Raw genomic sequence first — 243,793 nt, forward strand, 5'->3', positions numbered from 1 at the left:
ATCGAGCTTGTCCCCGCTTCTTCTGCGGCTTGAGCTTCGTTCTTTGTGGTTGCACCTGCCCCTTTCCTTGTTTGGTAGCGGCGGAAAGGAGCGGGATTGGACTCGGGGCCAGGAATTTTCGCTTCCTGCAGTTGTATTGGCGAAAGCAACAACCCTAGTGCGATCATGAACATCACGCCTTCCAAAGCGCCACAGCTGTTGAGCGAACTTGAGCGTGCGTCGGTTAGCGCTGAGCGATGCGGCAAACCAGCGAACCATAGTAACCTGAGTGCCGGGCAACACAGAAAATGTCTAGCTCGGGGGCTGGCGTGAGTGAACTTTGTCCTGGCGTGACTGGAAGTGAGTCGTGCGCTGTTGGCCTCGAAGCAGACGGGGCGCCGCACTCAGACAACGCCGGTGTGATACTCGCTCCGGTTACCATCAGCTTGCAAGAGCTATCACCAAAATAAAATGAAAGTGAGCATTCAAGCGCTGCGCCAAAATCAGCGGAAAGGCCGGCGCATGACAAAATGTGGGCATCGAATGAAGAGAAAGCTCGAATCAAGCAACTGAAAGGTGACGTCTATCGATCCCCACGGCACAAATCTGTGCTGCGAAAATGCGCGACTGGTGCACAAAGCCTGAGGAACGGTACAGATCGCTCAGCGAACGAGTAACTCGTACTCGTATGTTTCTTTGTACAGAAACAGGAAGAAAATGTTCAGAGAACTGAACAGGCGAAGTTGCAGTGGAAGGGGCAGAGGCAAAATTGAATGACCTCCTTGTTTCCTGAGTTCTACGCGCACGGCCCAAGTGATTTGAAGGGTCTATTTTTTTATTATTATTGCCTGATCAATAATTGTTACTATTGCCTAGTAAAGAGCAGAGACATTACACTGCCAACCAAGTTCTGTATAACTCGTGCTATGGCCTTTCCAGTTGTGATTTATGGATGCGAGATAAAGGCTGACCGCCGAAGAATTGACGCGTTTGAATTTTGGTGCTGGCGGAGACTCTTGAGAGTTCCTTGGAGGGCCAGAAGACCAAATCAGTCGACATTGTCGACCATAAACCCTGACTGCTCATTGGAGGGTGAAATTCTAAAGTTAAAGCTCAGCTACTTTGGTCATCTGATGAGGAGAGAGGAGTTGCTGGAGAAAGATTTGATGTTGGGAAAGTTGAGGGTCACCGGAGAAGGGGTAGGCAGCGAACGCAATGGTTAGATTTCATTCGAGGGGCTGCAGATGAAGTTATGTGATGTTAGGAAGATAGTGAGAGACCGGAAAGCATGGCGTGATATGGTCCATAGGGTCACGAAGAGTCGGACATGACTGAACGACTGAACTGAATTATAGTTATTATGACAAAGTGTTGTTTTTATCTTGAAGACTGCATCGTAGACTTGTCTCTTGTTGCAGTGGGAACAAAAACGGGCCAGCAATTTAGTTACAATATTTTGAACTATGCTTTGTCTGGTGTTTGACGGGCGACAGAGGGTGCTTGTTCGTGTCGGGGGTTGCCTGTTGCCGGTCGGTTTTGGAAGCTGCAGAACGACCAACCGTCACCAGCGACGAGACGCAAGGGCATTGGAGCGACCCGAGCGAAGCTGGTCAAGGCCCCTTGGCAACACTGCTGAGAGCAGAGATCCTGGCCTAGTGATTGGAACCCGAGGCACATGGAACTACCCGACGCCTGGACATTAGCAGGACCTGGCGGACGAACGCGCCCAGCATCCGAGTCTCGTGGAAGCAGCTGCTCTTCCCAGCGCATTGTCTGAATGCAGGGGTGCTGTTGTGTCCTGGCGAGCCGCCCTGGATTACGCTCAACTACGCGTCGGGCTTCTCCTGCTGACGCCTTCTTTGCCTGCTCTGGTGCTGCTCCTCAAGACAGTTGCGCATTGCCAAGAAGCATCGGCAGCATCGGCCGGTTCACATGATCAGACACGTCTGGAATGCCAGACACCCGGGCGCCGGTTCCCTGGCGGCGAGTCGCCATCACGCCGCGGGAGACTCGAAACAAACGATCAGCGCGCTCGCTGATTGGACCTCTCAGGCCGCCGTTATGTGGTGCCCCCGGATTTGTCAACTAGAGTGCTACCGACGTCTCCGCGCTATATAAACGGCGAGACATCAACGACCGTTCGTCGGAGGTTGAGGAGGTGGCGAAGGATGGCTGATCCTGGCCCTGATGGGGCTGAGACAGGCTGTTAGTCCTCGGCCCCATGCCGATTTTGCTGTAAATATGCTCTGCATATAGTGTATAAAGAAGCCTTGTGTTCACCTCTCCAACGCTGACTCGGTTTCGTCACTACCGCCAAGGGAGCAGGCAGTTCTCGTTCATAAAACTAGTGACGTGAGCTGCGGGCCATACTCCCTCAGGCACAACAATGGCAATGACTAAGATGAGGGAACGCAGTTGTACATCGAAATCTCAAAACAGATACCTCGTGCCATAGTCCATACAGTTGAATTAATGGCACCCTGAAAAGCTGAACGGATACCACATATATGTTTACTTTTTGTTTGTAGTAATTTTTTCTATTATTTTTCTTTACATCCCTAACACGTCATACGTCATCAACTTGCATTAAATGGTTTGGACTCTGAAAATTGTCATGTTCCGGCACTACATTCTCCAGGTACTGCCTTCCATTGTTAACGAAGTAAAGCATCAGTGAGCATTCGGTAAAACTAGCCACTTAATCGCAGGAACGAGGCCGGCCCAGGCCCGCTCATGGCCCGGCCTTTGGGGTAAGACCGAGCCCGTGCAGTGTTTTAGCAAAGATGAAAAACCACGTCTGGCGCTTCGGTTAATGTCCTGCTTGGAATGCGTGCTGTATAATGCTCTAGAATGCAAAAAAATGATCGAAGTGTGCGCACCCGATTTTGCTGTTCGCCGTCTAAGATATTAGAATTTGTGAACAAAACATTACATGGGGGTAACACTGCTAAAACAAATATTCAACGAAAGCATTAGCTGCGGGTGACCGTGCATTCTTCTTTTTTTTTTCTTCCTTCTCAGCCCACATATAAAGCCCCGCATTAACCAAGCCGTATGAACGTGCCTTATGGGCCTATAGGGGTACCGTGAATGCCACAGTCCTAGCAGTCTGATTCTGACATAACCATCACGTGTGAAACGAGAGACCCAAGCTGGCAGCTCCTGCCAGCCGACGTGGGGTGTGACGTCACAGCGTCACGTGGGAAAGACGTTGCTACCGGCCGCGCAATGCTGAAGGCTCGAAATCTGGAGTAGTATTGCTGTCGCAATAAAAGTGTTCAAAGAGTCACTAATTTTTGTATGCATGCTTTTGGGTACTGCACATCTTAGCCAATTAGGCATCATTGATTACTGCAAGTATTTTTTAGACATTTGCTTCTTGGTAGTATTTTAACCTCACATCGGTAAGTGGTTAGCGTGCTCGACTGCTGCCCCCATGGAAGTGCGTCTGTTTCCGGTCCTGACGACCGCTTTTCGATGGAGGCGGAAAACAACGCTCCGGTTATATCGTGGTAATCGTACGATGTCATGGGACGTTAAAGAACCACAGTCGGTCGAAATTTTGGGAGCTTTCCACTACGGCGTCCATCGTAGCTCTAGTTGATTCGACATTTAAACATTTAAATCACATAAAGTGTGCTTTCCTGAGCAGCAATAAGTAAAAGGTCAAATGTAGCGAAAGCTTGCTTTGGCTACAATCACTGTTGATATCATCGATTGGTCCTAAAACTAATCGCAGAGAAGTTGTAGACTTCCTACAAAACCAGTTATTTTGAGCAGTGTTTTAAAAACTTCTGCAGGAGAAGACACGTCCGATTGGCGGCGTATTTGGACAACTCATCTGATAGGATATAATGACCGGCGTTCGGGAGCTGCCTTAATCCCAGCTCGTTGTACGTGAACGGATTTTGGACGGCGTGCTGAAAGAGATGTAGTCTGAAATGCAGCTTGGAGGTCTCTGGTTTGCTACAATGGAGATTGTTTTTTATAATTTCTGCCGTCATTTCCACACCGAAACGCTGTGAAACTGTCGAGGGCACAAGGTACACGGCGTGCATAGACGCGATCGTCGCATGCGCTTCTGAAGCACAGAAAACACAAACAAATTAACTCTGTACTTCTTCCCTCACCATAGATGCAGTTTGAAGGTCCACAAAAATGGGTCACCGAGAAGGGTAAACAACGCCATAACACTGTTAGTTATTGAACCACCCATCTTTCTCCCTCAAAAATGTTCGATCTAGCTTCTGCAACACCAGATATGGGCGATTAAAAATGACCCTTCCAATTTTCCCTCTCAACTCGTACGCCGAAGGAAGTCATAAAAAATTAAGAATACAAGCAAGTTCAAAGCTCCGCCCAGAAATACGTCACTTCGACGAACTTCCGGTTGCCGCGCGCTTGCTCGCTGGCGTACTCGGGTCAACTCGTCCTCCCTCGCACACGCCTGAGAAGTTTGCCAGTTCGCGCAGCGTAGCTGCGCTAACGTGTGTTGTGGGCGCTGTGGTTGTGTTGTGGGCGCTGTGGCTAACGTGTGCTGTGGGTTGACAGTTTACAGCCGTGTGGTGCGGACGCATGTTGCATCGCTCCTCCGATTACACGTGGCTACCGGAAACGGAGGGACTGGCGACAGCGGGAGCTTCCGAAAGCGTGAAATCGATGAGTTCTTTCTTTTATTAACTTTATTTCGTTTTCAGCTAGTTAGGTTAGGTTCAGCCTAAAGAATAGATTTTAGCTCTTGGTCCTAGCGGCCTGGTTTTTCGTGCCGGCAGCTAGGTTTTCTTGGCGTTCATTATTTAGCTATCTTGATTAGATAAATATTTTTTTTTCTAGGCTATTGGCATTCGCAGAATTGGTTTTTAACGCGTGTTTGCTAGTCGTTTCTTGTGTCTTCGTTTGGCAATTTGTATATTCTGAGAATTCGTAATAGATATAGTTCAGTCGATGAGCGCTTAAGATGTGCAATCAAAAGAAGGTAAAGTGTACTCAGTGTGAGGCGCAGGTTAATCTCAAGGAAACGCGTTTTGACTCTGTAGGTGAAGCGGAAGGCAGCGACTTTTTGTGTCGGTATTGCGTACTGAGTGCGCGTCTAGATAGATTTGATCAAGAAAGGGGCAGTTTAGTGTCTCGTGTGGATGATTTAGGAAATGAAGTACGTTTGATAAGAGCGGAAAATCAGAAACTGCTTGGAAAGCTTACTCAAATTGAAATAAAAAAGGGGCCGACTTTATCCTTGGAACCAACGAGGACGAACATTCCAGTGTGGGCCACGTGGCTGGGGCCAGCACTGGCATGGAAGGCATAATCAAAGTAGGTCAGGGGGATCCGAACCATCAGAGTTATTTAGAAGTAGCTAAGAAGCCGGAAAAAAAAGGAAGAGGTAAGGAAGAATAAAAATCCCAGAGATAAGGACACAGATAATCGAAAGCAGGAGCCAACAGTTGGGAGAGGGAGAGAGAAGGCCCAGGTGCTTATCGCCGGAGATTCTAACATGAACAGGTGCAAGCGAGATATCTTGGAACGTGTAAGAGGTGATAAGAGAGTGTTGGTTGGAGCCTTCCCAGGGAGAACAATGAGGGCAGTGCTAAAAGAGAGTAAAAATAGGCTGTTGAAGAATTCCGCATAGCGCAGTATGCTAATAGTAGCCGCGGAGCTAAACGATGTCCTAAATGGTGACGCTTCAGTAGTGGTGGAAAGTTTAGCTAAGGGAGTTGACGAGATCAGGGAGATAGCACAGCAGACGCAGATAGTTGTATGCACAGTACCAGAGGTGCTAGGATTGAACGGAAAGATGGAAAAGGACGTGGTGACAGTTAATCAGGACATAAGAAAGTTAAGCCTGGAGAAGCGTTTCGAAGTGGTTGAGGTAAACAGGCAGGTACACAAAGCAGGTTTTGGTAGGGCTTTCCAGCGAGATGGCATTCATTTTAACAGAAGGGTGGGAGCAGAGATCGGCTGGCGCCTGGCAGGCAGGGCTGTAGCTTTTTCAGGGGGTCCGCGAGGACTCCGTGCACAGAGGTAGATAGAAGTGAAGCAGAAGAAAGTGTAATAATGGAGGCTGAGCCCCAAAAAATGACAAAGAGTAGGTCGAGAAAGAAAAGTACAAAAAAGAAATTTAACACTAGGATCAGCTACATAAACATGCAAGGAGGTAGAAAAAGAGCGAAATGACTAGAGACAGATAAGCAGCTGAAGGATGACAAAATAGGTGTGTACGCTCTTTGCGAAACTCATCTCAGGGATCTAGAAGATCCGCCGTTTATAGAAGGCTACGTCTGGGAAGGGTGCAACAGAACGAGAATGGAAAAAAAGAGTGGAGGGGTAGGTATGTTGATACACCAGGGAACAAATTGGCAAAGAATTAAATCATCGTGTAAAGAATATATCTGGGTTTAAGGAACAATTGCCGACATAAGGACATGGCTAGGGGTAGTTTAGGAACAGGACATCAATGCAGGCAAGACAACAGGGATCTTGTTGAATGTCTCAGTGACGATATAAACTAGTTTGGAAACGGGGCCAATATTATTCTACTGGGGGACATGAACGGCCACATCGACGATCTGGATGGATACACGGATTGTAACGGCAAGCTAATGCTAGATTTCTGTGAGCGACACGATCTAGTTATAGTAAATAGAGAAACAAAATGTGAAGGCCAAATCACGCGGGAATTCCGCAACAGGCAGACGACCACTGACTATTGTCTAATGTCGCAGGAAATTTATAGCAAGGTCACAAAAATGGAAATAGACGAAGAAGGGGAGTGTAGTCTGGGGAGTGATCATAAACGTATTAGTCTGCAGATGGGGCCCCTGATGAAACGAGAATTGGAACTTAGACAAAACGTAAACGCAAAATTAAACGACGATCAAATAGCGCAGATAGCACTAGACATAGAGGAAGCAATAGAGAAAAGCCCCATTAAAGACTGTGATTATGAACAGGTAGAACTACTGATAAGGAGGAAAATTCAGGAGGTTAAAGTAGCAAACCACTGGAATGGAAAGAGGAAGCCGCGGAGCTGGTGGAATAAGGAAATCAGGGAAGCTATTGAACAACGACGGGCTGCTTCAAGGGAACACCGAATGGCAAAGAAAGCACAGGCTTCTCAGGAGGAAATCGACCAAAAATGGGAATCATATCGACAAAAGAAACTTCAAGTGCAGGCCCTCGTCCAAAGTAAAATAAGACAGTCCACCGATCGCTGGATGGCTGATATACACGATGCCTCTAGAGGCGGAGCAAGAACATTCCGGAACCATATAAGCTGGCTAGGGAAGAAGAATCAAAGAAAGCAGGATCGGATTCAAGATAACGAGGGAAATTGTTTAAAGGGAGATAGCGCAGTGAACTACATTACATCAGTTATAGCCGAGTCATTTAAGAGCGACGATAGGGTAATCTCCGCAAATCAGGAAGCAACAAAAGGTAGGAGCATACAAAGCAGCTTAGAACTGAGCAATCTAAACCGGAAAACGGCAGAAAAAAATTTTCCTAAAAACAAATCTACAGGAATAGATGGAATGCCGATCAAGCTGATTAATGAACCCGGTCTAAAAAGTAAGGAAACGTTGTTAAAAGTTCTGGAAACAGTCATAACGAATAAGCAAATACCGGACAGCTGGCGGCAGAGTAAAATGAATTTGATTTATAAAGAGAAAGGAGACAGGATGCACATAAAATCCTACAGGCCGATTACCATAACATCTGTTATGTACGGGTTAGCCATGCAGGCGGTGAAATTAAAGGTGCAAGGATGGGTTGAAAGTAAAAGGATACTCGGAGAACTTCAGAACGGCTTTAGAAATGGTAGGCGCTTAGATGATAGTCTGTTCGGGCTTACCCAATGCATCGAAATATCTAGAGTGGAAAATAGATCTTTGTATTTGACCTTCCTGGACATAAACGGGGCGTACGACAACGTAAGCAGGGAACTCCTGTGGAACATATTAAAAAAAGAAGGTATCGGTTATGAGATAATAGGGTTCCTACAGGAAATATACCGGGATATAAAGGTAGAAATTAGGTGGGAAGGGATAAGAAGTACGGAGGATGTCAAAGTATGCAAAGGATTGAGACAAGGCTGTCCTCTATCACCGGTGCTGTTCATGCTTTATATGATAAACCTGGAACGGAGGATACAAGACTAGATTTTAACCTGTCATATAGATTAGGTGGAAAGGCGGTAGAGCAGCGCCTCCCCGGTTTGATGTATGCAGACGATATTGTGCTGCCAGCTGAGAGTCTGGAAGAATTGGAAACTCTAGTTAAGTATTGCGCAGACGAAGGGGACGCTTTAGGCTTCAGTTTCAGCGCAGTTAAGTCGGGTCTGATGATTTTCAACGGCTCAACTGATCAGGGTCTTAAAATACAAGGCCTTGAAATATCTAGAGTAGCAGAATATAAAAATCTGGGGGTATGGGTAAACGAAGGATTGGCATACATTGGAAACCATGAGCAATCACTTAAGGCCAAAGGGCGAAGGAATGCAGGGATAATGAAGCACAAGGCATTGTGGGGATACAATAGGTATGATGTCTTGAGGGGTATTTGGAAAGGAATTATGGTGCCCGGACTTACTTTCGGAAATGCGGTTTTGTGCCTAAAATCAGAGGTACAGTCGAGATTAGAAACAAATCAGAGATCCGTTGGACGATTAGCACTAGGTGCACACGGCAAAACTACAAATGAGGCGGTACAGGGAGATATGGGCTGGGCATCTTTCGAAGTACGGGAAGCTCAGAGTAAAATATTATATGAGGAACGCCTGAGGAAATTGGACAGTAACAGATGGGCAGCTAAAATATTTAAATACCTGTACTTAAAAAGCGTTGACTTACAGTGGAGGAAAAGAACTAGGAAACTAACTAGTAAGTATGCTAGTAACAAGGACGGAGAAATACAGAGCATTAAGCAACAGGTGAAAAACACAGAAGGTAAAAATTGGGTAAATTCGATGGAAAAGAAACAGAGTGTGGAATTATACCGAAAGTGGAAAATGCAGATCAGGAAGGAAGATTTCTTTGATAACTCAAGAGGCAGTGCCCTACTTTTTGAAGCTAGATCAGGGTGCCTTAGAACACGCAGCTACAAAAAGAAGTTTAACAATGGAGATGACGCATGTGCTGTATGTGGTAACTCCAGTGGAACAATCTGCCATATTATACTCGAATGTAGTGGTATCCACCAGGAAGTTGATTCAGGCGCAGTAACTGTTCCTGAAGCTCTGGGGTTTAGAAATACCAGTGGCCGGGTGAATAAACCAGCGGTGGAAACTAGCAAAAATCGACTGGAAGATTGGTGGCTTAAAAGCAGAGAAGTGACATAATGTTAGTAATGTAGGAACAAAATTTAATAAACAGAATGATGGTTTAGTTAACCACTCTAAACCAATAATTAAGATATATGGAGAAAAATGAGCATGATAGCTACTGCTACCATCCCGTTTCAAAGGGGACGCTCCTATGTTCCACCCATCCATCCATCCGGCGCAACTGACGACAGCGCCCCAAGAGGCAAGCTAACCAGGCGGACCGCCGGGAGACCCTGGCATGGGCGATACCGCGCCAAGCAGAGCGAAAACGGGCGCCATTACCTGATGTATAAATAAACAGTTTTGCTTGTTATACCGGCTACGTCTACCACAACGTGAAACCGTGATTAGTACATGTTACACGGCGGATCAGACCATTGTTACACCACTAACCGCGGTTATCGCAAACCGAGCTTTGTCTCCTCTGTTTGCGTCGTTAGCCGAGGTTATGGCGGCGTCGGTTCACTGAGGCTACTCGTCGGCACCCGTGTGCGCGAATCGTACGAGCGGGTCTGCTTCACAAAGTTATTTGCCCGTTGTATCACGTTTATAGGCCGATGTATAGAGTATGCGGTGTCTACTGTGCCGCCCGGCGTCTTCGATTACGACGGAGCGCAGCGACTGCGTACTGAAGCCTTGTCTTGCCTGCAGTATCGTTTGAACGGCTTGTTGCTGAGCAGAATGTCAAAACATGCCCGGACTTAGCTGTAATGAAAGTATACGAGTTTGCAACACTTGCAACGCGGGATGCCGCGAGCCGGCTGAGGTACGTTACACCTTATTACGGGGGTGGGGCGCGCGAGCGCGGCGAACGACGGCGCCATGCGTGACCATCCCTAGTCGTCGCTAGGCCTAAATTGTTTCGCTTCGAAGCAGCGGCGATCGGCACTTTGGAACTGATCAACGCTGTTGTAAATCGTCTACTTATGAAACTGCCTTATTGTGAATCCTATCCTGCCGTAGTAAAAAAACAATTATAGGATTACCTGTGGCGACGCAATAATCGCAGAGGTAGTACGAGCAGATCAGATAAGCCGAAATGCACCAGCGGCAGCTGGCTTGAGCAGAAACTAGCTTGTATCACGGCTATTGCTCTTACCAGCAATTTGCTGCTGGTCAGCGATCCTCACGAGGGTTTCATACTTGATATTCGGCTCAGTAGTCCAGATGCCAACAAATTTTAGCACGCTTTATTTCGGACATCGGCGCTAACGATCCGCCGTGTCGTTCGCGTATACGGTATGCGGGAGGAGGGGCCACAGCGGTGGCATTTACGGTGGTCGAGGAGGTGCTACCATCGTGCGGTGCTTGACCGCCTGAGGAGGCGCCTGAGGAGCTGGCGCAGCGCGCGAGCAGACGATCATGCTAGACCCTTCATGCCTCTTTCGATATGATTGTCAAGTTGTTTTGGATAAAGTCTTCACGCAAACAAGCGAACGCCATGTGCACCCTTCTTTACAATTTCGCTCAAATCAAACTCTCCGCTTTGTCTACTACTACCGTGCAGACGACTTTCGCAGCTACCGGAAGTGTGTCCGTGAGTTCATAGCTGCAGTGGCCGCAGCGAATGGCAGCTTCTAGCAAGCCTTGCCAGCACGGTGGAAGAGAGGTGCCCCGACGGCGCCGCGAGGAGCGGCCGCTTAGTGTTACATTTACGCACGGCGCGGCCGCCAGGGGCAATCTAAAACAATAATTAAAATATAGGGAGAACAATGAGAATGATAGCCACTGCTACCACCCCGTTTCAAAGGGAAGGCTCCTATATTCCATCCATCCAGCCTGTCTCGTCGCTCGTTTCGCGTGCGTTTCTAAGGGCGCGCCTATAGGACGGGCGCTTGTTTTTGACACAGAGGGGCGTTCGCCTGCTTGAAACAATTTTTTTTTTTAGTTATGTACCTTTATATTTCTGCCGATATTCTAGGTTATAATTCGACTCGGTGCCGCATGAATGATTTCTTAATTGATATGCCCGTCTGCGGTTTACGACAAGCACAAGCAATACAATATTTCCTTAAATGACTCCTGTGAGCAGCGCGTAAAGAGCATCCAAAGGAGTGCAAGATGACTGTGCGAGCCTTCAGAGCTGCCAACATGTGCAAAGCTTCAGGTACTGTCGCGCTGAAAAAAAAAAAAAAAAAAACGAACATAGTTACGTTCGCGCACTCCGCTAATTGAATTTTTTGCCGCCGTTCTTTTTTGCGGTTGATAGCAAAAACACGCTAATGTCTTGATTTATTGCATTACGGACAATTGTAGAAGGCTTTTGCTGCAACCCAAATGTAAACACGACGCAAGAAATTTAAACAGCAGAGCCCGTAGGCGCGCCTTTGCTCGCATTTCTTTTTATTGCCATTACACGTGCGTGTCGTGCATTACAGCATAATCTGAAAGTAGGATGCTAGCTATAGGGCGATTCCATGCAAAATCAAACAAAGGATTGTCGGCCGACCCTATAAACGGATTTTAAAATTTTGATATACTGTTGCCTGATGACTTGAAAGAAGATATCTCCAATTGGTGGTGCTGCCAACTTTTTTTTTTTTTTCAGGGCATAGGATCTTAATAATAATGAAGGAATGGAGTGCCGCGCTTATGTTCCCTGTTATTTTTGACAACTTTGGTTATTGATTACAGAAATTATAATAAAGTTAGGTAGCTGAAAATGGTATCACTAAAACTATGCAGGCTTTTGTTTGTATTCAGATAATTTTTTTTGGGGGGGGGGGAAGCGCAGATTTTTTTATTTAGTTGAACAATAAAGGAGAAGTGGTGCCACATAGCTGTTTCGACCACTTCTTTCCACCAGATCTGTAAGAAACACCTAGTCTGTTATGAAATCTCCTAAAACATAATAATCAGTTTTCACAGGAAAGGAAAAGTGTAGTATCTGTCACAAACCTGACCCGCGCCTTAAGGGAAGGGAGGAGTGTGGGGGTCAAAGCGGAAAGAGAAAAAAAAGGTGCCGCAGTGGATGGCTAAGGCGTTTTTTCGACCACGTGGCTGTCTTTACCATGCACTGACATCGCACAGCACACGGACGCCTCTTTTCGCCTCCATCGAAACGCAGCCGTCGGCGGTCGGAATCGAACCAGGGTGCTCGGCCATCTTAACAATTGCACCACCACGGCGGGGCCAAATCGGCCCAGGAAATTAAATTTTGCCTCTTTTGCAGACGTTTGTCTCAAAATACGTTTGTGATTGAGCGGCAATACTCCCAAACTATGTTCTCAGCACATTTATCTATCAAACTGCGAAAGCTTACATTTATATAACGTTTCAATATACAGACGTAGTATCGCGCTAATTTCAAGAAAACAGCGAACAATGAAAATTTCTGAAGACAAATAATTTTTCTAATATTTCTTGAACTTTTTCCCCTAACCTCCTTAGCTTCAGCTTTCAAATTCATTGATAAGATATTGCATAATTTTTTTGCGCTAGTAATTACGTCCACTCCAATAACGCCCTTCCGCAAGTCTCAGCGGACGACGCAGGATTAAAGATTCTACGACATTTGTGAATCGCACACTGTTTTTCAACTGTGGCATAATATTGTATTTTGTCATTCATATCTTGGCGTTGTAAATTATCTGGCAGACACCGTAGTGAATGATTCGGAAATTTGTACGCGTGGTGTTCCTGATGCGCTTGTTGCATCGGGCAGCCCAAAGATGTTTATCGAGTCTTACCTTCACCAAAACACGGATTGCGCAAAGATACGATAAAGTTCAATGAGCAAGAAACATATTCCAAATATTACTAGTGAAATGAAGAAATTGTTAAGGTCATGGAGAATCGCCTCATTAAAACAGAATGTTTATTGGCTGCAATCATTTACTTTAATCATTCGACGACGCACAGTACCTTCATTCCTGTGCACAGTTTCTTTGTTTCTTTCATGCAGTCCAGGCTATTCATTCCTGCATGAAGTGTGAACCGCAGATCGAACGCACGGCAAAAGCCCCAGTCTGACCGTGTGGATTCCGTCGTCTGAGATAGACACGCGCTTCCGGCTACAGATAGCTTTGCTTTTTTGTTTTCGATACTTCACTTTGCCACTGGAGTGCCGCGTTAATTCTGATATCATCTGGCGCAGCGCAGTTTCTCTTGTGGCAACAGTTGTCGCGCCCGCGAGGATGATGTGAGCGCTCAAACCTCCCCGACAGCGCTTTAAACTTGCTTCCTTCACCGCCATGTCATCGGCGTCTGGTTGCGATGCGAACAAGGGATGGATAGAATAGCGAACCTTCATTTCACATGCGTTGACCACCTACCCAAGAGGCATTGCAGCGGCGGCATGATGTCATGGAGCTTCTGTTTAATTAGCCAGACTTGGCAACAGTCCGCTAGAAGCGCGCTCGGTGCGTGCTCTGGAGCGGCAAGCGCAGCGTTTCGTCTGCTCGAGCAGACGACGACGCGTCTCTGTTTGCTCGGAAATCGAGTTACTTGTTCAGTCAGCGTTACGAAAGTTTCTACCTGCTCAGAAGTTTGGGTATAAATATCGCAAAATAAATATCTAAGGGTTAGGGCCTTTTAGTGCTGATTTAAGTGCGAAATTATTTGCGCGCGCGCCGGTGCTTCGTAAGCACGCCCGCAGAACCGGCGGAGAGGATGGGCCTCAGAGCACGTGCTGCCCCTAGCGGCTGCCCTCTTTTCCGGGCACACTAAGCGGCCGCACTGTAGGAGGACCTCTCTTTCTTCCTCTACCGGAAGTGTGTCCGTGACGTCATGGCTGAAGTGGCCGCAGCGAATGGCAGCTTCTAGCAAGCCTTGGCAGTCAACTCACCCGTGACGTCACGGTCTAAGGAAATAGTTCCATGCGACACCGCCAAGAGACAACCCCTCTGCCAGCGAATTAAAAAAAAACCTGTTTTTAAAAACTAATGATAAATCGCTGGCTTTGTTCCAAGGCGTTATACTTTGGGTTAATGCTCAAAAGGATTCGTTCTACACGCTCGACACGTTTATGAGGGGGCTTCTTGGAGACCGTTTCAGTGGACTTTTAAGCCTCCATAGGATAATAGAATAGAATAGAATAAAGCCTCAAAAACAACTTACTATTGCACTCTGTGTCGGCGGTTGGCGTTCATTGCCGAAATATTAATTCAGTAGATCAGTATTCACGTCACTAATAATACCCGAATAAAGCGTCTGCACAATCGCAGATGTTTTTACAACCAGCAGAAGGCTGACAAAATGCCAACATCGCAACTCCTGTGAGGCCGATTATGCCTGTTTCTACATTGCCGGAGTTCCCGGGTTCGAACCCGACCGCGGCGGCTGCGTTTCGATGGAGGCGAAACGAAGTGGCGTCGTGTGCTGTGCGATGTCAGCGGACGTTAAAGATCCCCAGGTGGTCGAAATTACTCCGTAGCCCTCCACTACGGCTCCTCTTTCTCTCTTTCCACTTTCATTCCCACCTTCCTCCCTTCCCTTACGGCGTGGTTCGGGTGTCCACAGAGCAAGTGTGACAGTTACTGCGCCTTTCCCTTCCTGTGAACCAATTTAACTTAACTTAATATTGGTCAAACATTTTTCAGTTTCGATTTCAAAAACTTATGCCTTTGCGTGCATTTCCTGAAGTGGCGGCTTCAAATAAGAATACCATATTTTTGCTTTTAGCACACTGTAGGTACTAATAGAAAATGTTCCACTAAAAGCGTAAATTTGCGTGGCAGTTGACCATCGAGAACGTTTGCGTAACGCCGCTTATTGGGAGCAATGCTTAAGATCTTTCGCGTGCATGTCAAAAGAAAACAAAGACAAATATCGCTTGTGAGGCACGCGCTTCGAATTCGCACCGCTAAGAAGACAGCCGAGTGTGAATCAACGTAAGTACAATTTCTCGAATGTCTCGGCAAAACGCTTCTTGTATCCTTCGGAACCTGCAGTCATTGGAGCTTTTCAGGTACAGTGCTGGTTTGTGGGACGGTTTATTGAATCGTGTAGGCTGCGAGCATCCCGTCGTTGACTCGCACTCCACAAGTTTCCATTTGATCCCCCATAGGCGGTAGCGCCCTCGTAATACACAGCTTCCTTACACAAATTTTAACATCGTGCGGCTGGTCTGTGCTAGTTTGCATTTTGCGTTGATCTAATAATAACTCTGGATTAATCAATTTAAGTAGTTTTAATCGTAAAGTTTTCTGTAGCGAAAGGAAATCTGTCTCGCATTGCGCCTTAAACCCAAGAATTGGTTTTCCAGAGTATAATTCCTATTATGCGTTCAGAGGCATCTTTGCCTGATTGGTCTGTGCAGAAACGGAATTCATGATTCTTGTCTGGCGTGTGCTTCAATACCGCTTGGCTTTTGCTTCGAAAATGAACGCTGTCTTTTTAACTTCGAGATTTTCGGTGGCTTGGAGCAACTAGGTGGTGCGAGTGTAATCGTCAGACCCACGATGTGGTACCACGGACGCCTGGCCAGCAGATGGATATGGAAGGTAATGCATAGATGATCAGGCATACCTAGCCTCACCTTTTAGTTAGATAGCACTTCCGAGGTTGTCATGACCTTCTGGCTATTTGCCCTTTTGACATCCTTCACCCTTACATTTTTCGCGATTGTTGTGGAAGGAAGGAGTGGAGTTTTTTGCTTCAAGTGGGGCCTTCACTCTTGGGAATAAATTGGTACTGTTTCTTAGAAGCTAATTTTTTCTCTGCTCAGACCTCCATCTCCTGGATTGAGCTGCACCTAGTGTCAAGGTTGCGTGATGAAAAAAAGACCAGCACCCAAGAAGAAGGCCGAAGAGAAGGCTAGCACGTAAGTTATGCGATGTGGTAGAACTCCATTGATTTTCTCTGTGTTGCTCGAATATATTTAACCTGAAGGATTGGTTTGGTTTGTGGAGTTAACCGTCCCAAAGCAACTCAGGCTATTAGAGACGCCGCAGTGGAGGAATCCCGAAATTTCGACCACCTGGAGTTCTTTAACATGCACTGACATCGCACAGCACACGGGCGCCGTGCTCTTCGCCCCCATCGAAAAGCGGCCGCCGAGGCCGGGAGTCGATCCCGCGTCCTTGGGAACACTAGTCGAGCGCCGTAACCACTGCGTAACCCCGGCGGTGTTTAACCTGAAGGCATCTGCACTTGAATACGTCTGCGCCGTTGCGAAACTATGGAATTCAAGGGGAATTTTGTCTGCAGTTAACACGTCGGTGCCTTTGATCCTGCCTGTATGCGCTCAGAAGAGATAAGTTTGGTCGCGTTGGGTCATCTTCACACAGAAAGCATAGCGAAATAAATGAGAGAACGAGGCGAAAACAAGACAAGTGTCCTGCACTCACATTGTTATCTTTCGTTTATTATGCTATGTGATGGTGGTGAAAACTTTTTAATACTCCAGTAGAATATTTCTTCCGGCGATTTCCTTCATTTCAGATAAAAATGTAAACTGCGCGAAAAAACAGGGCAATAGACGAAGGAACACAAACATGCGCCCGTGTTGTCGTGTTTGCGTGCCTTCGTCTGTTGCCCCGTTTTTTCGCGCAGTTTACTTTTTAATATTAATACTCAAAGATAACCGGAGCCTTAATTCCTCGCTACATGGACAGTATCTTTAGTCCAGGACATCGAGGCCCTGTCTCGCACCCGCTTTACTAGAACCCTTGGCGCCTTTAGTGTGGAGCAGTTGAGGAGCTCAGTCCACTATGTGTCTAAATAGGGTGAAGAGGGAAAGGGGGCGCATGCCCGCACTATATGATATCGCAGGTATGTCCAATGTGCGGGCAACGCCCATTAATGTTGGGATCGAAGTGAGTACGGCGGGACAGAGAAGAGCTCCCGACGGTGGGCGCCGCATAGTCCGCTTCTCCTCCTTATTGAGCCTCTTGACAGGAACTGGGTACATGCGGTGTTTGTCGCAGTAATAGTTTAGGATTTCTCGGGATCCCAGAGGCAGTTGGGAGCACCTGAGCTAGAGGAGCTAGGATGAGTAACCCGGCTTGTAAGCACTAAGGCGACCGCATCAGCGGCATCGTTGCCTGGTAGACTCTGGTGGCCAGGCACCTAGGTGATGCTGTTCTCAGTTAAATTTGGAAGGTAATATGTCATATTTCCGCTCGCAGATAATACTTACAGGCTCCTTGAGAGTCTGTAACAACCGTCTTGGGTTCTGGATTCGCGGCAGCGACATCTGTTGCGACTTTCTCCACTCGCGTTGGGTTTGTGGTCTGGAGGGATAGCCCATTGACATTCAATACTCCGTGGACTACAAGAGTCGTGCAGAATACCACGGGCAACGGCCCTCTGATGTTTGCGTAGTAGACGACCTGTCTAGATTTACATTAAGGCGAGAGCGTTATTTGGCTCATGACTCGGCAGTCGCGTTTCTGTCACACTGTAGCTGTCAATCAAAATGATGGGTTTCGTTTAACCCCTTTGAAAAAATTCCTCCACCGGGAACCGAACCCTATCTCTCGGATCACCAGCGGAGCGTGTCAACAGATTAAGCTACGCCAGGCACCTGAAAAACGTATCTTAAGTCTCCATGTTTACGGTCATGACAACGCGGTTGCCATTGAGACTGTCGCAGGTAACGTCATGGCACATTCTACTAACAACGTGACGGCTTGGAAGAAGCAGCGAAGCGATGTCGTTGTGGGGAGAGAGTCATGGCGCAATAGGAAAACAAAAAACCTGGAAAGGTCGTGCGCGTCGATTCAGAGTCACCTAGTCGAATCCATATCTGGCCCTTCCGGCTTGGGTCAGAGTGTCACGTGGTTATGAGAACGCCACGCTATAGGAACGGCGCCATAGCGTCAATCCGACATTTGAATGAGCACTGCAAAGAACGCGTGCCAAGGGACTCCAAGGCAAAACACTTTTAGGCTCATCAGTGTGTGTCCGTCCTTTCGAAGGATGAGTCACATGCAGAAGTGAACGTTCTAAAGTTCTAATGTTGGACTTTGAAAAATCATTTAACAGTCGCTAAAGAGTCAGTAAGCAATCAGCCATAGTTCATTAAAGATCGCAAAAACGACTCAACAAACCACGCGTTATAAAGGCTTTCACCTCATGTCACTTTAGTGGCGCAAAGTGCCCCCTCGAACTTTGCCTCTCGAGCGCACAAGTCCGCTCTTGTCGTCTGCCTTCGTGTAAAGTCGTGTTTATGCTACGCGGAAGCGCAGCGACGAAGATCATAACGCGCCACAGCTCCGAGATGTTGTCCGCCCCCTTTGGCGTGGTGCGCGTGTTGAATATGTAAGTGGTGAAGCAGGAGGCGCCCCGGAGCCGTTCACGAGATACGCGTTCTGTGTGTCTACAAGCCGAAAATAATACTAATACATTCTTCATGTATGTTTACGCGATTGACGTCGCTTCTCGGATTCTAGATATATGTTTCTAGAATAGGATTCTAGATATATGTTTTCATATAATGTTGCCCCGCCAGGGTGGTGCAGTGGTAAGACGGCCCACTACTGTGCCGGAGTACCTGGGTTGCGTATTGCCAAAACCATATCCCGTAGGCGCACTGGAGCAGAAGACGCTGCCAGCGAGTTAAACGGCGACTGTTGGTGAAAGGGCTCTCTGAACGCAACTTAATGTTAACATACACTCACTGTAAACGGCGATTGTTGCTGCAATATGTGTCTGAACACAATTTAAAGGTAATATACACTAACTGAGGCAGGAAAAGATTATGGCGAAGGTAATTGCTTAGTGTAATTGTTGTCACACCGATTGCTACTTAAAGGTGTCTGTGAACGAAACCTAAATATAACGTACACTCACTGAAGCCAGAATATAATTAATGTGAAGGCAATTTGAAAAAAAAAATTAGAAAAGAAAAGTACAACACGGGAGTCGAACAGATGTCTAAGTGGCAGCAGAGAAGAGCGTAATGCCAAACCATATAAAAAAATTAGAAAAGAAAAACACAACAAGGGAGTCGAACTTATGTGGCAGCAGAGCAGAGATGGGCAGTTTCTAACCATTGCGCCTCCAAACCGACAGGAAGATCGTCTTTAAACGCGATCTTATTTGTTTAGACAATATATCCACTATTAGTCGCCGGTGCTCTTACGGGATATGGTTTGCTAATACGCACACATCCACTATTTGTCGCCAGGTGGCGCTGCTCGGAGAAATCACGTCTAAAGTAAAATAAGGCAGTCCACCGATCGCTGGATGGCTGACATACACGATGCCTCTAGAGGCGAAGCAAGAATATTCTGGGACCATATAAGCTGGCTAGGGAAAAGGAATCAAAGAAAGCAGGATCTGATTCAAGATAACGAGGGAAGTTGTTTAAAGGGAGACAACGCATTTAACTACATTACATTAGTTATAGCCGAGTCATTTAAGAGCGACGATAGGGCAATCTCCGCTAATCAGGAAGCAAAACAAGGTAGCAGAATACAGAGCAGCTTGGAACTGACCAATCCAAACTGGAAAAAGGCAGAAAAAAATATTCCTAAAAACACATCTACAGGACTAGATGGAATTCCGATCAAGTTGATTAATGAAGTTTTATCCAAAAAGTAAAAAAACGCGGTTATAAGCTCTGGAAACAGTCATAACCAATAAGCAAATTCCGGACAGCTGGCGGCAGAGTAAAATGAATTTGATTTATAAAGGGAAAGGAGACAGGATGCACATAAAATCCTACAGGCCGATTACCATAACATCTGTTATGTACAGGTTAGTCATGCAGGCGGTGAAATTTAAGGCGCAAGCATGGGTTGAAAGTTACAAGATACTCGGAGAACTTCAGAACGGTTTTAGAAATGGTAGGTGCTTAGATGATAGCCTGTTCGTGCTTACCCAATGCATCGAAATATCTAGAGTGGAAAATAGACCTTTGTACTTGGCCTTCCTGGACATAAACGGGGCGTACGACAACGTAAGCAGGGAACTCCTGTGGAACATATTAAAAGAAGAAGGTATCGGTTATGAGATAATAGAGTTCCTACAGGAAATATACCGGGATAACAAAGTAGAAATTACGTGGGAAGGGTAAGAAGTACGGAAGATGTAAAAGTATGCAAAGATTAGGACAAGGCTTTCCTCTATCAACGCTGCTGTTCATGCTTTAGATTTGATAAACCTGGAACGGAGAATAGACGACAGTAACCTAGGTTTTAACCTGTCATATAGATTAGATGGAAAGGCGGTAGAGCAGCGCCTCCCCAGTTTGATGTATGCAGACGATATTGTGCTGCTAGCTGAGAGTCTGGAAGAATTGCAAACTCTAGTTAAGTATCGCGGAGACGAAGGGGACGCTCTAGTCTTCAGTTTTAGCGCATTTAAGTCGGGTCTGATGATTTTCAACGGCTCAACTGTTCAGGGTCTTAAAATACAAGACCATGAAATACCCAGAGTAGCAGAATACAAATATCTGGGGGCATGCGTAAACGAAGGATCGGCTTACATTGCAAAGCATGAACAATCACTTAAGGCCAAGTGGCGAAGGAATGCCGCGATAATGAAGCATAGGGCATCATGGGGATACAACAGGTATGAGGTTCTGAGGGGTATTTGGAAAGAAATTATGGTGGCCGGACTTACTTTCGGAAATGCGGTTTTATGCCTAAAATTAGAGGTACAGTCGACATTAGAAATAAATCAGAGATCCGTTAGATGATTAGCACTAGGTGCCCACGGCAAAATTACAAATGAGGCGGTACAGGGAGATATGGGCTGGGCATCTTTTGAAGTACGGGAAGCTCAGAGTAAAATATTATATGAGGAACGCCTGAGGAAATTGGGCAGTAACAGATGGGCAGCTAAAGTATTTATTTACCTGTACTTAAAAAGCGTGGACACACAATGGAGGAAAAGAACTAGGAAACTAACTAGTAAGTATGCTAGTCACAAGGACGGAGATATAAAGAGCATTAAGCAACAGGTGAAAAACACAGAGCAACAGGTGAAAAACACAGAAGGTAAAAATTGGGTAAATTCGATGAAAAAAAAAACAGAGTGTGAAGTTATACCGAAAGTGGAAAATGCAGATCAGGAAGGAAGATTTCTTTGATAACTCAAGAGGCAGTGCCCTACTTTTTGAAGCTAGATCAGGGTGCCTTAGAACACGCAGCTACAAAAAGAAATTTAACAATGGAGATTACGCATGTGCTGTATGTGGAAAATCCAGTGAAACAATTGACCATATTATGCTCTAATGCAATGGTATCCATCCGGAAGTTGATGTAGGCGCAGTCTCTGTCCCTGAAGCTGTTGGGTTTAGAGATACCATTGGCCGGGTGAATAAGCCGGCGGTGGAAACTAGCAAAAAAAAACGACTGGAAGATTGGTGGCATAAAAGCAGAGAAGTGACATAATGTTAGTAATGCAGAAACAAAAAATTAATAAATAGAATGGTGGTTTAGTTAACCAATCCAAATCAGTAATTAAGATATAGGTAGAAAAATGAGCATAATAGCTACTGCGACCACCCCGTTTCAAAGGGGACGCTCCTATATTCCATCCATTCATCCATCCCCGTGGCAGAGCGTCGTCTGCGGGAGTGCTCCTACGGGATATGATTTCTAATACGCACCCGGGCCCGTATTCCGTATTTTCGTCGTTATCTAAAGTGTCGCTATCTCCCCGACCTCGAGTAATCTGATTTGTGGAAACCCCGGAATATGATGTCGCCAACTCTACCGGTTCCGTATTGGCGACACCCAGTTCCGGCGTTTCGACCAATCAGATGACCCGAGGTCACGTGAGATAGCGACACTTCGATAACGACGCAAACTCGGAATACGGGCCCCGGGTTCGATCCCGACCGCGGCTGCTGCGTTTCTGTGGAGGCAAAACGGGACGGAAGTGAAGAACAAACAGGACGGGAAGAGGCGTCCGTGTGCTGTGCGATGTACGCGCATGTTAAAGATCCCCAAGTGGTCGAAATTACTTCGCAGCCCTCCGCTACGGATCCTCTTTATCTCCATTCACTTTAACTCCCACCTTCCTTCCTTCCCTTGCGACGCGGTTTAGGTGTCCACAAAAACATAGTGACAGATACTACGCCTTTCCCTTCCTGTGAACCAATTATAATTATTACAGCCTTCATAAGATAAATAATAATAATATTAATGTTAATAATAATAATAATATAGTAACAGCACTTGGTATACAGGAAAGGAGAGGAAAGATGCAGTATCTGTCACACTACTACTGTGGACACCTGACCGCGCTGTTAGGGAATGCAAGTAAGTTGAAGTGAAAGCTCCGCCGGGGTGGTGCAGTGGTAAGACTTCCGACTACTGTACCGGAGTTCCCGGGTTCGAACCCGACCACGGCGGCTGCGTCTCGATGGAGGCAAACCAAATTGGCGTCCGTGTGCTCTGCGATGTTAGCGCACGTTAAAGATCCTCAGGTGATCGAAATTACCCCGTAGCCCTCCACTACGGCTCCCCTTTCTCTCTTTTCATTTGAACTCCCACCTTCCTCCCTTCCCTTACGGCGCGGCTGAGGTGTCCACAGAGCGTGTGACAGATAATGCGCCTTTCCCTTCCTGTTCTTCCAATTCTTCTTATTATTAAAGCGGATGTGGAGAAAGTGGTGCCATAGTGGAGAGATACTGAGTGATTTCGACCACCTTGGGATTCTTAACAGCCGATTCACATGACGGATCGTTAAGTTAAATTGGTTCACAGGAAGGGAAAGGATTTAACTTAACGATCCGTCATGTGAATCGGCTGTTAAGAATCCCAAGGTGGTCGGTCCGCGGATTACGTGTTCTCGTGTCACTACTATGTGAGGCACGCTGTCGGCGCGGTCTCGTCCCATTCAGGATCATGAACGCTACATGTGCTCTTGCGCGCCATTCGGCCTGGAGCACAAAGATAGATCATTGTGCTGGTTGGTTGGTTGGTTCGCAGGAAGGGAAAGGCGCAGTATCTGTCACACTTGTTTCTGTGGACACCTGAACCGCGCCGTAAGGGAAGGTTAAATTGGTTCACAGGAAGGGAAAGGCGCAGTAACTGTCACACTTGCTCTGTGGACACCCGAACCGCGCCGTAAGGGAAGGGAGGAAGGTGGGAATGAAAGTGGACAGAGAGAAAGAGGAGCCGTAGTGGAGGGCTACGGAGTAATTTCGACCACCTGGGGATCTTTAACGTGCGCTGACATCGCACAGCACACGACGCCTCTTCGTTTCGCCTCCATCGAAACGCAGCCGCCGCGGTCGGGTTCGAACCCGGGAACTCCGGCACAGTAGTCGGGCGTCTTACCACTGCACCACCCCGGCGGGGCCGAACACGTCCGCCGATATTATATTCAGTGATTCTAAAACAGCCATTCGCAATTTCGCGAGGGGTCGCATCACGTCTACCTCCCTCCGCATCCTCCAAAGCACCCCTACTCCGGTTAGGGAAATTGAACTAATCTGGGTCCCGGCCCACTCGTCTAATCCGGGGAACGAGGCGGCTCACGCGCAAGCCCAAGGTTTCGTCGACCGGGCAGTGAGCGCGCCCTGCGACCCGAATTTCACGAAGGACGGGTTAATTTCTTTTCATGACATTACCCATCACTTCAGGCTGGAAAGGCGCACATATCCGCCCCCCCACAAATCTTTAACAAAGGCACAGGAAGTTACCTGGCGCCGACTACAAACACGCTCTCTCCTAAGGGAAGGGAGGAAGGTGGGAATGAAAGTGGAAAGAGAGAAAGAGGAGCAGTAGCGGAGGGCTACGGTGTAATTTCGACCACCTGGGGATCCTCAACGTGCGCTGACATCGCACAGCACACGGACGCCACTTCGTTTCGCCTCCATCTAAACGCAGCCGCCGCGGTCGGGTTCGAACCCGGGAACTCCGGCACAGTAGTCGGGCTTCTCGGGTCAGCCAATCAATGAATTCGGTTTCCAAACAATTCACTCTCCAGAGAGCTGTAGTCTTGCAATCTAAACACACAACTGATACAATGGCCACTGTCGCTGTTTTTGACAAGGAATTGACGAAAAATGTTGGCGATGTATTTGAGCCAAAGTTCTTTTTTATTCTAGAAGTTTGCCATCAGGCATAGTGAAAAGGGAGCGTTATCTGGGAGAAGCATTCATTGATACGCGAGTGTAATCTTGAAATGCACTGACATCGCGCAGCACACGGACGCCTCTTCGATTGGCCAGCGTCCGTGTGCTATGCAAAGTCAGTGCACGCCAAAGGTCCCCAGGTGTCTTAAATCCCTCCGGAGCCCTCCGCTACGGCACACCCTTCGCTCCCCACGCTGTCACTCCCGCCTTCCTTTACGGCGCGGTCTAGGTGTCCACAGAACAAGTGTGACAGATAATGTGACAGATAATGATAGTGACAGATAATGATAGTGTGACAGATAATGACAGAAGACAGATGAACTTATTTGAGGTCCCTCATATTTCCGGAGACAATGAATTCAGGAAGGGTCTGAAATATGTAAATCCATCGTATTTATTTCTTTGACGCAGTGCGCGCTTTGTAGCGCCAGTTCATGTAATTTAGTATTTTTTTCTCTTTTCTAAAGTGCGCTTTTTGGCAACCCTCGCCCCCTCCCCCCCGCTTTTTTTTCTCTGATTCGGTGTTCGTATATTCTTATAGCCCGGTTGTTCAATAACTTTGCGGCAGTTTTTCTCAAAGTCCATAGCTCTCAACTCCCCCCCCCCCCCCCTCCGGCTTCTCCCGCTGTTCCCTTTCTATCTGGCGACAGATTTCCTCCCCGGTTCCCTAACTCAACCTTTTTCAACCATGCTGTTTTTGCACCACATACGCAGGCTGACCGTATTTCATTCCCTCATTCTTTCATTCATTCATTTTGTGTCTACTGCAACCGCATCGTTCGTCATTCATGCTGTGAGGTCTAGTCTTAATTTTTGATGGCATCTGTTTCCTGTTTCAAGCACACAACGTGCTGCAGTCTGTGCCATTTGTTCCTGATCGAACCGGGTTTCTTTCTGCTGGGCTGGCTGCGGATGGGGCTATGCATTCGACATTCACCTTGTTATAAAGCAGGTCGAAAAAACTACGCATAGTAGGCATGGAAAGCAAAACCAAAGACGCACAAAACCAGCGGCGACCACTCGAAGCATACACGCCGCATTGTGGCTGGCAGGTCGCCTCGGCACGACGGCGAAGGAGCCAACCGTGCAGGTGGCAGATTTTTTCTTTTCTTTTATATTCCGGCTCAATCTACCCACACCTGCCCACAGGAGCTTCTTTCTCGTTATGCTCATAAATGACCCTGAAGACGAAGCAAGCAGAAGACCCCACTCTGGCAGAACGGTTCCTAACCCCTCATCGAACGACGGCTCTCCAAATGAACCACCGCTCACGGTTCCTGACCGCTCACTCAGCGACTGCTCTCCAAATGAGTGGCCGCTCATTGAGCCGCCGTTCATTCTAGCTCTTTTGGAAGAGAGGTTCAAAAGACAGCCGAAGGCGAGGGGAAGGGATGTTTGCGACTCTTGCGAGGAAGGGCGAGGGGGGGGTCATATTCTTACAAATCCCTCCCCCTCCCCCCCCCCCCCCCCCCCCCCGCGCATGGGTGATCTGGGCGGTCGTGCGGGAGGGCTGTTGCTCTCTTGAATAGCTAATAGATGGCGCTTATGTCGCACCGATGAGAAGTCCTGCTCCCAAGGAAAAGTTGAGCACGAATCGGAAACGCCGCTCACCCTACCTATTGAAAGCGTCACACAAAAGAGCCGGTTCGCTCCTGAGCAACCCATCTCTAATACCGACCTGTACTAATTTACTACGGGCGTACATCTCAATATGGATTATTCTTTCCAAACTTGTCGTTTATGTAGGTTTCTTTAACGCCTTATACCCACCTTTTCAATCGTACTAATAACTGAGTGCTGTTGCAAACTGAACTGGCCTGAAAATATAAAAACATTCGGCCTGACACATCCAAAACACCTGGTTTCATTAGACGTTCTCGTTCTTTCTCTCCCAATCATATTCGTAAGATCGCCTATGAGGTGTATATATCGAAACTTGAAATAAGCTGCACAAATCAGAGTCGTCATCAGCATTACCTAACTGAATTACCTGAAATCATCCAGAATTGGATGGCTCGCGTCATTTTATGATAAACTGGTCATCTTTAGTGTCATAATACCGTCCGCTGATCTCGACTAATTAGGTAACCGAAGAAAGATAACGTGATCGGGCTTATTTCATAATCATCTTCGAGCGTCCGTACTGGTGTGCCATGTGCACAATTTTTTCATCGACTTTTCATTTCTCTATTGAATTAGGTCATATATTCCCTGGATATTGATGAAGCTTATTTCACTGTCGAATCCATCGTCAATGAAAACGACAGCTTGAAATTTGTAGAGTGTATATAAGCTAATTTTGCTAAATTAACTGGTGAACAGCATTTGTTTTAAATTTTTTTTAGATACTTGTCTCCAGCTTCAAACTTAATTTTTGCTTTGGTATCGATCTTTATGGATACTAACACACTTCCTTTCAGTTTGATCCTTCACATTAATTTGCTTGAATTTTGCTTGAAAAACTGCTTGAAATATTGCGCGAACACATGCCGACATGAATTTTAGGGAACATGCTGTAGTCCGTCTGGCTTTTGCATTGTGAGGGCATTACGCACAATTCCATAACATTACCATGCCTTTTTCCTAGCTCTTCATTGTGTAAAAATGTGACCATGAACATTGCTTCGTGCACATCCCTTCCTTCTTTTGTAATGCCCTACCTAGGTCCCTTGATGGTCCATAAATGATGATGACGAAGTCACAGCATGAGCGGGGACAAAACAAATAACAAAGGAGCCATTTTATTCTAAATAAAAGTAAAGAACCAGTTCACCTCAGGGGAAGGTGCAGACATTTTGAAGATATGTCAAACGCACGCAGCAAACGAGAAAATGGAGTAATACAGGCTGCTCTAATAACCTACTAGTACCTGTGTTGTGTGCCTTTTCTGTGTCCTTAGTCCTTTTTGCGCTACACACTCATGTTATGCACTAATAAATTTCATACAGAAAAAAAGAAACTATCAATCAGAGCAAGAAAAACAAATCTTTTCACCTAAAGTATATATCAACAGCACGAACATGCAGTCTTGAAAGAGGATATCAAAACAACGGCTTCAGTCACGGATACCCCAACGATGGCGTAATCATGCTTGTCCGAGTTAAAAAGCGTCCTTATGGGTTAAATTTACTATTTTGGAAGGTAACCCTGTAGCATTTGTTCGTCATATATTTCTCCGACATTTAACTTCGTCTGGCAGAATCCAACAGGTACACAACAGGTACAACAAGTACAGTGCTGCGCAAAGCTGGAGAGACTACGTGATTTGACAAAACTGCCTGCCAGCATTTCCTGAAGCCTCAGCAACGTTTTTCTTTGTCTGGATAGTGTATTGCTATATCACACTTGCATTTTTTTAGAAACAAACAGCAATCGTAGCGGGTCGTGCGGTCTTTGCACTTTTGCGCAGCACTAAGGCATTTATTTTTATCAGTATGGGAGGAATATCTCTGTAAAAGTGGACATTGTTTCTTATTTCCTATTTATACAATTCGATTAGGGCAGAAAACATCACGCCCATAAGTTGTGCGATGCCAGTGCACCTTAAAGAACACCAGGTGGTCGAAACTTCCGAACCTCTCCGCAACGGCGGTTCTCACAGCTTGAGGTACTTTGAAGCGTTAAACATCATAAGCCATGCCAAACCAAAACTTTTTACACTCTGATGCCACGTGATGACCCTACGTGCCATACATCGTCAATGTATACGTTTACGAAAAGGAGGAAGGCATGTATGATGTTGAAGAGCAGTATGGCGTAAAGAAGACAATACAAGGAAGAAAAGGACCCCACATGCGCACACACATTGTCTTCTTTGCGTCGTAGTGGTCTTCTCATGAACCAACTAGCCCCACGCCGTCATCCTAATGTATGAATGATCGCAAGCAAGATTACAAATGATTTGCATTTTTTCCGGCAGCCGGTGTATTTTGTGCAAGTTATTTAAAGTTACCTTTACCGGGGATAAAAGAAACTATTTTATGCGTGAGGATAACACTGCACTGTTCAAAGGAACTTTAACTTGACTAGGGAACGTATGTTTCTTTATATTAGTGAAGCCAACGACACTTTAAAACTTGTATACAAGCCTGCAAAAGTTGTAAAGATGGGAAACAATACAAATGCGAATTCTTTTGCTTTAAAGGCTCCGTCAGTCATTGATGCATGAATTATATGGCTCGCACAGGCAAGTGCTTACCAGACAAATAGGTATGCTCTGTACGCTCAGGTTGCCGATCAATTATGTTGAAATTTTGGCATTCCGTAAACTTTTGTGGCGCCTGTAGATTGTACAATAGATAGGGCATCTATGTACATGTGTTCCATGATGACTGTGTGAAATATTTTAAATGAGCTATGAATGTTTACTGTTGAAATTCTGTACTAGGTATTGTGATTGATCAATGCTATATAATTCAAGTTTCGACTAAATAAAGTTAACCTGATAGCAGTAATAACAACCGGCTTTTTGTTCACATCACGCTTGCGGATTTCCCAAAGCTTTACCCTCTCTTTCTTTATTATTTTTTAGGGAGGAAGAAAATGCGCAAGAAGGAACTACCGAACAACACTCCGAAAGTGGCGATGAAGGCGGAGAGGAGGGAACCACTGGCAAGGAGAAGTAATAATTTCTTTTTTTCCTAATACGCATTCAACCTAATAGTGTTTGTAATAGTTGACTGCCAGACAAAGACAAGTAGCCTACTGTAAAGCCAATATATATATATATATATATATATATATATATATATATATATATATATATATATATGTATATAGTGAAAAATGAAGACCAACGTGTGAAACAATTTATTGACGTTTCGGCTGTGGAACAGCCTTCGTCAGAATGTCACACATTGCGACATTCTGTGTGACATTCTGTGTCGCAATGTGTGACATTCTGACGAAGGCTGTTCCACAGCCGAAACGTCAATAAATTGTTTCACACGTTGGTCTTCATTTTTCACTACTATTGACAGTGGCCAAGATTTCATTTTCGTGTATTTTATATACATATATATATAGTAAAATATATTTGAACTTTCTGCTGAAATGCCTTTTATGCGCTTAAGCTCGCATGCCGCAATCTGTCATTTATTAAAGTCTCTAGTAATAAAGCGCGTACAGCAGCATATACATGTAACCTCCTTTGCACTAATTCGTACATAGTTTAGAACTGTAATGACTGTGAGAATGAGTGCAAGTTGAGAAAATTGGATATTTAAAGAACACTTGCACCATTTTTTCTTATCAAGTTGTCGCACGCACAGAAGGGGCTTCAATGCTCAATGGCATGAACGTCGTGCAAACTTCGCTTTCGATGGGCGGGGCGTAGTCCTAAGTCGCACCCTATCACGGAACCCTATTGAGACAATTTACGCTCTTCTCGGTGTGGAATGTCCAGGTAGTTTCCGCTAAGGTAACATATTTAGAGATTGCACACTTAACTGTGTTCTTGAGAATTATTTTGCAAAGCCCTCCAGGCTGATGAGGGCGTGTATTATATGCACTATGATAACTTCTCTCAGACTGTGAATGCAAGTGACACCCACGCGCTCTTCGCCGCCTATATGCAAGTAAAATGCCACGTACGCAAATGAAATTGATGTTCTCCTTTTCTCAAGCCTACATCTTTGGACATATTTCTTTTATTTAACTGTTACAATAAGGGAGGAGAAATGTTTCCAAGGGTTGTATAGGGTAAATTGTTTACATATTAGAATTTGTTCCAGCTAATAAGCACTGCCAACTCGGCTGGTACCTGTCCTTTACAATCACGATCCGAAAATGGTTCTCCACGCCCACGTAATATGTATCCACATATGGATCCGCGCGTGAGGCAAAGTAATCGCTCCCGTGGCCGAAGTCATCGTACTGTGTATAAAAATTGCAAACGTAGATAGCCCAAACATAATTTAGACAAACTGTTAACTTGTATAGGTAGTTAAAAGCAGGGATGTTCAGGTGAGTGAACACATTCGTATTCAAAGGCAATGACATACCATAGCAGACAGATTTCACCAGTTTCCAAGCCACTATTATTTACCACGCCAGAAACTAGAACAGTGATACAAACAGGTTTTTTCATATAAATATCAGGAGAATAGCGGGCACTTACTCTATAAGTGTCACTTTTTCCTACCAAAATATTTGTCTCATGCTCTGCTCTGAATTTACCGCTACCCTCGTTGTGTAGGAAGGTAGGATCAGCGGACTACGGCAGAACTATCGACAGTCCTCAAGCAGTACAATAGTTTCGCAACTTGGGGCGATCATGCGTGTGCGATAAATTGCGACTTTTCTCATCAACCTTTTCTTTTTCCTTTTTCGTCACCTTATCCCTTTGCCCAGTGGGGGGGAGGTGGGGGGGGGGGGGGGGGTTGCATACAAGATAGGCTGTCTAATTAACCTCCCAGCCTTCTCGTTTCCACTTCCTCTCTCTCTCGGACCTCAACGTCTTTATTCAAAAATCATGCTCATCAATGCTGACCTACATTATCAATGTTTATTCTAAGCTTATAAGCAACGAAGAATGTATTATGTACAGTGCAAAAATAGGAACGATGGTGTGTCCGTCATTGCGCGTTGCAGGTCATCTGGGGCCGGCAGTGGTAGCAAGAGCCACGAAACCACTGAGAAAGCGTCGGGTCGGTCCGGGAAGAGCAGCACCAAGGCAGAGTCGACGGGCGAGTCTGGAGACCAGGGCTCGACCAAGCAGCATTCCGGCACCGCGGGGACATCGAAGGAGACCAGCAAGCACGGAACGGGCGAGACCGGTGCGCGTACGCGCTGCTCGGAGCTGGCTCAGGAAAAGAGCGAGGCCAAATTTCGCTCAGGAAAGCTGGTTCACTTCGCAGCTTTGAGAGCCCCGCGCGCTAAGATGTAAAGTCTTTTGTCAGAAGCCTCCAGCATGACAGGTATATGTGGTGCCATTTGAAACAGTCTCTTGCATGCGCGTTGTGGTGCGCGCTGCACGTCAAATAAATTGAGCAAAGTGACAGCTGTGATGCATTGAGATGGAATGTGCGTGCAGAAATTTGCTTAGAAGAAAGGGTTCATAGCACTCTGTGTACAGGGTCAAATGGCATCCCTTGACGTTCAATAAAACAAACTTCTAAACTTGACATCTGTTAGCTTGAAAACGATAAAAACGTTAACGTGTGCTCACAAACTTGCAGTAATCAGCACATGAGATGATGCGTGAGACGCTCGCAAGACTACGTCAGTTTGCTTCGCTTTTCATGCTGTTTTTGCTGAGAAGATTTTACACTGCGTTCAGAGACCAAAAGCGCAATTTCTCATTTTCGAAATTACCCCGACATATTTCATCAATTATGCCAGTGAGCAATAATTGCTTGATTTAACTAAGGACAAAAATAGCTACTTCTAGCATGAAGTGTTAATGCTCGACATTTATTATGACTGCATACTTCGCACACCATACGTTATGCTGCCCTTTTATCTACATCTCGTGGTGCCAATATACCCATGATGTAAAAAAAATATTGGCTTATATTGAAATATGTGTTCTGACTGCGCATGCGTGGGAGTGCTCTGGTACAAAAATGACATAAAAATTAGGCATATTTCCATTTTCCTCTTTCCTGGTTCGTGATCCTACGTCTGTAAAAGTATTACCTCATGTCCTATAATTTATTGGGCTAATATCCCACATATCAGTGAAACACCTCTTCGGAATTTTTCTTGAATAAATGTTTTGGGAAGCCTGCCCTTTCAAATCATATTTCATCTTTTTAAAGCATGCATGAATTGTATGATCTCCAGCTGCTTCATCCAAAATATCAGAAAGCGCAAAGCGCACTGCTTCTTCGTCGAGATTCCTCAGAATTGCAGGAAGGTTTTTTTTTTTTTTAGTTCTTAAATCCTTTGGGCTCCGTGCCTGCTGTGATTTTTCTCATTGGAACACAGCTTATTTGCAGATGATATTGTAATCATGCTTATTGTCAAAGGAAAAACTTCGGAAGGCAGGTGTTGATGAAAGTATAGTCACGTAGTTTAACATACACGGCAGTAATGGTAGGCAGAAAAAGGAAGCTTTCACTTTTCTGCACCAATTAAAATAAAAAGGCATGCAGGATCAAGTCCACTTTATGGGGCTATGAATTAGGAATCGAAATATATTCACAAAACACTGCTCTTTATCCAATGAACCGTGAATTGAGTACTTTTCCACCACTTTTGCGCCAAGAATGGATGAGAACCGGAAGTTTGAAACAATGTTGGTGTCAAGAAATATTGGCAATTATTTTTCGACACTCGTTGCAGCACGCTGACTGCTTGTTTCTGCGACTTATCTGAAACAGCCTTAGGTTTTTCCTTCCCTCTGAATCAGTGTATTTTTCACATAGGCTCTAAAGGTGGTGCGTAACACCGCTTGATGTTTCTCTATGCTGCTAAATGCTGTTTTCTCGCATGTTCGTTGAGACAGCGGATGATAACGGATCGAACTGTCCACAGAGCTTTTTTTCGCTAGAATAAAATGCACAAAAAAAAAACAACTTCCGTCTAGCCTCATGTCTTCTTCACGTCCCAATATGATCGCTGGCAGTGGAGTCGTCTAACGGTGGCAAAATAATAAACGCAAATGAACTAAAGTCACAGAACGTAAGCTCGCTACAGTCTTTCAGAGGCAATCGTATAGGCGTATTGTTCAGCTATGGGAAACCTCCTTTTTTTTTCCCGAATAGCCGCATAAGATTAGAGATTCGAATAAATCTCACCTCTTCATCTAACCCACACAAGCAATATAAAACAAACCTACTACTAAATGCCAGCTTTGTGTGGTATGACAAAAACAAGTTTAATCGGAAACTTTCTTCAGCTACCGTTTTGGGGAACTACTTAACGTTAGAGTGTCATCTACAGCTTTCCGATACCATTAATTTCTTTTCGAGCGCATAGTATAGCTCTATTATTTTTATTTCTCTACATTTATCAGTTCCCTAAAATGAGCAACTGTTTGATGATTTCATATTCAAGGAGAAGGAAGTCTGTGTTTTCGCAGTCCTCGATACTTCGTCCTATCCTGTTAAACCATACTGCCATTTCGTTTTATCTTGACCTCGTTTTTAGAACGTAGTATATTGTAACAAGATCGGCATTGGGGTTACCAGGCAAGCATTTTGTTGTGGAACCCGCCTGGAATGGGTAGAATGTGCTGCGGAGAGGAGGAGCAGTTGCGAGGGATGTGACGTCAGCCTCACTGCCGGGTGTGGCCGCCGCTGCCGTGCGCGCCGTCATGCTGTTGCCATGTGCTAGCTATGCGCATAACTGCGCATGTGCAACAGTTAGTGTAACCGGAAGCGATACAAAGCAGCCGTAGCACAGTCGTTTTGCTTGGATAAAGAGAGTCGGGCCGCTGCTCAGTGGTGGTATCGACAGAAGTTGAATTCCTCGGATCCAGTAGTTGTAGCCTAGCAATTGACCATTCAGCAGAGGAAGAATGAATACTGAAAGGTCAAGCAACCAGTGGAGACGCCTGAACAGAGAGGAGAACGTCTCGACAAGTGGAGACGCGTAACAGGCGGCGCAGAGCAGCTCAGATAGAGCCTTCGGAAGACCAAGGGGAACCGACGACAGCGACAGAAGAGGATATAAATGCCCATCGTGTAACTTGGTTGCTGATGCCATTCGTCTTCAACATAATAATAAAGCCCTACTTTGCGTCTACGTTTTACAAGGTGTCACTTCTGTCAGACTTCTGCCTTCGATCACAGTGAAAAACAGGGACGACTGCTGTGTTGTGAAGAGCGACATTGTTACACAAGGAGTTTACGTGGCACCGCAAGCATCTATCGAACATACGAATAATGTGGTTGTCACCTTTGTGCTTTTTTACGTCACGGTTTGTGTTGTCTGTGATTTCGGAAGCTTACAAAAAGGCAGGAGGACTCGTAGTAATCACATGAAACGGAAAATCAACTTAAATTTGGCATGAAATCGCAACGTCCCAACCTAGCAGTGGGAGCCTCCATTGGCCAAAGCGAACCTGCACATTCCAAATTCTGCATGCAGTCAATTGAAACGGCCGTGTCTTACTATACTGATCATTATCCTTCTTTCTGTGCATAAAATAAAACAATGATGTGCGACGAAAAATGTCCCTTCGTTGCTAATCCGTATAAGTTCAACAATAGGCCAGGCAGCTTGCCTAAACCAGAGGTAATTAGCTTTCGCTACGTATATCCTGGCGCAGCCGAGCTAATTCACTGTCAATTCTTGTGTAATGACAGAAGTGATGCTACTGAAGCATTACGTGTACAAAGTTGTTCCGAATTAAATTATTTCTTCCAACAGTATGAAATTCTGCAGAAGCAGAAAACTCTGGCCATTACGCGTGAAGTTAATAATACAACTGCACAGACAGCAACAGAACAGCGCCATTTTCAATATGTAGCAATATCTTCTTGTGTACATAGTTTAATATTAGACTGCAAAACTATTACACCAATGATGTTAAATTGGAATGTATGCAGCCTTTGAAACTACGCTTACTGGCTAAACGAGGCGCGAACTTATGTTCTAGCTTTCAGGAAGTAAGCTGTTAAATATATATCGCGTGCAATTCCAAATATCACTCCAAATACCTTCCCAATGCCAGGTTGGTTAAGCACCGCTAAATATATGGGATCAAGATGTCAAGTCTTCTTAAGGCGCAATACAGACAGCAAGGCATACAAAATAAAGGTCCGTGCCACGAGCTGTCATATCTGCATTTTTGGCCTAATTTAATATGGTCTCTTATTTTGGTCCAGCCATGCCTGCTAACACAAGCTTCTTTCTGCTAAGTGCAATCGTTTGGTGGTGCGTACATAGGTGAGGGCCAAGAAGAGGAGGCCACGGAGGCGCCCGAGGAAGAAGGTGGGACTCAGGCCGAGGAGGGAGAAGAGGGCACAGCAGCCACCTCCAAGGGCTCCTCCAAGAAAGAGAGTTCAAGTGCCAGTAAGAAGGGGAGTGAGAAAGGTACCAGTGTAGAGGAGTCGGCGAAGACTACTAAGGAAGGGAGTCCCGAAGGCAGCGCGCCGACGAGCTCCAAGGAAGGCGCTGAAGGTTCCGGCAAAGGCAGCGGCGAGGAGACCGGTGGTGCAGGCAGTGGCGAGAATGCCGAGGGCTCCGGAGAAGCAAAGGAGGGGAGTACCCAGAAAACGCATTCTGGGTCCAAAGGTAAGCAGTCTACTATGTCTATTCTTTAGTATTGGCAAGCTTCCTGCAAATAAACTGAGCGACACAATTCTTAGTTGCCCCATCATAGTGGTGCAGTAGTTAGGGCGCTTGGCTATTGTGCCCAAGTACGCGGTGTCGAATCCCAGCCATGGCGTGCGCTTTTCGATGGAGCCAAAAAGCAAGGCGCCTCTTGTGTTGTGCGATTTCACTGCACATTTACGAACTACAGGTGGTCAAAATTTCCAAAGTCCTCCACTACCGCATCTCTCATGTCTTGTGTCGCTTTGGGGCGTTAAACCCCAGAAACCAGACACCAAACCACTTCTCATAGAGGTGAATGTGCCCAAATTAGCCACATAATCTATTCGCACTGTTTTCTTCCCCTTAATTTTGGATCAATGTTGGTTGAGAATCACAGGACAAATTTGTCTGCAAGCAATTTTAAGACTTAGGGGAAGGGTAACGGAGGACATCACTCTGCCAGGTACCGCAAGGAAAGGAGAACATGTTTTCTTCTGGGCCAGAGAAATGCTAGTTGTTTCCCATATTCTTTGCCAACGTAGGCTTCCGTGTGAGCCGCTACTTACCTTTTACCGTTTTCTCCGGAATATCCGCCTTCTGCTGACCCTGTTCTTTAACGGATAAAGTGCACTTCCCAGAAGCGCAGAATGAGTGTATCAGCTGTCGCGGCCTACATCACGTGAGGCATGCTTTCAAGAAATTGTTCTGAGTAGGAAGGGCATATTGGAAGCAGAAAAGGCCTGTTTTTCAGGTAGTCTTTGAAGAGTAGTATGATTAAAGTCGGAAGTATAGATGTTTCCTTCTATCCATTTTCCTTGTATCCAGTGTTTGCAGTGAACACACTGCAAAGAAAGGGCAGTTACCTGCCGATGAGCCCAGCAAGGATATGACAAATTTAATTTCCAAATAAATGTGAGATGAGCATTTGGAAATACCTGACAGCTCTGTTCCGGAATGAAACCTTTGCCTAGGCACATCATTCCTTTTTGTTTTCTGATGAATTGAAATAAGAGCATAAAATAGCAAGAGGCGCAAAGATTACCTCTAGGTAGCACCCAATACTTCCTCGCTAAGCAGGATGTTCTGGAAATGTTCGCGCGTTATGTACACACTGGCTCTTTTGCCATTATGAGGATTAAAAAGCAGGGACTCAAAAAAAAATTCAAGAAAGCTTGTGGTGTCCGTTGCTGTTAAACTATAGACACATCAAAATCCTAGTTTTTCTAGTTTTGCTTTATGTTTATATAGTTCACCGCCTCAGAGCGACTAAGACACTGAGAGGGAAGGGCGGGGACGTAACAAAACATACATCTGCCAAATGGCTAGAAAGGTGATGAAAAATGATTGGCGTTTCTGCGTCCATACAGGTGTGGGCGATATTGTAAGGACGTGTGTGTATATTTCTGGGCGATTGCCTTTTGGTAGGTTTATCGTGTATGGCGCTCATGGAATGTACAATGATGCCTTTCGCTGTCGTTTCGGTAATTCTTCTTGGCAATCACATGCCGCGTCCTATTCGACGGCATGACCATTGTGTTGATGGTGCTCAGCTAAAAGATGAATTAAGAAAACGCGGATGCTTATGCTGAATTTCCGCAGCGTTTCCGGTGTACAGGCTAGTAATTTATTATATATAGTCCAATAGAAATTTCACAAAACCTAATGTTTCAGGTTCAATTCGCTGAGATTTTTTTAGTGTTGGTTAATCTTTGTCACCGACCAACGCAGGAAATGGAATTACAAACAAGATAGCAGGAATAATTTCTTTCAACTAACGCATTTATAATGTTCCAAATTAAATTCAGAAATAGGTTGAACGAATCTTTTGTCACAATGCTTATTTTAGCACTGTGAACGCTGGTACCCTGCGAAGAGGGCTCTATCTTTAGTTGACCGTAAATACATTTGGTTTCAATTTCGCCGTGAACGCTTTTCAATTTCCTTTCCGGCATTTTTTATCGCAATGATCTACTCTCCATACATATCTACTCGAGATTAGACCAGATGAGTAGTTCGTGGGCACCTCAAATATAACATAAGTGACTAAAAAAGTTTAATGTTTCCTTAACGTCAAACCCACATGACTGGTGTAAGCCTGCCATAGACGGTAAGCGAAATCGGTAGGACATAACATGCAGAAAAAGAGCGATATTTCCGCCTGTAGGCAATCAATACATCAAAAATTGATTGCTCGCCTAGACGCAACACTACAGACTTTGTTACAGTCTCGTAGCTTCACTAAATTATTTTTTTTTTTGGCGAATGTTGCGGATTCAATGTGGTTTTACAACGCAAAAGTAAGTGCACAACTCAACTAGGCTTGCACTGCCTTGAGCCCAGAAAGTATAGTCCCAAGTATTTCGCGAGTGAGCAGCCTTCTTTTAATGCATTTCTTGCGCGTTAAACGAGACGGGGTATTATTGCCGCGAAACCTTCAAAACTGTATTTGTTGTTTTTTAGCAGCCGCTGCCACACGGCCTTATCACTCTGATTCTGGATTGCGTATCAGTTCTGTATTCTTTGTTTGTTAATGCTGGATGTCGCAAGTCACACCTTTATCAGTTTCGTTGTAGCGCATGATGCACCGAGATCTGTCCGAAGATTCCGGCCACTCGTGTGTCTTTCTACAATGTTCCAGCTTGTGCTGCTAGCTGTTTGCGACGTTATCTAGATTGTTCTGAGCAGCCTTTAAATTAAGCGTTGACGAGTGTGACGGGCATTCTTTGTCCGACGACCGAAGAGTAGGTCTGTTGCTGTCGTCGCCGCCGAGTTGCTTAGTTCTTTTGCGGGCGCAAGTCAGCCCTAATAAAGAGTTATTTCAGTACCATCACGCCTGTGTCTTCTTTTGGCGTGTACGGCCTTGTCACCACTACGTGACAATATCACGAAACGTTAGTTTCCCGCGGCCGCCTTTTCACCTCATCCGTTCACTGGAGTTACTTTCTGGAATGAAGGAAGCAGTGTCCAGGTCGAGACGACGGGGGGTGCCGAGAAAGAAGAGGAGGGCAGCCCGGCAGCGCCCCCTGCTCTCGACCTTCCGATGCCCGAGGCGCCACCGGTTGCGCCACCGGAGCCTCCCAAGAGGTCCCTGTTCGGGTTCTTCCGCAAGAAACCCGCCGCCGAGGAGGCCGCCATTGCGCCGGAAGAAGCGGCCAAGCCAGCCGAGTCCGCCCAGCCACCACAGAAGATCGGCTTTCGTTTTCCTTTCTTTGGCAGGACTTCGCCTAAACGGGATGTGCCGGCGAAAACCCCTCCACCTCAGGCACCGTCACCGTAAGTGTTCTCAAAGGAGGAGGGCAAACATCAACACCCCATATTCAAAAAAGAAACAAGCTCATTTTATGTGGCAGGATGGACTTCAGTGAGCGAGTGTGGAAGAAATAATGAACTCTGTGCTTAGACCTTGGGCTCGCCTGCCTGCCTGAATATCAGTAGCCAATAATGAGGCCCCCATGATCTTGCATAGTGAGCTTACCGCAAAACATCACGATTACCTGGAGGGGTTTTGTGGTGGCGTCTGAAATCTGTAACACTTTTAGTCTACTTCTTTCACAAGGAAACGATACTCGCCATTTAGAGAAGCCACAGATATTTAGGCTTGCATACCGTCTACCAGTTAATCAAGAATACATTACGCATGGCGTCGCGAAGGGCAACGATGAACGAAAGAATTTCGGAAGACTTCTTGTAAGCAGAAAATGCACTGCTTGAAACAGCAGCTAACAATACGTATCTTACTCGCCTTCCCCACATAGCAAAGCAAAGCAAAACAAGTGCTGTCATTTCAAATGAAACCAGATAGATAGCCCTTCCTATCAAATGTTACCCTGGTGACAGTGTGCGCGTACGGCAGCATATCCACTTTAATTAGGAGCTTGACAGGCAAAATCCGTTAGACTTTCACAAGGATATATTCCTCTATTTCGTTGACACATTGGTTGCGCGGTCGCTAATATCAACAGCTGTACTGGACATTGCATTTTTTTAGCTGTGAGCCCGTGATTGGATCAAACAGCTAGCCTTCCTAGGCTATGTCATTTTCACCTCAAGCGGTCCTTATTCGGGGCGCGTCATTACGGGGAATATGTCCAAGCATGCCCATTTATTTAAACGCTGGCAGCTAACGCCACCGCGGCGACTGCAGTCATCAGATAGCCTTCAGACCAAGCGTCAGGCAACAGTGTTCACGCTTACTAATGCAAGTTTGTAAAACCCACCAACCACAGGCTAGCATGAGCGATCACATAGGCCTCATAATGAGGGCCTTCCGTGAGCCCTATAATGGTTTTGTCTAGAGGTTTTTCAGTCATTGACAGTACCACTCGCATAAAAAAAGTTGGGTGTGGTCCTTTTTAATGCTTTGATTTAGCAAAAGTTGCAGGATGTGTAAAAACGTAATTTCTTTTTATCACAAGCAATGGCAGGTAGACTTGAAACTGAAATATTTTGCTAGCGCGCAAATTACAAGCACAAAAAAGCAGATAACCTCTTCCAGTTAGTGATTTTCCGTCGTCGCATCACCTTACCAGCCTCTGTATCTTCATTTTAGTCTCTTGTAAACGGTGCTGAAGTGTAGAGTGGGGTTGTATGCTTTTCTGCTTCCTGGATACTTTTACTCGCTGAGTCAATTGAATTGCCAATCTCACTAATGCCAACCTGCGGAGCAGTGTAAGGGTAGCTAGATTTGTCGGCAGAAAGTGAATTGCCGTTTGTCCAGTGAACATAGACATAGCGTATTTGACTCGAGATCTGAATAAAGTCAGTTAGATGTCGTAGTTTTCCAGGTTTCGGGTCGGAAAACTTGATTTATTTTTCAGCGTTGAAAGAATGCATTTCTAATGGCACAAAATTAGGCACGAAAAGGAACCACTGAATAAATTCTACAGCGCACGTCAGGCAATGTTTTTCTGTACTTTGCATTATATTCTCCATAATTTTTCATTTCTCTGCGTATTAAGCCTTTCAAGGCTTCTAGCTTCACGCTTATAACGATGAAAGTTGTAGATTATGTTCTTTGTTCAACGCACGTTTTTCCTATTTTAAATTCATCAATGACGATGGGCAGAGTGTACTGTTCTTAAGAGAGACAAAGGTAGAACACAAAGACCAGGACATTCTTTGAATCGTAAGCGAGTACCAACTCTCATATCTGCATTTGCACTAACAGACATCTAACCTTGTTACAGGTTGGAAACAGTCCTCGGCGGTCGTTTGTTATTTATGCGACCAAATCGGTGAGGGAACCGAAACAGCGTGCTGTAAACAGCAGTGGTTAAAGCTCACGAGAGCTCAGGTTGCTTGTGCGTAAACCTGTCCTTGATGTAATATATGTTAGCAGTTGCCAAATATCTGATTCCGCTTAATTTTGGGTTTCCTGACCTCCATATCCGTAAGCAGAAATCAGAAAGTGTTGTCAACGTCAGGAGACACTGTATTGGACACCACCTCCTCTTCCACGTCCTCGGCATAAAACCTCGCACGTTATCCCCTTGCGTATGCAAATGCTAAACAATTCTCAAACGTTGCTTTGCTAATTTACTTACAGGTAAGCTATTAAAATCAGCGTACAGCTTCAAGCCTGAAATGGCTCGAATGAAACCTTTCAAATTCGTGGAAAACATACGCATAAACTGGACAGTAAAACCTTCTACGTTGGACGCCTTTTCTGTGGAAAGCAGCAAACTTATTATGAAATGCCTCGGGATAGCCCAGTGATTTTGCTTTGTGTTCTACTGACGGCCCCAATATCTTAAGTTTTATCGCTTAAAGATGCGCCGACAACCGCGGGCTCCATTTTCATTGGAGGGTCCTGGAGCTTTCTACTTGCAACCTGGCAGCGCTGGTTAAACACTGCTCACAGGGTTCCTTTCTTTAAACGATTTGCGCTAAGGTATCTGTAAGACCCCAGTGGCTCAGCTTTCAAATGTCTAGTAGCAAGTGCGGCCGATTACGCAATTCCATCTGTCATGCCTCCTCACCCCTCCACATGGGCGAGAAAGCATGTTCGCTCACGCGTAGCGGCGTCGCCTCACTGCATGTACCGGCATCCTCTCTCACCGGGAACGCAACAAGGCGTCGTACGCTACGTAGATTCGAGATGGCTCGTCTGCTCTCTGGTAGACCGAGGAGAGGGAACATAGCTTCGTGAGCGCTGCGGTGCTTGCGCTTCTCCGCGCCTCGCCATTCTTCTCAGCACCTTCTGAGCATCTACGAGTACCTTGAAGAAGTACGGAACAATTGAAGAGGAACACAATGAACCTAATTTCATTGTAACCATGCATATTGTCGGTAAAATGCACATTTATTGATAACGTGTCAACTATACACCTGCCCACTAGTCTGTTTCTGGCTGCGTTTAGTGTCGTAATTCTCTCTCTCGTGCGTCTATACACTTTATTTTCATCAAGCCGCGTTTTCCTCAGATATAAATTGTTTAGCCGTGCGATATGGTTCAACATAGTAAGATGTCATCATAAAATCAATATAATGGCGGATATTTCCTGGCGGCATTTGCCGTTTTTGGCTGATGTCGAAAATATGCCCCACTAATTTTCTATCGTAGTTTGACTGTTGGATAAGAGCGTAGAAAAGATTTTACTGAGTAGTGTGGCTTTTCGGGCTTGTTGGTACATAGTTCCAATACACTATAGCGCAACAAAAGACGAGGACACAAGAGACGAGAGACGAACACCACGAGCGCTAACTTCCAACAAATTTTATTCTTCTGAAGCATTACATTTATACGCCATAAACATGAATCACAAGTGCCAACAATATCAATTCTTTGGTCACATTGGACTCAACATCTGCTACAACTACGGGCCGACCTTTCGAGCAAAACGAAAAGATCCCGGAGCACTGCCAACACCCTGGAGTCCCTGGATCTACCGGGTTACTTCACAAGGGTTCTATCGTTAGGACCAAAGTTTGCTGTGGAGTCCAAGCCGTCAGCTTCACAACTACTTGTGATGGTATGCCAAGTATTGCAGCGTGCAACGCAACTGGAACACGACCGCTGCATTTGTTTCTGTTGCCGAAAAACTTGTTAAGAAAATAAAACTAGGAAATCAATGTCACCCAAATCCGAATCCTCATCAACAGAAAAACTTTCTTGTGGTACCATATCTACACAAGATTTCCCACAATTTGAAAAGTATTGGTCAACGAGCGAATGCGACCGTCGTGTTCTCGGCGCCGAAACAACTTGCAACGTCGTGCAAAATGGGAGAAACCAACAAAGCGCGCAGGTGCGCAACTAGGCACCAGAAGCCCTACGTCACGTGCGATGAAGGTGTTGTGTATAAATTTCCCTTGTCATGCGGGAAAAGCTATATCGGCCAGACGGGGAGATGTTTGAACGAGCGCCTAATGGAACACGCTCGCAGCATTAGAAACGGGCAAGGCGGATCGCTGGTCGATCCCATTCTCGCTTGCAAGTCAAAAACCTGTAAAACCTTTCTTTGATTAAAGTGTGGTAATAGGAAAAAGCAGAGAAAGGACAACGCGCGAGATCATTGAAGCCGAAAAGATGACTAGTTTAGGATGCGCGTGTGTGAACCTTCCATTCTCTTCTCAGATAAAGAGCTCGTTGTTCTAAGGAATTGATACTGTTGGCACTTGTGATTCTTGTTTTCTGGCGTATAAATGTGATGCTTCAGGAGAATCGAATTTGTTGGAAGTTAGCGCTTGTGGTGTTCGTCTCTTGTCTCTTGGGTCCTCGTCTTTTCCTGCGCTATAGTGTATTGGAATTTTACTAAGCATGGGGAGACTAGAACAATCCTGACAATCTTCCTTTTTCTGACAAATATTGTCTTCCTGACGCCACTGTAGTCTCAGGTACTTATGGAAACGCAGCCAAATCTTTAGAGAAATATGTTGGTACACATTGAAAAGTTAGACAATTCTACCTGTTACGCATTTTAGGATTGTCTTTTCATATTTTAGGAGAGCTTCATACATAAAAGCTGGTTTAAGAATAGTGGCTTCTATCTACCAGGATTTATGAAGGGGGCGGTACACGTATACATTGTATCACCAGGGGGCGCTGTATACAATGTATACAATACAATAAATAATGCTGGCTTGGCGAATTTCGTTCTGCAACAAAACTACGGCAGGTACAAAAGAGCAGCTAATCGTAGAAATTTACTGTAAGAAGGCCTGCAGACATTATGTGTGAACTCAACAAATACTTTACATTGGCAGGGTTACAGCTACCACCGAGCCGAAGCCCTCGCTTTTCTCCCGTTTCTTTGCAAAGAAAGAAGTAGGTGGTCCTCTTCCGGCTCAACAAGTACCTCCACCAGTGGTCGGTGCCCGGATCACAGCGTGAGTATTCGGTGAAATATTCATGTGACTTCACACCTGATCCCGGCTTGTCTGGTTGCCATACATGTTTGTCTATCAGGCACTAGCGCGTACTAGCGTGTTGTCCTACAAGTGAACAAGCGAAGTGAGGCCCACATATGGTTGTTGCATGTCGCGTCGCTTTTCTCAGTTTTGGGGGCCATTTAGTGCTTGAGCTTTTTTCATTTCAAGTATAAATTCAACAATTTTGGCGAACACAAAATTTTACTTATGTGTTACACGTCATATATAATAAGTTACTGTTCACTCTATACAAATTTCTCTTCCTAAACCTTGGATGACGCGTCGCTACGGTATAAGAGGCGTTTAGTCGAAGCAGAATATATATATATATATATATATATATATATATATATATATATATATATATATATATATATATATATCAAGGCTACTCAGTCAGTCGAGATTGGTCTTTTTCAGCGAGCAGAAATAAAAGGACTTTAACCAAACACGCATACGTTAAGATCAGTCTTGTAAAAAAAAAAAAAGAAAAAACTTTAGAAGCTCTGAGTGATAAGAAGCTCTGGCCTTTTCTGCTTGCGCCTTAGTTGTTTTCCTAGAAAAAGAATTATATTGCGACCTAGGCTGCGAAGATCTCCCCCCACGTAATTTTGTCTATACAAAATGATGCCCTGGCTCTCTTAACAACTATCCCAAGGAAAAAGAGTCTCTAGCGAGTGACAAACCCAATTACAATTAATTTCTTAATTTAAAGTGGCGATGCTAACTTGAAGGACTCAATTACACCGATCTAGGAGAGACGCTGTAGCCTTATCTGTAATATGCGCACCCGACTGTCTCTGTTTAATTAGTTTCTTTCCTTGCAAAATCGGCTGTTAATGGTGCGTCTTCAGATCTCCAAGATTGTAAACTGTTTGCTTTCTCAAAGAATGCCTTTATTTTCAGAACGCACCGCTCTATCCGTAAAAAAATTGGTCGCAGTCATGAATCTTACAGTGGCTGCTTGCTAGTATTAGTGAGTTATGCTAATTTGATACCCAATTACTTAAAAAAGTGGTCTGCCTTGCCTAGTTTACGAAGAGAGGGCTGCTAACCAAGTATTCAAAATAAGATGATAATTTGTAGCCTAGTTCAACGCCTCCTATATTTATAGAAAAGGCATTGCCTACTTCACCCAAATGATCAAGGCCACCTAGGCTGGTGCACAGAATTGTTCCGTTCTTCAAAGTTAACTTATTAGTAAGATATAATTAACCAACAGTCTAAATATTGTTTGAGGAAAAAAATCAGTCAGAAGTTGTAGATTATTTTTTAAAATGGCAGGCTTGAAGTTTTGCACTAAGGCAGTATTTAGAGGAAGTATGCTTTTTCTACCGACATCGAAAGTACGGGACAGACCTGAAGCAGGCTCTCGGTAAATCTCTGCCCCATATACGTGAACTGGCGTTGCCTCCTGTTATATTAAATCAAATTATGTTATCGGTAGTGTTTCTTGACTTATGTATTTTAACCGAACAACATGGATCCCAGTAGGTATTATTCTGAATCCGATGCTGTCTTATGCTGGTATCTAGCGTGATCGACAGAAGCCGAGTTGCCGCTTCGCACAGTTTTGTAGCTACCTCACATTTATTTAAGGAGGAAATGAGCATTCACTTTGATCAATATGAGTTTTGTTTGGAGCTGCAAAATGTCTTTTCTCCTCTGGTGTACATTTTCTGCGAATCTAAGTCGGTATTAGGTTTGAGTGCCGGGAGTTCAATAAGTAAAGAACGTGTCAAATCACCAGCTGATAGTCTTCAATTTGAGCGAAATTTATTTCTCACCAGAGTTTGAGCCATCTGAGCCTTTTCACGCAGCACTGTGGTCGAGGCGTCCGCGAACACGCAGAAGGAGACCGCCGCGACCGGCGCTAGTAGCTTCAGAGGGGCCGACGCCCACGACCTGGACATACCTGACGAACTCGGTTCCACTCGCCTTTCACGCGCCGCACCGCTAGATCAGAAGATCGACAGCGGGCAGTCTTCGGATGCCAGGTGCGCACTACGTGCTTTTTCCCCTGCTTTTCATTCCCTCTACTGTGTGTATCGTGGCGTGGGCTCACTTGCCTCCATAAGCTCGAAGTCCATCTAGCTGACTGTTTTAGTGCATTAGCACTAGGACTGTAGTTGGCAGTATGCGCCGTAATCTGTGTCTTTGTTGCACCCACAGTTTCGTTCAGAGATGCTTGTGAAAAGGTCGGAAGTTTACACGACATCCCAAGACCACATGGCATTGCCGAATTAGCATTATCTGCGATTTTGGGCAGCCATCTGACATGGGAGGTGAAAAATGAGATGTCTCTGGATACCGAGTCAGACCTTCATCACTGAGAGCTTGACGAAGTCAATGCAGGCAAGTAGCCTACGTGACAATTAGGGGCTGCACTTTGAAGAGGCAGCAAATATAGCTGAGAGGGCAGCTGAATGAGGTGATGTCCCATCACCACTACGCATGACTGCACTTTCATTTACTTCATCACCCATCCTGTAGTCGTGATGTTCGCTGCGGGAAAAGAAGGTGAAGAATTGTCCTTGTTATTCGTTAGGTGATGACGGCCAGGCATGATGCTTTAGGTCTATGTAATGCATTCGTACAGATTGGTTATAGCGGGAATTTCTATTTTCATTGTTTCTGCCTGCTTTGACAACATACTTAACTATAAGCCAGCATAGGTAACAAAGTTGAAATCAAACCATGCCTTCGAAAGTGAAAACGACCAAAAAGCTATTAATTAACGTTGCTAGCACAACATTATTCGCGATTAAAACTGCACTAAACATCATATTTTGTTTGAATCTCGCACGCGATCTTAAAAAGGCAAAACAGCAAACTACCTTGACCAAGATTCATCGCTTGGAGCCTATCATTGGACGTTTTTCAAATGCCACCGAATAAATATATGTGCTCCGACAGGCTACGTATATTATATGCAGCCTTCAATATTATTTATCTGCGAGTACCTCTCAAATGCGCTCCATCCCGGTCGTGTCCTCCTAGTTATCTCCCTTTCGTGGTTAGGATCTACGGTTACTGCCTATACAAAGTAGACGTATTAGCATACGCACGATATTCGACATATTCGCCTGCGCACAATACACTTGCGCAGATGTCCGGTGGTAGGTTTAAGGCTAGTATAGGGAGCTGCTTGAAAAGTACAAAACGAAAATATTTCAGACAACGGTTTCACAAAATGATCTGCAATTTCTCAATTTTCATTTCATTCTTGAAACCAAAGAATACAACGATAGTTAATTAGCATTTCTGAAATATTTACCTTTGTTAATATGCCTTCCTGCAACTTCCAGCTTGAGCACGGTTTCGAGTCCTCCACGTTCTATATGAAGCGCCTCTCGTGTGTAGCTGTTGCACGGATGCAGTGAGAGTGGCAGGCGGCTCCTCTGCCGCTTAGTCCAGCACATTGCATGCGTCGACCTACGGCATGGTTCGCCAAGAGTAGACATAGGATGGCTTACTTTTGGTCATGATATTGAGGCAGCATGCCTCATTCATAGTGGAATGAAGTCCACATTTCTCATCGATTTATACAAGCAGTCCCCGTCCGTATTTATTTCATCATCGCATATCTTGGTAGCCTCTCTGCGATTACTTTCTGACTCTGATAACCCATTCAGCCGAATTTTTCGTAGGTGTCAAGAGTGCAGAACGTCTTACGTACGTTATCGGTGCAGAGGGAATTCGTCTATTGGAGAGAGTCTCCTGTGATTTTCCGCGCCCCACGTCACCTCACATGGTCTCAAAATATATCAGCACCCACACATTCTGCTTTTATTTCAAGCCGGGAATGCGCACAATATTTAACCGGTAGGCTACGTTCCTTGCGGACCCAGTCCACATATGTATACTGGACGCCCTAGAATGAAAGCAGCTTCCGAGCTACTACCAATGCTACCGAGCTACTAGCGCCCGCCATATTTCTTTTGGAATCCTGATTAACGCGCTCATGATGTTCATCGGCGGGGCGCCCTCCCATGTAGTTGGCGAAGTTGCCTAACAATTCTAGTGTCGTTAGCTGTGCCCATGGGAATCTTTTTCACAGATAAAACACGTATGTTTTGGGGCTGGTTATTCGACCACGAACTTCAGTTTGGAAACAAGGGATCTGGTTCTTTCACAATCCGCTTGGATGCTAACTAATCCTGAACCGATGCTCTCGTTGTAACCACCGCATTTACACCTCACGGAAAAAATTTTCAGCTGCTTATTATCACCGGATTTGTATATGAAAGGACTCGTGAATGCGGCTGCTGACATCCTGTGACTTGATGATGTGCTTTATGCTGGTGCTTTGCTACAACTGCTGAACCAGGTATCATGGCGGTTCAGCACACGCTCTTGTCCTTGCTCTGTACGCGCCTGTATCGATACGGGGCATACTAGCTTCCGTATACGTGATAATATTACGTTTTGATAATTTATATTTGTTTCAACGCGTGTTACCATGTAATACCGCGTCGCCACCAACGTGCCTCACTCTGAATTTATATCTACCGCAGTAAAAGTGTTTTCCTCTATCATTCTGCAGTGGCTTCGGCACAAAATGCTAAATGGTTAAACGAGCGATCATGGCCGTAAATCTTTCACAATGCCAGAAGGTAGAAAACCACCGCAACACTATGCACTAATTTCGCTACTGATTTCTAATTGTTGTTTGCTGACCCAAACGTTGTTAAATGTCATTATTCTTCTCCTTCATCGCCTGTACTTATTTACGCATGTCAAATACTTTGACACGGCGCGTCGATTATTTATACTTTTATTTACAGTGGGGGTCGCCGCAAAGAATCTGGAGGAAGCGCAGGAGGTAGGTAGAGCATTTTTCCTTAAATGCTTATTCATTTGAGTAGACGCTAGATCTTAATGACGAAGAATATAACACCGACAGTTTAGTTGTCTAAATTATGTCACTAGCACGCGAAAACGTTCGCTAAGGGAGGCAGTTAAGGAGCGACATTATGTCGAGGTTACTAGAACAACTTTGAGCTGCTGTTGCATCATGCGCAGAACTAACCGTTCTATGCAAATGCAGTTCAATCAAGATCATTGCTTTTCAGGTTCCTATTTAAAGAAAGCTGTTCCTCTCACAATCACTTTAACGCTGTTCGAAAGACTTTCTTTATAACCTCCCTCTTGTAACTGCATCTCACTAATCATATTCACTGAAAGAAGAAATGCTACATCTTCTAGCATTTCAGTATAGCATGTGGGCAAGACATAAATTTTCCATTACTTGCACTTTAGAGCCTCAATAGTTAAAAATTCTTATATTCATATGTTTAATACAAGAGCCTCTTTTTCATTGATACCTAAGTGTGACTGGTGCGTTGTTATGACGATTAGTTATATTGAATATTTAAGGCAGATTTGAAGGTTTGCAGTATGCATCCAAACATGCATTCGTGCGATTTGTCCTGATTATACCTGTCTTCACGCCTTGACGATTTTGCTTTATTTGGAGAAATTTTGATGAAAAGTAACACGAAAACGTGGAATGAGAACCTAAGGTCACGAAGAAAATGGCCCCCACTAAAAACTCTTGTCACTTTAAGAACTCACAGGTGCGCGTCAAACAATCCTTCTATGAATACTTTCATTTTTATTGAAAATGTTGCAACGTACAGCAAGCACAATGGTGGAACTCGAACTTGAACAGAGCAGCAAATTCACTAAGTACTTTTCACCATGCAGTTCACATTAACAACATATTAATCAATGATCGAGCAGTTCTTTCTTGGCTCTCCCCTCATTTCAATTGAGAGGACCAGCTGCATCAATAGGACAACCCTCGAGGCATATGTTTAGAGTGAATTGACACCTCGCTCCTGTATACTTATCTCTCTTGCCAGAAATGCAACGCAGGACCATGATCACGACGTATGCTGCTGCGCTGGCAATACCAATAATGACATTGGCTACGCTTACCATGGGCAATGTCCCGAAACACGAACAATGATGTTAGAAAAGAATACACAGGAAGCCTGCCTATTTTATACATTTTTTTTGGAATACCTGAAGGTGTAAAACCAATTCAGGCTATGGGATTCCGTAATGAAGGAGTAAATAAATGTTAATCACCTTTGGTCCTTTAAGGTAATTAACCGCGCTCCAAACAGCCACGATCTTATCCCGTTGTAACATGTTGTTTCCTTCCAGAAAGGTATTTAAAGTCAATATAGCTACTCCGTGGTCGAATGATAATCACTGATCAATACGTTTAGTTCGCTAATGTCGCTAAATGATTCGTAGTGCATTGTTCTGTTTCCTAGCAGCCTCGGTCCCCCGAAGAAGCGTGTGGCAATATAGGGCAATTTTTTTTAATTGTTTGCAAAATTACACTAAACAAAAATAGATATACATAGTGTGGCGTCAGCAGGCGAATAATACAGAGAGGTGGGTACATGTATGCAATAGAGCCGGGTGATTATACCACTAATAAATGTAAATCAACTTTCTTCCTTCTGAGCTTGAAGGGTAGTCTTTACCTGTGTCAAACGAACACTTCCGATAAACTCGATCTGCATTGAGGCTTTCAAGAAGGACTGAATCATCCGGTGCTACACGGCCGTTGTAAGTCAGCATAGAAAAATTTCGTTCGTTGTCTGTCGCCTGCACTCAGTCGCAATGAGCCTCAAAAGGAAACGCGAGATTGGGGTGATGACTGCACGATTTTAGTGCACACAGCAGCATTTCGCTATTTGCCCCTGAGGTCACCTAATCTATCTTCCCCAACAGTCGATGAGTGCTGCAGTTTTGTAGCGCAACTTTTTGGCGCCCGTTCCTGCGTTTCGCGTCGTCGTCGGCGTTGACCCCCCGTAATCCGCTTCGCAGCTGGGGCAGCGCGCGCTCCTCCCCCAAACCCTCTTCCTCCGTGGCGGCAACTGCGCGTGTTCTCCGATTGGAGCGCCCCCTCCTGCAACCACCGTTCACCGCTGCAATCCACCAATCTAAACCCCGTACACAATCTCCGTCTTGCTTTAAAGTCCAGCTGTTTGAGCCGCACAGCGGATCATTTCAACTGCTATAGATTGTGGTAGATATAATCTGGCCGTCCTTGATTTGCAATTCTCCTTACCTTGCTAATACCCGCATATTCGAAGAACGTCAACATTTTCTAACTCCGTAAGGGGATGCCAAAGAGTTCAAAACTTAGAGTCCCATCAGTGTACCATATGTTCCTTACATTCTAGTTTTATGAACTTAATTGCTAGCAAGATCAGGGCAGCATTTCACTTCAATTATCTTGGAGACCTCGCCAGCCTTCGCAAAGGCTATCAAAATGATAATGTTCATATCAACCAGGTGACAGACTTGCGCAAAATATATTTAACCCCTACATATTCATTAAACGATTTTGAGAAAGGGTTTGCGTCAAATGAAACTAAGCAGCCATGCAGGCGCTGCGGAACTGAAATAAAATTTCGATTGGGCTAATTGGTCCTTGATATTTCTTCTGGTGAGCTCATAAACAAGACGATTCACGAAGAAGAAAACTTAGGTTTTCTTAGGTTTTCTCAATCCTCTTGTGCTTGCGCTCATCAATTACCGTCGACGGCGTGGAAATAGGGTGGAAATTAGTCATAGCCGAATGTACTGGAAGATATCAATAGCGGCTGTACCGAGGTCATAGTCCTCCATGAAGAGATTGACAAAATCCCCACGATGAACTGCGTTAGGCTGGAAGGAGCGAGCTATGCAGTGCTATTCACAGCTTGTTGGGAGAAGTATTCTATGAACTGGGAGAACAGTTACAAATAGGTGAAAATAAATAATACCTTATCACACGGTCTGTGATTTACAGTTGGCATTGCCTTGTTGAGTAACTAGAAATCATGATTAATCACACGCACAGAAAAAGGAGACCGGGCTTATAAACTATCTTAGAAATCTAATTTTCATGGCTTCGCAATTTGAGAGCAGTTTACTACTCCAGCAGCTGCAATAGGTAACCGACTACATCTGCGTAGGACTGGCTGATTTAAACCACGAGCGCGTAGTAACTAGAAGAATGAGAACGGGAGGAAGGGCATTTGACAGGCTTTTTTCAGACCATGAATTGCAGTTTATCAGTCTTCTTTAAGAGCAAAATAACAGATCTATGTTAGCAGTACTCACCAGTGGGGCGAAAACACAGAGCTAACATAATGACTTCAACTTGAATTGTATACATAGCATAAAAAAAGGAAAATGCTATGTATAATGTTCAGAGACGGGGACCGTGCACAGTGGATCAGAAAACAAGTGTTAGCTACATGCATTGTAGTCGAAATCATGGAAAAATGGCCATGGAAGCAGGCCGGGCATGCAGTAAGAAAGCAAGATAGCAGATGGTCACTAAAGACAACAGTCACTTTCACTTAGCAATCATAGAATGCTGTGTGGCGGCATGATTCCCCACTGCGCTTACTATATAGACGGGCGACAGTTTTGGCCGGTGACACTTTTTCACAAGGCCGCCAATTGCAATGCCTGTGTTTTCCATGCATGACCCATAAGTAATTCATATCGTTTAGAATAACTGTTTGGTCCACATGCTACAGCGGCTGCTTAACCTTCTGAGCCGGCGAGCGGTCTAACCTCGGTGGCTGCAGTATCCACATGCTGAACATAAGAGTGGAGCACGGAATAACGTTTATAGTAGCCCGCATTCACAGATGCCTCATGTCTTAATTCCCGTTTAAAGAACGTTTTCAGACATCTCTAAAACACCGTAGATTCCCAAAATTGATTTATCAGGTCGTATACTAAGATCCCTAATGCACCGCCGAGAATGTGACCTTTAACAGTAACCGCGGGAAGCTGGTGGCCGTTCTCAATACATACAAAATTATGGAAATAATATTGAAAAATCAATAAACAGTGATAAGCACTCATTAAAGCAGTATAGATAAGTTATATTTAGGGGCGTGTTTTATTCTCCGCAATGATGCTCAAATATTACTGTAGAGGGGCCACGATCGTGTACTGATGAAAGACCTTGATGAAAGTAATGATCATGACGGTGCAGTTAGGTGATAATAAACGTTAACGTGATGCATTGTGTGCACCAGCAACGCTTACGCTTTTGCATTCCTGCAGTGTACATTCCTCAGTTCTCTGGGAATTTTTTGGTCTAGGCTGAGGATGCACAAGCTTTAATTAAAAGAAATCCCTTGCTCCTCATAAAGCTAATTTGCCACAACGATACGGGTGTAGGTACAAATATCCCCGAAAGATACGTCTCGGAAAAAAAAAAAAAACGTCCCCGGATGATAACGTCTCGCGCCTAGATGCTCAATGCAAAGAGCAACTCTCAAACGGTATGACAAACAAGCGAATGCAAATTGCGAATATTTGCTGACGACGGCCAGACGATACCGGGCCCTTGCGGTGGCTCACACTGTGCAGACGACGGCTCGGGCGATACTGCGGCCGCTTGCGCTGCCCAAAACAGTGCGCAGTTCGTTTTCGCTTGTTTACCATGACGCTAAAAGTTTCATTTCGCGTAGAGAATCTAGGTTGCCCACGTTCATTGATCATATACTCTGAGCCAATGAAGCGCATATGGGACTCTTGTAGAAGCTTTTGCGATTCGGACAAACACCAGCTACAAAGCACCTGTCAAGGCGTATGTTTGGCTTCACAGCACACAATTAGTGTGCTGTTTAAAAAAATATGGGTTAACTATGACCATGCATATTTTGTTGTAATGCTCGTCAAAGTACACATCCGGTGCCGATTGCCAGCAGCGACCGCCACTCGCATTTAGGACGGTGTTTTAAATATACATCGCCTTCGAAATGAGGTTTCATAATTCTGAAATATGTTTTAGTGAGACGGAAGAAACAGCTCAAACGGACGGGACGTGTAGGAAGCACCTGTCTCGCTTTTCTAGACGTCCCGTTCGTTTGAGCCGTTTCTTCCTTCCGTTCAACATGTACCAACGATCCCGACAAAGCCCTCTTCTCATATGTTTTAGTGTTTACTCAGCTTCTGTTCATGAAGAGTGACGTCGCACTTACAAAGTGAAATAATAAAAAAGATTTTAAGACTTCTGTTGCCGTGTATTTATATGGGGCGCATTACTGCTATCGACGCCGAAGGTGGCGCTAGTGGCGCGCACGTCGCGCAGAGCTAGATAGCATAGCATCGCGTGATAATTACAAGCAGTCGCTATAATGAGAAGGGGATTCATGTGTATCCCGACAAGGAGAAACAGAAGGTGCCCGTGTAGCATACAATTTCAGCGTACGTTAACGAACCCTAGGGGGTCATACATTGCGGAGCACTCCATTACGTCGTGCATCATAGCCGATGCCACTTGGGGACGATAAATCTGTATTCCATATAAAAAATGGGTTATGCTCCATCTAGCATTCCTTTGCTGCTGTTTCTTTGTCATATACAAAAATGTACTTGCAAGATTTAAAAAGATACATCATGCATGACAGGCAAGGGCAAGAGTTAAATATGTGCTGTAAATGTTGCGGACATGAAAAACAACTCGTAATGCGCTATAAAGCGCTATAAAACTTGCGTGATGTTACCTTGGCACCTGAGATGAGCATACAACGATAATGTGTTGATGTGACTGGTACACCCACCCGCAGGGGACAGCACAATATTATTGTCCTTCCTTCTCTTCTTGTCCTCTGTCATAGCGCTTGTTAAGCTTCCTAACCTAATTGTTGAAGTTCGCCTCAGCTGGCAGGAAGTATGAGGAGCGCATTGGAAGTGGAATTACACGTGAGCCGTACACAGCAGTAATGCTTGAAACTATTCTAAAAAGCTTTTTCGTCAGTTGGATACCAAAACGGCAGCATAGTGGGGCAGCGCGTGCTGCATACCAACACATCACCTTGAATATGAAACTAAATCCCAGAAATGACGTGTCGAATTTAACTCTATGACAACGTTAATAAACTGTTTCCAATACAACCGTGAGGCGAAAATATGTGGCCATATTCTGTGCCGTTTTTATGCTAGCCAATCATGGCTATCGTGCAGAGTAGGCCATGGATATACCACAGCCCCACACTCCCCAAGGAAATGGGCGCATGATGGTGCGCCAGTCGGCGGAAATTGGCAGCGCCCGAGAACGAGTAAACATTCTGGTCTATACAGTAGCACGCATGCATAGTCGGCACATGTAATCTTGTGCGGCTGAAACATTTAGGTTACAAATAATACTTTCAATCTGCATTCTTTAGAGGATGATTATTAGTTTTTTTTTTTGATTATGTAAACTGATTCTACCAGCCCTTTTGGATTCCTATTTATATTTGAGCTCCTAGCATAAACACATTGCTTCTCAGTTTGACGGAACGCTTTTGGGAAACAGGGTGACCAGAAGTGGAATGAAGGTAGTGGCCGGTGTGCGTTGGTTTTCTGTATACGTTGAAGGTTAGTCCTGACGGTTCACGGGAGACCAGTACATCCAGGAATGGCAGGCGACCAATGACTTCTCCTTCAACGGTAAACTGTATTGCTGGTTCCATATTGTTAAGGTATAGCATAAAAGCGTCCAGCGCTTCTTTCTTCAAAACACAAAAGCAATCGTCCACGTATCTCAGAAAAACTTGGGGGCACGCGTGAACGATGGTAGTGCCCGAGTCTCGAGGTTTTCCATTGTCAAATTGGCCACCGTGACCAAAATCGGTACCCCCATTGCGGCTCCGTGAACCTGCTTGTACGGTACTTGCTCAAAAGTGAGGTGAGTGTTTGAGAGGCAGAAGCGTAGACGTCTAGCCCCCCCCCCCCCCCCCAAAAAAAAAAGCTAGCCGAAGCGGTGGCCTTGTGGTAGAGCATCCGCCTAGCATTCGGGAGGTACCGGGAATGGAAGGGAATGGAATTGAATGGAATATAGCAGCGTCCTCTTTGAAACGGGGTGGTAGCAGTAACTATAATGCTCATTTTTCACCCTGTATCTTGAATATTGATTTAGATCGGTTAACTAAACCATCATTCTATTTTTTCAATTTTTTTTCTACATTACTAACATTATGTCACTTCTCTGCTTTTAAGCCACCAATCTTCCAGTCGATTTTTGCTAGTTTCCACCGCCGGTTTATTTACTCGGCCACTGGTATCTCTAAACCCCACAGCTTCAGGAACAGTGACTGCGCCTGCATCAACTTCGGTGGATACCACTACATTCAAGTATAATATGGTCAATTGTTTCACTGGAGTTACCACATACAGCCCATGCGTCATCTTCATTGTGAAATTTCTTTTTGTAGCGGCGTGTTCTAAGGCACCCTGATCTAGCTTCAAAAGGTAGGGCTCTGCCTCTTGAGTTATCAAAGAAAGCTTCCTTCCTGATCTGAATTTTCCACTTTCGGTATAATTCCACACTCTGTTTCTTCTCCATCAAATTTATCCAATTTTTACCTTCTGTGTTTTTCACCTGTTGCTTAATTCTCTTTATTTCTCCGTCCTTGTGACTAGCATACTTACTAGTTAGTTTCCTAGTTCTTTTCCTCCATTGTGCGTCAACGCTTTTTAAGCACAGGTATTTAAATACTTTAGCTGCCCATCTGTTACTGTCCAATTTCTTCAGGCGTTCCTCATATAATGCCCAGCCCATATCTCCCTGTACCGCCTCATTTGTGGTTTTGCCGTGGGCGCCTAGTGCTAATCGTCCAACGGCTCTCTGATTTATTTCTAATGTCGACTGTACCTCTGATTTTAGGCACAAAACCGCATTTCCGAAAGTAAGTCCGGGCACCATAATTCCTTTACAAACACCCCTCAAAACCTCACACCTGTTGTATCCCCACAAGGCCCTATGCTTCATTATCCCGGCATCCCTTCGTCCTTTGGCCTTAAGTGATTGCTCATGCTTTCCAATGTATGCCAATCCTTCGTTTACCCATACCCCCAGATATTTATATTCTGCTACTCTGAGTATTTCATGGCCTTGCATTTTAAGACCCTGAACAGTTGAGCCGTTGGAAATCATCAGACCCGACTTAACTGCGCTAAAACTGAAGACTAGAGCTTCCCCTTCGTCTCTGCAATACTTAACTAGAGTTTGCAATTCTTCTAGATTCTCAGCTAGAGGCACAATATCGTCTGCATATATCAAACCGGGGAGGCGCTGCTCTACCGCCTTTCCACCTAATCTATATGACAGGTTAAAACCTAGGTTACTGTCTTGTATCCTGCGTTACAGGTTTATCATATAAAGCATGGACAGCAGCGGTGATAGAGGACAGCCTTGTCTTAATCCTTTGCATACTTTGACATCTTCTGTACTTCTTATCTCTTCCCATGTAATTTCTACTGTGTTATCCCGGTATATTTCCTGTAGGAACTCTATTATCTCATAACCGATACCTTCTTCTTTTAATATGTTCCACAGGAGTTCCCTGTTTACGTTGTCGTACACCCCGTTTTTGTCCAGGAATGCCAAATACAAAGACCTATTTTCCACTCAAGATATTTCGATGCACTGGGTAAGCACGAACAGGCTATCATCTAAGCGCCTACCATTTCTAAGAAGTTTTGCGAGTATCTTGGTACTTTCTACCCATGATTGTACCTTTAATGTCACCGCCTGCATGGCCAACCTGTACCTAACAGATGTTATGGTAATCGGCTTGTAGGATTTTACATGCATCCTTTCTCCTTTCCCTTAATATGTGCCGCCAGCTACCCACCGGTTTGTCAATGGGTACAAGCTTTCCTCCGGCCTGGTGCTCGGCTCTTCTGGGGTGAAATGCTTGGAAAAAGGGGTCACGGCCCAAATAGTTGCGCCGATGCAGCAGTGATAAGTTCCGCCTTCGGACAACAATGATGCCGCCTCGCGCGGCAAAAGCATGTTATGTGGCTCTTTTTTTTTCTCCTTCTTCTTGAACCAACATTTTGATTCATGGCCCCTTTTCCCAAGCATTCACCCCGGTGGTTACCCGGCGGCACAGGTGATGGAACCCCGTACCTCCCGAATGCGAGGGAAGTCAATGGCCGCCTCCCATTCCTGGATGTACTGGTCTCTCGTGAACCGTCAGGACTATACCTTCAACGTATACAGAAAACCAACGCACACCGGCCACTGCCTTCATTTTACTTCTCTTCACCCTGTTTTCCAAAAGTGTTCCGTGGTTGCCTCGCTCCTCCGTCGAAACGAAAGAATATGCACAAAAAGAGAAGATAGGTGTGCTGACACCTTGCGCATACGCCATGATTTGTCTGCTTGCGGCTACCATAGACATTTTATTGACTCAGTGGAACGACAGCTTGCACGCCCTGCGCTGCATTGGACCCCAGGCACCCGAAAGCGGGCATCGATTCCATATGTCCCAGGCGTTAGTGAAACGCTGGCACGGATACTGCGTCGCTACGACGTGCAGACTGTGCATGTGCCAGCCCACACGCTCAGGGGAGAATTGGTGCAAGTGAAGGACCCACTCAGAAATGAAAAGTTCCCAGGCGTCGTATACGCAATCCCTTGTGCCGACTGCGCAGCTGTGTACATTGGCGAGTCAGGGGATTTTGTAAGAATATTGCGCAATCATCAAAACGACGTGAGGAAATGGCGGGTGGCTTCGAACGCGCCGGCCGAACATTCGGTATCTGCCAAACACAATATTGACTGGGCACAGGCACGTGTGATAGCGAAAGAAAGGAACAGATCATCACGGCTCTAACTTAAGTCGCTGATCATTCAGACGACCGCAAATACGCTAAACCGTAATCATTGTAATCTGCCCCCTGTATACGCAAGATGTCTGGGTTCTGTGATGCGCCGTATTTAAGGCAATGGTTCCCTGTTTCGCCTCATTGTGGACAAGGTTCCCGTGTGAGAGCCGAAACGTCTTTCCATCATTCTTCTTTTGGTCGGTGCCGTTTATTTTTCGCCATGTCCCATCCCGACCAGACAGGCTTCCGTCTAACTCTTGACTTCAAATAAGGTGTTCAAGACAGGAAAACAGGGCTCTAAGCCTCGGCGGACACTATTTTCTGCAAAACGATTCTAATCTTTAACCAATCAGCTATAAATTATAAATTTATAGCTGATCGGTTAAAGAAAGAAGAAATATTAGAACCTTGGTGCTCGGCAAGACGTTCGGGTGCGCAAGAACAGCTCTATTGGCAATGTTTGACCTTTTTATAACGCGTCACGCATATCAATATTTATAGAAAATGGGGAAAGTATCTCAACCGAAAAGTGCCTGATGCTCAAGGGCTTCTATATTCAGATGCCGCGAACAAGCTTCAACTGCTGTAATTGCTGGCCGTTTTTAATGCGAAAGCATTACTTCGCTGTGTTCACAGATTTTTGTCCGCAGACCGCGTCCGCAAAATCGTGTCCGCAACAGTTGTAATTGAGAAGTGGTAGAGGTTAATGAGTTGTGTCCATCTATAGAGGGTGGCATAATGTTATGCCGGAAAGAATAATTAGAACAATAAATTTATTAGGTAATTATTGAGAGGCAGAAAATGTAAACTTCCGCAGTAGTTGTAATTGAGAAGTGGTAGAGGTTAATGAGTGGTGTCAATCATAGAGGGTGACGTAATGCTGTGACCGAAAATATAATTAGGTCAATAATTTAATTACAGCAAAAATGAAAAAGTTGTCCGCAGCAGTTTAAGAGAAGTGGTAGAGTTTAATGAGGGGTGTCAATCGATTATTTGCTTATTTATGTAACTCGAGGCAAAAATGGTAAACGTAAAATGAAATGGTCTGGTATTATTCGGTGGCTTAGCGTGAAATTTGAACGTATAAATGCTAAAATAGGTAATTAAATCAGTCAATTACGGTGACGTAAATATGTATCAAATACTGAATAGCTAATGAAATCAGTCAATTAAGGTTATGTCAAGGATGTGACGTCACGCAACCTGAAGTCGAGCAAAAAAGGGCATAAGAAGGGATTGGCGTACAATTTGAAAGTATCAAAAACGAAAATAGTTCAGTAAGTCAGTCAAATGGGGTTACGTCAAATATGTGACATCATGCAACCCGAAGTAGAGCCTAAAAATGGCATAGGAAGGGATTGGCGCGCAGTTTGAATGTACCAAATACTAAAATTAGTAAACAAGAAGTGAATTAATGTAACGTCAAGGATGCGACGTCACGCAACCGGAAGTGGAGCAGAAGGGCATAGGAAAGGATTGGCACGCAATTTGAAACTACCAAAGACTAAAATGGCTAAACAAGACGTGAAATTAGCAACTAGAAGCAACCAGTACAACCTCCAATTAAGATTCTGCCGTGCTCTTTATTTTTATAATTTTTAATAATTGTTTTGTATTTATAATTTAATTTATAATTTTTTTAAAAGCTTGATTTCCAAAGTAGAATATTATACCTTAATTTTATGATGCGTACAAAAATGTCCGTATATGGGAAAATGTACTGCTTGCTGTCAAGGGGCGCTTTCCGAATTCTGATTGGCTAACGCTTATTTTGACATCATACTGTGATGTCAGAATAAGAATTCATGACATAAAGAATATGCTGCCGCTGCCGTACATGGCAGGCGGGGGACGCTACGTTTGCGGCCACAGTGAGGCGAGCGCGTAAAAACATGGCGAATTTGATGTAGAGTATAGGCGGCTGTTAACTCGCAGCAGTTTGGTAGACAATTACTCTGGGTGGTAAAGTAAGCTGAGACATCTTGTTGTCATTGCAGAAAGCAGTGCAATGACGTCGTAAGGATAATTTTTATATGCGCAACATTTTGGAAGAATAATGATACAGGCGCAAATTTACAGCCTCACGAGGACGCTAGATGCCCCCCTCCAACCCCCCCCCCCCCCCTCCCGTTGCAAACGCTTTGCCCTCATGGAGGAATCAGCGATCTTTGCGGTTGTTGTCAAGTGCAGCAATGGCGGTCTGCGAACTCGGGCGGCTTATATGCGCGAGACTAGGCATTTCAGAGAGCACGGCGATGTTTTTATTCTGTCTGGACTGTCGTGATCGATTGCGGCAACCTGAGGTGCCATAAGGTGCGGTGGCTGCGGTGGCTGTGCAAGGAACTTCCCAGTAACAGGAAGCAAAGGATAGCCAAGGACTGCCTTAAATGTTGGCCCTAAGCACTGCCCTTTGTTGTCTAGCACTATGGACTCACTTCTACATTACGAAATACACAGTATTTCCACGATGGAAAGAGCAAGACAAATTACTGGCAACTTCGTTTTTAATAAAGCAATGTATGTGACATACCTAAGACACCTGTCTGCTGGTCAAATGTGATGTGCTTCATGTAAACTGTTGCTGACGTATACATGCAGGCTCACCGTTTTCTTTTTTTTCTGAAAATAATTATTCGCGAGTACGTTATAAAGATACGCTTTAATCATTTGGTCTAATTAATTGATTTTTTGCTTTGGTTGCTTGGAGAAAATAGGAGCGGCCTTCGCCCTGCAGTGGGTATACCCAGGCTGATGATGATGATGCCTTTTCCAATACGGCTACAACACGATCTCTCTTATTGCTTTGCATTTTACTGTTTCGACAGCAAAGGATACGTGCACGCAGCGTCGGCCTAGCTTCGTGCCGCCATTCATCCCTCATCTCTCACGTTCTTCCCTATTTCTCCATTTGTGCCCTCTGCGGGTGTACGGTGGCCTACTGGGGATCGCCTAGCTACCTTCCCTGCTATTCCGTTTTTCTGTTTCACTGTCTCCCGGCCTTTCTAAATCATCTTTTGCGTTTCGCGGGACCCTTTCGCGCTTAAGCGTATGAACATTTAACCGACGAAGTTCAAGGGGGGCCCAGCGTGTACCTTCCATTTAGTCGGTTGTGCGTTTCTGTGTGACTGTCGAAGACACACACACACACACACACACACACACACACACACACACACACACACACACACACACACACACACACACACACACACACACACACACACACACACACACACACACACACACACACACACACACACACACACACACACACACACACACACACACACACACACACACACACACACACACACACACACACACACACACACACACACACACACACACACACACACACACACACACACACACACACACACACACACACACACACACACACACACACACACACACACACACACACACACACACACACACACACACACACACACACACACACACACACACACACACACACACACACACACACACACACACACACACACACACACACACACACACACACACACACACACACACACACACACACACACACACACACACACACACACACACACACACACACACACACACACACACACACACACACACACACACACACACACACACACACACACACACACACACACACACACACACACACACACACACACACACACACACACACACACACACACACACACACACACACACACACACACACACACACACACACACACACACACACACACACACACACACACACACACACACACACACACACACACAGCGCTCGACTACTGTTCCCAAGGAAGTGGGATCGAATCCCGACCTCGGCGGCTACGTTTCGATGGAGGCGAAACGAATTGGCGCCCGTGTGCTGTGCGATGTCAGTGCACGTTAAAGAACCCCAGGTGGTCGAAATTTCCGGAGCCCTCCACTACGGCGTCTCTCATAGCCTGAGTCGCTTTGGGACGTAAAACCCCATAAACCAACCAACCAACACACACACACACACACACACACACACACACACACACACACACACACACACACACACACACACACACACACACACACACACACACACACACACACACACACACACACACACACACACACACACACACACACACACACACACACACACACACACACACACACACACACACACACACACACACACACACACACACACACACACACACACACACACACACACACACACACACACACACACACACACACACACGCCCAGAACCACACCGGGCACACGTCACGCGCTGTATCCGCGCTCTACATAACAAGCCGACACATAAAAAAAAAGTTAGAAACTTCTGACTTGATAGCAGCTGGTCATAACGAAGTGTTTCGAAAAAGGTGAGCAGCACAGCCAGTAGCTAAAAGCAACTGCTACTTTGAGACTGCCATAATTGTCCTTGTGCATGGACCATGCTGGCTGCGAGGGCACCTCTACGCCATGCTGGACCTACCTCGATAATTCATCACTTCTTTCTGTTTACGACGAGTTTCTTAAACGTTTCATTTTCTACATTCAATTGCCGCTCCTATTTGAGCCAAGCCACTGCAAATATTCCGTTCCCGTTCTTATTCTTTTTTGCTTTAGTTAAGTTCAGTCGTTGAGTCGTGTCCGACTCTTCGTGGCCCTATGGACCATATCACGCCACGCTTTCTGGTCTCTTACTATCTTCCTAACATCACATAACTTCATCTGCAGCGTCTCGAGGATGCCATATAACAATCGCGTTCGCTGCCTACCCCTTCTCCGGTGACCCTCAACCTTTCCTAATATCAAATCTTTCTCCAGCGATTCCTCTCTTCTCATCAGATGAACAAAAGTAGCTGAGCTTGAACTTTAGAGTTTGACCCTCCAATGAGCAGTCAGGGTTTATGGTCGACAATATCGATTGATCTGATCTTCTGGCAGTCCAAGGAACTCTCAACAGTCTCCGCCAGCACCACTATTCAAACGCGTCAATTCTTCGGCGGTCAGCCTTCTCCACAGTCCAACTCTCGCACCAACGTTTTTGCTTAAGCTCCTCGTAAACTCACTCAGCTTCCCGAGCGTAGCTGCTGCAGAATTTGAGACCGAAAGTATTTCATGATACACTGAGATCGCAAAGGCGAAGTATATTTCACTAGCCCTCACTGCAACTCGTGGCGTCCGCATCAAGAAATGCACCGCAGCGGCTCGGATGGCTGAAGCAGGCGCCAATACCTAGTCGCAGACCACAGAGCTTTTTCTATCATTTTTCTTCTCTAATCCTTAACCGTTTTGTGTACTTACATAACCTGGCACAGTCCTGCTGCACACTTCCCAATTTGAATAACATGGTTAATAGCTTAGAATACCCCCCCCCCCCCCCCCCCCCCCGAATCCCTTCCTTATTTTGTGTCCGCAAAATATGTACATTGTCGCAGCCGCGGAAACCTGTGCTTTAATTCAAGAAAAAGCAGTCATATGTAGGTGAATTAAATAATCTCAAAGAACACAGGTACTAATGCGACTCCTTCTGAGTGACCACTGCCCTAAATTAGGCCATCACTTGGAGAAGATATTGCTTTACACATAGGACGGATAGATACAGAAGTTAGTTTACACAACATCACTTACGTAAATGACAAGCTTCCACTGTTAGCATTTGTAAATGCGCCTGACTCCAACTCAAGTTTGGGACGTCACAGCGAGGGCAATATATAATCAATAGCCCTGAGTTCGGATTTTTCTATCGGCCATCGCCTCCTTGAAGCACTAAAAATAAAGTAGCCACCTCTACATGACAGTACAATGCGTCACTTTGTTTGGAACCCTCGTGCTTTAAAAATCTTTTCTACCACTCCTACCTCGTACGAAGTAAAGCAGATTAAACACAATTTATCCATCGCAGCCGTGCCCATTGTGTGATCTAAAAGAGGGTCACAAAATTAAAAGAACAGCATTTTTCAGAATTAATTGCATAATAAGCTTCACCTAAGACAAGGTGTCATTTTCCGTCTAATCCTTATCTCATACAGCCAAGATTTTCTCATATTTGCCCTACATCTTTAAATTATTCTCTAATATTACGCGCAGCCTTGTGACCATTAATCAAACTTCCATCAGTTTTTCTATAACTTATCGTGCTGTAATTTATAATTTCAAATGTCTTCTGCCTAAATATTAATCATTTATTCGCCTTTTAAATGCTGCGTTTTCTCAAATCGTTATTTTCTCCTTGATTCACTGGCCTGCTAAAAAGCGTCCCTGTCAATTACATTCCTTGGCATTTGGCCTATTTTACACCACCCTCGTACGTAACATACTTTTGAGGCCATAAATATTGCCGGTAACCATTGCAAACATTTGTTGTTTTCAACAGACGCCGGCATGGGGCCTTATCAATATCGTTGTAGCCCATTGAATGCCTTTAGTTTGTTAATGATCGGATATATCCTTTTGTATTTTTCAGCACGAGATGTGCCCAGGTTAGTCTGGAAGGATTGCACGCAACCACAACTGTTTCCGTTTGAGTCCAGACTAATTGCAAGTGTGCCTTGGTTGGTTTATTTTGTCGTTTCCGAGCAGACTTCAAATCGAACACGGCTTATTGCAATCAGAATTCCTACTGCGACCATCGACAAGCACGCTTTCTACTATCACCGCTTCTATGTTGCTTAATTCTCTTTCCCGTACAAGCCAGCCCAATAAAGAGTTTATTTCGGTGCAATCTGTCTTCGATTGTTCCTTTCGTCCTTGTAATCGCCATAGGACAATATCTGCTTAGGATGGAGATTATAATTAGTGTCATAGTGAGAATGTATATTTGAGCACAAGAATCTGTTGTATATTTATGCTCCTGCCTCTTGTGCTTTCTCCAGCCCAGGCTCATTGAAAGTTTTGCACTGACTGCTTTTTCCAGAGAGCACCTCTGAAGCACCTGGAGGTGGTGGCGAGTCCGGAAAGCATTTGGAGTTGATCGACGGAGAAGTTTTAGAGTAAGTAATTAGGGTGCTGAAAACTGACGGCCATATGATGTAAACTGGTTGCTCAATATTTTCTGCAATCCTATGTAGTGCAATCCTATGTAGGGCCTGCTGATCACCAGTACATTGCCAGTACACGCCAAAATTGGGCCGACGGTTGCACTTGGCAGGCACTTAGTTATTTTTAAAAGCTGCGTGCTCTCGCTGAATGGCAGACTACACCCGCATCGCAAGTTAAACCGACATTCGCATTTTCATTTCTCTTAGCTAAATCAAGCCGGAGCATGACTGCGCTATATCCGTTTTATAGTACTCAGACATTTTTTTTTTATCAGTTGCAGGCGTGTAAACATATTTTATGCGCTGTGCTTTCGTTCCTATTCCTTAAGTCCGGCTACCATAGCTTCTTGAATAGTAGCACGCGAACAATCTTGCAGTTAGCCGTTTGTCAAATTCTACACCTTTTCAGTTCACATTCTAATAGTGAAGCACTTAAGTGCCCGTCGTATTTCTTTAAAGTGCAGCTGATTACTATTTGGTTTTGTTTTGTTTATGGAGTTCAGCGTCCCAAAGCAACTCGGGCTATGCGAGATACTGTAGAAGAGGGCGGCGAAAATTAAGACCGCCTGGTGTTTTTTAACTTGCTCTGACGTCACACGGCACACGAGCGCCTTGCGTTTCACCTCCGTTAAAATTCGGCCGCCGCGGCTGGAATTCGATCCCGCATATCCTTGAGCACAGTAGGCGAGAGCCATAACCACTGCACCACCACGGCAGGACAATTCCTTTTGCTGCAATAATCTGTATGTATGGATGTATGTAAAACGTCAGAGAAACGTCTCCAGGTAATATGCCCCCTCCCGCCCTCCCCGTAAAAAAAAAACGTCCACGAAAAAAAGGCATCTAGGAGAGCTGCCGCTAAGAAGGCACGTCGCCAAGGGGGAAATAGCCTCCAAGAATGAATGTCCGGTATTCACGTTACAAATATCCACGCATTTTAGTGCATTCCCTCTTCACATTTTGAGTATATGTGACCATCATAATGGTGGTGGGACTTCTGAATGCCTGACATGGTTATTGGCACAGCACAACGAAGTGCGAAGAACCATGGTATAAAGCACACCCAACATGCCATAACACTAGTTTATTTAAAGAGTCGTCATTCCAATTTTGCAGCTCATTAAGCAATCATTTAGACAAGCCTAATCCCGCGGCTTCGTAATATTAGCCTAAACCAAATCTTCGCGTAATAAACCGCCGAAGGCGGAAGACATCACTAAAACGGCTTCGCAGATTTTCTGATGAGGAGGTTCAACTTCTCAGGCGATGGTGTAGAATTCTTGCAACACTTGCAGGGGCGATGGAGATCAGGCTGAGCCTTAACCGCTCGCTGGCCATGGTCACCTCGAAGTATATCGCTAGAACCATCCAATTACCGAGACCGGTGGTTAGTACACATTAACCACGAATCCACCCAAACCGGAGTAAATGGCTTGTCCTCTATCGTCTTCCCTAAACGACGATCGGCTTAGAACGGCGGATTAGAGTAAAATTTAACCCAATGAGAAACGAAGCACTTGCGGGTGGCCGCGGGAGTTTATTCGGGATAGATTTTCACTCTGCAAAAACGGAATGGCTTGTCCTCTATCGTCCTCCCTAAACGAGGATCGGCTTAGAACGGTGGATTAAAGTTTTACCCAAATATAACCGAAGCACTTGAGGGTGGCCGCTGGAGTTTATTCGGGGCAGATTTTCACTCTGCAAAAACGGAATGGCTTGTCCTCTATCGTCCTCCCTAAACGAGGATCGGCTTAGAACGGTGGATTAAAGTTTTACCCAAATAGAACCGAAGCACTTGAGGGTGGCCGCGGGAGTTTATTCGGGGCAGATTTTCACTCTGCAAAAACGGAGCAGTTACGGCATGCAGCCGTAGGTGATGTTGGGTAGATTTTCACTCACAAATATGCGGAGTACTTACGGCTGGTGTAGGGAGCAGACGCTCACTGTGCAATATATATTCATTTGCGGGTAATATGAGTCGTTATTACCGCGGCCTTTACCAATGCTATTAGGTTAGATTCAATTTTGCAACTACAGAACGCACATCGCAGACAAGTTTAACGATTCGCTTCTGTCTAGTCAGGGGTATGCTGCGCATGACGGCTTCGTGTATGTACACGACGCCGCGATCTCGCCCCACCGGCGTCCTCAAAGAGGTAAGGACAGCGATCTGATTCGCTTGACCTTTAGCGTTCTCACCCTGTTCGTAATTTATAGGCGAAACTGTGCTATTTGGTAAGACGTCGTATGAGCACAAAGACCTAGAACTTGCGGTGTATCAATTTGATAAATTTTGCCACCATTTAAGAAGCAGCGGTGCAAGGAACAGAGAGAGGACGTCGAAAGAAAAGCGCATCGAATCGCTGTCTTTACATATTTCTGAATGCTGGCTTTGCAACATTGTGATGCCGTACTATGCCCAAGACATCGCAGCCATACGCAGCTTATCAGCGTATTGAGCGGAAACAAAACGACGCCCGTGGTGGCAGTTTACGCTTTGCAAGTACGAAATTCCATCGAACCTAACAGCAGAGGAAATAAATGGCTGCCGTCTAAACATCTCCCAATAACCTTCGATCATGCCGTACCGTGCTTACTGCCCGGCTGTACAAAAATACACAAACCATACAAACAACCGAGGAAATAACATCAGAAATCATCTAAAGAGCGCTTTTATTTAAACATGCGTTCACAAAAAATGTGCAACAAAAACCACCACACAGAATAAGTGCAGGGCAGGCGTAGCATGAAGATTTGGCACCCAGAAAGACACATTTGTCTTCCATTTCAAACAGCATTCATAACACAAGAATATAATAAGAATGCAGATAGTGAAAAAAGATACCGAAAGAACACGCAAACATGAAAATTAGTGGCGAAAAGTTTAGGCACCACGCTTCGGTATTCGAAACTTTTTCATGCATTCCTCTCAGAAAATACGACAGTTCTTTAGTTTAACGCGCAAATGAACAAGTCACATGAGGTAACAAATGTATGTAGTGCTTGCTAATTTTCGTCCGAACCGGCGTAACAACACTTTGACAACTAAAAGTGTTCCCCAATTTTATGCTCGGGACTGTGGACTTTCATTTCAGAAAAAAAAATCAGCGCCTAACGCCCAAGCACAATGAGTTAATAGGGAAAAGGACGAACGTTAAGAAGGGGCAAGGCCATGAAATGGAATTTGGTTTGACAAAAACCAAGAAATTGATAATTTTCATTGATGTCAGTGATGTTTATTTCACAAAAGCAATTTTCCACAGCAAACAGTCAACTTGAAACTATGGTGAATATAAAGCTAATTGAATTTGTCCACCCATGGGCATGGTATTTTTGCTTCAAAGCCACAAAACACAATTTAGAAACATCTGGCGCGATAAAAAAACAGTTCGGGTACACATACAGAAGAAACATTTTCCCCCGAAGACAGCAGCGTAAAAAAAAAAGAAAAGCAATCAGTTTAAAACAATTGCGTACACCCAGTTAGGCGATCAGGCAAGAAGGTCGCGAATGGCTGCGGATGCACGCATGCATCCCGGATGTATGTATGCACGGAAACTAAAGTGATAATACTGAGATTGCGTAACTGAATAAAAACGCCGAAAAGCTATCTCCACTGGCAACAGCACACATCACTACAGATATAGAAAACTAGCACAGAGCGCGCGAGCTATGCTCGGCAAAATTTAACGCAGGTACAGGGGTAGTCAAAAGTTTCCAGGCCACGCGGTCTTCTGAGCTGTATACGTAGGCAGCTACTGCAGCCCCAAGTCTCAAAATATTTGTGCAGTGCACAAGAAGCGTTATTCTAACCGCCGAGATAATTGATTCATTTATTGGGTTTTTTAAGTGCCAGAATATGCCGACCAGAAGCAGAACCTGCGACCTGGGAACTTTTGGCACCTCTGTAACTTCACTGGCAATACACTAACGATGCATCGTTTGCAGGCAGACGTATAATCATGCAAATAACAAAAGAAACAAGTCCTTAAACCAGTATACCTGCTCTAATACGCCCCTTTGCTCTGTAGCGCCCTCAAGCGCTGTTGACTCCCGGCTTGACACGAAAAAGACGCAAAACTACAAAAAAAAAAGAAAATTACATTTTCCGCCTAAACAGAGAAATGCAAAAACACATACGCTGATATTTTCCGCCCAGAAAGACAAGACTGGGTTTCAAGCATATCCTTTAGGGCTGCCATGTCAAGGCAGAAATATTCCGCAGGTCAAGAGCGCAAAAATGCACGCACAAGAACTTCTACCGGTGCGCAAGCAACGACGTCGAGTCAGAGTGAAGCACAAGCCAGCACACCGTTCACCACGTCCACTCAAGTGAAGAACTCGCGCAGGCGCTTTGTCATTCTCTGACGCACTTGGAAACTAGTGGAGACTGACGCAAATGTGCCGCCGCTCACGTATATCCATTTAAACAGTGGTCGCAGGGAATGTGGACGGTTAGCCAAGCTCGCAATGAAGGATCAATTTGAGGACGTTAGGCTTGACACTACACAGCATCCGCTTCACTCGGTGAAACACGACCAATATCGTCACTCGCGCAGGCGTCTTTACACTCCCCGTCTCACGTCGAACTCGGATGAAAACACAAAGGTACCGCTCACGATAACTGTTTCAACAGAGGCCGCAGTCAAACCGTGCAGGCGACCCGGCTCCATTCAGCGGCGCAATTCGAGATGTTAGGCCTACAGGCTTGCTGCTTGAACCGTCGGCAAAGTCGCCTTCGCTTGCGGTGCGCAACACGATGCTTGCGCCGTCTGCTGTTGAGGGCATCTTTAGCCGAATACGAAATTTGCCGCTTTCGAAAGCGAAGCTGATAAAACAAATATACAAAGAAGCGTACTTTGCGTATGCTTGTGGAACTCAGGGTCATTTCGGCCTTTCTCGGTCTGAATTGTCAAAAGTTCTTTTTTTGCACCGTTAGAATCCTGGATTCAGAGCTCCGTCAAACCTCAGCCAGAGCGCCGGTTCAGTGCTCCGTTTAGCTTTATTTCGTTCTCATGGCGGGGTCCTAAAAAACGGATGGCATGCCATTAGTGCTCCCTTTTCGGGGATTTTCTTTCTTCCGCAAACAATGCGAAGACGACGCGCATGCAGTCACTCTATGATTGCTTCCATCATTTTATTTTGTTATGAACGCCCCGCATCGGCTCGACGTTCAGTCTTTTCTAATTTGATAGGTGGAAACTATTTAAGCCTGCAACTCGCCGCGGGAAAAGTCTCCGTCTTAGAGTTCAAATACTACTGCAACGGACGAGAAAAAAAAAACGCGGGAACCAAAAACACAAATAATCTTATTGTGGACCAACGAAAACAAGACAAAGGACGAAGGAAAGCGACGACGATGGAACTGTCTAACAATTGAATATTCATTGGAAACGCACAGGTAATATATAAGTCGAAAATACGTGAAATCAAAAACAATACAAAAACACGTGAAGTATTACACTGCAAAATAAAGGCATTTGTCAAGGAGCGCTGTCGTGTTTAACTATAACGAAACGGACGATTTCACCACAGTTATACCCACGTTCTTAGCAATGTAATATCCTTCGTAGATTCCTCTGCTCATCTAGTTTCTGCTGATTACATTGTTGTGTTGGGCATGTAAAGCAGGCAAGAGTCCTCTTTACGAGCTTTGCATTCGCGGCAGGTTTGCACGAGGTTAGAAAAAAGCGATGACTTCATAACAGTGGACTGTTCGTGCTCTTCAGGTCACATGCTTATGCCGCCTGCCTGATTCACCATAATATATCTTTTTCGTATGGCACAGGAAAGTTCCACGAAGTCTGTTTTACAATTTATGAACTGTTCTGAGCATGACATTAAGCATTGTCGACTGTCCTGTCTGGAAGAGGCTGGCTTCAGCTTTTTATGCACTGCAGCGCACACTTTATCAAATTTTGCTGCACTGCGACGTTCTTGAGACGATGCGAGACATCGCATAAATGCGGAATGCGCTTGCCCTCATTTCGTGTTTCTTCCTGGTGCCCGTGAGGAGAAAGTGCCCTTTTAACTTTAGGTTGCCCAAACGTCTTTCTCAGCCTTGAAAGTTCTTCTCTGGATAGCCCGCTTCACGTAGTCTAGTACCCTCGATGAGGAAATCTTCCTCAATTCGTTGGCGGCATGACATTTTTATGGGTGTCGACAAGCATGATAGCACTATGCCGTTATTCACCAATATCTAATGTTGCGAACTGAAGGACAGAAAGATATTTCCGGCCATAGGTGAATGCATTCAGCAAACATGATAGCTGGCCAGCCTGAACGCAATGTGTAAACATTGTATGCGCTTTTTTGGCAACACAGAAGGGAAATTAATCCTTGGCCCGTTTTTTTCATGATGTTAAGTACGTCGGGCACGGTCGTTAACCTTTTGTTAGAAAGCGCCCGTGTCCTCTTAGCTTTCCTTAGTCAATCCTTTCTCTCTTTCGCACTGGTAACAATTTCCAACTTGCTCAATGCGGCGTGCTATTAAATCACAAATAATATCAAAGCTAAAACCATGAAAGATTATGTAATGCAAATCAATAAAATTCAGCTACACTAAATTCACTCCCGATAAGCCGTAGGCACCAGGCGAGGCACCAGACTGGTAGTAACCGCATATTCGGACCATGGAATGAAAATAACAAGGAGAGTAAGATTGGGATGGAGCGCATTTGAAAGGTACTCAAACATTACGACTAGCAGCTTACCTGCATCACTGAAGAGGAAAGTGTATAACAGTTGCATCCTACCAGTACTAACCTATGAGGTTGAAACATTGAGGTCAACGAAAAGGGTTCTACCTAAGTTCAGGACAACGAAGAAGGCCATGGAAAAGAAAATTGTAGGTGTAAGAGATAGGAAGCGTGCAGAGTGGGTCAGAGAAATAACTCAAGTTACCGACATTCTAGTAGAAATTAAGAAGAAGAAATGGGCATAGGCGGGACATGTAGTGCAAAGAGAGGATGACCAATGGTCGCTTAGGGTAACAAACAGGATTCCAAGGGAAGGAAAGCGTTGCAGGGGGCGGCAGAAAGTTAGGTGGGCGGAGGAGGTTAAGAAATTTTCAGGTGTCAAGTGGATGCAGCTAGCACAGGACCGGGTTAGAGGAACATGGGAGAGGCCTTCGCAGTGCAGTGGAATAATTCGGTTGCTGATGATGATGGTCGTCGAATCGATAAAAAAAAACGCAGTTGCTTTATTTTACGCTGGCAAACGCTTTCGCCTAATGCTCTCAATTAGAATATTCCGGCATGATAGCATTGCGAAATTTTCAAATCAGATGCAGGATACTTGTTGAACTTTGTAAAAAAAAAATTAAAGCTTTCATTCGTCTAGTTGCTACGACATCAGTTCCTGAATGCATCTGAATACGTGAATTAAAAAATTCACAGCATCTTTTCACGTCTTTGCTCTTTTGCTCTGCGATGAGTTTGGCAGTTCATCTTAATCTGACTTCATTATTGGTGTATTACAAAGCTTTGTTATGATTCCAGTCGTTCTCGACTACATTGGCCAATAAATTGAGATGTGGCAAGTTCTGAAAATCTTTCCGACATCTTAACTGCCAGACAGTATAGGATTCACTTCTCTCCAAACTGGTCCTGTAGACAGCCTAAAATCTCTGTCTCTGCGTTTCTAAGCATCCTTGCAGTCCCCATTTTTGCAACGAACTAAAAATTGCGTAAAATAATATTCTAAACAAAACTCCGTGGAAACGACTAGCCATTGCCCGCCCTGGCGACTAATAAGGCTAGACCGCTGACGTAATGACTATGTTTCCCAAAAAAATGAATGCATTTCATTGTTTTGGAGGCCATAACACTGATCTGCAGCTATTAACGCGACAGAAAATGCGCACGTAAAAGGCAGTTTATCGTTTCTCATCAAAAGAAAATGATAGCCTCCAACCGATGTTAGCGTGCGAAATATAGCGACGCGTTATGAGTGTGCTTAGAAGATAACAAGTAAGACCCCACACGTGGTACGTCCTTTCTCGACAGGGAGGAAGAGCAGAAGGCATCGGTCCTGCAGCCGCAATCAGCTGCCTTTGCAGCGCCCGGTCCAGCTGAGCCCCCACGCATGTTGACCCCCGAGGAGCTCACTGCTCGCCGCATATCTGGGTTGAAGAACCAGCTGCTGGTCTACACGCTGTTCTGCTTCGTGGTCCTCATCGCTGGCATCGGTGTCTTGGTCGCCTGCGCCTTTAAGTTCTTCGGTGAGCCACGTGGCGGGACTTCGCTTCGTTGTTGCCAAAATACACCGCTTATCAATCGCAAAAATCCGTACTAATTGTGTGTTGCTTGTAATTTATTCGAATGATGCCATTATTTCGCCATTGTCAAGCAAATTATAAATAAAACTAAATAAAACGTGAGGAAATTTTGGCGCGTTAGTTGCTGCAAGAGTTAATTTGAGGATAAAGCGCGAAATCAAGGACGAGAGAGGATCACGGAATTGTAAGAATGGCTCGACGATGTTCGGTAGGTGAATGTTTATATTCTCCCCAGGCCCCATAGCAATGAGCACAGCAGAGCACCTCAGTACCCTTGGCTGACGTAGCCATGAAACAATTGTACGCGATTTTCTGTGTCCTCTTAAACGCAGAAGTGTTTCCTCTCGACTTATTGTGGTCAACGCAGAGCCACACAAAGCTTGGGGAATGCATGCACCACGTGCATTCCAGCCTACAGTTAGTACACTCAGGGGAACCGACGTGATGGCCGGTATCATTCGAAGTTTGTCCTGCGTCTTTGGACGTTTCAGATGCTGTACAGACCACACAAGGTACAGACGTTTTATTTAAAATAAATATTTCGCAATGCTTTATTTTATTTTATGTAAGGCAACAGGATAGGTAAGCTTCAGGGAACAAATCAATTTTTGTTGTGTAATTTAGAATCTCTACTTTAACTTTCAGTCTTTCATTTATGTCCACAGGAAATATTTACCCTGAAATCGACCTTTTTCGAAACCTAGGCGGCACCCACCCACGCACCTTTTGGAAGCTGCTCCGGATCTGCGCCTTTCCATATCTCAAAAAAAGCTTATCATCGCCTATTCTGTTCTCGTTCAGCGAGATGGCTGTCGCTCATCTGACAGTCGTGGAAAGCTAGCTGGCGTATTTATTTTGAAACAATTATTCAAAAGCAGCCGCATACTCACCACACACCCTATATTTTTCGTGCTTGGACATGCTTTCGCGGGCAACGGACCTTGCTTTTTTTTTTACCTTTGATATTTAACGCTCATATAATGACGAAACCAAAGAAGTGGTTTAGAAAACCACACTTCCACCGGAAGCAACATATCGATCAACAATGACTCCGAATCTTCGCAACAAAATCCAGTGACGGACGCAGCGGTTACCGCGCGCATTTGCATCACAGCTTTCACGCTCAGATCATAGAAACAAGCATCAGCGACCGTGGCTATTGTCTGATTAACATGACCTTCGCTAGCGTGCCGTTGCCGGAAGCTGTGACTGTAAAGAATGCGGTTCCAGCTGGTTGAAGACGCAGCCCGACAAGTTGTTGCTGCACATTCTCTCTGCAGCGAGTACAGTGCTTCTCCTCGCACCGGTTAGAGGCATCCAAACGGACAACATCGATCAATCTGGCTTGAGATGTCATTTGAGTTAATTTGGAGTTTCCTCAGGACGGATCACAGTCGAGTTTACGAGAAGCTAACTGTCGGTGACTATCCTTTGTGATGAAGGCTACACTGATGGTCACTAAGGGAGCCTGCAGAGCAAGGCAGCTGGCATAGTAAAGAAATATTAGCAATGGAGACAACAGCTTGGCTGGCATCTATTGAAGTAAATGCGTCAGCATGTATTTCTTGAGTTTAGTATTTTTATAAAGCTATTTCTTCCGTTTCAAAATGAATTAGATGAAAACAAATGTTGATGCTTTGACCATTTTTCTCAGGAACTACAGGAGCTAGGGAGGTAAATATTTAGAATTATACTGAGTGAACACTGCAGAGAGTTTTCTGAACCACAGTAATGAACACTAATACGGAAATTGTTATTTAAAGGGTATTTAGTGCAGATTTTGGGTTAAAAGTTTGCTAAGCCTAGTGAAAATGCAAACAAAGAATTCAATATTCAGAAAATAATTCTTAATGAGTATCACTACCTTAGGTTGCTTATTAAAATGATACCAATTTGAATGTTCTAAACCTAAGACATCATAAGAAAAGGGTAACAAACATGATGGGCCTATCCTGTCCCCTTAAGTAATATTTAAACAAATACTTTTGAAGCTCGTCCTACGTGCTTTATCAACTTCAAACGGCAGCATTTTCACAAAACAATGCTTAATAAAGATTCCTATGTGGAATAAACAAATTTCTTACGGTTTTTAAAACTCCTTTCACCAACCATAATAGCATTCTTCTAAAAAAAAAAACTGACCATTGCGGCACCATTTCTTCAAACAAAAAAAAAATGTCTGTGGTTGAACCCTGCTAAACCTAGTTAGGCGAAGCGTACGCATAGTTGTTCTTGTTTTGATTTGGTTAAACTTGGAGTTATATTTTTTTTTTCGTATCATGAAAACATCCTGGAGCCCGGAGCTTCGATGCAGATAATTCTGCCTGATCACGTGCCTCCGGACCCCAAGCAGTACAGATATACATTATATGCACTTACAGCAGCAACATGGCGAATGCGTAATTATGCATGCATCGATACAAATTTAAATGGGGCAGCAGTACATGAAGTAAGCCATAAAACATAATGCATCGTATGAAACAACACACCTGTCAAGGCCCGAAACATAACGCATCCATCATATCGTTGGCAATAAAACATTGTTAAGTGCAAATAGTTGAAAATAAATCCTACTAACGCTTTAATATGAGCGAACTGTTTTGAAATACCGAGATAAGGTGTAGTTGAACAAGAGATTATTAATTAAGACTAAGACTGAAGCAGCATAAGAGGTCGTCTGCATGTCGCAATTAGTTCTAATGCGAGGAGTAACGTAGCGTGCATGTCGCAGGGAGTGTGGATCGGGCTTACTGAGCACTGTATTCAAATAACTCAGATCTTGTTTTATTTCTTTGTAAACAAACACAGCACTTTGAAGTAAAATAATATCTTCTAAAGAAGTCTTTCAGATTTCAAAAAATAAGGCAATCTGTGGCCTAGTGCTCCTAAATAGTGAATGAAACCAATCGCTTTCCCTGTTCCTTGAACAATGAGATATTTTGTTTTCCCGTCGTACACCACATAAGTAAACAATACTTAAGTAGAGACAGTGTTAGGCAACATTATAGCGTGGTTTTAAGTCACTATGGCAAAACATTTCTGTACTAGGAACCTTGAAAGACTTGCTTTCAAGTTCGCCACGTCGTGATTCCAGCATAAATGTTAACGAAACAAAGATGCCGAAAAATGTTCGAGGTTCTCTTTTTCCAAGCAAGCGAATACAAAAGTTATGTCTGAAAATTGATTAATTTATTTGTTTCTTAACAAGTTATCCTGCGCTGCATGAAGATGAAGACACGAAGAACTATAGAGGACGAGCGCTGACCCCAACTAATTTTATTGTAGCAGACACATTTTACATTTATGGACAATGAACGACTAAGCGTATGCCTGTAGAAAAACGCTTTGTAGATTACGGAAAGCAGACTAAACCTTAATGTGTATTTCAAAATCTGTATTCACTGGCTCGTGTTGAGACTGATGTGGGGCTGACGCACGTATCACCACTTTCCTCGCTAAAAAACGCTTCAGACAATTCGCGCGCTAGACTGTCCTTACTCTGCTCAGAATCATTATGCCCTGAGGTCGTGGCTCACAGTGCTGCTCTTACTCGTTACTGCAAGAGCGCAGTGAGCGGGTCGTTTCTCATGTCAGTCTGATACGTTATCAAAGGAACACTCATGTTCTCTGGAAAGTTCGTTTACACGGCAGCCAGTTTATCCGACCTATACTTAGGCACATTTAATGGGGATTTCACATACCACACTCGTGGCACAGTGCACGCAAAGATTAGTGTGTTTCACCCCGCAGCCTGACCTCTCAAGGTCGCCACTGCTGACCTAGGGGCACATCTTAGCCAATTTGCTTGATGCTGAGAAGACAAGCGGCATGGCGTACTTGCTGTCAATCCTTTTCAGGTTGGGGGACACCTTATGTATCTGCGTTGTTTTCTCCATGCTTTCATTGGTTCCCTTTGATCATCTTCAACAATGCTTTAGTCGCCGCGGTTAATACGTGGTCAAAGAATACTGCTTTGTGCAGTCTAGCAACCTCGCCATGAGCGCTCACCTGCATCATATGATGGCACGACTTGAGGTCGAACTGCAGAGAAAACACCGCAATGGCTCTTTTTACATTTTTAAAGTGGGCCGAATGAAAGGGTAAAAAATCTTTCCCGGCTCTAGGTTTGTAACACTAGCAAACACATCTCCGCGCTTGATGTTGAGGTCAAGTAACTGAAGGCTACATTGTTCAGACAACTGGTACATTTACAATGTTGCCAGAACTTGCGTAAAATTGCCTACGCTACATCCCAATAACCATCTCTTTTGGGCTGAATTGAAATTACTGAACATTATGCACACATAACGATCTTTAGGGCTGTTCCGTCGTAAAAAAGTGTAGCCGATATGTCATTTGATAAAACAAAACTGTTACAGAAAACAGGAGAGACACATGATCTGATGCAGATGCCCTGACGTTGTAAATCAGTCTGTCGTCAAAGTGGATAAAAGTAGCGTTATTATAAAACTCCAAATATGACATAAAATTGTCGACACTAAAGCCACCGTCATCCTTAAAGGCTATTGCGCCATTTGTCTCAAAGCAATTTTCAACACCTATGGGACTGAAACGTGGTTGCTAACGAAGAGGGTTCTATTTCCGTTGAGGACAACGCAGCGGGCTATGGAACTAAAGATGGTAGAGGTAACGTTAAGAGATTGGAAGCGTGCAGAGTGTGTCAGAGAAATAACTCAAGTAACTGACTCTCTAGTGGAAATCAGGAAGAAATGGGCATGAGAAGGACATGTAGTGCGAACAGGGGATAATCGATTGTCGCTTAGGGTAACAAACTGGATTACAAGGGAAGGAAAGCATAGCATGGGGCGGTTAGGTTAGGTTAGGGGGATAAATGAGGTTAAGAAGTTCGCAAGGGTGAAGTGGATGCTGTTAACACAGGACCGGGTTAATTGGAGGAATATGGGAGAGGCCGTCGTACTGCAGTGCGTATAGTTAGGCTGATTATGATGATGATGATGACAAATGTTCAAGAGCAATAAATAGGTGCTTATGTATTGCTGATGTAGTGTGGTAATCTTCATCGTCATGGCCACTGACATGCGTCGCGTGCTGCCGCTCTCAAGAACGAAGAAGTTGGTCGTTGTCTGTGTGATTCGCTACGACTTAAGCCCGGCTGCGAGTTCATCCCGAGCAGCTGGATCCATCTGCGATGAGGGGACGAAGATCGGCGAGTTTTATACGGTATATTGTCACGAGACACTAAGTGGGAACCGGGCGGAGTTCTCGGCGAGGGCTGGTCTGTATCGTAGGAGTAGTTCCAGAGGTCGGGTCGAGAAGGTAGAAGGCGTTGGCGGCAAAGGCGTGCGACATGGCCCGGCAGCCCGCAAGAGTAGCAGATTAGCCGGTTGTCCGCGCTAAGCCAAGGGTTCGTAGGGCGTTGACGTACCCTTGGAATAGGGACATGGAATGCAGACCCAGGCAAAGGCGAAGGAAGGTTGGAAGGTGCGGCCTGGTAGGAAAGAGATGCTGATGGCATTAGCGGCCTGGCCGCAACTTGGGCGTAAGTCGGTGGTGCTGTTACTTGCTCCGGCACGAGGCTGGGCGGGAGCGTGGACCTATGCGGAAGGACATCAGCGACGTGATCTTGCACGGTACGCCGTATGGTAGGGGCCAACGACGGAGCCATGTCAGGAGCAAGGCGGCCAGTATCCTGTAACTGAGGGACCAGTGATGGCGGGCGACCTCTTCTCGAACAAAGGCTTTGATTTGTTGAAGCAAAGGGCTGTCGTCTGATTGTGTAGAACCGCCCAGCGCTAGTGTAGAGATGACGACGTCTCTAACACCGGACCGGCGGGTAGAAGCGTACTTCTTACAAAGCACGTCGTAGCTCTGGCAAATTTTGATAACGTCACTAACCGTGGCAGGATTTTTCACCCAGAGCACCTGGCACGCGTCGTCAGAGATGCCTTTCATGATGTTTTCGATCTTACCCGCTTCGGACATTAGCGGATCGACACGCTTGCACAGGTCCACGATGTCTTCTATATAACTGGTGAACGACTCTTCGGCATGCTGAGTGCGCTCGCGCAAGCGTTGTTCTGCCCGGAGCTTGCGAACTGCAGGGCGGCCGAACACTCCCGCAAAATTCTTTTTAAATGCAGACCAAGATGGCAAGTCTGCCTCATGGTTGCGAAACCAGAGGTTCGCCACGTCAGTCAGATAGAAGATTACGTTACCTAGCTTGATAGCATCGTCCCATCTGTTGTAACTACTGACGCTCTCATACGCCGACAACCAATCGTCGATGTCTTGGTCGGCTGTGCCACTGAAGAGGCACGGATCACGCTGCCGTAGAGCTCCAGAACACAGCACGGTTCATCTTTTTCGACACCAATCTAGGGCCCCTCATCATCATCATCATCAGCCTGATTATACCCACTGCAGGGCGAAGGCCTCTCCCATATTTCTCCACTTAACCCGGTTCTGTGCTAGCTGCATCCACTTGACCCCTGCGAACTTCTTAATCTCATCCGCCCACCTAACTTTCTGCCTCCCCCTGCTACGCTTCCCTTCCCTTGGAATCCAGTTTGTTACCCTAAGCGACCATCGGTTATCCTCTCTTCGCACTACATGTCCTGCCCATGTCCATTTCTTATTCTTAATTTCCACTAGAATGTCGGTAACTTGAGTTATTTCTCTGACCCACTCTGCACGCTTTCTATCTCTTAATGTTACCCCTACCATTTTTCGTTCCATAGCCCTCTGGGTTGTCCTCAACTTAAGTAGAACTCTCTTGGTTAGCCTCCACGTTTCAGCCCCATAGGTGAGTACAGGCAAGATGCAACTGTTTTATACTTTCCTCTTGAGCGATAACGGTAAGCTGCTAGTCATAATCTGCGAGTGCTTGCCAAATGCGCTCCATCTTAATCTTATTCTTCTTGATATTTCCTTTTCATGGTCCGGATCTGCGGTTACTATCTGTCCTAAGTAGATATATTCGCCTACTATTTCCAGTATTTCGCTACCTAATGTAAACTGCTGTTCCTTCCCGAGGCTGTTGAACATTACCTTAGTTTTTGCATATTGATTTTCAAGCCTACCTTTCTACTTTTTCTGTCTAGGTCATCAATCATTATTTGCAGTTCATCCCCCGAGTTGCTTAGCAAGGCAATGTCATCAGCAAATCGCAGATTACTGAGGTATTAGGGCCCCTAATGCTTTCGAAATCTAATAACCCATCCAGAAAATGCAAAACTCAGAAACAGCTGTAGATGGATCATACACAAGTGCGAAAAGCACATGAATTGTTTTGGCTACTAAACACTCAGCATTAGCAAAACGTAAAGTTAATTTATGAAATACTGAATAGGCTACATGTGGCGCAAAACAGAACGCCACTCAACCACCCCATCCCTTCTCACGATGAAGGAAAGAAATATTGATAATCAGGTATATAATTCATGTCGTTATGAGCATTGAATAACGTTTCCGAAAAAGAAATGATGTGAAAACTGGAGTAAATACCAATAATGTTTGCCACAGCTTCATGTTTGTTTCCCAGACTTGTGGAATTCAAACTAAGAAAGGTAATTTATTACGGATAGCCGAACTATTTTTTTTCTATGAGCAAGCGAAAAGATTTAAGGCTGTAGTATTTTTCACCGAATGGAGGAGCCAGGGTTGTGAAAATCTGTTCTATGCACGTGGCAGACAATTTGTGCTAGGTCACCCATGCAAGTTATTTTGACTACGGAATAAACCAGGTACTGTGCAAAAAAAAAAATACACTTTTCCGTTCTTGAACCACGTGTAGTAGTATAACACTTTGCTGCACACTTCGCCTGGCAGCTCAGTTTCCGGTATGTCGCTACATGTTCTCGAAAAAGAACACTTCATATTTTTTCTCACGCATGCTACATTTCTTACGCAACCACTGATAGCTTTAGACGCGGGCAGAATAATTGCCGAGAATGTGTACTGGAGCACACTGTCAACTATAATACGGAGACACGATGCTCTATCTATCGTGAGAGGTCCCAGGTCAAGTAATGGTACTATAGTTAAGCTCTAGCCACACTGTGACCTCCGGCTCGTCGAAGGTGAAGTGGCCTGGCATGTTGGCATTGGTTGATACCTAGCGTAGTGAAGCTGTTGCTTCAAAATGTGTTCTTTAGTATGCTGATACCTCGTACACGTTACCGCAGGCTGCTTGAACCCAACCATCTACCCGTCAACGTATATGATTAATGAAAACACGACTTGCCTCACAGATGACTGCACGGATTTCGGTAAGTGAAACACCCAAACTTCTATGATTTTCTCTTTTTGCAAACATATATCCAATTGATCTCCCTCAACCCTAAATTACGTAATACTGCAACCAAAGCGTCTTCTGACGGAAAGAATCGACAGTGATGGCGAATAAGTTGCATGAATATTATAAAGTCATCACGTTTCTATATTTTATTGCATAGCCACTGTTCAGTTACACTGTTTACAATCAACAGCCAAATAAATTATACCTTTCACATTGCCGTCTGCCTTACAGTACGAAGCCGATTACGTACCCTAAAAGCACCGTGAATGACAAAAAACGACGTGGCGAATGCCATTTAGCTTTTCTCTGAAGAAATGATGCAAGTTTCTTGTGATATCTTGCATGTCACATTTGGTCGCTTCACCAAGTATTTTTTTAACTCTATAGAGTTAAGGGGGCGCTTTTGCAAGGGTTAGTTTGAAATTACATTCTTTTCATTACATTTACACTGACTTCAGCGTGACGACAGTTTCACTCGCATGCAGCGAGTGGCCGGTTAAGCCCATTCCAAACAACCTGGCCCCCACGCCAGAAACATTTCGCCCCACTTTGACTGTTAGTTAAAATGCAGCTAATTACGTGGCCTAGTCGCCAATTTTGCGATTGTGGGGTCGTTCTAAACCAGTCATTGTATAATTTGCTTTTACTTTGCCGAGTAACAATGCATTACCAGTTCCATAGGAACAAATGTATAAGGCACAGAATTTTATTTCATTGCGGATGGAAAATGAAAAGTGATATTGGCCTCTTATAATAAACGACCGGTGATTCTTGCTGTTTAACCTAACGGTTCTCTTGGTTGTGTTATTGTGTCGTAATTTCTCATTTATGAATGTTCACAAGCGTCTAACAATTACGCATGTACGGTTAAGCATTTATGCGATACCCGTTGACTTGCTTAGGTTCATATTGCAGTATTAGTGGGCTGGTAGATTTGTTAGTAAAACGAATACATGTATTTGAAGGTTTTAACAAAACACGTTGCTGGGATAGTTGATGAAGCATCGTTTAGAAACAAGTTATTCGGCGCTAAATTAAAGACAGGGGCACATGAAATACACAAATACACAAGAAATACACAGCGCCCGTCCTGTGTATTTTTTCCTGTGTCCCTGTTTTTTAATTAGTGCTGAATAACTTGTTTCTAAATTTTGAAGTTCTTAAGGGAAATAAAAACAACCGACAAAAAATATGTACAAAGTTTATGTGCAAGAAAAACAAATATGCACCTTGCTGATTCGCGTAGAACACCGAAGATATACACTGCCCTCCACGTGAAAATGTTAACACTGCAGATTTCAGGTGTCAATTCATTGTAAAACTCGGTGTTGTCTCGTTGGCTTCCTGCAATTACCCGGATTGGTTAGCAGGGTCATGCCGTCACAAATCGTATAACCCCTCGTTGAATTTTCGGACACCCGCTTAGAAAGTCGAAGGACTGTCACATGAGCAGGAAATTTTTTGCCGAAGATATTGAGGGTATTTACTCTAGCCTACTTAGCCGGTTTGATAAAGAACCGCAAATTTATCGACAAGACCCCAGGGTGTCAAACGCAAACTCTGGAACGCTTGGCAAAGCTAAAACAGGTACCCGATTGTGGGAAGTTGGCTGAATATCAGAGCAATAAGCAAATATTTTGCCTTCTCTCTACTGACTCGACGGAAATGAGCGAGGAAGCGTCCTTTCTGTCTTTAGCGTTTTAATAACTCACACAAAGACATTTTGGATGCTCACATTTTTTTTCCTTGCGGTATTCTGATTATTCGCTAGTGCTTACAGTGGCGTGCCTACTTTTGTCATTTCAATCTGGGAAGCTTGCGCATCACATTTTTGTGAGAGTCTTGCAGGTCGGAACTAAGATTCTGTCTTCTGAAATGCGCCTTGTCTGCACTGGTGTTTCTCCGTGCCGGTCTGAATGCGTTCCAGTGTGAACAAGACAGATTTTTGCAACTCTGCTTCCCACTTACACAGTATGTGACGCACATATGAAGCCCGGCTTAACAATGACGCGCGATCTGATCTGATTGCCCTATGAGCAGTGTGACTTGTGATCTAAGGCTCGCGATGGGTTAAATGGCCATCTGGCCCTTACGTATCCGCATGAGCTTGCAGTCTCTGCCATGTCACGTGATCCATGACACTGCAGAATCTAGCCGCTATCAGTGTCCGGCCATGTCACCTGTCAAAGGCATGCGTGTGATTATTTCCTATGCACATAGGCCCCATCATATGCCCCAGCTAGGGCATGACCTCGAGCATACTCTTCACTCATCATTCTCAGCAGTCTCAGCATTCTCAACATCATTCAGCACTCTCAGCATTATTATTCACTGCGTCCAGATTCAGACACTCAAGCACGCCCCGATTCCCATTTCCTCTGTCACTTTTCTATTCTGACAGTGAGCCGCGCTTCCGACTCGATGACGGATTCAGTGCTGCCGTGCGAAGACTTTTACGAGCATGTGTGCGGGGGATGGATGCACACGACCAAAGTTCCTCCATACCGCTACGTTACCAGCACCCGCTTCGAGGCCCAGATGGCTGTCGATGACAAGATCATTGGTCTGTACGCCAGATGCTTTGTGTGCAGTGTTCTGCCTGCGCAAATAAATGCGATTAAATCGGTCACGTATTGGGAGAAATTGTTGCGTTTAATCATCATTTTGATTGGGGCATATTAGCGTACATAAATGCGATTAAATCGCTCACGTATTGGGAGAAATTGTTGCGTTTAATCATCATTTTGATTGGGCATATTAGCGTGCAAAAACGGCACACATGCAAGATCTGTACCGCTTAAAAAAGCTATGTACCATGTCGACCCAGTAAAGATCCGTTAAATAAATAATCTTTATCGTGATCACCCTTTAATACACTGCACAATGGCTTGAACTGTTTCATTGAAATTATCTTGTTCCACCCCCTGCAGGTACAATCTTCAACAAGTTCACCGTAGTATCCGGCATAAGTTTAATTTGCTGTAAAATAACCGTCATTTTGTGAAATTTAAGCATTTGCTAAATCTCGCAAGAGACGAGTGCAGATAAATAGAACTCACATAACCAACATGTGCGCGCACTTCTTGCCTAAACGGTAACGTCTACTAATGTTAGGCTGGTGCAATGGTGGAGAGCTTCGTTTGATGATCAAATGGATGGTGACAGAAGACACATCAGTCATTGCAAATTATTTTACGTCGTTCACTAAAACTCTTTATCCTGCATGCTTCATAATCTGAGCATATAACGATTCGTGTTTGTAGAGGTTTCTGGAGAAAACTGTACATCGTTTCTTTTTCACCCTGAATTCATCTTCGCTGCCATTTTGATTGTAATTTAACTTTTACTATCATGGTCGTCGTAACACAAGCCCCTATATATGTGGGTGCTTTTCACAGCAGACAGTTGAGGTGATATGTGTGATAGACAGAGGCCAATAGCTAGCTACTTGTTTACAGAACAGGCAAGGCACGTTTGACGGTAGTTAACGACAAAGTTGTCAGCTGTTAATAAAGTAAGGGTAAGCTCAGTTGTGAAATATATGCTTCTTTCGCTGATCGTAGTCTGCCTATAGGTTATTCTCTTTTCAAGTACATTCAAAGTTCCATATGAATGCAGCAACGGTTGCGGAAGTTCGCACGTTTTGAGAATACGTGTACTACGAGATGTAGCGAACTAAGATTTGCAAACGCGCGCTATAATTAGTGCAGCTTTTTCATACACAAGTGGTGAAAAAGACATTCTTTGATATATTATACTAGCGAAAGCTATCGCCCCTCCTTATTATAAATCATAACCTACTGCTTTGTGCATTCAGATGAAGTTATCGTTCTTTAATGGCTAAGCTATACTTGAGTGTGTTCGTAGTCATTGTCAAGAAAAATAAGAAAATAATTAGTTAGTACCCCTGCTAATTTCTTTTTATATGAACGATGCAGTCGGGTGCGCCCTTTAGTGCTTGAGAAAAGAATAGAATATTGTTACCGGGAAACGCGGGACCAAAGTGACGTGCTCACTGACAATGATGACGACTGAGGAACGCGACCACGACGAAGCGTTGAGAAAGAGGACGACGCTGACAGAGTGGATACTGCACGGCTACTGAAGTCTTAGCGTCGAGTTCAGCCCATCGCAGTGCCGTTACATTAAGTACATCCCCGTAACATCTTGGTGGAGGTCGCGGGTTCGACACAATCTGACGCTGGATCTCCGCAGCAGCCGTCACCTCGGAACCGTCACGATGACAACCGACGCGGCTCCATCTACCTCCGCAACTCCAACTGTCGTCATAGCCCAGACCCGTGACCCTGGCCCATTCTGCGGTGCAGATGAGGTCGATGTCGAGGACTGGCGTTCGCGTTATGAGCGTGTTAGCCAGCACAACACGTGGGACGCCACGCTGATGCTGGCCAATGTCATCTTCTAACTTACTGGCACGGCACGCGTGTGGTTTGAAACACATGAAGCAGGTATACCCTCCTGGGATGTTTGCAAACAAAAACTTTGTGACCTGTTCGGAAAACCGGTTGGTGGTCAGCTCGCCGCCAAGAGGGACCTCGCAACACGTGCCCAGACATCTACCGAGCCTTATAATACGTATAACAAGACGTTCTGGCCCTGTGCCGAAAAGTTGATACAGACATGACAACTTGATAAGATGGGGCACATCCTCTAAGCATAGCCGACGATGCCTTCAGTTAATCTTCTACTGTGTGGGGACTGTTCTACGGTTGACTCCGTTCTGCAGGTTTGTCGACATTTCGAGCAGGCCAAACACAGACGCATTGCCATCGCTTCAATCGGCTCCCCAATACTGCCCCTAGCTCCACGTGCGAGGATCTGCCAACCCTAAGGCAGCCTTCCAACACTGAAAATGTGACCCGCGTCGTGCGTCGTGAACTAGAAGCGCTCGCTCCTGCTGCATCCAACCCGCCCTCCTCGGACAGCAACCTAGTGACGATATCCCTCATTCAAGCCGTCGTTCGTCAAGAGGTTGCCAACTTGGGCGTCCCCTATGCCACACCGTGGAACACCACAGTTCGAGCCCCGACCCTCCCATGGTCGCCACCGCTATGCCCCGCAACACCTACACGCCACGCTACCGATACCGCAATCCTGATGAGTGGCGCACCCCTGACGGCAGGCCGATCTGTTTCACGTGCGCGCGTATTGGCCACATCTCTCGCCACTGCCGCAGCCGCTGGACATCACCACCTCGACGTTTTCCTTAGGTTGACCGGTACTCTGATTACGGTCACTGCCGTTTCACGCCTCGTTATGAGCCGCCCCGCACCGATACCACTCCGCCTCCTCCTGTGCCCAGCCGCTCTCCTTCCCCGCAGGCCCGCCGTTTCGGTTCACCTTTTCCTAGCCGAGTTCCTCACCGTCCTCTGACGGCCGCTTCACGGGGAACTAGCCAATGCAGCTCCCGGAGGTGACGCTGCATTGTTACCCCGACCTGGAAATCCTCTACTGCCCAATTCTTCGCCCTGTAACCTCCTCTCCCTGTTCGTGGATGGTGTTCCCGTCTCTGCCCTCATTGACACTGGTGCCCATGTCTCGATCATGAGCTCATCATGACTTTTTAACGGCCCACTCTGCCCTTATCGACTGCTCCAGCGGCCTTCTTAGTTTGGACCTACCTGTCTGCTCAGAGCACCCTCCATCTACACCCCGCCTTCGCTCCACCGAGTTCGCTCGCCTACCCCCTGACTCTGTTTACCTACCTCTGTCACCTTTCCCGCCTGTGTCTGACGGTGACTATGTTGCTTGCGCTATCACCGAGGTCTTTCTTGAATGCAACGTCGTTCTTCCTCATCTCATCGTACGTGGTACACAGAACAGCACCTACCTTCCTATCCTGAACTTCAGTCTGTCACCCCAAGTTCTCCCCGAAGGAATATACCTTGCTACCTTGTCCCCTCTCACAGACTGCACCATTTGGGCACTCACTCCTGTCCCACATTCAAGCGTACTTCCAACACCCGTATTCCCCACCACAATTACCGACCCTATTTCCGCAATGATTGCCTCTGACCTCAGCCCCGAACACGCTCAGGACCTGCACAACCTTTTGTTATCCTCCTCCGACATTTTCTACTTTGCAGCCGGTTTTTTGGGCCAAACATCAGTTGTGACTCACCGCATTGACACCGGCGATGCAAAACCTGTACATCGGAGGCCTTATCGTGTGTCCCTTTCTGAGCGCCAAGTCATCCAGCAGGAGGTCGATAAGATGTTCGGCAACGATATCATCGAACCTTCGAACAGCCCCTCGTTAGAAAGAAAGACAACAGTTGGCGCTTTTGCGTCTACTATCGACATCTGAATAAGATTACAAAGAAAGATGTTTACCCGCTGCCGCGAATAGACGACGCCTTGGACTGCTTACATGGAGCCCCCTACTTTTCCTCCATCGACCTTCGTTGCGGCTACTGGCATATCTCTGTTGAAGAACAAGGCCGCGAGAAGGCAGCTTTTGTCACACGCGATGGAGTTTACCAATTTAAGGTTATGCCTTTTGGACTTTGCAATGCCCCTGCTACGTTTGAATGAATGATGGACTCCTTACTCCGCGGCTTCAAATGGACGACTTGTCTATGTTACTTGGATGACGTGTTGTCTTCTCGACCTCGTTCGAAAGCCATCTTCGTCGCCTTTCTTCTATCTTAGCACTTTTCCGCCGTGGCGGACTTCAACTGAACTCAAAGAAGTGCAGTTTTGGTCGCCGCGAAAGTGCTTGGCCATTTGGTGAATGCCACCGGCGTGCAACCGGATCCCGACAAAGTTCGCGCTGTCAGTGCTTTTCCATCTCCCCGTTCACCCCATGATGTCCGCAGCTTTACAGGACTGTGCTCGTATTTTCGCCGGTTCGTCCCAAACATTGCCGCTGTTGCTCGTGCTCTCTCCAACCTGCTGAAGAAAGGCATTCCTTTCTCATGGGGACCAGAGCAGGCTAACGCATTCTCCACCCTTATCGCTGTTCTCACCAATCCTCCTGTGTTGGCCCATGTCAACCCGTCTGCCCCGACGGAACTTTGCACTGACGCCAGCGGCCACGGGATTGGTGCCATTCTTGCACAGCGACAACGCGGCCAACACTGTGTGATTGCCTACGCCAGTCGTCTTCTGTCATCAGCGGAACAGAACTATTCTATTACGGAACGGAAGTGCCTGGCTCTCGTTTAGGCCGTTGAAAAATTCAGACCCTACTTGTTTGGCCGACCCTTTACTGTAATTACCGATCACCACGCCTTATGTTGACTCTCTTCCTTCAAGGGTCCTGCTGACCGCCTCGGCCGCTGGGCATTGCGCTTGCAGAAGTATATCTTTTCCGTTGTATACAAATCCGGTCGGCTCCACCAGGATGCAGACTGTCTGTCCCGTTATCCCGTCGATCCCCCTTCCTCTACTGACCATGAGTCGGACCCCTGTGTCTTCTCTATATCGGACGTTTACCACATAGCCGACGAACAGCGCTTGGACCCAACCCTCAGTTCTCTTATCGACCGCCTCCGCACACACAGCCGTGACTCTTCCCTCGCCCTGTTCTTCCTTCATGGGAATACGCTATACCGCCGCAACATGCGACCTGCTGGCGCTGAGCACTTGCTTTTCGTTCCCCAACACCTACGCTCTGCCGTTCTCGAACAAATGCACGATGCCCCTACAGCTGGTCATCTTGGCCTCTCACGCACATACGACCGCGTGCGCCGGCGTTTCTTTTGGCTTGGACTCTACCGCTCTGTCCAACCTTATGTAGCCGCTTGCTTCCTCTGTCAATGCCTGAAGAAACCCCTGTGCTACCACCTGGACACCTGTAGCTGATTGCTCTCCCGATTGAGCCATTTTCTTGTGTTGGCCTTGACCTCCTAGGGTCCTTCCCCGAGTCCTTGTCAGGAAACAAATGAATCGCTGTGGCCACCGATTATGCCACGCGGCACGTGATCACTCGCGCCATTCCAACCAGCTGCGCCACAGACGTTGCTGACTTCCTTTTGTACGACGTCATACTTCACCATGGTGCTCCCCGTCAACTACTTACTGACCGTGGCCGCTGTTTTCTTTCCCGAGTTGTTGAGCAAATACTTCGTTCTTGCTCCGTTCGGCACAAGTTCACCAGTGCGTATCACCCTCAGACGAACGGCCTTGCGGAGCGTATTAACCGCACACTCACCGACATGCTCGCAATGTACGCATCCGACAGTCATCGCGACTGGGATATTAGTCTGCCATTTGTCACCTTTGCATATTACTCTTCGCGTCATGACACTGCTGGGTAGTCTCCATTCTATCTTCTCTTTGGAAGAGACCCCTTACTGCCCTTCGACACTTTTCTTCCCGCCGCTGGCCCCGTCACAACCTATGCCCGCGATACCACGCCCGAGCCGACGCTACTCGCCAGATTGCTCGTCACAATCTCACCTTCTCTCAAGAAGCCCAAAAACGCCGCTACGACGCTCACCACCGCGATGTGCACTATCCTCCCGGATCTCTGGTGTTGCTCTGGCTTCCGTGCCGTCGTGTGGGGTTGTGTCAAAAACTTCTGCCGCACTACACAGGTCCTTACTGTGTACTACGCCCAGGGACCGACGTGACCTATGAGATTGCACCGCTCCACCCAAAGTCACCGACTGTTACACCCACTTCCGAAATCGTACATGTCGCCCGCCTCAAGCCATATTACCCCCCCTCCACACCGCACGCCTAATACGCACCGGGACGTTGCCTTTTGCCGAGGGGGGTAGTGTTACCTGGAAACGCGGGACCAAAGTGATGTGCTCACTGACAAAGACGACGACTGAGGAACACGGGCACGACGAAGCATTGAGAAATTGAGAAAGAGGACGACGCTGACAGAGTGGATGCTGCACGGCTATTGAAGTCTTAGTGTCGAGGTCAGCCCATCGCAGTGCCGTTACATTAAGTACATCCCCCTAACAATATATAATAAATTGTCTTAAATATGTTATATTAGCGCAAGGCGCTTGTTCAGTTGCTAAGGAATGGGTTTTTGTCCAAGGTATATTATTATTCTATTGAGACATTTAGATGAGATAATGCAGGCTGTAGTGTTCAAACTGCTTCAACATTTATTTCAGATTTGCTGAACAAGACTATCGTCCCTTATACCAGTCAGCATGCCGTCCAAAAAGCTGCCGCACTTTATAAAGGTTGCACCAATATGGGTGAGCGACAACTATACAGCGCTGTGCACCCTACTCACGAAAGAAAGGGTTTCTGTCGAGCTTTTGAATGGGACGGGGCTTGTCATAAGAAAAGTTTACATGTGTATTGTACATTTTGTTAGTTTTGCATATTTCGACCTTGACTGAAAAAACAAAACGTGGTGGGAACAATCCAATAAACTTCCTGCAGCTACGCAATAGTTAATGGCGCAATTTCAAACATATTGACAGCTGGTTGTAGCCAAATATTTTGTTGCTTCTCTTGCTTGACGTTTCAACACTAAGGCCGTTGTGGATGAAGACAGTAGCACTCACTCCCGAAGCCACGGCGGCCAAGATTTTCTCAAAATATCCTACGTGCATATTTTTTCAAGTGCGTGCAACACCTCCGCATATCTTGCTTAATACACACTCCATCAGATGCCTGCGAACTAAGCTGATTTCTCTGAGATGAGATTGTAGATAAACACAATATGCTTAATACCTATCTTATTAATGTTCTGTGTAGCAGCCAAGTATCACTTTAATGCATTATTTTGTGCATGATTTTCATCCCCTACCTTTTTCCTATAGCAAATTAAACAGAACTTGAATTTAAGATTACATTTATTTTATTTTAGTGCATAAAGGAAATATATGATGATGTTGAAATATAATATTAAGCATGCCAACGTGTTATTTTTCACAAATGGAGATGGGGGGAGGGGGTCACGGATAATGGCAGCTAATAAGGAGATAATGTTGTCGTGCAAAGTGCACGTTGTGCTCTACATTAAAACTGGATGTGACACCGCAATTTGCGCCTGCTGGCACAGACGCACCAAAAGTAAAAGGGAGAACGGGAGCGGTGACTCATGTGGGCGAAACTGCAAGCCAGCTAGCCCTATAAGCGGATGAGCAGCAGAACGCGAGAGTTTATTAGAGCATGCGAATGAACCATCTCGATCTTGTGATGCTCCCTTTATCAGCGGCTTGAGCGGAACCTTGCTACTTCGGCGGCGCGGTGCTCCGCGGCTTGACAATTTATGCTTCTTCGCGGACGTTACGAAACCCACCATTTTCCATCTGTGTAGCCGTCCTGGTTCGAGCAGCTATCGATGACGAGACTGCGATTCTGCATAGATACGCGATGGTAAATGGATTTTGTAAAGTTCGAAAGTTAACCGTGGTCGTTGCGCATATGGAAAGGGTTGGCATTCGTGGCGTATCACACAGCGGCAAGCCGTCGAGTAGCGCCGTCAAACTGTTCTAGCAGCGCGCCATGACACAAGCCGCCGGTAAGGCGAACATCACAACAGATATGGGTCAGCCGGATATACCCACGCCATTTCCCCGGCTGCGCATCAGCTGAGAGAGCACGCTGTCATGCCGTTTTATTTAATGCTGTCATCACCCGCGCTCCGTTTAGCTTCGATGTACCTGCGTATGCCTTGCTGTGATGTTTTATCAACATTTGACCCTGTACTCGCAAACAGAGGTAATAAGTATTAATAATACTGTTATTTCTGCCTCAAAAAGTACATGGACAGCTATAACTATTTTGTATTGTGTTAAAGTCACTGGTCAATATGTAGCTCTTAACTTATAAAATATAATTCAACCATCTTGTCCAGTATGCATTGATTTGCTTCAGTATTGGGCGTTTTTTCTTTTTAATAACGATGTTCTGCAAAGGAAAGTAATGCGCACTCATATGAATATTTCATTTGACAGTTACACATAATGCCTCTTGCTAAGAATACGCTACTTTCTCCTCAAGACATCTATAAAACCACCTTATTCGGGCATAAAGAAAACGGCGCTAATAGAAACATTATCACGTTAGATAACACTGGTAACCAAGGTATAGCAATGCGCACTTTCCGATACATGCCAGAGACCACAAAAATCCACGTAATATATCATTGACTTCAGATGCTGCACTATCCCTCCCAACTTCAATTTTGTCCCTTTGGCCATAATAACTTAACGGATTGTTTTACGAAGCGCAGTTTTTATTTTTGTGTAGGATAGTAATATATTATCTACTGAGCTGGACTTTCCCACTTGAGGTGAATGAGGACTTATTTGTGTGTATATTTTAGGTACCCGTTAGGAAAAAGTATTAATATGTATTCTTTTTTTCTTAGGCAATTTTGCCGTGCTATTGGGGGGAATTGATTTAGGAAGAATCGTTCAGACGTTTCTCCTCTATAGGTATCATCATCTCGTTTTTGAAAAACGTATGAAAACTTTTCAAGCTCTGTCTCTCGTAGGTCAAAAGGTGTTGTTAGAGACACAAGAGGATGGTCCTAGTATATCTGCTTTAAACAACTTTAATGACATTAATCTGCCTTCCTCATTGCCCTGCGAACCATTTCGGCATACGCCTGAAGCATATCAGTGAAGTCATCGCGGCTCTTAGGCAGACAATTGCCTTCTAGCTTCGCCACAGTTTCCAGTGGCAATATATGTGATATACTAGACGGAGATGATGCAGGTATCTCCTCACCACATTGCCTATCATGAGTGAGAAGTCTCTCTTCCTGCATTTACTACACATTTTGAAAGTAGTAGTTGCTTACAATTTTTGTTTGCTCGGTCTCGATATTCCAACAGCACAGAGAATATTTTCAACAGATATCATTGATAGAATTCTCTTAACAGATTGGCTGGCCAAAGCTATTTACTTTCGACGCCAGCGTTGGTATTGTTAAGCAACTCCATTCTGAAGCATCATACTGGAGCGACCCGCGTGGCATGCATCAGACACGTGCCGAAGAGAAGGAAGCAGCGCCGGCACGAGAGCTTAGGAACGCTCGCGACCTTCGCCTCAGTCGGACACGGCCGCCGTCACGTCTTGAGCTGCTCCTTAAATAAATGTGGCCCCGATCGCCCCTACCTGGCGATCTCTACATTTGTGGTGACCCGGAGAACCATGCCTTCACCCGGTGGAGTCTGAGGATGGCATATTGGGAAGGCCCGGCTTTCGACCCCCCGCTTCCGATGTTCCGGCCTGCAGGCGTCGGCGGGTGGTTCGCTCAACTGGAGGCTGCGATGTACTAGAACTGCATCACCATCCAGCAGTTCAAGCACGCTGTCCTCTCAGAAATCTTACCACCTGACATCCTCTGCCGGCTTGCCTGCCCTGCCTCGAGTTGCCGGCCATACGATGAGCTACCGTCCTGGCGTACTTCAGCAAAAGCTACTGCCCGCTGCCGCTCTACGACGCGGTAGACCCGCTTTCGCCGCCAACAGCATCCGCAACCTCACCAGCATCACTCTCGTCTGCGGCTGCATCCTCGGGGCACAGCACGCCGCAGCTGTGTCCGGCCAGCTCCCTGCCACTCCTCCCTAGCGCATCCAGCCCGACTGCTCTCCCACACGTATCTCTTGTATCGTCTACGACACAGTAAGCGCCGCCTCAGCTATTCCATCCTCTTGTGCCGTCACTTACACTCCTATTATACAAGTGGCAAGCTTTATAATAATAACAATAATAAGTTTATTTCCGGGTTCAACTGGAGGGTTTCCTAGATAAAAGCTGCCTTCGCAGCTTGACAGTGTCCAGGAAACCCTTACAAGCAGCAGCAGACGAGTGGTGAAGGAAATCTCCAAATCTGTCATGCATACAGTTGTCCACATTCAATAACAAAACATTAAATACGCATGGAAATTCACAATAAGCTTTAAAGTAAATGGCGCAAAGAGAAAAACAGTTGAAATGCGCAGTTTTTAAGGGAAAAAATGTCAACTGGGCAAACATTCAGCAATCTACAAACAGAAGCATAAATTCACATTTGAACAAAATATTTGCACAGCTCGGCTTTTGTGTATCTTATTGTATTTTGATAAGTGTTTAAAACATGGGGCAGGTTGTAAGATAGCATTTGTAATTTATAATCAGTGCGAAAACGTGGTACATTCCATGCATTAGTACTTCTTTGCATGATTGTGTGCATGTTAGCACGATGCGTCTCCAAAGATGCTAAGGAAGAATAATATTCGGCAACGGATGCCTTCGAAAAATACATGATTTGTAGTAACCTATAATTATACAATTGATCAGCACGGATAATGTTACGGGCTTGGAATCCATATTTGGAGGTTGTCGCATAAAAACATTAGCTATTATTCTAACAATTTTCTTTGGCATTACGAGAAGCTTATTTATGTTTACCTTGGTCATTGTGGCCCTCACTAAACTACAGTAGTTAAGGTGAGAAAAAAATTATGCGTAATAAACTTGTAGTTTACACTTCATAGGTAGAGTTGCACGACATCGCGAGAGGACCCCACAGGCAGAAGAGAGTTTTTTGCAGATATGTTCAACGTGAGCATTCCAGTTTAAATGAGATGAAAAATATACACCAAGGGATTTATGTTCCTCAACAATTTCTATTTGTTGGTTTTCAAACTTCAGTACACAGTTTGGTGTTGTCGGCTTATTTCTTGCGCGAAATATTAGAGCCTTCGACTTTGCAGGATTTATCTTTAATTTATTCATCATTGACCACCTAGATAATCTATCCAGTAGGTCGTTACCTTTCGCTATTACATCATTGAGATTATGGCCTGAAAAAAGCAATGTGCTATCATCGGCGTAAATTACAAAATGAATAGAAGGATCTATAGTTACAATGTCATTTATATAGGTATTCAAGCGCTAGCATGCGAGTCGTGTGAGGCATCAGCACCGGACTTCAGCACGTGCCTCGATTTCTCGCACCAAGCGTCCTGCTCATCGTCTACAATCGCCCTCCATCGCGACTGCGCATCAGTGGGCTCCGCAGCCACCTCGCCCGAACACCACGTGCTATGCGACGCACCATCTCTGGTTCGTGTCACAGAGCCCATGGCCACTCATTTTGCATTAGTTTTGCACCTCCCGCTTTTCCAAGTCCCTATCAGGCAGCAACAACATGTCAGCTTATGCCTACCGCAAGTGACTCGTGCGTACGTACATCGCAGCCCACAGCCGCTGCCTTCATCACGGTTAATTTTGCCCTCTCGTGCTGCAAGCTTAGGACGGTACATAGCTCTTCGTCATGTTCCCTCCCCAAAACTGGCTCGCCGCAGTGCTTTGCAGCATCCATTCGGTCAGTTCGTTGTGAGCATGAAGCCTGCCTTCAGCGCCATCGCATGCCAAGCGGGCAACCGGAGGATTCAAGGTACTGCCGCACTCTCCTCAACAGTCCCCCTTCGTCTACCGCTTCCTTTTACTCAGCCGCGACCTAATGAACAACACTGACGAAACCTGCTTGCCCCTTGGACTGCGACTTCGACACTAACTCAACATGTGCTTATGTGTATAGCCTTCTTGATAGTTTTTTTTTAGAGCAGTGCCTTTTGCTTAGACTGCGAGTTTCTTTTCCTTGTACTTTATTTTTCGACCAATCGTCTGGGGGAGGAGCCCTGTAGCGACTCGCGTGGCATGCGTCCGGCACGTACCGAAGAGAAGGAAGCAGTGCCGGCACGAGAGCTTAGGAACGCTCGCGACCTTCGCCTCGGCCGGACGCTGCCGTCGTCACCTCTTCAGCTTCTCCTCAAATAAATGTGGCCGCAGTCGCTCCTGCCTGGCATTCTCTACAATACAAAGAAGAATAATGGCGAAGGTCCCGACATCACCGCGGCAACGTTTCCGCGCTCTGGGCGCCACAACCGGGCGGACCTTACCCATTTGCTCTGGCAATGTAGTGCATTTCAAACTCCTAAAAGCGCCATATACAGTCTATTCAACGCAGAAATTACCGTACACGACTGTTCGCTGGTGCCGACACAGCACATATTTGCTGAATAAGAGGGGCGTTAATAAAGCTCTTATTATTGGCATGAAGAATAGCAGATACAAAGCTGAGGATTAAGTAGGAGTTTAATCAATATATACATACTCTGTGCCAAAGATTACGCACTCCTTCCCCTGATGGACACGCGGACGCAGACCATCCTTTTACACCGCTTTACTATTTGTCTTCTGGAAGAAAATGCACTCGAGAAATCCCTTCCGAGTCGCTCTTTGAAGTGTTCTCGCTTTGTGTGGTCTTATTGGAAATGAAGCTAAAGAAGTTATTTTGTGCGGGTGAATATGGACGACGATGCAATAATTTGTAGCCTACGACGGCTGTATGTGTCACCATCACCTGTGCTGAGGGAATAGATGCATTGACATGTAGCAGTCGAAAGGCTCTCGCAAGCGAGTAGCAACCTTCGTAGAGTAACTGTTGCGGTAAAAATGGTAGATACTGAATCTGCACCCAGGTTAACTTCCTTCACTTTTTATTCGAGTTATATACCGATCAGCCACCGAGATCCCGCAGTCTCATCACAATTTCGAAAACATTAACCAAAGACACTCGGCGACTCAATATGTGATAATCCAGGCGTGTTTAAGGGATTTAAAATGTCCTGCATCAGTTAAAAACACTTTTATGGACTTCGACATTATCGCTCTAAACCACCATTAACGCGACATGACTCTTCTTTGAATGGCGGCCCTTCAAATACAGAAAACGAATCATTACGAGTGCTGCCAATTTCCCAAAGGATGCTGCCATTTTTGGCTGCATGCCCTAGCCTTATTTTGAGTGCTCCATTATAGACAGTTCTCATATTCCCTAAATGCATTGAGACGTGCGTTCATTCTGATCCTTGTCTCGTGCCCTTTTTGTAAATGTATGGTACTGATAATGCGAACTTTATGAACGCCCCTCGAATATGAGAATCAAAGCGGAGGGATCATGACGGTGTATGGATGTCGACCAAAGTACTCCTTATCGTGTCCAGCCATAGCAAATGGACAGCCCCCTTCCTCCTACCTGGAGATGTGACTCACATACTTTCCTCATTTCTTCCCTGGTCCTTTCCCTTTAAATAAGAGGCTTTCAAGCAATCAATCATTATCAGTTTTTCATAGCGATTCGGCCAGCTTCAATAAACTATGCAGCTATTGCTTTATTAGCATTATAGGAATAACACGAGGCAATAAGATTGTATGAGACAGCAGATCTCCCGCTCAGCATATTTTGTTTTCTTTTCAAACTGCTAGCCTCTTACGTGGCTTTTGTAGGGTAGGGGCACATCCTGAAAATTACAATCACGTCACGAATTAAACAGCACAAAAAGAACCGAGCACAATGGAAGTAACATTTGAATTAGATAATTATCATATGTGGTCAGTTACGCCGCATAATGTCAGAAAACTACATTAGTCCCATTATAATTGCCTCATTTTACCATTCAAAGTTTAAACTGCTATCCTGTTCATCGCGTCTTGCCATTAATTTATTCGTATTTATCACATTTCCTTGTTGCCTCTAGGCCCACGGGGGGGGGGGGGGGGGGGAGTGAGGCTTCAGGATAGTCGTGGAAGGGCGTAGGGGGGGTCCGGTCGTTGATGTTAGAGACCCTTGGGCGTACGGACACGGCCATATATGCCGACTTAGAACATAATGTGATGTCTGTGCGGTCACGTCTGCGAAGCCGCCAGCATGTCTTTGCCCGGGGCTCTTGAGGATGCGGATATCAACCTGGACATAGCAACAGACCTGCCTCGACGACGGCGGTCAAGGCCCTGCGCGAAGCAACAAGCTCGCGTGGCATCGGAAACCCAGGTGCGGCGAACACTCCTTGACTCTGCCCTTGAAATTACGCTCTTCCCAAAGGCAGCGGTGGAAGAGGGAGGCATGCATTGCCGGCCCCGCATTGAGGTCGGTTTACCGTTAGCAAGAGCCCGCCTGAGAGAACAGACGCGCCGACATTATGATATCCTCGCTTCCGCAGTATCAAGAACCAAGCTACCCGTGCGAAGGTGGTGACGTATTCAGCGGCCTAAGTGAAGGAATTCTGAAGGCGGGTCTTTATTGTTCTGTATGCACAAATGCTAATTGGTGCTCAACGATTGACCAGTGCTCAAGGACGAAGGATTCCCTATCTGGGTACCAAGGGACAAGACAGTGTAGAAAAACCGGGGCATTTCTGGGGACATTGACAGAATTTCTCTAAAATCTCTACCATCATGTAAATAAATTTGCACTGCTCCTCGCTTCCGTGGTGCCTCGTCGCCTCGCCTCGCTGGCCTTCGCTACCTTCGGCTCCGGCCCTGCCGGCGTCGCAACAACTGGTGGCAGCGGTGGGATCGAGCCTGGCTGACCAACGGAAGACAGCACGCCGAGATCTCAGAAACTGACAGTTACGGAGTGGTGAGTGCTGGCATTGCTTTTTGGTTACCAGGCTGTTAAGATAAAGGTGTAATCTTCTCCCTGGTGAGGCCAGCCGCAGTAGCGTAAATTGAAGTACTTCTGGGTGGAGGCCACGGCATTGTCGCACTGCTGTCAGTTATGGATCTAAAGCGGCTACTCAAGACTCAGCTCGTAAGTCTGGGTGAGGAGCTAGGTGTTAGGATTAGTCCAGAGATGACGAAATCCGAGATTATAGTGGCGATAGAATCTTCGGATATCGAAAGCGGACTAATAGAAGAAGGATGGCAAGAGATTCAGAGATGTCAAGCGGTACAGAGAAAAGAGCTAGAACTGGAAGTTGAGAAACTCCACTTGGAAGTTGAGCTCAAAAAGACGATTGGTGTTCAATCAGTAAAGGCAGTTGCACGACAAGATCTTTATGACCTGTCAAAACTGTTACAGCCCTTCAAAGTTGGGCAAGACATAGGCCCGTATCTGGTTATTTTTAAAGAGCTTCCGAGTTTGGACGCAGCTCTTGGCAGCGATGTTTGTTGAGCTTGCTACCGTGCGAGGAAGCGGATATTACATCCGCTTCCTCAATAGGCTTTCTGCAGAGGACTCTGATGACTACGATAAAGTTAAGGAAAGCCTGCTCAAGAGACTTCGTCTGTCGTCAGAGGCTTTCAGGCAAAGATTTCGGAGCATTACGAAAAGTCAAGGTGCTAGCTATGCAGAGTTTGCCTATGAGTTGAAGGCAAACCTGATGGAATGGATGGAAGACGCCAAAGTCAATGATGAGTATAGCAAGGCTCTCGAAGTCACCGCTATCTAGCAGTTTCTTTCGAAGGTTCCAGGCCAATGAAACTTTGGGTCCTGGACAGGGCGACTGTCAGCTCGATTCAGGCAGTGGCCGAATTGGCGGATGAATATGTGTCCCGCTGAAGGAACATACGAGTTGAGTTTTCTTCCGCTAAGCCGGTAGACAAAGCGAAGAGCTCGACAGAACGCCAAAGGAGAGCTGCAATTAAGCCTAAAAGTGGAACAGTAGATGCTACAAGGAAGCCTATTTAAGTTGGGAAGTCAGATAATGAGTCGGAAACAAAGGAGGTTGATGACGGCTCAAGTAAAAATATTTTTGAGGCGCGGAAGCCGCTCATGTGCTACAAATGTCACGAAACCGGGCACATCGCTGCTGGATGCCGCTAACCAAGAGTCACATTTGCTTACACGTGCGATTAAGCGACAAATGAGGAGTTGCTCAGTCCATATCTCTTCTGTCTGACTGTAAACGGAAAGACTTGTTGGGTGCTCAGGGACAGTGGATCGACAATTGATCTTGTGCATCCGAACTGCGTTGTGCAAATTCAGTACAACGGCAAATGCGCATGAATCAAACCTATACTGGAGGAAGCAAGTGTTCCCACTAGCGGACGTGATCATCAGTGGACCGTTTGGTGAGGTTTGAACTGAGGCGGCGGTTTCAAACAAGCTACCACCCCAGTACCCATATTTGTTCTCTAACCGAACGGACCAACTTTTTAAAGAGGTAAAGAGGAAGGCAAAAGGTTGACAGGCGTTGTTCTGGTTCTCACGAGAGCCAAGGCGCGTGCTCTAGCTGCTAAGCTGAAGATGAGAGAGCCGAACTTAAGAGAGGATGTAGTAGAAACGCCTGACACATGTGTGCAGCCTGTAACTTTGCAGAAGTGTGGTCAAAAAGGAGAGTGAGGCTATGGAGCCAAACAGAAAAAATACTGAACTTGAAGTGCAACCGCCCACGCCACTCCGCGAAGGAACGGAAGAAGCTAGTTCAAACAAGCCAGAGCGATCAGAAAGCAAAGTGATCGAATGCGAGAGGCTGTTGGTGCTTCCGTCGTCAGATTCGCTAGGCCGAATTCTGATGAAGGTAACCAGAGAGACCCTTATTAAAGAACAGGAAGAAGATCCGACTCTCAAAGATATCTGGCCTATGGCAAAGGAAGGAGTCGCTCGTAAAAATTTTAGCTTCCCGGTGAGAAATGGAATACTGTATCGACACTACACCTGCAACAAAGGCCGCGTCTATAACCAGTTGGTAGTGCCAACCAAATATTGGGCCGAAATCTTCTCCCTTTGTCACGGAGAGAGTTTGTCTGGACACTTGAGGGTCTGTAAGACAAAAAAAAACCGTTTGCTATCGGAGTTTTATTGGCCGGGTCGCTTCAAGGACGTTGAAGAATATGTCAGGGCATGCGACACTTGTCAGATAGTGGGGAAGCCGCCCGATAGGAGTAAGGCTCCGCTCAAACTGGTGCCGATAATTTCGGAGCCCTTTCGCCGGCTGGTAGTAGACATCTTTGGGCCGCTCCCAGTGACAAAATTAGGTTATCGATACTTGCTGACCGCTATTTGACCAGCCGCAAAGGTTCTGGAGGCCTTCCCCATTAAAGAGCAGAGCTCGGTGGAAGTAGAAAATGCACTGCTGTCCATTTTCTCAAGGGTAGGATTTCCACAGGAAATTCAAAACGATCAGGGCACCATGTTCACTAGTGCTCTCACCTCGGGGTTCCTAGAAAAATGTGTAATTAAAATAATTCACAGCTCTGTTTATTACCCACAGTCGAACAGCGTTGAACGGTATCACTCAGTCATGAAGCGAATACTGCGAGCGTTAATCTTTGAAAAGAAATGCCAGTGGGACGTATGTATTCCCTCTATGCTGTTTACTTTACGCACGGTCACTCATGAGGCGACTGGATTTAGTTCGTCCGAGCTCGTGTACGGGCGGGCTTTGCGCTCATCTTTACGCCTTCTAAGAGAATCATGGGAGTCCAAAGACACAGATCTAACAGTAGTTGAATACATCTTGGACTTACTAGGAAGGCTTCACCGCTGCCGAGAAATTGCAGAAGCAAACATGAAAGAGGCACAGACAAGGGCGAAAAGTTATTACGACCGTAATTCGAGGCTGATGTCGTATCAGGAAGGAGAACAAGTCCTTGTACTGCGACCATCTCGATTAAATAAGCTCGAGGTTCAATGGCAATGGCCATTCAGAGTTGTGAAGAAGCATTCCGAAACAAACTACGCCATTGAGAGGAGAGGTAGGCGCAGAGAGATAATGATTTACCATCACAACCTCATTAAACAGTATGTGGCAGAGGTTCAGATAATTATTGTGGTCTTAAATGTCAGTGAGGAACTAATCACGGAAATTCCTCAAATGTACGGTCCTAAAGAAAGTATTGAGGCTGACGACGTTATGAAAGCGGCAGCGCCTGCTGAAAGCCTGACCAATACGCAGTGGAAAGATTTGCACACTTTAATCTCTGAATACGATGGTCTTCTCTCTCAGAGACCGGGGCGGACCACGCTCGTCGCTCATGATATCGAGCTAACTTCTGAAGTACCCGTAAAGTTACGGCCTTACAGACTGGCTCCGCAACAACAGGAGATACTAAAGGCGGAGGTAGAATGCATGCTCGAACTGGGAATTAAGAACCATGCGAAAGTGCCTACGTGTCACCTATGATACTAGCAGAAGTTCCGAGCAAAGACCGTCGTCCTTGCGTAGATTATCTAAAGTTAAATGCAATAACAAAAGATCAAACATACCCGATTCAAAACGTGGAACAGCGCGTAGAGCGGCGAACTACGTGTTGACTCTGTATTTAGTCTGAGGCTACTGGCAAGTGCCTATGACCCAACGAGCTAGCCAGTGTGCACCTTTCGTCACACCTATGGGTACCGTCAGACCTCTCGCGCTTATGGTGAATTCCAATCGCAGAGCAGGCGCACTTCCAGAGCAACGTTTTCTGCTCCTTTCGGAGCAATTGTCTTCCAAACGCAGATCCGGAACACGGATCGCGTCTTCCAAACGCAGAACAGGAGCTATTGCCGAGCAAGGGTCGCTCCGCGGAGCAGTCAAAACTGCTCCGCCGAAATCAGGGTACATCGGGGGAACCGACCGGAAGTTTACGTGACGTGACTTTCCGAGCGACGCTTGCGCATGCGCTAGCTAGCGCATCCATTTCCGGTGGCTCGCCGCGTTGGCTTCTGGTCTCTACAACTTGCCGCTCCATAGCAGACGATCAGTATTTGCCGCCGCGTCGCGTCGCGCTCTTGCGCTCGCTTTGCTTGAGGACAGCGAGTCGGAGAGCAGCAGTTCCGACTCATCTGTCGTGGAATCAAGAATCAACTATTTATATGTCCATCGTCCGTGTAAACTCAAAGCCGCGCACGTTACAGCTCGGCTCTGAAAGACTGCAAACATTCGCTACGTGAACCGAAGTTTTCTTCCATATTAAAGAAAGTGCTGAAGGAGTCTTACCGTGTGTGTCCGCGCTCGGATCTTCGAGCAAGGAGGATATAATTGCGTAAACGGCTGGTGTAACCTCCATATCAAAGGGAAGAAAGGCTGCAGACTTGCAAAGCAGACGACGCGAGCGCACGAAAAGCGCGGGCGAGTGCAAGGAATGATGGGTACTTTCTCCGTCTCCGTTAGTTCCGTTTGCTCGCGAGCGCCACCTACCTGCTCCGGCCGGAGCAAGAGTATTCGAAACGCAGAGTCTGGGAGCGTGCTCTCCGCCGGGTTGAGGCGTTCTGTGATGGAGCATGCGCGCTGCTCCAGTTCTGCGATTGGAATTCGCCATTAGTCTCAGCCTAAAGAATCCTCCGTTCTGTTTTTGCAGAGTCATGGACCGAGTGCTGAAGGGTGCAGAGAGTTACGCTCTCCCATATTTAGATGATATAGCTATATTTTCAGTTGCTTGGGGAGAACATCTTTCTGACCTTCACGACATTTTCGGCCGTTTGAAAGGTGGAGGTCTTACTGTGAAGCCCGCAAAGTGCCAACTGGCGCGAGCAGAAGTGAGATACTTGAGGCATGTCGTGGACAAGGTAAAATGCTGCCAGATGATTTGAAAGCTGAAGCAGTCTCTGATTTCCCGCAGCCGCAAAACAAAATTGGAATAAGAGCATTCCTGGGGCTTACAGGGTATTATCAAAGATACATACCCCGTTACTCTGAACTTGTCGCTCCTCTGACCGATGCTCTGAGAAAAAACGCTCCGGAAAGGGTACGATGGACCAAAGAAATGGCCAGTGCTTTTCAGGCGCTTAAGGCAGCTCTATCCAACTCCCCTGTACTGCGTGCACTGAGATATGATCGACCCTTTATTGATCAACGTTATGAGAGTAACCGTGGTTTAGGCGTGATTCTATGTCAAGAAGACGAAAATGGAAATGAACATCCGGTGCTCTTCGCTAGCAGGAAGCTGACAGCGACCGAAGAGGCCAATAGTGCATGTGAAAAACAGTGTGCTTGCCTGGTTTGGGCATCTCGAAAGCTGGCATGCTACCTCTACGGAACCCCTTTCGTCTTTGTAACCGATCACTGTCCGCTAACATCGCTATCACAAATGTCAGGCAAAAACCCTCGATTTCTGAGATGGAGCCTCGCGCTCCAAAGATTTATGTTTTAGCGTGCGATACAAAAAGAAAGGCAAATGCTAACGTCGATGGCTTGAGCAGTGCCTATTGAGTCTTAATTAGTGGGCAAAGAAATATTCTTTGGTTTAACACAAAGTGTTTATGCGATGAAATTTTGTCTTTATAACCTAGTGAATTGCTTGTTGTTCAATAAAAGGAAAATACATTCTTTTTAACTGCAGTGCGATCATGACCGTGATTACTATAAGGGGCAGAACTTTTTCTAATCACGCCACAGCCTAGCTGCCGGAGAGTTTTGCTGGCGCTGGCTTTGTCTGTGGCTTCAGCCTTTGCAGTTTAGGTGTGACACACCCCTTGAATGAAGACGCTGATCTCTTACGTCAAGCAGCTGACACTCCTCGCCGTCCGAGATCATCCCGTCGGCGGAGGAGATGTGATGCCTGTGCGGTCACGTCTGCGAAGCCGCCAGCATGTCTTTGCCCGGGGCTCTTGAGGATGCGGATATCAACCTGGACATAGCAACAGGCCTGCCTCGACGACGGCGGTCAAGGCCCTGCGCGAAGCAACAAGCTCGCGTGGCATCGGAAACCCAGGTGCGGCGAACACTCCTTGACTCTGCCCTTGAAATTACGCTCTTCCCAAAGACAGCGGTGGAAGAGGGAGGCATGCATCGCCGGCCCCGCATTGAGGTCGGTTTACCGTTAGCAAGAGCCCGCCTGAGAGAACATACGCGCCGACATTATGATATCCTCGCTTCCGCAGTATCAAGAACCAAGCTACCCGTGCGAAGGTGGTGACGTATTCAGCGGCCTACGTGAAGGAATTCTGAAGGTGGGTCTTCATTGTTCTGTATGCACAAATGCTAATTGGTGCTCAACGATTGGCCAGTGCTCAAAGACGAAGGATTCCTTATCTGGGTACCTAGGGACAAGACAGTGTAGACAAACCGGGCTCTGACTATTGCTGGGGACATTGGGAGAATTTCTGTAATATCTCTACCATCATGTAAATAAATTTGCACTGCTCCTCGCTTCCGTGGTGCCTCGTCGCCTCGCCTCGCTGGTTCTCGCTACCCTCGGCTCCGCCACTGCCGGCGTCGCAACAATATACTACGCAAAAAACAAGAGGTGGCCGAACGCTATAAACCTAAGGCGTACAGAATGAGTGTCATATAACACACATTGAGAGGGCGCGATTGTATAATTCGAATTCTCTGTCAGGACAGGACTAAAGAACACGACACGTTATGATGAGTCCGATTCTTTTGTTCGGTCCTGTGCTCTAACTTCAATTATGCGATGCTCAACAAGAAAAACCTAGCCCAACTTCAAGGATTGATGCGCAATGGTAGATCCAACTGAATACCATGATCAAAGGTGGTGTATTTTAGTTAGCATGGGCTTCTCCCTTCAAAGAGCTAAGTAACTTGTGAATAATGTCAACTCAATGACAAAGCAGCAAAACAGAACCGTTAAACTGCCACTTCGAACTTAGAAGTTAGTGCAGTGCGCAGCACGTTTATTTGAAAAGCATACGTAATAACTTTGCTGTTCCCTTCAGTATACTAGAAAATTGTCTTCCGACTTCTCAGCGGAGGCGCTGCACACCACCGCCTAACCTTAATTTAATTAAATGGTCACTGCGCCTTTTCTAAACTGTATTCGCTGCTCTTTACACATGTTACACACTTTTTGCGAAGTTTTGAGCATACTTCAGGTCCCGTTCAGAAACAAGCTTTTCGCATCTCACGTAGCGTTGCCTGCCTTCTGTTTCAAATACATGCTTAATGATATATCAAAATAAGTAACCAAGAAATCATTTAGTCTCTGTTGTCGAGAAATATACTGTTGTTGGCAGAGGTGGGCAACCTCCTGAGGTCGAAACCTCATGAGGTCAACCTCAACCTCAACGTGACCTCAACCTCACGGAGTGAGGTGAGGTCTACAACACCTGAAATATTTTTGAGTGAGGTCAGCAAATGAGACCTCAACCTCATGCGTGAGTTTGAGGTTGAGTGAGTTCGTAACTTAGTGAGGTCGGCTTGTGAGGTTTAAATTATTGTTTCCCACAGCGATAAAATAGCCGGCAAAACACCTGCCATAATACCTGTCGTGTACACTCTTTTGGCTACGAACGCGCACATAACGAACAGTTTGCGTCTGTGCGTTTGCATTCGACACGAAAAAAAAAAGTAGAGGGAGGGGGGGGGGGGGGGGGGGGGGGGGGGGGGGGGGGGGGGGGGGGGGGGAGGGTGTAAAGTGCAGCGCGGCAAACTAGTGGGGTCGGACGACGGCTGAAAATTCGAAAGAAGGTGAAACAAGGTCCAGCCACCATTCCGAGTGAGTTTGGGAAGTAGAGAAAGTCCGCGCAAACTCGAAGGGTTCCCAGACCTACGTGGGTGTGTCGGCTTCTCGAAAAAAAAAATCCAGAATAGTAGAAAAGAGCGAAGCGCAAGATCCAGCAACCAAGGAATTGCTTGGGGAGGATGGCACGAGAGAGGAGGTTTTAGAGAGGCAAAGGGAAAGAACAAGGATGCAGAAGAGACGAGAAGTCACCCCACGAAGACTGTATTTTAGTAAATCAAATCTGCTGTTGCTGTTATATATGGGACGATTTAAAACGAAATAAAGCAATTGGACGGTAGATCGTAGTTGTATCAGTGCAATCCACTCTTTTATTATTATTATTAATAATATATTATTATTAGTAGTAGTAACTAGACATTAAATTAACCCTTACATAAAAAGATAAATTTAATATTCCCTTCTCGAAGAATCATTGAAGAACAGACAGGTGACTGTCTGACTGTTGTTTAACAGGTGACTGTCTGTTAAATAAACATTTATATGTTTATCGAGGGCCTCCCCTCCGTTTTACAGCTTGCAGCCAAAGTGGTGGGCGCGCCTTTTGTTCATAAGCTGGCTTCTGCTATTGCGGCTCCGCAGCCGGTGTCCGATCTCAACTAGCGGACAAAGCGCGCACTCGGGAACCCCTCGGTATTTCTTGGAAAGTAAGCCACTGCACATACGCACGTCTCTGGGAGTTTGTGAGTTTTAGGTATTTTTAAGTGCGTTTCTGTCAACGGGGCCGATAGTTACAAAGACAGTGGCAGTGTGGGCCTGAGAGCAAGTTGTGTGCGCGGTGCTCAAGCGTGTGAATGCGAGAGTGAAGATCTGCGTCTCCTCTTCTCTTTAGGTTGTCAGTACACTTGCACCACCCCTATTTTTCCTCACTTCTTATTTTGGTTTGTGTGTCACTTACCAGTGCCCCCTCTCGCGTTTTTGCACCCGCGTTTACTCACAACCAGCCGCTTTTCTGCGGTACGGCCAATCGTCACCCTTCCCCTCCCCCCCCCTCCGCCTAAGAAAAAAAAAGACAAAAAAATCAGAACAGACAATTCTCAGATTCTTCCTCTCGCAACATTCTTTTCTTTTTTTTTTTTGCTTCTTTAGCTTTTGATTCTGCGCTATACCCCCGACTGGCATATTCCTGCTGGTCTAAAGAAATATAAAGACAGGCCCTTCTTGCTTCTCGGAACACCGCGGCGGCTGCGCGGACCTCTGTCGTTTGCCGACCATGCAGGCATCTCATCGTTTCGCAGGAGGGACACGCTAGTCAGTGTTCAAACTCTGCTCTTCCTCCGTGTAGACGCGTTGCCACCCTGCTCACCACCCGCTAGTCTTCCTCTGTTGACGAATATTGTGCAGTCGAAGAAAAACGAAACAACTCCCGTAGCATGGGTTAAGTGTTCGCGCTTCATTCTTCCAGTGGGCGTGGTTCTCTCGTCGCGAGTGGAAGCTGGTGTCTCAGCCCCACGTTCTCATCGACACCAATCATTCCTGGAACGTCTGCTTGGAAGTCGCCCCCAAACGGCGTCGATGAGCCGCCCGAAATTGGCAAAAAAAAAAAAAAAGCAGCATCTAAACAACTTGCTGTGTTCTTCGCCATTTACCGTGGCCGTCTTTTTCAAGCGAAGACAGGCAGCCATGCCGTGGTCGGCGACTTGCTGTAATTTATGACGGAAGTTTCCGCCTTTTCCAGCTGAGGCCTGCCCCTTCTTCTTCGAGGTCTATCGCATTGTTGCGTTCGGCGTCGAGGGTGCATGACATGGTTGCGGTTATGGCAGATATAGCAAAATAATCTAAATATACCGACGATGATGTGTGCGCGCGCAGTTGTCGAATTGACAAAGACATCGAAGGCCATTTCCGTTACAATAGCCACGCAAAAGAAACGAAAAGCACTGTAAACTTGGAATGCATTCACTGCGACAAGAAATTATGTGGAGAAGGAAACCAGCTTTTAAGCTTCTCTCGGCATCTCAAGGTAATGTGCGAATTATCCCTAATCCAACGTATTATTTCTCTAACTTACATCAATGATAAAAGGAATGTTTTGGGGCTGCAAATTCACCGCTAATTATAAGTAGAAGGAGGGTAATCTTTCCAATAATTTGTGACGGCGTTTATTCTATACAGCACAACCCACTCGTCGGGATTATCGAAAGTAGCGCAATGTCAAAAGTCAAGCACGCTTTACCTTTTCGTAACTAAACGTCTCTGCATATGGCAACATTTTGTTCTGTCCGCCTCTTGTGATAGGTCCCACGTCACAAGTCAATTTGATAAAAGAATGTTATGGTACTACAACTTCCATGTATATGTAAGTGGTCGATCTACTTTTTGTTTTTGTAACAGAGACGTAACACTGAAGAAACATTAGATTGCTTGTGATTTTGTCATCCGATTCGATTTCAAACCGCAGGAAATTGCCTTCACCAAGAAATTATGACTTGCTTGTCATGAGGAAACACTATTTGACGGTCACAGATATGTGCGACGTTTCACTGCAGACCTTCGGGGGCTTGCATCCAGCAGCGCCAACGACACACAAGCATTACAGCGGGAATTAGGTCAAAAGTCACCATATCAAAATAAATAAAAATAAAATTTGAAGAGTTCAAACTCACCAATTATACTGCCGTTATTAGGTCAGCCTGCTATGAATCAGTAGCCCCGCTGGCAAATGTTCATTTCAATTTTTTTTACTTTACAAGTAAGAATCATCATATTCAATGTTGTTTAAAATTTATGTCGTCATTCTGGCGTGTCACCGCTCAGGACTTGTGCCATGACGTTTTATAGTTAGCGCTCTGAAGAGAAAAACCTTTCCTTTTTTTTTTTTGAGGTTGAGCGACCGACCTCAAACTCACAGTTTGAGTTTGAGGTGAGGTTGAGTGAGGTCGGTGGTGGCATCAGAAAAATTGAGGTGAGGTCACCTGGTCAAACCTCAACCTCAAAGCGTGAGGTTGAGGTTGAGTGAGGTCAGGAAATTTTATTGAGGTTGAGGTGAGGTTGCACTTTTTGAGGTCAAATGCCCACTTCTGGTTGTTGGTGGGTGCACTGCACTGCAGGGATGCGCAACACTAAGGGCACGAAGCCGCTCGAGAATCTTCTGGACGCGTACGGCATTCCACGGTGGCCCATTGTGCACGCGGACTTCCAACTGAACGTGATGAACACCCTCGCCAACATGATCCGTGAGCTAGGCCTCAGCGCCATCGTGTCGGTGCGGGTTGGCCCCGACCACCACGACACTCGGCGACACATCGTCTATGTGAGTGCGCCTACGGCTAGAGTGAAATTTTCGTTAGTGGAGAATCGGCTTTGAGATATCTTTTCATTCGGAAGCTTTTCTTCTCACATTCTTTGCGTGAACAGAAAGTGCAACAAGAAAATGTCCTTCGGAACTGTCAATCATCCAGATATGTTTATTACTAAATCATAATTTTGAGTTGATTAGTCATAGTCATGATTACCGTGTCTTTCGTCATCTTATCACAAGAACTATTCCGGTGTATTGAACGCTCCTTATGTTTAGCAGCGTTAAAGTATGAACATGTAGGGACGCCCAGCTGCTACCATGGCAACGCACTCCATGCCCAGATCTGTCTGAACATGCCAGACGTTGTCATGGTAGCAGCGAGGCGTCACTACATGCCCATGCTTTAACGTTGTTAAACATAAGGAGCGTTCAATACACCGGAATAGTTCTTGTTCGATTTGAACAAATGAGTTCATTGGAAAGAATGCTACGATTAATCATTCCGTATTTCGCAGCTGCATCTCAAGAACGTTTTTTCAACGCTGTATTAATTCACTAATTCTTGGGACCAGTCCAAAGGTTAGTGAAATGAGGCTGAAGTCTCGTCCAACGTCCGCTCTTTTTGCGCGGACGTTCATCTGTAATGCTACAGGCTGATTTACGTATATCTGGATGTTTCGTGCAGTACGCAAATTTCCCGCTTTACGTTTTCACGATGCATTTGGCTTGGATGTGTTTGCATGAAAAATACTTTTATTAACGAATTTAAATCTTGAAAAATAGACAAATATATTGCCCGGATCAGGACGAATTTGTTATTTAACTACGAAGTTTCTGGGAAAGCTGTATAGCTTTCCTTTGCAGCCGTATGACTGCGCTTAGGTGGACGTCAGCGTGTAATTACTCCCTTATTTTCGCGCTTTCGTAGCAGCGTATGACTTCATAAAATGCATTAAAAAGATTTCTCGATGCTACCATATGTTGCCCTTTCTTAAAATGCAGGTAGTTTAGCGATGAACGCGCTTATAGGTCATAAAGTTCCCGTTCGTACACCCCGGCTACTATATCAGGTGCATGAGGGTGGAAATGTGACGTGAGCAGGTAGGAGCTGTGAATGACTTGCCATCAACAATTAACGTATACACGTTGTCAGCAAGAAGGCCCTATACACAGCCGTCCAGTTCTGAACGCCGCTTTCTGTGACTGGCAGCAAGCCGGTGAAAGGATACAGTTCCTAACCCGGTTACCGGCTGAGGGTATCGTAGCCGCGAAGGTGTTTCGGATCTATAATCATTACTGCGTTTGTTTTTTCAGTTTAAATTCGTGAATGCAAATTCGAGTTCTGCATCATGTGAACTGCAAAGAGCAATTAGATAAATATAAAGTTCGAGCACTCAGCCAAGCGAAGTGGGAGGAAGAGCTGACCCAGAAAGGTCTCTCTCAGCAGCGCAGCCTGCTCACCAGTACCGGGAAGGCAGCGCAAGCCAATGGTATCCTGGACTAAGGAAACCACTCACGCAATTCCGTCAACCAATTAATGTTTACAATCTATCTATCTATGGGAATTCAAGGTCAGTTTGTTGCCGATACTTGTGACGCTGCACGCACTCGCCCTGTGATTCCCTGTTTTGGGATTTGTATTTTTCGCTGTTTTTCATTTAATATGTTTCAGTAAATCGCTGGTTTGGCTATAGTGCCTAAGCTAGATCGAAATTTTGGGGATGTACAAGCTTCGCCATAAAGGGAAGTTTAGGAGGTGTTTAATATTTCGAGGTAATACAATTCCAGTGTATTAGGTTCGTAGGTAAAGCACGAGAACTGATTTTTGCACCAACATTATAAATTATGACGTATTATCCGATATAAATATTATTTTAAGTTATGTCTTCTTCTTATCGCGCCGGAGTAGTGCAGCGCAATTCTGAATGACATCATTATTGCAAATATTTGTTTTCCATCGCTTCGCCCACATCGCCTGCTCTGTCAACAATTTTGCTTTAACGTTTTGTTTTGGTCGGTTTCCGGAAAAGCAAGTCGCAGTAGCTCGCTTCTCGGTAGGCGTCTACACTTAAATGAGCGGCATGCAATCATGGTTCCAAAATATCGTCGGTCCGAAACTTATCTCAAGCGAGCCTACAACTCGACAAGCAAATGGTTGATAATTAAATGGACAGCGAAATGGCATGACGCTATTCACAGAACGGCTGCGTGAAAAATGGATAAAAATTTCATTTTTATTTTTTTACACACTTCAAAACTCGACATTAAAGTCTTCCTTTCCAATTCCTGTCGTACACTCTACCTATTGTGCCCTTTCCTCCAACATAATAGCAGATAGATGCGAAGTGAAAAACGAAATGGCATAACACTACCACAAACGTGTACGAAATGCGGTGGCGTCAAAATTTTGGTTCGAATTGTTATGCGCATCTTTCTAGGCGTTTCCGGCTCGTCATTGAAACCACCCTGTCAATCTTCGGTACGTCGCCGTCGTTTCGGCAAAAAGAGCCCGAAAAGGTATTCCTTAATTGCAGTTTGGCTAAAGGCAAGCCTTGAAATTGCTGCATTCCCGACTGTTCTTGTTAAGATTTGAAGAAGGCGGCTTTCTTAAAGACAGCTCCTGCTCCGCCGAGCATACACACAAGCGAAGGCCAGAATGACCGGTGAAATACATTACACCATTTTAGAATTGACTGTTCGACGAGCTCGTTCCTAGTTCGCCCTATCTCCTCATCCACTTTCTATCATCTAGTTACACGACTGCTTTTCTCAGATTTCACGTTCCGACTTACATAAATCACAAAGTGCCCCTTTCGGGACGCTGTTAATACTAGCTGAAATGTTTTTACGTGTGCCTTATTAAAGACTGAACTAAGCGCTATAAAAAATCTAGTTTATTTCGAAAAGTCAAAAGATGCAGATGTCCATAAAAAGTTTCGTCGAAAATAAAGCATATTGCAGCTGCCATGTGTGCACACAGTTGGGCCAGTATTGCTTACTTCTTTATTTACAAAATATTTGCAAATCTGATATTTTGCGAACATCCTATCGGTGTGTTTTACTTGCGATAATCGTCTATAGTCCTTCCAGGAAGAAGTATCAGATCGACGGTGGTTTTGGGAAAATCTGAATATCCCGCGTAACTCAGCAAGGAGTCATAGCGAAAAACGATGTTAAACTGTGCTCTCAAGAAATAATAATTTGTACAGACTGCAATATGCTTTCTCAGCACTTATTGCCAGACCATCACAATGAAACAGAATATAGCCGCAGTCGCAGTCCACTTTTAGCTCCTTTATCCCACTGGGGCGGCGCTTTATTTAGGGCGCTCGACTACTGGGCCCAAGGATGCGGGATTGAATCCTGGTCTCTGCTGCCGAATTTCAATGGCAGCGAAAAGCAAGGCGCCTGTGTCCGTTGTGATGTGCGCCAGAAAAGAAATTTCTTATACTTTTCTAGAGATTTTCGTGAAGATGTTGGCCATTTTCGTGCTGCCTGCTAGAGTAGTAGCGATATATTTTTACACCCCACATTGAATTTCATCAATTTAGATAATTGCAAATGGCTCCATGTCTTCTACTTTAATGGCGCTGAAGCCCACACTGGGAGACTCGCGCGCAAGAACCTCTATTTTCGTATTGCAACAAAATAATTTTTTGGGGCAGGTTAATATGAAGTCGCCCTCGTTGCCTCTTTGACTCGTCCAGCAAATACCTAACTGACAACTGGCGTATTCGTTCAGACAAACTCAAGCCTTATTTAAATCTGTTTCACCGTACAGTTGGCAACAAATTTGTCATTATTTTTGTATGACATCGCCGGGAAGAGTAGCTGGAGGCATTTTACGACATATTCGCTTAAGCCGCAGATTCTGTTGAGTCTCCTTGATACAACTCAAATAAAAATGGGAAGCATAACACCTCCAAAAAACAGGCATTGTTGGGTGGAAAGCGACCTTCTCTTGGCTTAGTTGGTGGAAATGGGATTCAAAGTCCCTTCTGTTTGGCGCCCTTGTTGCAGTCTACAGAGTCTAAGGATGGCGCTTTTGTGTTTTTTAATTCAATAGTTCCTCTTCTACGCCTTTTTGTATAATACTAAAGACAAACATTTATTAGTTGCACGGTTGGCGAATTTGGAATAGAAGTAGGATGCAAGCCAATAATTGCCTTATTTCTCAAGCACACGTGAAAAAACTGAAACCTGCTTTTCGCATCAAGTATGATCTGAAGCAACTGGCTGATAAATTAATTATGTTCCTTACTTTCCGTTCACGCATTTTAGGGTAATTTATCCACGATGCTGCAGGACTTCCAAGTGATTGCAGTATATTTCTTCTTTAAGGCCTCTCGCATTTGGGTGCATGAGCTTCATTGTCTCCAAATCAGTAATCTGAAGATGTTTTTAAATTGCAGCTTGGCCAGCCTGAGTTCGGCGTCGAAAGGGAAGTGCTCCGTTCTCCATTTGGCTCCCCCTACTTCCGGATACGTCACCGCTACAAGTTGTTCATCTTCCGTTCCGCCCAAATACTCGGGTCTACGGTTGCTGCAGCTGAGGCTGTGGTCAACGATATAGTCCACTTCGAGGGAAGGCTTGCCTCCGTAAGTAGATAGCAAGAGATTCAGAGCACTTTTGTGCGGTTCGACGAGAGGATGAGACAATCTGCAAAAGACGCAGGACTGCTAGTTAATTATTGGCGAATGAACCGAACATTGTTTGCAGGCTCGTATACCGGTGGTGATATAATGTAACAACGATTCAAAAGGTGTGGACTGTGCGCGAATGTGTAATTTCTCAGTCGTCGGCGACCTCTAGACGATTTTGAGTCAAAGCTGACAGCAAAACATCTAGGCATCGATTTGCGTCATGCGAGCACTGTTTCGCAGTCATCTGCCTCCATTTTCCATCCTGCTGGAGCCGAAATGTGAATGTTTAGCGCCGAACGAAATTTAACCAGAAGTAACAACAGAAAAATTTAACGAAAAATAATTTTTCAAAGCTAACATTCATGTTCATCTTTCATACAGGACTGCTCTGATTCCAAGGTGCATCTGGGAAGCGTGTTCTGCTTTGCTCTGGTTAACGGCTGTTGAACCTGTTAGTGGGAACTGGCCACTATTTATCTAACGTAGGTTTCCTTAGTGTCCTTTCTTGCCGCCTATGGAAGTTTCTTCTCCCAGCCAGAGCTCTTCGCCCTGGTCGGCTAGCCGCCCGGCTGATTCGATGCCTTTGGAATGCTTCCTAAGAAATTGGGTTACGTCCCTACCGGTTCCTCTTGTTCCTGGTGGTGGTGGCACCATTTGCATAGATGAGACTGAAGCTATCCAAGAGGAGATTTTTCATATTACTAGGTATCTTTTAAATATCTCGTAGTTAAAGCGATCTGGCAAAACAGGCGTTCTATGACATGATCCATCGTTCAGTGCCTAAGTGATCTTCTAATGTGCTCCAGGTTTCACAATTCAGCCATAAGGACTTTTGTCGCCACGTACAGTACTCGTGCTATGGTCTTTCTAGTTGTGATGTATGGATGCGAGAGTTGGACTGTGAAAAAGGCTGACCGCCGAAGAATTGACGCGTTTGAAGTGTGGTGCTGGCGAAGACTCTTGAGAGTTCCTTGGACTGCCAGAAGATCAAATCAGTCGATATTGTCGACCATAAACCCTGACTGCTCATTGGAGGGTCAAATTTTAAAGTTAAAGCTCAGCTACTTTGGTCATCTGATGAGAAGAGAGGAGTCGCTGGAGAAAGATTTGATGTTGGGAAAGGTTGAGGGTCGCCGGAGAAGGGGTAGGCAGCGAACGCGTTGGTTAGATGGCATCTTCGAGGCACTGCAGATGAAGTTATGTGATGTAAGGAAGACAGTGAGAGACCGGAAAGCATGGCGTGACATGGTCCATAGGGTCACGAAGAGTCGGACACGACTGAACGACTAAACTGAAACAGTCTGTGTCAAAATACAGTCTGTGTCAAAATTGTAAAGCCCAGAGGATCTGCTTCTGGGCCATGGCGTGCGGCCTGTAATGCATTTCCAATGTTCCCAATTTCTTGGTCGTAAGATATTTTGTCCTACCCTCTCCAATGGAAAGGAGCTCCACTGGTTCTAAATTAGCGCCACTACATAGCTCAGAAGCAGATCCCATGGGCTTCACACGTTTGACACAGACTGTACCTTGCTTGTGTGAAAGGTACTGTCGGTGGGGTTTCCGCGAACCTCTCATCGGAAGCACCATTGAAAATACTCGTTCCTGCTGGAGCGGTGTCCATTTACCAATGCACAAGGCTCACAGTTGACTCTCGCATTCCCACCGTGAGTGCCATCCTAACTTTCGCCGGTCTTACCTGCCAGCCAGAACTAAAAGCGTGGCCGTAACTGTTTCGAGTGAAGTCTTTGGACTCTAGTCCGCTGCAATGTCACAATTGCTGGCGTTTTGGCTAGAGTGCAAGCGCCTGCCGGTCCACGATTCAATGTTGTTCATATTGTTACGTGGAAGATCTACAGTCCGAAAGCTGTCCACACAACTAACGTTGATGAGAGCACCGATTTCACAGCCCTGAGCGTCGTGGTCTTCTCGGAGTCCGTTGCAGTTCTTCATCCTCATCACCAACAGCGAATACAGCTAAGTAACATTACCCGTCCGCAGGAACATGACTGTTCCGGTGTGGTCTACATTAGCGAAATAGAACGTGATGATAGGGCTTCAGACGAGACATATGCACTATTTCGGAGGTTGGCACTGTGGACGGGGACTTCGGAAACACAGATTCAACTTCGTGGGTGACGTCGGTCACGGGGCGAAGAACACGGTAAGGGATTGTGTAATGGGGCAAAAGTTTTTCACACAAGCCCACTCGACGGCACGGGAGTCACAGCAAGACGAGAGATCAAGGAGTGTAGCGGACATCACGGTGGCAACTGTCATACCGGAACTTTTGGGAGTCTTGGGATGCAGAGAGCCTGGCACGAGCTATCCGGCGGGCATCGTGAGCGCTGGCGACGGCATCACTGGTGTAAGTACTGGTGGCGTCTGCCGAGGGTAGGGAGGTGCCGAAAAGAAGTAACGGGTGTCGGCCAAACAATAAATAAAATGAGGCGTATCCAGCGGTAGAATGGACAGATGAATTGTAGGCGAATGTCACAAAGGGGAGATGAACGTCCCAATCTCGGCGGTAGTCAGACACATATATGGCTAGTATTTCTGAGGGTACGGTTTAGATGTTCGGTGAGGCCGTTGGTCTGGGGGTGATAGGCCGTGGTGAATTTGTGGCGGACGGAGCACGATCGGAGAATTTAGTCAACCACTTGCGACAGGAAACAGCACCCACGGTGAGTTAGTATTTCAAGAGGAGCACCATGATGAAGAATCACGTTTTCTAGAAGGAAGCAAATGACGTCTGTGGCGCAGCTGGTTGGGATGGCTCAGGTAATAGCGTACCAAGTAGCGTAATCGGTGCCGACCGCGATCTGTTTCTTCCCCGAGGCGGAAACTGGAAAGGGGTCAAGGAGGTCAACGCCTATAGGGAAAACGGGTCAGTCGGTATGGGTATCGGCTGCATATGACCTGCAGGCAACATTGTGGGCTTCTGCCGATGATGACACAGTTCACATGCGGCAATGTACTGCTGGACAGAGCGGTAGAGCCCCGGCCCGGACAGCCCAGGCTGTCATATGTCTGAGAGACACCCAGGTGGCCAGCCGTGGGAGCATCATCGAACTGTTCAAGGATGGTGGAACGCAGGTGTTGGGGAACGACGAGCAAAAGGTCTGTGCCATCTGGTCGCATGTTACGTCGGTATAGGGTGTTCTCTGTAGCACAAATAAGGCGAGAGAATGATCTAAGTGCTGTTCGTCGGCAATGTTAGAAGAGGCCGAGAGAGACAAGACACATGCGTCATCGTCAGAGTTTGTAGGACTAGGGGAGTCGACGGGATGACGTGACAGTCAACATCTTGGTGAAGCCGGCCGGACTTATAGACGACGGAAAAGGTATATTCGTGTTATTGTAGCGCCCGGCGCCCCAAACGGACAGTAGGATCTTTGAGAGAGGAAAGCCAGTACAAGGCATGATTGTCTTTTATCACAATAAAAGGGCAGCTAAACAAATAATGGCGGAATTTTGTAATAGCCCAGACAAACACTAGGCACACTTGCTCTGTGATAGAATACTTTTGTTCGGGTTTTGAGAGGAGGCGGCTGGGATACGCAATCACCCTTGTACAGCCGTGTTGCCGCAGAGCGAGTATAGCTCCTATTCCATAGCCACTTGCGTCGGTGCGGAGTTCAGTATTGGCGGATAGGTTGAAATGGGCCAAGACGGGTGGAGTAGTGAGGGCATCAATAAGCTTCGAGAAAGCTGCAACCTTTTCAGGCCCCCAAGAGAATGAAACGTCTTTCTTGAGGAGGAGGGCACGTCTTTTTTGTGGCCAATAAAACTTCGAGCATCGCTTGATGAACGCGGAGTGGGAAAATCTTTAACGGCACGAATCTTGTCAGGGTCAGGCTGAACGCCGGAAGCATTAACCAAGTGACCAAGAAGTATGATTTCTCGGTGACCGATGCTGCACTTCTTGGACTTTAGTGTAACTCCGGCGCGGTGAAAAAGTGAAAGGATTGTAGAAAGGCGAAGGAGATGGCTGTCAAATGTAGAGGAGAAAACAATTACGTCGTCAAGATAATACAAACAAGTGGTTCCCTTGGAAGCATTAACCAAGTGACCGAGAACTATGATTTCTCTGTGACCAAAGCTGCACTTCTTGGAGTTTAGTTGAAGTCCGGCGCGGCGAAAAAGCGAGAGGATTGTAGAAAGGCGAAGGAGATGGCTATCAAATGTAGAGGAGAAAACAATTACGTTGTCAAGATAACACAAACAAGTGGTTCACTTGAAGCCTCTGAGCCTCCGAGTCCATCATGCGTTAGAAGGTTGCTCTGGCATTGTAAAGGCCAAAAGGCATGACTTTAAATTGATAGAGGCCGTCAGGGGGCATGAACGCTGTTTTTTCATGGTCTTTCTCGTCGACAGAAATCTGCCAGTAGACGGAACGAAGTTCGATGGACGAAACGTAGCTTGCTAAGTGCAAAGTATCAAGCGCGTCGTCGATGTGCAGAAGAGGATATACATCCTTTATGGTTATCTTATTCAAATCACGGTAGTCAACACAGAATCTCCAACTGTTATCCTTCTTGACAAACACGACAGGGGTTGCCCAGGGGCAACTGGAAGGATGTTGTTCGCTAACATCTTTTCGACCTCCGTTTGAATGACGTGTCACTCGGCAAGCTGAACACGATAGGGCCGCCTGTGAATAAGACTGGCGTCCTCGGTGTCAGTGCGGTGGTTGACAACTGTAGTTCGACCCAATGGGCGGGCACCGAAGTCAGAAAGGTCACTGTAGGTAAATAAAAGCTTGTGTAACTCAGCGGCGAATTCAGGGTGAAGATAAGCTGCAATCATGCTGTTAAGCGGATCAGGGCTCGATGTGGACTACGAAGGGGTGTTTGCAGGGACTGCAGTTGGACGATCTGTGGACAGAGCTGAAATGACACAATCGGTCATAGGGGACAGCGCAGCTAATGAAATTTTCTCGGGAAGAACTTGAGTTGAAAAGCTGAAGTTAAGGACAGGGAGAGTGGTGCGGTTCTGGGAGATAGGCACAATTAGATGAGGAAGGGTGGCGTGCCGCTGCAGCATGACATCAGTAATGAGAGGAGCGAGATGGTCGCCATCTGGGATGGTTGGAAATGGCGACATAGGGATGTAAATGGCAGTTTGAGGAGGAAAGCGGCTAAACCGCGCTGATCGAAGGGGGGTGAGCAGGAGGGGTCTTCAGAGCACAGCGGAAGGTCCAAGCGAGGTAGGCTGGTAGAGCAGTCAATAAGAGCAGAGTGGGCGGTTCAAGAGTCGATGCCAAGGATAACGTCGTGGGAATTCGTGTAAGACGGTAAGCAACACTGGGGCATGACGGTCCGCAATCGTAACTCGCGCCGTGCACATGTCAAACACGGCATAAGGGCTACCATTGGCGAGGCGAACTGTGGTAGAGAGTGCTGGCGTAAGGACTTTCTTGAGGTGATGGTGAAATGAGGAGCTGAGAGCGGACAGTTGGGCGCCTGTATCAATTAGAGCAGAAATGGGAACTCCATCTACAAGGACGTCGATACGGTTATTTTGTAGGACAGGGGTCAGCTGATCTCGGTCCGGATCATAAATTGAGCGTCACCTCCGGGATCTGCATTGGCTAGTTTTCCGGTAAGTGGCCAGAATAGGACGGTGACGAACTGCGGCGAAGAAGAGGAGAACGCGAACGTCGTGTTTGCGGGGAAGGTGAACGGTTGGCAGCACGGACGGTGGAACCGGGGTCAGCACGGTTCTGGTCGGGGCGAAGTGAGGAATAACGAGGGGCATAATCTCCGTGGCGGTCGACGTTGGTGAACTGGAGAGATGGCATGTACCAGCGGCTACGGCAGTGTGGTCAACGCGAGAACAAGTAAAACAGATGGGGCGATTGTCATGGGTACGCCATTCATTTGGGTTACGGTACCGATATCGGGGCCAGAAACCGGCGTTGGATGAGGCAGCAGCAATCACTAGAGGGGCAGGTCCTGAATCCACGGTGTCGATGGCCCTGGCAGAAGGGAGTCCCATATTCGTAACCTCTTGGCGAACAACAGCCTCAAGTGTATGCGACAGTGAGGCCGCGGGAGTCATTACCTCAAGCTCTTGGTGGACAATACGTGTCAAAGAGCTGTCGTTAGCAGGCGGTCGAAGAGTCGGGAGATCGATACAGGAGGAGCTAGCAGCTGTGTTCGGCCGCCGGTCGAAACGGTGAGATACGCGCCTCTGTTTCGCCTGCTCGAAATGTCAGCACACCTGCAGCACAAAGTCCACGGTTGAGCAATCCCTGCACAACAGGAGGTTGAAGGCATCGTCGGCAATGCCTTTTACTATATGGCCGACTTTATCCTCCTCAGGCATGCCTTGCTTGACTTTGCGGCATAGAGGCAGAACGTCTTGGATGTAAGATAAGGCTCCGTAGACATTTGGGCGCGAGAGGGGAGCGCTTTCTTGGCGGCGATGTGGCGGCCAATAGGCTTTCTGAACATTTCGTGGAGCTTCTGTTTGCAGATATCCCAAGATGTTAGGTCATCTTCGTGGGTATCAAACCCCACCCGCGCGGTCCCAGTCAAGTAAAAGATTACATTCGCGAGCATGAGTGTGGAATCCCACCTGTTGTGCTTGCTCACGCGCTCGTATAGAGCTATAGCCAGTCGTCTATGTCTACGTCGTCGGCCCCGCAGAAGGTTCCAGTGTCACGGGGGTGGCCCATGACAACAGCAGGTGAAGCGGCTGTAGAGGTAAAGGCGTCTGTAGTCATTGTAGTGGTTCCGACGTGGCGGCCGCTGCGGAGATCCAGCTTGTGACAGGGGAACGAATAGATTCACCTTCACCAAGAGATGTTACGTGGAAGATCTACAGTCCGAAAGCTGTCCGCTCAACTAACGTTGATGAGAGCACCGACTTCACAACCCTTAGCGCCGTCGTCTTCTTGGAGTATGTTGCTCTTCTTCATCCTCACCACTAACAACGAATACCGCTAAGTAACAATATTTTGGCCCTCACCCTGGAACTCAACATTTTCGCCTATGCTCTGCCTCGCACGCTGCTTCTAACTTAAGTTGCCCTGCTCGTAGCAATGAGACAGCGATACTTGAAATCACTGAAAAACATCGTTGTTCACGTTGGGAGGCAGCTGTAATGTTCAAAGAGCCCAAGTCTGAATTTTGTAGCACAGTGACTGCTTTTCAAACAGCTTAATTACAATCTTTGGTTTCTTCTGTTGTGGCCTCTGCCATTTAGTAGTCTATACCGGTTGCGATGGAGCGCTTCTTTGTTTCTTTGCTTCTTCTTTTTTTCCACTATGTTTGCCCCTCGCCAGACAGGATTCTGTCGAACCCTTGACAACACCAAATCTGAAGGCGTTCCACAAGCTTCGTTCCTATTCCCTCTTTTATTCAATATTTTCCTTTCTTTAATACCTATATGCGAAACAACATTCGCATGTACATTTATGGAGGCGATAATGCCTTCTTCTCCTCGCCCACGGATATCCATGCATTATATCATACTTTGCAGCATTACCAAATTGATCTGTAATTTTGGCTATATACTCTTTGTTTCGGTCTAAATGTCAAAAAATGTTCCATTCTAGTCGTACCTGTCAATTAACCTGCTTTCATTTCTCTATCATATTGTTACGCCGGGTAGCGGCGCATGAGGAGCAGCAGAAAGAGAAGAAAAAGAAGCAGGGGAAGCGACCCGCGCGCAGACTGATCTGGGTTTTCTGAGCCGTGTGCGTCCGTTCTTCATACGACGTTCATCTGTATTAAAACCATTTCATCCGTTAAATTTGGTGGAGGTGCTGGGTAAAACGTTCTGGATCCGCCAGAACCTCGTCGCAGCCGTCGTGTAACAGGTTTGCCACCTTTATCTCCTCAACAGTACCTTTCAATGACTACCACCCGCACGACGCAGACTCATGCACAGCGACCAGAAGAGACGACGACCTTTCCCCACCAGCGAGAGCCGCGTACGTTCCACGGTGAGCCCGAAGATGACGTTAAGGAATGGCTCCGACATTATGAAATATGCAGCAAGTACAACCACTGGAATTCGATCGCACGCCTGTACAATGTTGCTTTCGTTCTCGCTGGCACGGCTCTGACGTGGTTTGACAACCACGAAGAAATCCTGACGACCTGGAACCGATTCGTTGAAGAAATTACGAAGTTGATACCCTTGCGAAGAAGGAACGCGCTGAGCCTCAAAGTTCCCAGAGAGCCCAGCTGCCCGGTTAGACATGCCCACGTTACATCGAGGAAATATTGAAACTTTGCCGCATTGTAAACCGGTAGATGGCAGAGGAAGATAAGGTAGGGCACCTTCTCAAGGGGATTGCTGAGGATGTGTACAACTTCCTTATTTCGCGGGACACCCTTGCCACAGTAGAAGATGTCATCAAGCAGTGCCGGGCATTTGAGGCGTTAAAGGCACGTCGGATACCACCCAAATTTGGCCGTCTTCCTAAGGTCATACCTATTGTTGGTATAGACATTCCGGAGGCTGACGACATCGGTTCTATGGTCAGGAGGATTATACGCGAGGAGCCGGATATTCAGCGGCAACGTATAAATTTCGATGTACCTTTCCACCCGACGTCGAGGTCCGTATCATCATGGGAACAGCGCACGCCGTGGGCTGCAAACATAACTGCGAACCAGCTTACAACAACAGCGTGGAGTGGACCCTGCAACCAACATCGCACCCTTATTTCCAGCAGTGTCCAGCCCATCCGGATGAAGTGCCTCGTAGTGCTCCTCGTCGCGCTTCTGTCACCCCATCTTGGCCTCCAAGGGATCCTGAAGTGAACTACCAGAGCCGCCAGCCACCTGTATATTACGGCTGTGGGGCAGTGGACATATCTTCCGCTTTTGCCCGCGTCGACAAATTACCCGACCCCCTGTCCAACGAGCACCACGCTGCTCATAGCGAACGGTGCTCAGTGGGTTCAATGGGTGCGAATGGTGCACCCATTCATAACAATGGCGCCCAGTGGGAGCAGCAGCCACCTGGGAAACTAGGTGGTGCGACCGATGGAGGTAAGGTCACCGGACGGTCAATTTCACGCATACCTCTGCCTATCGTCATGCTAAAGAACAAAGTGTCAGTGTTTGTAGACAATGTTAAAACGGATGCTTTGGTTGACACTGGTGCCGCTGTGTCAGTTACGAGCTTTTCATTTATGAACCGCCTTCGAGAGAAAGTAATGTTTGTGTTGGACAAAAACACTACGTTTTGTGGAGTTGGGGTGAAATGTTAGTTCCGATTGGCTGGTGCACTGTTTCAGTTGTCATTGGTGACGAGTGCTATAGGACAGAATTCGTTGTATCGAGACGTGCCACGCATGACGTTATCTTGGTGTTGACGTTTTGCGCGATTATGGTGCGACTTTCGACTTTAGTGCGGGTGAAATGTATTTGCAGCCGAACATTATTCCCGTATTAGTAGATAGCGTGTTCATGTCTCAGAGTCATCAGTGAGTTCTCGCCCTGAATGAAGATGTGCTGCTGCCTGCGATCACGACGACATTTCTCCCCGTGAAGTCATCTGAGTCATATGAATCTTTCATGGGTAAACATTCAATAGTCGTCGAGCCAGATGTCTCGAATGGAGCGAAAAAAAAATATTTTGGTGCCACGCTCCGGGTCGTGGAGGCGGAGGATGGTCGCGCATACCTCTGGGCTGCGAACGTGTCAGAAGAGCCTGTCCGTCTTCCTTCTGGTTTGACACTCTCGAGATTTGAGAATTATGTGACCCATACCATTGGAATTATTTCCGATTGCACAGGAGCCGCAAAAGACAATACAGAATATTGTGCTGAGTTTGAGGGCATGGTCAACCAATCGCTCCCATCTAGTGAACGTCGTATTCTGCAAGACATTTCGACAACGCATGCCCAAGTGTTCGACTTTGCCTCAAACGGATCGGGTAGCCATTTCCCAGCTTCTCGGCTACAGCACAAAATTAACACAGGAAACGCACCCCCTATTCGCCAAAAACCTTAGAGTCTCCCTGGCAGAGCGCAAGATAATTCAAGAACAGGTGGACGAAATTCTGCAGAAAGGAATCATTCGAGAATCTTCCAGTCCATGGGCCGCACCTGTGATCCTAGTGCGAAAAAAAGACAATTCTTGGCAATTTTGTGTAGACTACAGTCGTTTGAATGCGGTCAAAAAGAAAGACGTATACCCATTACCTCGCATTGATGACGCTGTCGATTGTCTGCATTCGGCGTCATATTTCTCCTCTGTTGATTTCCGATCTGGCTGTTGGCAAATTCCTCTACATACATCCGACCGTGAGAAGACTGCTTTTGTAACACCAGATGGTTTATACGAATTTAATGTAATGCCCTTTGGATTATGCAACGCTCCCGCAACGTTCGAGTGATTTATGGACCCTATCCTTCGTGGCCTCAGATGGGAAATATGCATGTGTTACCTTGATGATGTTATCATTTTTAGAAAGACCTTCCAAAAGCACAATGAGAGGCTTCATAATGTTCTTGAATGCACTGGCAAAGCGGGCCTCATTTTGAATTCGAAGAAGTACCATTTCGGAGAGCGACAAACTTTAGTTCTTGGGTTCCTCGTCAACGAGCATGGTATCAGACCGGAATCACAGAAGATTGCTGCAGTACGCGACTTCGAAACTCTGCGCACCCTGAAAAGTCTTCGGAGCTTTCTTGGTCTCTCTTCTTACTTTCGGCGCTTCATTGCTGGTTTCGCGCAACTTGCCCACCCCCTTACTTCTCTACTCCACAAGGATTCACAATTTGTGTGGACCCCAGAGTGCAAATCCTCTTTCAATCTGCTCCACCCTTCCCTAACTTCAGCACCACTGCTGCGCCACTTCGACCCTTCTGCTGTGACGGAGGTTCACACTGACGGCAGTGGCATCGGTCTTGGGGCGGTGCTTGTGCAGCTGCATAGTGGCGCTGAGCACGTTGTTGCATATGACCGCCGCACATTGACAAAATGTGAACCGAACTACACAGTTACCGAATTGAAGTGCCTCGCAGTTTTGTTCGCTGTGCACAAGTTCCGACCATACCTATATGGACGCTACTTCACCATAGTTACTGACCATCATTCGCTATGCTGGCTCATCGCACTTCGCGATCCATCTGGTCGTCTGGCGCGCTGGGCATTGCGCCTACAAGAATACAACTTTGGTGTCGCGTACAAGAGTGGACGACACCGCAGTGATGCAAACTGCTTGTCACGGCACCCATTGCCGACTTCAGTTAAAGATGAAGACGGCTTCGACGGGTGTTTAGCCTCAATCGCGTCGACGTTTCCTAGTATGGCGACCTTTAGGCGAGAACATAGAGTTTCTTAACCTTATCTAGAGGGAAAGCTGTGCTGCCGTCTATGGGAGTTTACATGGAGTTTCCAGACGGCCAGTTCAGCCACCATGGGCGCTCAAAGCATCATGGGCCGGAGAGCTATCGAGTGCAGAACTACAACTTTCGGCCAAAACTAAGGCAAAGATAAACGTTGTTCTACCGTAAATAATGTCCTAAGATTGAATATTGTGACTATAAATTGCAAAAAGAGAGAGAAACAGCATGTCAGTGTGATATTTATTCAGTATAAGCGATGGCTCGTTCTCCTATTGGCTTAGTTTTGAGCAGCACAAATACCAATATTTCGCCCTTAATTGGCAAAATTTGAAAAAAAAAAAAAGAAACGTTACAAAAATATATATGGTTGTACAATCACTGAAGGAAGTTTTTAGAGGCATTTCAGGAAACAAAAACCATTTATTGGTGACGTCTGCTTTTGCGCCTTCGCTACTATAGCTTTCGCGGTCTATGTACGCTCCTTCAGATGATGATGATGACGAAAAGAAACATCGCAATAACGCCACTCCACGTACCCGCAAAAAAACCGACTGTCCCGCAGCAAGTAGCACACAGGCCCATGATTCTTAGCGCGCCCATGGTGGCTGAAGTGCAGCGCCCTCAGCTTTCCCTCTAGTTAGTGTAAGGAACTCTATGGGCGAGAACAACTCAACGACCGGTCACTACAGCCTCTTATGCAAGAGGCAGAAGGAAGAGCAGTGTCAACGTAGTGTACTATTGAAGACGGTGTTTTGTTCAATAAGAACTACTCAGTTGACGGTGCTGTCCTCCTTTTGGTCGTCCCAAAAAGTCTCCGTGCACAAGTTTTGCATGCCATGCACGATGAAACTACCTCTGGACATCTAAGCTTCTGTCGTACCCTGCACCAAATTCGCCAGCGTTTTTATTGGCCACAAATTTATAAGACAAGCAAGCAATACGTTGCGACATGTCAACAATGCCAGCGACCTAAGGCACGCACCACCACGCTGGCCGGACCTTTAAAACCCGTCAAGCCACCTACCTCACCTTTGAAAAGTTTGGAATTGACCTGCTCGGTCCATTTCCACAGACTGTAGAGGGCTGCCGCTGAGTTATCGTCTGCGTTGACTATCTTACCAGATATGCGGAGACCGCTGCTCTCGCTACCGCAAAGGCTTCTGATGTTTCGTCGTTTCTTTTGCATTCCATTATTCTTCACCATGGCGCACCCCGTGTTATTATAAGTGATCGTAGTCGGCAACTGACTGCTGATGTCGTGGAAGAAATGCTCTTTGTGGTTCACACTACCGACACTAGACACCGTATCATCCGCAGACTAACGGTCTCACCGGGCGCACCAACCGCACCTTAACAACCATGCTGTCCATGTACGTCTCGTCTCACCATCGCAACTGGGACGCAGTGCTACCGTATGTGACGTACGCTTATAACACTGCAAATCATGACGTTACCGGCTGTTCTCCTTTCTATTTACTCTATGCAAGAACTCCCCACGTTTTCCTTGACACCATCTTCCCGTTTTCCCCCAACGACGATGCGTCTGTCTCCCAGATATTATGCCGTGCCGAAGAAGCCCGTCCTATAGCTCGTTTACGCACACTGGCTTCTCAAAGCCGCTCGAAAAACACTACGATCTGCAGCATCGTGCAGTTACTTACTCCCCTGGAGACTACGTCTGGCTTTGGACGCCCTTTTGCAAGCGAGGACTATATGAGAAGTTTCTCTGCAAGTACGATGGCCCCTTCGTCGTGTTGGACCAACTGAATGACGTGAATTACGTTAGCGCCAAAGTCACGACGGATAACCGCCGATCCCGCAAGACACAAGTTGCTCACGTGGCTCGCCTGAAGCGCTTCCATCTTCGATCGCCTAATTTTCTCGAGGACGCGAATAGTTTGCCCGGCGGGATCTGTTACGCCGCGTAGCGGCGCATGAGAAGCAGCAGAAAGAGAAGAAGAAGCCGATGTCAGTGCACGTTAAAGAACCCCAGGTGGTCGAAATTTCCGGAGTCCTCCACTACGGCGTCTCTCATAGCCTGAGTCGCTTTGGGACGTTAAACCCCACAAACCAACCAATAGAAGAAGAAGCAGGGGAAGCGAGCCGCGCGCAGACTGATCTGGGTTTTCTGAGCCTTGTGCGTCCGTCCTTCATACGACGTTCATCTGTATTAAAACCATTTCATCCGTTACAATACTATCAAGAGCCATCAATTCAGGTTGGATACCTTGTATTAAACATATCAAGCGTAAAGGGGAGCGCGCCTTGGGTCTATACTTCGTCACATAAGCCACAGGGGATATGCAATATGATGACATGCTTTTGTTATTGTCTACAAACTTTGTGTGCTTCCTATTCTTGAAATCGGCTACATCTTGTTTACTGGCTGCGCTGGTCACAAGCTTCGACCACATCTCGTGATCGAACTCCAAGCATTGCGGCTTGGTTTCAGCCTTCATAGTTTCGTGGCTATAAACGTCCTGTACTCTGAGGATGGTTACTTCATTTTGATTTCCGATTTCAGAAACTGATGGTACAGTCCATGATTTTTCCTATCATGTTCACAAACAATATTTATATCTTCGCCTAATTTGTTTTTCGGTGCTTTATCTCCGTTGTCAGAGATGTGTATTGTCTTTCACAAGCTATGCTCGTATATCTCAGTTTATTTTGTCTATAAGGATCTTAATCTAAATCATGCAAAGTTCTGTCAGTGTCTACATTGGTTTCCATTTTGGATTACTATTTGCAACAATTTTCGTCATATATCGTAATTGCGTCTGATGCTGCACAGTGTGAGGAAAAAGCGCGGGTCAGATTTTTTTGTGCTCCACTCGATTCGGTTTTCACTCTCCCTACCTGATTTGACTCCGTTCTATTGCAAAATTTTTAGCTATTGCTTTAGCCATGAGGAGAGTTCGTTTACAGCACTGCAACGTTATTGTGATAGGGGTCGTTCTTTCAATTTGTACTGCTTTGACGTTTTCGATTCCTTCTTCTGTGCGTCAGCAATTGTGTGATTTCGCGCCATCTCATATCCGTAAAATTGAACTTGTGTGGATTCAAGGCTATTCTAGTATTTTAATGAGCGAATCCGCGCTCTTTCTTGCATCAGGTTCCTTGAATTGATATATCCTTGCATTTCTTCCCTACGCATTATTGCATTACTTTATGGGTGACTCCGCGATTGAAACAATTTCCTTGGACGAAGTCCCCCAATTCTCTTTCGGTCTTTCGACGACTGCAAACACTTGAAGTATAAATGCAATCCTGGTCAGTACCTCTCCCGCAAGTGCGAGGTGTGTCCTAAAATTTTCAGGTGTATACGATTCCTTCCCTTAACTTTTTTTTTTCACAGATCTGGCTGTTCTCCATCATCCACGTATTCATAAAGCAATGAACACGAGACTTTGGGTCTTTTTCTCGGTCTTGTCGCCGTTTCACTTCCCTGTGTTTCTTTCTCTCTTTTCTTGTAAAAATTTAGATCCTTGGCTGTTCCAAATTTACTTTTGTTTGACGCCACTCAGCTGAACTTCAGCGGCGGGGCGGTGCGCTTCGCGGCATACAAATGACCTCTGATAGGATTCCCTGCTAGGTGTACTGATTCCGCTGTTTCTTCCCGTCAGTTTTTGTATTCAATTGAAATTTTATTCGCGCTTGTTTTTCATCAACAGGTCGTTTTTCTGTTGTGTGTGTGTGTGTGTGTGTGTGTGTGTGTGTGTGTGTGTGTGTGTGTGTGTGTGTGCGTGTGTGTGTGTGTGTGTGTGTGTGTGTGTGTGTGTGTGTGTGTGTGTGTGTGTGTGTGTGTGTGTGTGTGTGTGTGTGTGTGTGTGTGTGTGTGTGTGTGTGTGTGTGTGTGTGTGTGTGTGTGTGTGTGTGTGTGTGTGTGTGTGTGTGTGTGTGTGTGTGTGTGTGTGTGTGTGTGTGTGTGTGTGTGTGTGTGTGTTGAGAAAACTTGCTTGTGCTTAGTTAGAGATATACGCGAAAAATATGAGGTCGTTTGTGGCCTGGAACAATTTGCTATCATTTCGGATGTGGGACCGGCCTTTTCTTATTTTATTTAAATACCCCAAGGGCCCAGCTGGGCATTAATTAGGGCAGGAAGCTTATAAACAAAAATGACTACATAAACTACATATGGGAAAAACAAATACAGGGAAAACAATAATATTAAAACTGTGATTTTTAAAATTAGCTCAATACATTGTGGGCATGCTAAAGTATGCCAAAAACCAAAATAATATGTATATGTATAAGGCCGGCAAAGGTACAAAGCCGGCAAACTCAAAGAGACTGTAATGCTGCGCTAGATTCAAGAAGTGTTAGTAACGATCTTTCGGCTCCATCGTTACTAACACTTCTTTAGTAACGATGAGCGGAAAGATGATGTTTCGTTTATGGACACAATGCTGCCAGGTAAAGAATTCCACTCCTTTATAGCCAAGACTAATGGGGAAGTCTGATACTTGTTCGTGCTCTCAAAAATGGTTGGAATTTTATGTGCATGGTCGGTACAAGATGATGTGTGATGTGCTGCTCTGATGTGCCTGCGTGCGAAAGATGAATTTGTTTAGTAGAGGGAGGGAACAACTATAGGCGAATGAATTTCCTTCGTATATCAAGGTCCGGAAGATTTAAGGATTTCTTCATTGCAGTGACGGTCTTACCGGTATGGGGAGTAAGACCGTAGAATAAAGCGGGCTGCCTTATTTTGCACAATCTATGGAGCTGGATAATGTACCTTGGTGGGGATGCCATACTACCGTACAATGATCTAAAGATGCTCCAAATAGAGATGTGTAGGCTTGGTGTCAGGGTTAGCTAAGAATAGACGTTTGAGAAGGCCTAATTTTTTCAAAGATATGATAGTAATATATACTATGTGGCTACGCCAATTGAGGTCTGGGAAAAACACAACGCCTAAGTATTTGAAATTTGACGTTATTTATATTATAGTGGTTTACTGGAGTTTTAAAAAGTGCCGAGAAAGTGATCTGTTTGGTTTTATTGGTATTTATTTTCATCTCTCAAGGATTGAACCAATTACTTAGTCTATCTAGGTCTGTTTGCAGTGCTTCATGCGGGCCACGGGAACTATTTGAGACTCCCGAGAACGACGACCATGGGTGGTCAGGCGAGAGACTACAAAGTTGACTGCTCTGATGCGTTCCAGCACAACGAAAGGACCAGTATACTGGTGCAATAGTTCCTGGGTCAGGCCGCACTTACGCAACGGCGTCCAAAGCCACAGCAATTGTCACCAGGGGCCTAATTAACATCTTGGTGACGCGTGTCGTAGCATTGCTTGCAGCGTTCTTGGGAGGCTAAAGTACGAAATCTAGCGAGTCGGCAAGCTTCTTCAGCCAAAGAGAGAGTAAGCGCAAATGAAGTTTCAGTTTGGAGCTACAAATGTGTCCAGAGTACTTCGTGGAAGTCGAGCGTAAAGAAGAAAGCGTAAAGAAGAAGAAAAGGACTGTAGCCTGTCGTTTCGTGCTTAGCAGTGTTAAATGTGTATGTTATAAACGGAAGGACTTCATCCCAGTTTTTGTGGCGGGAGTCGACATACATTGCGAGAATATTGCTAAGTGTAAGATTCGTGCGTTAGGTAAGGCCATTTGATTCTGGGTGGTAAGGAGTATATGGAAAAATGGCATGAGGAGAGCCGAAGAAGTTCTACACCTTCTGCCGTAAACTCTCGCTCCCGGTCGCTTATTAGCACACGAGGAGGCCCATGTCGAAGAATGATGGATCGTAGGAGGAAGGCCGAGACATCAAAAGCAGTGGCGGACGTTATGGTAGAAGTTTCACAGTACCGCGTAAGGTAGTCTACGCACACGATGATCCAGCGGTTCCCGTTGGTGGAACAGAGAAACAGTCCTAGTAGGTCAACTCCCGCCTGTTCGAATGGAGTTCGTGGCGGTGTTATGGGCTGAAGATGACCCGGCGGAGAGCAGGTTGGGTGTTTGAAACGCTGGCATGGGAGGCAGTAGGCCACATAAGGTTGAGTAGTTTGACTCATCTTCGGCCAATAAAAACGTTCTTTAGTACTGCGGAATGTCCTGGCACAGCCCAAGTGTCCAGCCGTGGGTTCGTTGTGCATTACCCGAAGAAGCTGACACCGAAGACGTGTAGGGACTACCAGAAGAAACCATGCACCTACTGACGAGTAGTTCTTCCTGTACAGTAGACCATCACGAATGCAGAATGAGGTCGCACGGTTCGGTGAACTTGCGGCATCAAAAAAACGGCGCCAACTCGCTGTCGTTCCGCTGTTCAATCTTGAATTCACCAACATCGTGGAAGCTTGGAGAGGTAGCAGCTATATACTAATCCAAGATCTCACTCTCGCAATCAGTACTTTCAAAAGGCAACCGTGACAGGCAGTCAACATCCCCGTGCTTACGACCACTCCTAAAAGACCCAATAAAATTGAATTCTCGGAGGCGCAGAGCCAACCGCGAAAGGCGCCCATAGGGGTCACGGACGTTTACAAGCCAACGGAAGGAATGATGGTCCATAAAGATATGACCGAAACCGTTGCACATCGAAAACAAAAGCTAAGCATTCCTGCTCCGTTACTGTGTATATGCGCTCAGCCTTGGCTTGCATAGGCAACATGTTCATTGCCACTGTGGCGCTGTATGACGATTGTACCAACTCCGATTGCGCTAGCTTCAGTGTGAAGTTCTGTTGGAGCTGATGGGCAGAAGTGGCGTAGTACATGTCCTGATGTCAAAATAAATTTTAACTGACGAAAGACGGAGTCACAATCAGTAGTCCACTTGAAAGGCACATCTTTTTGCAGAAGACAATAAGTGGATGTGCTAGATCAGCAAACTTCAGAACAAAACGCCGGAAGTAGGAGCAAAGCCCCCCAAAACTCCTGAGCTGTTTTAACGATTGTGGTTGTTTAAAACAAATGACAGCTTCAATGCTTTTTCAGATCAGGCCTGGCCCCTTCCTTGTCTACGAGATGTCCAAGTACCGCTGTCTGGCATTCTACAAAACGTAATTTCATGGAATTGAGTACCAGTCCAGCTCTCTCGATACACTCCAATGCAACATCTAATCGACTGTTCTGTTCACGAAAGGTAGTTCCGAATATTACTACATCGTCCAGATAACACATACAAATGTTCCACTTCAGTCCGCGCCAAACTGTATCGATGAATCTTTCGAAGGTCACTGGAGCGTTGCATAATCCAAACGGCATCACACTAAATTCATCTAGTCCGTCTGGGGTGATGAATGCCGTCTTTTCATTCATCTAGTCCGTCTGGGGTGATGAATGCCGTCTTTTCTTTGTCTTTCAGGTGCATGGGAATCTGCCAATAGATCAAGTGAGGAAAAATAGGAGGCAGAATGCAAACAATCAATGCCGTCATCAATACATGACAGAGGATACACGTCCTTAGTGACAGTATTCAGCCTTCGATAATCGACAAAAAACCCATGTGCTATCTTTCCTTTTGTCTAATATCACAGGGGCGGCTCACGGGCTAGATGATTCTTGAATGATGCCCTTATGCAGCATATGACGAACTTGTTCTTCGATCGTCTGACCTTCTGATGGGCATACACGATAAGGCTTCTGACGGACTGGATCAGCAGTCCCAGTATTGATTTTGTCTGAGTACGGGAAATTGGAATCTGTGGTGGCGAGTCTCGAGTGAAATTGAAACCGCAGCATGTTTCGACAGAACTTCCACTAAACTGTAAAGGTTACTTCTTGGCAGGCATTTGTTAACCATGGCAAGAAATTTTGTCCTATCTACTTCTGAGCATGCGGTAGACTGGGAATTGCTTTTCCTGAGAATTGCCACTGATCCAAAAGCGTCTTCGTCAAAGTTGGCAAGTTTTAGGCCACGTGGCAATACAAAAGGTTTATTAGAGCAGTTAGTCGTCCACAAAAAAGAATGGCAATTCCTGACTGAAATGATGCAACGGGTAATTAGAGCATTTTTCTTCGCGCAATTGAGAGTGAGTGGCTCAACTACAGCGTCGAATGCATCACTGGTACAGCTTGAACCAACAACTTGTATAAACTCTGCCACGGCCGGTCTCGAGGGAGAGAGCGCGCGCTCTTTCTTACGGCCTTCTCAATCGCCGCGGGAACAATGGAACTTTTCTCCTTGAGTTACACTCTCCGCCACCGCAAGGGGCGCGCGACCTGCTCACTGTTCGCTCCGCGTCTGCTTCAGCGGTGGTGGGTGGCTTTTGCCTGGTTTCGCGCTGTTGCTCGCGAGTTTCGTGGTGAGTGCAGCTCCGAAATTAGACAGCACAGAAGGTAGATGCTGCAGCGGCATGTCGTCAACGTACCACACGTGCACGGATATAAAAAACACTGTCGTTCAGCAAACGTACGTTCCACAAGCATGGCATACATTGCGGCACGGTAGCTACTTTTGTCCATTTTAATCTGAATTTTCCCCAAGCCTGTACAAGAATAGGAACAAAAAGAAAACTGAATAAGCAGTGATCTCATCAAAGCTTCTTCAAGGCTAACATGACAGCAACTCGTCTGCAACAGCAAAACCGTCTTTCAGCGCTAGATGCGAAACCATTCATGTAGCACCGAAGATGAAAATAATTTCATAAAAATGTAATGTAAATTGCAAAATGCTTGCATTATATGAAGTACTAGTATAACAGTCAAAATAAACGTTTTAGGGTTGAGTTTTAAAAGTTATTACAATTCATATACTAGGCAATGTGTGCATTTATAAACATTATTTTAATTTTGCAAATAAACTTTGTTTTAATGCTTCACGCGAAAAATATGTTTTTCTTAACCCACCAACCCTCCGTGCGCACATGCCGGCGTACTCAAGACGTACGAGCAGCTTTACATCCGATATTACTGGCGCGGCATGTACATATTATTTTGTCTAGAAATACGTCCTGTCATGCCGGGTGCGACGTCGCAACTCTCCTGCTCGTTATTCGGCTCCTCCGGTGCAGCCAATGTTCTTTCCGCTAGACTTTTTGGCCGTATCGGCATCGACCTGTATAACCTCCTTGCTTACAGAGCTGCAGACAATGGTTGGATTATAGTTGTATTTGAGAACCTGATAAGGCATGCCACAACCGCAGCACTGCCGGCAGCATCGGCCGGTGATGTCACATCTTTCATTCTGCACTAACTCGTCGTTCGAGCTTTCGAGCGAGAAAGCATGAGTTTGATGGTCAGAAGATGTTGAAGTGCTGCTCACAAAATGTCAGATTATCCACACTACTACCACTACCTGTCATCCGGAAACTAACGGTCTCCCTGAGCGATTCAATCGAACGATCGGAGAGATGATCTCCATGTATATCCATCTAACGAAGCCAACTGCGACGCTGTCTTTCCAGTCATTACTGTCGCTTATAATACCGCTACGCAGACAACTACAGGATTTTCCTCCTCCATGAACGGGAGCCCTCGTCTCTGTAAGATACGGTGCTCTCCTACGGTTCTGATAGCTCCGTATGTACTGCCATACCCCAGGTCGCGAAACATGCTAAAGATTTCCGCCGCCTAGCCCTATCCTTCACGACGGAGAACCGACAAGCTCACCCCTACAATCTCGACCAGGTCAGCCCATTTCAACCCGGCATGCTTGTTCGGTTGCGGGTTCCTGCAGCAAGTCGATACTCGTCCCAGAATCAGTTGGAGCAGTACCAAGGCTTGTACCGAGTTGTTTCGGAGACGTGACCTGTTGCTACGTCGTTGAGCCCGATACGCCTTCTTCCGATTTGCGCCGTCGCGGTTATTAGACTGTTCATGTTCAATTCTGAAACCCTTTTACGTTGAGCCCCATGTCCTCTTCTTGAGTCGATAGGATGGTTTCCTTTTCGCCCAGAGGTGTTTGTAGGCTAGAGAAGGATTATAGGAAGCAGCCGTGTGTGTGTGTGCTTGTGTGTGTGTTTGGGGGTGTGGGTGTGCTGGGTTTGGTTTGATACAGTGTACATAGCACTCGGACCATCAAACACTGTAAATACCCCCCCCCCCCTTATAATAATTATAGTTAGGTAACCATCTTTCACTCAAGCTCTACAATGTGCATTGTGTCCGCACCGTTGCAAAACCCGCCTGCAAGAGCGCATAGAAGTATGTCTCCTATTTGTTTTATTAATACCACGAGCGTGTGAACGGGTAAAGAGATCAACAAATAATTGCAAGTTTCACTCGAGACAAACGACATCAAGGATTTTAAGCGTCAGCCTAAAATATTACCAGCTAGCATGGATATTGGCATGGCCTTACTAAAATATGGCTACTAATGACCTAATTTCGCATTTTTTTCCAGCTATCCGAGGAACCAACGGATCTGCCGAATCCAAAAAAGTCCTTTCACCTCATCTCATTAGAGTCCCTTGAATCAACCGTCCCGAACGTAAGAAATGCTGTGGAGAATTTCGCAATCTTTCTTTGAAATATGTATCTGCCTCGGATTGATGTGTTTCTTGAAAATATGATTCATGGCCGTATATTACTTATGAGCCGGGAAATACAATAGCACATAATTATTTTCACACCATTCAAAACAGTAAGTGGAGGCAAAAGTTACAAACTACCAACAAAACCGCGTTTGCATTTCTTTGTAGGTCCTTTTCACATATTTAAAAAGCCGTATTTAAAGTTATGAGAAAAAAACCTGCTGACCTGAATAAATCTTGAAACCATGCTAGAGAAACCAATAAACGCGCCGGTCTGCAAGTTTTTGCTTACTGCTCAACTATCAACCGGCGCCGTAAGTGCGTTTTTATACGCTGGCGTATACAGCTTGTTCCGCCAAAAGGCCACCGCAACCGCTTTTGACGGCATTCAGGAGCCATTCTGGTTAGTGGACAGCCCATGGCGTTATAACCACGTGATCTCGCGCGAGAATCAAGCAACCCACATTCAAATAATCGTGTAGCGGTCCAAATCAAGCCAAAATGGAGCAGGAGATTTCTCTGAAAGGAATATTTGCTAAACTACAAGTTTAAAACATTTATATAAACTTACCATTTTGTGGTTCAAACCTGCACTGGTGCTGACATTCCACGTGTTGGCAAAAGAAATCTGCTTGCAGCAAAAGGAGTAAGGCTTGTTTCATATTTCTTCTTTTAATCACAATGACATCCTATAGGAAACTAGTTGAATATAACGAGTCTTTATCGTGATTTACAGCGGGCTGACAATATCCGCTTGCAGGGTCCCACATAGGATGCTGACTGGTGTGATATGGCGCTCCTCTACCAGGATGAATTATATTTGTTTAGTTTTTTGTCTTCATTCAAATACCTTCCGATTGCGCGTCAAATTAGATATTAAATTGAGATGCCAAAATAGAAGCGAGACAGCGCGTAAAAGTTGCGAGGCACACTTCAGCTCCTCCTTTCAGAGTGTGAATTGACAGCCTAGCCATCCCACCTATAAAGCCCCACTATAACCAACTCGTATGAGCTGGATTGCGTGGCCTAAGGTTAACATGCTTGACTTAGCACACAAGGGTCCTGGCAGGCTGATTGTGATATCACCTACCCATATGACACGACAGGCCCAAATAGTCAGCTCATGTCAAACGTAACGTCTGGCTACGCCACACCCAGTCAGCTCGCTGCCATGTCACCTGCCAGTGCCACGCTGTCTTGCTCACAACGCCGACAACGACGCCGATGCCAACATTGCCGACGCCTGATTTTTTGGCGAATGGCGTCTTTACCGCTATTGCGCTAATGGTTCGACGTCTGAACAATAAAAACAATCAGCAATTGTTGTTTTAAGTTAGGCCACAAGACAATCTGTGTAGGCCACAAGCCGCATAGCACATTAAAAAAAAACTCTATGGACAATTAGGAATAATAATAATAATAATAATAATAATAATAATAATAATAATAATAATAATAATAATAATAATAATAATAATAATAATAATAATAATAATAATAATAATAATAATAATAATAATAATAATAATAATAAAGCAGATTGCATTCCGCCAAGGAGATGGAGGGATCTGCTCATAAAAGGTGCCCGTAAAAGTGGCGCTTAACAAGAGCCCAATAGTCCCCTCGTAGAAGGCGACAGCGTGCATACAAGTTCCGTCTTCAAGGGTATGCCGCGATACCATTAACAGCTCCGGTTTGCAGGCTTCCATTGCGGGCCCTCCTAAGGTACTATATGTAGTCAGCCACTCATATTCCATAAATCTTTTATTTGCGCCTCTATCAAGTGGTCAAGTGGATGCAGCACAGAACCGGGTTAAGTGGAGAAATATGGCAGAAGCCTTTGCCCTGCAGTGGGTATAGTCAGGCTGATTATGATGATTATTATTATTCACATACACAGAGTTTACCATAGATGCTCGCGCAGTGCATCTACAAGTTTTCTCTGCGGGGCTAGATTCTGTGACGCCGAAATGTCCCCTTCATAGGAGGTCATTCAATGCAATGCGTTAAAGCTCCTTTCTATTCGTTACAAAATATGGAGGTAGCGACAATTAGAATTGTGCGAGAAATTTGCGTTTTTTGAAAACCGGAGCAGTCTCGGTATATAGTTCATATATTTTCGGGAAAAATTGCCGTTTGACATCCTTTTTGAAGAGGCTGATAAACTGCAAGACTCAAGGCTGAAAAAGACGCCACAATCAGGAAAAGTAATGAGACACTGATTTGCAGAAATACGGCGCACGTATTTCAAGAACATTTCTTCAGAGAGCTCCTTGGTTCCTTGGTAGGCGAGTTGCTTGGCAAACTGGTTCACAAACATAGGCCACAAATATCCACAGGGTTTCTTTATGATTATGTGAATATCCTTTCCAAAGCAACAACTTAAAATAATGAAATATGTAATCATATCTAGCATCGATTTGATCTGTTTCCCTTCTTACACTGTCTCAGTATGAATAACTACGGTAGAGAAAGCTTGCTTCGCAGAATAGCATGTATAGACCCTGCTGAGTGCATCCCTAGCAGGGCAAATCTCTTGAGCCGCAACGCCCAATAACGTTTGAGGTTTTTTAAACGGATAGCTTCACTCTGCTATCAAAAGCCGGGTGTTGCCGTGCGTGCAACAATCAGAAGCATGGCGCTGGTAGGCGGCAGCTGACATGGCCGAGCACACTTGACGTATGCACACTTGACGCGGTTGCCTGACATTACGTTTGGCAGTAGCTACAAACTCCCGTCTCATTTCACATGAGAGAATATCAGAATAAGCCTGCCAGGAGGGCCCTTGCATTCACGTTACCCCTATAGACCACGCAGGCACGTTCATACGGCTTGGTTAAAGAGGGGCTTTATATGTTGGCTGGTAGCGTGCGCTATCGCGTCATACTCTTAAGGCTCGTTCACACTTGAGTATTCGATGGCGCGAGCGAGCAAAATCCGCCACCGCTGACACCCTGCTTCGCTCACACTTCTGAGCCTACATATCGCCGCCGTGGCCGCTTCGACTGCGAACTCTCGTTAACCCTGAGCTGACCGCTCGACTGAAGCTATATATACGCCATCAAAAGCATACAGATGTGCTAAGATGCTAGGTGCGGAGGGAAAATGCCCTACCATTTAATTCTTCCCTAAATCATGGCACGTTTAACTCAACATGAGCTTCAACATGCTGTTTTCAGACATGCAGGACAGCGTCGATCTTATTCCAAATGTCGTCTTTCAACACGTCGCTTTTTGTGTTTGGAGGGACGCTTGTTCTAAAGCACATGATACAGTTCCACGGGGTTGATAAGCATTCAGGCTGTGCATTGTGAGCCGATTGTCATTTGCGAGTACGCCGTGGCCATGTTGGCCCCTAAGGGATGCTACCGGTCGACGCGGTGGGTCGCGGTGGTGCAGCTTCCTCTCCGTCCTATTGGCTGACAGAAATGGCTTTCCGACGAGGTTCCCGGCGGATTCTCTGCCGCGGCAGCGGCAGCGGATTCCTCACGCTCTCGCTGCCGAATGCTCATGTGTGAACGAGACGTTAAAAAGGCGTAATTTCTTCAATGTGCCGACATCCTACCGAAATCAAGAGTTTAATTATCTTCCTCTTTACAATATGATCCAAAAACGTCCTCGTTTATTTTTTTATGCTCTTACCTTTTGACGTACCGAGACCAAGGGAAACCTAATAAGTAATATAGTCGGCTAGCTGCTCCCACCAATTTGTAGGACTAATTAGACACATGACTACACAACGACGACTGCACCTCGCAATTTTTACGCAACGCAGCTGCAAAAGTATATTGCCGCGAAACCTTCAAAACAGTATTGTTGTTTTTTTAACAGCCCCCGGCATACAGGCTTATCACTCTGATTCTGGACCGCCTATCAAATCCGTAATCTTTGTTTGTTAATGCTCGATGTCGCGAGTCACACCTTTATCAGTTTTGTTGTAGCGCAAGATGCACCGAGATCTGTCTCGAAGGTTCCGGACACTTGGGTGTCTTTCCACAATGTTCTAGCCCGTGCTGGTAGCTGTTTGCGACGTTATCTAGATTGTTCTGTGCAGCCTTTAAATTGAGCGTTGCCGAGTGTGACGAGCATTCTTTGTTCGACGATCAACGAGCACGTTTGCTTCTATCGCCGCCGCCGAGTTGCTTAGTTCTTTTGCAGGCGCAAGTCAGCCCAAATAAACAGTTTCTTTAGTGCAATCATCGACCCCTTCATTTTTGTCGTCGACCTCGTCACCACTACGTGACATCTGGTGGAGGTGCTGCCTTTGGTCCTTCAAGCGAAGACCCAAGCCGTGTTCCTGTCGCCCTGGAAAGACCAGCCTACAGGTCACCGAGCCAGCCGCCGACTTCAAGGCCTACAACCCGAACACGGTCTGCTGCTTGACCCCAGTCGATCTCGGAAGGCATCGACGCTGACAATGGCCCAGCCTACAGCACCGGTTGTTTTTGTCCAACCCCGTGAGCCCCCCTGCTTCCATGGACGATCGGATGAAGATGCGGGTGACTGGATGGACCTTTTCGACCGTGTGGCAGAATTCAACGGTTGGAACGACGCTGCGAAACTAAGGCAGGTCTACTTTGTTCTTCAAGGACATGCCCGAGTTTGGTTTGAAAATCACGAGATTGCTTTCAAGGATTGGGAGATATTCAAAGCACAGTTCTTGATGGCCTTTACAAGTTCTGTCAGAAAAGAAAGAGCTCAGGCCCTCCTCCAATCAAGAATTCAACTACCAAACGAGCCCGTCCTGGCCTACGTAGAGGAGATGAAACGCCTGTTTCGCCGCGCCGACCCTAACATGACCGAAGAAGACAGAGTGAAATTCTTAATGCGAGGCGTTAAAGAGTCGCTTTTTGCGGGGCTTGTCCGGAACCCGCCGAAAACTGTGGAAGAATTTGAGAGTGAAGCATCGACCATCGAGAAGACGTTGGATACCCGGATGCGCCACTACGAGCAACCACTTCAACCAAACTACTCATGCCACTACCCCAGCACATCTGCAAGCAGAGAGAGCCTTCGGGACCTCATCCGGGAGATCGTGCGAGAGGAGCTCCGTCGAATGCTGCCATCATCGCAACAACCCCAGGTAGCGACGCTCGCGGACGTCGCCCGTGAAGAAGTTCAGCAGGCGCTGGGCGTTCCTCAAGCGACGGCTGCTATTGTTCCAGCTCAAGAGGCAACAGCAATGAACTACGCTGGTGCATTACGCCGCCCTCCGCCCCGACGTGATGACTTTCCCAGCCCTCGCCGCTACCGTCCTGTTCCTGGAAACCGCCCCTTGGCACCCGCCCGCCAAGCCTACCAACGAACCCCAAACCCTAAGAAGTGCGACGCCTGGAGGACTGCAAACAACCGGCCATTATGCTTCCACTGCGGTGAGGCCGGCCACATTCTGCGCCACTGCCCGTACCGACGAATCGGTCTCCGCGGATTTGCAGTCGACGCTCCACGACCAGGCCCAGGTGAACGACCACAAGAAATTGACAACTACCTGCGTAGCGGTGAGATTGCGCCACCAAGCCGTCGGTTTAGATCTCCATCGCCGTACAGGGCCCGCTTTGCGTCGCCAGACCGTACCTATGATGACAGTATGCGCGGAAGGTCCCCAAGCCCGCGCAGGGGAAACTGAACAGAGCTACCTTTGGAGGTGAGGTTGCTCAACGGCGAAATGACGAATATCCTCCGCCGCCGACGACCACTAACGACGACGCAGCCATTTCACCGCCGCTCCACACGACGTCATCGACGACATCACGACGATACTGCAAGCAGACAACGCCGCCCAGCGCAGTAACTACGGTATGCCCCGGCCATGACCTGAAGAAACGACGGAGCCGAGATCGGACACTAAGGCCCACGTGCAATGCGAGGACGCGAACAAGTGACCTTGAAGTTGATGTCGACGGTCGCAGAGTCACTGCCCTAGCAGACACCGGAGCTAACTATTCAGTCATAAGTGGACCGTTAGCCTCTCAGCTAAGAAAAGTTACCACCGCTTAGGATGGCCCGCTGATTCGCACAGCAGATGGCAACCTGATTACTCCATCGGGACGATGCACTGCAAGAATAACTGTAAATGGGCGTACTTACCCCACCAGCTTTGTGGTCTTGCAGCAGTGCTCCCGCGACGTGATTTTAGGCATGGACTTCCTAAATGAACATAGGGCTATCATCGACCTGCGATCCAAGCTCATCAAGCTCTCTGCAGACAAAGCCATTCCTGCTACGACGACGTCGATGCAACACATCGCTCTAAACGTCCTCGATGAAGAATTGACCGTCCCGCCCCGATCAAGGATCGCAGTCTGCGTAGGTAGCGCAAACATCGAAACCGCTGAAGGCATCGTCGAAGGAAATATTAAATTGCTCTTAGAGCGAGGTGTCGGCATCGCAAGAGGCATCGCGAAATTCCGGAGAGGTCAAGGTCAGGTTCTGGTAACAAACTTCACCGAAGAATATCGGCATCTCAACAAGGGCACGACGATCGCCTTTCTCGACGAATTAGCGGACCTCAAAGATGTATTCACCCTCCACGACCAAACGCTGGAAGACGCACCGGACCTATTCCGTCAGCCCACATTTGACATCAACCCGGCATTGACCCACAACAGGAAAGACCAGATTCTCAGTCTGCTTCGAAGCTACGGGGAGTGCTTCTCATCGTCATCGAAGGTACGACAAACACCACTGGCCAAGCATCGCATAATAACGGACGAACACGCCCGACCTCTGCGCCAGAGCCCTTATCGTGTATCGCCGCGAGAACGCCAGGCCATTCGCGATCAAGTTGAGGAATTGCTGCGTGATGACGTCATCCAGCCATCGAACAGCCCCTGGGCGGCACCAGTCGTTTTGGTCAAGAAGAAAGACAGCACACTTCGCTTCTGCGTTGATTACCGCCGCTTGAATAGCACAACGAAGAAGGATGTCTACCCGCTTCCCCGCATCGACGACACTCTCGACCGGCTCTGCAATGCAAGGTACTTCTCATCGATGGACCTGAAGAGCGGATATTGGCAAATTGAGTCGACGAAAGAGATCGCGAGAAGACCGCATTCATCACACCGGACGGCCTTTATGAATTTAAGGTGATGTCATTTGGCCTCTGCTCCGCACCAGCCACGTTTCAACGAGTAATGGACACAGTCCTGGCAGGCTTGAAATGGCAAATTTGTTTGATATATTTGGACGACGTTGTTGTCTTCTCGTCAAACTTTGAAGACCACCTAAAACGACTACAGACAGTGCTGGAAGCCATCAAGTCATCGTGGCTAACGCTAAAAGCAGAGAAGTGTCACTTCGTCTACGAAGAACTCCGATTCCTAGGTCACATCGTTAGCAAGGACGGTATTCGCCTAGACCCGGAGAAAACAGCTGCAATCGCACAATTCCCACCGCCTGCCGACATGAAAGCTGTGCGCCGATTCCTTGGGCTGTGCGCTTATTATCGGCGATTTGTCAGAAACTTTTCGCGGATCGCCGAACCGTTGACGCAGCTTACAAAGGCTGACGTACCTTTTAAATGGGAAGCGCCGCAAGGAGAAGCCTTCGACGAACTTAAGCGCCGCCTGCAATGCCCTCCTGTACTTGGCCACTTTGATGAAAACGCCGAGACCGAAATTCACACCGACGCGAGCAGTGTGGGCCTAGGTGCCGTTCTCGTCCAGAAGACTGCCGGACAGGAAAAAGTAATCGCCTACGCTAGCAGGTCTCTCACAAAAGCCGAAGTCAATTACTCGACGACCGAGAAGGAGTGCCTTGCAATCATCTGGGCTACTTGTAAGTTTCGTCCATACCTATACGGCCGACCATTCAAGGTGGTAAGCGACCATCACGCGCTCTGCTGGCTGGCTAATTTGAAAGATCCTTCCGGCCGCCTTGCCAGATGGTGCCTACGACTTCAAGAATTTGACATGACTGTAGTCTATAAGTCGGGCAGGAAGCATTCCGACATAGACTGCTTATCCCGCGCTCCCGTCGATTCCCCCTCGAAGGACGATGACGATGACGCCTTTTTGGGACCGGTAAGCGCGAGCAGTTTCGCAGAACAACAGGTTTCACACCTTGAGCTGAAAGCGCTAGCCGATTACTTGGAAGGAAAGAACGCTTCCCCTCCTGGTGTGTTCAGGCGACATTTATCATCCTTCACGTTAAGCAATGGCCTCCTCGTGAAGAAGAACTTTGCACCCAAGACCGCGCAGCTTCTCGTAGTGCCTAAAACCCTTCGGCAAGAAATTCTGCAGGCGTTGCACGATGAGCCCACAGCAGGCCACCTTGGGTTTGCGCGCACGTTGCGTCGAATCCAGGAGAAGTTTTACTGGCCGCGACTGCCTGTCGATGTTTCCCACTACGTGAAGACGTGTCGTGAGTGCCAACGACGCAAGACGCCGCCGATCAGACCAGCGGGACTACTAAACCCGATTCCGCCCCCAATCCTACCCTTTCAACAAATTGGGATGGATCTCCTCGGCCCCTTTCTATCTTCGTCTATGGGTAACAAGTGGATCATCGTGGCCACTGACTACCTTACCCGTTACGCCGAAGCAAGAGCACTACGAAATGGTACCGCGGCAGAAGTCGCCAAATTTTTTGTCGAACAAATTCTCTTGCGACACGGCGCCCCAGAAGTGCTCATCACGGACAGGGGAACGGCGTTTACGGCAGAGTTGACGCAAGCCATCCTGGAATACAGTCACACAAGCCATCGACGAACAATTGCGTACCATCCCCAGACCAATGGCCTTACGGAGCGCCTGAACAAAACGATCGCGGACATGATCGCTATGTACGTCGACGCGGAACACAAGACCTGGGACGCCATCTTGCCGTACGTGATCTTCGCGTATAACACGGCAGTCCAGGAGACGACTAGAGCTACCCCGTTTAAGCTTGTGTACGGCACGGAGCCCACGACGATGCTCGACGCAATGCTGCCGCACGTAACCAACGAGGACAACATTGACGTCGCAGCCTACCTGCAGCGTGCAGAGGAAGCTCGACGACTCGCACGGCTGCGTATTAAAGACCAACAGCGCACCGACAGCCGACGATACAATTTACGACGACGCCACGCAGAGTACAATACAGGAGACCAAGTGTGGGTTTGGACACCAATTCGCCGTCGCGGATTAAGTGAAAAGTTGTTGCGTCGATACTTTGGACCATACAAAATCCTTCGCCGCATCGGACCACTGGACTATGAAGTCATTCCCGACGGAACGTCAGCATCACAACGGCGACGCGCACGCCCAGAAATTGTATATGTTGTGCGACTGAAGCCATATTACGCGCGTTAAAGAATCTGTGGTGTTTAAACTTTGCAGTGTTTATGTTTAAGTTTCTCTGTTCTGGAACATCGAGGCGATGTTTTTTTAAGGGGGCAGTAATGCCGCGAAACCTTGAAAACAGTATTTGTTGTTTTTTTAACAGCCCCCGGCATACAGGCTTATCACTCTGATTCTGGACCGCGTATCAGTTCCGTAATCTTTGTTAATGCTCGATGTCGCGAGTCACACCTTTATCAGTTTTGTTGTAGCGCAAGATGCACCGAGATCTGTCTCGAAGGTTCCGAACACTTGGGTGTCTTTCCACAATGTTCTAGCCCGTGCTGGTAGCCGTTTGCGACGTTATCTAGATTGTTCTGTGCAGCCTTTAAATTTTGCGTTGCCGAGTGTGACGAGCATTCTTTGTTCGACGATCAACGAGCACGTTTGTTTCTATCGCCGCCGCCGAGTTGCTTAGTTCTTTTGCGGGCGCAAGTCAGCCCAAATAAACAGTTTCTTTAGTGCAATCATCGACCCCTTCAATTTTGTCGTCGACCTCGTCACCACTACGTGACAATATGCTTAACCTCAGTGCTCTCGAAGTGCTCTTCCATTTTCGGTCACATTTTCTGTTTCCTTTGCGGCTCAGATGCAATGGACCTCTTTCCTGAATGCGGTCCTGAAGGACGCACAAGTGATCCTGGGCAAGTACGACCGCATCATTCTCTCCAACCGACAGTACCTACTTCGCCTGGGCAGCATCCTTGCCGAAGCGAAGCCGTAAGCCTATATCTATGCATCTGGATTATGGATTATTGCTGATAAAGCGCTTTGTCTTAGCGTCGCGAATTGTCATGATTAATTTCAGACAGCAATTGAGCGGTTTTCTGTTATTAAATCATGGGTCATCAGAAAAAAAAAATGTACACATTGGTATGGAAGGTGTATTCTAGGCGCTCTATTAACGTTTGACCACTCGGCAATGGTTCCACGTATATCAGCGGTCGGGCCCGTTTGAGTCCTGCAGCAGGACGTGTCGTATGTTCTGGGAAAAATAGGGCTTTTTTTAGTCAATTTTTCTTCATTCTACTTGCGTAGCAATTGATAATCAAAATTTAGCGCCCGAACAATTGTACTCGCTAAGATAAAAAAAAAAACGTTTGCAGACGGAGACTAGTCCAATAGTCCCAATTCGGTTGCGACCTGTCAAACGAGAGTGTACGAGAGCTAACAGCAGTTTCTCGCTACAAATAACTGTTTGCAGAAATGTTCCGTTTTTCATTTAAATTCCTGTGACGTCAGACGCCTAGAGGAACACCTGCAGACTTGGCCAGCACTGCAATGATACTCTGAATGAAACCTCTTTCAAAGATCGCTTTCAGCAGTGTTTGCCTGTGCGTCAGGGTAGACATAATTGTTAATGTGTCCACAGCGTTGGTGCCCTGCTGCCCTTTCAGTTTCTTTTTTTTTGTGGAAGCACCCTCACTTTGCGCGTTACTTCGTCCTCGTACCAAAACCCCTTTCCACGGTGGCTCCTCGCGGCTTTTCCCCCGTTATAGCCACCTTCCGGTTGAACATTTCCCTGGTTTCATGAAAAACCTGGCACTTTACCCACTATGCTACTCGTCGCATAACACTCTCTCTTTTGTACTCAATTCTCAGTTTTTTTTTTCTTGCCCGAAAGTATAGAGAACAGGCATTTTACTGCAACCTGACAAGTGTGACAAATCGAAAACTGGTACGTTGGAAATTATTTTATATTTTTCTAATTTTTATCGCGGAGCATAACACGCACTTTTTCCGTGGTTACTAAAACCGCTATTGACTAGAGCTTTAACTCAACTGCGGTGGTGCAGTTAGTCAGCAACACGCAACATGTAGCAATATTCTTTATATTCTCTAATATTCTTTATATTAGAGTAATATTCTTCATAAAGAAACAAAAAGCCGCTTCGCTGCAATGCCAAGACACCGACTACTGTGCCGGAGTACAAGGGTTCGATCCCGACCGCAGGTGGTTGCGTTTCGATGGAGGCGAAAGGAAGAGGCCTCCGTGTGCTGTGCGATGTCAGAGCGCGTTAAATATGCTCTGGTGGTCGAAATTATTCCACACCTCTCCACTGCGGCTCCTCTTCCTCCCTTCTCTTACGGCGTGGTACAGGTGTCCACAGAACAAGTCAGACAGATACTGCGTAAACTAATAATAATACTAGCTCATAAAAAGACCAGCGAAAACCACGGGGTCAAAGGAACAGAACTAGTGGTAGTAATTTTATTAAAACAGACGTGGTTGGGGCATGCATGCTCGTTCCTTTGGGCCCGTGTTTTGCGCTGGTCTTTTAGGAGCTAGTATGAACCAACTGACCCAAAGAGCTAATTTAATAATCATAATATTATTAAAAATAATAATAATCAATCTTTATTTTATTTTCTGAGGAACAACCAAGTGGTCTTCGTGCTGCAGCACCAAAAAAATGACGATGCACACACCAGTTTTACACACACACACACACACACACACACACACACACACACACACACACACACACACACACACACACACACACACACACACACACACACACACACACACACACACACACACACACACACACACACACACACACACACACACACACACACACACACACACACACACACACACACACACACACACACACACACACACACACACACACACACACACACACACACACACACACACACACACACACACACACACACACACACACACACACACACACACACACACACACACACACACACACACACACACACACACACACACACACACACACACACACACACACACACACACACACACACACACACACACACACACACACACACACACACACACACACACACACACACACACACACACACACACACACACACACACACACACACACACACACACACACACACACACACACACACACACACACACACACACACACACACACACACACACACACACACACACACACACACACACACACACACACACACACACACACAGAGCACAAAAGAAAAAACATAACACATGACATGAAACTGAGACGAAAAGTGTCACGGAAAGAAAGAAGTCAATGAGGCATCATCATCAGCCTGACCATACGCACTGCAGGCCGAAGGCCTCTCCCTTATCTCAGCACTTAACCCGGTTTCGTGCTAACTGCATCCACTTGACCCCTGCGAACTTCTTAACCTCATCCGCCTACGTAACTCTCTGCCGCCCCCTGCTACGCTTTCCTTCCCTTGTGACAGAAAAATGCTCGGAAGATAACCAGCCCTTATACATAACATTCATTGATTACGAAAAAGCATTTTACTCAGTTGAAACCTCGGCGGTGATGCGGGCCTTGCGAAATCAGGGGCTAGACGAGCCGTACGTGAAAGTGCAGGAAGATATATATAGTGGCTGCACAGCAACCATAGTTCCGCATAAAGAAAGTAACAAAATTTCCATAAAGAAAGGTGTTAGGCAAGGAGACACAGGCTCCACAGTACTATTCACTGCTTGCTTAGAGGAAGTATTCAGAGACTTGGAATGGGAGCAGTTAGGGATAAGGGTAGAGGGAGAATACCTCAGCAATCTGCGATTTGCTGATGACATTACATTGCTAAGTTACTCGGGGGATCAACTGCAAATAATGAAAGGTGACCTAGACAGGAAAAGTAAGAAAGTAAGGCTTGAAAATCAATATGCAGAAAACTAAGGTAATGTTCAACAGCCTCGGGAAGGAACAGCAGTTTACAATAGGTAGCGAAGTATTGGAAGTAGTAGGCGAATATGTCTACTTAGGACAGGTAGTAACCGCAGATCTGGATCATGAAAAGGAAAAAAGAAGAATAAGATTGGGATGGAGTGCATTTGGCAAGCACTCACAGATTATGACTAGCAGCTTACCGGTATCGCTAAAGAGGAAAGTATATAACAGTTGCATCTTACCTGTACTCACCTATGAGGCTGAAATGTGGAGGCTAACCAAGAGAGTTCTACTTAAGTTGAGGACAATCCAGCGGGTTACGAAACGAAGCATGGTAGTGGTAAGATTAAGAGATAGGAAGCGTGCAGAGTGGTTCAGAGAAATAACTCAAGTTACCGACATTCTAGTGGAAATTAAGAAGAAATGGGCATGGGCGGGACATGTAGTGCGAAGGGATAACCGATGGTCGCTTAGCGTAACCAACTGGATTCGAAGGGAATCAATGAGTGGCATGTCTTATATACAGAGAATTGTAGAGCACATCACGCGAAAAAAAAATAAATAGGTAGATAGAGAAAAAAAAAGCAAATAACTGACATTGATTATAGTAAATAGAAATATAAATAAAATAAACAACCATTCTAGGCACATGTGCGTGGTACTTAAAACACAGGCTAGAAATACAGGGAAATACAATTAAATTATAGAATTGAACGCGGGTCAGTAAGATTCGAAAATAAAGTTTAAAGTTACAATATAAATAAGAAACGAATCAAAAGCAGTACAAGATACTTCAAATAATAATAGTAGTAGTAGTAGTAGTAGTAGTAGTAGTAGTAGTAATAGTAATAATAAAGAGAACTTTCGGTGAAATGCACGCGAAGGCTGGGCTTCCCGCTAGATTCGACAATGCATGATGCTTCCTCACCGATGTTTTGATTCCTGTCGTACAGAAGGAACCACAAAAGCAATGTTTTCACTCAAGAATCATTGACGCGCTTTTTCGTTTTGGCACATATGAGGCGCCACTTATCTACAGCAATTACATAGAAAGCGCATGTCTAGTTAGCGCACTAGCTCGTTGTGGACGCCTCAGTGCGAAGCTTTCCTGTCACTTTAATCTAAATTTCATGTCGAGCATTATGTGGGCTTGTACTAGCCGATGCAAGTAACTAGGAGTGTAGCGTTGGCACAAGACATATTCATTTGAGGCAATCGGGGAGGGGGGCCCAGCAAGCGAAAAATTGATGATAAGAGGTACGAAAGCACAATTTAAAAGAGCGTGACAGCTGGGAGGAGAGAGGGAGCCTGCGAAAGCAAACTCCAAAGCGACACTGTTTGCACCAAGGAAAAAGATAGTCTAGCATTTTGAAAGTCTGAAAAGCGGCAAGGAATTGTGCATCTTTTGAGGTTGAAAATTATATTGTTGTGTGCTTTATAGATAGTAATTTGTTTCCTTCTTAGTACATGCTACAGCACACGTGAGTTACGCGACCTGTATCTTTATTCCTTGCAATACAGATAGTGGCATCGAAAAGGCGTGCTTTGGGAGCCCACGGAAACATACAACTTGCCGAGAGGTTTTTGCTTTTTTTCTCCAGAGGTTTCTCCTGCGGAGGACGTGCCTGTTGTGCGTCGTCCGCACTACAGGTATCCTCCTATTACTCTGTGTTTCAGCACCGGTAGTATTAAACGACCAGGACATGTCCAGATATTTTTTTTTGCTCTTCCCTCCCGAGGATGCTCCTGCAGAGGACGTGCGTCGTCCGCACTACAGGTACGTCCTATTGCCCTATGCGTTCAACAGCGGTATGTTGAACGCACAGTACAATAACCTTAGTGACACTGGACGTTCGAACCACGCCAGCGCTGTGCTAGCATCTAAAACTTCACTGAATGATTACCTGTTGGGGACCTAAATTACTATATTTTGATAAAAAAATATTGGAATCCCGAAGAGTACACTCGTAAAAATTTGGCAGTTGCATAAATTGGCTAACACTGGTATTCAGTGCAACCTTAGTGCCATGTTACAGACAGTGACTCTTTGCTGTGCCCTAGAGTCCTTGTTTCCTTGTTTGTATTTCAGATGACGATGACACCATCAGGTCAGTGAATGAGTGTAAAACTTTATTGAGTAGATTTAAGGGAGGGGGATGTTCAGCTGGGGTCCCTAGTTCGGGACTCCAGCGGCTGCCTCTGCTATCCGCGCGCGTGTCACGAGGGCCCGTCGGGCCTCTAGTCCAGAGCTGGATAGGGCAGCCTCTCGCCCCTGAATTGTTAGCACTGCATTCGGGACATCTGGAGGATTGTGTGGGCAGGTCCACACCATGTGGTGCAGGCCTGCCTTCTACCCGCAATATTTGCATTTGGGTTCGAAGAACCAGGTCGAAGAACCAGACACTGGGTGCAGCTGGCGATGTACCGCTCAGTAGTTGTTCGCATTTTTTGGCCAATAAAAGCGCTCCTGAGTGCAGTAGAGTGGAGCATTCTTGCACTTCCAGGATGACCGGAACTAGGGTAGCCGTGCATGGCCTGTACTATAGGATGGTATAGGCTGCTCGGAACAACCAGAAGAAAGCTAGGACCTGTTAAGGAATAGTTTTTCTTCCAGAGCGGGCGATAACGCACACAAAACCGATGTCCACCTGACCGATCTTTAGCCGCTTCGAAGAGAGGTTCCAAGGTGAGATCTCTGTTGTTCTCCTATAAACGTGGAGATGTCGGGAAAAGCCGTTGATACCGAGGCGAAGCAGTTTTCGAAATCATCGGCGTCAGACTCCGTCGTAGAGGAAGGCGCGAAAGACAGTCTGCGTCAGCGTGCTTACGGCCAGTTTTGTATGTGACATGTAAAGTCATATTCTTGTAACTGTAGGGCCCATCGTGCGAGTCGGCCACACGGGTCCTTGAGATTACCAACCCAGTAGAGGGCATGGTGATCTGTGGCAACGGTAAACGGGCGTCCATAAAGATACGAGCGAAAGCGTCCCAGGTAGCACAAAATGGGCTATGATGTGGGGGCAGTCCATACGGGCCCATGCGGAATTTGCAATTATTAACCAGAGGGGCCCGCGTGGGCTGCCCAATTTTGCCGCGATTGGTCCCAATCTGTACCCGTGTGGGCAGCCCAAACAGGGCTGCTCGAATTCAGCCCAGATAGCTGAATATGGGCAGAATACCAGAATCATTAATGGGTCCTACGTTTATGAAGGCAGTGCCGCCCCATTGATCAAGGTTTTAAATTTTATGTCGATTAATCCTTCCAATACCTCAATTGTTCCGGCGCGGGCTTTGTGGAAACCATTCCATTTCGGGCTCGGCCCCGTGCTGCCCTCATGCGTTGAATCTGATATTTTCGGAGCTGCCCTAGTTCCATTAATCCTCAAGTGTGAAACATTGAGCACTATTAATTTATCTTGAATTCGACACTCAGTAACATAAAAGAAATTTATTCCCAATTCACTACAATTATGTGGGCTGGCCCACATCACCCCCCAAATGTTGGTCGAAATATTTATTTCGGTGGTGTATGTAAAGTAATAATGGTGCAGGAACAATTTTGAGGTACTCGTACGTACGTACTCGTAAAGCGGAACCGTTACTGCTGCATAATTGCTGCCAATACTGCATAATTAACGTAGTTTTTAGAGTAAAATTAGATCGTCTTTATTCATGGCACGGATATGCATAGAATGTTTATGTGAAAAATCCAGAAGATGCAATTAGCGGCTGGTATAAGATGAATTACATACATAAAATGGTGCCTGAAATATAAGATGAAGACGTTTCAGAGCGGTAAGCCCACCTACGGACAATTTGGGGCCCACTGCTGACTTTCATGGGCAGCTTCAGTTGGGCTTATCTTATTTTTACCGCATGGAGTACGAAAATATGTTGCATTTGCCCGCAATTAACCTAAGAAATACCCATGTTGGCGGCGTGGAGGCATGCCCGCTTTTCAGCCCGGATGCAAACCACGCGGGACCTATTCAGTTTTTGAGAAGGGCAGCCCCATTTGGGCTAGCCCGTCTACTATTCCCTTTAGGCCCACATTTGCATCGGATGTGCCCTAAAGTGTCCCGCAAGAGACCTATGCGGGAAGGAGCGGGAAGGAGCACTTTCCTGCCCAGTTACAGGCCATGCGGAAATTATCTAGGTTTTTGATGGGCTGCCCCGTTTGGGGCAGCCTAGGAATTTTCTGCATGAGACCTACATTTCCGTTTGACCTTCCCTCGAGAACCCCTCAAGGGTCCCATGTAGGAAATGTGTGGGAATACCCGTATTTAGCCCCGCCGCGGCCCATGCGGGACTATTGCGCGTTTAAGCTACCAGCCACAATTAGGTTAGCCCAGGCTTTTTGCACAAAAAGAAAAAATTTTCTTTTCATCAACCCTAAAATTCCCCAAGAGGGACCTTTGAGGACCAGATGTGGGAAAATGTACTCAGTTGGCCCTTTCCACGCCTATATGATGCCCGGATGGAAAAAGCAGGGGCAAGCCAAAATTGGGCTTGCCCACTTGATCCCTAAGGGGGCCCTCATAGGTGTTATTACGGTTGCCCAAGCCCAACTTTCCCATACGGGCCCCAGGTGGGCCATGTAATGTGTGCTACTTGGGGTTGTATGGCGAAAACGACAGCGAGGCATTCTTGTTCCGTGACAGTATAATTGCGCTCCGACGTACTAAGGGAGCGACTTGCGTACGCCACGACGTGCTCCTTGCTATCGCAGCTCTGAACAAGAACCGCTCCAATTCCAACACCACTTGAGTCAGTATGCACTTCTGTGGGCGCTGAAGGATCGAAGTGGCCGAGCACAGGTTGCAACGTAAGAAAAACTTCAAGTGGCGGAAAGCGGAATCGCACTCAGGTGTCCACTCGAAGGCTACATCTTTAAGAAGGAGGCTTGTCAGGGGGTGTGCGATGTGAATAAAACGGCGCAAATACGAGCACAAACCCAGGAAACTCCGTAGTTCTTTGGCGGACTGGGGTGGCTTGAAAGAGGCAACCGCTGCTGCCTTTGCGGGATCAGGTCTGACGCCGTCTTTATCGATATCGACGAGATGTCCTAGACCTAGCGCTTGGTGTGCTCCAAAACGACACTTATTTGAGTTCCACACGAGGCCAGCTTTGCGTATACGGACCAGCACAAGAGCTAAACGCTCATTGTGCTCACTGAACGTCTTCCCGAAAATCAAGACATCATCCAAGTAACATTTACACACCTCCCATTTTAAACCGCGGAGTATCGTGTCCATGAATCGTTCGAAGGTGGCGGGTGCATTACAGAGGCCGAATGGCATGACATTGAATTCTTAAAGGCCATTGGGTGTGATAAATACAGTCTTCTGTCTATCCGCCGGGTGGACAGGTATTTGCGAATAGCCAGATCTGAGGTCAACAGTGGAAAAGTAGAGAGCAGAAAAAAGACAGTCAATGGCGTCATCTATACGAAGAAGAGGGTGCATGTCTTTCCTAATGACTGCATTTAGAAGACGGTATGCAACGCAAAAACGTCATGTGCCATTCTTCTTCCTGACAAGAATCCCTGGAGCAGCCCAAGGACTCAACAACTCTTGGATAACACCCTTCGTTAATATCTCGTTCCCTTGTTCATTTATCACCTCTCGTTTAGACAATGCCACTCGATAGGTCTTTTGTCGAATCGGATGCGAGGCGCCAGTGTCGATCCTGTGTGGGATACGTGAAGCAGGAATTAAAGATGGGCCACCTTGTTGGGAGAAGTCAAACAAGGAGGAGTGTCGCCCTAGAATGACCAGCAGTGCATGGCACTCCTTCGTTGAGAGCAAGGTGTCAATCATGCGAAGCAATCGTGATTTATTTTGGATATCAGTCTATGACGTCGACAATCAGGTCAACAGATATTGGCGGGTCATTACTGCACGATGCAAGTTTCAAACCTGTGGGAAGAATGACAGGATCCGCAGAGAAATTCACTGCCCAGAGTGCAGTGCGGCCTTTGGCAACAGACACCATGGCATGAGAAATCAAGACATTTTTCTTGATGCAGGTGAAGTGCACTGGTTCTAAAGTCACTTCAGACATGTCGAGGGTGGAGTCGAGGCAGGAAACCTGTACCACGGTGCAAGATATATAGGTGGGGACACAGCGTACCGCGCCTGTTCCAGATAAAGTCCCCTAGTTATTCTAAGCCGTACGAGATGGCAGCTCGCTCATCGGCCTGTGACGTAGTGGGAGGCAATGCTTTTCTATGGTGAATACACGCTTTTTGAGAGCCATTTTCTTGTAAACTGTGGCCGATGATGAGAAAAAAATATTTTTGCTGCGTTGTTTTTGTCTAGGTCCATTATTCAGCGCAGTTTTATGAATCTGTGGTTTCGTGCATGCTTAAATAAAAGCGCAGAAAGCGAATAATGTTTCGCGCGGAATTTGAACCTGCTGCACGCATAAGCGGCGGCACTTTGACAACAAAGCATTAACCATCGGTCGTTTCACTTGTTCTTTGACTTTGCATCTTTTGTTTGCCCATCAGTGTGCCCGCTCATCCTTATTTTGCTCCTTACTTTATTCCTTCCCTAAATTAGAGGTCCTCTAACTGGATTCTGCTAGCTATCACTGAATTCCCCCCCCCCCCCCCCGCCCCCTCTCTCATTTCCTCTATATCATTACTTCTCTTAGCTTCTTTTTTCTTTTCCCTCATTCTTTTATCCTCAGGGTATAGGGTACAGTACAGAGAGGAAGAGAATTTCACAACAATGGAAAAAGAACACCAAGTATAATTTATTTAATACAAAACAATAGAGGTAGAATTACGGTCAACAGCTTTCTATAATCTACGTTAGAGACTGGCGAACAGTAATGTCATATGGTGCACCAAAGCCGCATATAAATCAGTTGATGAACATAAATAGATAGACAGATCGTGCAGCCGTTCGTGCTGTCGGGATTCGTGCAAAATTTGAAGACAGTTGAGCTTGCTTGAGGCAAAAAAGCCTTAAATCACGGCAGCACTTGTTCCGGTTTTCGTACACATAACTCGGCCGTACTTTTCTTCGCTTGCTTATTCCATTCTTCCACTCAGTTTTCACGTTAATGATTTATTCGATAGAGAAGCGGTACAGGGCGCTGTTGCATTTCCTTCATTAAGCAGTTAAGAATACCCTCTGAATTTTTATATTTTTCTTCCATTCGCCCAACCGAAAGCAGGATTCACTTTCTCTGCTCTATTTACGCTATCCAAAGTGAGAAAACTGCTTCCCCGGCGCCTTCAATTGAATAATGATGACTTAATGTTTGAGCAATGTAGTACTCACTCCCCCATATTTCAACATAAAGTTCAACCTTTTCTTCACTTCGTTGTTAGGAATAAATTACATCAATAGTATTGACAAAAAATTATCCTGGACTTCGCTTCTGCAGATAAAGCGCTACGGTGATGCTTCTGGCGACGACGGGGAAGCAGTTCGGGCCACGCAAACGGGTCACGCAGGAGAAACGCGCCGAGCGATATCAGCAGGTTGCTATCGCAACGGCGTCATCGATGTATGTGTTTTTTTCTTCCAGCGAAAATTCGCCGCTACATCGACGCTGACGCTGCGACCAGCGGCTCGGTTCGGCGGAGCGTGGCTGGTACCTTATCTGGAAACTTGCGTCCAGTGCCTTGCCCGTGCAGTGTCCCCACCTAAATATTCTTCCACCGTGACCTGTACACATACAGCCGACGACGGAGGCACAGCGGTATCTTCAGAAACACAAAACGCGCTCACAGCACTACACGAGCCTTCCATCAGACCAGGGGTAACACATTTGCCCACGCTAAGCTCGCCAGTTTGGTAGTCGACATTGGCGCCACACATCTTCAAAACTTTGAGCCCAAGGGTGACGTCGATCGGGCGAGCACTGCCATTTTCGCACGGAACTCTTTACTACCCAAAAAAACTTTAACACTGCACACTCCAACAGCAAGCAATGGTTCGCCACTCACACCGCGAAACTGAACAATTTTATCCCACTAAATAACACTTTTCTTCCAATGCGACGCCTAAATGAAGCACTCATTAAGCATATGGTGGCCCCGGTATCAACTAAAGCCTCCACAGGAACACCATCAACTAAAACATGGACTTTGTTCCGTAACATCAGCACAGGCGGGATTATCTCTTGTAACAGCGAAAGGCCAGCGACCTCACCACCATCGGTCGCGTCGACTAGTTTTCCGGCGGCGGTGAACGGCGCCGGGGCAATGGAGAACGGCACGCGCGGGAAGCTGGAGGTGGTGTCATAGTTATGTTCGATACCGGTGAAATATCCCGCAAAGGTGCTTGCCATGGGTCGCCGGAATCAGGAGGGTAACGCGAAAGACGAGAAGAGCCAGGATTGTAACCCTGTTGCTCAGGGTAGCTCATGGGGTCATAGCCGTAACGCGATGCTTGACGGCGAGAACATGAGGTGGCCAGGTTCGCCGCAGCGATAGCACACAGGAGGTCTGCGAAAAGGTGGCGCAGGCAAGTAGTAGCCACTGAGAGCCTCGCGTCGGCTGTTTTCATACCGATTTAGTGTTGGTTGGTAGTAGCGGGTCCGTTGCCTTGGGGGTGTTCTCGGTATGTTGCTCTGCTGACGCTGCTGCGGTCCACTGTATTCATCGAAGTCCGCTGAATTAACGACGTCCGATGCATTAAAGGCGGTTGTAGGAGGCGGACACGGCGGATGCAATGGGGGCAGCGCTGAGGAGCCCCAAGCTAGTTCTAGGGACCGGCTCACTTCGCGAATGATCTGACGGATCGTGGAGGCCAGATCGCCAGACGATGTTACGTCAGAAGCGTCATAAGCGGCTACCGACGTAACGCTTGCCAAATGTCTGAACATGGCTGTTATCCGACGCGTTTTCAGCGTCTCTAACGTGCGGCAATGCTGGATCACGTCAGCCACTGAATCAAGGCTTGATTTTCCGATAAAGAAATTATAAATATCTATGGCAAACTTCTTACGCAGATGACCAACGTTGTCCTCTTCAGCCATGCGAGCATCGTCAAGCTTACACAGCTTCAAGACTTCCTCGCTGTATTTGGTGCACGTTTCCCTTGGAAGCTGAGCTCTGAGAGAGCGCTTGTTCAGCTCGCTTCTTCTTCGCGTCGGAATCTCCAAAGCATGTTTTTATCTCTTCCACAAAGCGGTCCCAGGTGTTGAAAGTGTCCTTGTCGTACCACGTTCGGGCTGTGTCGTTAAGCGCGAAGACTACCTTAGCTAGCTGGGCGGAAGAACCCCACTTATGTTAACGGTTCCCCCGCTGGTAGTGAGTGAGCCTATCATCCACGTCTTCGCTGGATGAGCCCGTGAATGAACGCGGCTCTCGGTGATGCTGCCATGATCTGCTAGGCACGAACGATCGGAGCGTAGCTGTTAACAGACATCGTAAGCTCAGATGGCGGCAGGCCAGAAAGACGGCCACTTCGGCGCGGTTCAAGCCGGGAATCTGTCTTCGGGGTTTCTGGTGACCGTGTACCCAGCGCCTCTCACCAAGATGTTACAAGCGAGGTTTCAGTTGACGCAAGACGAGCGTCGAAGACCCAGCTGTGTCCACTTGCGAGTCCCAGCACGAGCCGCTTCTTCGTCGGCCTCATCTTCTCTTGCCTCAGCGTGAGCCGCTTCTTCATCGACCTTATCTTCTCTTGTCTCTGTTTCTGGGCGTCACATTATATTGGATTGCTTTGATGCTTTAAGACAGTCGCGTACAGTGAAACGGACAGAATGACTCGCCCAAACATGTTGTTTCTACGGGCATTGTAGTATCCTGGGGTACTGCTATAGCTTTGAGTAAAACAGGTTGTCGAAATTTCACCCTTATCTCGAGGTGCAGAAGTGTTAATTCAACCTCTCAGCTCTTTTGTTTCATTGACAGAATAAAACGACAGGCCTTCTTCTTTTAGCGTCAAGGTATGGCACCATGTGTTTTGCAGGTAGTGTTTTCTTGGTGAAATAAGAATGGCTAAAAAAAAACATTTGCAATGAAATTTGGTTCCACTCTTATACGTTCACAAGCAGAGAATGAATTCATTGTGGCATAGGAGCAGTGAGACCCTGTTCTGTATGTGTGCGTTGAATGGGTTCTCATAATACATTGTTATTTCTCTCTATATGCTGCTGAAAAAAACGGTAGCTGTGTGCCTGTAATGCTAAAAAAAATAATCAACCACAGAATGACGGTCTTCAATATTTATCCGATTGGCTGTACCGGCTGTCAGACAGCTGCAGTTTGAATAGACGCTATGCTAGCTTTGGAAAACGAATAGCTGATAAAGTTACGTGGGCAATACCTCGTGATTTGAGGTTCTATACGCATTGATTCCTTCAATGTTAGTAGAAAGCGTGCCATGGTCTAAAGTCGACAGAATTTTTGCAGGAGATGAATCCTCCTAGGCCCTTTCGGAATGTGAATCGAGTGCTGATGCAGCGACCAACTTAGAACCTAACTATATCTGTTTGCATTCCCCGACGGAAGAAGTGCAAAAAAATTGATTGCGGTTAAGACCGGCTGATTATTCTAGCTATCCCGTGATTCTCTGCAGAAACGTGGTGGCCAATTACCTGGCCTGGCGTGTCGTGGAGCTTATGGGTCCGCTGACGGTTGAGCGTCTGCGTCGGTGCCGATTCCGGTTCGACCGCTACCGCTACTCGCAGATGGAGCTGCCGGAGCTGTCCCGCGAGTGCTACGAACACACGGCACACTACATGCGCTTCGCCACAGCCAAGCTGCTCTACGACGACCTCGAAGAGAAGCCCGAAGAGCGCCATGACAAGGTACGTGCTTAGACATGCGCATCAATAGGTGCGCACATTCGAAATTTCGTTTTAGAGAAGGTTGTTTTGAAGGGTACATTATGGAGAAAAAAATGGTGGATAATGCTAGCGTGACACTTATTGAAAATTAAATAACGTAGACTAGTGGAAAGGTAGTAGCCAAATGTTGAATTTGCACGCAAAGGAAAGTGCGAAACAACGCTGGGAATGTTTAATGTATTTTTTACAGCTTTCAAAAATTTAGCCTCCTTTTTGGAACGCTGTCCGCAAGCGTACGTTTGAGAACGTATATATGTGAAATCCGTTCGCGCCTCACATAAACGTAACTCATACCCTACAGTGAAACAGAATCTATTTGCTGAAAGCTCGATTCAGGAATCAAATGCCTATTAATGTGCGCATCTTGCGTCCGACTACCACGTAATTATGAAGGGTAGATAGTTGGTCTAGTCATAAGATGTCGTGTAACGATCCCAGCGAAGCGGGGCGCTAAGGAATCATTCTAAGACATTATTGCATACGTGTCCGCGGAGTAGAAATAACAAAACAATTTGGTGGCTTTCACCTCATATTAAAATAATGTTAACGAATGTTAACGTCGGCCTTACCAGATTCAGGCGATATAAGTTAGTCTTTTCTTGCGCAGAAAAAAACATCCAAAACACGTCTTGCTTGTGTCCAGCTTCTTTATGATGTGACGGAGCTTTCAGCTCATGCGTTGGGCAGGGCTGTAAGACTAGCTTGAAAATGTGTTTAATTCAGGTCTTTTTTAACTGTGACTAAGGTAAAGCTTTGAATTGTCTGTCTCATGCTGTCTGTCAATGACAAAGAGTTGAGAAAAATATGCAATTCTCTATGCTGCACGGTTATTAAAAGAAAGTTGAAAAATTCCGAGGACAATGCGGAATCTGCTGTGGAGAAATGCGAAAGCTTGAGCTTTGCTGCTTCACACGGTACGTCGCACACGTGGCCGTTGCCGAACACAACCAGCGTTTTATTGAACGCATCGAATTTCACCGTTGTTTTATAATTGGTTTACAGGAATGCAAAGGCGCTACATCTGACACTCGTGGGATTCCGTTAATATTATCCTCATGATAGACAAAGAGAGTTATGATGTGCGTTTCACGATATTCATGGACTACTTGAGTAATCTAATAATGAAAAAACTGTACACAGCATTATTGGACATAATGCTTCTAGTTCCGATGCACCATTTGCCGCACAGCGGAAGCCCAGGAGGAGACGTCCTCAAACGAGTTAAATGAATGTCAATCTTACCTTCAGTAAAAACCTTCTTTTTTTTCAGACTTCACACGAATATATTAATAGTCAAAATATGGATGCATGACAAAGGCCTTTTTGTCCCTTTGTATACCTCCTGTTTTATCTGTAAAAAATGGGAAATAATAGAACACGAGTTTTTGGAATGCTGGAAGGCTATTTTTTGGCTAGGGTATCCTTCAAACGGCCTAAAGGAAGTTTCTGTTATACACTTATCGAATCAAGTCCTTACCTGGACAAACATATGACAATCCTTTTGATTCTATTATGCTCCTGGGCGTCCACAGTTTGTGGAAAACTAGGATGCAGTACAACAACGCAGATATCGAAGTGCGATCAATACGTGAGCAGTTAATTGAAAGTGCTATACGATTCAAAGAAGCACATTGACTACCTCAGTACCAACCAAGATGGATTGGAGTGCTCGATAAACTGGTGCAGTTAAAAACTTCACGTCAATAAATGTGTTGCTGACGTGTATTGCCATGAATTTTTTACCTGTCCCATGCCTAAGCCGGTAATAAATAAACCAAATCCCGGGCGTGGCGCAGTTGGTCAAGGATCCGAGGATCGGATGTTGGATTCTCAGTTGAGTCAAAATTTTTAGTTTTCTGATGACGTCATCAGGAAGATGGGCAAGTAGAATGCCGGGATATCCCGCGGATTCCCGCGAAGAAATGGGACACTTATCGTGGACGCTGGCTGCTAAATCACGGACACGCTGGCGAGTCATGAGCGATTAAAGTATTTCGGTTTAATATAATAACGTGGATTATGGACGTAATTTTCGCGAACCAAATGTGAACAAACAAGGTATAATAAATATTTTTTGTGTATTAGTTTTATGTTGGTATACCAGGTATTAGTTATGTAATTTATTAAGAACATTCGTTTTTTTTCTGACATATTGTTTTTTGTTTCACCCCCGTCCTTTGCGCCAGGTTCAACACATAGCTGACGAAGTGAAGGACGCGTTCGCAGTCTGGCTTGATCTCACCAGCTGGATGACCGAAAGCAACAAGAAGCTCGCTGTGTTCAAGGCAAGTGGAAAACTGGCGTTTGTACTTACGTTTTTATAAAATGAGTTCAATTTAGTCACTTGACTAACATATCAGGTTTCAAGACGCTTAGTAAACTGGAATAAATTTTCTATGATACGAGTAACCATTTTGTTAGCATGTGTTTCGCCTAAAACGTGATCTAAAATAATTAGTGTACGACGTTGAAGTGGGTTAGCCGGTGCGCTTTTCTCACCGAGGCTCCGACGTGCACCATCAGTAAACAGACTTTCTCGTTTAATGGCGCAAACCGCGATCGCCAAGCTCAGTGGGAACCCTAGCAGACTATTTTCGCAGCTATCGCAAGGTGTCTGTGACGTCGCGGCTGAAGCTAATGACAGCCTGTAGTAGCCTTTCACTCACCATTGTTATGACATAATTCGCTGGTCAATCTACCAGCAAATTAAGAAGAAAAACGAAAGTTTTAAAAATTAATAACAAACCACTGGCTTTGTTCAAAAGAGTTATAATTCGAAGTAATGCTCAAAGCGTTACTTGAGCATGTTGGACACGTTTATCAATGACCTTTGCAGCCACTTCAATGAGAGGTAGTGGAATACATTTTCACATATTCCGAAGTTACGAATATCCGAAAAGTGAAGCCTTCAAGTCTGTCGTACACCGAAAATACGAAACACGTTAGTTTCTGCCTTGAGAGAAGACATGATAGCGCATTTAAGACCGCCTTTTCATTCGGCTGTTTTAATTTTAACCTTTGATTTAAATTGTTTAAATTTAACTTTATTTGAATCTTGATATTTGAAATTGCTGATCTAGAATATGCGGTTATGACATCACGACCGTCAAGCAATCGGAATTTTTTTTCAGACTGTGTGTGTGTATGTCTTTCGTACACGCCTTTTCGAGCTGTTTTTTTGGCAACTAGCCATAAACCACCTAGCCCCACTAACGTCCTTATGGCGGCGACGTTCCAGTAGAGTGACCTGCAGATAATCGCAATCGCTGAAACTTGTAATATGCAATATCTCACCTAGGACCCAGAAGTTTGAAGGCTGGAGATAAAATTGGAGAATTCAGATTATGACCAGACAGCGGCCTGTGGCCCACTCGGGTTCTTCCGCATTGAGAAATCGACGTAGAGGTGTGATGTTCTGTTAGGAATCCGCTTTCAAACATATAAATACAGAAGCACCATCTGCTTTGAAATGACGTGTCAGGTCCCGACCAGTTCCGATGGCCGTGGCATGCCGGTGCATATTTCGCTGTAGAGGTTTGTGCAGCTCTGGGGTACGACGACGATGACGAAGCCTCTTCTAACCAACGGGTTATATACGCTAGCTATCGCGTAAAAGCGTGAACACAAGCTTATTACTGCGCGGAAATCCATGAAAACGAAAATTAGGAGTGCATACTTGGGAACACAACGCATAATAGGACGCAACACAAGAGAGCGAAGGTAGACAGGACGGAGCGCTCCGTCCTGTCTACCTTCGTTGTCTTATGTAGCATCTTATTCTGCGCTGTGTTCCGAACTATGGATTTGAACCAACTAGCCCAACAGCATTGCTTACATATATAGGTGCTCATATGAGCTCCGTCTTCAGGGTATCTCGCAATAGCGGCCTGTGGCCCTGTTGAGTTATGTTTACTAGTTCTTTGTGAGGCCGCTATATCATGAGTCTCACGATATAGCAAGCTCCATGGAACGAAGCTAACATGACCTCATTATGATTCCATTGCAGAGCGCGTAGCTGTTTCGGGCGGCAGTGCCGCGCACGCAGGAGCCTCGAAGAACGACGCACACATGATGGGTTGTGTTACGAGACTAAAGGTTTATTAACAAGAGTGAGACAGCACTGCAGAGGAGACGAATGCATGAAAGGAGGAAAGTGGGAGAGGGCTATCTATTTTCGGCTCGTTCAGGCGGTCACTGGCCTTCACAGGGTAGGAGCTGCGGGCCGTCTGCAGCTTCGCCTTGGGTTTCGTTTTGCGCTTTCGAAGCGCGGACCATATTGTCTGGAAGCCTTCTTGCACCTTCATGTCCTTCCTGCGCTCATCTCTTGTTCCCCATGTAGAGAGTTCTAGAAAGCACCATCTCCCGTTTCCTTCATCCTCTGCAGTTCTTTCGCATTAATAAATTGATGTACACGCTCAGGTTAGCATAAAGAAAGGCACTTTCAAACTTCGAATGCAACAGGGCATCGGTCTCGAAAAAATGTAGCAGGTTTCGACGGTGTTCTGGTGGCCACTGCATGCCGGCGCCAAGGGACCTTTTTCCGGAATGTTTTCGTTAAATCTGACCATACATGTTACGCCAAAAGCGCCTCTTGATTCACTGCTCGCATTGCTAGCCGTGTACCTACATTAAGGAGTCAAACAGTGTCTATTGATGAAATCAGCTCGGACACCACCTCTGTACAATCAGGTGTTCCACAAGACTTCGTCCTTTAACCACTACTTTCCTTACTCTTTGTAAACAACACTTGTGCTATATATATGTTAAAATAAGCATGTTTCTGTTCCGCGGTTATTGTATTCTTTGTCATGAGATTTTCGGCCAAGATGATCAGAAGCAACTAAATATGAAACTGCGTAAAATTTAGACCTTGAGTTCTACATGGCTTTGTAGTTATAATTGGTAAATGTGTATGAATTAGAATAAAAAAGTAAACTTCATCATTTGAAGTTCAGCTACTCCATCGATGACGCCCTTCTAGCCTAGGTTGCTAATCCCAAATACATATGAGCGGTAATTACACCTGACTTGAAATAAAGTAACCACATCGTGTACACTCTAAACAAAACAAGGACGCAACTTAAATATTTGCGGAGGAAGTTTTGCGGATACTCAACCAAACTCATGCTTCAGTTCAGTCGTGTCAGACTCTTCGTGACCCTATGGACCCTATCAAGCCACTCTTTCCGGTCTCTCAACTTCATCTGGAGCGCCTCGAGGATGCCATCTAACCATCGCGTTCGCTGCCTACCCCTTCTCTGGTGACCCTCAACCTTCCCCAACATCAAATCTTTCTCCAGCGACTCCTCTCTTCTCAGTAGATGACCAAAGTAGCTAAACACTAACTTTAGAATTTGACCCTCCAATGAGCAGTCAGGGTTTATGGTCGACAATATCGACTGATTGGATCGTCTGACAGTCCAAGGAACTCTCAAGATTCTCCGCCAGCACCACAATTCAAACGCGTCAATTCTTCGACGGTCAGCCTTCTTCACAGTCCAACTCTCGCATCCGTACATCACAACTAGACCTTCCAATAGCGGGAGTTATGCGAACTTTGGTTGGCAGTGTAAAGTATCAGCTCTTTACTAGACGGTCAAGGCTAGCCTTGGCTCTCTTTCCCAGAAGCAGGCGTCTCCTGATTTCATAGCTGCAGTCTCCTTCCGGGGTAATCTTGGAGCCCAAGAAGAGAAAATTTGTCACAGCTTCCACTTCTTGTCCCTTGATGCTCCAGGACTTGATAGGGAGAGACGCCATGATCTTTGTCTTTTTGACGTTCAGTTTAAGCCGAAACTTCTCACTCTCTTCTTGTACGCGCATCAGAAACTCATACTACTTGCCTACAAATCTTTCATTAGACACATTATAGCGTACGGCGGTGCTGTATGGGACCCACTCCCAGAGACAAATGATACCAAACTTGAGATTGTCAAGTGTAAGTGTTCCAGGTGTATTTAAAATTGGTATAGTAAGAAAACTGCCTCCTCAGCATTTCCCAGATTGTCAGTTGTGATACCTTGCAGGTAAGATGTCTATCAGGCAACAATAAAACACTTCGACTTTATGACCCCGAACTAACTTGGGATGAAGAATGCTCATTTTCATTTTGTCGCGCAGTGACAAACCTCTTTTCCATCCAAAAAGAATAAGCGAAGTTTTATGCAAAATAAATTAATGTGTTAACAATGCTTACCTGGAAAGATCTACCTGGCTTTGTGGTTGAAGGCTCGACAGCGTCATCTTTCCGGAATGCGGTCCTTAACACACAGCAGTGTTTCATTTTAGCATATTCATATTTTAGTTATTGTTTGTGTGAGTTGTATATGTTTTTTTTTTCAAGCGCTTCTGCGCTGGACTAATTGTACAGCCTTGTCAGATGTGGAGAGCCTAAGGGGTGTGCGTCTGATAGGTGTAGTGGCTCTGATTTAGCCATAGTACTTTTAATTGGAGAGGAGAGGAGAAAACTATTTCAACATCAGGACATTCGGAACACTGGAAATGCATTACAAGCTGCACAAAGTAGGCTCTGCACTTTTCACAAAGACTCTACATTGTATTGCTGTAGGTTATTTTGTGCTTTAATATCCATTCCTACTTTGCACTTAAGCAGGCAGTATGCAATAAATATAAATACATGAATGAGCTACATAGGCTAGGAAATAGGTGGAGCATTCACACGCAGGAAAAGAGCACAGTGGGTCAGTGAGCGAACGGAAGTTAGTGTTGACGTGGCTGCGTTGACAACACGCTTAAATGGCATTCTCTGAGTGTGGATAATAAAATGGATTGAGCTAATTTCCTATAGGAGCACGCAATTTTGTTCCAGGGGAATGCAAGATAATGCAATATAATGAGAAAGTGTGTCGGATTAGAATGACCATAGCAGACGCAGGACATTTAGTTCTTCCCAGAGGTGTCCTTCTCAGGTTGCTCCACTACTTCCGTTTGATAGCAGAATGCTTTTGGCTTTCAGTTGGTGGACTATTTCGGATTACTTACGAGCAGCTGGATTAGCCTGCGGAGCAATTTTTCTCTGGTGACGCTCAGTCGTATAGCCGACAACGGACAGATGGTGTGGTAGCGAGGAGCTGGCGCTGGAATTTCATACGGACTTGAAGGTGTGCGGTCCTTTCGTCGATGTCGGTCAATGTATCTGTAGAACCTGAAGTATGTGGCCACAAGCATCATTCGGATACAGGTGCTTTACCTAATTTGTAGTACGTCGACGCCCAGAAGGTCCTTGTGCTGTCTTCTATGGCAAAATTGAGTGCACCGCCGCGGATTAAAAGCCTCGGTCACGTCATGCCAAACGATGCCTGCCAAAGTTGCGGAAGCAAACTGTTTTAAGGACAGACAGCTATGAAGTGAAAGTGGACGAGAAATATAGGCTGAGATTTGGCAGGAGCACTGGTCACGTGGAGTATTTGAGCACACTAGCACCCTCGACGTCAGGGGGCAGCTCGCATAGTTCCATGACAGAATGTAAAAAAGAGATAGGCGTTGCGACTTCCAGGGATGCCATTTCGACAAATCGACACACATGCACTGGTCTCGCCATTCACGCTCATACTTGAACTGACATATGAAATTCGTATCATACTACTACACCGGGCACACAGCAAAGGAGCAGGACCCACTGTTTTCAAGCTCAACTGACCGCGTCTGAAGATCAGATGCACAAGTCCAACCTTTGGCGGTTGAAGGTTACGATTGTTCAAAGCTTTGGAAGAATAACTTTGAAAACAGTTCTGATTTCATTTCTCAGTCAAGAAGAGTCAAATGATATGCCTTACAAGCCTGTTGCTTCGGAAGAAATACGTACACAGCCATAGATGATATTTTGGCTATGTCTAAGTGGAATGTGCACAACTGTAGTATATAAGTGTGTAGACCATGACTCTATACGTGATAGCATAAAGTGCTGCATAGTGCAATGGCTTCGGCCATTGCAACCTCGGAATCCGATCTGTATATGAAAACTTTGTGGAGATCGTTGCGACCATCAGCGGGCGTAATTATCGATAAAACTGCAGCGAAAGGAACTGCGATCCTGTTTGTAAAACAAGAAAATGAAGAGATGAGAATATTTACTGCTAGCTAGAGCATTGCAGTTTTATAAATACATGTGTAGTAAATTGCATTGTATTCAATGCGTTGTTTATAGCTGAACAGTTTTGTTATATATTGAAATGCGTTTGTTATATTGTATTATCTGTCTTTGGAGGGAATAAAGAAAAAATACTTGTATGCTGTCAAACTTAATCGGCGATTTGATGCCCAATTAGACACGTTTTTCATTCATATTTTCCGTTTAAAACTATGTTGTTATAGTTGATATCTAAATACATGAATTCGTCATTTTCAGCTGAGAGACGTAAAAGTGAATCCAGGAGCTCCATTTTGGGTGAAGACCGAGAGCGAAGTGGACGAGTACTACGCCAGGGTAAGCACATCGGTTTCATTCAAATCATATGGACTGATCACTCGCCTCTTGCACATTTTGTTGACAAGTTTTCATCTCCGAACTGGGCTAGTTTTTTTTTTTTATTCCTACACTCCTGACGAAGTTACGTGATCAGATTTCTAAGTACCTGCATCGCTCAACAAGACAGCTATAATTATTTTTAGAATTACCCACCTCAAAGTGATGAGTTGAATCTAAGTGCGAAATAAATTCGTTTATCAGAATGATTGTCGGCTCAACTGCATGTTGCGTATGATGTTGCGTACTACTACTAGTTTAAGAAAACCAAGAACAAGACAATGAATTATTCTTAAACGCGAATGAGTTGTTCATATGATCCAGAAGAGGCAACGCAAATTTATCAGATGACATGTTAAGGCATCTCTAATGGAAGCACCAAGCGTGTCCCAATAAAAGCAAGGCCTACAGTGCATGGGAACTCGTTCACACAACACACTTTAGCATCTATCGATAACATTACGGGGCATATTAGCGAGCTCCCCGAGCAGTGTGCTGCCGCATCCTCTCGAGGCAATGCTAAAGAAAGCATGTCATGACTTGATTGACAACATCGAAATGGGGGCTTCTTTCGTCATCACGGATGTTTGAGGCAGCGTTCGCGGGCATGTTGCTGCTTTAACGACGACGTGCAGGCATTTTCTGCCAAAATTCGAAGTCTACTTATTCAATTATACAAGGTTTCATTTCTTGATTAGCTATTTTTGTCTGCAATATTAGGGTATTTTTTTCTTGGTTTAGTGCTTTTTTTCGGGAGCTTGGATTATTCACTGTAATTTCCTTTGTACTAACCATCCTTCAGAACGTCTAGTTCATGCTTTATATGACAAATATGGAAAGCAGGCTACAAGAAAATAGTCTGCCGTCTAAATGCCGCAGAGCAGCGGCTCGCCAGTTTTGTATGCGGACGATTTCGTATTGTTACCAGAGAGCCAAGAAGATTGGCAAAAAGAGTAAGATTGTGGAGCCGAAGGGGAGTCCTCGGCTTGAAATGTAACGGTATTTGTTTATTATTTATTACATTACCTTCAGGGCCTGCGGTCATTACAAATGGGGGTTTGAAATATAATTAACACAGATTTAAACGACGCACAAGACTGACAAATGTAATAAAAGAACGCAAGTCAAACAGTGAAATGCGTACCATGCTCCGGAACAAAAAAAAAAAGAGAAAACAAAACAAAAAAACGCTACAAACCCACATATAAATGGCTACAAATGGCAGACTTAAATGACAGTGCGTGTTCGATTAATGTGATGGAGGAGGGAAGGCGGTTCCACTGTGCACTCGCTTTGGACAGAAAAGAATCAAAAAGGACAATTGTTCCACAAGAAGGAACGAAAACTTCATAACGGGGATCTATGGAGGATGTGTACTTAGGAATGGCTGTAAGTTTCCGTTTCAAAAAAGAATTATGAAAGAAAACTTTATGTAAAAGAGATGCGGGAAATTTTCCTTCTAACTTTCAAATCGGTTAAATTAAAGTTGGACTTCAGAAGTGAAACACTGGCTGTACGAGAGTAATTGAAAGCTATAAAGCAAGAAAATCTATTCTGAAGAGCCTCAATGACGTCGATAAGAGTCTTGGAATGGGTCCCAAATTGCTGATGCTTATTCCAATCTAGGAAGTACAAGAGACTGAGGCAATTTATTGCGAAAGCCTATAATGCCTCATCATTGTCTAAAGAAGGTTCTCAGCAGAGGTGTAACGCTTTCAAGAGCGAGAGTTTAAGAAAAATAATAAACTTTGTCTCCACCGGGAATCGATCTTCCATCCCTTGGATCTCTAGCCCAGTGCTTTACCAAGTGCACCACGAACCGTTTTTGTTTTCTTTATTACCGGTCAATAAAGTACATGCAGGTATAAAAATTCACTAGCCTACCATTGGCTTAAGAGGGGTATTAAAAATTTTCATTTTGATCAATCAGTCAATCAAATCCATCCACTGAGGCTGCTCAGGCTGACTGCGGAAAACATGTATGAGAATTGCGATACTTTCAATGAAGGTTTCCCTGAGCGATCATACATATTCTTCGGCGTGCGTAAATGCCATCCGTGTTTTCCAAAAGCTGTGGAGGCCAGCACCAAAATCATGTCGTATGATACGTAGTCACTTTGTACGGATAGAAATCGGAAGCCTTAAGAATTAATGGGTATGTTCTTTTTTTTAAGTTCTTTGTAATATATCCAGCGATAAAAGGGATCCCAGCAGTCTATAAAAATGTGATCGATGGTCTCAAGGTTTTCACAAATTGTGCAGATGAGGGTCCAAGATACAAATATATCTTTATCATTAAGCCATACTAGAACATGTAAATGTTGGCTTGGTGACATCACAAGGTGCGCGGATGGCTTATGAAAACTGTGTCGCACGTATCATTGTGAATAAGCAGTTCTCAGAATGTGTGCCTGTCTGTTCCTCAGTACGGCGAGGTTGTCCGCTCTCAACTCTGCTTTTTGCTATTTATCTTGAGCCGTTTCTGTTATCAGCGATACACAATTAACGTGTCTACGGCTTCACTCTCCAGTCTATACGCAGGTACTGGCTTACGCGGATGATATCGCAGTTTTTCGCGCAGATAGGGCAAGCGTTAAAGAAGTCGTTCGAGTTGCGTTTACCTACTGCAAAAAAACAGGGTGCGAAATCAATGGGGGAAAAGCATTGGTTGTTGACACGGTAAATGGGATAATACACTGGCAATATTTTCTAATATGCGGTGGACGACTGTTCCAGCGAAGTACTTGGGTGCATCATTAGAGCATTATAAGAGCAGCAGAGAGTTGTGGGATGACACAATGCAAAAGATTAAACAAAAAGCGGGTAGGTGGAAAGGGCGCGACCTCTCAGTGTTCACAAGTGCGAGTGTTTGTAATTTGCTTTTGATTACCAAAATTTGGTATTTGCTGCAATTTTTATGCATCTCCCATTTGAATGTGCAGAAACTGCATAGCGTATTTGCAGGTTTTATTTAGAGCTCAAATCAGGAGCGAACTAGCCGCACTAATTTGTTTCTTCCCATGAAAAGAGGTGGCCTCCTTGGTCTTGTTTCTGAGACAAGTTGTATCACGATTTCATTTTTTGTGCGATCAAACAGACCCTTTTTTACGCACAATCATGCAGATGCGCTTAGGTAACATGATACTAGACTTTTTTGTGTCTAGATATCCGGTCAGAAATCGCGCTGTCACGGGGTTTTAAGAGTTGTTTTTGCCTTACAAATTTTGCGTGCCCATATTTCGGTTGAGTATCTTCGTACTGCATCCAGGAAAAAAATTTTATAAGGACTTGCTCAACCAGTTTGTACCAGTACCCCTATAGCAATCCATATATTGTGGAGGCCCAGAACAGGATGCCCTAAAGAGAGTTAGGAAGATGCCAGTTAAACCTACCGTCAAATTGTTTTTCTGAACGCTGCACTCTGGTACCCTTCCCTGCGCCACGCCCCGGATCGTGAAACGCTCTTCATAATTCCCCTTGTCTACCGTGAATAGGATAGCGGGATTCCGCGAGTGCGACTTCCCTTTCCTCTAAACGAATTATAGAACGCGGGTGAGCTTTGACGCACTCAATGAAATGCTGGTCGTGTCCAACAAGAGGCGCGCGATGTACCGTCATGACTGGCCACGACGCCACCAGGCGATTCATGCATAGACGAAGCTGACCCCGCCGGGCGTCCGATTCAGGCGTCCGAGTGGCGCCTTTCATTTGCCGCTTCCTCGAACGCCGCACCACACAGAACACAGAAGCAGACACAGATGTCTACGAAGCGTTAGTACAGCTGGCATCAGCGGCGTTTGAAATTGATTTACTGGATAGAAAAGGCGCATTATCCGTCGCAATTCTCCGCGGACACATGTACCATGCCGTAAAAAAAATTGATGTTGGACTTAAGGAAGAAGGAGAAAAGGAAAAAAAAAAGTTGTGGCTGTAGGAAGAAAGAAATGAAAATGTACGGGCTGGCTACTGTCTCTGTAGCTCAGCCACCACCATTGCCTCCTGCGGACAGAGGAGAAAATAGACAGGAAAAAAAAGAAGAGGGAGAGAAAGACGCGCGCCACGACAACAACCGTCGTCCGCCACCATCGAAGCAGTGACGGGTGCAATGACGGCTTACAACAGATAAAGATCAGTGGCTAGCTAGCCCCCTCCACAAGCGGCGTTGACCTACCGTCCCAGCCCCTTAGGGCCAGGAACGGCCACCCTTCACCACCTGGTCTGCTACTGGATCTGTAGCTGAGCCACGTGCACTGCCCCGTGCGGACAGAAGAAAAGATAAAGAAGAAAGGAGGAGAAATACGCGCGTCGCAACGACAGCGGTTGTCTACTACCGAAACGGTAGCGAGTGCAATGACGGCTAATCCGTAAAGAAAGGGAGGCAGGTGGGATTGAAAGAAGAGAGAGAGAGAGAGATAGAGGTGCCGTAGTGGAGGGCTACGATCCACCGCGCAATAATGGTCTTTGCCTCATCGCAGTTTAGTGGACCAAAGTGCCTTCTACAATTTTTATTTGTTTGAGATACAACAGAGATTAAGAACAATTCCGTCCTAGGTAGCCAATAGTTCGGTTTGCATTGCTTATGATGTAGTTAGTGTGAATTATTTAGAGAAAAATTACAGGATATGTGGACACTCGGGTACTTATATGAAATAACATGCTATTATTTATTTTTTATTCTGACATTTGGGCTGGAAGTGGACGGCCTAGAACGGAAAGTCTTACGAGGCTGAGCACACACTCCGAAAGAGTGAAGAGAGGAAGTAGGAGCACCGAACAGTTATAAAGCACTTAGTAACGCTCTGAAAGCGATCGGTACAAGTAGGGGTGCAGGAATAGAGGAAAAATGACATCGTAAACGTTTACTAGCCCGGCGAACAATTCGTCAAGCGCTCACGCGGGAAGCATCCTCTTTAGGATGCAAGGCCCTACAGCACGAGAGCGGACATAAGCGTGTAGCTGCGGATGGGACTTCAGGATTGTCTGTCCTGTATGCTTTACCACCCTACTTGCAGTTTCGAGCGAACATCGGGGAAGAGTATTCATCAGTGTGCGCCAGAGACAAAAATCTTACCACTTGCCTCGTACCTTGAAGTAGGGTTGAACACAAGCGAAATCCACCTATTTCGTACCTCAAAGAGTCGGGATAGGGGAATCGGGCTTGGATGACAGGTAACTTCAAGCGGCTTCTGAAGGGAACCTGTCTCAGACGCCGGAAACCCGGAAAACGTCTTGTGTTGGAGGAATGATCTTGAGGCCGAGTGCAGCACATTCGGCTAAGAGCGAGTTTTCGTACTGTACGGAGGCCTGAAAGGAAGCTTAACTCAAAAGGTCAGACAAAATCCTACGCTGCCCACATTCCCCGCCTACTTCCCCTTCCCTATAACCTATCTCTTCGGCTACTTCACGGGGGAGATACGAGGGGTCTCCCCGGAACCGCTTCCTCAGCTTTTGGTCGCTGAGTAGCATTCTCCCCATTCATTTATTAATTTCTAATCAAAAACACCCCTTCATGGATCACTGCCTTGTCGTGGCGGAGGGGCTTGCAAAACTCGATGAAGTCGTGAGCTCTGCTGTGTAGGGCCACCCAAGATAGACAGGTAACGGCAGAGAGTTCTGACATAATGGGAATCACTGGAGAATGTAATAGCAACCCACTCCAGTATTTCCTGCCAAGAAAACCCAATGACCAGTCACAATAGCATTATTGGTATGGCGCCGGAAGATGAGCCCCTCAGGTTGGAAGGAGTCCCACATATTACTAGGGATGAACAAAGGGCGATTCCTAGTAGCTCCATGACGAATGAAGCGGTTGGGCTAAAGCCAAAAGGACGCTTAGTTGTGGGTGTGTGGGGAAGCGACCGAAAGTCCGATGTTGCAAGGAGATATATCACAATGCAACATGCAATGTAAGATAACGCAAGGTAAACTGGATGTCGTCAAGCGAGAAATGGACAGATTAAACGTTGACTTCTTTGGTATCAGCGAGCCCAAGTGGACTAGAATGAGAGAATTTAATTCCGGCAATCATTGTCTTTATTGTGGGCACGAATCCAGGAGAAGGAATGGGGTCGCTCTCATAGTAAACAGAAGAATGGGCAAAACAGTGCTAGGGTGCCACCCCAAAAACGATCGAATAATTTCACTTCGGATCCAAGGTCATCCTTTCATCATAACAGTTATCCAAGTCTATGCACCAACCACTACTGCTGAAGAAGCTGACGTTGAGAGATTTTATGCTGACCTGCAATGCCTTTTAGACCGCTCTCCATTATCAGACGTCCTTTTTCTCATAGAAGACTGGAATGGTAAGGTGGGGAGTGAAGAAATATCTGGAATTACAGGCAATTCCGGTCTTGGTGAGCCAAATGAAGCTGGGCAGAGGCTAGTAGAGTTTTGTCAAGAAAACAACCTGACAATAGCGAATACTCATTTTCAACAGCAGAAGAGGCGCCTGTGCCGGGTGGTCTGTACAGGAATCAGATTGATTATATTCTTTGCCAGCAGAGATTGGGAAGCTCTATACAAGCAGTAAGACAATGCCTGGAGCCGATTGTGGCACCGATCATCAGCTTCTTGTTGCCAAATTTAAGCTTCGATTGAGAAAAACACAGAAAACTAGAAGGCCTTTCAGGTATGATCTGGATGAAATTCCATCAGAATTTGCTATGGAAGTTAGGAATCAATTTCAAAAATTAGATCTAGACGAGAGAGAGCCTGAAGAGGTGTGGACTGATGTTCGTGATATAATACAAGAAGTTGCTACTAAGGTAGTTCCAAAGTAAAAGAAATGCAAGAAAGCAAACTGGCCGGTCTGGGCAAGTCTTCAGCTGGAGTGAAGATTGCTGAAAAACGTATCAACAACCATAGATATGCGGATAATACCACTTTAATGACAGAAAGTGAAGTGGAACTCAAGAGACGTCTGATGCGCGTACAAGAAGAGAGAAGTTTGGGCTTAAACTGAACATTAAAAAGAAAAGATCATAGCGTCTTGCCCTATCAAGTCCTGGAGCATCAACGGACAAGAAGTGGAAGCTGTGACAGATCTTCTCTTCTTGGGTTCCAAGATTACCCCGGAAAGAGACTTCAGTCATGAAATTAGGAGACGACTGCTTCTGGGAAAGAGAGCCATGGCTAGCCTTGACCGCCTAGTAAAGAGCAGAGACATTAGACTGCCAACCAACTGTCTAACTCGTGCTATGGTCTTTCCAGTTGTGATGTATGGATGCGAGATTTGGACTGTGAAGAAGGCTGACCGCCGAATAATTGACGGATTCGAATTGTGGTGCTGGTGGAGACTCTTGAGAGCTCCTTAGATTGCCAGAAGATCAAATCAGTCGATATTGTCTACCATAAACCTTGACTGCTCATTGGAGGGTCAAATTATAAACTAAAGCTCAGCTACTTTGGTCATCTGATGAGAAGAGAGGAGTCGCTGGAGAAAGATTTGAGGTTGGGAAAGGTTGAGGGTCACCGGAGAAGGGTAGGCAGCGCACGCGATGGTTGGATGGCATCCTCGAGGTGCTGCAGATGAAGTTATGTGATGTTAGGAAGATAATGGGAGACCGGAAAGCGTGGCGTGATATGGCCCAAAGGGTCACGATGAGTCGGACATGACTGAACGACTGAACTGAACTGAACTGAATCAAAAACAATTTGTCCAAATGCCCTACTCATTTATCTCGCCAAATATTACATCTTTCTCTACCCGCGATACATTACTTTTGCATAAGGAGTCTGACTTTGGAATTCATCTTACCTCATGTAGAAGAAGACTGTCAGAGGGGTAGTCATTGTACGATAAAGAACGCATACGTCAGCAAAGAGTTTAGTAACAGAATTAGCGCATCCAGGGATGTCATTTATATGTATTACAAGGCATAGAGAGACACCAGATTTCACTAAAGGGAATGGTGAAGCACAGTAATTGGCTATTATATATCGAGAACAGTATTTTAGAAAGCATTTATTTCATTTTAGTTTTTTAGGGTCGATATTGAACATACTGATTTTTAGTAATAATGGGTTGTTAAGAACCTTATCAAAAGCTTTTGCGAAATCAACAAAAATGCAGTTATTAAGAAGAATACAATGGAGGGTTCAAGCTATATCATGCGGAAAAATAAGAAATTGAGGTTCACAAGCGTAGTATTTCCGAAAGCCGTGTTGTGCCAAGCAAAATAAAGAGTTGTGCTCGAGGAAAGAGACAAGGCTACAGCAGATATGTTCGAAACTTTTACAAGGAATGCTAGTTACGGAGATTGGTCAGTAATTATTACGGTTTGCCTTATTTGCATAGCGGAACCATCTTCTCCACTTTCCAGTCGAGCGGCAATGTAGAATACTGAATGTATTGCGGGAAAATATCCACTAATAATATTATTAATAAATACAATTCGGTATTTTTCAGAAATATTACATTTCGTCACTGCAGAACAGGATGAGAGCTTTAACTTATGAACTAAGTTCATTATCCCAACACAGTCAATAACAATTGGGTACATAGGAAAAACAATCGCGGTTGCAGAAACCAGGCACAGCAGTAGTTGAATCAGAAAAAATCATTTGTAAAAACAAAAAAATTTTCAAAACAGAACAGCAGTCTTCATTACGCACGAGATATTCTTCAGAATTCACCAGCGATATAACAATTTTCACTGAGGGTTTGATGATTTCCTACAACTTCGTTGGGTTACTTGAAAGAAGTGACGGAAGAGGCTCGGAGGAGGGGGGGGGGGGACAAAGCATGCCTGGCCTCTCTGATTGCTACACGATAAGAATTTAAAGCTTCGCAATCAGCCTACCAGAGATCAGGTTTATTCACAGCTCTTGCTGATAAAAAGGGCGCTTTTTTGTCGACGAGTCTTATCAGTGTATCAATGGAACGTATCTGGCAATAAGGGATGTAACTTTATTCTTGAATAATACCTAATTGTCTTCAACTGAGCGATCAAAGACACCAGGAAAATATAATAAGCGATTATAGTTCACTGTTCAGTCGGCCTTACGGTAATTTGTTATTATTTCAGAATAAGAAATTCGAGGACAAATGAGACCTCTTACATTGAAAAGCATAAAACAATGATCTCTTCCACCCGAAAAATAACTTTCCGAACTGATAACCTCTGGCGTGTTGTTAAGAAGTAAATCTAGCACATTAACTGATGTAGAACCTATTCTGGTAGGTCAATCAACCAGCTTCGTAATGTTGAAGTCTCTGCATAAATTAATAAATGATTCGCATTCAGGTGTCTGCTTAGTGACGGATGGACAGCAAGATGTCCAGTTTATTCTTGGATTATTAAACACGCCTGATAATAACATTCAAGTTTGCTGAAACCTCCGAGTTAAATTGTTCTAGACGTCATGCAAATATTCATAAATGTAGATGCAGAATTCGGTGACCAATAACATGCACAAGACACCAAATTGTGATGATTGTAACCTATATTCACACAAATTACTTCCAATGGAGTGCTGTTTTCGAGGAAATTAGACAAAAATAGTATTCGCCACGCCAGTCAATGCGCCTTCTCCGTACCAAATGTCCCGGTCTCAGCGGTAAGCAGTGTAATTACTTTCACAGCTGAATAATTCTGCGTTGTCAACTTTTGCAAGGAGCCAAGTATCTCTAAATATAACATCAGCTGAGGAATCGTCACAAACCAAGAATAAGGCATCGCGTTTATTCAGGATTCTTCTAACGTTTCAATATAGCAATGACAATTCATGACAATTGATACCCATGAGCATGTGCGCTGTTAAGATGACGATATCTTTGGGCTAGTATCCATAATAGGCTGAGTGGTGCTTAAATAGTTGAATGTCTCAAGTTCAAGAACTACTGTCTGTTGCTGCGAATAGACAAAGCACGTGTTGCTCATTTACAACTTGCTGTAAAGCACTGGATATGAGTTGGCGATATTTTCCCGCAGGCGTACTGCTTGTTTTTTAAAGCCCTTGTTGCCTCATTTACTGCTATTTCTTTATTTTAACATTTGCTACGTGAGGCGAGTATAGCGTCGCAAAACCTCCGTGAAATAAAACGAACAATGACTGGACTTCATATTTTCGGGGGTATTTTAATTTAACCAAGTTTATGAGCTCGAAGAGTGCACTGGTCACTTATACCCAAATTTAAATTCATTGAGTTTAAAATTTCGCATGTTTTCTTATCTTATCCCGCCGAGGTTTCGATGGCACTATCTAGGATGCCATCAAAAATTATGTTTTCTCGACGTGAATAATCCTCGAAGTCGTCTACGCGGTCAATTAATGTGGTTAACTGTAGTCGGTTGCCTGCACTACATTGCTCTTCAGAGCTTCGAACGTTTTCTTCAACAGCTGAGAGCCTATTGTGTATGTCGGCGACGTTTTGCTCGAGGGTGAATTGCGCTGTTTTTACTTCTATTAGGGAGGTCATTATTTTATCCTGTTTAGTATCTATTTTCGAGTGCAGGGATTTTTTATATGACAGCAGCTCAGTATAGTGTTGGTTATGGACACCCTTTGGTAGACTAGGATTCAGTTAGGTCGGGTCATATCATTTCCAACGATTAGACCGATCAGGCGCTTAAATGCAAGGACATGAAATACCCAGAGTGATTTACTATAAATATATCGAGGTATGGGTGAACGAAGGACAGGCAATAATAGTAAAGCACGAAGAGTCTGCTAAAGGGAATGGGTGAGAAAAATGCCAAGGTAATAAAGCATAGGGCATTGAGGGAGCATTACAGGTTACACGTACTGAGGGTGGACGGGAATAGTTGACCCAGAGCTTAACTTAGGGAACGCGGTTTTGTGCCTAAAGGAACAGTTGCAGTAGAGATTTGAATAACTCCTAGAGATAGACGATTAGCACTAGGCGCCCATGTGGGAACCAAGAACGAGGTGATGAAGGAAGATATGGGTTTTCAATCTTTAGAAGCACCCGACCCAGTCGAAAAAAACTACAGAACTGTGTCAAAAATACGACCAAATATCATGTAGTTCTGTCGTAACCATCAGATCTTTCTGCAGTTCTGTAGTACTTTTCTGTAGTTCTGTAGTTTATCTGTAGTAAATTTCTGTTGTTTGTAGTTTTGTAGCACTTTTCTGTTGCAACTACATACCTTTCTGATGTTATTATAGAATGTTCTGTTGTCACAACAGGTTTCCCGTCAAAAACCGCACAGAAATTCTTTCGTAACATCAGAACATTTTCTGGAGTTTTTTCCGATTAGGGATGCTCAGAGTAAAATAATATGAGGAATGCTATAGAAAATTTTACAGTAACTAGTTTTGCACTTCAAGTAAGAAACGTTGGCTCAAATTGCGGGTACAGAACTAGGCAAATAACCAGTAATTATGCTAGATACACGGACAGTGAGGTAAAGAGCTTTAAATACCGGATAAATTACACGAAGGTAATAGTTGGATAAACTCAGTGAAAAACAAGCAGAGTGTAGAACTCTATCGAAATTGAAAAAGACAGATCAGAAAGAAAACTTTTTTGATACCTCAAGAGGCAGTGCCCTAATTTTTGAAGCTAGATGTGGGTGCCTTATGTCACGCAGCTACAAAGATAAATTTAACAAAGCAGATGACACATGTGCATTGTCAGAAATCCGTAGAATGAATTGAGCATCTTATACTCAAATGTGATAATATCTATCCTGATCTCAATTCAGGTGGACTGTCTTTCTCTATATATATCTGTGAGGCCCTACAGAGTTTAGTGACACCAGTTGTCGGAAGAATGAATCTGCGGTTCAAGTGAGCAAAAAGCAATTAAAGAATAGTGGCCGTAAAGCAGAAAGATAACAAAACTTTGAAAGGGTATACATCAAAAGTATAAATAGGATATTAGTAACTAAAATGACGAGACAGTTAACGGATTTATAACGACAATCAGTGTAAGAAAATAAAAAGGCTGGCATGGTAGAAAGTACCACGACTGCATTCCACAAGGAACGCTCTCGGATTCAATCCATCCATCCATCCATCGACAGCGGGTGCGCGCAGGTTCGGTTAATCGAGGATAGACGTGGCGCATCAGGACATACCGGTGCAGGTGATCGAGGATGCTATTAGTGTGACCGGCCACTCGTGCCAAGCAATGTCGAGGTCATTCTGAAGCACACACGCAAATATTCTCATTGAGGCTTTCTTCACATATGAATATAAAAGCGCCGTTCTCTGTTGAGTTCATAAATTGAAGCCGCTACTTGAATTCAGACTGAAAAAACATTACCTCTATTTCAGTGTTGTCTTGAGTTCACAAATTTAAGATTAAACTGTTGCATTTTTCACGCTGCAATGGTCATATTTCCGACAGTGCTAATTAATTTTTATAAAAACTCGGGTCTACTGTCACGTTTTCGCGAGTGCTAATATCTGAACACCTCTTACAAAGCAGATGCGAATTTTTTTTTCAGATACCTGACCTGAAGCGGGAAGAATTCTTTGAATCGTCCATTGCCGTCATGAAGGAGTACGTGCTCAACGATTTCCTACGTCTCCGAAGGCACGGCTACAGGTCAGACTTCGGGTAAGGTTACGCTTTTTTTTCCTATCACTAAAGTGCCAGAGGCACCACTTTTGCACTGACAGGCTGTAACAGCAATAGCAGCACCCTGCTGCGCTGCACGATGCTGTACCCATCCATGCATAGATGGAGTGTAGCTTACCGCATTCAATCCATTGTACGACGATATTTTCGTGCTTCGGCAAACAGACCATGTGATCCATGTGATAAGACTTGCTTGATCAGCACGAAAACGACAGTGGCAACTACGTGCAAATGGAACGTAGAATAAAAAAAATATTGAATGCGCACTTCTGATTTGTTATTCAATATAACCGTCGAGGCGCGAGCCAAACGTTAGTGCGGATATACATCAAATACTTTATATGCGTTAATAAAACCTTGAGACATCTCGGCACGAACTCTTAGCACAATATTGGATTGGGTCAGACTTTGTGCTCGGGCCATGCACTCTGTTAATGCTTAATGTCAGACGAGCTTTTATTTCTTTAAAAAATGTTTTGAAATATCATTGCAAACTTGCAATATATACCTTATATAAATATAAAGATATATTTTGCTCAGGTAGATACAACTTGATTTTTACGTGTCGTGTTTACTTGAATAAGGGTGATTTCGAAATGATTTCTTTGCATCTCTTCGTTCTCTAGGAGACAAGCTACGTTTTGTCAGCTTTCAAACGGAATATTACCTTAGCGCAAAGGAAATATATTAAATTAGGGTGTTCCCATTTCCTTGAACCATTCATTTGTGTGTGTGGAGGGGGAGGGCGAGTAATGAACAAGGAAGCTGTCAATTTCCAGGTGCGTTGTACGCCAAATACCTGCTAAGGTTACTGCGCTAAGACCCCGCCGTTGTGTTGCAGTGGTTAGGGCGCTCGGCTATTTTGCCCAAGGATTCGGGATCGAATACCGGCTACGTCGGCCACTGTTCAATGAAGGCGAAAACCAAGGTGCCCGTGTACTGTACGATGTAACTGCACGTTAAAGAAACCTAAATGGTCGAAATTTCTGGAACCCTCTAATACGGCATCTCTCATAGCCTGAGTCGCTTTGGGACGTTAAAGCCCACAAACCACCAACCACCTTCTAAAGTTAACAATATTTCTCAGAGGAAGTTACAATGTCACGCTTTTTGTAACTTGGTTCTAGCGCGTCGCATCAAAAACAATATCCATTTTTCAAACGGAAGAAAGTGCGTATTAGTATTGAGTCTTGGACATGCAGTCACATGGTGAACAAACTCGGTCCACCGTCTTTAGATAGAAACTTGATGTGTAATAAATACACATTGCTGCAGTGCTGCTACTGCTCACAAGCACAACTGAGTTGTACAGTTGACTATTTACTGCACTCCACAAAACGACTGCTCGCAGCCCAATTAGTGTCCAGTTCATACTATATTACTCGACGTACTCGTCGACTTGGAAGTGTAGGCTATTATATACTCATTTATATCCGCAGCTGGATCGAGTCACAACCGCAGGCGGACCCTGTGTATCAGTACCTCGGCAACTATATGCGTAAGTTTCTAGTCGCGTACACGAATCCTACTAAACGGATAGTCTTTAGACTTGCCATTATTGTGAGAAATATAACGACGGTAGACCGGAAGTTCTGTAGAAAGGGGGGTCTACGTCCCTTTGAGTGAGTGCTTCAGTTCTCACTTCTAAGAGCGATGTGAGAAACAAAAAACAACATGAAACTGAAGAGCTTGTTATTGCTCTTCCTACGAGCAATGTGATATGCATATACGCCGGAAGGCGGCTCGATGAGGCGGTAGTAACGAAATAGTTTTTATTCGTGGCCCCAAAGCCTTGATTTTCAGTTACGATCAACTGTTACCGCAAGATTGCACAACTCCTCACAAATTGCGAGTTACACTATCTTTATCAAAGAGATGCTCGGACGTTTTTTTTAAATATAGATCTGAGACTCACGCACTTTGACAAGAGACGAGGCCAGAGGCTCATATTCCAAGTAGTTTGTCCAAGTCATGCCGAGCAGCTTTCGAGGATATAGCTTGTAACTATTACCGGACACCCGGCGGCGCAGGTGATCGAACCCTGCAGCTCCTGCATGCTTGGCAAGTACGATTAAAAGAATTTGTGAACACCATGAATTCTCTTTCACCTCATGGTAGAAAAATATTACTCTTAGAATATTATAACTAATGAAATATTGTTGAAGTATGGGCAAGTAATAATAGCGCAAAAAATATCGACAGTTACTCGATAATGTGAAATTTCAGCGGAGCGCTGTAGTAAACGTTATGAGATATTTACGAAATAATACGCGCAGTGTCTCTCACATATCTCGAGAGACTTCTAAACCGCACAGTAAGGGAAAGGAGGTGTTGGAATCGCATAAAAATGCCACTTCAATAGATCCGAATACGGCTCCCTTTTGGGATTAGCATTTTCGTTCACGTACTCAACTACTCGCAAAATCATCGCACAAATAATTTTCGTACCTATTAACTCACACTTCATTTCAAACAAACATAGCACACAGTCGGAAGTCGCTACATTATGTGAAAAATACCCGAAACTAGTTACCATGTCTCGCTTTAAATAAGCCGTCCGAACGTCTCTGCGGGGCCTAGAGCTTAAATACTCGGGATCCCAGGGTTCGATTCTTATGCCTGCGTGCTATCTCAAAGCTGCCGAGCTGTCACGTGGAGCCATGTACGCCTTGCAACTCCCAAATGTCAGAGGAATGCTCGTGACTTTTCTCTACCGCCTACCCTCCTACTCTTCTTTTAACCTTACAATTCCACCTTCGACTTGACCCACGCCTCTCTCCAGGTGCCACCACAGTACCATCCACAATTCACCTAGTTGCACTGCTTCTAATAGGGCGCACTCCCGGTGCACCTAACACGGTTACAGTTAAAGTTCGCTTTAAAACGCCCCCTGAAACGCTACTTGAGGTAATTTCTAAGGCAAGTAATCTATAGAGATGGCCTTCCCTTGAAAGCTTTGCGTACAGCCCTTAATTTACATATTATTTTTAAAACGTGCTACTGGTCGCCACCGATTCGATATAGACATCTCGTCGTGCATTCTCTCCCCGACGATTTCATCAGGGTTTGGTGCATTTGCGCATTCATTTGAAGCTGTAAGTACATTGGCAAGGCTGGGGCTGGTGAGGTGCCGCCGTGACTTGTTTTCTTAATTTTTCTTACGCGTCGGCATGCACTGAGCTGAGGAGGAAGAGGAGTTTCGTATTTCAAGGGCTCAGTGCCTTGCACCTGAGCCGGAGGCAGTAACTGTGTGGCTAATATTCTTCATCGGTAAGCACTTGGTAAAACATTCTTATCCATTACTCTAGTAACTATTTATAACTCAGCATAGCACCTGCATCTGCTTACTGCCCTTGGACACATTTCATGTAACAAATATTTATATTCGAACCGATGTTTTACAGCGCTCACACAAAACAATTGCATTAAGAGGAAAAGGCAACTGCATACCGTACCATTGTTGTGTTCAATATAAACCATCGGATAAATATCCAATAATTACTGTAAATTGGTATGAGCACTTCACGTCATGTTTGTTAGGAGGTTATATGAAGTTATAATTCTATGCAAATACCGAGCCCAGAAGCTGGAAGCGGTCCGATGCGGCTGCAGTTCTCAGGCTTATGATGAGTACCTGCCATTAGGGTCATGCGAACCACTAAAAAGGCCAGCTGGGCACTCACGCAATGTGAGTTGTACAACAGATAGTTCGGCATGGTCTCCTGAAGCATATTATCGAGGACTCTCCGGGCTATTAAAAATTACGAACAGAAGACAAAATACAGCAAATATATACTGCTTGTCGCCGACAGCGACTGACAGTGAGCCACTGACTAGCATTGTTTCCACTCTTGCCACGAAGGTTGGAGCGCAGATAACGGTGAACGATAGTGACGTCGTGCATCGAGTGCCAATACAAGAGAGGAACAAGTCTAATGTTATCGTCAAGTTCAGGTCATGGGATGCTCGTGATAAGCTGCTCGAATTGGCAAAAAAAAGCTCGCTTAATCACATCGGACCTCTGCATTTCCAGATCAGTATTCGAATTCGTAAATGAACATTTTTGCCCAGATTATAAAGTGTTGCAAGCTAGGGCTATAACGGCAAAGAAATTTCGCAATTGGAAATAGGCATGGGTGTCTCTTGGCAGGATCTTGGCGCGAAAAGCAGACACCTCGGACATGATCCGCTTAGTACAAATTCTGACCTCTGCCTTATAGTCTAGTTCGTTCAAAATGCTGACCATACAACCAACACACAAGTTTTACACGTTAAATGAACCACGCTCCATTGCAATGTAAGGAGCATAGCTAGAAATTTTGACGGCCTTTGTGCGTTTCTAGCATAGCACAGCTTTCTTTACGACGCTATAGCTGTTACAATAACCTGGTTGATGCCTGGTGAAATTTATAACATTCCCGAATATCTATTTCGGTCTCGCCCCCTCATTTCTAATAAACGAGAAGGGGGGGGGGGGGGGCTAGGTTTGTAAGTCCGTCTGTAACAGTTCGGAAGTTCTATTCGTTGAACTTGAAGGTGTCATGGTTGGTGTTGTTTATAGAGCCCCCACGCAGATCGCAATTTATTTGTGAATAATCTGGAATCTGTTTTTATGCACGTAACAGAAATGAATAAAAATGCAGCCATTGTGGGCAATATTAATATTTATACCTTAGGCGCCAACCACAGTGAATACGCTGGCCTGTTATTTTCATATAGATTTAGGAATCTTATATCTACCCCGTCACGAATCGTAGGTTCTAGCTCGACATGCCTCGACCATGTGCTATGCAATTTCGTGCCACCTTGTTCTTTGGCTGGGGAATACGATACAGCAGTGGCAGATCACCTCGCAGTTCCCATCTTATACCGCGTAGAAGATAGAGATAGCCACAGAACTTCTGACAGCACGTGCGGACCTATAAAGAAAATAGACTACCAGAAATGCGCACTTATGCTCTCTGAAATCAGCTTTGCTGACCTTTCCGAAATGAAGGCCAATGAACATTGTCGCAGCCTGTAGATAGAATTAAAGCAGTGGTAAATGATTGTAGCTATACGAAGAAAAAATATACTATACACATCCTGTGTGCCCTTGGATGACAGCAGCTCTTCTAAACACGACAAAAGCGCGCGACCACTGGCACACCAAAATGAAACAAGACAGAGGGAATGCATATTATAGTGCGCAGTATAAGCTTCATAGAAATAAAGCTCTTGCCTCCTTGAGTGTAAAGAAAACGCTATATTTTAGCAACCAAATAAATGCATGCGCAGTCAATTCTAAGAAACCCTGGGCTACAGTGAACTCGATAGCTCGGTCTACCTCATCAAACCGGATACTTCCTGATCTGGCCCTCTCCGAAAAAAAAACATCTGCTATCAGATCAGTTTAAAGATCATTTTCGCTCAGTGGGTGCTAATTTACTCTAAACTATGGGTCTCACGGACGAAGCTTCTCTGCCTGAGTATCGTGAAAAGACCTTCGGTTTTATGGAAACGAGCCGTGACGAAGTAAAGAGTGTACATAATTCAATGGATGCCACTAAGGCAAATGGCATAGATTGTATTCCGGTGTGCATAACTAAAAATAACAGTGGTGCCCTAGCTACTACCTTAGCCTCATTATTTAATAAAGCATTTCTTTCTGTCATCTATCCTGATATTCTAAAGCTCGCCAGGGTAGTCCCTATCTACAAAACTGGGAATCCTAATAAACTCAGAAACTATAGGCCGATCTCAATCCTTAGCTATATCAACACTCTCTTCGAAAAACTTTTGGCTAAAAGAATTACGCTTTTCTTGACTAAATATACAGTTCTGTCGACGTCCCAACGTGGTTTTCAGAAATTTAAGTCGATCACACCGCCTGTGCTTTCTATAACAGACTTAATCAATGAAGCACTCAATAATAACTATATCGCTATTGGCGCATTCCTGGATATTAAGAAGGCATTCGTCACAGTGGATATCAATATTTTAGGCAAGAATCTAGAAAGATGTGGGTTCACAGGTGTATCACTCGATTTCTTCACAAGCGATTTAACTGGGAGACGCCAGTGTGTTAATATTGGTGAACACACGTCAAATTCGCGTTCGATTTCCGTAGGTGTTCCGCAGGGCTCAGTACTGGGGCCCATACTTTTTACATTTTACGTGAACAACTTACCTGACTGCCTAGATAATACCCGTGCCATTATGTACGCCTACGACACCTCATTGTTGGTGACCGCTGATTCCGTTGAAAGAGCCAAGCATATTTTAAACTCGGAACTTCAGAGAGTCAATAAATGTTTTTTAAGAAATAGGCTGACTTTGAACATAGCCAAACCAAATATTTTATATTTATCAGTTCAGTTCAGTTCAGTCGTTCAGTCGTGTCCGACTCTTCGTGACCCTATTGACCATGTCACGCCACGCTTTCCGGTTCCTGCTCCGCAATATCAATAGGAGATAACAAAATTGAAGAAGTTAAAGCTTTTCAGTACCTGGGGTGTAACCTTAAATGCTGCGTTAAACTGGAAACCGCATATCGAAAAATTGCGCAGCAAATTAACTTATGCATGCTTCGTTCTGGTTAAAGCTCGGCGGCATTTTGAAATACACGCACTAAAAACAATATACATTAGCTATTTCCAGTCCCAATTAACCTACTGTATAGAATCATCTGTCTCCTCAGGAACCTGTATAAAGGGCAAGAGGCCACAGTCAGAACTGGGCATGGTCTTACTGATTGGTTTCCGATTGAGAAAGGAGTGAGGCAAGGCTGCATACTGTCGCCCTGCCTATTTAACCTATATGCAGAGTGTATCTAAGGAAGGCCGGTCTGGACGAGTCTTCAGCTGGAGTGAAGATTGCTGGAAAACGTATCAACAACCTTAGATATGCGGATGATACCACTTTAATGGCAGAAAATGAAGTGTAACTCAAGAGACTTCTGATGCGCGTACAAGAAGAGAGAAGTTTGGGCTTAAACTGAACATTAAAAAGACAAAGATCATGGCGTCTTGCCCTATCAAGTCCTGGAGCATCAATGGACAAGAAGTGGAAGCTGTGACAGATTTTCTCTTCCTGGGCTCCAAGATTACCTCGGAAGGAGACTGCAGCCATGAAATTAGGAGACGCCTGCTTCTGGTAAAGAGAGCAATGGTTAGCCTTGACCGCCTATTAAAGAGCAGAGACATTAGTCTGCCAACCAAGATCTGAATAACTCGTGTTATGGTCTTTCCAGTTGTGATGTATGGATGCGAGAGTTGGACTGTGAAAAATGCTGACCGCCGAAGAATTGAGGCGTTTGAATTGTGGTGCTGGCGAAGACTCTTGAGAGTTCCTTGGACTGCCAGAAGATCAAATCAGTCGATATTGTCGACCATAAACCCTGACTGCTCATTGGAGGGTCAAATTCTAAAGTTAAAGGTCAGCTACTTTTGTCATCTGATGAGAAGAGAGGAGTCGCTGGAGAAAGATTTGATGTTGGGAAAGGTTGAGGGTCGCCGGAGACGGGGTAGGCAGCGAACGCGATGGTTAGATGGCATCCTCGAGGCACTGCAGATGATGTTATGTGATGTTAGGAAGATGGTGAGAGACCGGAAAGCGTGGCGTGACATGGTTCATAGGGTCACGAAGAGTCAGACACGACTGAACGACTGAACTGAACTGAATAGAATCATGGGCATTCAACCTGTTGTACGCCTGCAGAAGCTTGCATTGGAAATAATGACTTTCACAACGCCGAATACGCCCTCTCGCCTTTTGTTTTTTTAGACTCCAAATAATGCCGGCACTGCAGCTTCGAGATTTTCGCGTTGCGTTAATCGTACTAAGAGTCCTGTCCGGCGCCTCCCCCTTTCCATTGAACACAATTCATAGACCCCCAACTAACAGCGGTTCAGCAGCACAGGGAAGATTTCTGGTCCCCACATCTGGCAACGACAATGGGCAGCGCCGCTATAAGTATCAAGGGGTAAAAATGTGGAATAAAATCTCTTGTACACTCTTAGCGACGTCTTATCCTTCCATTAAACTAAAGACATTTTTTCTGTAACCAATAATTACTTGATTTACAACTTAAATCGTTTAGTGCTTATCTCTCAATGTTCTCTGTGTTGTCGACTTTGGGTTTGCTATACACTTTTATCATCGAATAATCACTTATAAGGCAGCTGAGTTTATTTTGTATAAAGATTGCTGCTCTTGCTATCATATTTTTTTGTTTTTTTTTTTTTGCTATCGGCCCTTGCACACTGTTCTATTTTATATTAATTTGCCATTACTTGCGGGTTCTGAATTTATTTTTCTTTCTTTTTCTGCATTTGTATGTGCGTTATTTTGCTATGCAGTCACTAGTTATTCTGTATTTCTGTAATGTGAACTAACTTGCTTGTACGCTTTAGATTTTTCCACCATTTATATCTGTAATATTTTGAGATGCAGTAAAAAACATCTGTCCTCAATGATCTTGTTGCTTTTAATGCATGGGTCCATAGCTAGCCCTTGGCTAAAGATCCAGACAGTGATATGTATTGTGTTGAAGAAATATCAATAAAATAAATGAATTAATGAAAAAAAATAGTATTTCTTGCATACTGGGCTAGCGAGGAACCGGCGAACATCACCATCGGGCGGTCAATTAGTGCAATTATAAGCATTTGTGCCGGGCGTTTCAGGAAGCACTAACAAGGATTTGTGAAGTGTATAGAATAACCATCTTGCTCAACAAAATTAGTTGCGTATTCCATACAGAAGCGAATACTGTTGCAAAAAAAAAAACATGTGAATTACGCTCAACCTCTTCTGTGATTTACAGCAGCGACCAATCGGAACTAGAGTATAAAGCAGAGAATAAAAGAAATAATTTTGTTTTTTTTTTTTCAGTCCTACCGCATGGTGTCGTCCATCCGCCTTTCTTCTGGCTGGAAGCTAGTCCGTGAGTTACCTTTAAACAGCCAAATGAACTTTAAAGTTCAGAGTATATAGTTTAAAATAATTTGTTATTTGTATTATTTAGGAGGGATATCCAGAAAGTATTATATCTCATTGTTATAAATCACCGCATCTCTGAACTTTATTATGTCAGCACATATTATTCGTCGATGTATGTGGCTTTTTACTCCCAATGAGCAAGGACATTCCGAGCCCCTTAGGACCAGATTTTAACACGGCAGCCTTGATGGATGGTGAATTATAGCGGATACAACGGAAATAAAAACCTGCAAACTCTTTACAATGCGGGAGAATGTACTCTGCCATATTTGATTACATGACCCCGTCGCCATTGCGGGCCCTTCCTCTGGTGGCTGCCTGTGCGCAGTCGCACCGTGCAGCAAAACAGTCTTCGTGCTTCCTCGGGAGGTGCAAAGACATTTTATAGATGTAAAAGGTGTGCCTGTGGTCTGAATGCTTTTGTTAGACACGTAATGCACTCTTCTATACATCTGGCTACCAGGTTCCGTCGTAATCTAGTGGAAAACGTGCACCCTCTTGGGAGATTTCATTTTTGCAATCCTTTTCAAGGTGAAACAGGACGGGCTGTGTAGAAAGAAGAGTTTTAAAGCTGCATAAATTACGAACACATTGCAGTCTGATAGCGGCCCTACTAGTGATCTCTATTTTATCCAAGGAAATAATATTTCAGTCTCAGGCATGGTGTATAACTTACCACTGAATATTCACGCATATTTGATCGTCTACTTAGAGCTCGGATAATATTTAACGTTACATCCTGACCAGCTTCCAAGGAAGAACACAAATTACTCGCCAGATGGCTTAAGTGTTCAGCTGTTCAGATAGATTCAAAACTGAGACCCCAAACGTAAATGAAGTTGTTGAATGACCTTAATGCATGTGCTCTGTTGCGCAACAGTGGGTCGTCATGTTGCATATTTTACCTCAGGATATCAGCTGAAGAATACAACATGCAGCCTTACCAAAGTTTAGTATTGTACCGCACATAACCATCGTTTTAAAGAACAAAATATATTTGTATGAACGTTGGTATTGCAAGTGTGTCACTGACGAAGGATACGCACATGCAAAGTGGGTACTCATTACACCGCAGAAGTGGAGGAAAATACGTATTTGCACCTCTCCAGGAAAACAACTTGCGAGCGTGAATCGTGTAAAATCACTTTATATAGGCTTTCGGGATTTCGAAAACACCGACATGTTTGAAACAGCTGGATTGTGGTGCAGACATAGAGGCATTTATATCCTTACCGCTAGCGTGACTAGCGACTCCATCGTTTTCGGTTACCATGCGATAGCTAAGTCAGTCATCGGGTATCATTTATACATTTCTACAATTCCTCACCGGGGCTAAAAACTTGCCAAAGTGTTCTCATCACACAAACATATACATTAGGAAAGACAGAAAACAATTTGAAGAAAATGATGTGAGCCCCGAAAGTCCGTACGTGTGAGCTACTCAGTGATATTTTTCGGCAATCCGACAGCCAACATTTTCCACGACTTCATTGCACATTGTTTTAAGAATAAATCACATAAAGCATGCTTTTAATTGCCAGTAATTATGGCAGGTATTGATAATGGGGAACAGTATATATGTGCTGCCTCCTCTCTGAGGACGAAACAATAGTCTACCATTATCCAAAGGCAGCCACGAGTAATTGCATGCGAAGTGAAAGGTGTGTTGCTGAGTGGACCTTGAGACACATGCCTGGGCTTCAGCATGAATCGACTGCAGGATCAAAGTATTTGCTGGGTTTCGTAGAGCTTCACGAATGCGCAGTTGGTAATTAGGATGACATCGGTGCTTTGCTATCTTATCCGTGACATCACTGTTCGGCAGAGCTTTTTTTAACACAGTGAGGGGAGGGACTTTTGAAAAGCGTAATAAGGGCAATAGCGCCAGCAATTTAACCCACCGACGAAGGTCCTCGTCTCTTTTATTTTGTTTTTTTTTTCCGGGTTACACACCACTGCGCCTAACCAGGCGGAATAACTTACTGGTGGTAACAGAACCAGAAAAAGACAACGAGGTCGCCGCACACTTTGCCATTAACAGCGACCTGTTTAGAAGATGGACTTCACTGGAAACCAACCAGCACAGAAGCAGTTCGCAGCTTAGAGGCTTGAAATGGCGGCATACAACAGCTCTACTACAAGCTCCACTTATCAGCAAACCGAACTGCTTTGAGTCAATGGTATAGTAGTCGTGACGCATCCTGACGTTGCATGCGGGCGTCGCATAAAACAAGAGTGGGTTGTGAAATAGTGTAATTAAACACTCTATTCTTAGGTTGCACTCTTGTGTTGCCCGCTTTGCCACCTAGACAAGTTCCTCTCGACTTGGTTATAAAGTACTTATTGGATAAGCTTGTTGGTTTCCGAGATTGTGCACCAACGGACAATCACGTGACTGTAGGATTTTTTAACTCTTCATCGTACTGCAAAGCGGACGTCATATTGCTGAAGTTTTTTTCTCTTTTTTTCTATACGTAGGCCGGTCCTCTCGGCACGAATGACAATCTCGTCGTTCTCTAATTTGGATCGGTGAAGTGTGAAAATGAAACCTAGATGGTGGCGAGCATATGACTGCGAGGAGGATAACCTAGTAAGGTCCAGGCCAATTATTCGATAACTTCCGCAATATTCATACTTAGACCTGCCCAGTCGTTCTTGTGCGTGTATGTCAAGGAATGAGCTGGGACAAATTTCGCATGCATACACTACTCGATAGGGGCCCGCAGCGGTCGGTCAGTGGTTAGTGCTCTCCTCATGCCAAGAACGTAGGTTCAATCCTGGCCGCGGCAGCTGCTTTTCGATACAGGCGAAAAGCGTCGCGCTCTTGTCATGTGCGTATGAGAACGTGGTCAAAGTTTCCGGAGAACTACACTCCGGCGTCGGTCATAGGCTGAGTCGTTTTTGGACGTTAAACGAGGTAACCTAAACCTATCATTCTTCGTCACAACCGGAAAATTATGAAGGTTTACAGAGATGGCAGTATACAATATCGTAGGTTAGCAGATACGCGGATGTATTATTTGTGACTTTTGTAAGTTTGGATAAGCAGTGTTCAGCTAAGCAAAAATGATAGGCATTACATTACATAGCTGCAATGTATTTCATGTACCTTTTCAGGATATATGCGTAAATAAGGGCTAACATAGTTGGTTTACAAGTATATCTTTGCGTCAAACTCAAAAATCCTCCCGGTAAAACCGGAATGTTTAAATATTCAGAGACTTGAGTATGGATGACTTTGTACAGCAATTACAAATACAAATAAATTTCTTTGAAATAGTGTTTGTCGCAGCTTCAAAATGATTAAATTGTGAAAACTTCAGATGTCAGTTATTTTTGACGATATAGAAGCAAGGCAAGACGTGGTAACCTTTGCACGAGTGTCACATTTCAGTTGCTGGAGCAAACATGTACCTCTTTCTATTTCAAGGTCCATCAACTTTGGCGCACTGGGGACCCTTATAGCTTATTACCTCACACTGGGATTCGGCGCTTACGGTAAGTTCTGGAGCGGCGCTTCCTTTAACGTCAAAGACAGTTATGAGCATAAATGAAATTATAAACTTTACTTTAATGCCACAAATAAACTTTTACAATTATTCATTCGCAAACCTATACAGACAGTCAAAACATGTACAACGTTTATCCCATATTCTCAATGCTGCCTGCATTGACCAAACTTTGAGCTAACTTTTTTTCTACTACGGACTTGAAGACTTTGCGCTTTACATGTCTGTACGTTCAAGCTCATTTCTTTATGCATATCGTAGGCCGCCTTATTAGAATTTGGATGTTTATTTATTTATATTTATTTATTTATATACCCGAAAGGCCCTTTCAGGCATTACATAGGGGGGGAGGAGTCACATGAACAAAGTTGGTTATAATAGGCACATAAGTAACAATTGCACTTAAGGGTCAGAGAGGAGGAAAAGAAAGGAGAAAAAAAAAGACAAGTCATTCAGGTTGCTATTTTTCCTTTTTTTTTATACAGTAGTTATATTTTACATACTCTGAAGAAACGAGGTATGCGCGCGCTTAATACCAAGCAGTAGGCTGAAATGAAAAAGAAATAACACAGCACTGTACATCAAGGAAAACAAGTAATAAGCATTGCAAAATATTATTAAGAAAATTAAGTCAGTTTAACATTCAATTCGCTCCAAAGCCTTGAGGAATGAACTATGGTCAGGTATGGTAGCGACATCTGCTGGCAAACTTTTCCATTGTGAAATAGCAAGTAGCAGTGGTGAATATTTAAACATATTTGTGCGCGCATGTACGGGGTTGATTTTAAATGGATGGTCTAAGCGAGGAGATATGTGGAGGGCAGGGCGGAGGAACGTTCTGAACGTTCTTCCCGTTGCTGAAACTTCTCACGTGATTCGATATCCTGCACACTATTCGCTTGTCTGTTTGAGCGCGCGCAGTGGATTGGAAGTTTATGCGCATGCAGTCGACGAGCAGCGATGGAATTTCACTTGTGCAAGTTTTATTTTCCATGTCAAGGCAGCACGAATGATTAGGCCGCCGGGTATAGATGCAACTACCACCTAAAAATTTTAATCAATCATAAGGATAACTGCTATCACTTTTGGTTCGCGTGCGATCTCTTCTTAAATGAAGAAAATTGCTTTTTATTGTTTCCGGCACACAATCCACGTTCGCTTTGTTCACACACATACCTGCATTCATTAAGTCACGCACTTGCCGCGGTCCTTATTGAAGAAAGATGAGGTTTGGCGGGATAAGCTGAAGAGGAGGAAGCTGGTTCTACCCCGCACCTCCACCACACTTGTTACGACGTTTATTTAGACAGATCTTAGGCTGCGCTAGAGAATAGCACACAAGAGCGGGGCAGAACCAGCTTCCTCCTCTTCAGCTTATCCCGCCAAACCTCATCTTCCTTCAATAAGGACCGCGGGAATTGCTGGGCTACCCCCCCTACGGACGGAGATGGCGCAAGCAGATGTTTCAACGCCGCCCATGCCAGCAGCCCAACTTATATAGAAGTCCTCAAGCTATGCAGAATAGTTGATGATCGAATGACAGAAGAAGACAAAGTGGGCCACCTCCTCAAAGGAATAGCGCAAGATGTGTACAACTTTTTCATCTGCAAGGAGGATTTGAATACCACCGCTGATGCAACACGACACTGCCGCACGTTTGAATCTTTGAAGCGACGCCGTATCATTCCGAAGTTTGGTCGGCTGCCTAATGTGACAACTGTCGCTAGTGTGGATGTGTCTGAAACGGCAAGCCTGGCAGATGCAATTCGCCAGATCGTCCGCGAAGAGCTTCGGAGGCATCAGGATATTGGGGGCCACGTCAGACCCGTCTACAGGAGCACCTCTTAGTCAGACAGCCCATCTTCTACCTGTTATGATACCTCTGTTACGTCTCCTTCGGACACCCGATGCTCTGCTGCTCATACGCCCGAACATCCAGCCTCTCACCATCAACGCCTACAACAGCGAGCACTCTCGTGCTCCTCGTCGACCACATCCAGAGCATGTAACGTTTAATACAAGCGACGATGAGCCTTATTCATCGAATGAACGTGAGCCGCCAGTGTGTTATGCCTGTGGAATGATCGGCCACATTTCCCGCTTTTGCCGCAACCGTCGTCCGCACCAGCAGTATCGCCGACAGTGGGTGAACTCCCGTACAAGGCTTCCTGCTGACAATGATGATTCATATAGAAGAACACCTGGCCGGAATGAGTACAGAGCAACAGCTAGCCGACAAGAACGCAGAATGGTGCTGCACCGAAACGAATCACCGGCCTCTGACCGTAGCCTGACACCACCATCTCGGCGCCTACGACAATCCCCTTCTCCCCGACGACGGTCGCCACCTCCGGGAAACTAGTGAGTGCGGCCGATGGAGGTGAGGTCGCAAAAGATTCTAGCTTACCCATGCCTCTGCCCATTTCGATGTTAAAAAACCGAATTGAAGTGTTTGTGGACGGTGTACGTGCTATGGCGTTGTTGGACACGGGTGCAACTATTTCTATTATAAGTCTCGCTTTTAAAAACTGCCTTGGTCGTAAAATTATGTTTGCTCGGGATAGTGCGACAACATTATGTGGTGTTGCGGACCCATCCTAGCACGCTTTCGGTTTCGGAAGACATAGTCATTCCTGCAATGTCAGCAGAGTTTATACGAGTTGTTAGTTCCAGCTGTGCCAGTGATGCGTTCGACGCTGTGGTTGAACCACTCCCCCTCAACTGCGCGAAGAAAAGTATTCTGATTCCCCGCTGCATCATCTCAGTCATGAATGGCCATTCTTCTTTGTGGACGACTAACTGCTCTAACGAATCTGTTATATTACCACGTGGTCTAAAACTTGCCAACTTTGACGAAGGCACTTTTAAATCAGTGGCCGTGCTCAGCACAGACAATTCCCAGCCTACCGCATGCTCAGAAGAAGATGAGACAATTTCTTGCCATGATTAACAAATCCCTGCCAACAAGTGACCGTCACAGTTTAGTGGAAGTTCTGGCGAAACATACTGCGGATTTCGATTTCTCTCGGGACTCGCCACCACGGATTCCCATTTCCCGTACTCAGCACCGAATCAATACAGGAACTGCTGATCCAATCCGCCAGAAGCCTTATCGTGTATCCCCATCAGAGCGCCAAACAATCGAAGAACAAGTTCGTGACATGCTTCATAAGGGCATCATTCTGGAATCGTCTAGTCCGTGGGCTGCCCCTGTGATTCTAGTCAAAAAGAAAGATGCCACATGGCGATTTTGTGTTGATTATCGACGTCTGAATACTGTTACCAGGAAGGACGTGTATCCCCTGCCATGTATTGATGACGCCATTGATTGCTTACATTCCGCCTCCTATGTTTCCTCAGTTGACCTGCGATCAGGCTATTGGCAGATCCCCATGCACCCGGAAGATAAAGAAAAGACGGCATTCAACACCCCAGACGGGCTGTATGAATTTAATGTGATGCCGTTTGGATTATGTAACGCTCCAGCCACGTTCGAAAGATTCATGGATACAGTTTTGCACGGGCTGAAGTGGCACATTTGTATGTGTTATTTGGACGATGTAGGGATATTCGGGAAAACTTTTCATGAACACAACAGTCGATTAGAGGTTGTCTTGGAGTGTATTGAGAAAGCTGGTCTGGTACTCAATTCCAAGAAATGTCGTTTTGGAGAACGCCAGACTGTGGTACTTGGACATCTCATAGACAAGGATGGAATCAGGCCTGATCCGAAAAAAAATCGAAGCTGTCACTTGTTTTAAACCGCCGAAATCGTTAAAACAGCTCAGGAGTTTTTTGGGGCTCTGCTCCTATTTTCGGCGTTTTGTTCCGAAGTTTGCTGATCTAGCATATCCCCTTACTTGTCTTCTGCAAAAAGATGTGCCTTTCAAGTGGACTGCCGATTGTGACTCCGCCTTTCGTCAGTTAAAGTTTATTTTGACATCAGGACCAGTACTACGCCACTTCTGTCCATCAGCTCCAACAGAACTTCACACTGACGCCAGCGCAGTTGGAATTGGTGCTGTGCTCGTACAGCGCCACAATGGCAATGAACATGTCGTTGCTTATGCAAGCCGTTCTTTGAGCAAGGCTGAGCGTAATTGTACAGTAACTGAACAGGAATGCTTAGCTGTTGTATTCGGTGTGCAACGGTTTAGGTCATATCTTTATGGATATGCATTTAAAATTGTGACGGACCATCATTCCTTATGTTGGCTTGTAAACCTTCGTGACCCCTGTGGACGCCTTGCGCGGTGGGCTTTGCGCCTTCAAGAATTCAATTTTACTGTGTCTTTTAAGAGTGGTCGTAAGCACGGTGATGCTGACTGCTTGTCACGGTTGCCACTTGAAACTACTGATTGCGACAATGCGGTCTTGGATGAATATATAGATGCTATCTCTACAAGTTTCCCTGATGTTGGTGAATTCAAGATTGCGCAGCGGCACGACAACGAGTTGGCGCCGCTTTTTGAGGCAGCAAAATCCCGGAACCCTACGACCTCATTCTGCATTCGTGACGGTGTACTATACAGGAAGAACTACTCGTCAGTAGGTGCGCGGCTTCTTCTGGTAGTTCCTACAAGTCTTAGCTGTCAGGTTCTTCGGGTAATGCACGACGATGCCACAGCTGGACACTTGGGTTTCGCAAGGACATTGCACAGGACTAAGGAACGTTTTTATTGGCCGAAGATGCGTCAAACTACTCAACGTTATGTGGCCAGCTGCCTCCAGTGCCAGCGTTTCAAGCACCCAACCTGCTCACCGCCGGGTCATCTTCTGCCTATAACGCCACTACGAACCCCATTCGAACAGGCGGGAATTGATCTTCTAGGACCGTTTCCCCGTTCCTCCAACGGAAACCGCTAGGTCATAGTGTGCGTAGACTACCTTACGCGGTACTGTGAAACTGCTGCTATACCGTCAGCCACTGCTTCTGATGTCTCGGCGTTCCTCCTACGGTCCATCATTATTCGGCATGGGCCTCCTCGTGTGTTAATAAGCGATCGTGGCCGACAGTTTACGGCAGAAGTTGTAGAAGAACTTCTTCGTCTCTGCTCATCCCATTTTCGCCATTCAACTCCTTACCACCCACAAACAAACGGTCTTACCGAACGCACCAATCGGACGCTTAGCAATATGCTCGCAATGTATGTCGACTCCCGCCACAAAAACTGGGATGAAGTCCTTCCGTTTATAACATACGCATTTAACACTGCTAAGCACGAAACGACAGGCTACAGTCCGTTTTTTCTTCCCTATGCACGACCTCCACGAAGCACTTTGGACACGTTTCTGCCTTTCTCACTCCCTGCTGAAAGTACACTAGCGCATACTCTCTCTTTGGCTGAAGAAGCTCGTCGACTCGCTAGACTTCGCACTCTAGCCTCCCAGGAACGCTACAAGCAACGCTACGACAAACGTCATGAAGATGTTAATTATGTCCTTGGTGACTTGGTGTGGCTTTGGACGCCGTTGCGTAAGCGCGGCTTGTGCCAGAAACTGTTGCACCACTATACTGGCCCTTTCGTTGTATTGGAACACCTCAGCGCAGTAAACTTTGTAGTCTCTCGCGTGACCACCCAAGGGCGTCGTTCTCGGAAGACTCAAGTAGTCCACGTGGCCCGCATGAAGCCCTTCTATCAACGTGACGAACCTTGGCTCGCCCGGCGGGCATCGTCTGCGAAGGGGGCAGTGTCACGCACTTCCCGCAGTCCTTATTGAAGGAAGATGAGGTTTGGCGGGATAAGCTGAAGAGGAGGAGGCTGGTTCTGCACCGCTCTTGTGTGCTATTCTCTAGCGCAGCCTAAGATCTGTCTAAATAAACGTCGTAACAATATTAACGCGGTAGCGTTAAGAGCCCCGTGCCGCAGAAAAGTCGGTGCCGTCGTCGGCGGCCGCCGTTCCGCGTCGTCCGGCGTTGGTCGAGAGCGAAAAATCCCAGAAGCGTTAATAAACAAAAACGAGTAGGAAAAATCACCGACATGAGGAATCGAACGTGGGCCTTCGGGGTGCGAGACGAGCATGCTAACCACTCCTCCACGCCAGCTAGATTGCTCGAAATAGACAAAGGCGCGTCTATTGATTGCGGTGTTGTCTCAGAAACGTCCCTTAGAGAAGTGTATTGTGGCGTATAATAATAATAAATATGAGCATGTAAATCACAGAATTACAGAACACGCAGTTAGGCGAGTGACAAATTACTTTTCCGCTGTATTTCCTCTTCGCTTGGCGTGCACGTAGCGCCATCATGCGTGTGGCGCACGGAATAAGAGCAGGGCATGGCCTCCGAGATCTTCATCTACGAACTACGACTGCAACTTGAGGCTCGCGCGTTTCGGCAAGGTGGCTGGCAGCGCTTCTGCGTCCCGGGAGGATAAATAAATAAAAATGAGTGTAGCAAGTTCCGCTATGTAGGAATTCGAAACAGAGCCTCCCTTCTCAGTGTCCGCCTCAACTGCATTGTAAGCGAAGGAACGCTTGTACGCGCGAACTGGAGCCGAAAGTTCTGTCGCAGAGGCCGCTAGGGGAAGCGATGACGTGACCGCTAGGGCATGAAGCGTCGGAACATGAGCTCGCTCTTGAGAGACGTGTAATGAAAGCGGTTGCGTCTACCAGTGCCGGGCGCACTACAGTGTCTCTTGTGCTATCGCGTTCCATTCTTAAAGTCGAAGCTTAAGCGTCCTCCAAATTTTTTTTGTATTTCTTAATCTCTTCATTCAATCTCAGGTTCCATGTACAACCACAAAGGAATCCTCGACGACTGGTGGAGCGGCATGACGCGTCGGCAGTACGGCGCCGAATCGGTCTGCTTCAAAAAGCAGGTGGAATGGTTCACCAACCCGTTTACAGGCGAAGAGGTGCGCTCTCTCGGTGCATCGTCACGGGCTACTAGAATCGCCCCTTTAATACTCACTGGAGCGTCTCTGGTGGTGCGAGCCGTGGTTGTAAATCATAAAAAGCTTTTTCAGCGCAGAGCTGCATCGCTTAAGTCTCAAGGGTGTGCACGATAGAGCAGCGTCTGAGATAAGCCCACAAAAACCTGCAATGACTAAATATCACAGAAAAAAGACAGAAAAAAAATTACGAAGCTGCGCTTGAGCCTGCTTAAGAGTGGGAATGGCGAATACTACTTTACCGGCTGTTTAACGGACTACATCCTCATTCTCATCTCTTGAATCGTCATAATTTGTAGCGCTACTATCACCATTAACAACTAAATGCCCGTCATTGTCATCGGTACTACCATCGTTACCAGTAGCTGTAGTGTCATTATCATCGGTACTACTATTCTCCCAATATGCAAGAGGAATTACGGTCGGTTTCTCACGAACCCAATGTAGAGTAGTAGTTATCTTGCTAGGCTTGGAATCTGGGGAGTAGTGGTTCGATTTTCGGTGGAGGCAAATTTTAGTTCGTGCGGCAGACATACCCATGAGACACATCCATTTGACGGACACATTCAGCGCACGCGCACGAACGACACCATACGCCCAGAAAGGCGTTCGCCTTAAAGCCATGAAGGCAGCAGAACAGCTCAGCTTTAAAAGTGCCGCGGTGTGGGAGTGGTGTATCATTACTGCCCTAACTGCGAAATATAAAGGATAACCTACAGGGAATTGCGTTTTATGTTAATGATTGCTGGTTTTGGTAAAAGAACGAGGATGTGGTTTAATGTCTCAACAAAATATACAACTTCGCGATTTGGAGGCTGCAGAGCGAACTTTTCTTTTGTCACCCTTATTGAAAGGAACAGGGCAATGATTAAATGTTCAAATAAAATAGATACCAGTGCTTGGAGTCGGTCTGGGGTGCGACATTGGTGTAGTGTGCTATAATGCATTGGCCAGCGAAGAATCTCTTTCGCGTCACCCTTTGGTTGGAAACGCACTCGTGCCTACTTGGCCGAGACCGTGACAAGTTCTCTTGTCGAAACTTTGGCTTGTGAACTGAGGCTCCTCCCTCAACCCTTCTTCATTTTCATTGATATCAATACCATTGAGTTTTTGAGGCGGAAGCCTTACCAGAGTCTGCTGTGTTCGGAAAACCTGTCCAAAATATGTCATTAAAATGTGTCGCTGGATGGGACGTCATCACCTGGGGATGCCATACCGAGTCATCAGTCATTATGAGTAGTGATTAATGATAATAAATATATTGATAAAATGACACATATGGCTGCTAGTTATAACAATTAAGGGTTTGCTTTGTCGGGGTTAACGTCACAAAGCGACTAAAGCTATGAGAGACGCCATAGTTGAGGTCTCCAGAAAATTCGACCACCTGAGATTCTTTAACGTGCACTGACAACACGCAGCACACAAGCGCTTTGCTTTTCGCCTCTGTTGAAAAGCGGTCGGTGGTGGTAGAAACATTTACTCCCAATAATACAGACGGTGGGGGCTTTTCCCCCTACATGGAATCTGAGAGCTCCTCCATGTACGGAGGGCCCTCTTACAAAGCAAAGAAAAGCCCTTGGAGGGCTATCCGAGCGAGAGCGTATGTAATGATCTTGCGCTGGTCCTTATAGGAGGTACTGGTGAGTAGTTTCTTCCAGTAATCTAGGGTCACCTCTGTTGAAAGAGGATGAGGGAATGTGGGGCAGGTGAGTAGTGTGTGTAGAAAGTTGCCAGGTAAGTCACAGATCTTGCAAGAAGGAAACTAGCCAACAAAGTGGGCGTGAAGAAGAATGGGGTTTTGGGCTGTGCGCGTTTGTAGCTTGCGCCAATGGGCAGCTTATGTTATTGTGAGATTCTGGGCAGCGGGTCGAAAGTCCTGCTATTTTCGCGGTGGTAGGTAAGTATGTCAGGAAAGAACAACAAGCACTCCCCTTCCTCTGAGGAAGACCGTTCCTCCCCAGCGTGGAAAGTGAGGCCTCGGGCTAAGGAGTGAGCCTCATTACCGGAAAGGCACTCATGCTCGGGTGTCCAAATAAGGGTGACAGATTGTCGGGGTTGCTAAAAACGTCAACGGTGGTGAGTGTTGGGGGTATTAAATTATTGACAAAGTTTAGAATAGTTGTTTTAGAATCCCGAAATGATTTTTTCGGCGGGCGTGGATGTCATGGCGCAATGGCTGCCTCCTGCGCCTCTGTTGTAGAATCGGTAAGAATTGAGCAAGCAGAGAGACGTTTTGCGTACTTCTTAATAATGGCTAGTACCTTACGATGCGTGTTTGCATAAGTGGCCTCTACAATAAAAAATTGTATGAGGCAATAACCTCACATACAAGCAACATACAATTGCATAACTTATCATAGTGTCCTGTACATTATCATATATTATGTTAGATATTTTATAATAATGATGCGGACCGTATGAGAGTCTATGCGATTAGATGAGGGTATTCCCGCTTAGAAATTTTGGTTTTTCAGTAAGCGTTCGCGCGCGTGGGCCGCATCTACATATGCTACACTGGGGCCTTCTTCATATTGTTTGTGTAAGCTTTGTGCCCTCGCTGTTCTACATTTCCTGTCTTTTTCTGGGTTCATGTTTTTAAGCAGGGGGCTACCAAAATTTTGGAGTGAATTGCAAGATGTAATGGTTTTCAGCAAACATTTGCAGATGAGCTTTAGTTAAGGGGGAGTTTGGGCGAAGTGGTTTTAACCGAGCAGTGAGATTGTGGTGAATCTATTTCGGTTTCTATAAAAGCACAATCAGAAGAAACAGATGGGTTAAGAACACTTACGAGTAAAGTGGGATCATTTGGTGCGTTAACTGTTGTGGGCAGTGTGGAGATGGTGGGTTCGGAGGGGGAGGTTACACCAGAAGTGGCACTTATCTGGGCTTCCAACTGCGCAAGGTTTTCTTGGCATGGCGGTACTGTAACAAAGTGGGCGGATGATGGCAAAGGGCACGCGTTGAATTGAGCAGCTGCATGGGCCCAGGTTTGTGACTACAACTGAGGGCCTTGCGCTGGAGGTAGTGAGGGCCAGTCCTGTGAACTGAGAGTCGGTGGGTTGCACACTGTTTTTTTTTTAGCCGGTTTGCGGGATGTAGCAAGTTTGCATGCCTTACATAAGCCGGTGCCGGTGAGATGTGGGCCTTCACATAAGATGCATTTGCGTATGCAGGGGGGGGGGTCTTGGACGGGTGATTTTTTTCTGCATCGCGGGCAGAGGTTCGCCTTAGGCAGATGGCAGATGTCATATCTGTGTCCAGGTTGCCTGCAGTTGGTACAGGCGTCCGGGCTGCCTAATTAGTATAGAGCTAGCCTTCCCCATCCTCCTAGAGGCCAAGATCTTGTAGCTAGGGTTGCCTTGCACGATGTAGCGGTAGACTTCTGCAGGCGTTTCTTTGCAGTAAGGTTGTGAGATGATGCCATGGATGACTCCAGGAATGGGTGCTGTGTACGCCGCACAGGGATGTTGTTGGCCATCAATATTGAGCAGGTGGCATGAGAGAGACGCAGAACAAGTTCGGTCAGCGAGATGACCACGATGAATGTGTGGTTGGTAGGGTGGACCCGGAGGAAGGCGTCTGAGGGGAGCAGAGTCTTCAGCTGTTCCTGGTTAGCGTTTCTTAGTTTAATGTCTCGGATCCGATCTAGTTGAAGCTCACCGCGAGGGCGGAATATCCCACGAAGTGCTTCTGGAGGAAGTGATAGGAGTTGTTTGCTGCGTTGCGCTGCGCCGCGGGCTGCTTTTGTTGCGGGCGGTGACCGAGTTGCAGCCGCGCCGTCCGTCGGCGTGGAAGCATTTGGTGACACGTTCTGAGTACCAGGATGAGCGTCTCTAGTCACGCTATGCAGCTGTTGCGGCGGACTTGTCGGGCTTCTGCTTTCTTAGCTACACGGGTCTTGACACGAGTCATGAAGAGCTGTAAGATATTCCTTAGAATGCGTTCCGCAGCCGGGATTCGATTCCACATCCTTCGGCACAGTAGTCGAGTTCCCTAAACACTACACCACCACGGAAGGTCAATAACAGTTATTGATGCTGAAAATGAGTGACAACATAAAAATAATCATTATCATCAGTAGGAATATACCCAGTGCAGGGCGAAGCCCTCTATATGTTCCTCCTATTAATGTCGTCCAGTGCTAACTGCACCCACTTGACCCCTGCGAACGTTTTAGCCTCAACATTCACCTATTATTCTACCACATCGAGAGAATACCCCTCCCCCCCCCCAAGGGCCCTCCTGCCAGCTCCCTCTGCGGTAAGCTGGCACCAACTCCTTACCAAGCCAGACAAGAACACACAACTTTCACTTATTTCGTGGGCCCAGGATGTCGCCCCCACCTGCGGGCCACACAGGACCCACCTGCCGTAATTCACGACATCTAGGGCAAGAAGTTGTTTCTCTCTCTCTCTTCTCTTGGAATCGAGTTTCTTACCCTTAGCGACCATCGGCCATCCTCTGTTCGCAATGAAAGTCCTGCCCATACCCATTTCTTCTTCATTACCACTAGAGTGTCGTCAACTCGAGTATTTTCTATGACCAACTCTGACGCTCTCTATTTTTTAACGCGTCACCTTCCGTTTTCCATTCACAGCTCTCTGGGTTGTTCTCGCCATAAATTGTACCCTTTTCGTTAGGCTCCACGTTTCAGCCCCATAGGCGAGTACCTGTGGGCCGCTGCTGTTATATACTTTTTCCTTGAGTGGTACTGGTAAGCTGCTTGCCATAATCTGTGAGTACTTTCCAAGTTTCCTACACCCCAATCTTATTATCTTAGTTACTTCGCTTTAGCGATCCGGACCTGCTGTTCATATCTCTCCTCAGTGTACATATTCGGCTGCCACTTCCAGTCCTTCACTCACTATATTAAAGTGCTAATCTTTTCCGGGCCGTTGAACATTACTTTAGCTTTCTGGATATCAATTTCCAGGCCTACCTTCCCGCTTTTTCTGTCTAGATTATTAACAATTCGCTGCAGTTGGTCCCCTGAGTTTCTTGGCAAAGCAATGTCATGAACGAATTGAGATTGCTGAGATATTCTCCGTCAACCCTGATTTCTAACTACTTCCATTCCACGTCTGGGAACACTTCCTGTAAGCAAACTGTGAATAGCAATGGGTAGATTGTGTCTCCTTGCCTAACTTTAATTTAATTACTTTATTATGCAGAATTACGGTTTCATAAGATGATCACTATAAGATAAATGATGATAGCGAATTAATGGTATATTTAGTTATAGACAATTACAGATTAGATAATTATGAGTAGATAATGAATGGTATGTAGTTAGTGATAGGCAGAGTAATGACGAAGCCCAACTGCCATTTGGAGAACCTCGTAAAGCGATGCCTTCAATGCCGCTGTCGAAGTTCGACAATTGGAAGGTTTGCAAAAAGTTCTAGAGCATTCCATTCGACGTAATGGGTGCTCACCGTTAGTGACAGCACTGGAGGTCGAGGAGTGAAGGTTGTATGTTAATGGAGTGGGTAATTGCTTGGGTGTTAACAAAGGTGTCTATTAGGAGCCGCCAACGTCGCAGGAAAGCTAATGTTTTCGCACTCTCCTATTGCACTTTCCGCAGAGACTTCCGTTTTCTTTTTGTAATATACGATTTACCGCAAAAACTGAGGCCTCTAGCGAAAATGATTTCCTGAGACACAACATTGTTTATTCTATTTCTGATAATGGGTTGTGTGGCAGCCACTGTTGTGTGGCATGATTATACCTTGCTGGAAACTTCAAGGTCCTTAGTAGACACTTGGTATATCTAGAGCAAGGGTTATAGGTCTAGAGCTGTGGCAGTGTAATATGTATATCGCAAGATTATTGACGTTGGTGTCGAAAACGCTATATGAGACATAAATAGAGAATATTAATAATACCGTAGTACTTCCTTGCCGAATTCCAGATTTTCCAAGCTTAAATAGCTGTATTTGTTTTGAATCCTAACACTGTCATCCATAAAATACCCCCAAACACCGTTCTAAATCATTTGAGACCTACATGTTTTACCTTTTCCAACAATATTCCATAGCCATGGGAATAATATAATTTGTTATGCACAAAAAGATGCCAGTACAGGACGATTATCTACAGTTGTGCAACTGACGTAATCTTAAAATATTAAAAGCACAGTTTTGCTTCTTTAATGCAGGCGTAACGAGTTGGGTTATTTACTGGATATAATCGGTAAAATGCTTGACAGGAGCACGCGTTTTCTCGAAGTGTATGCAAGCTCTTATGGGATAGACATTGTCCTGTAGTTTGTGCAGTCACTTTTTATTGTTCTTCTATGCACAGGCCGTGTTGCAATTTTCGGTTTTTTAGGCATTATTTTAGTATCGGACAATTCATAAATAACCTTAAAACTGGATCTTTTAGCACGTTTAAGTTATGTAGAGATGACGACATTGCATCTTATAAATAATTTCGGCTTGAACATCTTGATATGAGTGCTGATGCTGATCGCCCAGTAGTCGCGAGTTGTTTTAATTCAGCGGTGAGACACGCCAGGCCCCCTGTTCCTCACAGCGGCGTTCACGCAAAAAACTGAGGAACCCTTTCGGCTCGGCTCCATCTACGCCGAGAGAATTTTCTAGTTCTTTCCGGTCAACGTGACTGTGGGGAAAGAGGGCGCCTTACGTGTGTCACCGCTAAAATGTACAGCTCGGAAAGAAATGTTTTCGTCTACCCAGCTTCGTCCACTGTATCAAGGTAAAGAGGCTGGTGTCTTAGCCACCGAAGCTCAGGTGACCTATCCGCTGAGTCTGAAGAGCACTGTATTCCCGGAGACTTCAACTCGGCCATAAAAAAGCGCTCATATTGCACCATATATCGGCAGGAAAGAGGGAACGACAAATCCAATTTCATTCTGCACATGAATGTGCCAGCTCTAGTCTTGTGCTTTCTTCCTGCTTTTTGTTAATAGGTATTCAGTACATTTTTTCTATATTTTCCACGGACAAGTCTGTATATTAACAAATTATTTGCGCCATGATCAGATAGTAGCTTGCTGAATGTCCATCCCGAAATAACCCCACGGCAATTTATATATTGGTTAGCCTTGCCCAGAGGCATTCCTGAACAAAAAAAAAAAAAAAAGCTGCCATAATGATGATCATATTTTATTTAGTACCGCATAGAATGAATTCCAGAAACATGTACTGGGTTTTGCAGCCATTGGCGAGGTGTCGCTCTGCGTTGTAGAAGGCGTCACATTTCGGATATTTATTCAAAAGCAGCTATCGCGTTTTAATCAAGACTCCAGGAGAGCATAACCCTCGGTAGGCGTGAAATTATTATTAACATAATGCAACAATGTAAAATATTATTTTCTTACCGTGTGCACACTTGGATTTTAAGAACTCAGAGACCTCTGTGCCCTCTGCGAAGGTGCATTTCAAAGCAAAGTAAATGTGTATATGAAAGGTATTAATGTATAACCAATTCCTTACCTATACTTATATAAATGTTTGCTCCATTTAACCGCAATAATATAGCGCGATATTGCAAGCAGTTCTCACCAGAGGTGAGACCCGCCTTGAATTTTCGTAATCGGCAGTGTGATTCGAAGCATCCAAGACCGCATGGGTTCTCCTTTAGAGGCTGCGGGTATACGACTGTGACAATTCACCACTCCCCGCTGCGTTGCACCATATTGCACTGCGCTGTTTAGTCATCTCGTTATTACGGTGTGTTGTTTCGTCACTGTGCTGTGCATTTATGTACTCTTTTTTATACAGTGGGAGGCTTTTACCCGGGTCAATTTTTACCTTTATTGTTTTTTTGTCTTGCTCTTATCCATCTGCTATTTTGTCACAGCGCTGTTTTGACGCTTGTTGCTTTCTTGTGTAATGTCCTTTTATTTATGGCAGCTCTTTGAACAACCAGTGAGGTGAATGAAATAACCTGAAGGCCTGCCTGTGTGATAGTTTGAATGCCGCAGTATTGAAATCACATTTAGGCATATATCGTTTTGGAGCCTGGCACGGGAGCAGTTTAAACAAACCCTGTGGCCCTATGAGGCAGACTTATACGTCTCGCTCTGCCGACGATCCCACCTCTAAAAAGCTCACGCCTACACCCGGAACCTGTGGCCGCGACGTTCCCCTCGCCCCCCACCATCACTCCTCGGGCAGCCGGTTGATGAAGAGTCTTTCTTTTATCAGGCCTCCAGCGCAGACCCCGAGTCACACTCGAACAGTGCACGGCACATCAGCAGAGCTGTGTGCGGGGCCTCTATCAGCTCTCGCTGACTGAGGCGTTAAGCACTGAGCTTAGTAGCTGCCACTAACACTTCCCGTGAATCCCTCGTGCTGACTAAAGGAATTTCCCTGCCATGCATAGTGGATGCTCACCCTATATCCATGATGGTGCTCACGGCCAAGCTACCTCCGCAACGTGATTCATCGCAAGTCCCTCTTTTCATGCTGTCGAAGACAATTAATCCGAACCTCCTGCCGCACCAACGCCAAGAATTGCTGCAATTGCTCCAAGCCAACCAAGCCATTTTTGATGCCACTTCCCCACCACTGGGACGGACTAGTGTTGCACATCCCCGCATCCTTACTGAAGGTAACTCAATTGTACGCCGACGACCTTATTGGGTTTCTTTCTCGAACGAAACGTCATTGAAGAAAATGTCAATGACATGCTCCGTCGCGATGTTATTCGTCCATCAACAAGCCCATGGTCCTCCCCAGTAGTATTAGTTAAAACAATGACGGATCGGTACGATTTTGTGTTTATTATCGCGCACTCAACAAAATTACCCGCAAAGATGTCTACCCGATGCCGCGTATTGATACGTCCTTGACTCTCTCCAAGGCGCCGAATATTTCTCGACCTTGGACCTCCGCTCAGGTTATTGACAAAAAATATGCACGAGGACGACAAAGAAAAACCGCTTTCGCAACTTCTGACGTACTTTACGAGTTTATTGTTATGCCCTTCGGCCTTTGTAACGCACCCGCAACATTTGAAAGAATGATCGATACTGACTTCGTGGCCTCAAATGGAGAAACAATTTACGCTACTTGGATGACATTGTTATCTTTTCGTCAACTTTTACCGACCATCTCACGCGCCTGAATGAAGTCCTCACGTGTCTTGCTTCAGCGGGCCTTCAGCTGAACACCAAGAAGTGCCACTGTGCAGAGAAGGAAATTAAAATATTGGGGCATCTGGTTAGCCATCTGGTGATTTTGACATCTGGTCGCCCAGACCCTGAAAAAATAATCGCGCTCTTGAACATTCCTCGTCCGCAACGGACTACAGATCCGCGCAATTTCCTCGGCCTAGCGTCCTATTTCCGGCGATTTATAAGGCATTTTGCAAATATTGCTGCGCCACTTCATGAACTACTTAAATCCCGCAGCCCTTTCATGTGGACTGAAAAGTGTAACACTGCTTTTAACGACCTAAAGCACACCCTCACATCAGATCCCGTTCTTGGCCACTTCAGTGACAGCGCTCCTACCATCCTGCAAACTGATGCCAGTCGTCACAGTCTTGGCGCTCTCCTTCTGCAGTGCGATGCAACTTCGCGTGCGAAAGTGATTGCCTCCGCCAGTCGGACCATGACTCCAGCTGAGAAAAACTACACCATTACCGAGCAGGAATGTCTCGCCGTCGTCTATGCTGTACAAAGGTTTTGTCCTTACCTATATGGTCGCAATTTCACAGTTGTGACCGAACACCATGCTCTGCTGGTTATCTTCTCTGAAAAATTTGAAAGGCAGACTTGGCCGTTGGATTCTACGCCTTGTTATGACCGTGCATGGTCCGCACTTGCGCGCTCTATTGTTCGCCTGTGGGCATGGATATGTGGTGTGGATATGTGCTGTTGGTGCAAGGGCTCTAAGTGAGCCTGTTTCCATGACCCCTTTTGTGTGAGCCTGTTTTGCTTTATCGAGACCCTGCAAATGCCAAATTGACCCTGTCAAGGGAACGTCAAGAAAAATACAAAGAAACGTGGCCCTGTGAGAAATAGCTGGATGTGCTTTTGTTCAATTGTTCACCCTTCCCGTCGAGAAGCGCTATTGCCAAGTGAGGAATGCCTATTGTCCAAAGGAGACGACACAGTGACACGTCCGCTGACGTACAGGACAAGAAAGGAGCATGACGAATACGGCCATTAGAGGAATTCCCGGGAATGCAGGAAAGATTTGCAATTGTCGGAAAGGGACAATGCTGGGAGCAGTATGTGGCGCGCACATGCACTTGGGTTTCTGAGAAGGAATTCCACTTGCCGGAACCACCATATCGGATCTTTGCTGGAGAATAGAAATGCACCTCCTCGCCGTTGCCAAGCTCTACCTGCCAACAAGTGACCACGCCCAACGAAACAATACCGGATCAGTCAGTGCATCAGACCATCAGTGCAGTGATGTGTTCGATTGGATGCCGAAATCTGAGGGACGTGCCCTGGAACTGGTTGGTCAGCATCTTCAGAGAGGGGCGGGACATAGGGGGTTTTAAGGACGTTGCAGAGCACGAAATGACGCTCTTAGTCCTGGGTAAACGGCTCATCCAGACGCTTCTCGCTATGAACTCTTAACGCTTGTCATTTTGCTGATATACCCTTCTTTTTCATGTAAATACGTTTTCTCAATCTGCCATTAAACCTGATTGTATATATTTTACCAACTTCGAAGATTCAATCCTTCATCAACCCCGAGTCTCTGCACGCTACCAAGTAAAGGCCGGGTCGACTTAGTCCCAGCGTCACTACAACTGGTGACCAGCGGTGGGATCCGAATCTACAAGCCACAACATCTGGTGATTGGAGGTGGATCAAAATCTACAAGCCACAACATCTGGTTATCGGAGGTGCCATCTCAATCAACAAGCAGGAGCAACAATCGGCCAACAAGAGAGCAGCTCGGAACATCGATCGCATGTGTGGGTGAGTGCTTCGGAACATCGATCGCATGTGTGGGTGAGTGCTTGGCTTTTCTTCTGATGTGGACTAGGTTCTAGAACAGAGTTAGATTTTAGAACTTGTAAAGAGTTTTGAAACGCCTTTAGGTTTGGTAGTTTGCACAGTTGTTTTGGAAGTAGCCGACACTCGGAGCGATCATGTACCTACAAAAGCTGCAGAAACCGGAACTGTTGCTATTGTGTGAGGAATTGGGAATTGATACGAGTGGTTTGGCACGAAAACCCTAGATTATAAAGGCAATCACTGATTTGGGAACCGATGATGAGGAGCTCAGTGAAGCATGGAACCTCATCGGAGAAAAAACGGAGGAGCAACTCGGACAGCAGAAAGAGCGGGAAAAAGAGGAAAAGAGGCGTGAGCGTGAACTTGAGAGGGAAAAAGAGGAAAAGAGGCGTGAAATTGAGAGAGAGAAGCAAAAAGGCTGGAGCAAGAAATTGAGCTCCGGAAATTAGAACTACAGTTGAGCAAGAGGTCGGGCAGTTGTCCCCAGCTAGCGGTATCTCTTCTCAACAAGGAGGCAGATTTCAAGATGTCAAAGTACATGCAGCCATATGTGATATCAGGGGATATCGGTCTGTATCTGGCAAACTTTGAGCGAACCTGCGAAAAACTGTCCTTCCAGCGAGACACTTGGTCTCAGAGATTATTGACGGTTCTGCCCTGCGAGGCAGCGGAGGTTGTCGCGCGGCTAAGCAAGGAGGACGCGGACAACTACGAGAAGGTCAGAGCTTGCCTTCTGAGAAAGTATATATAGGCTTAGCGCCGAGGCGTTCAGACAACGTTTTCGGAACGCTACCAAGTCCAGGGACGAGAGTTACCTTGAATTCCTGCACAATTTAGGAGTCAATTTGGCCGAGTGGCTAAAGAGCACAGATTCCTACAGTGATAGGGACGCTGTAGTCGAGCGAATTCTTTTGGAGCAGTTTTATAACTGCCTCCCACAAAATGAAAGAAATTGGTTACCGGACCGAGGCGACATTAAGTCGGCAACTGAAGCTGCTGAACTCATTGAGGAGTATGCTTCGCGCCGACAATTCAGCAACCCAGCAGTGGATAGGCCCCGCAATCCCAAGTTGAGTGTGAATAACCGTCAGGAAAGGCACTTTGCTAGAGTTGGAAACGAACAAAGGAAGGCTTCTTCAGTCAAACTCCCTAGAAAGGACGGCAGTGAGAAAAGTGGGGAAGTGACCAACGCGCAGAACACAAAGAATAAGCTTGAGGCTAGGAAGCCGCTCACATGCTCTAGGTGTAATGAGCAGGGTCCCATTGCCGTCAACTGCCGGAAAGAAAATATTGCTTTCTCGTATGTCAGTGACTGCGATGAAAATATGCAGCTTTTGGAACCCTACCTGCATGACCTAGTAGTCAACGGGAAGCCTTGCAAGGTACTGCGCGATTCGGCCGCAACGATGGATGTTGTCCATCCGGTGTATGTGTCGCCTTCCGACTATACAGGACAATGTGCATGGATCCGCCAGGTAGCGGAGGAACAGAGTGTGTGCTTGCCAATCGCGAACGTGGTCATCGAGGGCCCTTTCGGCGAGTTAACAACCGAGGCTGCCGTTTCAGGAAAGCTTCCTAAGTGCTATCCGTATTTGTTTTCCAACAAATCGGACATGCTACTGTGAAAGAGGGGCATCCTTTTCGGAGACAGAGTTGTGCAAGCCTTAACACGTTCAAAGGCGCGAGAACTAGCTACACTGCTCATTCCAGAAAAATCCACAGCGGAGGAAACGGCAGTTAAAACAGTGGTCGATGCTGAAGATAGCGGGTCAGAAAACTTTGAGAGCGAGGCATCTCAGATAAGTCAACTTGAAAGTGACCTTGATGAGACGCGGAATCAGGACGTTCTTGAGAGTAACCTCTTGCCGCCAGTGTCTAGTAATCTCACGAGACTTTTAAAGTGGAACCCGAGAGGACTTAGCTATGGAGCAAGACAATGATCCAAGATACAGGAGATAAGGGAGTGCCACCGCGCCACTAAGACAGCAAAGAATATTTCTTTCGAGATGAGAAAGAGGGTGCTGTATCGCTTATTCAAGGATAAGCGCGGAGTAGAGCGGGACCAATTAGTCGTCCCCCAAAAGTACCGCGAAGACTTCATGCGACTTTCCCATGTCAGCTCGTGGTCATGTCACCTTGGAATAAGAAAGACAAAGCAGAGGCTGTTGCAAGAATACTATTGGCCTGGATGTTTTAAGGACACGGAAAATGTTGTACGGTCATGCGACACGTGCCAGCGGGCTTGAAAGGCACAAGATAAGTGGAAAGCTCCGATGGTGTTAGTACCAATTATTACCGAGCCGTTTCACCGGTTAGTAATAGATGTAGTTGGGCCACTTCCTCTGACAGAGTCAGGGTACCTTTATATCCTCAGTATGTTATGCCCAGCCACAAAGTTTCCAGAAGCTGTTCCTCTGCGCGAGGTGACGTCCGAGAGTGTAGTGGATTCGCTGCTGTCAGTGTTTGCACGAGTTGGATTCCCTTCGGAGGTCCAAAGTGATCAGGGTAGCGTTTTCACAAGTGTTCTCACCACCTCATTTCTCGAGCGATGCGGCAATAAGGTAGTGCATAGCTCGATCCACCATCCGCAGAGCAACAGCGTAGAAAGATGGCATTCTGTTCTCAAACGCGTCCTGAGGGGACTGTGCTATGAAAACAAGCGCGAATGGAATACCTGCCTGGCAAGGGCGACCGTGGACTACTTGGGTCACAATGTAGGTCAAGGTTTCAGGAAACCCAGCGAGATTAAGATTTCTGTGGTAGCAGACTACCCGCGGCCGAGCACGAAGACGGAAATTCGGGCATTCTTGGGGCTGACGGGATACTACAATCACTACATCCCTAACTATTCAGCTTTGGCTAGCCCTCTGACCGACGCTCTCCGCAAGACAGAACCGAAAAATGTAGTCTGCGACGAACAAAAGGAAGCCTCCTTCGTAAACCTGAAGGCTGTGCTGATTAGTCGTTTGGTATTGCGAGCTCCAGACTACGACCGAGAATTCACGGTCCAGTGTAATGCAAGTGATCGAGGGCTAGGTGCTGTTCTCTGCCAGAGAGATGACGACGGTAATGAGCACCCCGTGCTCTACCTGAGCAGAAAACTGAGTTCTAGAGAGAGGGCTTATTGCGCGTCAGAGAAAGAGTGCGCTTGCATTGTATGGGCCATTCAAAAATTGCAGTGCTATCTTGGAGGGGCCAAATTCACCGTAGAGACAGACCGTTGTCCCCTGGCTTGGTGGCAAACTGCGACATCGAAGAACAGTCGCCTTCTGAGGTGGAGCTTGATTTTACAGCAGTACAATTTTGAAATAACATACAAAAAGGGAAGGTAAATGGCAATGCGGACGCGCTTAGCCGCTGTTTCTAACCGGTGCGAGGTGCTCCTCACCATGTATCCAAATTGATACTCAGGTTCTTTTTTTTTCGTGCGCTTGTTTATGTGTGACTATGTAAAGCAGCACGCTTGGTTTTCTAGGCATACGTGGGTCCTGAACGTCTTGAGTGTCGGCTTTTCTCGGACAACGATGGCAGTTTCTTTTCGCCTGGTCTCTTCAGACGAGAGCCGAGTGCTTGCTTAGACATGTGGTTGAGTTTCAGAGACAGCTCAAGCAATTTGGCCTACGACAATCAAGACAACGCGACAAGCAACAGCTAGCTTCAAGCGTTCATGTGCAGGCCATTAAGTCGTCTCTTCATGCAGCAGCTGCGACTGCTGCCCTCCGTGACTCTTCTGGCGTGGGAGGAGGCTGTTATGACCGTGCATGGTCCGCACTTGCGCGCTCTATTGTTCGCCTGTGGGCATGGATATGTGCTGTTGGTGCAAAGGCTCTAAGTGAGCCTGTTTCCATGAATCCTTTTGTGTGAGCCTGTTTTGCTTTGTCGAGAGCCTGCAAATGCCAAATTGGCCCTGTGAAGGGAACGTCAAGAAAAATACAAAGAAACGTCGCCCTTTGAGAAATAGCCGGACGTGCTTTTGTTCAATTGTTCATCCTTCCCGTCGAGAAGCGCTATTGTCAAGTGAGGAATGCCTATTGTCCAAAGGAGACGACACAGTGACACGTCCGCTGACGTACAGGACAAGAAAGGAGCATGACGAATACGGCCATTAGAGGATTTCCCGGGAACGCAGGAAAGAGTTGCAATTGTCGGAAAGGGACAATGCTGGGAGCAGTATGTTGCGCGCACGTGCACTTGGGTTTCTGAGAAGGAAATCCACTTGCCGGAACCGCCTTATCGGACCTTTGCTGAAGAATAGAAATGCACCTCCTCGCCGTTGCCAAGCTCTACCTGCCAACAAGTGACCACGCCCAACGAAACAATACCGGACCAGTCAGTGCATCAGACCATCAGTGCAGTGATGTGTTCGATTGGATGCCGAAATCTGAGGGGCGTGCCCTGGAACTGGTTGGTCAGCATCTTCAGAGAGGGGCTGGATATAGGGGGTTTTAAGGACGTTGCAGAGCACGAAATGACGCTCTGAGCCCTGGGTAAACGGCTCATCCAGACGCTTCTCGTTATGAACTCTTAACGCTTGCCATTTTGCTGATATACCCTTCTTTTTCGTTAAATACGTTTTCTCAAAGTGCCATTAAACCTGCTTGTATAGCACGCTACCAAGTGAAGGCCGTGTCGACTTAGTCCCAGCGTCACGACAGCCTGCAAGACGCCGACGCTCTTTCTCGCAGCCCGGTTTCGGAATCAGCCTGCTGTTTTTCTTCACAGTGCATTTCCACCTCTGACCACAGCCGACCATCGCTTCCACCGATGCATATCACTATAGTTTCTTTTGACGGCTCTGAGAACAAGCACGCTGTCCGCTCAAAGCAATTAGCTGATGCCTACTGTCGGCCCATCATCGACCGCCTTATCGGCGCTTCGAGCCCACCCAACGCTAGGCTTCGCCGACAGCTTCGCAATTTCAAGCTTGAAGATGGCATACTACGCCGCTACGTGTATTATCCTGATGGAGCTCGCTAGCTCCCAGTCGTACCGCGTGTGCTTCGGCCACGTATACTAGCAGCTTTCCACGATGACGCTACTGCAGGTCATCTTGGGTTTGACAAACATACGACCGCGTGAAAAGACGATTCTTTTGGACTGGCCTGTCTACCACCGTAGCTAAATACGTTGCTTCCTGCCACCTGTGTCAACGTCGCAAGCGGCTGACGTCTTCCCCCGCTGGCCACCTACAGCCCTTCCCTGTCCCGCCACACCATTCGACGTAGTCGGCATCGACTTATATGGTCCCTTACCTCTCTTTAATGGGGGTAACCATTGGATTATAACAGCTGTCGACCACCTTACACGCTATGCTGAGACAGCCCCTGTACCGACTGGTGCCACTGAAGAAGTAGCTAATTTCTTTTTGCGGTCAATTGTATTGCGTCATGGCGCTCCTCGGGTGCTTCTAAGTGGCCGCGGGACGGCCTTCCTATTGACAGTCGTATCCGAACCTCTTCGTGCGTCATCCACCCTTCATAAGGCAACCTCAAGCTACCATCCCCAGAGTAACGGTCTCACTGAGCGATTTCATCGCACCCTATCAGATATGACATCCATGTACATCACACCGGATCATCGAAATTGGGATACTGTTCTACCATTCGTCACATTCGCCTATAATACTGCAGTACAGCGGACTACTGGTTACTCCCCATTTTTCCTCCTTTTCGGCCGTCCTCCCACTACAATCCTCGACACTTCCTTCTTCCCTACGCCCTACTACTCCTCATCATTATCAGCTCAGTTCTCATCCCGTGTGGCCAGATGCCGTATTCTTGCCCGTCTCAACACAGAAGCGTGCCAGCAAGACCGAAAAAGTCGCTACGATTCGAAGCATCGCGTGGTCTCTTTTCGTCCTGGTGTGACGAAGTACTGCTTTATACACCACTGCGCACCCCTGGCCTTCGTGATAAAATTCAGCGCCGCTATCTTGGTCCCTACAAGGTCATCAAACAAACTTCCCCAGTAAACTACCAAGTAACACCTGATGATCCCCCAGCCGACCGACGCCACCGTGGAACTGAAATTGTTCATGTATCTCGCTTGAAGCCGTTTGTGCGCCGCGGTACATCGGTTGGTTAGGAGCGGCCAGGCTGGCCCCTTCCGACCCCCCGGCCAGATTGTGTGAGCCCTCCACAGATCTTTTATTTGTACATACCATGATCTTCTTCTTCCTCTTGTGCATACCATCATCATCGTCCCGCGGCGCCGGCTCCGGCACGCGCTTGGGTTTTTGTCTCCATCAGATTAAACGGACACGGCATACCTTGCCTTGCCTTCATGACCTTGCCGTCTGGACCATGCTTTCACAATATACTAGTTCTTTTGGCGAGCGATATGTACCTTTTGTAAAATGAGTGCCCAAATCCGACATAATGCCATTAACAACTGAGCCACAACTTGGAGACAAATGTGCTTGTTGATTTCGTCATAAAAAAAACCGTTGCTCACAAAAACAAGAACGTTTAAGAAAGTATTGTAAAGGCAGATTGACACTGTTGCATCGCCTCTACATAACAGAGTAACAGACTGATCGCATGTCGCTTTTTTTTACACAGTCGCCATGTTCACTGAGCAAGCTATAGCATCACTTATTGGAGGAGCCTGCATTTGGGCGTAATATACTTGATTCGCTAATAATCTTGGTTTGGACAGCCTATGAAGAAAGTGTCAAAACACTGACAAAATGAAAGAGCCAAATCATGCACTTCTTTAGGAGCACCGAAGAAAGCATTCAGCATCAATTGTTTTCTCTTCGTGATGTGAGGTGGGCAGGCAATGACTTATCATTGTTCTGCGTATTTCTTAGCGGTTCTTAACATGTTGAATATCAGCGCATTCACTCTTTTGCTTTACAATTGCAGATCAACGGCACTATTAATCAAGATGAACTAGTAGCAGACAATGCCGCCATAAAAGAATCCTTCAAGGTGAGCTTTGTCTTAAAATAGTGACTTCATATTTTGTTGCCATTATTCGTCGAAAGCACAAGGTTGTGGTGGTGAAAGCTATTTACTAGCGCACGAGCTAGCGTAAATGAATGGACAAAAAGGACAGAAAGACCGCGCGATAGGTGTTCGCATAACTAGACGTTTTTTAGTAAGAGAATACTGTTTCATCAAATGGGCACAAGCTACCACCGGCCTGGTGTTCGGCTTCCTAGGAAGCTTGTCTTATCATGCTTGTCCTTTTGAATCCTATCACTGTGGTGCTTGAGTGGACAGTTCGATATGAGCTATCTAACTTGTCCGCCGTAGCAAAGTACCCAAGCAATTTGTCAGTGGAAAGTTGAAAAGATGGCTTGCGCTACTATTATAATTGCTTGTTAAAAAAATTAAACATCTATGACTTCCAGCGAGAGCCCGCGCTGTCGCCTATCAAACACACCGGCTGTTTTCTGCATGCCCTCGTCGCCAGACACTGATCATGCACTTCCACGCGTAGCAGAATCCATGAATAATATGATTAATAAATTATCATTGTTATTAATAATAATAATAATAATAATAAAAATAATCATATAATTCATTCACTGGAAAGGAGAGGCTCATTATCTGTCACACTTGTTTCTGTGCGTCAACAAATCCGGGGACACGATGTGGACACTTGCGCCGAGACTAGCGACTAGAGCTGCTCGTGTCAGCTTGGCGCGCCTCAACTGTCCTAGCTGCATTCCGCGTCACCGGTGGTAACAATACGTCCCAAACACGATGGTTCCCTACATATAAACAAAGTGTTTCAAGGTATTTTCATTGTTTCAGAATGTATCTAATAGCCGTCCTTTCGAAAAAAAAGTTAGATGAAAACCTTTTAGGGCAGATTCCAATTCATTAAAGGTCATTTAAAAAAGGCACAGATATATGTACATGCCTTTCCACCTCGGAATCGTTCGGAGAGGAATAGCAAGGAATTAAAATGGGTATCGGAGCACGGCAATCGGTAGGTGAATATGTTTACTTAGGACAGGTATTAAATGCAGTTCCGGAGCATGAAAAGGAAATAAACAAGTAAGGGCGGGATGGAGCTCATCTGGCTTTTACTCTCATATTATGGCTCTCAGCTCACTTGTATCGCTGAAAAGGAAAGTCTAGTTGCATCTTAGCTGTACTCACCTATGAGGCTAAAACTTGTAGGGCTCTACTTACGTTTAGGACAACGGAGAGGGCTATGGAACAAAAAATGGTAGGGAAACATTAAGAGATAGGAGGCATGCACAGTTGGTGAGAGCAGTAAGTCGAGTTAATGACATTCTAGACGAAATCAAGAATTGGGCATGGGCAGGGCATGAGTAGATAGCCGATGTTCGAAAATAGTAAAAAATTGGATATAAAGAAAACAAAAAAAGCAGAGGGAAGCAGAAGGTCAGGTGCATAGATAACATTAAATTTTCAGGAGTCAAGTGGACGCAGCTAGCACAGAACCGGATTAATTGGAGGGTGTTTGGGAGAGGCCTTTGCCCTGCAGTAGGTATAATCCGGCTTATTATATTGATGATGATATATGGGTCCAGAGGAGTCAGCACTGGCTTCCTGCATCGGGTAACAGCGTAGCCCCTAGAAGGTATTTTTCCGTATTTTTCTCGTTTGACCGCACATTTTTGTTCGCTGCTCTTCCCTCTTAGTTTCCATATGATTTGAACAAAATTGTAGCTAAGTACATGTCCAACTTGTCGTCGCCTGCCTCCATTAGTTCACTAGTTATCTCGTTTGTATCTTTCAGCCCTCCATAAACGACAAATCTCAAACGACATCACAATCCAACGAAAACAAACTGCCTACCGTTGAAAAAATGGCGCGACGAATACACTTGCCGCTTCCTTTGTCCGCAACAGCGCCTTATGTTTGTAAAAGTAGAGGATTTTTGGGCCATCTGTGACCTGTCAAGTTTCTTTGGATAAAGGGCTGACTGAGTGAAGGCTTAGAGTATTTTCTTAATTTAACCGCGTCCATGATATGACGAAAAGTGTGACTGACGATGAGAATGAAATAGGATCACCGTCTGCCTTAAGCCGATGACAGAGGAAACATGGCTATGGGAACACACTTGGTATTGTAATGAATTGTTTTCCTATAAACCAGATATGTATTAAGCGAGCAGTCTCTTACGGTTGTTTTGAGGCAACAAGCAGAAAAGGGTAAAATGTGATCAAATAACTACGCATAAAGGATATACGATAGGTTACAGCTGACAAAGATTGAGCGACTTGAGTTGACACACAACCATCAGTGTTAACTAGGGCCTCCAATAAGCCCACCGGCGAATCGCAAGATTTGCCGGTGGGCTGCACTACGCACTGCCATGTGCGCCCACTCTGTGTGCGTTCGCTTACATCATGCACGTTGGTCTCGGGATATTGGTAAACAAATGACTGATTACATCGAAGTGCACGAACGATCTATCGCGTCAAAACGGCGAAAATATACCGGTATAATAAAGCATAAAGCATTGGGCGGAGGGGATATTAGAAGGGATATTAGTCGAAAGTAGATACAATCGGAGCTGTTAGACGATTAGCAGTAGGTGCCCATGGCAAAACTGCAAACAATAGGGAGCTTGCACGAAACGCTGAAAGCGCCATTTTCCTTCCTTCCTCCTTCTCCGTCTCCTCCTTCCTTCCCTCCTTCTCTTTCCTTTCTCCTTTTCCTTCTTATAGATTCTATGGCTGCTGTCTCTAAGAATTTTTGCTGCTGGAAGTCTTCAAATAATTTTATTTTCGAGACGATTGCGCATTTATCAACGATCTGAAAGTTTGCAAACAGACGCCGCTTCTTTCGATGGCCGCGGGCGCCGCCACTATTCGCATACACCCGAATTTCGACCAATAAAGACCGCCGTTTTTTATGGGCCATATCGGAAGTTTAGCAACTGGTAGTATTGAAAGGACAGAACACTGGCCAAAATATGTCATGATATTATGGTGGAGATGAAATGACCTTGCCTTAAACACTACAGATCGAGCACTGAAATATCAAAGAAAAGTGGCTTTACAATTTTAATTTGCTTACGAAAATCGCATAAATACAACCGAGGTGCTATCTATCGGAGAGCCCTATTTCAGTGCAGTACCCCACGTGAATACATGTCTGCAAAATATCGCTGATTTTCGCAACTGCACACTGTTCTTTTTCTTCTAGTAGTGCTTGTCCTAATTTATTATATTTTGCTCTGTCTCCAGTGCGTCCTTAAAGGGACACTAAAGAGAAAACTGAAGTGGTCTTTTATCAATAGAATGCCAATTCCTGATTACAAAAAATTCCACTCTAACTGAAAACAGAGCTGTTATAAGGTAGTCAAGAGGAAGAACAGAAATACAGGTATCGCCGCCACAGCCGAAACTCGCAACTACAATTCACGTGACGCGCTAAGGATCCCGGAGGCTGACAAGTGCGAATTACGTTGCCCGTTTGAATGCGGTCGTAGGTTTTGTCTTGAATATATTAACACGCTTTTGTCATACGTAAACGACGGCGCAAAGACAACGTAAACGTTGCAAGGCAAATACAAAAATATTCATGTAGGCGCCACAGGCGCCCACTTCAGTTTCGGTTATGTTTCGGCTCACGCATTTCGTGCGCACTCGGATAGTTTCAAGTTTGGATCTGCAGTGCCTGAATTACGAGCTTGGAGTAGCAGATGCGCCTGGCTCGTTCACATTTGAGCATTCGGAGGCGCGAGCGAGCGAAATCCACAGCCGCCAACACGTTTCTTCGTTCACACTTCTGAGCTAACATATCGCCGCCGTCGCCCCTTCGACTGCGAGCTCCCGTTAACCCTGACCTGACCGCTCGGCTGCAGCTACGTACACCACGAAAAGCATACATATGCTATGTACCGAAGGAAAAACGCATTATCATTCAATTGTTTACTAAATCATGGCACATCTGACCAACATACTGCGGCAACAAGACCTTCAACGTGCTATTTGCAGGCATCGTAAAGAAAAGGGGCATACTTGCCACTCATACCAAGGAGAGCGTCGATATATTGGGCTGGTCGCCTGGCGAAAAAAAGGACCTCGGGTAAAAAGTAAACACTAAAAATAACGAAGCACCACAAATACATTTCAAAAGGTAAAACAAAAATGGATTTGTAGACGAAAAGAACCGTCACTAACAGTTGGAATCGAACACGCCACTGCTTCCTCCGTAACGGTTGGCGCTACCTGCTCGACTAGGCCGCGCCACGGGAACCCAGGAAATAAAAACATTATTCTTGATCTTATTCTTATTTCTGCGTTTTATGTCAAGGCTGCATTTACAATAGAACATGTTTCTGCTGACGGTTTAAAAATTACAACTTCTTGACCATCGGAGCAGGCTGCCTGCTCTCACGACTGCTCTCTTAGTCTTATATCTCGCGTACATGTCGTGATATCTATTACTGAGACGTATAATTTTCGTAAAGTTTTAGCTTGAACTGTACAAGCACTACCAGTTTTGTATTTACTAATAATGTTTTTGCGGATTTCTTAGCCAAGATAATATATATAGTATCTATTATTTATGTACCCATTTTGATTCAAGGATGCCACGCACTTACTCGAACCACTCACTTCCCTTACGGACGATGTGCGTGCCAGCGTGAATTGTGTAAAGGCCTTTATTATTTTGCGAGGCTCAAATTGACTGTGTACTGTTTTTTTTTTTTAATTCGTGCAGTAAGTAACGAAACCTCCAACTAAACATAAAAGCGCATGCGCTACGTATTCCCCCGGCAGCCTCACCTGGCAGTCCAGAGCCGTTTTCGCTGTGGCGCCTACAGAGCATATAGACAAAAGTAATTTTGAAAAGGAATTAAGTTACATTACTAATTACCTTGCTGAACATCACAGAAAAGTATTGAAATTACATTACTCATTACTGCTCCTCAAAAGTAATGAATTTACATTTAAATTACTTTCTAGTTTTCAACAGCACAACAGGCACCTCTACACATGGACTTCACCGAACGGTCTGTACAGGAATCAGATTGATTATATTCTTTGCCGGAAGAGATGGAGAAGCGCTGTATAAGCAGTAAAAACAAGGCCTAGGGCCGATTGTGGCACCCATCATCAGCTTCCTGTTGCCAAATTTAAGCTCAGCTTCAAGAAAACGCACAAAACTAGAAGGCCTTTCAGGTATGATCTGGATCAAATTCCATGAGAATATGCTGTGGAAGTGAGGATTCGATTTCAAGAATTAGATCTAGAAGACAGAGAGCCTGAAGAGATTTGGACTGATGTTCGTGATATAATAAAAAGCTGCTACTAAGGTAGCTCCAAAGCAAAAGAAATGCAAGAAAGCGAACTGTTTATCTGAAGAGGCTTTGCGAACAGCTGAGGAAAGGAGGATGGCAAACGTTATGGGGGAAAGAGAAAGATAAAAGGTTCTCAATTCGGATTTTCAGAAAATAGCAACGAGAGATAAGAATGCCTTCCTGAACATACCTTGCCAAGCAGTTGAGGACAACAGCCAATTAAGGAACACAAAAGCTCTGTATACAGAGCTCTTGTCAAAAAGACAATCAAAGATATCAGAACAAGCTTCTGTGCTAAGCTGGGCGGGGTAAAGGACAAACGAGGCAGGGACCTCACTGAAGCCTCAGAGATAAAGAAGAGGTTGCAGGAATACACAGAAGAACTGTACAAAAAGGACCCGGATGTGCAAACCCAACATAAGACGATTACTGACCTTGAGCAACGCATCCTGAAGAGTGAAGTTGAATGGGCCTTAGCCAGCCTTGCTAAGAGCAAAGCTAGCGGAATTGACGGCACTCCTCCTGAGTTGCTTCAAAACCTCTACCATGACGCTGTTAATGTTCTGTATACATTATGTCAGCAAAGTTGGACAACCCTGCAGAGGCCCCAGGATTGGAGGAGGTCAGTTTACATCCCCATTCGAAAGAAAAGCAGTGCGAAAGATTGTTCAAACTACCGCACGATCGCGCTTATTTCGCATGCTAGCAAGGTGACGTAGAAAATCCTCCAAGGTAGGCTGCAGCAGTATGTGGATCGGGAGCTTCTGGACGTGCAAGCTGGGTATCGCAAGGGCAGAGGAACTAGAGACCAGATTGCCAACCTTCGCTGGATTATGGAAAAAGCAAGAGCGTTCCAGAAACCCATCTACCGCTGCTTTATTGATTATGCGAAAGCGTTTGACTGCGTAGATCACAGTAGATTGTGGCAAGCTCTCCACGAGATTGGAGTTCCAATTCACCTCATCTGTCTCCTCAGGAACCTGTATGAAGGGCAAGAGGCCACAGTCAGAACTGGGCATGGTGTTACTGATTGGTTTCCAATTGAGCAAGGAGTGAGACAAGGCTGCATACTGTGGCTCTGCGTATTTACTATATGTTGAGTGCATCGTGAGGAAGGCCGGTCTGGACGAGTCTTCAGCTGGAGTGAAGATTGCTGGGAAACGTATCAACAACCTTATATATGCGGATGATACCACTTTAATGGCAGAAAATGAAGTGGAACTCAAGGACTTCTGATGCGCGTACAAGAAGAGAGTGAGAAGTTTGGGTTTAAACTGAACATTGACAGGCCGCCATTGGAAACTGACCCTGGCAAAGTTTAACGCTGGAACTCTAGCAAGTGAAGCTAGTTTAGCAGTGCTGTTAGAGGAACTAGAGGGTTTGAAATGGGATATCATAGGGCTTAGTGGGGTTAGGAGGCCCAATGAGGCATATACTGTACTGAAGGATGGGCATGTACTATGTTATCGAGGTTTACCAGAGAGGCGACAACTAGGTGTAGGTTTCCTTGTGAATAAGTATGTTGCGGGCAATATAGATGAATTCTATAGCATTAATAAGAGGGTGGCAGGCATCGTTATTAGGCTTAATAAGCGATATAAACTGAAGTTTGTACAGGCCTATGCACCTACATGTAGTTATGATGACCAGGCAGTTGAAAGCTTCTACGAAGATGTAGAATCGGCAATGCGAGAAGTAAAGACGCAGTACACTGTGCTAATGGGCGACTTCAATGCCAAGGTAGGGAAAAAGCAGGCAGGAGACCAGGCAGTAAATGACTATTGCATTGGTTCTAGGAATAGCAGGGGGTAGTTACTAGTTGAGTTTGCAGAGCGCAATAACTTAAGAATCATGAATAACTTCTTCAGCAAACGGAAGAACCGGAAATGGACATCGAAACGTCCTAACGGGGAGACTAAAAATGAAATTGACTTCATAATGTGTTCAACCCCCGCCATTATGCAAGATGTAGAGGTAATCGGGAAAGTGCGATGCAGTGACCACAGGATGGTGAGGTCCCGAATTAGCCTAAATTTCAAGAACGAACGCAACAAATTAGTAAGAAAGAAACCCATCAACGAACTAGCGGTTAGAAGGAGGGCAGAAGAGTTCAGGATCTCGCTACAGAATAGATATTCAGCTCTAAACGAGAATGGCGACAATACCCTAGAAGCAATGAACAATAATTTCAGAGATATCATTACTGAATGTGCGGTAGAAGTAGGCAGTAGGATAGCTATAGAGAGGATACCGGTAAGCTGTCTAAGGAGACGAAAGATTTGATTCGGAAACGCCAGAGTATGAAAGCTTCCAATCCAACAGACCAGATTGAATTGGCTGAGATATCAAAGCTAATCAATAAGCGCAAGGTGGCCGATATAAGTAAGTATAACATGGAGAAAATTGAGCATGCTGTAAAGAACGAGGGAAGCCTTAAAGCGGTAAAGAAGAAATTGGGCATATGCAAAACCCAGATGTATGCGATAAGGGACAAGGAGGGCAACGTCATCACGAATATGGACAAGATAGTCAAAGTAGCCGAGGAGGTCTACACAGATCTCTACAGTAGCCAAAGTAGTCAGGACCGTAAGGAGTTTGGCGGTAGGGAAAAACAGTCGGACGTTCCACTAGTTACGAAGGACGAGGTCAAGAAAGCATTAGAAAGTATGAAAAGGGGGAAATCAGCTGGAGAGGATCAGATAACTACAGATATGCTGAAGGACGGTGGGATATCTTGTTAGAAAAGCTGGCCACCCTTTATACGCAGTGCCTGGTGTCATCGACGATACCGGAACCATGGAAGAATGCAAACATTATCCTCATCCATAAGAAAGGGGACTCTAAGGACCTTAAAAATTACAGACCAATCAGCTTACTGTCTGTTACGTATAAGGTATTTACTAAGGTATTCGATAATTGAATCAGGACAACCTTAGACTGCAATCAAGCAAAGGATCAAGCAGGTTTTTGGAAACGGTGCTCTACTATCGATCATATCCATACCATCAATCAGGTGATAGAAAAATGCTCGGAATATAACCAGCCCTTATACATAGCATTCATTGATTACGAAAAAGCATTTTACTCAGTTGAAACCTCGGCGGAGATGCAGGCATTGCGAAATCATGGGGTAGACGAGTCGTACGTGAAAGTTCTGGATGATATATATAGTGGCTGCACAGCAACCATAGTTCTGCATAAAGAAAGTAACAAAATTCCCATAAAGAAAGTTGTTAGGCAAGGAGACACAATCTCCCCAGTACTATTCACAGCTTGCTTAGAGGAAGTATTCAGAGACTTGGAATGGGAGCAGTTAGGGATAAGGGTAGATGGAGAATACCTCAGTAATCTGCGATTTGCTGATGACATTGCCTTGCTAAGCAACTCGGGGGATGAACTGCAAATAATGATTGGTGACCCAGACGGGAAAAGTAAAAAGGTAGGCTTGAAAATCAATATGCAGAAGACTAAGGTAATGTTCAACAGCCTCGGAAAGCAACCGCAGTTTACATTAGGTAGCGAAGTACTGGAAGTAGTAGGCGAATATGTCTTCTTAGGACAGGTAGTAACCGCAGATACGGACCATGAAAAGGAAATAACAAGAATAAGATTGGGATGGAGCGCATTTGGCAAGCACTCGCAGATTATGACTAGCAGCTTACCGGTATCGCTACAGAGGAAATTATATAACAGTTGCATCTTACCTGTACTCATCATGGGGTTGAAACGTGGAGGCTAACCAAGAGAGTTCTACTTAAGTTGAGGAGAACCTTGAGGGCTATGGAACGAGAAATGGTAGGGGTAACATTAGGAGATAGGAAGCGTGCAGAGTGGGTCAGAGAAATAACTCAGGTTACCGACATTCTAGTGAAAATTAGGGAGACGAAATGGGCATGGGCAGGACATGTAGTGCAAAGAGAGGATAACCGACGGTCGCTTAGGGTAACAAACTGGATTCCAAGGGAAGGAAAGCGTAGCAGGGGGCGGCAGAAAGTTTGGTGGGCGGATGAGGTTAAGAAGTTAGCAGAGGTCAAATGGATGCAGCTAGCAGAGAACCGGGCTAAGTGGAGAAATATGGGAGAGGCCTTCGCCATGCAGTGGGTATAGGCAGGCTGATGATGATTATGATGATGATGAAGAAGACAAAGATCATGGCGTCTTGCCCTATCATGTCCTGGAGGATCAAGGGACAAGAAGTGGAAGCTGTGACCGATTTTCTCTTCTTGGGCTTCAAGATTACTCCGGAAAGAGACTGCAGTCATAAAATTAGGAGACGACTGCTTCTGGGAAAGACAGCCATGGCTAGCCTTGACCGCCTAGTAAAGAGCAGAGACATTAGATTGCTAACCAAGATCCGTATAACTCGTGCTATCGTCTTTCCAGATGTGATGTATGGATGCGAGAGTTGGACTGTGAAGAAGGCTGACCGCCGAATAATTGACTGATTTGAATTATGGTGCTGGCGGAGACTTTTGAGAGTTCCTTGGACAGCCAGAAGATGAAATCAGTCGATATTGTCGACCATAAACCCTGACTGCTCACTGGAGGGCCAAATTCTAAAGTTAAAGCTCAGCTACTTTGGTCATCTGATGATAAGGGAGAAGTCGCTGGAGAAAGATTTGATGTTGGGAAAGATTGAGGTTCACTGGAGAAGGGGTTGGCAGCGAACGCGATGGTTAGATGGCATACTCTAGGCGCTGCAAATTAAGGTATGTGATGTTAGAAAGATAGTGAGAGACCGTAAAGCTTGGCGTGATATGGTCCATAGGGTCACGAAGAGTCGGACACGACTGAATGACTGAACTGAACTACACTAGTTTTCATCCTTGCAAAAAGTAAGTAAAACTAGTGAACAAAACAACATGTTCTCCAGACACGAAGCACGCACATTATTTCGTCTTCCCCCCCAATTGCGTACCGGAGAAATATTTTCCCTCTTTCCTCAAGCGCTTGACGTTACAAAAGTTATACAACCGCTAAAAAACAACAACCCAGCGTCTTGCTGTCTCGGAGCCGTTTCCGCCCTTTGAAGGCCCAGAAGAAGTTAGGTTATTTATTGCTTCGGTAGGCCCAAGAATCATCGGCACCTTGCGCTCAGTAATGCTCACGCCACGGCAGCTCAAGGCATGGACCCTTCTGCCTGCCTACCCCGTCCTAACCCTCCCTTGCCCCGTGGTGAAGAGTGTAACCAGGCACCAGTGTGCCCTAGACGACGCAACACGCCGCGCTTTAAACTAGTTTTTAAATCCGGCCTTCTTGCACCACCTGTCCCTTCGGCATTTCTTTGACGCCTTGTATCGCGTAGCTTGGAGAAAGGTGGCCATGGGATAGCCGCACTGTCAACTACTATACACAGGTCTTCGACGCAATGTTCTGTGCAATGCTGTCCCCTTTTGCCGATCCGTAGCGCTGGCTTCGACTTGCCGCACATCATTGCTTCTTTCGCAACCCTCTATTTTGTTTTCTATTGAAGGAGTAGTGATGCATTTAAGTAAACGTTATTTCGAAATGAATTATATACTTTGCTGCGAAATTACTACCAAAAGTAATTCATTACATTACTAAATTAGCAAAGAGAAAAAAAATTCATTAAATATGAATTACCCTGAAAAACATTAGTTACAGTAATTTTATTACTGTGATTTAATTACTGCCATGTCTGCTACAGAGTGTACTACAGCGCTCTCAAAAGGACAGCGCCCAGTTTACCAACCGCTTTCTGGTCTATATAAGTGTGCGCAAGTTCAGGCATACGATATACCCCAGTCTTAAGACGTTCAGACGTGCTTATGTGTGCTAAATCTCCAACCATCTATTTTTCATTGAGTGACATAAGCTGCGCAGACTAAGTGTCAATGCTATCTCCTGACCAGTGCCTGTGGAACGAAGTATAGTAGTTGGGAATAAAGGGTAATGGAGATTACCACTGTAATTTCGGATTCGCTGATGATATTTGCCTGCTGAGTAAACAGGTAACGAATTCCAAAGAAGGGATAATGTCGTCGTCAGTTAAAGCATAATGGTAGGCCTAAATTGCATGCAGCAGATTTAAATCTATGTTCAATAGCCTCGGAAAGGAATATCTCTTTTCAATAGATAGCAAGGAACTGGAAATGCTAAGGCAATTCGTATACTTAGAGCAGGTAGCGAAGTGGAGAAGCTAGAGGAATAACACTCGGATGAATCAACAGTGGCAGGTATTCTCAGATTATAAATGGTGGGTTACCTATATCCCTGAAGAGGCAAGTATATAACAGCTATATATTACCGGTACTCACTTATATTGCATTATTGTGGAGGCCTGTGAAAAGGGTTGTATTCAAATTGAGAATAAACCTGTAGAACAAAAACTGGTACATCAAATGTTAAGAGACAGGAAGCGTGCTGAGTTGGAGAAAGACGGGAAGTAATGACATTCTAGTCGAAACCAAAAAGAAAACATGGCCGTAGGCACAGGTGTAGGCGAAGGCAGTATAACCGATCGCCTCTACTAGTAACAGATTCGACTTCCAGAGAACGCAAACGTAGCAGGAAGCGGAAGAGAGGTTGGCGCATGAGATAGGAATTGTGCGCGGATGAAAGCAACTGACAGGAAACCGGATTAAATTCACGGATATCGGAGGGGTATGCCCTGCAGTGGATGTAGTCCTACTGCCCATGATAATCAAGTGCAATCATGCATCCTCTAGAATCTTTTTGCTATTGCGCATTTTGTTCGGCTTTCTGAATGTCTGCTCACAGTGGATTACTGATATTTCAGGCTTACCGTGTCTACATGACAAAGTACGAAGAGTACTACAAGATGGTTGTTGTTCCTGGAATGGAAATGTACAACCAGGATCAGATATTTTTCATCGCATACGCTATGGTGAGCTTCATATTGTCAGTTCCAGAAGCAAGTCCAGATGTTTGAGCTTTAAAAGAGGTCTTGCTTCTTAAGAACAAGGGATACCAATAACAATTTAAATATTTTGCCATGATCGGTGTTAACACCTACGCAAGAAAATAATCAACTTTTGATGTTCTACAGAATGTTCGAATAAAACACAATAGTATATTGCTTTGGTTTGGTTTAGTTTAAGAATTTAGCATACGCCGTAGTGGAGGACTCCGGATATTGCGACCAGCTGGGGTTCTTTAACGTGCACTGACATCTCACATCACACGGGCGCTTTGCTTTTCGCCCCCGTCGAAAAGTGGCCGCCACGGCCGGGATTTGATCCTGCATCCTTGGGCACAGTAGTCTAGCACCCTAACCAGTGCACCACCACTGCGGTGCAATATCAAATTGGATCATGATGAATACGAGGGCGCAAACGGAACGTAGACACAATGATATTGGCTTAAGCAGCTTCCACTTATATGCACTGTAGTAGGTCAGCGCTCCTCTTTAGTCACCATTGTCAAGCAGTGCAGTCTCTGTAGCGAGTGTAAACTGCTATATAGATGGTTTATAAAGCATTATGCTCAGAACAAGGTCCTGAGGCAAGATGTTGAGTAAGTATTCCATATAAAAAACATCTGCTCATCAGTATTTGAAAAGCGTGTGTGAATAAATATGCAGAACACATTTCTATGGATAGATTATCGACTTTATACTGATATGGGAACGCGAAATAAAAATTTAACTTCAAGTTCCACCTGGACACATCCCATTATTCTGGGACATAAAAAGACTTAAACACTCTGTAAATGAATATCAAAAATGAATCCTTTCAATAAACATGGAATGCGCGAGGGCATCAAACAACGTAATCACAATAAAGTACTCCTATCTCACTCTGATCGAGAGGAATTGTCTTGGAGTGTAAAAAGCCACAGTTTATATTACGAATCAGAATAATCTCTATTGCACGACACAGCAAGGCAAAGTAATTTGGCTCGACAAGCAGCTATCCCGACCATATTGTATGTAGTTAGTGCCTAGGGAAAAGTTGCGGTTTCGAAGCGTAGCTGTTGCAACCAGAGTGACTTGAAATGCAGTCTCAAACAGTGCTAAAGGAGCCTGTTTTGCTAAATAGTGGTACTCTACCAGCAAAATGCTCTTTCCTCGGCCTCCTTTTCTTTTCACAAATATCCGTTCTTAAAGTCGGTTGAACTTGATTTTTGTACACTGTAATACTGTTATTTCGTAATCTTAGTTCTTAGTTCTATGACAGCCGCTTTCTTATCTCGCTTCCTTTGGCCGAGATACACCTTGTGCCACATTTGACACTGCTAACCTTTGCATCCTTCCAGACCATGTGCGAGAAGGTACGCCGCCGGGCGTTCTACTATGATCTCTACCCGACCAGGCTTGTACCGAATCACCACAGGTGATTGGCTCTTTTCTCCTACGTCCTCTTGAAAGGAAAAGAAGCCGCAGTGCAGTTATTCGCTCATCTGTAATCTATGTTGTCGTCTACGTCCTTACGCAAGGATATCTTCTCTTGCGCTTCTCTGCTGCCCGTGTGGTTGGGGGCAGGGCTCCTCAAGCTGTTTTGCCAGCTTTTTTCCTGTTCTCCATGAAAACTTTTGTTTGCAGAATAAATTTAAATTTGAGTTTGAATTTGAATATTGCGCGAGAAAGCAAAAAATATTTATAGAAAAACTTAAATTGTACGTTTTACCCCAAATGTTTCCACACACTAAATTTGATGCCCTCATAAAAAGAATAAAGCTTCCGATTCTGGAAACCTATCCTTAGCGCGAATTGTCAAAATGTAGTGGTTCATTTAGGCCAAGAGGTGTACGCGGGCTGTTAATATATTGTAAGGTAACGCGAAGGTCGGACTTGGGGAATCAGGCTTTATTACAGACCTGAAGCCTTGGTCGCACACTGCAGCCAAACACACTCCGCGATGACGATGGGTATCTACAAGAGGGAGCAGGATGAAGATGAAGCAGCACGTTCAGCAGTGTGGAAGATGAAGCGCCACACAGTGCTCACACTATTTCGCCCGCGCAGTTCAAGCGGCCAGCCTGGCCGCAATTAGTCCGCAGGAATGCGCCGAACAAAAGGTTTCATACGTGAAACGTGGACAACTTCAGTGCCACGGTAACGACAGTCCGGAGGAGGGTAAACAGGGGAGACGCGATAGTTGACCGGGGAGGTTTTTGCAAGAACTGTGTAAGGACCAATGTAACGGTGCTGTAACTTGTCACAAAGGCCAGGAGTGCGTAATGGGGTCCAAAGTAACACCTCGTCGCCGGGACGGAACGAAACTTGGCGATGGGTTGCATCATAGCGGTACTTGCGGTCTTCCTGGCTAGCTTCCGTGTTGACGCGAGCAAGCCGGCGTGATTTGGCCACTCGGGAAAGGAACTGGTCAGGAAGAGAGGATGAGGAACTGGCATGTGTAGAAAGAAAAGAGGCGTCAAGAAAGGTGGCGGGAGAACGGCCGTAAACGAGGAAAAACGGGGTGTAACCTGTGGTCCGCTGTACAGCCGTATTGTAGGCGAACGTAACAAAAGGAAGTATTACGTCCCAGTTTCGGTGGTCCTGGTCGACATACATAGACAACATGTCAGAAAGCGTGCGGTGGAACCGCTCAGTCAACCCATTGGTCTGCGGGTGATAGCTGGAGGTCAATTTGTGATGTGTGGTTGAGGCTTCAATAACTTCGGCTACAATCTTCGACAGAAATGTCCGACCACGATCGCTGAGAAGCACTTGAGGGGCCCCATGGCGCAGTACGAGCGATTCCAAAAAGAAGGTCGCGACCTCATGTGCTGAGCCATTAGGCAGGGAAGCGGTCTCAGCGTAGCGTGTTAGGTGGTCGACGGCGGTGACGATCCAGCGATTACCTCGTGCGGACAATGGAAGTGGCCCGTATAAGTCAATGCCAACAACGGCAAAAGGAGTAGCAGGGCAAGGTAGCGGCTGTAGTAGGCCAGCAGGAGGAGAAGTGGGCCGTTTGCGGCGCTGACATGGCAGACAAGAGGCGACGTATTTTGCCACACTTGAGGCGAGGCCTGGCCAGAAGAAACGGGCTTTCACGCGGTGGTAAGTTTTATGAAAGCCTAAGTGACCGGCTGTAGCATCATCGTGGAAAGCCGCCAGGATACGGGTGCGAAGCGCTCTCGGAATAACGGGGACCCAACGGGTGCCTTCGGAGCAATAAATATAACGGGAGAGCACGCCGTTGTCAAGTTTGAACTTTTGGAGTTGCCTGCGCATCCTAGCGGTAGGAGGGTGAGAAGCACCGGTGAGAAGGTTGATTAGGGAAATACAGTAGGGATCTGCTCGCTGGTTTGAAATAATGGCGTAGCGATCTGGAGCAGCGGCAAGAGTAGCACAGGTTAAGGTTGGGGCTCTGGACGACATTGGGACGTCGAGGGTGCACGCAGGAAGGCTCGAGGAAGCACTAGGTGGCGATTCTGATAGCGGGCAGCGGGAAAGAGCATCGGCATCTCGATGTTTGCGTCCCGATTTGAATATGACATCAAAGTGGTACTCCTGCAAACGCAGAATCCAACGGCCCAGGCGTCCAGTCAAATTTTTGAGGGTTGATAACCAGCACAGAGCGTGGTGATCGGTAACGATCGTGAAATGGCGGCCGTAGAGGTAGGGGCGGAATTTCTGAACTGCCCAAACGACGGCTAGGCACTCTTGCTCAGTGATGGTGTAGTTGCGTTCCGCTAGTGTTAGAGTTCGACTGGCAAACGCAATTACCTTTTCCCGAGAAGCGGTATCACGTTGCAGAAGTATGGCGCCGATACCGAGGCTGCTGGCATCGGTGTGAAGAATGGTGGCAGCAGTGTCGTCGAAGTGAGCGAGAACAGGGTCCGAAGTGAGGGCATTCTTTAGGGTTTGGAAAGCTTTTTCGCATTCTTCGGACCAATTGAAAGTAGTACGGTCTGTAAGGAGGCGGTGCAGCGGTGCAGCAATGGTAGCGAAATTTCGAATGAAACGGCGAAAGTACGAAGACAGGCCAAGGAAACTGTGTAGTTCCTTAGTCCGCTGAGGGCGTGCAAAGTTCAAAACTGCAGCAAGCTTGTCAGGGTCGGGTCGAATGCCATCGCGGCTGACGAGGTGGCCCAGGATCTTGATTTCTTTCTTGGCGAAATTACACTTTTTTGTGTTCAGCTGGAGACCGGCGGATGCCAGGCACGTTAATACTTGATCAAGGCGGCATAAATGATCAGAAAAAGTCGCAGAGAAAATAACTATGTCGTCCAGGTAGCACAAGCATGTTTTCCACTTAAGTCCTCTAAGAACAGTGTCAATCATGCGCTCAAACGTAGCGGGGGCATTACAAAGTCCAAAAGGCATGACATTGAATTCGTAAAGCCCATCGGGAGTAGCGAATGCTGTTTTTTCTTTGTCGGCTTCGTGCATCGGTATCTGCCAGTAACCGGAACGCAAATCCAAAGTGGAGAAATATTCGGCGCCCTGAAGACAGTCGAGGGAGTCGTCAATTCGTGGCATAGGGTAAACATCTTTTCGAGTGACTTTGTTAAGTGCGCGGTAATCAACGCAAAAACGCACGGACCCATCCTTTTTTTTGACCAAGACGACCGGAGATGACCAGGGGCTAGCTGATGGCCGAATAATGTCTCGCCGGAGCATATCATTCACATTATCTTCTATGATTTTACGTTCTGATAAGGAAACACGGTAAGGGCGGCGGCTAACAATAGAAGTACCTTCTGTAATAATGCGGTGCTGTGCAGAAGACGTTCGGCCCAAGGTCGGAGAAGTGACATCAAAGGAGGCTTGGTGTTTTCGAAGTAATTCCTGCAAAGCTTGGCGGTGAGTCGCAGGAAGGTCAGGATTGATGGTGCCAAAGAGAACACAGAGAGAAGCATCGGAAGAAGCTGCTGGTGAGGAAGAGGGGGCGGTAAGGGTGGTGAGGGACACCGGGTGAATGTCCAGGACACAAGGAAAACATGTCCCTTTAGTCAGCACAATGGGCTCTGGGGAAGTGTTCGAAGCAGCGACAAGCGCTGTGCCATGCTCAAACCGAACAAGACTTGGTGGTAGCGCGATTCCGCGGGTCAGATGGCGATCAGAAGGCACGATTAGCACATCTCCGTCATCAATGTCAGCAGAAGTAAGCGCGACAAGTTGTTCGCATCCAGGGGGCAACACTGAGTTAGTAGCGGCAAGCAGGCGATAACGGGGCTCGGGATGTTCAGAAGACGGATCGCTCTCGTTCATGTAAATGATCCTGTCGCGACACGAAATGCTGGCTGATGCGGCAGACAGAAAATCCCAGCCTAAAATAATTGGGTGAGCGCACGGTGACATCACGGCAAATTGTACATGGTGGCGGACACCGTCAACAAAAACTCGCACAGTACACTTAGCAGAAGGCCGAATTATTGCACCATTAGCTCCACGGAGTTCAGGTCCATCATAAGGCGTTTTCACTTTTCGCAAGCGGGAGCACAAGTCAGTGTGTATCACAGAAACAGCGGCGCCCGTGTCAACCAAAGCTTCAACAGATAATCCTTCAACCCGCACTAAAATAATATTCCAGGGACGTTCCGGAGGATTTTTGGGATGGCCGAAGAGTGCAGTTTTCCCTCCTAAAACTGCAGTGGTCAGTTTTCCGACAGGCGGGGGGTCGTCAGAGAAGCTTGACGGAGAGGCGAGGCTGAACGGCGAAAAGGCGAAAGAGAATGGCGTCTTGAAGGCCTGTAACCAGCAGGCGGAGCGGGGCTTTCTGGCGGGGGTGATGAACGTCGGGGATAATCGGGGAATGAACGGTGGTTAGAGCCGGAAAAGCGAGGAGGGTAGTCTGCTTCAAATGATTCGTAGCCGCGGCGTTCATTCTGGAGCCTGCGACGACAGAAGCGGGAAATATGGCCTCGGTACCCGCAGTAATAACACACAGGGCGGGCTGAGCGCCAGTTGGGGTAGTATGTCGGCGCTGCGGCAGGTGGTGCCAATGCAGCGACATGAGCAGTGGTAGGCGCCGGTGGCGTAGGCGCTCCAACTGCGGGCGGCAAGGACGTGATCTGGGCGTACGTTGGCACCTGACAAATGGTAGGAGCGACCGATGTTGGCGGGGAATAGGTCATTGAGGCCAGCTCTTCTTTAACAATGCTACGCAGGCCGGCACTTGAATTATGTGGCTCAGATGCAGGGCGGCACAAATTACCTTGAGCCGAGAGCTCTTCACGAATTAATTCGCGAATAAGCACACGGAGGTCAGCTTCGGCAGTGAAACCAAATGAAGTGGGATCAGGCTGCAGGCGTATTGACTGTAGTTCGTCAAGGCGTTGACAAGTGGATATGATGGCATCGATTGTGGTAGGGTTCTGCACGGCCAGGGCGTTGTAGGCGAGTGGCCCAATACCTTTAAGGACGTGCCGAACCCGCTCGGCCTCTGGCATTGTGTCATTGATGCGCCGACAAAGTGAAAGTACATCTTCTATATAAGAGGTGTAGGTCTCATTAGGCCGCTGAAGTCGGGCTTCTAGCTTCTTCTTGGCGGACTCCGTGCGAACAGTAGGAGCGCAGAAAATCTGGCGTAACTTTTGTTTAAAGGTAGCCCAGTCCGGAATCGTCGACTCATGATTTAGAAACCACGTTTTGGCCACATCCGTCAAATAAAAGGACACATTAATTAATTTAAGAGAATCGTCCCATCGGTTGAAAGCACTGACCCGGTCGTAGCTGTCGAGCCAGTCATCAGCGTCGTCGCCGCGGAGACCGGCGAACATCTGCGGGTCGCGCTGACGGCTACTGACAGTCCAAGTGGCAAGGGGAGCTGGAGTCGAGTTGGTAGCAGCCGGAATAGCGGAGTGGCCTTCTTGTGTCATGACGATGGTGGTCGGGGTCAAACGGCGGCCAGAACGAAGCTCCAGGTGGATGCAGGTGACGAAGCAGCGGGGAAATCAAGGCGCACCTCCACCACGTGTAAGGTAACGCGAAGGTCGGACTTGGGGAATCAGGCTTTATTACAGACCTGAAGCCTTGGTCGCACACTGCAGCCAAACACACTCCGCGATGACGATGGGTATCTACAAGAGGGAGCAGGATGAAGATGAAGCAGCACGTTCAGCAGTGTGGAAGATGAAGCGCCACACAGTGCTCACAATATCTACAAATAAATCTATTGCTAGGAAGAAACGAAAACAGGCCAAATAAATTATTGCAGAGGCTTCTCTAATGACAAAACAGGATATACACATATCTTCTGCGGCGATTATAGCGCTTTACTGGGAGATGCATGATTTTTTTATTTGATGTGCTCTGTGCGCCTCTTTTTTACACGCAAATGTTGTGGATTTTCTGGCTTCTTAAACGAAAAAAATATCTATATTGTAGAATTTATTTTTGTATTTTATGTGAGACTGGTTAGATAAAAAATCATCGCCTTAACAGTCTCCTAGCTATGAGAAAAACGTGTAGGAAAAAATACAGACGCGATTTTGTATGAACATTTTGACGCCAACATTCCTTGCGGAGGGTTCAAAGCGGTCACATACCATTTCGCTTGCTATTTAGCTTCCATCTAATAGACACTTCAAAAGCTAGGTTGGGGCAGGGATTCCAATCGGTTATATGTGTACCTTCAGCTGTATGCCGATTATTGCAAGTGTAGGTTTCTACCGAGAAGCTAGACAGATGCTGTGCATTCCTTTTCCCGAATAGCAAATTAAACTAAAATTATAAATTCTTTTTATCTTCCAGAAAGAAAAGGCGTAATAAAAATGCTATCATGTCTAGTCTAAAGGCTAGCGTAAGCGTTCTCATAGTTTCTCATTTTTCAACTAGTACTATCACTGGTGTTTTTTTTTTTCTCTCTTAAGGGCCTGTAACTAGCAGTACAAAAATTGAGAAAGATTTAAAATTTTTGCAGCATTTTCAAAACTTCAGTATTTGACGTGAAATTAGTTGAGGCCTTCTTTAGAACGGATATTATGTCGTGTCCTTCTAAAGGAATACAATAAATAGAACAATGTGAATGGAATAACCTACCACTGATTTCTCTCTTGAATCATTTACAACAGTAATATCACTACAATACGAGCAATCTCTATATATATCGGCATAAATTGGTTTGTTTGCTTGTGGGGTTTATTGTCCCAAAGCAACTCAGGCTATAAGAGACGCTGTAGTGGAGTACTGCGGAAATATCTACCACCTGGGGTTCTTTAAGGTGCACCGACATCGCACAGCACACGGACTCCTTGCTTTTCGCCTCCAGCAAAAAGCGGTCGCCGAGGCCGGCTTTCGATCCCGCGTAGCAGTAGTTGAGCGCCGTAACCACTGCGCCACCCCGGCGGGGCATACCGGCATAAATTGCCTAGTATGATATTTAAAAGCAGGCTTTGCAGTCTGGACTACATAGCGCAGTAGAAAGATGAGACGATTCGTTCATTGCCTCTACAAAAATATTTACGATTTCTAAGCTTTTTTTGAATGTTTGCAAACCTACGGCTGATGATTATTAATAAAATGGCGTGGTCAGATGAGTTCTCTTTGCTTGAATCTACAAAGTCAATTTACGCAATTTATGTATATATGTTGAGAGCCCCAAAATAAACACTTGGTGCATTGATAGTTTCGTCTTCAGGCTGTGTACTCTGCCTGTGAATAAACTTGTCAATAATTCCGACGTAGCCTTTGATGCGGCAAGGATGCGGTAAAGTGCAGATGCATTGTTAGAATCTAAAATGTGAGTGCACATAGCTTCTTGGTGCTAACGTTTCCTGCTTTGTTTTTCAGGACAAACCTTGCCTTGATGAACTTCGACCGATTCTCAGTTGCCTTCGATTGCCCACTTGGCTCGCCTATGAATCCCGAGCTGAAATGCGACGTGTACTAGGAAGATTGGCCTATAGAACAGATTTATCTCGACGGTGTTTGGAATAATACCGTATTCTTCCTCTTCGGTGTTTGTGTATTCCTGGATTTTTATTTTTTATTTGCCTGTTTTTAAACGCAAATAGTTCAGCCATATAAACAACTAATTACATTTGGAATGCTTAAATATGTGCAGTCGTAAGACATGTTTTCTATGCATGAAACAAGATGTAATATGCACTACCAGATTCGTAAGCTCTATTTCTCTTCTTGCTGCATATGAGATCTTTATAGATTGGGGCGAAAAACATTGTTCGGCCCTTCAATAACGGGTTTAGTTTAGTAATTGCTTAGATTAGAATGCTAATAATATGTCAGAGGCCATAGTCATGGCTACTAAAGCAGAAATGAATACTAATAAATATGCCACTGAAAAGCAGCTGGCGCATTGCATAAATGCATAGTATTATATCATGCGAGGCACATTATAGACGCTCATGACTCCTTTTCAAGGGTTCAGCTTCTTTTTACTAACAATGCTACGATAATTATTTGGTAGTTGCCTAGCTCTAGTTTTATGTATTGTAGTACCATTGAGTTAACCTAAGCAAAGCTTTGTTTAGCTTTTAGCATGTCGAGAATACAGAAAATGGCAATGCTCAACGGGGTTGGCACCGAATGAAAGATGGAGCCAGGCCCTTTCTAGGTAAGCTTTGTTAGTAATCGTGCCGCTCACATTCCAAAAACGGCACGAGGCGTGATGAAGTTTTAGGAAAGACAATATTTACTACACATTCTGACATAGGCGCGGCAGAGGAAGCGTTTTCGCCTCGCTGGCGATGTGGTAGAAGGTCATGCGTCCTTACTGCAGGAGATAAAAGACGTCAAAGAAACGCAGGCAGCAAGTGAGAAGGAGGTACGTCTGCTTAGTGCTAACGTCGCGAATTTAGAGGCAGCCATTAACTTACGCAGTACAACGAAGGAAGGAAAAAATGCTGAAGCTGCGTGCCTTTCGACACAGCTGACTACCATCGTATCAAGGTGTGACGATGCGGAAAATTGATGAGGAGCTCTAATCTTCTCTTTTTTGGGATCGAAGATGCCGCTGATGAATACTGGGCAAAATCTGAGGAGAAGATTATAACCTTCTGCACAGAAACGTTGGGTATTACCACCCGTAGCCATTGATTTGAGCGGGTTTATCGACTGGGGAAATATAGCGCTAACAAGCACAGACCAATAATTGTAAAGCAGACCTATTTCAAGGACAAAGAACTCATCCTATCTGCTGGGCCGAAACTGGAGGACACAGATTCAGCTATCCGTGAAGATTTTTGGCTTGCCACGCGGAAAGTGAGGGCAAAGTTTATATAATTCGCAAAATTGCTGAAAAAAAAAGTATAAGTTATCGGTTGACAAACTGCGCATGAACTCAAAAACGTATGTCTACAATATCACTACTGATGCGGTCGAGCAGTTAGATCAATAGTAACAAGCATTGCGCGCACATACACAAAAAACCGAAATCGTCCACCTCTACCCACTTATCACTATCATTTACTAATATTCGTAGTATCCTATCAAAGTACGCCCTAGTTTTCTCTTTCCTTAAAGACAGTCATTCCGATATAATAACTTTTACAGAAACATGGTTACATTCCGATATCGACGACAGCGAAGTTCTTTCTGGCTCCAATCCTTTGAATATATACAGGTGCGATCGCACTGATAGGCGAGGGGGAGGCGTTAAAAAATCGCTCACATCATTTGCAAATAATACCGATTCAGAACTTCAAATAATTTGGACGGCCTGCATTGCATTTTCCACAAAACTTTTCATAGGCAATTGTTACCGCGCACCAAACTCCCACCACTCTTTTTCAGATAAATTTCTATAAAGCATTACGAAGGCCTTCGAGCTCTTCCAGCCTAACGTCACTATTTACTCGGCGATTTTCATTTTCCTCGAATTAACTGGGAAGAGCTCTCATCCCCTTGTTCTGCTTCGACAAGCTTCATAAACTTAGCTTTAGACTTCAACCTATATCAACGTATTTTACCTATTTCAACCTATTTCAACCCAACCAACCAGTGGTCCCAATATATTAGACCTCATCTTTATTAACACCCATGATACAGTTTATAACATTGCTTATTTCGATGGGCTTAGCGATCATAAGTTACTCCGAGTAACACTTAATATTCCACTTCCATTCATAGGCGTTATGCGAAAACAGATACGTGATTATACTAGAGCTAGCTACGATCTCATTATTGCCGAAATTGAAAAGTTTTCAGATAACGTCCTATTACCATTGTTTCACCACCGGTCAGTGTAAGATAATTGGGCTCTTTTTCGAGACAAGCTCAATCAACCGGTCGAAAAACACGTCCCACTTGTCTCAATATCAAATGATAAATAAAACCCTTGGTTTACAGGAAAGCGTCAGCGTATGAGAAATAAGAAAAAAAACGCAAAAGACATATATTTTAGAGAAGACCTTTCTATACTACTGAAAAATAATCCAAACAAATTCTGGAAAACAATAGGTCATTCTAGCCTCTGTAACAATATTTCCATACATAACGTCAACAACACCTCTACTCCAACGCTAATTGTCCTAAAGCCTAACTCGTTTTACACCTCTGTTTTCAGCAACGAAGATATTTCTAACATTCCGTATGTACCAGGTTTTGATAACTCTTATATGGCGTCAGTTGACATCCATAGTGCACCTGATATTCATAGTGCACCTGATTAATAAATTTAGGATTTCCTCCTCCTCTTGTGCCGGTAACATTAATTAAAAAATACACAAAAATACCATTTCGACCTACAGCACCATCTTACTTCATATCTTTAGGTAGTCCCTTTCAAAAGGTGAGCTCCCGTACGGTTGAAAAATAGTAAAGGTGGTTCAGCCGTTCAGTCGTGCCCGACTCTTCGTGGCCCTATGGACCACGTCACACCACGCTTTCCGGTCTCTCACTATCTTCCTAACACCACATAACTTCATCTGCAGCGCCTCCAGGATGCCATCCAACCATCGCGTTCGCTGCCTACCTCTTCTCCGGCGACCCTCAACCTTTTCCAACATCAAATCTTTCTCCAGCGACTCCTCTCTTCTCATCAGATGAGCAAAGTAGCTGAGCTTTAACTTTAGCATTTGACCCTCCAATGAGCACTCAGGATTTATGGTCGGCAATATCGACTGATTTGATCTTCTGGCAGTCCAGGGAACTCTCAAGAGTCTCCTCCAGCACCACAATTCAAATCCGTCAATTATTCGGCGGTCAGCCTTCTTCGCAGTCCAACTCTCGCATCCATACATCACAAATGGAAAGACCATAGCACGAGTTATACAGATCTTGGTCGGCCGTCCAATGTCTCTTCTCTTTACTAGGCCGTCAAGGCAAGCCATGGCTCTCTTTCCCAGAAGAAGTCGTCTCCTAATTTCATGACTGCAGTCTCTTTCCGGGGTAATCTTGGAACCCAAAAGAGAAAATCTGTCACAGCTTCCACTTCTTGTCCATTGATGCCCCAGGACTTGATAGGGCAGGATGATCTTTGTCTTTATAATGTTCAGTTTAAGCCCAAACTTCTCTCTTCTTGTACGCGCATCAGAAGTATCTTGAGTTACACTTCACTTTCTCCCATTAAAGTGGTGTCACCCTCATATCTAAGGTTGTTGATACGTTTTCCAGCAATCTTCACTCAAGCTGAAGACTGGTCCAGAACGGCTTTCCCCATGATGCACTCTGCATATAGATTAAATAGGCAGGGCGACAGT

The 243,793-nt window shown here is 45.7% G+C and overlaps 2 protein-coding genes across 2 annotated transcripts; both read left to right on the forward strand.

The window, feature by feature from the left end:
* Positions 1-84,508: 84,508 nt before the first annotated feature.
* On the forward strand, positions 84,509-181,668 carry LOC146209851 (neprilysin-1-like). The gene is made up of 8 exons (XM_084581322.1): positions 84,509-84,650; positions 110,272-110,474; positions 114,875-115,060; positions 146,751-146,881; positions 160,380-160,611; positions 162,837-162,935; positions 169,016-169,093; positions 181,552-181,668. Exons 1-8 carry the CDS (start codon positions 84,509-84,511, stop codon positions 181,666-181,668), a joined length of 1,188 nt encoding a protein of 395 aa, XP_084437448.1.
* Positions 181,669-194,087: 12,419 nt separating this feature from the next.
* LOC146209852 (neprilysin-21-like) lies at positions 194,088-240,024 on the forward strand. The gene is made up of 6 exons (XM_084587461.1): positions 194,088-194,165; positions 200,903-201,033; positions 218,887-218,952; positions 231,021-231,128; positions 232,499-232,575; positions 239,925-240,024. Exons 2-6 carry the CDS (start codon positions 200,908-200,910, stop codon positions 240,022-240,024), a joined length of 477 nt encoding a protein of 158 aa, XP_084443587.1. The 5' UTR covers positions 194,088-194,165; positions 200,903-200,907.
* The last annotated feature ends 3,769 nt before the right edge of the window (positions 240,025-243,793 follow it).

Source organism: Amblyomma maculatum, chromosome 1 (assembly GCF_055883805.1).
Source record: "Amblyomma maculatum isolate TAMU_Amacu chromosome 1, ASM5588380v1, whole genome shotgun sequence".
Lineage (NCBI taxonomy): Eukaryota > Metazoa > Arthropoda > Arachnida > Ixodida > Ixodidae > Amblyomma > Amblyomma maculatum.

What these genes read in the sequence shown, in the direction of transcription:
- LOC146209851 (XM_084581322.1), top strand. Translation starts at nt 84,509, where the DNA reads ATGACGGATTCAGTGCTGCCGTGCGAAGACTTTTACGAGCATGTGTGC. An exon ending in CCGAAGAGCGCCATGACAAG is followed by an intron (nt 160,612 to 162,836) that starts GTACGTGCTTAG and finishes CCTTTGCGCCAG; the next exon opens with GTTCAACACATAGCTGACGA. An exon ending in TGGACGAGTACTACGCCAGG is followed by an intron (nt 169,094 to 181,551) that starts GTAAGCACATCG and finishes TTTTTTTTTCAG; the next exon opens with ATACCTGACCTGAAGCGGGA.
- LOC146209852 (XM_084587461.1), top strand. Translation starts at nt 200,908, where the DNA reads ATGTACAACCACAAAGGAATCCTCGACGACTGGTGGAGCGGCATGACG. An exon ending in TTTTCATCGCATACGCTATG is followed by an intron (nt 231,129 to 232,498) that starts GTGAGCTTCATA and finishes GCATCCTTCCAG; the next exon opens with ACCATGTGCGAGAAGGTACG. An exon ending in CTTGTACCGAATCACCACAG is followed by an intron (nt 232,576 to 239,924) that starts GTGATTGGCTCT and finishes TTTGTTTTTCAG; the next exon opens with GACAAACCTTGCCTTGATGA.